Source organism: Panicum virgatum, chromosome 3K (assembly GCF_016808335.1).
Source record: "Panicum virgatum strain AP13 chromosome 3K, P.virgatum_v5, whole genome shotgun sequence".
Classification (NCBI taxonomy): Eukaryota; Viridiplantae; Streptophyta; class Magnoliopsida; order Poales; family Poaceae; genus Panicum; species Panicum virgatum.
In genome coordinates this window covers 35556405-35844707 of record NC_053138.1, presented here as the reverse complement: position 1 = coordinate 35844707, position 288303 = coordinate 35556405, and the positions used below count along the sequence as shown (strand labels likewise).

Here is a 288303-nt window from a genome sequence, read left to right as displayed (position 1 = left end):
GACTATATCCAATCCTAGCTTGATGCTATATAGAGAATGTAAAGGGACACAAGTTGCAAGTATGAATACGGAAATGTAAATAGGGAATGAGGGCAAGCAAACTCTTGGAACAAAGAATTATCTCGTGGTATTGGTAGGCCTAAGCCACCTCTACTCCATGTCGTTCAAGCACTTAATCAAGAGTATTGCTTTCTAGCAACTAAGTCTCTTCCAAGGACCCTTGTTTTGCCTCAAAGGCTCACCAAGTCCTCGGTCACCTTGATCCCACTTTACCACTAAAGAGCTACTCCACAAAGGAAAGGGGGTCTCTATGTCCCCGCACAATGTTGTCGATGCCCCACCACACCAAGCCAATCGGTCAAAGATGTGCCGGTGAGTCTCCAAGACTCCAAGGGGCTAGCTCACTGACATACAAGCTTGAGCTTCAGTCAATCACAACACATAAGGCACAACACCTTGCTTTCTCTCACACTATAAAGAGCTAAACTAGCACTCACACTCTCTATAAGGTGCTAAGGCCTATGGATTTGATCAAATGGTACTCATGTGGCTTGGAGGTGTTTTTTAGGGTGTGTGTGACTTCTCTCAACTCCAACAACCTCAAATGACATGGGGTGAGGTGTATCTATTGCCCAACAACTCCATGGAGTTGTTGCTCCGGCTAGTAAAAATGCAAGAGTGTCGGCTGAACCGACGCTTTGCCTGACGGGGTTCGGTTCAACAGGTCAACCTGCTCACCCATATATGTCGTTGGCATTCCTTTTGACATGCCATCTTTTGCGTATGTCATTGCACCGACACTTCATCCGACCACCATCAGTTCAACTTGTGCTAAAGACTTTGTCCTTCACTGCTTGCCATACTCTCTAGACAATGGCAAGACCAATGCACCGACACCATCTTTGTACTATCAGTTTAATTGGTGTTGTTGAACTTTCTTCACTTGTTGTCCAATTGAACTGTCCAATGCACCGACACTCTCATTTTTCATTCTGTCGATTTAAACGATGGCCTATTTTATGATGAATTCATTTAATTCGGTATTTTTTTGAGTTCTTTCTTCATTTCTTGCTTTGTTAGGGCTTTGTACTTCATCCTTGGGACCTAAGGTCATTCGCCTGACACACTTGTTAGTCCCATGATCATGTTGTCACAAAATCACTAAAATCACAAACTATGGCCTAATGGGCCATGTTCCTTATAGTGCTTATGGGATGTGCCATCATCACCAATGCTACGAGCAATGTTACAGTTTTGGGAATTTTAAGAGCCATTTATGTGTTTTAGATCCAATAGTTTTAAAAAAGAAAATGAACCTATTAGAAATTAAAGAACCTTTGTTGTGCAGTACCTATAATTTATGAGCCAGGAACTGCTTCTAAACTAAGTCAAAGGGAATATTGGTATTTTTGTCTTTTGATTTTCGTATTAGACCACATGATCATCGAGACATCGATCGAATTGGTCCATAGAATCGCCTCTAGCCGCCGATAGGTTGCCATAGTGGCTCCTGCCTGCCCGCCCTCCTCACTATAGTGACTGCTCCATGCCCTCCATCTATCTCTCAAGCGTGTTGCCCCATCCCCCTCCAAGCTCACAGCAGCGCGAATTGAGGCATTGGTGGTGGTATTAATTTGATTGGGGTTGGTGGTGGTATTAATTTGATTGGGGAGGAGGATGAGCGTCGTGCTCCTGCTGCACCATTCCCATTTTATGTAATCGCACCTCATCACCTGAAGTTCTATGGCATCATACTGGCCTTGTTCTGCTGCACCTCTCACTGCTAGAAAATTGCTCATTTGTCCGCAGCAGTAAGTACCGGGCATATTTTGGTCCGGTACTAACGTGCCTCTTTAGTACCAGGCCAAAGCTACAGTACCCCCTGGAGCCATTTAGTACCGGCTGGAGCCACCAGCCGGCACTACAGTGTGCCAACGACGGCCGAGCACAACAGCTAGGTGACAACTTAGTACCGGCTGGAGCCACCAGCCGGTACTAAATGGAGCCGAGCACATTTAGCACTAGCTGGTGGCTTCAGCTGGTACTAAATGGAGAATTCTAGTGCCAGTTGGAGCTACTAGCCGGTACTAATTCACCCACTATAAATCAGCTCGCCTACTTCCCCCCCGAGCCCCAGCCAACCATTTGACAGAGCTCGGGCTTTCTTCCCATGGCAAGTTAGAGAGGAGGTGCTCCTCCATTTTCTCAAGTTTTGTGGGGATTTCACTCATCCAAGTGCACCAAAGGTTTGCAACTTCATCCTCTCTTGTTTGATGGTATTCATTATTTGTTCCATGCTTTATAGTTAGAGAAATTTATGATTTTTAGAAATAGTAAGAATGAGCACGATTTATTTGATTTATGCATGGATTTGAGATGTATAGAACCCATTACTTGAATTTAGAGGTCTATTGGATAGTTTCAATGTTGATAATTTATAGTGATTTTTTTCAATTTTTTTCTAGTGGCATGGTTAATTAGTTTGGTATTCGTTATGCATTTAGTTACATTATTTTGACACTCTAATGATGTATTTATTCGGGCTCATATGGAAACCATCGAGAAGTGTAAAAAATCTTTGTTTCAGATCATGGATATGTCGTTAACCTTGATCCTGCGGCGAAAACACTGCTATTCGGGGCTATAGCATCGATATCCACGATGCGGTGCAGTATATATGAGGACGAGATGAAGGAGTACAGGCTTGGTCCCAATAATGAAATCCTCACCTTTGAGCGAGTTGAGAATGAAATTATCCTTACCAAGGCCGTACTCCTTCATCGCTGTGTCGTGGATATCAATGCTAGGCCCGAATGCCAGTGTCATCACCGCCAGGTTAAGGTTAACGACATAGACATATTTCGAAACAAACTTTTTTTTATTCTCGATGGTTTTAGTGAAAAGTGAGCCTGAAAAAAAGCCGCGGACATTGATTGCGCATCCCTTATGGCGTGGAACGACGTGTTCACCTTGAACTGAAGAGTGTCAAAATAATTATGGTTTTCAATTTATGTTTTCATTTTAATTTTAATAATTTGTTCAGTTTTTTATATTTATTTGATTAGTACACTGAAATTAGTTTTGTTTCTTAATGAGATATATATATATATATAATTGACCTGTTATTAATATTACTTCTTAGAAATTCCTTTGCAACATGATGCCTTTGAGCATCGAGCTGCGGCTCGGGCGGCGGTACGCAATTAATTGGAGTGTACCGGTCATTCGCTTGAGTTCCACCCTGTAGAGTGTGTTGGTCTTATTAGCGGTCGTATTCGGCGTTTGATTAAGAAAACTTTTCATATATTCTCCCTTGGCAAAGAAAGCCGTAAATTTCATCGTGAATTTAATGTCGAGTTGCATAGTATTGATGATGATCGTGAGTTGATGGCTCGATATAATGTAAGACATGAAGAGTCGGGGCTGGCGGAATATGACCCTTCTGTGTCAAGACTTCGCGAGGCGGTTCACGAGGCATTGGTCAAAAGATCTCATAATGAGTAGTTTGTATTAGGTAGCTAGCATGTAGTGTAATCTATATATTAATCTGGACTTCTATTTATTATTTTGTGTAATTTAAGCATATTATGTGATGGATATTCGAACCTTTTGTATTTCAATATTAAATTCGCAGAAATGGCTTTTGTATTTCATTATGTTATGTGCCAAATGATATGAATACAAGTAAAATAATGTTGTTACTTCATACAAAATTGTAGATCGATGGACCGACAATGGATGTATGGTGACTGGTGCACCATGGTGTGGATTAATGGTCTAAAACCTTTTCTCGATGCGGCGGAGGCCCACAAGTCATTGAAAGGTTTCATGTGTTGTCCATGCCGCCTTTGCCAAAATAAAAAGGAATACTCTAAGAGAAGCACTCTACACACCCACGTTTATGAAAAGGGTTTCATGGATAACTATACTCTTTGGACCAAGCACGGTGATCCTAGAGTTGTGATGCAAGATGGTGAAGGAGATGATGATGATAACATTGCAGACTGGGCTCATTTATATGAAGTGGGATCCTTTGAAGATGAACCCTTGGATGATGCTGAAGAAATGGACGAGGCTGGAGAAAATGCAGTAGAAGACCAACCACCTGATGAATTAGGTCAGGTTCTAATGGATTCACAAAGAGACAGGGAAACTTTGAAGGAGTCAAAGAAGTTAGAGAAGATATTGGAGGATCACAAAAAATTGTTGTACCCAGATTGCAAGCAAGGACTGAAAAAGTTGGGTACGACACTTGAAATGCTGCAGTGGAAGGCAGCTAATGGTGTCACCGATAGGGGATTTTAGGAGCTATTAGGAATCATAAAGAACATGTCTCCAGAGGGGAATGAACTGCCCTCTACAACATACGAAGCAAAGAAGGTTGTTTGCCCTCTTGGATTGGAGGTTCAGAAAATTCACGCGTGTCCTAACGACTGTATTCTCTATCGCGATGAATATAAGAAACTGGATGCTTGTCCTGTCTGTGACGCGAAATGGTACAAGATCAGGCAAAATGATCCTGGTGATGTCAATGGGGAGCCCGTTAAGAAAAAAGTTCCCGCTAAAGTGATGTGGTATTTTCCAATAATACCACGTTTGAAGCGCCTTTTCAGAAAAAGGACCATGCTAAGTTGATGCGGTGGCACAAAAAAGAGCGTAAGCAAGATCAGATACTGAGACACCCTGCTGATGGGTCCCAGTGGAGAAATGTGGATAGAGAATTTCCAGATTTTGATATGGACCCAAGGAACATAAGGTTTGGTTTAAGTACGGATCGAATGAATCCTTTCGCGAGTTGGGCAGCAGTCATAGTACATGGCCTGTGAGCCTATGTATGTTTAACCTTCCTTCTTGGCTATGCATGAAGCGGAAGTACATGATGATGCTGGTCCTTATCCAAGGCCCGAAACAACATGGCAATGACATTGACGTGTACCTAAGATCGTTGGTTGATGAACTTTGTGCCCCAAGCACCCACTAGGACTACAATCACCATAAGGTCCTCTGTTGCAAAACTTTTAAGAGGTTGGTTGTAGATGCATATGTTTATCACAAACATTGCAAATTTTGTGGATGCTCTATGGTGCTTAAGTTGCAGCTAAAATGTTATAACACATCAGCAATTGGCGATGAAAGGGGAAAACATCACTAATGATAGCTGCAAGAGAATGTTCCCATGGTCGAGCTTATGACAAAAAACAAAGCACTGCCGGAAGAAATCCTGGATTATGATTTATTTATTTCCCTTCTATAAAAAGCAAGATCATGTTTGAGGATGTAGTTTTCTTTGGGTATTTTCAGCTGCTAACCATTCCAGGTGAAGATCAAAGAGAATGATGGACAGGCACCACCTACGAACATGAGAGCTACACTGACTACGACATTTTGATATGTCTTGATGGAAGAGCAACTACAGAATGGGACTTGAACTCCACGCACTTGAAGTTATGTTGCTCAGCAATGCAAACTCAAAGTGTCGGGGAGGTATGTGAGTGCCCCAAAGTAAGTTCCTTTCGTTTCAATCCATATCTTGTTTTGGAATTAGTGTTAGTTCCAACATCTTACTCTATATATAAAATTCAAAAATAATAAGAGGAGTTGCCATGGTGACAATATTGAGTTCTCATCAACAAAATGCCATGGTAAGTACTCTCAACATCTTGCTTTTGACATTAAACAAAGCCCTGTCAGGAGGTCGCCCGAGGATTGCCAGGTTCATACTCATGCTTATTTCCATTTAAATAAAGCTCAATAATGTTTCATGTTTCCTTTATCTATTCATGTATGCTCTAGTTTGAATTTGTAGCATGCAACACATTCATAGGCATTTTAAATTAAGCATGGTGCTTTGGTTAAAATGCCCTCTTCAATTAAACAAGACATGGAGTTAAGTTTGATTGATGATTAATCTAGAGTTAATACTTTTATCGATATTGGTCGTATATGGGTGGACTAACCCCTATAGGAAATTCATCAATTCCAAATGGGCGAGTCGTTGAGCTGAATTCAAATGGGAAGGTAAGACAAGGTTTTGGATTAACGTTGTGCAACATACACATGTTGTTGCAACCTTAATTCAGCCTTGTTTGAGTAAGTCATGGTGAGAGTAAAATTTAGTTTGAATAAATTTTAGGGCTCCCTGGATTTTAAAACTGGCAGAGCCATTATTTTATTTCCACTATCTCGTTCAATACAACACTAGGTACAAGTACAAGTGTGGGGGGAGATCTCTCAAAAAAATCATCACCATACACATTCGAGATCTCCCATAGATGTATTGCACAACATTGTCTACACCAACATGACAAGGGACAAGGCAAGGACACCAGAGTCAGTCAGCCACCAGATGGTTTGGCTGAATGAACATTGCCTTGATCCCCATCTTTTGCAAAAAGAGATGGTATGTGCATCCTTTACCCCTCAACTCTCTTTGATTCATGAGTTTGAATGAATTTTGAATCTTACTCACTAAAGTCAAACTCAAAATGAATCAGTGTGTTCCACCTACTCTACATGTTCCTTATGGTTGGCTTGCATTTGTTTTATTCCTTGCTTATCATCTTGATGCTTATGGATGAAAGTATTTAGGAAAACATGCATACCTAAGTAGTTGACGTTTGAGATATGGTTTGAATGATTTGATCTTTGCTCTTTATTATTTAAGTGCTTGGGAACTTTATTTAAAAATTTAAAAAATCCTTGCAAAGCTCCTCTTTGATATGCTAAAGTCCTACCAAAGCCCTATGATGATTTATCTTGTAAACCTTACACACATATGCTGCTTGTCTTGCATTGTAGAGAGAAATTTTTGTCATGCTTTCACGATCAAGAGTCATGTGCACACCATATTCCCCCTTGCTATGTTTCTATGAGAGGTTAGCATTGTACAATCCATCCATCTCACAAAATAAAGGCTCCACAAGATGTGTTGGTCTCTCTCTCTCTCCTGTTATTGTTACAAAAGAGACATGGGCTATCAAAAAAAGAGAAAAATATATGGACACACCAAGGTTCAAGTATTGAAAAAAAGGAGAAAAAAGGGCCCATGAAGGTCCTTGAATAAAAATAAAGAAGAAGAAGAAGAGATAGTCATGCTCTCAGAAAAAACATATAGAGAGAGAGAGGGATCACACAAAAGGAGTTTCCATCTCGTCCACCATAATTCATACACGTGCACATCTTGATGTGATTGTGTGACTTGTTTTTCTCTTTGGATCTAGTTTTTGACTTCGCAATATATGTGATACAAGTATGCCTTATCCTTCATATCCTACCTTGAGCTCCACATATAGCCATCATTAATTAGAGGTAGGATGAAGAAAAGGCAAGTCAAATGCCTTGGTAAGGACACATACACATTGAGCGATTTGAGAGAATCAAATGAGGAGCCAAGCAAGGTTTGTTTTGAAAATATATTGAAAAAAACCCAAGCTACTTGACATGAGGAGTAGAAGTGATTTGATTCAAGACCATTCCATTCCTCAACTACCCAAGATAATGTGATAGACACTTCTAAGTTCACAAGTACAAGGTATGGGTTGGAATATCTCTTACGCTCACTTCATACCCTTGGAAGTCATGTTCCACCTTAGTCCTTTCTGCTTTACTCGAGGATGAGCAAAGGCTAAGTGTGGAGGTGTTGTTGACGGCTGCTAAACACCAAAATTAGGCCGTCAATTCCTGCATAAGCGCATAAAATGTGAACATCAACCTAGTGGTAGGGTTTTATTATTAATCATTTCCATGAGTGTTAGTAAATATTTGTATGCAAGTGGAATAAGGTAGAAAACACACTCCAAGAGCATGAAAAACACACTCTTTAATTGAAGTAAATAGGCGTCAACCAATCAGAGCGCGCCATTCAGGCTCAAAAGGCTAAAAAGAGGCCCAAACGCATCACTTAATTGAGTTAGGACAAGGCCTAGCACATGGATTTGGGACAAGGGACACCAGGACAACCCAAAGACCAATGTTGAGAACGGTTGGAGCTGGTGGGCTGTCGGCCGACCAGCATGGTTGGCCGACCAACCCACTGTGCCACCGACCTTCTCCCTTCGACGTGTCAACTCTTGATTGGCTCCTAATGTCGGTTCAAGGAGGCGTAGCCCCAACTCTCGGACCAGCAAGCCTTGGCACCAAGTGATCACTCAAGTCTCCTCTTGTAATTAGAGTTGTCTTAGCCTAGGGAGAGGGTAGAGGTACTCAGGAGAGGCGCCAGTCTTCAGCGCTTGTTGACTCCTACCAATGTCACCATTGGGAACCAGCGATGGTGTCCGCAGACGTCAATGGAGTGGCAGGTAATTCATGGGCCACGAATAAATCCGCAAGCGCACGGAGTACTGCCATAGCATTTTACCCGAGAGTGCCTGCGGTGTCATTTATATTTTCGCACGGAAGGCGGCGGTGTATATAATTTAGTTAAGTTAGGAGGAACCACTATGGATTAATGTCAATGATCCAAACAGGGGAATAATATTCATGGTAAAAAGGGGGTAGCGATCACACAAGCACAACCAGATAACATATTTAGGACATCGGAGAGGAAAGAGCAAGATCAAGGGTGACTAAAGCTATACTCTATTGTACTCTCATGAGCAACTGGATTGAGTCGTTCACAAGCAAAAGGAAGAGCCTGATCAATGGACTAGGGAGACCGCATCCAGATGAACAGGAGGAGCCTGAACATCCAACGACTTTATGTACCTCCTACTCCTCTACCCGAACGTGGAGGATTACTCGGGCTCGGACAGGGTTGTCACCACCTGCCGGCTACCTCTACAAACTGTGGGATAGAGTCGCATTCAAATGTGGTCATCAACCTAGGCACCACGCCTACGCTAACGAGCACCACTCTAGCCTTGCGCAAGGACACCCTTGTCTATCCGGGGCCTTAGTTCTAGAGCGCCCAATTAAGGAAGATGAAACAAAGCCATGATACACGACTAGTCTATGCATATGAATCATTCAAGACAAACATAACTCACAAGAAGGATCACATACACAACAAGAGCATATGAACCAAAGTACTGAATAGAATAAATAAGCATCTAGTACAAACTCAGAGAGTTACATAAAGAGAAGGTAAAAGACATACCAGACTCTCCACGAAGACTCTAAGACCTCGAACTACGACTCGAACCTGAACTCCTCTAGTCCTAAGACCTCTACAAGAGAAGATGAACTACATCTTGAGGAAGTAACTTGATTGTTTGGATGCTTGGTGATGTGTGAAATGGAGCCCCTCCCCTCATATATATAGAGGGGAGCCACCCTCTCCTCGGCCGTGAATTCTGCATGGAGCCTCTAAAACCGACATTGTAAGCCAATCAGGGAGTGCCACGTCGAAGCCTAAATGCAGTGGGGCCCATGGGCAGGTCGGCCGACCTATAGGTCGGCCGGCCTCCCAGTGGGCCCACCGACCTTCTCCTTTTTCCTATGGGTTGCACTCGGGGCCCACTTGTCACTGGTGTGTGGCTTGGCCATGTTCTTGCTGGATTTCTTCTCTGGTGGCCTTTTTATCCATATGTGGTGATGTCTGATTTGTCGGTGTTCACTCCTTGACCAAAAGGGTGTGATTGCCCTCCATTTTCTGCTAAAACCTACACTCATAGAAATCTAGAGGGACATGTGGAATTCGGTGATTTATTAGTAGCATGAGTGTAAGAAATGCAAGTCCATCCATTTATTATGGCAATATTGACGCTCAGAAATGGTCGCTAGTGAGCGTCAAAAAGACCCCCCAAGCTGAACTTTGCTCGTCCCTGAGAAAAGCTAAACTTTAGGTTGTTGATCAGGAGTTGCTGCAATACTTCATCTCTTCATCATGCGCAAGCTACAACAAAACATTCTATCTCAAACTGAATAAGTTGGTCAAAATCTGCTCACCCGTTTTACCTTAATCTCCATGGGGCTTTTGGCCTTGTCCTTGTCTTGGGCGGTTGGGAGATAGAACGATTCATAAAGCACCACTTACCCATTCCTTGCTTAAGATTACGTCCGGAGGTTTTGAAAAGATTTTCGAAAATAAAAACAAGTTCGTCGAATGACACTCTCATTCGCTCAAAGGTGTTTGTATCCTCACCAAGGCCTTTTGTGTGCCTTCTTTCTCCTACTTCTAAGGCTTTTTGTAGAGCTCAAGGTAGGGAGAAAAATTAAGGCATACTTGTATCAAATATTTTGCAAAGTCAAAGATCGAACCCAAAGAGTAAGCAAGTCATACAACCATGATCGAGGAGTGTATGTGTGTGGGTATGTGGTGGATGGAGTGGAAAGAAAAAGTATAAGGTGTTCCGTGATTTTGTCTCTCCCTTCTTATATTTTTGGCACAGCTATTTTTTTTTGCATGGACCTTCATGTGTCCATATTTTTTTCATGGGCTTTCATGTGCCCTCTCTTTTTTTTTCAATACATGGCTCATGCCCTTATTGGAGAGAATTTTGGGAGAGACTTTATGAAATATGGAACATAAAAGAGGATATGAATGAGTGGATGGTATGAAATTGTTATCCTTCCGGTGTGGAAGTTTTAGTATGTGGAGGTGGTGTGTACGTGATTCTCAATCATGAGAGTATGAAAAGCAACTCACAAGGGTCACAAAATTTGACAAAGCTCAAAAAGACACAAGTAGCATGTATAAAAGATATTTCTTTGTAGGCTTCATGCATATGGCTCTGGTAGGTATTTCTCATCATCGAGAAACTTTTTATTTTGTAGTTTTCAAAGATAAAGGTTCCGGACGTAAAATTTTACTCAGAACAGGTTTGTAGCAACTCTAATCCATCATATCATATTTCTCAATAGCTTAGACTCAGATCATGCACTCGCAACCCACAAAATTTCAGGTTTAGGATAAACTTTTTGCGACCAACGTACTTGGTTCTTGGAGAATATGAGTTGTAAACTATGCATGACAAGGAAATTAAAACAGATCAACTGTTCATCATTTCAACTGGAGAACTTAGGCATTCTTACCGCTCATGAGAAAACAAAGCAAATGACACTTAAAGGGAAATAAAGATATCTGACTCGACTTTTTTTAGCATGCAATGCAAGATGATGAAAAGAGAAATATGCAAATGCAAGATACATGTTACCTTCGGGGACACCTTCCCCCCAAGTTGGCTTACTGACCGGGTGGAGGGTAATACCCATAGTGCCGATAGAATGCTTGAGCGTCCTGATACTGCTTTTGAAGCAGTTCCATGGTGGCTTCATGATTTACTTGTTGTTGTGCGTGATATCTTTCGGTATCTTGAATATGTTGAGTGAGAGCTCCGTGGGTCTGCTGTGTCCTACATCAATGCCGTCGACTCGGATGTTGATGTCGTGTATCCCCTGAGAGAGATCACGATAATCTCGAGCTGAAAATGAGCGTCGGGCAGCAAAGAGTGGAGGTGCTCCGCTCGAACTAGAACCACTGGCATATGCCCAGTTTGTTCGTCCGGGTTGATCCCACTCAGAGCTGCCACTGCTCTGCCAGGATGAACCTCCTGTGGCAGAACCACCTGAATTATCCTGGCTCAAGTGCGCTGGCCATCACCCTAAAGGCAACACCGGCTCAAACGCACTTCAAACGGAACAATTCTTGGTCTGTCGGGTAACGTCCCGATACAACCACCGGTTCTCGGATCGAACAAGCATACCCCGCACGATGGCGAGTCCAGAGATATTACAACCATAATTTTACAACACAGGTATAACAGTTATTACAATAAGTTTAAAACATTATTACAGATCCAAACTTAGTAAATCATTATACAAGACATAAGTTTAAGTTCAGAGTTTAAAGCAGCGGAAAGAAAACACGACGGCTGCAACACGTCGCAAAAGGACACCAAGCTAGCCCAAGCAAGGTATCACTCGTCGGGGTCATTGCCGGTCGAAGACGGATCCCACTCTACGGACCAGCCAGGAGGCAAAGAGTAGGGCCAAGTCAGACTAGTGATCTGGTCCTCAAAACCCATACCTGAAAAAGGTTTCAACAGCAAGGCTGAGTATTCTAATACTCAGCAAGACTTAACCGTCAACGGATATACTTAGTCCACCTAGCTAGACTATGCAGGGTTTTGTAGGCTCTAGTTTTTCTTTTGCTGAAAAGCAATAAAGAGTAGGTCCTTAATTTCACATTTTAGCTTTCAATATTCTAGTTGTTTATCCATTCTATGTAAGCAACTAACTCTACTCAACCATGGTAGAACTTTAGTCAAACATCAAAATTGATCCAATGATGTTACTCTTATTACTCTGTGTGGCAAAGGGATCAAGCAGTCCCAAACTGTGAGAAGCGGACGATTCGAATCGAATTTGTTGACCTGGCCAGGCAGACCTAACACACATGTTTGGAACACCGTCGGGTCGTTCCCAAACAACCGTTGACCTTTCATTCCGGCTTGTGGATAGGGTCACTCTCCCCGACTACAGGGCACCAACTTCCTCCCTGCACCCGTGGTGTTGCGCAACATAAACATAAATAAAACCTATCTCTAAGAGAGAGTGAAAGGTATATCCACTCTCCGGTCCGATCGGCTACTAGGCTTACCGCGTACCATATTTACGGCATGTGGCTAGTACGTTCAAAAACTTTACCACCACTACCACACACCGTGACCATAGCAGAATTTATCAACACAGACGGGGTCTCACCCAAGGTCATGATATCGAACACGACCCCATCCGTCGTCCTTATATTGAGCTCGCGAGTGACAGGCAATCACTCGACTTTTACCGGTCCTATAAGCTTAGCAATTATTCAAACTCAGGTCTAGTGTTCAGTACATAGGTTCCTAGGATCATGCATCTAGGGTTTCAATTGAAATCCGAAGAACAGTAAATGCACAAGTAAGTAATAACGATAAATTGTAATAATTTGAAATACTGGGTTATGTCCGGGGCTTGCCTTCGCGGTAGTCGCTAGCTAAAATAGACTTGGGCTCTTCCGAACTTTGGTCCGGGTCTTCAGTCAGTATGGCGGCGTTCACTTGGGCTTCTTGATCAACTTCTTCAGAATCCGGGATCAGCTCGTACGTCCCGTCCGATAAAACAGTCGTATTTATATGTGATGCAAGAAACGATATTTCAAACACATACATTTCACGATAAAGTTGTAGTCTAACAACTAGCAACAAAACTTAGCATATGGGCAATCGTTTATAGAGTAGTTCTAATCTTAACTTTACTTCATAAAAAGAATTGGGTGGCAGTTTTTAAAAGCGAAAAGAAAAGCATGAAAGAATTTGACTATTTTAAAACATAAGCTAAGAACAGATTCTGCAGCTACAAAATTTATGCAAGGTAGCACATATAATCAGAAGCTTGCAGTAAAAAGCTTAGCTAAAAACAGTAAGACATGATTACATGAAAAATACTCAAAACAGATTATGTTTAAACAAAGATGAATTTGTAAAGAACAAACTACCACACCTATGAAGCTCAAAATTTCTTAGAACATGCCTCATATGCTTATGAGCATCCTATAAATTTTTCAGAATTTATCTAGGCATAAAACATAAGTAATAATTTTGACAAAATTAAATCACATATGGTAAAAATAATTAGTACAGAAAATTATGTGATGTTTCCAGATCCTAAATTTTACAGACATGAATGTACGACCAAAGTAGAGTTACACAAAAATTCTCTTAATTTTCTTACTAAGAAAACTATTTATCACGATTAAAGTCTTCTTAACAAGCATTAAATTAAAGATATAGTTAGACAGCTCTAAAATTCCCCAAACTTGTTTAACAGCAAGGTTGTAGTGACATGTAAGGATATAAAAAGTTTCACACTCAGAACTTAAATATTTCTACCAGCACAAATAAATTAGCAAAACTAGTAGATTTAGGAATCTTGAAACGTTGACCTAGTTAATGATGTCAAAAAGGTTTCAAATTTTTACCAGATACTAGTAACACTAGAAGACACAAGCTAGCCACAGCTCACATGAAATTATTGAGTATAACTCCTAGAACAATTAAAGCATAATTATTCACTTCTTTTTCTTGGATTAAAATACAGACCAAAACTGAAGATGTGCATGTAACAAAACTTGTAGTTCTTCTAACATGGATTCCAAAACATTTGGATTTGAATTTTTCTGATTTTTCTACGAATTTCTAGGTATTTTCAAAATTCTGCCTAAAAACAAAAGGAAAAGAACTGAAGACTTGCATCCAGGCCCCTAGAATTCTAAAAGTATTTGCAGGGAAGCCCCTGGCCGGAGTCAAAGCAGGGGAAAGAGTTGACCGGACGAATCCTGGCGAGGCTCATCGACGGCGGCGAGGGGAAAGAGACTGGGGAGCAAGAGGAAGTCAAGGCGCACTTAATGGTGTGCTTGGACGGGTCTGGGATGGTCGGAGCGAGGTGGTCCAAGCGAGCAGGGCGACGGCGGCAGAAAAAAAACGTCGGAGCTTGACGGAGACCGTGCTACGGCGGTGGATTGGGGGTGCGGAGGTGTCTAGGAGCTGCGCGAGACTCGGGCAGTACTAAAGGCGGGGTCAGTGCGGGCGGAGCGGTTGCGGAGGTGCGGGGCGACGGTGAGCTTCGAGCTCGCCGGCGTTCGGGCGGGTAGTGGCGATGTTCTGGGGGTTCTGGGCAGGGAGCGGGCGAGGCAAGGAGGGGAAAGTGAAACGGGATTGCTCCTGGTACTGTGGCGCGCGCGAGTTGGGAAGCTAAGGCTCTGCAGCGAGCTGTCCACAGCGACGGCGAGGTGGCGGCCGCGGAGCTCGTCGAGGTGTCGTGGCGAGGGGAGGAGAGGTCCAGCGCGAGGGGGAGTGCATCCAGGAGGTCGCTGGGGTGCCGCGTGGGGCAGTGGGAGAAGCAGCACCGCTCAGCGCTGGCGGTGGTGAAGCAGACAGGGAGAGAGGTGGAAGAAGACTGCTAGATCTTTTTGCAAATTCCAAAAAGTTCAGGTATCCCACTATAAACTAAAATAACTTCTAAACTAGGACTCAAATGAAAAGTGCCCAACATGAAAGTTGTTCAACTTTTCAAGATCTACAACTTTGATGTTGTGCAAAAATTGATTTGACCAAAGGTTAAAGAGTTATTTTGAAAACATAGGAAGGATTTTGAATTTAATGGACTTTTGTCTTTTCCATTGCAAATTCAGTTTAATTTCAAACTAAAAAGCAAAATTTTCTGCCATGTAATGATTACACTGAATTTTACATATAAACCCTCCACAAAAGCAATATTAGCTCTCCCTATTCAAATTAAACTATAGAAAGGACCCTGCAATAAATCATATTTACATAAATAACCTTTTATTTTTACAATAAGATCCTTTTCAAGCAAATTAAGCACATGATGCATAAAATAAATACAATTCTACTGTGCAGACACCTAGGGTGTCACAGCCTTCCCCCCTAAAAGGAATCTCGCCCTGAGATTATAAGAAGAATGAGGATGGAAAGATTTAGTACCTGGATTGGTTCTAAGAAAGTCGGGAAAATTTCTTTGAAGATAAATTTCAGTCTCCCAAGTGGCTTCTTCCTCATTATGGTGATTCCACTGAATTTTGTACATTCTAACTTTCTCCCTTCTAGTACTTCTTTCTTTGGTGTCAAGAACTCTGATTGGATACTCAGCATAAGATAGATCGGGTTCAATTTCAATATCTTATGATTTAATGATCTCAGTGGGCACTTTGATGCATTTCTTGAGTTGAGAGATATGGAAAATATCATGAATGGCGGCCAACTAAGAAGGAAGACGGAGTCGGTAAGCAACCGGACCATAAGTTTCAATGATTTCAAATGGTCCGATATATCGGGGTGCTAATTTCCCTTTTATGCCGAAACATTGAACCCCTCTAGTAGGAGATACTTGCAGATATATGAAATCCCCTACCTTGAACTGTAAAGGGTCTCTTCTTTTGTCGGTATAACTTTTCTGTCTTGATTGGGCTACTATAAGATTAGTCTGGATAACTTTGACTTTCTCTTCTGCTTCAATGACTAGATCTGGCCCAAAAATTTTGCGTTCTCCGGCTTGTGACCAGCTCAAAGGAGTTCGACACCTTCGACCGTATAACGCTTCAAATGGTGCCATTTGCAAGCTGGATTGGTAACTGTTATTATATGAGAACTCTGGTAATGCTAGGCACTTATCCCAGTTCTTGCCATATTGAATAGCACATGCCCTCAACATATCTTTAAGGATTTGATTGATTCGTTCGGTTTGCCCATCTGTTTGTGGATGATAGGCTGAACTACGAATCAATTTGGTTCCAAGGGATTCTTACAATTGCTCCTAGAAACGTGCAATGAACTGCGCCCCACGATCAGAAATGATCGTCTTTGGAACTCCATGCAGACGGACAATCTGGTTGAGATAAATCTCTGCATACCTCCTGGCAGAATAAGTGGTATTCACAGGAATAAAATGAGCGGTCTTGGTGAGTCTATCAACGATTACCCAAATAGAATCATGCTTCTGAGAAGTGTTGGGTAAACCAACGATAAAATCCATACTAATGTCCTCTCATTTCCAGGATGGAATGGGTAAAGGTTGAAGAGTACCAGCTACTTTCAAGTGGCTAGCTTTTACTCTTTGACAGACATCACACTCAAACATATTTGGCGATCTCTCTTTTCATTCTAGTCCACCAGAAATTCTATTTAAGATCCTAGTACATCTTGGTACTACCAGGATGAATAGAAAACTTCGATAGATGTGCCTCATCAAGGATTTGTTTTCTAAGCTGGTGATTCTTTGGTACAACAAGACAAAATTCAAACCATAGAACTCCTTTATGATCCACTCGGAAACACTTGTACTTTGCTTCTCCTTGGGATAGTTTTTCCTTGATGATTTTGATACCTTCATAAAGTAATTGTGCCATGATGATGCTATCATGAAGTGTAGGCTCGACTGCTATATGGTTCAGACTTCCTTGAGGTACCATTTCTAGATTTAGTTTCATCATTTCCTGGTATAGAGTTTCGTTGAATGGCTCTACAAATAGACAATGGCATTGTGACTTGCGGTTGAGTGCATCCGCAACCACATTAGCTTTTCTTGGATGATAGTGCACTTCTAGATCATAGTCCTTTATCAATTCTAGCCAGCGTCTCTGTCTCATGTTGAGATCAGCTTGGGTGAAGATATACTTGAGGCTCTTTGGTCAGTATAAATGTTACAATGAGTTCCCATAAGATGATGTCTCCAGAGCTTAAGAGCATGAATGACAGCTGCTAACTCCAGATCATGTGTTGGATAGTTCTTTTCATGATTTCGAAGAGCTCTTGATGCATACGCGATCACCCGGTTGTCTTGCATAAGTACACAACCAAGTCCCATACCAGAAGCATCACAATAGACATCAAAAGGTTTGGTACTGTCTGGTGTAGCCAGCACTGAAGCAGTAGTTAATTGTGCTTTGAGAGTTTGAAAGGCTTCTTCATATTTATCATCCCAAACAAATTTCACTCCTTTCTTTAATAACTCCGTCATAGGTTTGGCTATTCTGGAGAAATCAGGAATGAATCGACGATAGTATCTAGCTAAACCGAGAAAACTACGAATCTGATGAACTGAAGTAGGAGGTTCCCAATCCATCACTTCTTGCACTTTAGTTGGATCAACTGATATACCTTCACTGGAGATAGTATGACCTAAAAATTTCACACTATCTAGCCAAAATTCACATTTGGAGAATTTGGCATAAAGGTGACGATCTTGTAATCGCTGAAGAACGATGCGTAAATGCTGAGCATGATCTTCTTCATTCTTGGAGTAGATCAAAATGTCATCGATGAACACCACAAAGAATTTATCAAGCTCCGGCATGAAGACTGAATTCATCAGGTACATAAAATATGCCGGGGCATTGGTAAGACCAAAAGACATAACCAGATACTCATAGAGTCCATATCTGGTTGAAAAAGATGTTTTTGGAATGTCACAAGGCTTGATCTTTATTTAATGGTAGCCAAAACGAAGATCAATCTTTGAGAAAATCTTGGCTCCAGCTAACTGATCAAACAGAATATCAATGCGGGGAAGAGGATACTTGTTTTTAATAGTGACCGCATTGAGTGGTCGATAGTCAACACATAGCCTCAAACTGTTGTCTTTCTTCTTCACAAACAGAGCTGGACATCCCCATGGTGAAGCACTCGGACGTATAAAACCCTTGTCAAGAAGTTCTTGAAGTTGGATTTTTAATTCCGCTAACTCATTTGGAAGCATATGGTACGACCTCTTAGAAATAGGGGCGGTACCGGGTTGAAGCTCCATAACGAATTCGATATCTCTATCAAGGGGCATTCTAGGCAAATCATCTGGAAATACATCCGCATACTCACACACAACAAGAATATCTTCAATTTTAATTTCTTTTGCAGCATAGGCACAAGAGTTGAAGCACTCTCGTTGTGGCAGATAGAGTATGGTGGCTCCTTGATAAGGTGAATCTATCTCAATAGCTCGGGAAGAGATATCTAACAGTACTTTATGTCTAGTCATCCAATCCATGCCCAAAATAACATCCATGCCTTCTAAATTCAACAAGATCAAATATGTCTTTATCAAATTGCTACCCTACTTAATTGGCACATGTCTAATGATTTGATTGTAAGCTATCTTCCCACCAGGGGTTGCTATCATGCAAGACCTCTTGGTATGACAAAAATCCAATCCTAACCTTGCTCCAAATTTGGCACTTATAAAGCTATGAGTTGCACCAGAATCAAATAATATGACTGCGGGTTTATTGTGGATAGAGAAAGTACCCGACATGACTGGTGCTTCTTCGGGAAGCTCTACAAGAGTAGTGAAATTAACTCGCCCCTGTCGGACTTGCACCATTTGCTTCTTGCCTTTGCCCTTGTTGTTCTGATTGGAGTTCTGCCCTGGATAAGACTTCTTCTGTTGCGGGCAATTCCTGGCGAAATGGGAAGTACTGCCGCAATTAAAGCATCGATTATTACCATTCCCACGATTGAAGTGTGGGGCATTTAGCCTTGGGCCAAACTGCTGCAGCTGCTGAAAAACTGGAGGTCTGAATCCTTCCGGTTGCTGAGACGGCCTAAAAACAAACCTGCCTGTTGGGGCATTTCTCTGTGGAGCTCTTGGTGGAGTATTCTGCATCAGACAATACCTTGGTGGCTGAGCACTTGGGGGTCCCGTTGGTGCCTTTCGCTTCTTCTCGGCGCGATGTACCGCGATACAATCTTCTTGAATAATGGCCATATTGACCAGCTCATTATAAGTATTTGGCTGAACAAGGTTCAGGCGTTCCTTGAGCTTGGTGTTGAGGCCACGACAAAAACGGTCGCGCTTCTTGGCATCAGTATCTGCATGATGGCCCACGTACTGGCACAAATGATTGAAGGCTTGTGCATACTAAAGCACAGTGCGGGTCCCTTGATTCAAAGCCAAGAATTCATTCAGCTTTCTCTCAATCAGTCCCTCGGGAATATGATGTGTCCGAAAAGCATTTCGGAATTCCTCCCAAGATATAACATGTCCAGCAGGCTGCATAACACAATAGTGATCCCACCAAATGCGAGCGGTGCCACGAAGCTGTTGGGTGGAGAATTGAGCCTTGTTCGCATCAGCACAAGGTACTGCTAGCAAAGCAAACTTGGACTCAATAGTACGGAGCCAAGCATCGGCGTCCAAGGGTTCATCAGTCCGGCTGAATAGCGGAGGTTGGGTACCAAATAATTCCTGGTTACCCGTTGGTTGCGCATCACGTCCTCCATGCTGCTTCCGTGGCGGATTCTGTTGCCCTTGCACCAGCTGACGGAGCAATTCGGTTTGCAAGGCCATTAGCTCGGCCAGATTAGGCGGTGGTGGCGGTGGATGCTGAGATCCACTGCCAGTTTCATGGCCGAAACCTTCAGGTGATCCACGGGTATGACCAACCATCTGTAATTATGGAAGACATCCATTAGATACATTATTCTTGCTCCCAAAATCAATGGTATGTGCAATGATCATACATTGGATATCAAAACAAAATCAGTAGAATTTAACAAAATGCGGTGTAATCCAATATGCATATCACACGTTTGCTTAACCAACATAGCTCAAAATTGGCCAGCTGTTAGATAACTTCATACTCTATCATTTCGGTATTCATCAAACAGCCTAAAGATGCACAGATGAAGAGATAGAAAAGTTGGCAAGCAGAAAGATCAAGATTTCCAAACTGGTAGCCATGACTATATTACATCCAAGGTAGTCTTTATATTACAAGCCTAGCATCACACTTCCTTACCACATATGCTACAACAAGTGGTACTCCTTCCTAGGGCTATTTTACAACATTTTCTTCCCTATGTAAATATACTACAACAAGGAAGATCACATACTATCTAAGACAATCCTAAGATGTCTAGAAGTCGTCGAGGTTGCCCACAGAGGAAGCACTGCCGGAGGAAGAGTCATCCGGCTGAGGGTTAGGCTCGGCAGGCGCGTGCTCAGAATCTATCTCTGAAACTCCCTCAATCTCCTCTGGGTCTTCTTCTTCTGCTGCAGGCTCGGCTGGGACAACTAGGGGTATTGGCTGCTCATGGAGCATACCAATATGGTCCATAGCATCACCCAGCTCCAGTTGGAGCTCGTGAACCTGCTCCTGAAGGAAAGCAATCACTGTATTACGCTACACTATTTCAGCACCATGCTCCATAACCTGAAGCTCGTACTGTGCAATGGCGTTATCTCTCCCAGCAACAGCCTCCTGAAGCCCCTGAATATGAGTGTCTCTCAGGCTAAGACCTCGCTGAAAAGTCTGGGCTAAGTCTATCACCTGATCCATATGCCTCTGCTGAAGATCCTGATAGTGGTACTGTGCATTCATATACCTAACCACCGCCTGGATAGTCTCATCAGCCACATCTCCAACTAAATGACCAAAGTGGGTGGTCCTGAAGAGCCACTCTGTGTTGCCAGCACTGACTGCCGAAAACAAGCCAATAGGATAAGCGGCCACTTCATTCGGATGGTGCTCACAGAAGGTGGTAATAGCTTTGAGAGCTGCTGTCTCAAAAGCGTCCACAAGGCGATATCCAACCACCTCAATCTCAATAGGCGGCCACTCCAAAGTAGGGTGTTGAGGAATGGTCATGGTGGCATTGCACTTCTGAACTCCATCCTCAGAAAACTGTCATCCCTTGTACCGGGGTGGTTCTGGGTAGTGGAAAATACGAAGAGTATCCCAAAAAATCCTAGGAAAGCCCTCCCAGTACAGGCAATCAGTATGAGCATTTCCATCATCATCCCAGAAGATGCTCGGAAGGTCCGCCATCTAAATCCAAAAATATTCAAATGAGAGTTATATGATTATCTCAAGACTTCTCAAATAAAGCTTTTAAGAAGACTACGGAAAAAATGTGAGTTTGATTCAAAAGATTATATGGTTTCATAAACTCAGGAGGTAAACAAACCACAATTGGTACTGGTTCATCATTTGAGATTCTTTGGAACAAAAAGATCATTAGAACATCAAGATGGGGCTAAGGATTAAGGCATGACTTAAATCCATCTTTTTATCCAAGGAAATCTAAATGTTTCAACAAACATGCTCCTAATATCAAATTTAACTCATCTTATTTTCAAGCACACTAATACATATCCATGAAGATCCACACTAGAAATCCCTTAAAAAGACTCATGTAACAATTTCAAATTCTAGGAATCAAATCATACATCATCAAACCATGCATGCACGGCATATTCGCCCTCTCAAGATAAACAATTGCCAACTATTGTTGGGCTTACGCGGTTAGTATGGTGACATAACATAGATACGGTTCTCCCTATAATATCTAGTCGATAATTTCTAACCGTTCTTAACTTATCGAATCGCAGTTAGTGTACCTGCAGAAGTTTGACAGAACATATATATGCATTGAACCTTTCATGCCAGCACTCATGAAAGCGTCCCCATACATTACCGCTCACTATAGAAGCGGCATCCATGCGTCCAACACTGCATGGACAGTGCTCATACGCTACCGAGGCAATGTATTCACGGTACTTTTACTCCCAATATAATCGACTGATGGTCAATATATTGGCAGTAGCTCAAGTTGGTCACTGCTTGAGCGCAGCGTTCGGTTCGCATCGCCGATGGGAAGGTCAGACTCCCTCAGCTAACTGAGTACACTTTACTCCCAATATAGTCAACTAATAATTGGTATATTGGTAGCACCTCAAGTAAGCCACTACTTGAGGGCAGCGTTCGGCTCGCATCAACGACGGGAAGGTCAGACTCCCTCAGCTGACTGAGGATCCTTACCTTCTTACCTTCGCGTAGGTGCGTCATTACAGAATTCAAAAAGTTGATTGTGCACAAATGTAAGGTTTGACAGAATGTAAAGTGCTGGAAGTCAGATATAATAAACCATACATAGATAGCCACCTGATAAATCCCATAATTTCCCTAGGGTTTTACGCTCTATGTACAATCCTTAACGAAACCAACGTAGTTTTATAAACACTTTGTTGGTCCAATTTTTATACCGAAATCGATTTTTAAGGTTCCAACACCTCTGGTGTACACTTGCAGCTCTGATGCCAGCTGTGGCAGAACCACATGAATTATCCCGGCTCAAGTGCACTGGCCATCACCCTAAAGGCAACACCAGATCAAACGCACTTCAAACGGAACAATTCTTGGTCTGTTGGGTAACGTCGACAACCACCAGTTCTCGGATCGGACAAGCATACCCCGCACGATGACGAGTCCAGAGATATTACAACCATAATTTTACAGCATAGGTATAACAGTTATTACAATAAGTTTAAAACATTATTACAGATCCAAACTTAGTAAATCATTATACAAGACATAAGTTTAAGTTCAGAGTTTAAAGCAGCAAAAAGAAAACACGACGGCTACAACACGTCGCAATAGGACACCAAGCTAGCCCAAACAAGGTATCACTCGTCGGGGGCATTGCCAGTCGAAGACGGATCCCACTCTACGGACCAGCCAGGAGGCAAAGAGCAGGGCCAAGTCAAACTAGCGATCTGGTACTCAAAACCCATACCTGAAAAAGGTTTCAACAGCAAGGCTGAGTATTCTAATACTCAACAAGACTTAACCATCAACGGATATACTTAGTCCACCTAGCTAGACTATGCAGGGTTTTGTAGGCTCTGGTTTTTCTTTTGCTGAAAAGCAATAAAGAGTAGGTCCTTAATTTCACATTTTAGCTTTCAATATTCTAGTTGATTATCCATTCTATGTAAGCAACTAACTCTACTCAACCATGGTAGAACTTTAGTCAAACATCAAGATTGATCCAATGATGTTACTCTTATTACTCTGTGTGGCAAAGGGATCAAAAAGTCCCAAACCGTGAGAAGCGGACGATTCGAATCGAATTTGTTGAACTGGCCAGGCAGACCTAACACACACGTTTGGAACACCGTCGGGTTGTTCCCAAACAACCGTTGACCTTTCATTCCGGCTTGTGGATAGGGTCACTCTCCCCGACTACAGGGCACCAACTTCCTCCCTGCACCCGTGGTGTTGCGCAACATAAACATAAATAAAACCTATCTCTAAGAGGGAGTGAAACGTATATCCACTCCCGGTCCGATCGGCGACTAGGCTTAATGCGTACCATATTTACGGCATGTGGTTAGTACGTTCAAAAACTTAACCACTGCTACCACACACCGTGACCTTAGCAGAATTTATCAACACAGACGGGGTCTCACCCAAGGTCATGATATCGAACACGACCCCGTCCGTCGTCCTTATATTGAGAGCAGAAAGTAAACAAGCAATTCCTATAGAGCTCGCGAGTGACAGGCAATCACTCGACTTTTACCGGTCCTATAAGCTTAGCAATTATTCGAACTCAAGTCTAGTGTTCAGTACATAGGTTCCTAGGATCATGCATCTAGGGTTTCAATTCAAATCCTAAGAACTATAAATGCACAAGTAAGTAATAACGATAAATTGTAATAATTTGAAATACTGGGTTATGTCCGGGGCTTGCCTTCGCGGTAGTCGCTAGCTAAAACAGCCTTAGGCCCTTCCGAACTTTGGTCCAGGTCTTCAGTCAGTATGGCGCTGTTCACTTGGGCTTCTTGATCAACTTCTTCGGAATCCGGGATTAGCTCGTACGTCCCGTCCGATAAAACAGTCGTATCTATATGTGATGCAAGAAACGATATTTCAAACACATACATTTCACGATAAAGTTGTAGTCTAACAACTAGCAACAAGACTTAGCATATGGGCAATCGTTTATAGAGTAGTTCTAATCTTAACTTTACTTCATAAAAAGAATTGGGTGGCAGTATTTAAAAGCGAAAAGAAAAGCATGAAAGAATTTGACTATTTTAAAACATAAGCTAAGAACAGATTCTGCAGCTACAAAATTTATGCAAGGTAGTACATCTAATTAGCAGCTTGCAGTAAAAATCTTAGCTAAAAAAGTAAGGCATGATTACATGAAAAATACTCAAAATCCGATTATGTTTAAAAAAATATGAATTTCTACGGAACAAACTACCACATGTATGAAGCTCATAATTTCTTAGAACTTGCTTCATTCTCTTATGAGCATCCTATATATTTTTCAGAATTTATCTAGGAATAAAACAGAAGTAACAATTTTGGCAAAATTAAACCACATATGGTAAAACTAATTAGTACAGAAAATTCTATAATGTTTCCGGATTCTAAATTTTACAGACATGAATACACGATCAAAGTAGAGTTACACAAAAATTCTCAGAATTTTCTAAGCAAGGAAACTATTTATCACAATTAAAGCCTACGTAACAAGCATTAAATTAAAGATATAGTTAGACAGCTCTAAAATTTCCCAAACTTGGGTAACAGCAAGGCTGTAGTGACATGTAAGCACGTAAAAAGTTTCACACTCAGAACTTAAATATTTCTACCAGCACAAATAAATTAGCAAAACTAGTAGATTTAGGAATCTTAAAACTTTAACCTAGTTAATGATGTCAAAAAGGTTTCAAATTTTTACCAGGTACTAGTAACATTGCAAGACACAAGCTAGCCAAAGCTCACATTAAATTACTGAGTAGAACTCCTAGAACAATTAAAGATTAATTATTCACTTTTTTTCTTGGATTAAAATACAGACCAAAACTGAAGATGTGCATGTAACAAAACTTATAGTTATTGTAACAAGGATTCCAAAACATTTAGATTTGAATTTTTCTGATTTTTCTACGAATTTCTAGGTATTTTCAAATTTCAGCCTAAAAACAAAAGGAAAACACCTAAAGACTTGCATCCAGGCCCCTAGAATTCTAAAAGTATTTGCAGGGAAGCCCCTGGCCGGAGTCAGAGCAGGGGAAAGAGTTGACCGGCCGAATCCCGGCGAGGCTCGTCGCCGGCGGCAAGGGGAAAGAGACTGGGGAGCAAGAGGAAGTCAAGGCGCACCTAATGGTGTGCTTGGATGGGTCTGGGATGGTCGGAGCGAGGTGGTCCACTGCGAGCAGGGCGATGGCGGTGGAGAAGAACGGCGGAGCTCGACGGCGAATGTGCTATGGCAGTGGATTGGGGGTGCGGAGGAGTCTGGGAGCTGCGCGAGACTCGGGTAGTACTAAAGGCGGGGTCAGCGCGGGCAGAGCGGTCGCGGAGGTGCGGGGCGCGGAGGCCCGGCGAGGCAAGGAGGGGAAAGTGAAACAAGATTGCTCCTGTTACTGAGGCGCGTGCGAGTTGGGGAGCTGAGGCTCTGCAGCGAGCTGTCCACGGTGATGGCGAGGTGGCGGCCGCGGAGCTCGTCGGGGTGGCGTGGCGAGGGGAGGAGAGGTCCAGCGCGAGGGGGAGTGGGTCCAGGAGGTCGCTGGGGTGCCGCGTGGGGCGGTGGGCGAAGCAGGAGGTGGCTTGCGGCATTCCACGGCGGCGGGCAGCGCCGCTCAGCGCCGGCAGCGGTGAAGCAGAGAGGGAGAGAGGTGGAAGAAGACTACTGGGTCTTTTTGCAAATTCCAAAAGGTTCAGGGATTCCACTTTAAACTAAAATAACTTTTAAACTAGGACTCAAATGAAAAAGTGCCCAACATGAAAGTTGTTCAACGTTTCAAGATCTACAACTTTGATGTTGTGCAAAAATTGATTTGACAAAAAAGTTAAAGAGTTATTTTGAAAACATAGGAAGGATTTTGAATTTAATAGACTTTTGTCTTTTCCATTGCAAATTCAGTTTAATTTCAAACTAAAAAGCAAAATTTTCTGCCATGTAATGATTACACTGAATTTTACACATAAACCCTCCACAAAAGCAATATTAGCTCTCCCTATTCAAATTAAACTATAGAAAGGATCCTGCAATAAATCATATTTACATAAATAACCTTTTATATTTACAATAAGATCCTTTTTCAAGCAAATTAAGCACATGATGCATAAAATAAATACAATTCTACTATGCAGACACCTAGGGTGTCACACCTCCGGCTTCAGGTTGGGGGATATATCGGTCCCAACTGGACTGCTGTCCTGATGAGGGTCCGGCTGTTCCAGCAGTGGGTGCATAACTTGCATAACCATGAAAAGCTTGTGGTTGTAGTGGCGGCATATCCATCGCAGAATTCCGCGACCGGCTTCTGGTCATCCTTCCTGACACACTACTCCTGCGAGGTACTTCCGCGGGCTGCAACTCAAAAGTATAACCACAGTCCCAGGTTAGGAAGCGGGATCTCGTTTACATAGCTGGGAAAGAAAAATATAATAGAGCCGTCTGGAGCACTTTTCAGAGTATGTCCTTGAACTAAATATGCCAAATCGATCGATGGGCGTGGAGTAGTGATAAAAGAGAATTGAGTCCAATTCAACACGCCCAAACTTGTGGCAACTCTTGTGACCAAAGAAGTACACTCAACTGGTCTGGACATTTGAAAATTTCCAAGCCGTTGGCGAACCATTTCTTGCACAGGGGCAATTTTTATTTTGTTCACCATGGCATAAAATATACGAAGTTCATCCACACGAACAGTCCGGACATCATCTCTAGGAAAACACATAAGAGCAACCCATTTATGCATCAAATGTAGAGTCGGATGCTGAATATCATTGCAACAGGGGTGCGTGTACGCGTTTAGCCCATAGATGGTGTGCCAAAAACTTTCTCGGTGATATCCCTTAGTTGCGTGCTCAAGTTCAAGACTACACTTGTGGTGAAAACCCAGAACAATACTCAACTCTTTCCATGACAAAGAAAATTCCTCCCCGAAAAATCGGAATGAACCCCCATTGTTTGTCTCCACAAGAGTGCAAAGAAACTGGATGGTTAAATCTCTCGAACCCAACTCAGAAATTTCAGCAAATGAAGACCAACCCACGGCTTTCCAAACACTCGCAAATTCAGCTTTCATACATGTCTTTTCCAGTAGGTCCTCATCGAACTCCCATGTATGACCAAAGGTTCGATCCTTCAGGATGTTGTACACTTGGAGTTCTCGCTCCCCTCGAATGTCGAGGTGGGAGTCATTCAGCGCCTCTTCTTCTTCTTGTTGTGCTGGCTGCTCTTCTGGCGCCTGGGACTTAGCTTGCTCATCTTGATGAGTGTAGCTTGGCGTGGGGGTGGACGAGTGATGCGACCTTGATCGACTTCAGCTCGACCCGGTCACCTTAATGAGCGTTCCCGACACCTTCCTTCCGATGTTCCTGAAAGACATTGCAGCAAACAAACAAGCCAAACACTCAGAAGGATTATGTGAGAGTTAGTAAAAACCAAGTCAGCTGTCCAGGAGTTAGTAGTCCTTGTGGGGCAAGGTTGCCTCTCACAAAAATCGTTCTTGTGGGTGATAACACTCCACAAAATCATTCTTGTGGGCGAAGACGCACCACAAAACCATTCTTGCGGGGTAGTAGAACCACCACAAACACGTTCTTGTGAAGAGAAGAAGGTAAACACAAAATGCAAATGAGATGCAAATGGGAATGTAAACAAGAGCAAAGAGAGCAGAGGAAGAAGGAGCTCGGAGTGAAACTAGTAAACTGGGCAGAGGGAGTGCCATGGGCTCCCTATGCACCGGTTCTTATAGAGGAGCGCCACCACTGAGTCGGCCGACCAAGGGGTCGGCCGGCCTGTGGCTGGCCCCAATTTCGTCCTCCTTTTTTCAGTGATTCATAATGGCTGCCACATGGTCCAAAAATGTATGAGTGAGCGTAGGGGTAGGCCGGTGCAAGCCTAGGAGTGGCCCCAAATGCACTTGGACATGTAAATCTTCCAAGTTCATGCATGCACTACATTCCAATTTTTTGTGGCTGTCATTTTCTTCCAAAATTGCCCCTTGGGCACTTGTCTAATTCCAAGATTCATGGGGGTTTATGATGCAAAAGATGGGAAAACAAAATATGCAAGAGTTTTCATGCAAAAGATGCAATGTTCATGCAAGAAAGCAGATGGAAATGAGGGAAATCCAAACATGCAATGGTTGAAATCAAATATGGGATAACTACCGATTTACCTGTCGGCAAGGGCTCAAAATTTAGAGTCATTTGAACGAGACATTTTATTCCGTCAACCTTGATTAGCTTGATGAAATAATTCCAAAGTGTGACACCGCTTTATGAAAATTATCGGAAAAATTCATACCTTGATGTGGTGTCTGGGGTACTCGGGATTATCATTTGGTCCTCTTTTGATCGGGTTCAACTTCTCATGATACATATCATCCCGTGATACTGCCCCTGAAATGTTAGAAATTACATACCTGGATTGCACCATAATGTGGCCGCTTTCTCGATTGATGCAGTGCTCCTTGTTGTTGGTGATCAGGCAACGGCAATAGAGTACTTCTTCAAACGGAGAATTCGAGCCTTTTCCAAGGTTGGATGCAATCATGATCAATTAAACTGCCGAAGTGTTGACTTCTCGAAATCAATAGTGCCAAGTCACGCTTTTCTTGAAGTCGACTTAGATTCGTCATGAAATTCATTGGCAGATTGAAGTTGATTGGAGACTACCCCTGCCTTCACACAAAAAGAAGACAGCATGGTTGTCCTGTCAGATCGCTGGACATTAACCATAGAGATTTTCCTTAAATAAATTCTTTTAACCTATGCCTTCTCCGGCAACGGCGCCAAAAATGCTTGTTGACACCTACCAACGTCACAACTGGGAACCAGCGATGGCGTCCGCAGACGTCAATGGAGTGGCAGGTAATTCATGGACCACGAATAAATCCGCAAGTGCACGGAGTACCACCATAGCATTTTACCCGAGAGTGCCTGGGGTGTCATTTATATTTTCGCACGGAAGGCGGCGGTGTATATAATTTAGTTAAGTTAGGAGGAACCACTATGGATTAATGTCAATGATCCAAACAGGGGAATAATATTCATGGTAAAAAGGGGGTAGCGATCACACAAGCACAACCAGATAACATATTTAGGACATCAGAGAGGAAAGAGCAAGATCAAGGGTGACTAAAGCTATACTCTATTGTACTCTCATGAGCAACTGGATTGAGTCGTTCACAAGCAAAAGGAAGAGCCTGATCAATGGACTAGGGAGACCGCATCCAGATGAACAGGAGGAGCCTGAACATCCAACGGCTTTATGTACCTCCTACTCCTCTACCCGAACGTGGAGGATTACTCGGGCTCGGACAGGGTTGTCACCACCTGCCGACTACCTCTACAAACCGTGGGATAGAGTCGCATTCAAACATGGTCATCAACCTAGGCACCATGCCTATGCTAACGAGCACCACTCTAGCCTTGCGCAAGGACACCCTTGTCTATCCGGAGCCTTAGTTCTAGAGCGCCCAATTAAGGAACATGAAACAAAGCCATGATACACGACTAGTCTATGCATATGAATCACTCAAGACAATCATAACTCACAGGAAGGATCACATACACAACAAGCGCATATGAACCAAAGTACTGAATAGAATAAATAAGCATCTAGTACAAAGTCAGAGAATTACATAAAGAGAAGGTAAAAGACATACCGGACTCTCCACGAAGACTCTAAGACCACGAACTACGACTCGAACATGAACTCCTCTAGTCCTAAGACCTCTACAAGAGAAGATGAACTACATCTTGAGGGAGTAACTTGATTGCTTGGATGCTTGGTGATGTGTGAAATGGAGCCCCTCCCCTCATATATATAGAGGGGAGCCACCCTCTCCTCGGCCGTGAATTCTGCATGGAGCCTCTGAAACCGATGTTGTAAGCCAATCAGGGAGTGCCATGTCGAAGCCTGAAGGCGGTGGGGCCCATGGGCAGGTCGGCTGACCTATAGGTCGGCCGGCCTCCCAGTGGGCCCACCGACCTTCTCCTTTTTCCTATGGGTTGCACTCGGGGCCCACTTGTCACTGGTGTGTGGCTTGGCCATGTTCTTGCTGGATTTCTTCTCTGGAGGCCTTTTTATCCATATGTGGCAATGTCTAATTAGTCGGTGTTCACTCCTTGACCAAAAGGGTGTGATTGCCCTCCATTTTCAGCTAAAACCTGCACTCATAGAAATCTAGAGGGACATGTGAAATTTGGTGATTTATTAGTAGCATGAGTGTAAGAAATGCAAGTCCATCCATTTATTATGGCAATATTGATGCTAAAAAATGGTCGTTAGTGAGCATCAATAGCGCTCTTCTCCATTTTGTACCTCTACGATGGTGAGAGAATAGTTTGGGAGAAGTGCCGGGGTGTCGGCACTATGCCCCAGCTTGCACCTCTACTGATGCTGCTACATTCTTCGGGTTTAAGTAAGAATTCGTGGTTCTATCTCTAGTATTTTTCTTGGTATAGTAAATGCTAGTAGTGCTTGTAGTTGAGTGAAATCAGTTCTCTTACTCGCGGGTTCGTCACTCCGTATTTATACAAAGTGTTATAGTTTGCTACGGGATGTCATATGTAGTTAGACTGCAGTAGTAATCAGTAGTGTAGGCATGGTGTCTAGACTAAGGGTTATCCTTCATTTGCCTTTTATCCCACGGATTGTTAGGGGTAGGCCATAGGTGGTGACAGCCCTATTGGTCCTTCATAATCCTCCACATTCGGATATAGCATAGAGCTGTTGACCGGAGTCGCCTGACAGGTGTAAGCCGATGCCTGAAGCGAGTATTGTTCCCGAGAGATCGACCTTTAACTTAGCTATAATCCTCTCTCCCCATCAACCTATCTTGGTGTGTCCTTGGACCAATTGGAGTAGAAGTAAGTGCACACAAGTTCCCTGTGGATTCGAGAATCCTTGGAATACTCTGAGGTGAAAGCTACAACAATATTTGTGCGCTTGCGGATTTATTCGTGACGCTAAAAAACCCAACACCAACCACCATGGTCGGCCGACCAAGCCCATGGGTCCCACCACCTCAACTTTGCCACGTGGCTGCTTCTTACTGGCTCCAAAGGTTGGTTTTGCAAGGATCAGCAGCTAAAATCGACGTTGCTAGCCATGGCTCCCTCCTATATATGAGGGTAGTGGTGAGAATTAGAGCACATAACACAATCTCACACTTCATCCTCTTCTACCCTTTAGAGTTTAGAAGCTTACCTTGGTGGCTTATGCTGCCTAGGAGAGTTTAAACAATAGGTACTCAGGAGGGGCATCGGTCTACAATGCTCTTCTCCAAATTGTACCTCTACGAGAGTGAGGGAGAGTCGGGGAATTGCTAGGTCTGTTGGCACTCTTCATCGCTTGTACCTCGACGGATGCTTATCAATCATAGTTAGCATTTTTGACTTACTTATGTTTCTTAGAACTAGAGTGTAAGTTCAATTACTAGTTTTTATCATTTACTGGATCGAGTGTTCACTAGTTAATAGTGGATGACTCTAGAGTTGCACTCCTGATAGAGATGAATAATCCAGATTGCCTCTAGAGTTAGTACAAGATAGCGTAGATGTGGTGTCTAGGCTAGCTTCTACCGCTTGGTTGTTTTGTATGACTATGGTTTGTAGAGGTAGCTGGTGTTGGCGCCTACCAATGTCACCACTGGGAAAACAGTGATGACGCCTGCAGACGCCAATTTGGGGTGGCAATATTTCATGAACCACGAATAAATCCACAAGCGCACAGAATACCATTGTAGCATTTTACCCGGGAGTATACCGGGGTGTCATTTATATTTCCACAGGGAAGACAGTGAGTGAAGAGATATAGACTAGTTGATGAACTTTATCTAGATTGGATATTCTCATGCATAAACAGGGGTAAGATATATAACATGGTAGGAGGTAGTGTGACACACACACAAACTACCCTCTGGATAAATAAATAAAAGAAAAGAAAAGATGCTTTAGGCCGGGAGCAAGGTAGAAGTTAGAGCTCGAGTCAACTATGCTAGGCTAGTTATATCGATGCCATCTAGGCATCCAATGAGGAGATGACACCTAGCTGGTTGAGGCGGTGGAGCCCACGGGCCAGGTCGGCCGACCAGGCAGGTCGGTCGGCCTGCCTGAGGCTCCAACCGCCCCCAACTTCTTCCAACAGGCTGTCTTGGGCCTCCTATAATCTGAACACTGGGGCTTGCCTTGTCTTGACTGGATTTGGGTTGGTTCTTGGGCTACACTTGGTCCAATTGAGCCTAAATCGTCGCTCTGATATTTTTTTGTGATTTTATGTCAGGCTAAAGTGTGCTTGCAACATGCATATTAGCTCAAAACACAACTTGCATTTTCTAGAAGGTGAAGTGTGATTTAGGGACTTTATTGGATAAAGATGCGTGTAAGAAATGCAAACTCTCATGATTTTCTGATCAAGTTGATGCCTGGAAATGGTCGTTAGTGAGCGTCAACAAGATCCCCCAAACTGTCCTTTGCTCGTCCCGAGCAAAGTAGGACAAATCAGGTTGTTGATCAGAAAATCACTTTGATTCGTACCTTACCTGTAATGTCATAGTCTGAAGCAAAGATGTTCATCTATAAGCTTAAATAAGTTGGCTATCATACCTTTGCACAATTACCTTACTCCTTCATGGGGCTTATTAGCTGTCTCCTTGTCTTGGGCTATTGTGAGATAGAATGACGCATAGAGTAGTACTTACTTGCTCATAGATCTGCAATCCATCTGGAGATACTTTTTGAAAGATTTTTAAAAACATGGCAAAGTTCCCAGGATGGCTCTCTCGAGGCACTCAACTTGTATTGTCCTCACCAGGACAGTATCTGCCTTCGGTCTTTCCTACTACTACAAAGCTTTTGTGGAGCTCAAGGTAGGGTAAGAACAGGGCATACTTGCATTCCATATATTGTAAAGTCAAAGAGATGATCCATGGAGGAACAAGTCATGCAATCTCAATCAAAAGGTGCAAGTGTATGAGTGGATGGATGGATGGATGGATGTGGCTTACTCCTTAAGGCATTGATTTTCTCTCTCGAATCATCCCTGTCTCTTTTTTTTGAGACATGGCTACCCCTTTCTTTCTCTCTTTCTTTTTTTTTGGTCATGCTTCTTTGGCATGCCATCTTTTCTCTTTTTGGGGCAACCATAATCTGACTTTATTTTATTTCAGGAATGTTCTACGAGAGAGATTACCAAGACATGGAGCATTTATTAATGAGGAATGGATAGTGGTGCTAATTCCCAGTGTAGGAATATAGCAAATGGATGGGACGTGTACGTGCTTATGATCGAGAAAGCATGAAGAGCATCTCACTAGGGTCACACAATTTGACAATACTCAACAAAACAACAAGCAGCATATGTGTAAGACTTTTCATGGAATATGACATATGGCTCTGGTAGGACTTTGCTTATCACTGGGGAACTTGCCTTTCTAGATTTTCGAAAACAACTCCAGATTTCAAGCATCACTAGAACAAACTTGCACAACCTTATTTACCATATCTATACTCACAACAACTTAGACTTGGATCAAGCATATGCAACCCACGGCAAGGTATTTGCATAACTAGCAGATTTAAACTCAAGAGAACTCTCATTTCCAGACTAAGCACAACAGACATGATAGAGTAAAGCAAAACTCATCCTTTCAACTTATCATAAGGAGTTAAAACATTCTTACTACTCATGATGAAAAAGGAAAATAAACCAGTAAATTTTTATTTTTATCAAATTTTATTCAAAAGCAAGTAAAGGATACAGTTGACTTAGGGGAGGGAACCTCCCCCAATCTAGCTCTTGGTTTAGGGTCCGAAAAATAGGACCATTCTCCATACCTGATCAGGTTGAAGTCGTTTCGTTCGTACCTGGAGAAGTAGTAGCGATCGATGACGTCTTGTTCTTCTTGCGTCATTTATTCTTGTTCTTATTTGATGGTGTAGGCGACGCAGGAATAGGATCCTCGGATATAGGATAGACGATCTCTAGATCTTCCCATATTGTATTGGTGATGAAGTCGGGAATCTTCTGGTCGTCTTCTACTGGCTCGGTTGGGAGAGTATGAATCTCCCAATCCACCCAAGCTGGTTTGGAAGGGGAGTGATAATCTTGATCATCCCAACCGGGTTCTGCCCATAACCCCTATTTCTTGCTATCCTCATGAATCAGGAATACCTCCCTCTTGTTTTGGAATTTGAACTTCATGGTCTTTCCCATGATGTGGAGGCTGATTCTTACTGTCTCTACATCAATTCTAGCGTTTGTATCCTTGAGGAACGATCGCCCAAGTATGACCAGGATCCCAAGATCTCATTCCATATCGACGACTACGAAGTCCACTAATATGTAGGTATTCTTGAATTTGACCATAAGATTTTTCACAACTCCTTCGGGATATCTCATAGTGGAATCTGCCACTGAACACACATAGTAATAGGGGAAATTGATGGATAGCCTAGCTTTTCGAACGTTACCTTGGGCATGATATTGACGCTAGCTCCATGGTCACACAGGGCGTGATCAGATTCACAATCGAAGATTGAGTAATTTATCACTGGGGTTCCAGGATCTTCTCTTACTGTAGCTGCTAACGCGCCCCACGCACCTCTTCTTGGGCGTGTGAGCTTCTCTACATAGCTGAGGGGTGTCCTGCCAAGTGGTTCTTTCCACATAGCATTTATGATATTGACGCTCTCTAGAGTTGATTCGGGTTGCCCCAGAATCTCCCCTAGTTCAGCAGCAGGTGTGGCAGCAGCTAGCTGAGCCAATTGAGTTCCGAGCATCTTGTTGAAACTCAGTTGGTTCTTGATAGCGGTGGAGAATCCGTCCATTTTCGCATAGATGGTCTCCATAGATTTGTCTATAGCGGCCAACTTCTTCTAAAGGGACTCATTGATCTTCGCTTTGCCGTAGACAAGATCTTTCAAGGTAGGTTGGTTAGGATTGAAAGAATTTGAATTTCCATTACCTCCTTGATAGTTTGGGAGTGGTTGATTCCACCCCTGACCTCATTGTGAACAAAACCCAATATTGTTGCAATTGAGGAATAATGCTTCTTCCTGGGTTTCTGGGTAGCTGTCACCCGGATGTCCAACGTTCCCGCAGACCTCGCACGTCATGTGAGTTTCCAAGGCTTGAAGTGTTTGCATTTGAGCCTTATCTTGGGAATAATCCTCAAATTTCTTGAGGAGGAGATCAATCTTTATAGCGAGCATGTCGGCCTCCTTGACGGAGTGCATACCACGCTGGTGTGGTTGGAGGTTATCATCGCTCCATCCCCAGTTGGACACCATCTTCTCGATTAATGATGTAGCTCTTTCAATGGTCAGCGAGAAGAAAGCTCCACCCGCAGCGGCATCCACATGATCACGGGTTGATTCAACCCATTGTAGAAGTTCTGAAGAATGAGCCAATTATCCATTCCATGGTGCGGACACGCTAGAATGTACTCCTGAAGTCTCTCCAAGGCTTCGGGAATTGACTCATTTGATGCCTGCTGAAAGTTCAAAATCCGTCCACGAAGAGCATTGGTTTTGCCCATCGGGAAGAACTTCGACAGGAACTCCTTGGCGCATTTGTCTCAAGTGTCCACAGCAGTCTTGTTAGCATAAAACTATTGCTTCGCTCTCCCAAAGAGAGAGAACGGAAATAGACGGAGCCAGATTGCATCTTGCGATACACCCTTGATAACAAAAGTACTGTAGAGCTCCAAGAACTGCTGGAGATGAGCGCTGGCATCCTCACTGGCCTTGCCACAGAAAGGGCTAACCTGTACCATCGTAATGAGACCCGTCTTGATCTCGAAATTTTCTCCTCCTGTGTTAACCTCGGGCCCGGCAGAGACCTGGTTAGCAGACGGAGTAGAGTAATCATGGAGTGTCTTCTGGGCCATAGCTCTAGGAGCTGACGATGATGCGATAACTGGTTTGACTACCGAGAGTGGTCTTTGAGGTGATATGAGACAAGCTCGTGTCCTCCTCAAGAGTGACTCTGGATCGGAATGGAAGTTTTGCAGCAAGTCGAAACCGGTCATACACTACCCTGTTTTCATATCAACGAAGACAAGAAAACAATGCCAAATTAGCCTGTTTAGCAAGCGAATACCAATTTCGATTTTGTTCATAACTTTGTCTATATACTTCAATCTGTGCCTTCCCCGGCAACGGCGCCAAAAATGCTTGTTGGCGCCAACCAACGTCGCCACTGGGAAAACAGCGATGACGCCCGCAGATGCCAATTTGGGGTGGCAGTATTTCATGAACCACGAATAAATCCGCAAGCTCACGGAATACCGCTGTAGCATTTTACCCATTTATATTTATGCAGGGAAGGCGGTGAATGAAGAGATATAGACTAGTTGATGAACTTTATCTAGATTGGATATTCTCATGCATAAACAGTGGTAAGATATATAACATGGTAGGACGTAGTGTGACACACACACAAACTACCCTCTGGATAAATAAATAAAAGAAAAGAAAATATGCTTTAGGCCGGGAGCAAGGTAGAAGTCAGAGCTCGAGTCAACTGTGCTAGACTAGCTAGATCTATGCCATCTTATGGTTAGATCGTCAGAGATTAAACTACGCAACAGGGAGACCGCTATCGAAGCAACGGGAGGAGCCCGTACACCTCGGCGGCTTTATGTACCTCCTACCCCCCATACCGAACGTGGAGGATTACTACGGCTCCAACAGGGCTGTCACCACCTGCCGGCTACCTCTACAAACTGTGGGTATAGTTGACATCCAGCAACTCTTAGCTAATCTAGACACCATGTCTACACTAGTAAGCGATACTCTAGTGTCCCACGCGGAGCCCCACCCTCCGTAAGGACAGACATCACACTAGAGCAAACATACGAATACTTGAGCAGCTGATAGAGTTCTAAGCACGATATGTTAACCATCGCAAGCACAGGGCGATCATGCAACGCACGCATTGAACAATAACGCAACCAGATCAAGAAGCATATATCCGATAACTCAGAACATACTTCAAGCAGATATCGGTAACCATAGTCTAATTCTATTACAGACAACCGAATATTACAAGAGAGAGCTAGAGATGAACCCATACCAGAACTCTCGAGCAACTCCGATGACTCGAAGACTCCTAGACTTCTCCTAAACTCCACTAAGCCTAAAGACTATGAAAGATGAGCAAAAGAGGAGATGTAATGTGGGGGGGTGTGTGTCTGTGTGTCCTATTCTCCACCCCCCCGTTGTATTTATAGTAGGGAGCCACGGGGTGAAGCTTGCAGAACCGCCTTAGGCATCCAATGAGGAGGTGACACCTGGCTGGTTGAGGTGGTGGGGCCCACGGGCCAGGTCGGCAGACCAGGCAGGTTGGTCGGCCTGCCCGAGGCTCCAACTGCCCCAACTTCTTCCAACGGGCTGTCTTGGGCCTCCTATTGTCTGAACACTGAGGCTTGCCTTGTCTTGACTAGATTTGGGTTGGTTCTTGGGCTACACTTGGTCCAATTGAGCCTGAATTGTCGCTCTGATATTTTCTGTGATTTTATGTCGGTCCAAAGTGTGCTTGCAACCTGCATATTAGCTCAAAATACAACTTGCATTTTCTAGAAGGTGAAGTGTTGTTTAGGGACTTTAATGGATAAAGATGTGTGTAAGAAATGCAAACTCTTATGATTTTCTGATCAAGTTGACGCCTGAAAATGGTCGTTAGTGAGCGTTAACAGCCGGAAAGTGGTGATAGCCCTGTCCGATCCCCAGTAATCCTCCATGTTCGGTTAAGAAATAGTGCGCAATCACCATAGTGTCTGGCATTTAGCTAGGAAAAACCGGTGGCCCAAAGTAAACAACGACTCTAGATCTTGTCTTATGATGGGTTCTAAGCCTTAGGAAATCCTCTCAACCCCTTATCTCTTCAGTCTTGTAGTGTTCTTGGATGAGTTAGAGCCTAAGATACTATACTCACGTTCCCTGTGGAAATGATATCTTGGAATACTCTTGGGTGAAAGCCTACGATGATATCCGTGCACTTGCGGATTTTTTTCGTGACGCTACAAAACGTCAACAACATGACAATGTTCCCTTGTTGCCTCCATTGCTACGTTCTTTGACAATGCGATGTTCGTCACCACTCTAACTTTTCAGCCAGAACATGCTGCTTAATAATGCGATAATCACTAGAAAAATGCATAACACCTTCGGCTTCAGAAAACTCAATCTTTGTTTGATCTAATATGTTTTTTGTAATATGTTTTTTGTATATTTCGCCTTGTTTCTTGTGATGCAATAGATTCAGAAAAATCTTTATTTGATTCCTTTCTCAACATAACCGGATTGTTATGCATATTCGAATTATTTTCTTTTTCCTCATCTTCTAATGTGTTAGATTCACAATCAACACGTGTATTGGACTGATGAGCTTTACAACTCTCTTTGGCCTTCATAAATTTGTACTCTTGGACCCAAGCTCTAATTTTAAGTTGATTAATCAGAAAATAATCATAACCTTTGAGTATTTCTTTAAAATGACAACATAAACAACCAAGAGACAAACTAGACAAGTCTTTTTCAGAAATTGACAAATTAAATCATCATTCCTTAACATCTTTAAATACCCTAAAGTAATCTGAAATAGACTCATCTCTACCTTGCCTAACTGATGTTAAATCTCTCAACTCAGCTTCGTTATCTTCACAATAGAAGTGACCATAAAATTTGTGTTCTAATTCTTTCCAAGAGTGGACCCAATTTGGAGGCAAAATGTTTGCTGCACTAGCATATGAAGATGTATGCGAGGTTGCTGAATATTCACTAATTCGGCTTGGGTTAAAAGTAACACCTGGAGCCAAATCATAAGAATTCAAATCTGCATGTAGTGCTGAAATTGTAGATGCAACCTCCGCTCTAGTAATATGTTGTGCAGCGTATGATGGTTGAGAATAATTGGCCGGATAGCTAAAATCAGCATGGCCAATTTTCCAATTCATCATCATGCTCTGAATTGGAGTCAAATCATGTGAGTTTGCTACCGGTGAATAAATATGTGAAACATCTTGCTAAATACTACTAAAATTATTAGCACATGGTGTCTCATAAAGATTGGTTAAACTCATCATGTTAGTTTGGCCTTGATAACTGTTCATCGGCATGTGAACTTGTTCCGTTGCCGATTTATGAAAAGGTGTATGTTGTATGTTTCTTGTTGCAACCAAATTTAGAGTATACATATCATTTAACATTAGCCTTTGCATATAGTTTTCAGAATTATAATGTGTATAACTAAAACTATTATAAGAATAATGGCAGGCTGATGCAGTATGCATACTATCATTATATCTAACAACATCAATATGATAATTTATGGTACTAGCAAAATAATCATTAGAAACATGTGATGTATTTGCGTGCTGCACCTCAGGTGTGGTGTAGTAATATTGATGTGAAGCATATGAATAACCGGCCATGTCTTGATGCTTCTGGTCTTGTAGCCCACAAATCTAATTTATTTTGATGATCAAGCAATCAACAACCAAAACTTTGCTTTCTTTTGATCTTCAATATGCAGAAGCAAGAAAAGTAGAATGCAATCGGCTTGAGCAGCCCGATGCAATCTTCAAAACAGATGCGATCGGTCTAAAAGACCAGATGCAATATTGATGGCGAATCAAGATAGTAAATTAATTAACATAGGTCTAGGGCAGAAAAATTCGGTTGCCTCAATGACCAGAATTATCTTCCCTAGCGGAGTCACCAAGAATATGCTGACGCAAATACTGATCAATGCATAAGAGCACTCGAGCGTGCAAGTCGCAAATGGATCGAAGGGCAGTGAGGCCGCACAGATCGGTCAGACCTGGTGCGCGAACCGGTTAGACCAGTTTTCTAGGGTTCTGCTGGAATTGGTTGACTCGAGAGATAGCTATCACTCTTACGTGGTGAAGGACGGTGAGCTTTGCGAGCAAACTAGCAAAGCTAACCAACACGCTTACGTGACAATGAATGACTAGTTTACGAGCAAACTAGCAAAGGTCATCGATGCCCACACCTGGGAGGGAACCCCATTAGGGTATGGATGCTGCTAAACATGCCCTAGGTCGACCAGCATGCCTAGGATGCCATTAATGGTCGTGGATATCATGGATGAACAACATGGGGATGCTAGAAGAGAGATTTAGGGTTTAGGGAATAAAAAGTAGATGCCTAATGGTTTTGTTCGATTGGGTGTGTCTCAATCATCAATAGCCCTTTATGTTTATATGGTGGGGAGGTTTGTACCCATTAGGAGTCGAAACCCTTACATATCCCATGTGAAATCACAACTCCTAACTCGTATTGGGCTGTTCAAACCGGTCTAACTAGTCATCCAATCATTCTGACCGCCCCTAGACCGGTCAGACCGAGGTGCATGTCTTCCTGGACGTATAACTTCCTCATCCAGACTCCAAATTGGACGTTCTATATATGCATTTCAATGGTGTATTCCAATTGGTGATTGGACAATATCTTCCTAACTGGTCAGACCGGATTACATGACAGGTCTGATCGGTTTATCTAGATTGTCCAGCAAATCTGAATTGTGCCAATTTTAGGTGTCAACAAGTACATGTTAAACAATTTCAAAATATGTCCATCATCTGCTTTATTTAATAATTGTCATCATAACAAACTCAATGATGCGAAGGGATTGGAAAGGAGATCCTCCATGAGACAGTTAGTACATCATCATGATGTTGGCATTTTAAGAGATTTACCCGAAATAGGCTACATGCATACATTCTTATTAACCGATCATCCTTTTTCTAACCAAGGGAATAGTGCTAATGCAGAATGCATGTATTAGTTTTGAGCTAAGACCGCATGGCAACATATAGAAGTACAGGGAATAATTCAAGGCACACTGAAGATAAGAAGGAGAGGCAACGAAAAAGGCGTGTAACCATAGAAACCACCATTCCAAGGTGCAACTAGGAAAGTGATACAATGGCTGGCTCGCAGGGCCCCCGGTGTAGGCGCTTACGCAAGCAGCGGTGATCCACACACTTGGTGCCCCTCCCATGGCTGCCCGGGCTGCTCTCTACTGTGCCATGGAACTTTCCTCCCTTCCCTACCTCCACCACTCCAAACCCCCTTGCACCACCAATTGTCCTATGTAGTAGACATACAAAGCGCAATATACATGCTGGCTCCCAATCTTTGAGTATTATTGTTTCTCATTTGCTTGTTCATTGTCATTGGTCCATTCACTTACCACAGTTGTTCCCATTGACCGCATTGGGAGCGCAAGCACGTGCATAGCCAATGGATGATAAGGAGAAAGAGAAAGAGAAAGATAAGGAGAAGCACGATGGGAATGACAATGAGGAGGAAGAAGAGGATGAAGAAGGTAACAAGCGCATTGTCGTGCTTGGCCCCCAGGTTCCCCTAAAGGAGCAGCTCGAACTCGACAAGGTATATTAAATGGTGCACATTGCCTCATGAGTGTTGATATCTTCATCTCTGTTTCTGAGTAATCCTAAAATTGCGATCTCCTACATGTTTGTATAGGATGACGAGAGCCTAAGGAGGTGGAAGGAGCAACTCCTTGGGCAAGTTGACACAGAACATCTTGGAGGTGATTGTAACCTCTTCACGTAAAATACGAATTAAACAATTGTCCAACCGAACCTTGAGCACATGCACAATTAACTTTTCATGCAGAAACTGCGGAGCCAGAGGTGAAGGTCATGAACTTGACCATCTTGTCACCGGGCCGGCCGGATCTGGTCCTGCCCATCCCATTTCAGGCAGATGACAAGGGCTATGCGTTTGCCCTCAAGGATGGCAGTCCCTATAGCTTCCGATTCTCCTTCATCATCTCTAACAACATTGTGTCAGGCCTCAACTATACCAACACTGTCTGGAAGACTGGAGTAAGAGGTGTGTGTACACCACACAAATGCCTTGATACATTACTAGTACTCATCAACTCAATTTGATTTGATCTGTTGTCACTAATACTCCGTTGACATGTTTTTCATCGAAATAAATGTTTCAATCCCATCTTCTACTTCATTGAAATTACTAACAATGAACTCTCTCTCTCTCTCTCGAAGAGAAAGTGAATGGAAAAAATTCTCTTTCTCTAGTTCATGATTATTTACTTACAGTCGTAAAGTAATTTGCGACATCAATGAAATTAAAATACTTTCTATTTTACTGTGGCTCATGGTTAGAAGTCCTTCCATGATTTGCAAAATTTTGCCATCAGTTCAGATCAAATGCTCATAATGTTGTGCATATATTACTACTGGAAACAAAAACAATTCAACTATACTTAAAATTAATGTGATCTATGCTGCTTGATATATCACTTATTGCATTGCTTATACAACCAGAAACAATAACATGAGTACAAGAAAATGTGACCATTGACATAGGAGTATGGTTTTATCCTATACATTCTTTCTAGACACTATCATCCATTTGACATTGCTGATATTTTTCATTTTGTTGCAGTGGAGAACCAGAAGATGATGTTGGGGACGTTCAGTCCCCAGCTAGAGCCCTACGTCTATGAGGGTGAAGAAGAGACCACCCCTGCTGGAATGTTTGCAAGAGGTTCCTATTCTGCTAAACTAAAGGTAACTATATCTACCATGTTTTATAGATGATACTTCAAGATTATCACTCTGCAATCATATCATATGCCCTTTGTAGTTTGTTGATGATGATGGCAAGTGCTACTTGGAAATGAGTTACTACTTTGAGATTAGGAAGGAGTGGCCGGGAACCCAATGATGTGGATGGAGCAAGGCCGGCTGGATCATTAGTGAAATATGTTAGAGCTCATAGCTAACCAGACAGAAGATGTGCTATTGCTTCTAGAATGATTCATTCACGACCGGCTATTTTGTTTGGAGTTCGTCAATTGATGATGATGTTTGTCATAATATTATTTGTTCACATCCTACAAAATCAATCCTGTGTGGAGATATATATTCAGGTATATTAATGTACTGATCGATGAGCTTCTTAACCTCAAACACACTGACTTCCTTTACTAATTCATCATTTCTTCTGCATATATTTCCTTATATATCCTCTATTTGTGGGGTTATCACTAAAGCTTTAGAACTTTTTGCTGCTTATAATATGAATTCATTTTATAGATAAAGTGCATAGCTAGTTTCTGCATTCACAGTAACCCTTCCTGTCAAGCTCAAGGATTTGCTTGCATGCAATGATATTTTTGCACTTACCATCTTCCTATGTGGCTGCTGCTGTGGCATATTGGTACGAACTAGGGTTCCACTATGCGAGGTGTATGCCGCGAGGGAGAAGAACGTGAATGAGAGACAGAAGAGGGGCGGCTAGGGCTTCCAGAGAAGCCAGCAACAAAATAATTGTTGCAGCTTGATTCCTCAATGACCAAATGTTTACAATATATAGAAGTCTCCAGGGTTTTCCTCCAATAAAAGAGGTTAGTAATCTATGGGCCCTGGGCCCTGGCTGAACGTGTCTAGCTAGCCAGCCGGTGCCTCCTATAGGCAATGCCGGTCATAACATCTCTCCCTCCCTTGACGAACTGCTCGTCCTCGAGCTGGAAGGCGGGGTAGAGGTCCTGAAACTCCTGGAGTTGCTCCCATTTAGCTTCTTCTGCAGGAAGGTCGTGCCACTGGACAAGGATGTACCAACCACCCCAGCGAAGCTGAGCATGCAGGACACGATCGGGTGCTGGAAGTAGGTGGCCATCCTGCACGGGTGGAATAGGAGGCGATGTCGTTGGCTGTGCACCTTTGTGCGGCTTGAGGAGGTCGACGTGGAAGACGTCATGCAGCCGGGTGCCCTCAGGCAGCTTGAGTCAGTAGGCCACCGACCCGATGTGCCCCAACACCTGAATAGGGCCAGCAAAGTGAGGGCCGAGCTTGCCCTTGGTGCGCAGCTCCAAAGACTGTGTCATTCGATGAAGAAGGCAGGGCCACACCCAGTCACCCACCGCGAACTCTAGCTCATGGTGAGAGGCGTTGTAGTATTATTCTCGGAGAGCTGCTGCGCCTAGAGGAGTCGCTCATGGATGTCTGCTAGCGCCTCGTCATGATCATGTAGGAGCTTGTCGTTGGCATCAGTCCTGGCCGACCCAACTGGGTAGGCCAGCAAGGGCAGCAGTGGCCCCCCATAGACCACCTTGAACGAACTTGTGCGCAGGGTGGAGTGGAAGGATGTGTTGTAGTAGTACTCTGCCCAAGACAGCCAATCCACCCATACGTGGGGATGATCACTTGTGACACAGCGCAAATACATGGCAATCACCTTGTTGACCACCTTAGACTACCTGTCAGTCTGGGGGTAGAACACCGTGCTCAAACGCAGGGTGACACCCGCCATCTTGAATAGATCGCACCACACATGGCCGGTGAAGACTGGGTCCCGATCACTAACGATCAACATTGGGAGGCTGTGGAGGTGTACAATGCCATCAAAGAATGCCCTGGTGACAGAGACGGTGGTGTAGGGGTGGCGAGTGCGATGAAGTACGCATACTTGGAGAAGTGGCTAACCACCGTCAAGTTGACCGACTTTACACCAACCTTGGGCAGCCCTTCGATAAAATCCATTGAGATATCCGCCCACACCTGGGACAGCATGGGAGGGGCTGGAGCAGGCCGGCAGGCAGCAGGGCCTGTGTCTTGTTCTTCTGAGTGCACGTGCACACGAAATCCTGGACAAGGGTGCGATTGCCTGGAATGAAAAAGTCCATCCGTAGGCAGTGTAGTGTCTTATGCACCCCTTCATGGCCAGCCGAGTGGGCCAGGAGGAGTGCCTGGTGCCTGAGGTCGTTGTGCACCGGGACGAAGATGTGGGAGCCAAGTAGTAGTACCGTCGTCGAGATGCCATGGCTCACCCTACTCGCCCGCATGGAGCTGGTGACGAAGGTGGGCAGCGTCCGCTGCAGTCGCTGTGGCGGACTGGATTGCCTCGATGAAGGCGAACGTCGGCCTTGAGATGATGTGGACGGTGTGGGGCATAGCGTCGCCCTCCATGTTGCGGCAAGACAGGGCATCGGCCACCATGTTCATGTGGCCGGGGCAGTATTCCACCGTAAAGTCGAACCCAAAGAGCTTGCTGGCGTAGGCGGCACAGAAATTGTATCCTCGGTCTTAACGACCTTTGAATTACCCTTGTTCTTAGGGCTTTTTCACTTGCTTGGTCACTCTTTAGGAATATCTTCGTAAAGGTGATAAGGCTATCTTTTTTAGATGGTGTAACTTTGACTTCTTTAATCTTCTAAAGATTTGGCACAAATTTGACCAGGATCATTAAGCACTGCTCCTTTTCGGCCGGAAGTCAAATTTCTCCTCTTTACCATTGATATGGAGTTGGATTTTTTGGCTCCAACATCAATATGTGCATTTGCTGTATTGAGGACTGGCCGTATTAAAATGAGGGTGGTTTCCTTCTGATCATCCATATCGAGTACCACTAAATCAACAGGGACGAAGCAGTCCCGCACCCTCACTGGAACATCCTCAGCAATCCATTCAGGGTGTCGTACTGACGAGTCAGCCAGCCGTAACTATATAGGTGTTGGGGTCAACACTGAGTAGTTGAGCTAATCAAAGACTGCCTTAGGCATCACACTAACACTGGCACCCAGATCACATAAGGCCTTGTCAAAGTTTTATGCCCCTATTGAAGATCTGATAGTGGGGCACCCTAGATCCTTTTTATTTTCAAGCAATTGGTGAAGTATAGCTGCACTACAATGCCTCACTGAGCTTGATTACTTCTGTGGTCGGAAGTGGCCGTTTGTTATTGATTATGTCCTTGAGGTAGCGAGCGTAGGTTGGGACCTTCATCACATCCATCAGAGGCACATTGATGTTCACTTGTTGGATCGTTTCCATAAAGAGGTTGAACTACTCATCCGTCGTTGGTTTTCTTGCCCTCATAGGGAACATCAATGCTTGGGTATCATAGAATTCGTGCAGGGCCGTTTTCCCTTCATGAACCTTCTCAGATTCATCCTCTCGAGATGGTTCTTCTGCCATAGCGCTTGCCTTCTTCCTGCTATCATGGTTAGGGTAAGGCGGATCCTAAGTAGCTTTTCCTCCTCTTATTGTCACTACCTTGATGTTCTGCATAGTAGGGGGCATGGCAGCAGCCACTTGAGCAAGTTGAGTCTCAATCATCTTGTTGAAACTCAGCCGGTTCTTGATGGCAGTGGAGAAGCCGTCCATCTTGGCATGGATGGTCTCCAAGGATTTGTCGTTAGCGGCCAACTTCTTCTAAAGGGACTCATTGATCTTTGCTTGGCCGTACACAAGATCCCTCAAGGTAGGTTGGTTAGGATTGAAAGAATCCTTGTGCCGTACACAAGATCTACGTTACCTCCTAGGTAGTATGGGCGTGGTTGATTCCATCCCTGACCTCCTTGTGGACGAACCCTTGTTGTTGCCATTAAGATACATAGCTTCTTCCTGGGTTTTCAGTCAGTCAATGCCCGAATGTCCAGCATTCCTATAGACCTCGCATGTCATGCGAGCTTCCAAAGGCTTGAAGTGTCTGCATTTGAGCCTTGCCTTGGGAATAATCCTCGAACTTCTTGAGGAGGAGATCAATTTTCATAGCGAGCATGCCGGCCTCCTTTGCAGAGTGCATGCCTTGCTGACGTGGTTGGAGACGATCATCATTCAAACCTCAGTTCGACACCATCTTCTCGATTAAGGCTATTGCTCTTTCAATGGTCAGCAAGACAAAACTCCACCCGCAGCGGCATCCGCATGATCACGGGATGTTTGAGTCAACCCATTGTAGAAGTTCTGAAGCATGAGCCAATTGTCCATCAAATGGTGTGGACACGCAAGGATGTACTCCTAAAGTCTCTCCCAAGCCTCAGGAATTGACTCTTTAGATGCCTGCTGGAAACTCAAAATCCTTCCACGAAGAGCATTGGTTTTGCACGTCGGAAAGAACTTCGCGAGGAATGACTTGGCACATTTGTCCCAGGTGTCCACAGTGGTCTTGTTAGCATAGAACCACTACTTCGCTCTCCCCAGAAGAGAGAACGGGAATAGATGGTGCTAGATCGCATCCTGAGATACTCTGTTGATAACAAAAGTGCTGTAGAGCTCCAAGAACTATTAGAGATGAGTGTTGGCATCCTCATTGGCCTTGCCACATAAAGGGATGGCCTGCACCATCATGATAATACTCGTCTTGATCTCGAAATTGTCTCCCCCAGTGTTAACCTCAGGTCCAGTGGGAACCTGGTTAGCAGAAGGGTTAGAGTAATCACGAAGCGTCTTTTGGGCCATAGCTTGAGAAGCTGACGGTGCTTGGTTGACTGGTTCGTCTACCGAGGGTGAGATCTAAGGAGGCACAACACGAGGATGAACTCTTCTCAAAAGTGACTCTGGATTAGGTGTGAAATTTTGCAGCAAGTTGAAACCGGTCATACACTATCTTGTTTTCATGTCAATGAAAGATAGAAAACAAAGCCAAGTTAGAATGTTAGCAAATGAATACCTATTTCGATTTTATTCATAACTTTTGTCTGTGTAACTTCAATCTATGCCTTCCCCGACAACAGCACCAAAAATGCTTGTTGGCGCCTACCAATGTCATCACTACTTGACCAGCGATGACGCCCGCAGAGGCCAAGGGGGTGGAAGGTATTTCATGAACCATGAATAAATCCTCATGTGCACGTAATAGCACTGTAGCATTTTACCCGGGAGTATACTGGGGTGTCATTTATATTTCTGTAGAGAAAGCGGTGAATGGAAGTACATTGGCTAGTTAATGAACTGATCTAGAATGAATATTCCAATACTGGAGCAAACATATGAATACTGGAGCAGTTGCCAAAGCTCTAAAGCTCATATGTTAACCATCGCAAGTACAGGGCGATCATACAATGCAAGCATCGAATGATAACGCAAGAAGATCACGAAAAAAATCCAATAACTCATAATATACTTCAAGCAAATATCAGTAATTGTAGTCTAAATCTATTACAAACGACCGAGAATTACAGGAGAAAACTAGAGAAGAACCCATACCAGAACTCCCGAGCAAGTTTAGGAACTCGATGACTCCTAGACTTCACCTAAACTCCTCTAACCAATAAACTAATGCAAGAGAGCTTCACTTGAGAAGTGAATGTTTGGGGGGGGGGGTGTGCGCGTGCGCGCGCCTCATGGCCCCGGCCTGCTAGCGGCTCCCACGGCCCCCGACTGATGGAGCTGGGTTGTCTTGGGCTTTCCCTTGTCTGAATATCGAGGTATGGACTGTCCTAAGCAAGTTTGGGTTGGTCTTTGGGCTACTTGGTCCATTTGAGCCCGAATCTGCGCTCTAATTTTATCTGTGATTTTATATCTGACCAAAGTATGCTTGTAACCTGCAAATTAGCTTGAAAATACATCCTGCAGTTTTATAGAGGTAAAGTGTGTTTAGGGATTTATTTGATAGATAATGCGTGTAAGAAATGCAAACTCCCATGATTTTCCGATGAAGTTGACGCTTGGAATTGGTCGTTACGGTGCGTCAACACCGGCCTCACCTAGGCCGGCCGGCCTGGGACCTCAAATAAGTGTGCCCCATCTTCGATACAAGATCTATGTGACACATTTACAAGGCCTCTAAACTGTGGATTGTAAATTAGTTTGATCAAATGGACCGAAAGGCTTGAGCAATGGAAGGCTGGGTCCACATTCAGTGTCCAAACTCAGTTTCAAGACCCAAACCGACTTGAGCAAGAATGTGCAACCATTGATTGATGCATCGGTGAAAATAAGGGCCGAGATGAGCCAAACCCAGGCCAGCCGGCCTATCAATCACGTGCTTTGCACCTAGTCCTTTTCCACTAACCTCCAGGAGCCAATCCAAGCTGTCCACAAAAAGTCGGTGTCCAAGTGGTGGGATCACTAGGCCGGCCGGCCTAGGGGAGGCTAGCTAGCCTCACTTTTGCAATGCCTCGTGCTCAACTTCGCTAGGAGGTTACATCAACTGCCCTAGATGCTTACAACACACGCTCCCACCTCGTACCGACCTTGGAGCACTATAAATAGGGAGCTACACCCTCACTCTCAACACACACCAGAGGAGTTTTCTTTTCTCACTTTTACTTTCTAGAGTAGGTTAGGTAGTCTGGGAGTTAGAGTCGAGTAGAGCTTGTCTCGGGATTTTGGAGTCGTCATCGAAAGTCGGGTATAAGCTCTTGTATCTTTTCCTTTGATAGTTATTAATATAAGTTATCTTCTCTATCTTTTTTAGTCAGCTTTAATTTCCGCATTCATTTATCTTTCCAAGTTATCTTGCCTATATGCGGAAGTAATTCCTCTAGCTTAGGCTTTGCTATCTATCTTGTTTATTGGGATCTTACCTTACAGGTTTTCTCGTCTGGACTAGGGAGCTGAAGTCAGTTCCCTAGGTTGAGTGGGATTTCTCTTGAACGCATCAAGAGAAATCCTAACACCGAGTATGGATGTGGTGTTTGAGCTCGGTGTTAGCTAGAAAGTGTGTTCCACCCCATGGTACCGCTGTGGTAGGCGGCAGGTGGTGACAGCCCTGCCCGTCCTTTGCAGTCCACCATGTGTCGGGTGCTTTCATAGCAGTAGTTGCCAACTGCCATTAGATTCCCTTCTCACCCCAGTCTGAGTCCTTCCCTGAGGCCGCCGAAGTAAGCTCTAGGTTACCGATAACTAGTTAGAAACAAGATTTAGTCTAGAGAGGCTAGCTTGATAGTTTAAAAGTGTTTTAGGAGTCTTTCTTTCTCGTTGTTCTCCGAGCTGCTTACCTCTCTAAGGATTAGGGTCTCTTGTGTTAGACGGTCATTGCTTGGCCATTATCTTATCTATCTTATCTGGCTTATCTCAACTAAATTAGTCGGTTGATATCTTTAGTAAAGTTTGTCATTCGATTCTTCGATACTCTTTATCCACAGTGCTTCCCTGAGGAAATTACGATACTCTAGAATACTCCAAGGTGAAGTGCTACAACGCTGATTCTGTGCACTTGCAGAATATCTATTCTATTGGGCATAAGAAATGCCAATAGTGTCGCGCTCTGATTGGCCGAAACTTTGTTCCCCATATTGTGCCTCACCATGTAGCTGCATTTTAGCTAAAAATCACCTGCACACAATCTCAAACCAACATATGTGGAATTTGTTAACAATTGATCATATGCTCGCATTTATTCCATGACATTCTTGGTTTTTGTGCAGGAGTTGACGGTTAAACTGGGTCAAAATAGACCGTTGACAACAGGATATACCAAGTGACGATCGGTTGGTATTTAGTTTCAATAATATATGTCTGAGCATCGGTTGACATAAGATAAAATAGGGTCCAAACGTGAGTCGATAAATTTGGCCACCCGTTTCCCTTTCGGGCTTGCGCCAAATGAAAGCTCACCGTGCTTAATATTTTGGCCCATGCCCACATGCCAGTTGAATCAACAAAACCCTAGCTACCCACTTTTGCTTCCAAACCTGTCGCACGAGCCGTCATCTCCAACCAACACTGTGCGCGGCCGCGTGCGCGAAGCACCGAAATTCCATGCTCGCGCATTGTCTCCTCCCCCCAAAACTTGCAGCCGCCCCCATCCAAACCCTTCCCCTGGTCAGAATCCTCCCGTTTGTCATCCCCATCAGCTGCAGCTGCCCCAATCCAGGCCCTTTCATACGTCGCCTGCAACCTGCGAAATCTGCCGGCCTCCTCCATGGATTCGCCGGCCACAGGCCTTGCCTCCACCGGCAGTGATGGAGAAACACACAAACAAAACCTGGTCGGCATTTGGGGGTCTGTGGTTAGTGACTCTAGTTGGAGAAATACACAAACAAAACCTGTAGTTTACTTGGCTGAAGATGATGTATTTTATTGAAGATTTGTTAGTGCAGCATGGACCGGCTCTTGTTTGTGGTTAATATGGTCTAAGATAATTGTAATTGTAACTTCATTGTTAGTACAAAATTTTAGATGTAACCTTTTTGTTTCTTGTTTCTTTGGATTTGCGTTTGTACTTTAGTATGAAAAAAGACACAAATAAAACATGTAGTGTATTGGGTTCAACGTGCTGTAATTTTTACAGATTTGTTAGTTCATCATGGGCAGCTCCTGTTTGTTATCAAGATGGGCTGGGAGAAATTGTAATTGTAACATTTTAGTTAGCAAAAAAATAGCTGTAACTTTTTTGGATTTTTAATTTTTATTTGCACTCTAATTGGAAAAAACAATTGTAACTTTATGGTTCGTTCCAAATTTTAGCTGTAACTTCTTTTTGTTGTTTCTTAAGATTTTTGTTGAAAAAAGACAAATAAAACATGTAGTGTATTGGGTTTAACGTGATGTAACTTTTATAGATTTGTTAGTGCATCATGGGGCAGCTCTTGTTTGTTATAAAGATGGGCAGGGAGAAATTAACTTTGTAGTCAACCAAAAAATTTAGCTGTAACTTTTTGGATTTTTAACTTTTGTTTATACTCTAATTGGGAAAAGCACATTGCGCTTAATGTGATGTACTGTTATGGTAAAATGGCCTCCAGCCGAAAAGAATACATGACCGAAATGGTAACATGTTCCAAAAATAAAAGCGTACCCGATATAGATGTGCTGAGCCCATAACGGGTTAGAGCATCTCCAACAGCTCTTGTATCTTGGGTGAATTAGCTAAAGAAAGAAAAAGAAGATAAAAAACCACTATCCAACAGAAACTCTATCTACCTCATCTTCTATCCAGGGGGTGCCACTAGGCATCTTTGCCTAGCATTGAGCGCGCGCTAGTCATTCCTTTTTGGATTTTGGAGAAGCTATTGGATTTCATTCCTTTTTCGCTAGCTATTTCGTTTTACATAATAATTATATTAGGATTTTAGCTATTCATATATACAATAGCTCTTGGAGATGCTCTTAGCTACAGTGGAAAGAGGATCCGATAGCATCCAAGTGACATAACTACATATGGCCATATGGTCAGATGACCAAACTGTTGTATGAAAATCTAGTTGTCAAGCATGTGGTTGATAGATAGCTATTTTTCAATCGATTGATGTATAAATAGATCCTAAATTTAATTATTGAGCTAAGATCTTTGAAAAGAAAATAATGCAACAAGGGCATTAATGAGCACCATCCCAAGACCATGCATGCATGCATTTGTTTTCTCACCAGTTTGTGTTTTCCTTATTATAGGAAAGAGCTAAAAACTGCATGTATTGTTTTGAGTTAATGCTGCAATGAGAAAAAATAACGGAAGGTAATAAAAAAAGTACCGGGAAAGGCGCGCTAACCTCAGAAACCACCACAGAAAGCACAAGAAGCGATGGGACGCAACGGCCGGTTGCCAGGTCTCCCGGTAGAGGCGCTTACGAGAGGCACGGATGAACGCCCATCTGGTGCCTAATCCTGTGGCTGCCTTGGCTTCTATCTCGTACACTACAAACCTCCACCAGTCTGAATCCCCCACGCACATCGATCACCCTATGCTGCTCAGAAACAAAGCAAAACACATCTCACGCCCGCTCCCAAACTCTGAGTAGTGCTACTTTGCCCATTCATATTGACCCCCCCCCCCCCCTCCCCCCCCCCCCTGCGCGTCCTGGTTGCCCAGACCATTTTTGTTAGGACAGCCAGCAAGCTTTTAGCCCATGGATGATAAGAAAGAGAATGAGAAGGAGAAGCACGAGGGGATCAACCACGAGGAGGAAGAAGAGGACGAAGAAGGTAACAAGCGTGCTGTCGTGCTTGGACCGCAGGTCCCCCTCAAGGAACAGCTCGAGCTCGACAAGGTATCTGCATCAACATCTTCAATGTTTCTGATCACTTGAAAAAAATGTTATCTTTATTTTATTTCTTTGGGTAGGATGATGAGAGCCTCAGGAGGTGGAAGGAGCAACTTCTTGGGCAAGTCGATACCGAGCAGCTTGGAGGTGATTGTAACCTCTTCTCCACCACCTCTTCCTCAAGTTCATACGTACCATGTCATGGTACATTATTCCTGAACACATTAACAATTTTGGTGCAGAAACTGCGGAGCCAGAGGTTAAGGTGTTGGACCTAACCATCTTATCGCCAGGCCGACCAGATCTAGTGTTGCCCATCCCATTCCAGGCAGACGAGAAGGGCTATGCATTCGCACTCAAGGATGGCAGCCCCTACAGCTTTCGTTTCTCCTTCATCGTCTCCAACAACATTGTGTCTGGCCTCAAGTACACAAACACTGTTTGGAAGACAGGAGTAAGAGGTGAGGACACCAAAAATATAATGCATCAGGGATTGTTATTAGTACACAATTCATCATGATCAGATCTGCTTCTCTGTCGACACACTGTTTGATTAATTAAACAATCAACTCATACAGATCACATAAAAGGATTGTTTGAATCTCATCTACAACCTATAGTATAGGGGTGTGAATTTGCTATTTCTATTTTTTTAACGAATAGCTCTCTATTTCTCAAGTACATTGTCATCTAAAAGTTGCAGCACACAGTTTGATACTTTAGTGACATTTTGAAAAAATTTAATATTTTTATTGATGTCTCATGGTTAGCAGGCATTGCATGATTCACTCTATTGTGCAATCAGTTTAGGTTATGTAACAATGATAATGAGATACATTATATTACTTCTGAAAACCAACAAAAGAAATTGTGCATCCATCGAAAACAAATAGCACGATAGTACATGAGAACACGACCCTCTGGTACAAGATAAGGGTGTAACCTCCACAATCCTTCTACGATTGTCCTTTCTAAGTTGTTAATATTTTTTCCTTAAAATTGCAGTGGAGAACCAGAAGATGATGCTCGGAACGTTCAGTCCCCAGCAAGAGCCCTACATCTACGAGGGTGAAGAAGAGACTACTCCAGCAGGCATATTTGCAAGAGGTTCCTATTCTGCTAAATTAAAGGTATTTTTATTTACCAACTTTTCTTTGATGCTCCAAGATCATTGGTTAATCAATCATTAACTTAATATATTATCTTACAGTTTTTTGATGATGATGGCAAGTGCTACTTGGAGATGAGTTACTATTTTGAAATTAGGAAGGAGTGGCCAGCAACCCAATGATGTGAGCAGGGCTGGTTTGTTTAAACATATTAGAGCTCATAGCTAACCCAAGCAGAAGATGTGCTATTGCATAGAATGATTGTTTCACTCTGTTGTCGTTTTTAATTCATTTTGTGTGTGTCATTTCACACTGTTTATCAAATAATATTGTTTATTCACATTAAACAATCAGTCATGTATTCAGATACACAGATATATATTTACTACTGTTGAACTTCTTTGTGTTCTGATCTGAAACGCACACACTTCCCTTCACTCATCCATCAATGGTTCAGCACTTCTATCTATATATATTTACTTTAGGGTCATTTTGATCCATGCCACTCCAATTTCTTGAAGTTGGATTTCATGTTCAAAATCATGCCATTGAGTGGCATGATTTTGAACGTGACACCCAATTTCACGGAGTTGTGGTGGCACGAATCGAATTTTCCCTTTACTTTATGTATGGTTACATACCTAATGTATATACCATCACAAATATTCAAGTATGATCACATACTCCATGTACATACTCTTCATTGGATCAGATACGTAATATATGATTACACTCGCTTGTAGCTACTCCCACATGTGTATCTCATGATATAGGACGTATCTGATCCAACAAAGAGTATGTATGTGGAGTATGTGTTCATATTAGAATATTTATGATGATATATAAGTTGGGTATGTGACCATACATAGAGTATATGGACATATTTATTTTACATACTAATACTAAGGTATAATTATAGAATATTTAAAAAATAGGACTGCTTTAGAAATTTTTTATGTATATACCTTTAAAATATCTTAGAATAAGTATATGAATATACTCAAAGTAATAAATAAGTATGCGGACATACACACGATGTTCAAGTATGATCACATACTCCATATACATACTCTTTGTTGGGTCAGATACATAATATATGATGAGATACACACGTGGGAGTAGCTACAAGCGAGTGTATAATGGAATTTTTCATATATATATATATATATATGATCTAGAGTCTAGTCATATGATTATCACAAACTTTTCAGAAGACGATGTCGCTTGTGACAGTCACTACGTAAGAAACAAAGAAAGAAGACACATACATTAGTGACGTGAAAAATAATCGTGTCACTAATGTAATATTGGTAACGGTCGAACTTATAACATGTCACTAATGTTTTTCTCTAAGCACACCAGCTAACACGTTAGTGACGGCTCTCATTGAGGCACGACACTAAAAATACCTGATTGGTCATTAGTGACGGGTCTAGCAAAGCTTCGTCACAAATGTTGCAGTTCATAGATGACATATTTTTTTCATCCGCGTTGCTGATGTGAATGGTTTGGATCTTTAAGCAGCTGGAATAGAATAGAAATTCTATGCACAACCTAGGTCAGGGCCACTAGGGCCTTTCACCTGGCCCAAGCCAGCCTCCCAACGCCTCCCTCCCTCAAGTGTCGTGCCCGCCCCCAGCCCCCCCCCCCCACTACGTCGCTGCTTTCCCCCAAGCGCCGCCCCCTCTCTGCACAACCTCCTCCCTCTCAACCCTAATCGCTTCGCTCCCCATGGTTGATCCCCCGTGTGCCTCCAGCCCACCCCCCCCCCCCTTTCTGCTTCTCCTTCCTGTGGGCCACTAGCCCAACGCCCTCCTTCCTCATGCTGTCCTCCCTCACCGGATCCGTTCCTAGGCACCCAGGCCATGCATGGTTGCACCTGTCAGCGATGCATTTGTCAACTGGAGTATAGTGATTATCCAATTTGTGCTTTAGCAAGCCTTTCTATGTGGTCAAGACGTTTGTTTTTTTTTCGCGATAGGCTTGTGTGTTAATAAGCTGTTTTTTCAACTTGGCATCTTTCATATATACGTAGACAATCAATACATTGGTGCATTTTCAAAGCGCTGTGGGGAACTCCCCCACAATTTTTCTTCAAAAAAAATACTTTGATGCATTGGGTGCAATAATGAATCTACAACGCTAAGTCATTTCTTGTGAACGGGGCCGTTCCAATGTTTTGGGGGCCCTGGTGCAAAACAAAAAATTGGGGCCCATGCCTAGGTTTAACAAAAGCTTAATAACCAAAATGCATTTGGATTCATAGTATAATTATATTTGTTTTGCATATTAGCACGTAATATAATTATTAACGCTAAAGAAAAGGGTGAACATTGCCAAGAAAGAGAAGAGGATCGGAGATACGAGATGGGGAGATCGCGATTCGCGACAGGAAACCAAGCATCTCGACGGCCTCGTTGTTTCGGCTGGATGGCTTCTCGGCTTCTCGCAGTCGCGGACTTGCGGTCTTGGCAGTTGGGGCGAGGGCCGACAGGCGATCGCGGAGGCGGAGTCTCGAACTCACGTTCACATACAGAATCACGGACGGGATCGAAGGCAGCCAAGCAGGTTGGAGTGTAGCGATGGCCGATGGGCTTCAGTTGTTGGGCCTAAACCCCCTAAGGGGAACTATAGATGGGCCCCCAAAATTTTGGGGGCCCGGTACGGTCGGGCCATTTGCGCTGGACCAAAACCGGGCCTGCAGGCATGACACAGGAAGTCTTGCGGTGGAAATTGTTCCCCTTCTCTCTTATAGAGAGGGCAGAGCAATGGTACACCCGCACGATAGGAAATATGAGCGGTGATTGGGAGGAGCTTCGAGATGACTTTTGTTACTCGTTCTCCCTCACCGAACGCATAGACTCCCTACTAACTGACATCCTCGATTTTGAGCAATTAGAGAAGGAGTCCATAGGTGCAGTATGGGCTAGATTCTCACGCCTTTTGGCATATATTCCAGACATATCTATACCCGATGAAGTATCGTTGGAAGTTTTCTACTCGGGTTTAGACATGGAAACTGCCCTAGAGCTTGACGATGCCAGTGGAGGATGGTTCATGCACACAACTCCGGAAAAAGGAAGAGACATCCTAGATAGTTTCTTAGACGACTCTTTCTTCTCTACGGACCATAGTGAACCCCACCGGGAGGAATCCACGTCGAGCCATGAGAGTCTCTCAACACCCGAATCTAAGCCTTCATCTTCCACATCCCAATATTCGTTTGTTGAGCCCTCTCCCGAACCACGAACACCGAAGGAAGAAGAAATTCAACCTTTGGAGTTCTCTTCCCGATTCGAGGACGATCCTTCGAAAAATATCCAAAATACCTCGAATCATCTTAGGCACGAGGAGCCTATGAAATCGATGTGTCTTTATGAGACCCTCGATATAATTTCCCGCCATACACCCGCAATTGATTGGACAAAGGAGGCAAAGAGTGCTTCCGAAGTGATTCGGATTAGCCCAACCTCTGCAACCATCCCTTGTTCTATAAAAGGAAATATCATAGAAGCTCTTCATGACCCTGCTGCTGAGGTTTGCATCTTACCCGAGTGTCTTTTGGATACTCTCATGGGTAACAAGCCTTTAACCTCGACCGACAAATACTTTAGGAGTCCATCCGGACTGTACTTTGAATGTTGGGGGATTGCAAGGGACGTGCCTATCACCATAGACAAACTCGAGGTGCATTTAGATTTTTATATCTTTGATATCCTCGATTTTGATCTTCTCCTTGGCCTCCCGCTAGAAAAACTTCTGGCATCTCATGGGAGCCTAGATGAAAAGCTTAGGGAAACCGGCTCGGCCACTGCCACTCCTCATCTACAAAATCTTCTGGCCAAGCCTCTTCACAAGCAAAACCCGCTCAAGGAGATGATGCATACATCTCCGTTCATACCATCCGAGCCTGTTCTCTTGGGAGTTCTAGAATCCTCTGAAGAATACGACTCAGAAGATAGCCTTCACTTTTGTGAAGACGAACATTCATCGTCCCCCTCGATCGAGTTTGAGCCTTTTCCCGATGGCCTAGAATCTGTTGTTCTCGACCTTGATCGAGATACAACTATGATCTTTCACGATGAATCTCTTGAGATGGAGAATCAATGGGCTAAGGAATCTTGTGAGGTGCCGACTCTGGAGTCCGAAGAAAAGGATTCCACAAATGAGCATGGGAGTTTCACTTTTGACATACCACAAAAACCTTGCTCATTCAATGCAACTCCAGAGTCAGGAATGTTTAGTGCACCGTGCACACACGAGGACTACAACCAACTCAAGGTCCTCTTCTGCAAAATCTTCAGAAGGTTGGTTGTAGATGTATATGTTTATCGTAAACATTGCAGATTTCGTGGGTGCACCGTGGCACTAACCTTGTAGCTAGCTTCAACGATTGGTGGTGAAACAATGACCCATCACCAATGATGGCTGCAAGAGTTATCATGGTCGAGCATATGACTAGAAACAAAGCACTGCCGGGAGATAGCCCGGACTATTATTTATATATTTACTTATTTATTTCCCTTTTCAATAAAAGCAAGAGCATGTTCTAAGATACAGTTTTCCTTCGGGTATTTTTGGTCGCTAACCATTCCAGGGGAAGATCAATGAGAACGATGGACAGACAACGCCTATGAACATGTGAGCTACACCGACTACAACACCTCGATATGCCTTGGTGAAGGAACAACTACAAAAGGAGACTTGAACTCCATACACTTGAAGTTTTGCAAACTCCAAGTATGGGGGAGGTATGTGAGTACCCCAAAGTAAGTTATTTTCTCAATTCATATCTTGTCTTGGAATTGGTGTATGTCCTCTTTCTCTAAAAAAAAGAAAAAAAATGAGAGGAGTTGCCATGGCGACAACATTGAGTGTTCATTAACGAAAAGCCGTGGTAAGTACTCTCAATGTCCTGCTTTTGACATTAAACAAAGCCTTGCCAGGAGGTCACCCGAGGATCACCAGGTTTGTACTCATGCTTATCTCTCTTCGAATAATGCTCAATCATGCTTCCATGCTCCCTTTATCTGTCCTTGTATGCTTTGGTTTGAATGTGTGTGGTGCACAACACATTCATAGGCGTTTTAAATCAAGCATGGTGTTTGGGTTAAAATGTCCTCTTCAGTCAAACTAGACCTTGTGTCAATATTGATTGATGTTCTAGAGTTAATACCTTGTATAGATGTTGGTTGCATATGTGGACTAACCCCGGCAGAAAAATCAGATCCAATTGAGTGAGTCATTGAGCTGAATTCAAATGGAAAGGTAAGACAAGGTTTTGGATGAATATTGCACGGCATACTCATGCTGATGCAACCTTGATTCAGCCTTGCTTGTGTAAGTATCATGGTGAGATTAAATTTTAGTTTCAATAAATTTTAGGAGCTCCCTGATTCTTAAAATCAGTAGAGCTATTAGTTTGTTTCCATATTTTTGTTTTTGAATAAGCACCAAGTGCAAGAACAAGTGTGGGGGAGATCTCTCGGAACTTTTAAGCATATACACTCGAGATCTCCCACAACACGTGCACAACACCGAATGAACCAGCACATAAAAGGCAAAGACAAACTAGTGCTAGCAAGGTTTGGCCAACCGATACTACCACTTTTCATTCTTCATCGTGACGGTTTGTGCACTCCACTCCTCATACTCTCCCTAACCTATGAGTTTAAATGAAATCTTGCTTAATCACTAAAATTAAACTCAAGGAGTATCCTCTGGTTCTTGTGCTTCTCTATGATTGGCTTGCATACCTTTTATTCTATGCTAAGCCTGAGCTTGTGAATCATATCTTAGGGAACCCATAATTGTTAAGTTGTTGACTAGTGTGATATGGTTTGATGGAAGAATCCTTGCTTTCGCTGCTTTTAAGTCTGGGAAACTTTTTTTATCAAAAGGAAAACCTCCATAGCTTTACGACTCCACGTGTTGGTCCTACCAAAGCCATATGATGATCTTCATGATACAAATCTTTACACATATGTGCATTGTTGTTGCATTGAGCTTCTTCAAACCTTGTGACCCTAGTGAGATGTCTTGCATATTTGCTTGATCAAGATCATGTGCACTCCATCAGCTGAACTTCTACACTGGAAGTCAGCTATGCCATTCCATCCATCCACAAAATAAAACTCCATGTTTAATGATCTCTCTCTCTCTAGTATCCTTCAAATGAGGCATGGGCTATTAAAAAAAAGATGGCATGCCCAAGAAGCATGACCCAAAAAAAAGGACACATCAATGTCCATGAAAAACAAGAAGAAGAAAAAAATATATATAGCCATGCCCAAATAAAGGAGAGAGAGATTCATAAAAGGAATATTCCATTTCCATCATCCACCTTCCACATATATGCACAATCTTGATCAACTTGTGTGATTTGTCATCTCCATGGATCCTTTGTTTGATTTTGCAATACATGTGACACAAGTGCATGCTTCCATTTCCCTACCATGAGCTCCACATATGCTATCCTTAGAAGTAGGGTGAAAAGAGGCAATGCCTTGGTGAGGATATATACACAATGAGAGACATAAGAGATCCTATGGAGAAGTAAAGCTATGGTTGGTGAAAGGATCTATGGACCAAGAGGGGGGTGAATTGGGCCTTTTTCAATTTCTAAAACACAATAAAGCAACCTTAACCTATGCAATGCTAGTAAGGCACCAATTCACCAACCGGATAACTAAGCTACCTACACAAGCTATGAGAGATATAACGAGAAGTAAAGCCTAGCAAGGTAGAGCTAAGTTATGATCTCTAAGTCAAGCACATGAATAAATTGCATGAAAGAAAATGCTTGAATAAAGAGAGTGGACAAGAGACGACCGGATTTTTTCCCGTGGTATCGATGTGTTGGCACACACCCCTAATCCATGTTGTGACACTCACAAAGAGTTTTGTCACCTCCCATGTCACCGAGACGTGGGTGCTCACTAAGAGTCTACGTTCACCATCCCGGTGTGGTGGAGATCAAGCCACGTACAATCTTCTTCTCCGGGCTCCCACAATCCTTGGCAAGCTCCGCGAGAAACACCTCGATCACCAAGATCGCCTAGGTGATGCCAATCACCAAGAGTAACAAGCTAGGGCCTTCACTTGAGCAAGAACCGATCACCAAGAATGGATGCACACAAGCTTCTCTCTACTCAAGTCCTTAGCCTTGCTTCTTGAATGATTGAGTGATCAATTTAATTGAAGTTCAACTCAAGGTGGCTCTTGACTATAGTATGAGTGTATGGATGTTGCCTGGTGTCAAGAGTGGCAAAATGACCCATTGGAGGGGTATATTTAATTGAAGATGAAGCTCAAGGTGGCTCTTGACTATAGTATGAGTGTATGGATGTTGCCTGGTGTCAAGAGTGGCAAAATGACCCATTGGAGGGGTATATATAGGCAGCTCACACGGATAGAGCCGTTGGAGAGAAAGCTGCCAGAAAAGTCCGTAGTGCCGGTTAATCCGACGTCCCTCCAAAAGTCATCGTCGGTTCAACCGGTGAATGTAACTTGCCCATTTGAAAAACTAGCCGTTACTGTGAGGGCCTGATTGACCGATGACTCATCGGTTTAACCGGTGAGTGTGATTGTCCTGCTGATCAACTGAAATTCCATCTCACTGGACAACTGTACCGACGTTAACTCAAATAAAATTGTCGGTTTAACCGGTGAGTATAATCTTGAAATACCCTGGAAAAACCAACTCTCTGGACAACTGCATCGACATTAATTTTGAACATCATCGGTTAATCCGGTGTTAATACTATCCAGACACTGATCACAGCATTTAACCGACGTATAGAAAATGGTCAGCGTCGGTTAAACCGGTGTATTGAACTTTTTCTGTTTTTGCCTTTTCTGATTTGAGTCTTGAATGAAAACCAAATATTCTTGAGATATGAGTTGAAAACTACTTATTTGAACTTCTAAGAACCTGAGTGACCATAGTGTGCATCCATTTTTGAAAGATCATGTCCATGCTCAAGTTACTTGGCCTTAACCCCTCTTAATAGTGCGATTTCTACAAAACTATAAAACCTATACTAATCTAAGTGTCCTTCTCAACCTTGTGACACTTAGTACTAGAAAGATCCTTAGTCTTGTTATAATCTTGAGTTGAATACCGAGATCACCTTTTTGAATAATAAAATTGAGGGGCCTCTTTTGACATATGACCAAACGAGCGATAATGATTTATTAAGCTGCACAAACTCATTAGTCACAATAATGGTTGTCATTAATCACCGAAACAAACCTTGAGGGCCTAGATGCTTATAGTTGGTCTATGCAAAAATATTTCCAAAACCCCAGACATATGGCAGGAAACTGGAGGAGACTGAAGTCAATACCGTTCCACTCTTCAACTTCCCAAACATTTATGGTAAACACATCAAAATTCACAGGCAAAGGTAAGGCTTAGAATAATTTCTATGCAGATGTCATATCATATGAAGACGGGTCCGCCTTAGTTCTTGCCTTTACTCGAGGACGAGCAAAGAACTAAGTGTGGGGGATCTTGTTGACGGTCACTAACGACCCATTTTGACCGTCAACTATCGTGCAAAAGTCGAGCATCAAAAGGAATAAATGTTAGTATAGGATGATTATTTAACGAATTCCACATATGCTAGTCTGAGAATGTGTGCAGGTAAATTTGGGCCAAAACTGCATGTGACAAGCATATTATTCAAGGCATAAATTCCTAGGCCAAGCACAAGTAAGCCCAAAATTCAAAAATGCCCATTTGGCAGCCACACAAGAGGAGGAGAACCAGCCCATGTGTAATACCACATCAGCAATCTGAGGCAAACTCCTCCCGACCAATCAGACGCAAGCACGAGGATCAAAGGGCCCACATGGTAGCCAAGCATAAGGAGGAAACTTGGCATCCACTCTTCCCTGCATGAGGGGCCCACGTGTCAGTGACCCAACCAAAGGAGAGGTCGGTGGGCCACAGGACCAGGCCGGCCGACCAAGGAGGTCGGCCGACGGCCCACGGGCCCCACCGCCTTCCATCCTCCATGTGGCATCTCCCCATTGGCTCCTTATGGCGGTTCCAGGAGGAAGAGGTCGTGGCTCCCTCCTATAAATACAAGGGAGGGGGTGAGAATTACCACACACCACAATCACTCACCTCCAAGTGTAGAGCCTCTCTAGCTTGTGTTTAGTAGGAGTTTACGAGTAGAGGTACTTGGGAGGGGCGCCGGTAACGGCGCTCTTCTCCATATTGTACCTCTACGAGAGTGAGGGAGATAGTCGGGGGATGTGCCGGGCTTGTCAGCGCTCTTCTCCGCTTGTACCTCGACGGATGCTTATTCGGTTGTAAGTGTTCAAAACATTCTTTGATTATTTAGAATTAGAGTTTAGATTGCAAGTTATTATCTCTGCCTTCGGTAACGGCGTGCGGAGTTTCTGAGGGGTCACCCGCCGACGTTCTCTCACACATCTGACCCACTTCAGGCAGACGACTGGCTCCGTGCAGTGGAGCGCCAACTGGACATTGCCCAGTGTGATGATCGGGAGCGAGTCTTGTACGCAGCAGGACAGCTGCGAGGGGCAGCTTTGGACTGGTGGGAGTCCCACCCAGTTCAGGACCGCGAGGCTTTCACCTGGATCCAGTTCCGGGAGCGGTTCCGTAGCCACAACGTCCCCGCGGGCGTTACGAAGATGAAGCAGAAGAAGTTCCTTGCACTGAAGCAGGGGACTATAACGGTCACGGAGTATCGTGATCGTTTTCTGCAGCTTGCTCGCTACGCCCCTGCCGAGGTGGCGAATGACCGCAAGAAGCAGGAGCACTTCATGGATGGTCTTGAGGACTACCTCTAGTACGCGCTGCTCAACCTCCGCTTCTACGACTTCAACCATCTGGTTGACAGCGCGCTAAACACTGAGCGCAAGCACCTGGAGATGGAGGACAAGAAGAGGAAGATCATTCCCATTGCTTTTGGCAGCAACACCCATCCTTGCCTCCAGCCGCCCCAGCAGTACCAGCAGCAGCAGTACCGGCCTCCCCAACAGTACCAGCAGAGGCCGTAGCAGTACCCGCCTCGACAGCAGTAGCAGGTAGGTCAGGGCCCGAGGTTACCGGCACCTCTGGCTCGTGCTGCTCCACCAGCTCCGCCAGCACCTCAGGCTCCATGACCGGCAGCTCCTCCTGCCGGACAGTAGACACCTCCTCACACGTGCTTTCACTGCGGCCAGCCGGGGCACTACGCCAACGCTTGCCCCCGGAAGGCGCAGGCGGGACAGCATGGGCGCCCAGCTCAGCCCAGGGCGCCACTTCAGGGCAGAGTGAACCACGTGACGGCCGAGTCAGCGGCCGAGGCTCCTAACGTGGTTATTGGTACGTTCATGGTCAACTCCCATCTAGCTATAGTGCTTTTCGATACTGGTGCTACTCATTCTTTCATCACCAAGTCATATGTTGAGCAGCATAGTTTCTTTACCACCCCATTAAAGAAGTATCTGCTATTCTCTTCACCTGGAGGGGAGTTGAGATCCCATATTGTTAGCCCTCGAGTCAGTATAGCCATAAGGGGGGATACGTTCAGTGCTGATCTGAGGGTGCTAGACACCAAGGGTATCGATGTGATTCTGGGAATGGATACTCTTGCCAAGTGGGGAGTCAGAATTGATTGTGCTCATCGGGCAGTTCACCTAACAGCATCTGATGGCCAAGAGGTGACAGTCAGTGCTTCAGAGCCTTCTGGATTTCTTCATCAGATGGAGGCTAGACCCACGGACGGTATTCGCGTGGTGTCTGAATTCCCGGATGTCTTTCCGGATGATTTGCCAGGTATGCCGCCTGAACGCGACATCGAGTTTTCTATTGATCTTTTGCCTGGCACTGCTCCTATTGCAAAGCGGCCCTACCGCATGGCACCTATAGAGCATGAGGAAGTTAAGAAGACTATTGATGAGTTGCTAGCCAAGGGCTATATCTGTCGCAGCTTCTCTCCTTGGGCTTTTCCATTGTTGCTAGTAGATAAGAAGGATGGCTCGAAGAGAATGTGTGTCGATTATCGGGAGCTGAATACAGTTACCATCAAGAACAAGCATCCACTGCCCCGTATTGAGGATCTCTTCGATCTTCTTCGAGGTGCTCGTATATTCTCGAAGATTGATCTGCGTTCAGGTTATTTTCAGCAGAGGATCCGTCCGGGGGATATTCCGAAGACGGCATTCACTTGCAAGTACGGGCTGTATGAGTACACGGTCATGTCCTTCGGCTTGACTAGTGCCCCGGCTTTCTTCATGCACTTGATGAACTTGGTTTTCATGGATTATCTAGATGTCTTCGTGGTGATCTTCATCGATGATATTCTGATCTTCTCCAAGACAGAGGAAGAGCATCTGAGACTCGTGTTGCAGATATTGAGAGAGCATCAGCTGTATGCTAAGTTCAGCAAGTGCGAGTTCTGGATTGATGAGGTTCCATTCCTCGGTCATGTCATCTCCAAGGGAGGTATTGCAATTGATCCGAGCAAGGTGAAGGATGTGCTCGAGTGGGAGACACCGTAGACGGTGAAGGAAGTCCGGTCATTCTTGGGCTTAGCAGGATACTATCGGAGGTTCATAGAGAATTTCTCCAAGATCGCGAAGCCTTTGACTTCCTTGCTAGAGAAGAATGCGGCATTTATATGGACTGATGAGCGTCAGATGGCCTTCGATGAGTTGAAGAAGAGGCTTACTACGGCGCCAGTCCTTACTCTGCCAGACCAGAGCAAGAGGTTCACGGTGTATTGTGATGCTTCGAAGGATGGTCTTGGTTGTGTTCTGATGCAGGAGGGCAGAGTGATTGCTTATGCTTCATGGCAGTTACGTCGGCATGAGCTGAATTATCCCACTCATGATCTTGAGTTAGCCGCAGTTGTGCATGCTCTGAAGATTTGGAGGCATTACTTGTATGGGCAGTAGTGTGATATCTATACTGATCACAAGAGCCTCAAGTATATTTTCACGCAGAATGAGCTGAACATGCGGCAGAGGAGGTGTTAGAGCTAGTCAAGGATTATGACCTGGAGATTCACTATCATCCGGGTAAGGCCAATGTTGTGGCAGATGCTCTGAGCAGAAGAAGCTATGTCAACATGGCCGTTGCTTTCCAGATGCCTCCAGAGTTATGCGAGGAGTTTGAGCAGTTGAGTCTGGGTTTCTTGCATCATTCTTCGAATGCAGCATTCGAGGCAGTACCCACCCTAGAGGTAGAGATTAGGCAGCATCAGAAAGAAGATGAGAAGCTGCAGGAGATCCGCAAGCTGCTCAAGAAAGGCAAAGCTCCTCATTTCAGAGAGGATGATCAGGGTACCTTGTGGTACAAGAACCGGATCTGTGTGCCAGATGTGAATGATCTCCGGAAGTTGATTCTGAGTAAGGCCCATGATACAGCTTACTCTATTCATCCGGGCAGCACGAAGATGTACTATGATCTGAAGGAACATTTCTGGTGGTATGGGATGAAGCGTTCGGTGGTAGAGTACGTGGCTATTTGTGACACCTGTCAGCGTGTCAAGGCTGAGCATCAGAGGCCAGCAGGTCTGTTACAGCCTTTGAAGATTCCAGAGTGGAAATGGGAGGAAATCACTATGGACTTCATTGTTGGATTGCCTCGTACTCAGAAAGGGTACAACTCCATATGGGTAGTAGTGGATCGTCTGACGAAGGTTGCTCACTTCATTCCAGTGAACACTACTTACTCCGGTGCTAGACTTGCAGAGTTGTACATCTCTCGGATTGTCTGCTTGCATGGTGTGCCCAAGAAGATCATATCTGACAGAGGGTCTCAGTTCACTTCTCGATTCTAGGAGCAGCTCCATGATTCGCTGGATACGAAGCTGCATTTCAGTACGGCTTATCACCCTCAGACAGATGGGCAGACAGAGAGAACCAACCAAGTGTTGGAAGATATGCTGAGAGCTTGTGCCATTCAGTATGGTACTAGTTGGGATAAGTGTCTGTCATATGCTGAGTTTTCATATAACAACAGCTATCAGGCCAGTCTGAAGAAGTCCCCATTAGAGGCATTGTATGGCAGAAAATGCAGGACTCCTCTCTATTGGGATCAGATTGGTGAGAAGCAGCTCTTTGGCCCCGACATTATAGAAGATGCAGAGCAGATGGTACAAGCTGTGCGAGAAAATCTGAGAATTGCACAGAGCAGGCAAAAGAGCTATGCAGATGGCAAATGGAGAGATCTGACCTTCAGTGTTGGTGATTATGTGTACTTGAAGGTGTCTCCGATGAGAGGAATCCGCAGATTTAACATCAAGGGGAAGTTAGCACCTCGATATGTGGGTCCATTCAAGATGCTAGAGAGGAAAGGCGAAGTTGCTTATCGCTTGGAGTTGCCTACCAGTCTCTCTGGAGTTCACGATGTCTTCCATATATCTCAGCTGAAAAAGTGTCTGCGAGTACCCAAGGAGCAGGCACCACTGGATGGATTAGAGGTTCAGGAAGATCTGACTTATACTGAGCATCCGGTGAAAATTCTAGAGACATCAGAGAGGGTTACACGGAACAAGCGCATCAAGATGTGCATAGTTCAGTGGACTCAACACAGTGAGGCTGAAGCTACATGGGAGCGAGAAGATGAGCTGAGGAAGACTTATCCAGACCTCTTTGCTAGCCAGCCCAGCTAAATCTCGGGGACGAGATTTCTTTAAAGGGGTAGGGTCTGTAACACCCTAGTTTAAATTTCAGCATTTTATAATAAAGTTAATTGGCTTTATTTAATTTTCTAAGGATTTTTGTGTTAGTCTTGCATTTAATCCAAATTTTGTTTCTCAAGTAATTAAAATTTTATCATAAGTTTAATTTTGTTGTTGCATCATGCTGGAGCATTGTTTTCTTTGTTTGAGTGCTAGAGTGAATTCAAATTCAAATTTGAATTCATTTGGTTTTAGTTTGGGTTAGTTTGAATAAGGAATAGGAAAATAGAAATAAATAGAAGAAGTATTAGAAGAGGACCCGGCCCAAACCCAAAACAGGAAAACCCACCTTCCCAGCCCAGCGAGCTAAACCGCACCGGCCCACTCCCTCCTCCCCACGCCGGCCCAGTCCGCCCCGCTCGGCCCAGCTCGCGCGGCCCGCTTCTCTTCCCCCTTGCGCTCAGCCCAGCTCGACACGCACGGCGCCCCGCTCCCGCACCCCAGCCCACCTGCCAGCGCCCACGCCTTCGCTGACTAGGATGGCCCGCCGGTCAGCTCTGTCTCCCCCGTGCCCGCGCCACGAGCACCGGCCACTCCACCATCCCACCGTGATTCTCGCGTTTCCGCGTGACCCGCACGCCGAGGCTCGCCCTGCCCTTCTTAACCGCAACCCGCGGACCCCCTGTTCCCCATCCTCCCATCAGCGCCGCCCCAAACCCTGGCCACAGCCACCGCCTTGCCTCTGCTCACAGCAGAGTACCCCGCCGCCGTGGCCACGACGCGCCGCCGTGTCCCAGCCCTGGACAGCCACCACATCTGTTTTGCCTCGCTGCCGTGAAGCCTCCTGAACCCTCTGCACCGACCCCAGAGCCTCGCCTCACCGGGAATTTCGCCGGAGCCCACCCCAGGTGAGCTCACTGCGCCGGCGCGAATGTTCGCCGCCGGTGCCGCTCCGGTCACACTGACCCATCCACCGGCTTCGCAGGAGCCCCACTCATCGACCCGTGGAGCTTGGATGACCGGAGGAGCTCCACAACGCCCGGCCCCCGTGCACAGCGCCATGCGCCGCCACTCGCCATCAACGCCGGTGACCTAGCGCTGCAGCTCCACCCGATCTTGACCCTCGGTAAGCACCCCAGAGCCTACCTTCTTCTTTGGTGCTAGGTAGTTCAGCCCGTAGGCCGTACCCGGTACTGGAACGTCGCACGCCCGTGCTTCTGCCGCCACGCATGCCACGCTCCGCCGTGGCGAGCCCCCTGCAGTGCACGCCAGCCACCACGTGGCCCTGGTTCGGGTTTGCTCTCACTCAGCACGCGCACGCGCACCCTTTGGCACCTGTTTCCACCCCCTTTTCGGCCTGCACGCCGCACCCCGGCGAGCGCCATGGCCCAGCACCGCCCCTCGCCATGGCGAGCTCGGTCCGAGCTCTAACTCCCGGACTCAAGCACGAGTCGATTTGACCCCCGGAGGGCCCGAAACGGCGAACTCCGACGAGTTCCCATGTGGCGCCGCCGCGGAAAACGAGCCCCGGCGACCAGCGCCGCCGCTCCCGCTTGCAAACGCGCCCTGGCCCTCCGATCTAAAACCGACGCGCGAGATTAGATCGTGATCCGTTTAGATCTGAGCCGCCGGATCAAGATCCATGGATCAGATCCGTAGATACCCCTTCGGCCTGGCAAATGTGTTAAAGCGCCCCTCAAGTTTTCCATATTCAACCCGCACTCCTTTGTAGTTTAAAAATAATTGCAGTTAGGCCCAAAACTTTGCAAGGACCCCCCTGAGCTTCCTAGAAATAGAACCCGCCGTCCAGCCTTGGTGTTTTTGTGAGTTAGACCCTGGATCTATAGTTTAATTACGTTTTAGTCCTCGGTTTTGCCCAGAAACCCCCTGGAACTCCAGTTTTCTTACAAATAGGTCCCCAGATCTTGTTTTTGGCCTAGATTATGCGTTTTAGCTCCGTTTTAGGCGTTCTTTATGTCCACGCGATCGTTGTAGCGCGTAGAATAGTTCTAGCTTAGTTTTGTCTGCTGTTTTCATGTATTGTTGTACTGTTTCTTAGTTTTTGCTATTGTTTGCATGTATGTTTATGTTGTGCCTTGTTTTTGGCCATGTGCTCGTGAGTAGACGTCGATCCATCTGAGGAGCCCCAGTACTAGTATTCGGAGCAGCCGTCTTCCGACCAGTTTGAGCAGCAGCAGGAGCAGTACGAGGAAGGCAAGTATAACATGAACACCACCTATCACTTTAATTACAATTTCATACTGCATTTTAATATTGTATGCCTATAAGGACTTTCCTAGTCACTTTATATCCTTTATATATATCCTTTGGGTTGCATTTTGGTTAGTTGTGCTAGGTGCCGCGCCATAACACACTTGGTCCTTTTTAATTAATTTGATTAATGGTATATGCAACTTAATTCTGAGAGTGGCCCTCTATGTGGCTTGAGTGGCTCACGTCTCGTTAAAAAATTGGTTTTTGTTAGAAACATGCTTTAGGGGGCCGGCACGGTGCTTACTGCCTGGTTGGCCACTCTCCATAAGGACCGGTTCATAGAGCGATAACCTGGGACAACAGCGCTACCACAAGAATGGAATGGGACGGTCTTGGCTTACTAATTAGGTCATTTTGGTTCGGGAGTAACTTACCGACGGGGCATGGGGGGTGGTGAGCTTCAATGGTGGCCAGGCTACGAGGCTTGGTCTGCGTACCCCTCGAGGTGGTTACCATCGATGCGGAGCCTGATTCCTTAGCGGTTACACCTTACCAACGTGATCCTTTGTAACGGCCTCGTAGTGAGTTTGCTAGTCATCTCACCTAAGGAAGTCTGATGAACAACTGGCGTAGCTCACGACTTGTGGGTAAAGATGTGCAACCTCTGCAGAGTGTAAAACTGGTATACTAGCCGGGCTCACGGTCATGAGCGGCCCAGATCCTCCTTTTGATTAGTGGGGTTAACTCCTTCCGATGAGGGGGTGCCTCTCGGGGTTACCTTGGTGGTTTCGGTTTGGTTCTCAGTAGTAACATGATTAATTTTGATTAATTACTATATAACTGGGTTTATGGTAATTCATCCACTTGTAGTAAATAGTTTTAATAAAATTTTGCAAAGACTTAAAAGCTAATGTAGTTGAGTCAGCCAACCTTAAAGCCTCATAGTTTGTGTTATACTTGTTGAGTACAAGTTGTGTACTCACTCTTGCCTCTTCTCTACCTTTTCCTCTTGGACATGCTACTGCGGCACAGTTCCTGCCGACGCGAGGGAGTTCGCTCAGCGCTACCAGGACTACGAGGACTTCTAGGCGTTCGTCTCCCGGTCGACGTCCCTGTGGCGCCCTGCTTCCGAGAGTTTATCGTATTTGTACTTCGCTTCCGCTGTATCAGACATTTTGGTCATTAATATAATAAATAACTTTCGTACTCGCTTTATTATATCTTTTTACGTGATATGTGCTGTGATATACTATTCATTTTGTTGTATATACGTGTGACTTGATCCTGGCACGTATATGATTGCTCGGTTTATGTCCTTTTATAAACCGGGTGTTACAGTGGATTCGAGCTTAACATGGGTCGGGGAGGCCATGCACTGAGGATGGGCCTCATTGGGATCGGCCCATGCTCGGCCGATCACCATGGTCAGTCAACCATGGCTGGGCCCCAATGGGCCCCAATTTCCTCTGGTCGACAGGTAGGGCTTAGGATGTTATAGATATTGTGAGCCCACCTGCCCTTTTGGCCTGTATGGCTCTTAATTAGACATATACGCATGATCCACTAAGTCAATCACGTCTATTTCTTCATAGAGAGCATTGTTATGGTCTAAGAAGAGTTTCAGGTGTTGACCCATTACCTTGTAGGTATTACTGTCATCATCTTGTATTGTGATGACTCCATGGGGTGAAGTGTCGATGACGTGGTACGGTCCTAGCCCTGCGTAGCTTTCCATGACCAAACAATTTGACCCTGGAATTGAAAAGTACTACCTTGTCTCCTGGGTTGAAGGTCTTGAGCTTCAACCACTTATCGTGCCATCTCTTGGTTCTTTCGTTGTAGATCGAGGCACTGTGATAAGCTTTATTTCTTCATTCCTCTAGTTCCGAGATCTAGCGCTTCCTGTATTCTTCGGCTTGTTTTAAATCCATGTTCCATTTCCGGATGGCCTAGTGCACTCTGTGCTCTAGCTCTATGGGGAAATGGCAAGTTTTCCTGTAGACGATCTGTTAGGGTGACATTCCAATGGGTGTCTTGTATGCTGTGTGGTATGCCCATAGAGCATCCAGTAGTTTCAGCTTCCATCCCTTCCCTATTTCATTCACAGTCTTTTGCAGAATATTCTTGATTTGTTTGTTAGATGTTTCTACTTGACCGCTAGTCTGGGGGTGATACGGGTCGCGATGTTGTGCCCTGTCCCTAGTTCCTCGAGAAAGTTTTGGAAGGCTGAATCAATGAAATGTGACCCTCCATCACTAATTATCATCCTTGGTGTGCCAAACCTTGGGAAGATAATCTTGTGGAACATCTTACGGGTGTGCTTTGCATCTGCGGCTCTACATGGCATGGCTTCAACCCATTTGGAGATGTAGTCTACGACGACCAAGATGTACTCGCAACCAAGATATAGTCGATGCCCCAAACGTCAAATAGTTCAACTTGAAGGTTATAAGTTAAGGGCATCGCATTGCGAGCTGTGATTCCTCCATGCCTCTAGCAATTTGGCCAATAGAATCCACTCTGCCATATTTTCGCCTGAGTGCAAAATACACCATAATGACCTCCGTATGGTGCTGCATGGCATTTTTCTATGATCTTGAGTCCTTCTGCCGTAGGTACACAACGTCTAAGTAACCCATCTGCACATACTCGGTACAGATATGGTGCATCCAATAAGTGGCGTCTGCTCTCGTAGATCAACTTCTTTTTGCTTTTCCCCGGAGGTACATACCCTGAAACCATGAACTTCACGATGTTCGCATACCAGGGGTGCGAAGATGTCACCTTGAGAAGCATATCATCCCTTAGGAAGTCATTTATCGGCGGGTCTTGAGTGCTAGTAATGGGCATGCACGATAAATGATCTGCCTGAATTCTCTACTCCTTTCTTGTCCTTAATTTCTAAATAAAATTCTTGGAGTTGGAGAATCCATCTGATCAACCTTGGTTTAGCATCCTTCTTAGTGAGGAGGTACTTGAGTGCTGCATGGTCGGTGTAGAATATGACCTTTGTTCCCACTTGATAGGATCTAAACTTGTTGATGACAAAGACAACTGCTAGGAGCTCCTTTTCTATTGTGGCATAGTTGAGTTGGGCTCCTGTGAGTGTCTTGCTAGCGTACGCGATCGCGTGATGCCTCTTATCCTTGGTCTGACCAAGCACGGCCCCCACCGCATAGTCACTAGCATCACACGTGATCTCGAATGGAAGCTTCCAATCTGGGGTTGTATGATTGGAGCTGAGATGAGTGCCTTTTTGAGAGTTTCAAAGGCCTTATGGCACTCGTCGTGAAATTGGAAACGAACATCCTTATCTAAAAGGCTTGTGAGGGGTCTAGCGATCTGAGAGAAATTCGCGATGAACCGTCAATAGAATCCCGCATGGCCTAGAAAGCTTCATATTCCTTTCACGTTGGTGGGAGGCGAAAGTCGCTCAATGACTTCGATTTTTCTCCTTATCCACCTCTATCCCTCTCTCTGACACCAAGTGTCGTAAGACAATGCCTTCACGAACCATAAAATGGCATTTCTCCCAGTTGATGATCAGGTCCTTTTCTTGGCATCTCTACAAGACTTTGTCCAAATTTTCTAGACAGTGATCGAAGGTTGTTCCATAGACTAAAAAGCCATCCATGAAGACTTCCATAACTCCCTCAATCATATCTGAGAAAATGGACATCATGCACCTTTGGAACGATGCAGGTGCGTTGCATAGCCCAAACGACATTCGTCAGTTTTGACACAAAATCACGCCAAAGACACTCGAATGCGCTAGAACACGCGAACGATCATCAAAACGATCAACACCAGCGAAACCCTGGGCAGATCGGTAAGACCGGTGCCACCGACCGGTCTGACCGTGCGGGCAGGGCTTCACGGAAACCTAGAACAGCAAGCTCAGGAGGGACCCCGTCAGAGCTCGTGAACATAGGGTTGCTCTGAGATTCGTAGGCCACTCAGAACGTCTTCAAACGCCGTTGAGACAAAGGAAGAAAGCAATTAGGGTTTGGAAAAAGCTAAGGTTTCAGAGACAAAAACTAATGCGATATTTTGATTGATTCAATTGGGAATAACCTCAATTGTCCTTAGCCTTTATATTTATAGGCTGGGGAAGATGTACCCCTTCACGAGTAGGATTACAAAAGGACTCTATACAAAAACCCTAATTCTACTCAGACTGCTCAGACCAGACTGGTCAGACCGGTCGATCTCGGTACATGCCAAATTTGGCTGTCAACATATGCCCCCCTTGCTTTTTAGTGAGTTTACAAGCTAAAAAGCAAAGAACAGAATCATACTATACAATACTAGGGCCTAAAAAAATACTACTAAGGGCGATCTTCATAAATCGGTCATCCTCACCTTCATGCATCTTGCCACACGTTAGGGTAGTATTTCTTCAAGTATCTCCCATTGATAGCTCTAAGTAGACGGTCTCTTTGCAACGTCTCCAACATATAAGAATTCTCGAAGATAGCTTTAACAATCCTATATGGGCCTTCCCAATTTGGCAACCACTTACCAAACTTATTGCTTTTCATCCTAAGAGGTAGTATTGTTTTCCAAACTAGATCTCTAACTTGAAAAGATTTACCTTTTACCTTCTTGTTGTAAGCTCTAGCAAGCTAAAGTTTGTCCTTTTCAATCTCTTTCAAAGCCTTCATTCGGTTGTCGGTCACCTCATCAATATTATCCATCATTGAATTATAGTAATCAACAGCAGAAAGGTCATTTTGTTTAGATAATCTATAAGCGTCAAGATTTACCTCAACAGGTAAAACGGCCTCTTGACCATAATCTCAAAAGGAGTAACTTTAGCAGTATCATGATGAGATATACGATGAGCCCATAATGCTTCGAATAATACCTCATGCCACTTCTTAGGATTCTCTTGTAACACCCCAGAAGAAAAAACACAACAATTCTCTGGAGAATTACCACACTGCTACACAAGAACATAACAGAGTACGCGGAAGCAACATAAATCGTTCAGATGGATTAACAAATTTCACTGGAGTGAAATAAACATTTTACAAACTAACACACGAGAGAACTTGAAACAACATCAGAATCTCCACATCCAAATATTTTATTATAAAACATTGGTTCAACAAAAATTGATAAGTATGTGCACACGTGCTGCTACTCCCATCCCAAGCATGCAACGTCCCAGCACAAGCACCTGTGAGGGGAAAATCAAGTGTGAAGTTTATAGAAAAACCTCAGCAAGCAAACTGCTTTAACCAAGCTATTTAAATCACAATTTGATTAAACATTGGATTAATAATTCATATAAAAGAGCATCATACTGAGACAATGTAACTTTAGGTAGAGATCTTCATAAAGATGCTTCAATGCATATGCAAAATGTGCAATTCATTATGAATGCTTCAATGCACATGCTTATGGTGCAATGCATTGGATGACTTCACTTCTACCCGCAAATCCCAAGGAAGGAAGTGAGGGCTGCAACCACATTGCTATATCTCAACATGCGTTGCTGTACCGGTACTTACCGCACCAATCCGACTACGGTTTCTTCATATGCATCTTCAATATGAGAGTGCAAACATATGATTGCAATTCATGAACTTCATATACCTCCAAAATTAATAACTCCAAGAGCAATACCACAAGTGGATAACATATAAATCTACAAATAAAGCAAAATACAGATCTTATCTGGCTAGTGTGAGCTTCTAAAATTTAATGGAGGCAATTCAAATAACAAAGTTAAAGCGAGTAGACCAAATCGCTACGTTTACTTGCCTTCAGCGAAGATCAAGAACATGAGATAAGCACGGTCCGAAGGTGCACCACCTGTTCACAAATATATCTCAGCACCAAAGCAAGCATACTTCAAAATAAAGACATCGAGTAAAGCAATCCAACGCCTGAACCCAACGTCCTCACATCAAGATATGCTAATCTACTGAAAACAGCAGCACTGTTGCTTGTCTTATTTTGGAATCTTTAATTCTGACAGACAAAAATTATGATATTTTGTCAAAAGAAAGATAACTTCATATTCTACAACTTTCTAGTTATCAAAAAGTGTAGGAAAAATCATTATCATTGAATAAAATTGAGGTGAACCTTAATCTGACATTCTGATAGATTCTGCAGAATAGTTCTATTGAGATAGTAATAATTGAAGCTCCAAAATTCGGATGGATATGATCTTTAAGAATATGGAAATCTTATGAAATTATCTACAAATCTTTTAAATACCATAAAGTCCAAAAACGCAATTAAGATTTCCTAAACTTCAGGTTAATAGACACTGCCCAGAATTACGAGACTAAAAAACTGTCAGATTCCAACCTCAGTTTCTCCCTCATCTTAAATCCTATTGAGGTGTTCTCTATGGCCATGGAAAGATCTCTAACTCTTCTCCAACTCATATAAAGGTTTGATATTTTTTTGAGATCATTAAGAACACGAAAAACTGCCACGAATAGAAAGTGCACAGATTGATGGCATGCTGAGAGGACAAAACCTTAATCCTAGTCCAAAAGGCGACTAACACCGCTAATCCCAAGAGCTAAAAACTTCTAAAATCAGGGGGGAAACATGTTTTAAAGAAAGGGCATGTCTCACCTAAAGGTTCTTTGCGACATTATAACCAGATGCTTGTTGAGCCAGAGCATTAGCCTGTCCATTCTCTTCTCTTGTCAAATGTCTTATAGCAAATTCATCAAAAGAAGAAATAATGTCGAGGCATTTATCAAGATATGCATTTAATGAACCGTTATAACATTGGCATACCTTAGATACTTGCTGCACAATGAGAAGCGAATCACGAAAAATTTCAACATGCTTCACGCCCATAGATTTCAAAATTTCTAAGCCAAATAGAAGCGCCTCATATTCAACTTGGTTATTTGTACAATATTCCTCTAATCGGTTTGAGAACTCAAAGGTAGCACCACTTGGAGATACAAGAACAACACCAATTCCTCTCCCATCATCACAAACCAATCCATCAAAGTATAGCTTCTATGGTGTGCAAATAATATAGCCGACTTCTAAATCATGCTCATCATTAATCTGATACTCAACAATAAAATCCGCTACAATTTGGCCTTTTACAAATTTCAAAGGTTCACAAGCCAAATCATATTCCACCAAAGCATATGCCCACTTGCCGATTCTACCACTCAAAATTGGCTTTTGTAAAAATATGTTTTATCACATCGGTTTGACATACTACTATGCAAGTATTAGATAGTAGATAATGTCTCAATTTGGTACAAGCATGATATAAAGACAAACACAATTTTTCAATAAAAGTATATCTTGTTTCTGCATCAATAAGTCGTCGGCTTATATAAGTGACAAATACTCCTTGCCTTCGGTTTCTTGAGTCAAAATAGCCCCAATAACCTTGTCTTGTGTTGCCACATAAAGTTTAAAAGGAACACCTCTCCTAGGTGCTTTGAGAACCGGTGGTGAAGACAAGTATTGCTTAATCTTTTCAAATGCCTCTTGCTGTTTTGCCCCCCAAGTAATTTCGGCTTCATTCTTTAACCGAAGAATAAGAGTAAAAGCATCAATCTTTTCAGACAAGTTAGAAATAAATCTTCTTAAATAATTTACCTTGCCTAGAAACTTTTGCAAATCCTTCTTGCAAGTAGAAGCCTCAACTCTCTTCATGGCTTCAATTCTTTTAGGATTAATCTCTATGCCTTTCTCAGGAATAATGAAACCAAGAAACTTCTCAGCCGATACTCCAAAAGCACATTTGAGTGGATTCATCTTTAAATCATACCGATGCATCCTCTCAAGAACAAGTCTTAAATCGGTTAAATGATGATCTAAACCGGCTGATTTAATAATAATTTCATCAATATACACTTCCAAGATGACACCAAGCAAATCATGTAAGATCAAATTTATAGCTCTCTGATAAGTTGCACCAATATTTTTCAAACCAAAAGTCATAACAACCCACTCAAATAAACCAATAAATCCGGGATCGACCATAAATATTTGATTGTAACCCGCGTTTCCATCAAAAAAGCTAATGACACGATGTCCAGAAGCCTCATTAATCAACATATCGGCTATAGGCATAGGATATTCATCCTTGGGAGTAGCTTTATTGAGATCTCTAAAATCAATACGAACCCAAAGACATTGGTAGGCGCCAACATAGGGCGAGCTCGAGCTCCGCCGCCGCACGGTCGCGCCGCGCGGCAGGGCGACCTGGAGCTCTGTCATGGGCTGCGCTGGGTGAGCTCTCTACCCGCGTTGCCGTGGCCGCAGCCGAGCAGGTGTGGGCGAACCGTAACCGGTGGGGTCTGGTGGAGGCAAGGCTACTGGCGAGAGCCGGCGGCAGCGGACGTGTGGAGCAGGTGGAGCTGCGTCGGGGCAGGCTGCTGGGGGCACGGAGGCGAGCCACCAACGGGAGTAGGCGGCAGGGGCTGGGAAGTGCGAGCTGTGCGGGAGTAGGCTCATGGGAGTAGGCGCGCGGCTAGGGAGGGCGTTTGACGTATCGGACGCCTGATCCCTAGCATTGCTTTTTTATTTCTAAAAATGTATTTGTAAAGACGAGCACGTCACCCACTAAAAATCCTTTTCATGATGGTGAGAGGAAATGGCAATAGACTCGATTACCGGTGCTAATGCCGTGTAATCAATACTGTCGTTTGTTTGGTTGGATTTCGCTATAGAGGTGTGCCCTATCAACGTTTTTGCTCTAGAGGTGTGCCCTACAATGTTTGTTTGGTTGGATTTCGCTATAGAGGTGTTACCTGTTCCATCCACCCTAGCTCAACAAATTAAAACAAGATGGGACGTCAGGGCAATTCCAACCCGTAGTGTCTATGTGTAGTATCTATACTAGCTGCCATATCATCAAAACATCTTCTTAAGAAACTACTCCACCCTACAACCTATGATGTCTTAGACCAGTCTCAGTGGGAGGTATAATCAAACAGTTGCCAAGAGTGCCACATCAGCTTGATACTGAAATGACATAGTCACAATGCACAGTGTCATGACACAGTTTCATAAACAACTTACAACATTAATAGTGTAATGATTGTGTGGTCAAATGTGCTAGGACTTAATTAAGACCGACCTCAGAGGGAGTGTCATCCTTGTGTCGTGGCTTGGCTACGTAATTGGACAGAAAAAAGCCATTCAGCTTCGTTATCAATTAGGTATGCATGCTTTTGTAGGGTCGGGCAGAACCGTTGTTGCCGGCTTGCTTGAAGAGCTTTCTTTACTGCTTAATAAGAGAGTAAGCTATGTCTCCACTTAATAAGAGAGTAAGCTATGTCTCCACTCCTTTTCTTGGGACTGGCAAGGAAAGCACAAGATGCCCTAGCCCAAAATCAAACATGGGTTCTAGCTCCTTACACCGACTCCAAAAACATTATTTTATATAAATTGGTATACAAGATTCAAAAGAGAGGATTGCTACTATACTGATACGGACTCTGTGGTGATGGGTAGCCGTCCATGGATCAATTTATTTCGTGGATTGGATTTCACTTGCCTGTCTACTTTCACCGGAGGCGGAATTCTCGTTTTGTAAAGATCTCTTTGGCTTATTATTTCTCATGTCTCTATATAGGTATTCTTGTGTCTGTGCTCTGTAAGGTTATGGAGGATGTAGCAGACCAGGAATAAAGGGGAGCACCTTGCTATCATGAAAACGCCAGGGAACAAGATCCGGAGCAAGGACACTAAGAATAAAGGTGGAGCAAAGAAAGGAAGAGTAAATAGAGGTGGAGCACCTTGCTATCTCGAGAAAAGGAAATTCTTTCTCCGGGCCGGAGTAAATAGAGGTGGAGCAAAGAAAGGCAAGGTAGCTGATAAAGAATTTTTTCATTATTCCCCCCTTATTAGCATTCTGATTGCTTAAGAACTCCACAAAGTATGTAAGTTCTGCGACGAGTAAGCCAAAAAAAGCCAGTACCACCTCGAGCTGCATCAATCTTTGCAATTCAAGTTTACCACACCTACTACGACAAAATTTTGCAAGAAGATAGGAGGAAAGTTATCCATTGCACCAACTTCACTTTTACTGTTTCCGAACATGGGCGTAATTCCTAAATATAGGAAAGCTAGGATTGGGTTGTCAAACAAGGAACTGGTATTCCTAGTGTTTGGCCACACCCGTCACTATCAATGATACGAGAAAGCTGCCTCGAAGAGCAGACTTGGTTGAACTGTATTGATGTACAGAATCAGCGGATCTTGCTTGTGTCACAAGAGTATTTTGCTAATGTATCATAGTCTTTAATACCTATGACACTCTTATGACACTATCACTGAGACTGGCCTTAGTTTGGTTTCCTATAAAATTCATTCACTCTTATCCACCTTTCATATTTGTCCTTAATTTATTATGAAGATAACATCTCACATACAATGCACTACTTAATATTGTCTGGATCTTGCATGAGATCCAGTTTTTTTTTTGTCTCTTCACTCTTTCTTATTTATTATGGTGCCACGTGTAAGCTAAAAATCCTATGTGCCGATATATTTAATACTACGGAAATTAGGATGCCCTTATATCTGATAACAGCGTGAACAATTACAGGGCAAAAACGTCGGACCAAACACCACCTTATATGGAAATCAGTAGGTAATAATATATCATATATATATGTTGCGGGTAAACATTTTCTAACCGTCAGAACTAAACTTGTATATTTAGCAAATCCCATTATTAATATAGTATTCCCCATAACCTTACGAGTTAGCTTACCAAACTAGAGAAGAATACAAGTCGAAACCGACAGAAATAAATGCTTCCTATCAGTGAGCTAGCTGATCAACCAAAAAAAAAAAAAAGATCCCGGGCACTTCAGTTTTTCTTATGCGGGTGGCCAACTCCATCGTTCGTCACTACTCGGCAGCATTCTACTCCCTAGTGTCACACGGACTATCCACCCGTGCTCGTAAGTAATTGAGACATCAGCGTCTAAGCTAGTGTCCAACGCAAAGTCATAGAAATTAAGATCAGCAGCATGGAAGCGAACGGGTCGCAAGAACAACTGCCTCGCCGTAGCATCGGCCTCGATCATGAGTCCCTGCAGCAGCCGCAGAGCGATCCTAGGAGGAAGGGTGGATGGATCACCTTCCCTTTCCTCGGAGGTCCTCCCTCTCTTTCTCTCCTTTCATCATCTGAGCTCTGGCTGCAGTGAGAAGAATGTTACATGTGGGTATGCTATGGCGCAGTGGCCATGATGGGGCTTGGTGTGGCGACGAGCGGCGCCTTGAGCAACCTGGTCGTCTACCTGATCAAGGAGTACAACGTGCCGAGCGTCGACGCGGCCCAGATCTCCAACATCATCGCCGGCTGCATCAGCTTGGCCCCGGTGGCCGGAGCCATCGTCGCCGACGCCTTCTTCGGCTGCTACCCGGTCGTCGCGGTCTCCATGGCCTTCTCCGTCCTGGTCAGTTCGCATTCCTTCCTACACAAGCTCGTATCGGTCGATCGGGTAGATCGCGCCGGTTTAATAATGAACTTGCTGCTGAGTGCTGACTAATGCGTGAGCGCGCATGCAGTCCTTGGTTGTGTTCACCCTGACGGCAAGCCTGCGCGGCCTCCGTCCGGCGCCGTGCCAGCCGGCCGCCGGCCCATGCGAGCCGGCATCGGCCGGGCAGATGGCCGCGCTGTACGCCGGCGTGTTCCTGATGTGTGTGAGCGCCGCAGGCTCGCGGTTCAACCAGGCGACCATGGGCGCCGACCAGTTCGACTCCGCGGCCGACCGCGACGTGCTCTTCAACTGGTTCTTCATCTTCTTCTACACCTCCTCCGTCCTGGGCTCCACGGTCATCGTCTACGTCCAGGACACGGTGTCGTGGAAGCTCGGGTTCGGCGTCTCCGCCGCCGCCAGCGTGGTGGGCCTCGCGGCGCTGCTCCTGGGGTCGCGGTACTACCGCCGGCCAGCCGTGCGGGGCAGCCCGTTCACGGGGCTCGCGAGGGTGGCCGTCGCCGCCGTCAGGAAGAGGAAGGTCGTCGTCCATGTGGCGACGTCAGGGGAGCTGAAATTCTACCACGGACGACGACGGAGCGGTGGCGCCGACGACAAAGCTGCTGGTAACAGTGAAACTGGCATTATTATTGCTCCGAGCGACAGCTTCAGGTATGGAAACAATTCTCTTCCACATATTTTCAGTATTACTCGTGTCTTGGATGGTGATTATTAGAGGACAGCAAGATTTAGAGAAGACTATTAGACCTTGGAACGTCAAGCGGAGTAGTATTATTCGTACAATTTACTAAAACAAAACGCAGAGTCGTCAAGCATCCGGCAGTCCCTCCATCAAATAATCAAACAATTGTTACTGATCAAAAAATTAAATAAAATCTCTTGGCCGGTATCTGAAAGATATCTGTGCTGCAATTTGACATGATGTGAGACGTTGCGATTATGTGAGAACAAATCATAGAGGGATGAAAGTTGGTGACTGAACAAACAGCATTAAAGCAGGCAGGACAGTTGTGCCCGGTGCCGCTGTCACGTACCTTACCGTTTCACGTGCGGCAGGCATATATATAGATTATTGCTGCAGTTTCTTTCGAATGATGAACCGTGGTTGCATTATTAACTCGGAGTTCAGCTTCTGCCTCAATGAGGGACGACCGTGCGCAATCCTGCCCAATATTCTAAAGTTCCGGATTTTCCAGCACTAGCACCGATTACAGAAGAAGGCAACTAAACTAAAACTTTGAAACCCTAAGGCTGTCCGCACTGGGTGCGGTAAAACGAAAGGTACCCGTGCTGCAGTATGGTTTTTCATAAAAAAACACCGCAGCGGGGTGCACTACAAGCAACACTATCACCCCGTATCGCCTTTCTTTCACCAAATCTCCCAGAGGTAGAGGAGCTCCGGTATGCCTCGACATGGCACGGGGCCCGCGCACCTGCCCGCCATGACACCATCCCAACCACCGGCGCCGCTGCTCTAGTGAGAGGGGGACGGGACGCGGTAGCGCCGGCGAGGGAGGACCAGGGAGGAGGAGGCACCGGCGTGGATCCGCCGCGAGGAGCTGTCCAGCACCGCCGGAGGGCCGAGCACGAGGCCACCGAAGGGAGTGGTGCGGTGGCTAGGGGAGGGGCACCGCTCCTATGCACCACCCCCAGTGGATGAGGAGCCCCGGGGGGAGCAGAGCGCCCGGGCTCGAGCAGAGCCGCGCAGGCCCACCCCGAGCCGAGGAGCCCCGCCACTCCGGCCGTGCGCTCGCCTGCGGAGGCGCGGCTCGCCCCGCGGCCCCCGCTCCCGGCGCGTGCTAGCCCCGCTGCCGCCACTAGCGCACACGCGCGCCCGCGGCCCGCCCCGCTTGCCACCGGCGGCACGTGCCGGTCCCACACGCGCACGCGCTCGCCTGCCGCAGCCGTCGCCACGCTCCCGCGGCCGCCATGGCACGGAGGCACGGAGGAAGGCGGGGGCAGGGGAGGAGAGGGAGGGGGCGGAGGCTAGCGGCGCCCGGATCCGGAGAGGAGGGTGGGCCGCGCGCGTCAAATCCACCGGCCGCCCCTGCTCGGCTAGCATCCGCCCCGCCACCACCCCGCTACCGCGGCACCACCGGGCCTCGCCGCCAGGCCGCTCGGCCGCGTTGAATCGAGGGAGGGAGGGAGGTTGGCCCCGCGTTGGCGCTCGGCCGGCAAGCCGAGCACCGGGGGCGGCGACGACGAGGGAGCTCCGAGGAGGATGGAGAGACGGGAGCAGAGGGGCTCACGGCATGGGGAGAGAGAAGAAGAAGAAGGGAGGAGAGAGAGAGCGGGGGGAGGGAGGCAGGTGGGTGGGGATAAAAAAGATTAAAGAGTGTATGACATATGAGTCCGCGCGTTGTTAATTGGTATAGAGAATGATATGGAGTATGTATGGGTGTAGAAGAACTGAATATAGAGATGGGAATCTTGATGACTAGGATAAAATATTTCTTTTAGATGATGAAAATAGAGTAGCACGAGTGCGGATAGCCTAACAGCTGAAAAACTCTCATCGCTGAATTCTTTAGCGGTTTGACTGACAAGATCATGAAATTCAGACATCTAAGATATTGTAAGAGGTGTGTTAGAAAAGAGGTCAACTAGTTATAAAAGCTAAACAACAGATTGTAACCAATATCAACCACAATATGTAAGGATCAAGGTACCCTCTAAGACAAGGGTGAATTAGGCTTGTATAAATATTTCTTACGTAAACTAAAATCCACATAGAAGCCTAATCATTCAATGTGCCTAAACCATAAAAAGTGTAGCTCTTCTAGTTGTTCCAAAGTGTTGCAACCGAATTTTAATCCTGTACTTGCATGGCAGTTCTAGAAATTGAAATTGTGAAAACTAAAGAGGAGGTTCGAGTGCTGATTTTTTTCCCGACGTATAGAATTGGCACTCTCCCCTAATCCTTGTTGAAACACCCATGCAAGGATATTGCTCCCCCTTGATCTATGCAAGGATCAAGTTTGGGTAATCCATTCTCCAACTCCGAATTGGCGGATTTCAAGCCATGCACAAACTTAGGTCTTCTAACACGACACCTCCTTGAGGACTTATCATTATTAACACCACCACGAATTTATCTAGGTGATGCCAATGACCAAGAGTAATAAGCAAATACCCTCACTTGACCTGCACATGCGAGAATGCATGTGTGGGCAACACTCTAAGCACTAATAATGTTCTAATCTTCTTCTAGTGCTTCACTCGCTCTTCCAAGCTTCATACATTATTTTTAGGTACCTAGTAATTGAATTCAGGCTTATATTCCTATAATCTAGTCTTATTTAGGTCAAGCGGCTATTCTTTGCCCCCATTAATTGTACGGTTAAAGGAAAACAGAATCATAAACTACTCCAAGTGTCTCACAACACTTAACAACACAACTAGCCTATCCTTAATCTTTATGCATATCCTTTATACTAATAGTGAAAAAAAAAGAATACTACGGAAACCCATCATTGCACTAACATAAAAATTACCCCCCCCCCTCCAAATATATGCTAATCGCAATAATTATGGTGCCATTAATCATCATCATCAAACTATTAGGGGTACAGATGCTTTTTCAGAATCCATATTGTTATTGAATGTTATGAGGGTGTGGATTAACGAATTACCCCGTGCTACTCCCATGAATACTTATTTCGTTTTTAAACAAATGGCACTTACCAGTAAACTAGGCCAGTTTAAAATTAATCAACCTAAATGTCATATGGTTTAAAACAGAAGGAGTGCATCTAGAAAAATCATGAACAATAATATACATAATCGAAATGGTCCAGGGGTGAGCAAAGTGCACGACGACTTCGCGCATACTTGTGGAGATCACTATTATTTATGTACAAGGCCTTGCATAATAGCAATGTACCCGTGCCCTAGCGGCTGACTTTGTGATGCCAAAAGGCTCCACAAGAGACACGGCAGTGGAGTTGGTGGAAAGAAAGACAGCTAATCGAGTGAAAGGGACTGTACTGTACTACTGTAGAAAAATGGGATCATGTCCCATTGGTTGAAATTGAAAACGTGCTCATCAACCCTGGTCCCTGGGCTTTAATTTCACTGTCGTAACTCACAAGGAAGAAGAAAAACATGAAAACAACAAGCCTGAAAGCAACATATATATCAAATCCGCCATAATATACAATACACTTAAATTAGTCAACCTGATAACGAGAAACTTAATAAAGTTGAGATCCGCCATAATATACAATACACTTACTATCATATGATGGTTTTGCTACAATAAGCTATATATATCCGCGGGACTGAAGTAACTTATTCTATAGGATCCGTGTGGGTTATAATTATTTTAGGCAAAACATCATATCTTGGGATTAAATGGGTATTTTGGATCCGTATGCGGTTCCATTGGGAGAAAAAAAAAGGTAGTCAGGGGCTTGAACATTTCGAGATGAGCGAAGCTGCAAGACTTGTACCAACAACATTTTAGACAAACGGAAGAAGAGTCACGACGACAAACACGACAATAAATAAAGTTGAGATTATAAAGACTAGATTATAGGAATATAAGCCTGAATTCAATTACTAGCTAGGTACCTAAAAATGTATGGAAAAATGTATGAAAAAAGTTGAGATTTATCTTGATTTATCAAACCAACTAAAGTTGAGATTTCTTTTTCCATGAAAACTAAAGTTGAGATTGCTACATATATACACTGGCCATCCATTACACCAATAGTACCTTCATGAAGCTTACCGACAGCGACCCACCACCATTGCATGTCCGTACATCAGGAATAATAAAGCTTTAGTGAACAGTATACCATGGATAGATAAGGCTAATCCCAATGGTGGTTTTATTTTGTTGTTTCCAAGAGTACCACATCACCGAAACATAAATGAAATCATGGATGAAACTCACCCCATAATGCATTATTTCATATGCTATTTCATAGGCCCTCATCCTATTTAATTCTAAAACTCATCAAGTTGGTAACTGTATATACATGGTTTCATCCAGATGAAATTTATTTCATCTCTCTCCTCATTAAACTAGTGTCACATCATCTAAAATAGTGACATGACACACTTAAACGGGTCACACCATGACCCATACCTAAAAATCGATTTCCAGAGACAGACATATTATCTGTTCCTACAAATCAATTTTTCCCTTCCACTAAAAATATGTTTTACCGGCCCCTAAAACTGCATTGGCCCCTATCCCACCTTACCGTCCAACTAATCCACGCTAAGATCAAGCAGGGGCCACCGTACCCATACTTTCGGTGAACAATAAACTCGCTACATTCACATTATTATAGTCTGAAAATAATGAGCATATATGTTATAATGCAAAAAGGCCAGCAAATCCACTACAAAAAGGTAGAGAGAGACATACACGGTGAGTGAGGGGGGCCGCAAGAGGTAGCGCAGGCGAACCTGGTGGCCAGGTACCACGAGTCGATGTTGTGCCTTTTGCACGAGGAGACACCAGATGAATCGCACAATGGACAAGCATGGCCCTGGTCTGTGAGCCTGTGATGCTGATCTGATCCCCTTGCATTGGGGTTGGCGGACCAGCTGGTGTGAGCCATCCATAGAGGATAGAGCATCGGAACGCGAGACTTCTATTCTTAGTGGGTGGTTCCATCTCACTTTTCTAATAATGCCACATCATCTAAAATATCATGAAACCATGGATGAAACAACCTCTACAATGCAAGATTTCAATTTTGGTGTTTCCTATGTGCTTATTGCGTTTAATTGTAAGACACATAATAACTTGGAAACTCCTTCCATCTCTCTTCTTAAAATCATTATCATATCATCCAAATTGCTTGTGTGGCACTCTATTTAATGTGCATGAAACACCATGAAACTTTTCATTGGGACCGGCCTAACCACACTGATTGCAGGAAACGTGATAATAAAATGTCTTATAGCACAATATGAAACCTGGTCAAAATCAATGTGGGGTTTTTTATTACGTACCAAGCATCAGTGTTGTGGGGTTGTCACCTGAGCTAATCACGTTCTTTCTTCTTCCGTGCTTCAGGTTAATAATCTGTCGAATCAGCAAGATTTACTCTCTAGTGATTTACGATTTTCACAATTGCACGCATGCACGTTTAGTGGGAACTTCACAAATACGCCTGCTCCAAGGGTGGGGGTTCTTGGATTTTGTTCAAACATAAGCGTGCGTAGTTGTACATTTTGGTTTATATATTTTTGATTGAAAGAAACATGAGGGGCACGCCCAACTGTAAATTTATTAAGATAAAGGGAAAAGGGGTTGATCAACTAAAGAAAGAGAGAAAGCAAGTAAAGAAAATTATAAACATTTTGATGTATTCGTGAGAGCTGTTGTCTCTTTGGAAAATGCAAAAGCAGATTAGAACACTTCAGATTGAACTATTGAAGCTAGACTTGATGACAACCACAAGAAGCCATAAACGTTAGTATCTAGTTACGTTTCACCGATCAAAGATATAAGTAAGACGAACGAAAGTGCAATGCAGTAAACTGCTCTAGTCCCTTTCCATCAGTGAAAACACGGCCCTATGACATCATCACCAACAATTCTTTGTAGCTTTCTGAACCGCGCCGCACTGATCACCGACGGCGACACCATCAGCCCGGACGGATCAGTGGCCCGGCCGTGGCGCGTCTGCACGGTGCAGCAGGTGGAGGACTTCAAGACGGTGCTGCGCATCCTACCGCTCTGGAGCGCCACCATCTTCCTCAGCATCGCCCTCGGCGTCCAGATCAACTTCACCATCCTTCAGGCGCTCGTCATGGACCGCGCCGTCGGCCGCTTCACCATCCCAGCAGGATCCATGGTAGTCGGCTGCTTTGTCGCCGTGGTCGTCTCCCTCGGCCTGTTCGACCGCATCCTCCTCCCACTCTGGCGGCGCGTCACCGGGCACGATCCAACGGCGCTGCAGCGCATCGGCGCCGGCCACGTGATCACTATCGTCAGCATGGCCGCATCCGCCGTCATCGAGCGCCGGCGCATGGCCACCGTGCACGCGCACGGCGAGGGCAGCGACCCGGCGTGGGTGTCGCCGCTGTCGGCCATGTGGCTGCTCCTGCCGTTCGCTCTGTCCGGAGCCGGCGAGGCTCTTCACTTCCCCGGCCAGGTGACGCTGTACTACCAGGAGTTTCCCCCGTCGCTGAAGAACACCGCGACGGGCATGGTCGCCATGATCGTCGCGCTCGGTTTCTACCTGAGCACGGCCCTCATTGGCATCGTCCGGCGCGCCACGGCGTGGCTGCCGGACAACATGAACGCGTCCAGGCTGGAGAACCTCTACTGGCTGCTGGCCGTGCTGTTGGCCGTCAACTTCGGATACTACATGTTGTGTGCCAGATTGTACAAGTACCAGAACGTCGGCAAGTAGCTGGAGATTTCAAGATCAGGGCCGGCCAGAAGGTATCACTCCTAGCGTTCTGGCCAGTGACTTGTTGATCTATGCAGTGTGCTAAAGCTGTGAAATAAGATACTACAATTGCAAGTGGGAGATGAGTTTGATGTCAGTTACATTGTTGGTAATTTAGTAGATTGTTGGGAAACAGACAGATTATAAAATAAAAATTATCAGCTTACGAAAATCTATTAGCCACTCAAAACAATGTTAGGGAAAGAGAAGGTAAATAGAAGACAGGGAACTGTTGGAGATCGCGTAAGGTGAAAGATCAAGCCTCCACTGTCATTTGCCGGCGTGAGTAGCAAGCAAGCCAGAATAGTAGTACTCCATATCTAGCGACAGCAACTTATTAATGATAGTGCTCTCTTTGAAAAATGGGAAAACAGATTGTAACAACTCAGACAGATGCAAGACTTAATGACAACCAAGGATATTTCAGACTACGGACACACAGGTTCCAAATTTCCAAACGTCACAAACCACAAGTCCATGACAGGTAGAAATGTTGCATCTAACAAGTTACAGTTGAAAGCTACTATACGACAAACAAAACTGCAATGTAAGTCAATTAGTTAGTCCAGTCCCTTTCTATCAGTAAAAACACAGGCCATGGTCGACATCACCCACGATTATTCATCGTAGCTTCCTGAACCATGCTCCACTGATCACCGGCAGCGACGTCATTGCCGTGGACGGGTCGGTGGCCCGGCCGTGGCGCGTCTGCACGGTGCAGCAGGTGGCCGGGACATCAAGACGGTGCTCCGCATCTTATTCCTCAGCGTCCTGCCTGAGCACGGCCCTCTTTGGCATCGTCCGGCGTGTGACGGCGTGGCTGCGGGACAAGATGAACGCATCCAAGCTGGAGAACCTCTGCTGGCTGCTCACACCACCTTGCTGGCGGCCGTCAACTTCGGGTATACTACATGTTGTCTGCGAGGTTGTACAAGTACCAGAAGTACTAAAGATGCCAAGACCAGGGATAGGCATCGCTCTCTGTGCTCTAACCTGTTACCTGATACTTGGTGTATGCTAGCGCTGTGGGGTATGCTGAACAAATGTTTTGTGTACTGAAGCTTCTAAGGTGTGCAGCTAAGCAATAAGATATTGTGAGATCCGAGGATGTACTCATACCTCTTGACATTTCTATGCATACCCCTTCTTCGATCATATAATGCAGCCTACCAATATGATATGCATAGATGGACCGGCCCAAATTTGATGATGGGTTGACGGCCAAGCAGCCGTTTGCTGCTAAGTGCCAGATGTAATCGATCTCAATTGTGCTGCAAATCCACTCAAAAGAAAATTTGTGCTGCAAATCGCCGACACATAGATGCAAACGTGTAGTTACATGTCTATTATTTATTTATCTTGTTGTTCGATTGTGTGTACCGACTCTTTTTTACGTAGTGTTTGTGCTAACCTGCCACTGCCAGGTACCACGTTGATATGTTGCTTGACATGGCCGCACTTTCAAGCACTAGTGGAAATCGTAGCTTCCGTAACGAACAAGTTTCGCTGCTGTAAAGCCCAAATTCATCACAAAGGAAGCTCAGTGACGACTTACTGACGAATTTCAGTTCGTTATAGAAGTCACGTCAAGTTTGCTCTACCGTGACGAAAGACCCATAAATGTCACAGAACTGTTTTTTCCCGGTCATGGAGGAACTTTCGTTACCGAACCATTTTTTGCTTTTGTGACGCGTCGCAAAAATCCACGTTGTCAATGCCGTTAGGTGACTTGCCGGCAGCACGTTTCGCCGATGGACGGACACGCGGCGATCTAGTAGAACGCCACATGTCCACATGTAAGGAGCCTCCAGGTTGGACCATGTGTCACTTTCCGGCTTGTCCACATATCACTTTCTTGTTCAGCCACATGTCGCCTCCAGGATCTAACACGTGCCATCTGCGTACTTGTTCACGTGGTTGTACCATGTTGTAACACCCACAATTGCAAATTAGGAACCTAAATAAATTTAGTTAGTTTTGGTTATAGGTTCGTTAAGGTTTTATTTATTTTCGTCTTGATTTTAGAGCATTTATCGTAAATTAAATAAATTAGTTAGCCATAAAAAGAATATAAGGGAAATAGGTTTGTGCATTGTCATCTTTGCATTTGTTTTATTGCTTGGGGTTCAATTTGAATTCAAATTCTTTGAGTTTGAATTTGAATTGAATTAGTTTGTTTCTTTCAAAAATGCAAAAGCCCTTTCTTTCTCTTTCTTCTTTCAGCCCAGTCCAGCCCACCTTTTTCTTTTTCTTTTTCTTTTTCTTTCCCCACGGCCCAGCCGAGCCGGCCCAGCATTTTCTCCGGCCCAGTCGCGCGCGCCGGCCCACCCAACTCCCCCTCCGCCCACCCTCGCTGATAGGCGGGGCCCGCCTGTCAGCTCCGCCTTCCCCGCCGAGCCGGACTCCGGTGCGAGTCCGACCCGGCCAGGGCACGCGCCGCCGCCACGTCTCCTGGGGCACGCACGCCAAGACCCCCCTCATAATAGTGTTGCGGCCCCCCTGTTGCCCAACCAAACCCCGCAGCCGCCACCCTCGCCTTCACTAAACCCTAGCCGCGCCGCCGCCTGGAAGACCGGAGCTCGGGCCGCCGCCGCGCCGCCGTTCCAACGCCCTCCTCGTCGACCGCGACCCCGCCGGAGCTGCGCGTTGTGGTGAGCCACCATGGCGCTCCATTTCCCCCTGTCTTCCGCCCCTGCACCGCGCTAGATTGCTCACCAGAGCAATGCTGCCGCCGCCCCTCGCCGCCGCGCGCTCTGCCCGGCCGCCGCCCCGCTTAACTGAGCGCACCATCGAGTTTGTCGTCGCCCTAGATCGCTCCCCGTCCAAATCCTGCACCAAATCCCAGCCCGGACGGCCGTTTCAGCCAACGCCGGCGAGCTCCGCCGCCGCAAACCCCGCCGCCTGCTCCCATCGCACGGCCGCCGTCGGATCGAGATCCGACGGATCGGATTAGATCCAAAACCCCGTTTGCTCAGAGCCATCAGATCTAAAACCAACGGCTCAGATCTAACCTGACCCGAGTCAAACCCAGTTGGTCAACCCTGGAAGTTTTGCAAAAGAGCCCCTCAGCTTTTCCAAAATCAACCCGCAGTCCACCGTAGTTCAAAAGTAATTACAAAACAACCCTTTCTTTTATGTTTTAGCCCCTGAACTTTTCTAATTTATACCCGCCATCCAAGAGCTCCAGTTTTATGTTCTAGCCCCTGTATAAAATGTTTATTTACATTTTAGTCCCTATTTTTCTTTAAACAGAGCCCTGTTTCTTTAAAAACTTTCGCAGTTAAGCCGCTGGAACCCCGATTTAGCCATAACTTTCTCGTTTTAACTCCGTTTTTAATGATTCTTGCGCTCACGCGATCCTTGCAACGTGTATAGTAGTTTTGTAACCTCCTTTTGTACTGTTTGTTTGGTGTACTATTTCTTGTCTATTGTTTATGCTTGCTTGCATGTGCGTGTGTGCTCGCGTTAGACAGTGCGCCGTTCGAGGATCATCAAGATCAAGCTTTCGAGGACCTTGAGCAGCAGCAGTTCGAAGAAGGCAAGTGGATCCTTGATCATACTTTTTGTCCTATGAACTTAATAAATGATCACATTATTTTATATGCAATGCATGAGTCTAGAATATGATGGATCCCAAATTAACGATATGCCTAGTTTGCTATTTCCTTCCTTGATTAAACTTGGGTTATTTAATTCATGTTGGGTAGCTTTGCTAGTTGCTCTACTCTTGGGTTATGGTTATTTAATGATGATACAAACGCTATGCTTTTACTTCATGTTTCCAATGTTTTAATGTTGTTAAACAAGATCATATGTGTTAATTGGAACATGGAGAACCACCCAAGAAAACAGTGCAACCACAATACTAAATGGGCTCTAGTCTTGGCTAATTAATTAGAAACTCTAACTTGTGATAATCTTACCGAAAGGGGAAGTGGGGTTGCATCGACGGGGTATAGCTCGGTCCTCTTGAGGCTTTATTTTGTTTATGGTCCTTGGCTAAGGTACCTCCTCATTAGGGAGAGTTAAGCAAGGAATAGCTGATATGGTTTGACTGCGATAAGCACTTTTAATTGGTCAAATTTTAATTAGCAAGCATTTAACTAAGTGTCAGTATATACCATTAACCCAAAGATAAGTAAATAGCTGAAATAAAACAGAAAGCATATAACATTGATTTAAATTCATCTTCAAGTTCAATTATCATGTGAGGGTCCAAGCCGCTCGTAACCGTGAGCACAGCTAATATATCAGTTTCACACTCTGCAGAGGTTGTACACTTTACCCACAATTCGTGTTCCCCTGAGTCACCCGGGTTTGCAAGGCCCTTAAACACTTCCTTTGGTGAGTGGCGAGGGGTTCACTATGAGGCCTTTACAAAGATTCCCTAGCCTATGACAACCCGCTGAGGATTCAAGTCAAAGCGGTCATGTCATCTATCACTGTCCTCCCATCCATGTAAATCATCAAGTCATTTCTACAGGCCATGTACTCATGCTCTCTTGGGCGTACTGTGAAATCAAACAAGGCGTAGACCTTCCCTTCAACGAGCTATCTTTGAGCCGCTTCATGTTGCTGCCAAATGCACGCGCTTGCATAGTTGCACCCTGCAAACCAGTAAAAGAAAAAATAACTTACAATCAGTGTGCTGAGACTCAAGAAAAAAAATGTTAATCAAGCATGAGAAGTGGGCTAGCATGGTTATCATCAGTCAATTGGTATGGAGTATGGACAGTGGAACTACAGTTTGGGGGATGGATTGAATAACCTCTTCATCGATATGGACAGTGGAACTACAGTTTGGGGGATGGATTGAATAACCTCTTCATCGATCAAGAGGCCACCCAAATCCTAGAGATGTGCACCCGGACTCTGATCCCTCCATGGTTTCCGAGGGTTAGCCGAGACAAAGGGGTAAACCCACCTTGTGATGAACCAGTTTTGGCATGGGGGCTCAAGCTTGCTTGTCCTCATCCCTAACCCTAAACCTAACCTTGATTGGGATCTTTGAACTAGGCAAGCACGAACAAGAGCCGATCCACTCCTTTACTCGGATCGAAGTGATGAGATGCCATGGAAGCGGTGAGCTCGCACACCTGTGTTCCGAAGCGTGGCTTAGCCTTTCCGAGGAGAGCCAGGAGCCGATGAACCCGGCGCCTCCGAGGGGCCGGCGAGCACGACGAGACCGAAGATCTCGCCGGTGGTGAGGTACGTGGACGCCGAGCCCTTGCACCACTACGCCAGCAGTGGGGGGATTGGGAAGGGAGAGGTGCGGCCGGCCCGAGCTGCTCCTCTTCCCGCAGCCGCCATGGGCGCGACGGCCTCCTCCGCTGCCACCGGCCAGCCCCGCTTTTCCGCGCCGCAACTGAACGGGAGCGGTCCCACCGCCGTCGCTCCCATGTGCCGGGCTGCGCGCGGGTGCCCACCGGGGCAGGGACGGGCGTCCGCGCCCGCCGGGGCAGGGACGGGCGCAGTGAGCTCCATGGGGAGGCGAGCCGCCTGGGAGGAGGCGCACTCGATCGTGGCCGTGGGGTCGGGGAGGCGGGCGGCGTGCAGGGCTAGGCGTAGGCGGCCGGGGTCAGGTCTGGGGGGTGGGCTCGGCGGGGATGGCAGCGAGTTGGGGCAGAGGGCATCGGGGGGACGGGGTTGTCGCGAGGGAGAAAGGGGCATCGGGGGCAGGCGGCGTCGGGGGGCGGGGGCTAGCGGCGTGATTGACGGGCCGCAGGCGCGATTAGTCCGGGCGGGTCAAGATACCGGCCAATAGGATCGCGGGTAGGAGAGGTGGGTACAGAACGCCGCGTTGAAAAAAAAACAAGGCGAGGGGGCAGCGCACCCGCCGATTGAACGGGAAGGGGCCACAAAATCCGTCTGTCATATTCCTGTCAAACATTCTGAGCTTATATGTGGGCCTTAAAGTGGTGATTTGTGAGGTGGATATGGGGACTAATCTTGGTGAGAATTGTTTCAATTGTCATAGATTCTTAAGGTATAGATTCTTGTGCCCTGGTGAAGAACGAAAGGTTACGAGACCTCGCAATATGCACTGCCTTGTCTGGGTAAGAGTACAAGGCAGGGTTGTTCATGAAAACAAGTTCAGAAACTTTTACAAACCTGGGCTGCCCTTTCGAACTTCCACATCATAGTAGCCTTGTTCCGACCAATCAAATTGTCATTTTGAGTAAGCTCGTCCCAGTACCACCAATCTATCAATCGTTCGATCGGAATATCTATCGAACCACGCGGAACGACGCAGATTGACTGGGACTCCGTCCTGGGAGCAAGCCAACAGCTCCATTGCTCCGGCCGGCAGCGATTGCGAGAGCAGCCAGCAGCCTGTGACGGCCTGAGTCCCCGCGCCTGGCCGAGGCAGACGGGCAGCGGACCACGATCTGCGCAAGCGCATGACCAGAGCGTGCCCGGCTAATGCCTCCCCGTGCAAGGCGCCAACTGCGCCCGACCAACGCTAGAGACAAGCTCGCCCCATCGGCCCTCCCATGCATGTGAATGTGATGGATGCGCTGCTGCGCTCGGCGAAACAACAGGCACGAGCACGGACGGACGATGATGGCCGGCCGGCCGGGGTCTAGCCGGAAATCCCCTTTTCCGGGAGCATGCGCGTTCGCAGGCCAGGCGCATGTGTGATTTGATTTATTTCTCCGATCATCAATGGAAGGCTGGGTGGATGTGGCGCACGGCGGCCGGAAATTCCGGTGGGACGGCAAGCCGCCAAGGCGGCCGTGGTCGCTGCCGATCAAATAATTCGGAGAGAAAGTAACTAGCTAGCGCGCGGCGCCCATCCAGTACTTAGTATTACTTGGGCCCCGTTTAGTTAGCAAAAAAATTTCCTACAGTATCTGTTACATCAAATTTTTAGAACGTGACTTAGTCCTGGTTTAGTTGTATAATTTAAAATTTCAAATCTATCATATCGAATGAGAATCTTATATACATGGAGTATTAAATCTAAATAAAATAAAAAACTAATTATATAGTTTTTTGTAAATTACAAGACGAATCTAATGTTCATCATACCCACCTTTCTGAAGGCCCTTCCTACTTGGCTTACTTGGGTACATTGCTTGTCAACTACTCATGCTGTTTTTTTTACAAAGTGAGAAGCCTTTGAAAAAAGTTGAAAGGAAATGGGGATTTAAGGGAACATGACGCCCGAAATATTCTTATTGATTGAGTTCAATCAACCATTAACAAGTAACAATCCTAATAGGAAAAAGTATATATAACCCCCTAATGTATCAACGTTTGATCACATCATGCTCTGAACTACAAAACCAGATTTCTAACCCCCTCACCTTTGCAAAACCAGAATAACCAGAATTTAACCTAACCCCTCACCTTTGCAAACCAGAATTTAACCCCTTAAGGTGGTTTTGCAGCCCAATTTTGCTACAATTTGCTACAAAATAAAAAACTAATTGTATAATTTGCTTGTAAATTACGAGACGAATCTAACGAGCTTAATTAGGTCATGATTAATTAGGCCATGATTAGTCAATAAATTATTACAGTAAACATATGCTAATGACAGATTAATTAATTTTAATAAATTAATCTCGACAGATGAGTTCTGTAATTAGTTTATATTTAATATTTCAAATATGAAAAAATTCTATTTCAAAAAATTTATGTGGGTGAACTAAACAAGCCCTGATTATATTTGTACCGTCCTTCCCTCTTGTGTGAGACTCCAGAGAGAAAAGATGCAGGGCCACAACAAGTCAAGCATCAGCCGGCACTGGGATGCGTGCTTTCGTCGATCTGCTTGTCGTAGCTTCCTGCGCTGGCCTAATCGGCCTAGCGAAGCCCACAGTTAACGCCTACGCTTCGGCATCCTGCACAGCCAGGCCCCTTTCAACTTTGAAAGCAGCGCGACCCAGAGAAGAAACCAACATGAAATATCACCACCACACCATCATCATCATCAGCTAGCATAGAGCTTTTTTAAAATCCTTTTTAATCTAAAATAATAAAAATAATTCATCTGCAACTATAATTCCAACAACTAGCCCTTTTGGTCACACCAGTCTTTGACGTGACCGACTGTTTAGTCACACCACATACATTGACGTGGCTATCGTGCCATGCTGGCCTCATGGCCGAGGAGCACCTGACGTGGTAGAGGCTCAGTCACGCCACATACATTGGCATGACTCAGCCCATTCAAGTCCCCATCTCTCATCCTCCAGTTTGTCTTCCTTTCTCGCACAGTCGCCCGAGCTCCATCCCATGGCGCCGCCTGTCGGTGTTTTACCACCAAGCCTACCAAGGGAGTCCCCCAAGGTAGTTGATTGCAGGCAGAGAGTCGCCGAGATCTGGAACTTACATAAAGACACAAATTTAGATAGATTCAAGTCGCTAGAATAGCATAATACCCTATGTCCTGGGTGGTGGTTTGGTATATTACACTCTGTGCTGGTATGTTTGGCTCTATTGAACCTATGTTTTGAAGAGGTCCCTACCCACCCTTATATAATTTAGAGGCTGAATACTAGCAGAGTCCTACTCAAATATCAAATAGAGTTGAGTAGTTTCCTTGTACGTCAACTAATCCTACTTCTGTACAAGTAGTTACTAAAGGGCAAAGTACATGTCATGTGCTATCTCTTACTCTAAAACATTCTACACCTATAAACAGTACCGCCATCGACTACTTCGACTAGTCCGCTCAACTCCAGTTTGCACCATCGACTACTCACCGACGTACTATCGACTACTTCGACTAATAGTCTCGACTAGAAAACAGCTAGCAACAGAAGCACCTGAGTATTGCCTCAATTTCTTCTTCTCTGTCGCATTGCTTTGCTTGCTAGAAACACGTCATCATTGCATTGGGTTTGTCTCTGTAGTCAACATTACATGTTGTGCACAAGATGAATAACAATTAATCAATCTGCCCACCAGATAAGTGATTATTTGGTGAATAACAGAGTCAACATGTTTCGACTTTTATACCCCTGCTTGCAGGAAGAGTGCTTCTCTTTGCATGAACAACAGTCACCAAGTTTTGACTTTTATGTGTTGTCAATCTAATACGAATACAAATGTGGACTGAATACCAGTGCACACTGCCACTGCAGCGATTCGTTATTTGCAGCACAATAGATTAAGACAACCAGATATAAAATGTCATAGGAAACAGGCGCATATATCGATCAATTTCCCCCTTGATTGCAGCTTTCTGAACACGCAGCCAAAAGACCTCGCTCGATACACTGCCAATGAAAATCAGGTGCTAAGAAGAGAAATAATGACTGACCACTATACATCAACTTCTGTATATGCAAATCCTAAGATGCATGATTTTTCATTTGGCAATTTGATAAGAACAGAATATTCTAGCGAGATACCACCTCCAATCTCACAGATAAGTTGTGTTCTTTGGTTATCCGAAGTCAACTATTCTAAACTTAAATTATAAAGTCTTCCTATGTGTTGAGTTTTGATATTTAAAAATGGCATGAGTGGATTTGCATCGGAAAGTGGTTTCATAATATTAATCAAAGACTCAAAGTTGTATTTTGGAGACACCCAAAAATGCCACTTATTTGTGACTGAGGGGACTATGTTGCATTACACAAATATGGAGCTGGACTCTCCCAGAAACATTAAGCAAAAGACATTAGCATGAAGTCAATGTGGTGTGTGTGTGGGGAGGTGGGGGGACGGGACAATAGCTAGCAAGAAAGTAAAGCAGATAACGTTTGTTATTTGTAGGTACCTGAAGAAGATAACTGTGAAGCCAATCTAACGTTTGAGGAAAAGAATTTGCTGAGATGTCAACAATGGTCAATCCCTGAGCAAGATTTTTTTATATAAAAAAGCTCAGAAATACACACTCTAACATCAGACAAAATACATCTGATGATAACATAACAATCGAAAATATACTATACCCTGTTGATCAAAGAAAACTTACCTGTGACTCAAAAGAACAAAGGTAGTCCTGAATAAGCTTAAGGTTGTTTATAAGTTTTCGATGATCCTGTAACATCAGAAAATAGCATAACAGTCAGATACTACTTGCATGAGGTAAAAAACTTGAAGGTAGGCCAACTAATTCACCACTTATTAGGAATAATTGTACCACGCATCAACCTATTGTCGCATACAATTATCCCCATAGGAGGGACACATACAACTTTAAGGTACAACCTTGCAAGATAGGTGGACACCAATGGTGAAGTATCTTCCATGTAGTACCCCTCTATGACTAAGCTAGGTGATGGAGACATCATACAAGCATTGCAAATAAATAACCACTGGCAGCATAGTTGTATGATATCAGCTGTTAGGCAAGTACCACCATTCACCATGCAATATTTCCTCCCATGGAAAACAACTATATTTTATGTTAATTACGATTTCTTTTCAGCATACAAACTGCACAAAAAATTCAAAGAAATAACAGTTTGCCAATTGTATGTGTACCAAAGCTTTCAGAGGCATAGATACCTGAGGAAGGCAATTATCTCTGAAAGCTCTAGTGGCTATCCATTCCTCTAACAATGCCTGAACACAGCAACAAAGCAAATCAGAATATGAGATAAAACATGAATCAATAATCCATGTAACTAGAGTGTAAAAGTAATCCTTGACAAATGTGCCCACATATCAGCAGCTCTCAATCAAAAGGCATGTCCGGCCAGTGGGCTTTTGCATTGGCAGCTTCCAAAGGAGGTTAGTAACAATAAACTTTAATCATTTACATGGGCCGATCTTAGTCCTCTTATGTATTCAATAAATACAACTAGTATTTTTTTAACGGGAATACAACTGGTATTTCAAGGACATTAGAAACCAAAAGCATGTTAAACCAGTGAGAGAACAGACCTTGTGATCAAAATCAGACATCCTCAGCACAATTGGAACAACTATCGGTTCAGCAGCAGGTTTGTCTTTCTTGGCGGTGTAATTCTTCGATTGGCCCAAATCTTTGTGCCCATCACCTACAATGCATAGATAACAGCGGCTTCTTCTAAGTGCAACAACAAAATTCACATAGTCACCTGACATCTAGCATAGTACAATACTCTAAAATTTTGGGAGGTACTTAAGATTTTGTTCTTTGCTTCCTTATTTCAATTGTCCTATTTGGAATGCGCCCACACTTCAAAGATAGATTATGCTCGTCTTATGCTAGTCCGAATATGGATACTTGAGCATTCAAGTGCGCTTCAAACTCGTTGGTTGTTGCAAGTAAAGACATATTGGCACATACTAATAACAAATTAATGCAGATTTCCTTTTCACTTACTTTCATCTCTGGGATTTTTTTCTTGAGAATGTGCAGAATCATGAGTAACAGTTTCGTGGCTCTCAGCATAAGATACCCCTTCACTGATTCTACCTTCCTCCAGTGTGCAGTCCTTGATTTTGACAAAATTTTCATTTTCCTTTGTGAGACTTATTCTGTTCTCCGCCAGTCCATTTTTGGATTGATGTTCTGTCTTACTTTCTACAGAGATGCCTGAATTTTCAGAATCCGGTATCGTTTTCTCTGTCCTGGAATTATCATCTCTCTTTTCCTCGTCCATAAGATAAATGCTTGGATCCAAATGTATTCCCTGCAGTGAGATACAATCTAACATAAGATACGATTTATCTATACATATGACGCCATATTAACAAATATACATTATAAATCAATCATATGGATATAACACATCAATGCTTTTTAGAAACTAAATTTACAATTTACTAGACAGACAATAGCTGCTGCCAAACAAATAGAAACACCAGATCGTAAAAGACAACATTGGTATGCACAAAGGACCAATACAGCACAAACACCCCACCAGATTTGTAAATGCATTAAACACATCAAGTGCTTGGAGGTGTCTAGTTTAGATTTACCACCATCCAAAAGAAACAAATTTAGGTGGCAACTTGGTCCTGCCATCGCTACAAGAAATTAAATGTGAATGCCATGTTGTACAAATAGTCATATGCACAGGAGAATTCACTCATAGAACAAGACGTATGCGGAATAATACTTTAATCTACCTTGCACAACCATGTATCTAAGCCTCCATACTGATATAAACATACATAAATCTCTTTTCTAGATATTATTTCTTGGTAATCATGCTATCCTGTACACAATTTTTTTTAATGCATAAACATGTCATTTTTTTTCTTTCTAGGAAAAAAAAGCAAGATGGTCTGTTTGTGTCTCGCATCCTATATCCATAGTCTGTACATGCTTGCATCCACGAAACACTGGCAACAACAAAGATCAAGGAGAAAAGTACGGGAGATCATAGTATGGTAGGGTGGTCTTTTGTGTGGTAGGGCTTGAAAAAACGTATGAGTGCAATATTGAAATTTAGCATGACACAAGACCGCATACCTCAATAATAATTGGCTTCCCATCTTTCATGGCCTTTTTCAAATCGCCTGCCAAACCTAGCAAAAGGTAGTACAAAGTACGGGGCCTAAGTTATAAGGTAACCAAGAGAAATCAATGGAGTGATTATAGCTAGATTTGTCCAGATAAAATATCAATGACATTTGCAGAACAGATTATCTTTTCTTTCATAAAACACTGCATACCTTTTCGTACAACTCTGCATTCTCTGCAGAATTCAGTGATAAGTTCTTCGGGAGAATTAAAATCACGAGCCCAAACAGGAATAGAAGTAAGTGGGGCACTGCATGTGTTAATTTATATGTCCAAATTCGAATCACGAGTGGTCCACAAATCTTTGGAAAGACTGAAAAAATAAGAGGCAACTTACTCCGTTGATGTCCGCAGCAGCTCATACACCATATCTGTCTGCATGTTATAGTCAGTCAAAATGGTAGTCAAGATGAACAAGGGTAGTGAAGCAAAGCATATGAGACATTAGTGATGAAGTTCCGAAGATAACTAAACCTGTAAAACATTAGGCAAATTGAGCCTCTGAGCAAGTTGCGTAGCGATTGTTGATTTTCCAGTACAGGCAGTTCCGCACACTAATATTACTAGTGGTACTCTTTGATGATGGAACCTGCAAGCAGTCAGGGTTAAGCGCAGTAGAAACATGTTATTTGAATGCTACTAAAGTAAGAGAGAAGAGTTTGCCTAAAGTACTAGGCATAGGCGAATAGCAGAGTACCTTGTCATCATTTTATAGCGATTTATATAGTCCTCCCCATATCCACGTTTCTCCATAAGCTGTGGAAGAAAGGAAGAGAAGTTGGGGTTATCAATTGAGAAAGTAGCATGCAGCAGATATAACAGGTATTCATTCCCCGGAAGCAGAAAGGTGCCTAACCTTGAATAGATTAGCCTCTAGATCACTCTGGGAACTGCAAAATGGTGAAGTCCAGGAGTTAAAAAGAGGATGAGGCGACAAGATTATTAGAAAGGTAGCATAAAAACATGATAGATCGTGGAGAGGTGCAACATGCATAGCATAACTTTAAGAGCGTAGCAGAATGAGAAGGGCATAAAGGTGATCAGAAACATGGTATAGTGGTAGTCCATACACATCAAGCAAGCTGTTGTCGACAAGCAGCTTCTTGAGCTCAAGGGCGATCTTGATGGCGACATGATTAGGAATCTACATGTATGACAAGTAATATGTATTATGTATGACAAGTAATATTTGTTATGTTAAAACAAACAAAAGGAGGCGATAGATTGATTGATAGAAAGAGTTAATAAGAAACCACAGAGAGGGGAAAGATTGGACCTTTGTGACGGTGAGCATCCTGCTGAGGAGGAACCTGGAGAGGACGTAGTAGTGGTCGGCGTTCTCCCCGAGCCAGACCTTGACCTTGACGAAGTCGTACTTGGAGGAGACGTTGCGGGAGGGGAGCGCCTGCGTGGCGGAGGAAGCGGCGGCATCACCGCGGTCAGGATCGGCGAGTGCGGGTGATGGTGTTTGGCCCTGCTTCAGCAGCTGCTGCATCGCGCGGAGTAGGGGTGGGAGAATGGGATCGATGCGATGTGGTGGATCGATCGATCGGAGAAGAAAGAGGAAGAGGAAGAATCCTTCTTCGCACGAGTCGACCACGGCCTGGCTCTGGCTCTGCCTGGCTGCTCTTATTTCACCAAACCAAAGAAATCCTTTGGAAAACCGACAGGATGCAAGCGAGAATAAAGAAAAATTCTCCGCAGACGGATTGGACTGACCGGGCTCCTGCGGACGCGGAGCGGCTGGGCCCGGGGGAAGGCAGGGAGGGGCTCTTCGCGGCGATGGGAGGCCGAGGGAGGGGCGCGGGCCGGCCGCCGACAGCCTCCGCGAGGTCTACGCGTTGAGGAAGGCGTCGGCCGAGGGGGAGGGGGAGGGGTGCAGCGCGGCGAGGCTGCCGCCGAGTCCAGCGAGGCCGCGTGGCCGGCCGGCCGCCGTGCGGTGCGGGCCTGCGGGCGTCGAGGTGCGGCCGGCCTCCGCCTGCGGACCGCAGTGCAGGGCGGCGCGGGCGCTGGGCGGCCTCCGCCAGTCCGCCGTGCGCCTAGGCCCGCGCGCCTGTGCCCGTGCGTGCGGGACTGGTGCGGTGGCGCGGGGCGCGGGGTAGCCAGGCGGCCGGGCGCGGGACCGTGGTGCGAGGCGGCGGCCGGCGGATGGGAGCTGGGGAGGCAGGGTGGGTGGGTGGGGATAAGATTCAGGATTATATAATTAGGGTTGCTTGATGGGCTTTTGTTGGGCTCAAAGTTTCGGGGCTCAACGGAGCTCCGCGGGTAAATTTCAGGATCCGCTCCGAACCCGTAGTATTTTGGGTATCCGAACCTGTAAATTCGAGGGCGTAAATTAGAAACCGAATCTGAAACCCACAAATCCGAAATGCGCGGATATCGGCCCCGAATCCGATTCGTTGCCATTCTTAAATGAGGGGGGGAAAGAGATGAATGATGAGAGTGGGGAGAAGCCGTCTGCCTTGCTCCGTAGGCATCGCCGAGTACTGGACGAAACTGGGTTGGGATCGGCAAAATCCGTGTCCATTTCGGGCCCAAGTTGCCTCCCCAAGCTCAGCTCGATAAAGATAGAGGGGCCCAGCATTTCCACAACAGTACGACTGAATTATCCCTATTGTCCTTGTGTCGTGTCATATCCATACAAAAACTTTTTAACCCACAAAATTTTAGCCCTCATCAGAATCGAACAACCTCAATAACTAAAAGTGCATTTAGCCCCCTAAGTGGATTTTGGTATTAATAACATGCATAATTAAGGAGCTAATGTGTTTATTGAGCAATGAATAGGTTTTAAAAAGAGCAATTAACGACGTCATATCTATATATATTATATTAGTGGAACCCACTATCTATCATTAACTACTATTTCTTTGCTCTCACGTTTAACCACATCACCCGAATAATCGCATCCATCCAATCATTTTGTTTATTAATCCTATCCGTTCTCTCCATTGGTTCCCACTATCTATCATTAACTACTATTTCTATACTCTCATGTTGAACCACATCACTCGAATAATCTCATCCATCCAATTATTTTATTTAGTTAATCCTATCTGTTCTCATTGGTTCATTCTTACCTATACATCAATAGCTCCTCCACTCACTTGAAATTAAACAATATGCCGCAGGCATCTCTCTGTCTTCCTTATTTTATTAACTATCTATCCTTTTGTTCTCCTGTAACTGACAAGTAACATGAACAATCAAGAGTTGGCAGTCGAGCAGTCGTATGCACAATTGCTCTTTATGATTTTTTTTTCATGTGTGATAAATCATCTACTGTATCCATTGTTCTCTTCCTCATGTATTTTTACGGTTTGTATGATGCAATCCATTCGTACATCTCAACCTCTTAAATCATAAATATTTGTTTCTATGATGCTCTTTTAGATCCTACAGCATCGCGCGGGTAATTCACCTAGTTTACTAAAGAGGCGATATTTGAGCTTGATCGAAAATCTTTTCTATATATATTATATTAGTGGAACCCACTATCTATCATTAACTACTATTTATTTGATCTCACGTTGAACCACATCACCCGAATAATCGCATCCATCCAATCATTTTGTTTAGTTAATCCTATCCATTCTCTCCATTGGTTCCCACTATCTATCATTAACTACTATTTCTATACTCTCATGTTGAACCACATCACTCAAATAATATCATCCATCCAATTATTTTATTTAGTTAATCATATCTGTTCCCATTGGTTCATTCTTACCTATACATCAATAGCTCCTCCACTCACTTGAAATTAAACAATATGCCGCAGGCATCTCTCTGTCTTCCTTATTTTATTAACTATCTATCCTTTTGTTCTCCTGTAACTGACAAGTAACATGAGCAATCAAGAGTTGGCAGTCGAGCGGTCGTATGCACAATTGCTCTTTATGATTTTTTCATGTGTGATAAATCATCTACCGTATCCATTGTTCTCTTCCTCATGTATTTTTACGGTTTGTATGATGCTCTCATGATGCAATCCATTTGTACATCTCAACCTCTTAAATCATAAATATTTGTTTCTACGATGCTCTTTTAGATCCCGCAGCATCGCGCGGGTAATTCACCTAGTTTACTAAAGAGATGATATTTGAGCTTGATCGAAAATCTTTTATAAATTTTTATTTTGAACTTGAGTATAGAAAACACCGTACTATTAAGAGGGATGCGAAAAATTGAGTGGAAGATGCCAAAGCGTCCTTGAAATGCTAACATATTCTTTGAGAGACACTTTGCACACACTTGAGCACTTAACCCTGCTTTTTTAGTAGGGGTCGGAAGTTCCGACACTTTGGTCGGAAGAGCGTCGGTTCTTCCGACAATGGAATTCAGGCTAACGCGTTGTACGGGGTCGGAAGTTCCGACCCCCCCTGGAAGTTCTTTCCTCCCTCCATCAAAGGGTGCTCCGCCAATTTGTTTTAACACGTCGGAAGTTCCGACCACATTGACAGAAGTTCCGACAATCACATAACAGCACTATAACGGCTACTTTTGAGGCTCGGGTATATATACCCCTTCACCCTCCCTTCACTGGCGGCTGTTCTTCCCTGACTTAAACACACTTTTGAGCTTCTAAAACTTTTTCTCAATCCTTCCAAGAGCTAAACTTTGTGAGGATTGGAGCTAGGGCTTGGGGGAGAGTAAGATTTGAGTGTGAACTTGAGCCTTTTGACTTGTGTGAGCAGCCACCTTTTTCTCATGATCACTTGAAGCATCTCCATCCGTCAATTTGCATTTGTTACTCTTGAAGATGGTTTCTAGACGGTTAGGCGTCGCCCGTGGAGCGTCCTCTCGTGTGTGTGCGCCCCGAGAAGTTTGTATTACCCCCAATCCTTCGTGGATTTGTATAGTAATTGACTCAATCCTCCTTGGTGGTTGATTGAGTGAGGAAAACTTTTGGTGGACAATACTGCTATTTGTGAGCTCCTCAATGTATACGTAGCTTCCTTTGTGAGAGGAAACTTTGGGAATAAATCTTGTGTTTCTTGTTCTTATTGTTCATATGTTGTTCTTGTTGACTTTGAGCTCGTTTTATCTCGATCTACTTTTGTGGGCTGTTCCGTTGTGGGAGATCACTTGCAAGTTACTCTAGGACCTATTGGCGAACTTTTGATTCAAACACCTTTTCCAAGTTCTTCTAAAAACTTGTAGTTCGTTCAAAATTCTTTACTCTTGTCAGAAGTTTCTACAATAGGGTCGGAAGTTCCGACAGACTGATCCGCTGCGAAGAATTTTTCAGATTTTACAGGTTCGCCTATTCACCCCCCTCTAAACATCACCAAGATTATTTCAAACCATCATAGCTATGTCGGCTCATATATCTACGTTTGGCGAGTGTGAGTAATTGAGGATCACAAAGTTTAGAGGTTGCACAATTGAGAGCTACTTTGTTCATTGGACGAGTGGGTGCGTATGCAAGAACAAATATCACCAATTATAAAATTGGGTTGGAGGTCTTTAAATAGAACCAAAGTCATAGGATCTTAAAGTTCTCAATTATAGAAATGTTGTATTCATTATGTACAGCCAGACATCTCAATACAGAAGGTAAAGTCGTAAATTTATGCCATACGGTCTATATTTTGAGAAACATTAATGCATGGAGCGTCAGCGTTTTGCAGAAGAAAGTCGTTAGCATCTAGAAACACTTACTAAAAATATTTTCAGGAAACTTTCGCAAATATATTTTATAGGATTTTACATAACTTTACAAAAGCATACCCAAAAAACATTTTTCAGAAACTTCTCTTAATATTTTTTTGCATATGTTTTCTATGGAAAGTGTCTCCTAAAAAGGTAGTCCAAAACGATCTCTCAAATGATTTTTTTAAAAAGAAGGCTTACAATTTTTTTCAAATTTTCTAGGTGCTCTCAGTAAAAAAAATAAAGAAATAGAGAAAAAACTCACAGAAAACCGCATCAGTTCTTGTTGCCACCCCCCCCCCCCCCCCAATATCGGGCTCTCGCCTTGTTGCCTTATCAAGATCTAATCCCACCGCCTCATCAAGATCCCAGCTTACCATTGCTGCTTCAGACTCTTGGTTTGTTGCTTCACCAAGATCCCAGCTTGATATTATCTAGTGGGTTCGAGGCACACCCGCGTCTGGCTCCGCCAGCGGACTCACCACGCATGGTCCAGCCCCGGGCCCGGTCCCGCGGGGAGGAGTAGTTGCGGCGCCGCCACTCCCACCGTTCGCAAGGATCCGCACGCCAGCCGCCGCTCGCGCCGCCGCTCGCGCCCCGCGGTGGAGGTAGGGAGACCGCGGAGAGGGGAGGTCGGGGCCCGAGCGCTCCCGCGTGCGCCGCCGGCGTCCCATGCAAGCGCCGCCGCCACCGCCGCCCCGTGCGAGAGCCGCCGCAATCGCCGTCCCTTGAGCTCCGCTGTCCCGCGCAGCGAGGGAGGACAGCCGGCGCGGCTGTGGAGGAGGGAGGAGGGGCACCGGCAAGGGAGAGGGAGGGAGGCGCCGGCAACGGAGGAGGCGTCGAGGTGGAGAGAGAGAGAGGGGCGTCAGGGGTAAAAAAGATAAAAAAGAATCTGACAAGTGAATCCCGCGCTTGGTATAAAGTAGAAGATATAAAGGATGACAGGTGTAGAAAAACTGAGTATAGATGAGAGAATTTTGATAACCATATAAAAATATTATTTTTAGAGGATAGAAATAGAGGACGACGAGTGCGGATAGGGTGACGTGAATCGCTCAACGATAGCAGTGGCGATGGCCTGCGGGTGACCGGTGAGCTCCGCTGTCCCTCGCAGCGAGGGAGGACAGCGGCGCTTTGTGGAGGAGGGGGGCACCGGCAAGGGAGAGGGAGGGAGGCGCCGGCAACGGAGGAGGCGTCGATAGAGGATAGAAATAGAGGACGACGAGTGCGGATAGGGTGACGTGAATCGCTCAACGATAGCAGTGGCGATGGCCTGCGGGTGACCGGTCCGGCCAGACATGGCGCAGAGGCGCCAGCAGCCGCCTACAGTCTCCTCAATTGGCAGGGGCGCCTAGCAAGTAGGTATGGTAACAGGCCATGACTCTAGTGATCACTTCAGAGCCCAACTGGACTCTTAAATTTTTAGCTCAAAATTATATAAAAATAGTTCTCAATTCTTTTAGAGCCCGATCTTTAAATTATTTAGACCAAATTTAAGGGCCGGTTACCACTCCTACCTGCAGGTGCTGGCTCGGCTTTCCACGAGGCCACGGACGGCTCGATCGGGCCGGCCACGATAACGGTTTGCGCTCACCGCTTAGGGTCGGGGACTCAGGGATTCCACAGGGAAAGGACGACTGCCAACAGACAGTCATGTCGAGACTTCGGCAAGAGGACGTAGCGGTAGGCCGTCGGGTACTCTGGTATCATCGCACGGGAACACTGCTGGCGCGCGGCGCGACACCAGCGTGATTCGGTGACTTGTCGTCGACGGTGTTGCGTCCGGGACGTTAGCAGACACGACACGACACGCTGGGTTTTCTTTCCGGAAAAGAGTTTCGTTGTACCAGTTGATGGATCATGGTCTTTTTTGAGACGTATATACGCTCATAACAAGCACATGAACTTGTATCTGTGGATACACGCATACAACTCTACTTCTATGAGTATTTTTAGAAAGAGCATCTCCAACAGATTACTGATTCCTTTTCCCAATGATGTTTCGGTGATAGAGGTGCTCCAGATTACCAATCAAATCATTATTACCTATAAGTTTTTGATAATCATCAAAACACATCTCCCTCTCACCTAAATGAAGGAAATTATCCCTTTATCCTATTTTTGGTGATTCAATTTTAGTAGTCTGCTGCAGCAACCATTATCTAAAACACAAAAGGAGTTATTGGTAATGGAGAAAGAGTATGCTTTAGATATGAGATATGAGTAATCTGTTGGAGATGCTCTAAGCTAATAGATTTCTAAAATGATGAAGCTACCGCAGCCATCTCGTTGTCGACGGATGTCACTTACGACTTGAAGAAATAACGCCGGTTAAAATCTGGAATACATTTTAAAAAATACGAGCACCCGTGCTGAGCCATGAATTGGAACCTGGTTGTCTTTCACAACCCAACTCAACCGTCCTTTGATTGTTTTTATCTTATATAAAAATATAAATTTCTCCAAGTCCTTTTAAACCAGTTTCTTAAAATTTCTAAGGAAAATTTTGGAAAAAAATTATGTACAGGAGGGCTGCAAAATCCACTCCGCGCAGTCCTACACTTGATGTGCGCCACGTGCACAACTGAAGGATTGGACGAACGAAACGAAGAAGCTCTTTCTGATGTTGCTTCGCTCGGCTCAGATAAGGCTTGCTCAGATCACGGCTCGGCTCGGTTGCTCGGATGATAGAGATAGTTCTTTTCCCCAGCCGTCGGTGCCCTGATCTTTTCCGCTGACGCCCGTCATCAGTGTCGCAGTATTATCCTCTTCCTGGCCGGCTCAGCCATCATCGCCCACTCCCTCCTTGAAGCCACTCCGCTAGCCTCCTCCTCGCCGTCGCCGCGTTTTGCCTCCAAGGCGCGCTGGTTACTGCAGCGATGGGCTTGCCCCCGGGGTCGCACGCTCAGCTTTTGATGAGGACATGATACCTTCGGATATAACCGTTAATTATAAGTCGAGTTCATTCCTATTTTTACATAGTGATTTTTGGTACAACTCACTTGGTTCCACATGTATGTATCACTATTTGCTTGTAGATACAAATGTGCCTCAAAGTGCAAATCCATCAAAGTTGAAGTTTCAGTTCGTCGGCGTCCAGACATTGCTTCATTGTAACGATCGGCGTCCAGACATTGCTTCATTGTAACGAGCATAACTACTTCATCTGGAATGCGATTGAGGTCAATAAGCACTTGATGGAAAACTTATTTGATAAGCTTTCTAATGGGTCTAGTTTAACCTCTAGATTACGCTGGGAATGTCTCAAAACCATCAGGACAAGCCATCGCAATTTCTACCAGGAACTACATCATCGTCATAGGCTTGATATTCACCCTTGGGATCCTGGCCCAAGTTGGAGCATGCCCCAAGGAGATGAAGAACACCTTAAGGAAGCCCTTGGACGTCCTCCACCTTGGCCACCTCCTTAGGAGGCCAGTAAAGGCGTCCAAGTCGAGTTGGAGGCCCAATCCATGTTAAGTTCGAATCTGCCTCGGAGTCCAGGAGCAGCATGCACTAAACCAGACGCCCAGATTGCATACGGGCTCGGTTTTGGACATTTATTCAGCATTACTATATTTTCTAAATTATGTTCCACATACATACACATATTATTGCCTTCCCAAGCTCCACATATCTCTCTAGTTTCTGCAAGAATTTGAGCTTTGCAATCGTTGTACCACTCTCTCGAGGTAAGAACCAGCCGCCAGTTGTCCATCCTTTGCTTTGCGACGGTAAGAACCTTGTAAGAGCTTTGTAAGACGCTTCCTTTTGTTGATTTGAGAGTTTCCACTATCAACTTTCATAGTAGTTGATAGGGATAATCCTTTGTTGTCCTTTCTCCTATTACTAATCTTTTGCAGGACAACATGAGTAATGTATCCCAACAAGTGTTCAATTTACAAATGGAGAGTGCAGAGAAAAATCAGTGCAACAATTTATTCCAGACTTACTTTGTTGTGGGACTCGACGTTGCCGTGTCATCATTGATCATAATAGCAGACATAACATTGCAAGCTTGGAGTTGGTCGAGAAGCTTGGCTTGACCACACAACCACACCCATGTCCGTACTATATCCAATTGGTAAATTCTTGCGACAATATAATGGTTGATAAAATTGCACGCATTGATTTTTTTTGTTAGTACTTATATGGATAGTGCAGAATTTGACATAATACCTATGCAACCATGTCATTTGTTGTTTGGTCAACCTTGGAATGATATAAACAATGTTTTGCATAATAATATTGCCAATAAATGCTCTTTCAAATTCAATGGCACCAAAATTATTCTTAAGGGTATGAATGCTACTAAAATTTTAGAAGCTGATCTTGAAAGGGCTTAGAGAAGAAAGAGTGAACCGTTTAGGACAGAATGGGCTGTTTCAAATGTTGCAACACATTCATCTAAATCTGAGTTGTTATATGATAAATTTTTCTTGCCTCTTGTTGAAACTAACATCTTGCAACCTATACATAAAGAAGAGGACAACAATGTGTATGTGACAAAGAAAGAACAGGTAATTGTCTCAGGTAAGGGCTCTCTTGATGTGCTGAATTTGTCCACCAATGATGTTAATAAAGCTATACTAGAACGATCTATTGATTTTCCTTTGTCAAATTATGAATGTTTTATTGATCTTTGTGATAAAGAAGAGTTACATGATAGTGCTATGATTATTCCCATGTCACAACTTGTGAAGGAAAGTGATTCTTTTGTTTTTGACCGAAATACTTATGCTGAAAATAAAAAAAATTGCTTACTTATGTTCATCATACCCACCTTTCTTAAGGCCCTTCCTACTTGGCTTACTTGGGTACATTGCTTGTCAACTACTCATGCTGTTTTTTTTTACAAAGTGAGAAGCCTTTGAGAAAAGTTGAAAGGAAATGGGGATTTAAGGGAACTTGATGCCCGAAATATTCAAATTGATTGAGTTCAATAAACCATTAACAAGTAACAATCCTAATAGGAAAATTTCTATTTAACCCCCCAATGTATCAACGGTGGATCACATCACCCCTTGAACTACAAAACCGGATTTCTAACCCCCTCACCTTTGCAAAACCAGAATTTAACTCCTTAAGGTGGTTTTGCAGCCTCGTTTTGCTACAACAACACAATTTTGTCTTTTTCTTTTTCTCATTTATTTTAGTTGAACCTTTAAAATTGTAGTAAATCACAAAAAAATCTTGAAATAGAAATTCTATTTTTTTGGACTCCACTGAGTAGATCTACACAGTGAACATATAATTTAGTATGTTTTAGTATAAATTTTTTGCTGTAGTTTTAGATCTATGCTTTTCTATAAATAATTGGAATAATTCATATATGCAGCTTCTACATTCCAATTGTGGTGAAATTTTCATGGTGGGTTAATTATAGTATGTTTGAATTGCAGTTAAAATTTGATTCACATTGGATCATGCATGACTTAGTTATAGATAAAACATAGATTTTACCAGCATAAACCTAAGTAAATCTATAACTATGTTATAAGCGATTGAATGAGAGACTGAAATTTTACTACAGTTCAAATATACTATAATTAGCCCATCATAAAAATTTCACCACAATTGGACCATTAGAAACTGCATCTATGAATTATTTTGATTAATTTCAGAAAAACATAGATCTAAAATTACAGAAAACATTTTGTAGTAAAGCATATTATACTATATGTTCACCGTGTAGATTTACTCATGTGGATTCCAACAAAATTGGATTTTCTATTTTATGTTTTTTCTATAATTTACTATGATTTTTTAAAGATTCAACGGAAACAAATAAAAAAGATAAAAGACAAAACCACGCCACTGCAGCAAAACCGGGATGCAAAACCACCTTGGGTGTTAAATGTCGGGTTTTGCAAAGGTAAGGGGGTTAGAAATCCACTTTTGTAATTCAGGAGGTGATGTGATCCACCGTTAATACGTTGGGGGGCTATATAAACATTTTCCAGTGCTCCTAATATGAGATGGTATAGAGTGTAGACAGGGGATATTGTAAATTTGTTATGTATCCAACAATAATACTCCCTTTATTTGTTCAAAATAGAAGTCATATGTACTAAAATATAATTTAGGGTTAGTTGGATCCATGCCACTCCAATTTCTTGAAATTGGATCTCATGTTGAAAATCACGCCATTGAGTGGCATGATTTTCAACATGACACCCAATTTCACGGAGTTGTGGTGGCATGAATCGAATTTTCCCTATAATTTATGATGAATCTAATGATACTTATTTGGTGTCATATATGTTGACAGTCTTCTCTCTATATTTGGTCAAACTTATAAAACTTTATACTTTAGGGTAAAACAAGAATTGCATTCTTTTTTGGATAGAGAGAATAATTTATAAGAAATCGATAATTATCAAAAGTCTAGCTTTCACGCCGAGCTAGTACGTCAGTATGTCCAATGGTCTGAATCGCTGAAGTCCAGCTTTCACGCCTAGTACCTGCCCGACATATCCAATATTCTGAATGGAGTGAGTATGTCCAGTATTCTAAGAGGTGGTAAAAAAGAGCTATATGCCCATATAATACTAGCTAGTATTAGCCTCCAGAGTCCAGACCATGCACACGTATACTATTCCTTCCTTATGTTTACACAATTCTTAGGGCTTGTTTACATGCACTGCGTAAAATTTTTGAAAAAAAATCTTTTTATATTTGAAGTATTAAACATAGACTAATCACAAAACTAATTACAAAACTCGTCTGTAAGCTACGAGACAAATTTATTACGACTAATTAATCTATCATTAGCACATGTTTACTGTACACTACAAGAAAATGGCTCATTCGTTCGCGGCATTTAGTGCCGGGCACATTTTGGTCCGGTACTAACATTGCCCCGGGGTCATTTTAGTACCGGGCCAAAATTTAAATGTCCCTTAAGCCATTTTAGTACCGGCCCAAGACATCGGCCGGTACTAAATGTCGTTCTTTAGTACTGGCCGGTGTCTGGGCCGGTACTAAAATGGCGCGACCATTTAGTACCGGCCCAAGACACCGGCCGGTACTAAAAGACGACATTTAGTACCGGCCGGTGTCTTGAGCCGGTACTAAATGGCTCTCTACGGGTTACTTCAAATAGAATGCATCTTCTAGCCAGTCACATCTGGTGCATAGGTGGAATGATAAGGAAGCTACGCGCGAGCCTGGAGGTCATGGGTTCGAATCCTCGTGACCGCGCACGCGCATTTACGCGTGAAAAATTTGCGTGACTTGTGGCTTGCGACGATGCGTGTGCGGGCCTCCCGGGTGTTCGTCATTTTTTTATTTATTTTTTGGGTGGAAAACCATTTAGTACCGGTCTGTATTACCGACCGGTACTAAACTTTCACTTTAGTACCGGCCAGTCGGTACGGTCAGCCGCCTGGTACTAAAGGGGGTTGCTGACCGGTACTAATATTGATTTTTCTAGCAGTGGTAGCAATTATTGTAGCGATTTAGTGCTAATCATGGCATAATTAGGCTCATTAGATTCGTCTCGTAATTCACAAGCAAACTATATAATTAGTCTTTTATTTCGTCTAGATTTAATACTCCATGCATGTGCCGCATCTAAAGCAGACCTTATTATCTTCCGGATTTATTGGATGTGATAGTTTTAGAATTTTAAATTTTGCATCTAAAGCAGACCTTATTATCTTCCGGAGATAATTTTTGGCGAGTTGTTGACGTGCATCCAGGCGCGCCGCTGACGGGTTCCCTACATGCTACAGTTTCGTCTGTAGCGAATATACTAGTCAGATGCAGACACCGTCTCAGTTACCTGTACTGGCTATTCTGTACCTTCTTGTACAGTACAGTGGCGTACAGAGAACACTGTAGCACAACATTCTACTGTAGTACGCAATACACAATCCTTCGTCAGACCCTTCACCCTTTGTTGCGTAGCATCCGGCTACTTCCAAATGTTCCGTAGCAACCTTTCGATGTGCCCTGCTAATCCTTCCCTCTTGTGTGAGACTCGAGAGAGAAAACTGATGAAGGGGCACAACAAGTCAAGCATCAGCCGGCACCGGAATGCGTGCTTTGGTCGATCAGCTTGTCGTAGCTTCCTGCGCTGTCCTGATCAGGGTTAAAAAAACCGGCCGGAACCGGTCCGGTTACCGCGGTTACCGGTCTAACCGGCCCGGACCGGTTCCGGTTCCGGCCGGTTTTAAACCGGCCCAAATTCAAATTTTAAATTTGAATTCTAAAAAATGGAAAAATCTCAAAAATTTCCTAAAAATACTTCAAGGTGCAACGAATCTAATGGTGTCAAATTTTCTCAAAAATTCGTTCATTTAGTATAGTTTGCAGGGAGTTGAAGTTAAATCAAAAAAGAAAAAGAAAAAATGGGCCGGCCCATTAAGACCCACCAGGCAAACCGGTCAAACCGGCCGGTAAACCGGTAAAACCGGCCGGTAAACCGGTCAAACCGGCCGGTAAACCGGTTGCACGGGAGCTTTTGAATTTGGATTCGAATTCAAACCGGTCAAACCGACCGGTAAACCGGTAAAACCGGCCGGTAAACCGGTCAAACCGGCCGGTAAACCGGTCGGAACCGGTTGCACGGGAGTTTTTGAATTTATTTGAATTTGGATTTGAATTCAACCGGTTTTCACCGGTTACCGGTCCAACCGGTCCGGTAAACCGGAATCGGTGGCCGGCGGTTTGGGTTAACCGGTCGGGATAAAAAACCCTGGTCCTGATCGACCTAGCCAAGCCCACAGTTAACGCCTACGCTTCGGCATCCTGCACAGCCGGGCCCCTTTCAACTTTGAAAGCAGCGCGACCCAGAGAACAAACCAACATGAAATATCACCACCACACCATCATCATCATCAGCTAGCGTAGAGCTTTTTTATTTTTTAATCCTTTTTAATCTAAACTAATAAAAATAACCCAGCCGCAACTATAATTTCAACAACTAGCCCTTTTGATCACGCCATAGTCTTTGGCGTGACCGACTGGTCAGACACGCCACATGCATTGGCGTGGCTGTCGTGCCACGCTGGCCTCATGGCCGAGGAGCACCTGACGTGGTAGAGGCTCAGTCACGCCAAATGCATTGGCGTGACTCAGCCCATTCAAGTTCCCATCTCTCGTCCTCCAGTTTGTCTTCCTTTCTCGCATAGTCGCCCGAGCTCCCTCCCATGGTGCCACCCGTCGGTGTTTTACCGCCAAGCCTACCAAGGGAGTTCCCCAAGGTAGTTGATTGTAGGCAGGAAGTCGCCGAGATCTAGAACTTACATAAGGACACAAGACACAAATTTAGACAGGTTCGGGCCGCTAGAATAGCGTAATACTCTACGTCCTGTGTGGTGGTTTGGTATATTGCGCCATGCGCTGGTATGTTTGGCTCTGTTGAACTTATGTTTTGGAGAGGTCTCTGCCCGCCCTTATATAATCCGGAGGGACAGAGTTACATGAAAAGTCGTAGCCGAGTACTAGCAGAGTCCTACTCTAATAGGGTCGGGTAGTTTCCTTGTCTGTCGACTAGTCCTACTTCTGTACGAGTAGTTACTAGAGGACAAGGTAAATGCCATGCTCTATCTGTTATTCTAGAACATTCTACGACCATAAACAATATCACCATCGACTACTTCAACTACTCGGCTCGACTCCAGTTTGCGCCATTGACTACTTCGACTACTCGCCGGCATACCATCGACTACTTTGACTACTCGTTTCGACTAGAAAACTAGTCGAGAGTCGGCCTCGCATCATCAATTCTGACTAGTCGGCTTGAATCAAGCTAAGTCACTTATACCTTTTTCGACTTGTTTTTCACAAGATCGACTACTTTTTTGGAGTACTCCTCTCGACCGGAGTTACGCTCGGGGGCTACATCATAATCGACATTTTTGTGCGCAACCCTGTAAGGAAAATGGCCTCATTAGGCCATTGTTTGTGATTTTGGTGGTTGAGTGACAACACAATCAATGGGACTAACAAGTTTGTTAAATGAATCTACCTAGGTCCCAAGAATGAAGTAAAAAGCACTAACAAAGCAAAACACAAAGAAAGAACTCAAATAAACGCTCAATTGGACGAATTCTGAAGAAAACAGTAGCACCGGTTTAACCGATGACAGGGCACCAGTTAAACCTGCAGCCAGCGTTAGGCCGATGCTGGGTCATCGGGGCAATTGGACGCGCAATGCTGAGCCAAGTGAAGAAAACTCAAGAGGCACCGGTTAAATCGACGGCGTGCTAAAGGGCATCGGTGCAATCACCATACTATTGCCCAGAGAGCATGTTAAGCATGCAGGAGTCATGCCTTCAGCACCGGTTAAACCGATACACCATTGAAGCAAGCATCTGTGTAATGACACAAGCCCGCACAGTGTGTCAGTTTTCCAACAGCTACTATTTGTACCCAGAGGCACCAGTTTAACCAATGGTGTTAAGGTATGCATCGGTGCAATCAACGTACTATTACTCAGAGATGATGTTTTGATGGAAATAAAACATCCTTCATCACCGGTTGAACCGGCTATGCATCGGTGCAAAATATCGGTTTAACCGGTGGTAGCTGAGTCAGCAGCAGAGCACGTCGGAAGGTCAACGGCTAGTTTCGGCCTGTGAGTGACCGGTTGAACTGATGGTTTGACACCCGATGAACCGATGCTGGTGCAGAAAGTGGACAATGGCTAGTAACGGCTCCTTTGAGTTGCAGGGCTATATATATGCCTCACCCCGGGTCATTTGAAGTTGCTGGAGTTGAAGAAGACCCTATACACATTGAAGAACATCTCCAAGCCAACCAAAGTAGATGTGGACTAGGGTTCCCGATCTTCCGAAAGGTTCGATAAACGTCGATTTGGTGGAGTCGTGACACAACTCGATCCGGTTTTCGAATAACACGTTCCGAACCCCGCAATCGCAGCACCACGTCTCCTCAGGTTATCGACCGGCGGATGCACGGTCGACCTCGCCAAGAAGGCTAATCCCTGCCTACGAATCGAAGAACACAAACAAGAACAAGGAAGAATGCAAACCGAATTGCTGATGTTCGATTAATCTCACGACTTGGGGTCTCACAAATCGATGAACGGCGAAACTGTTCTTGACAGCTTAATCTAAGCAAAACCCAAACCCTAACGAAGGTGTGGCAGCTGCTAATAAGGTCTCTAGGGTCGAGCAAGACCCTCTGGACGCGCCCCTAATGGGCTCAATGACAACACATGACCCAAAGACCAAAAGACGGCGTCGCAGCACCGGAACAGATTCTGGACGTCAAATTGTTTGGACGATTTTTGTCGACCCCCCATGAATTTGGACCTAGGACCAGTGCCATTGGAAGCATCTTGAAATTATATTTCCAACCATATAAAGAACGCCCAAATCTGACTCTGTATGCAACCTGCGCGTCTGTCTTAGCGCGCGCTGCTCTTGGACTCCGAAGCAGACTCGAACTCGGCTTGGATTGGGCCTCCAACTCGGTTTGGACGCCCTTGCTGGCCCCCTCCACCTCCTAGCTCTTCTCCAAGCATCTCCTGGTCCTCTCCATGGTTCCTAATCACAATATAATCATTGGGTAGCATTCTATCCTCGAAATCATGAAAGGAAGTACTTAGGAACGAGCTCACCTCTAAATTTAATTGTCGGGCGCGGGCTCTAGTGATTGGACCTTGAATGTCCAGCAGAGTAGTGTTGTGTGCATCTGAAGGAGTGATGTACTCATCAAAAGTGCTTAGTGATCAAATCTTTAGGCTTAGCACAAGCTTTGTGAGTTTTAGTGCTAGGATTAGCTCTGAAGAGAGTGAGAGTGCAAGGTATTGAGCCTTGTGTGCTGGTTCTAGAGTGGTCCACTATTGTATCTTGGTGCGCCGGCCTCCTTGGAGTCTTGGTGGCTCGCCGGCATGTCCTCGACCCTCCGGCTTAGTGTGGAGCGGCGACAATGGCTTTGTGCGGGATCAAAGTGACCGTGGTGACTTGACATAGCCTTGGTGGCGAAGTCAAGAAGAGTCCTGGAAGAGACTTGATTATCGGGAAGCAATTCTCTTAGTGAGTGCTTCAATAACGTGGAGTAGGAGTGGCTTAGTGCCTAACCGAACCATGGGATAAATCTTGCGTCAAGAGTTTGCTTCCTCTCATCCCTATTTAAGCTTCCGCATTTTATATTGCAACTTGTGTGCCTTTACTATTTTAGAGTAGATCAAGCTAGGATTGGCTATAGCTTGCATAACTCTTTGTGATGAGGGTTTCATACTAGAAGAACCATAGTTGCACATTTAGATAGCATGTTTTAGTTTATGTTTTGTGCAAACTAGTTAGAGCCATAGGTTAGATTTTTAGATTGCCTAATTCACCCCCTCCCCCTTTTAGGCTAAGAGCACCCAATAATTTCAATTGGTATTAGAGCTGGGACTCACTTTCTTTCACACAAAAAACTCAATTCCATTGGCAATTTGTGTATACCGGTTCATAGGATCGGTTAGGCTTCACCGCCTAGTGAGTTAGATCTTTGGGGAAGGGTTGAATGCTTTAGATATGGCTTCACAATTCGATGGGAAAGGGTTGAATATTTTACCTTGTAATTTTCCTAAAAGGTTCAGAGAAAGCATAAGAAGAAGAATAATGAAAAGAAGGAGAAAAAGTCCAAGCTTGAACCTCGTGCTTTTCTTGAAGAACGGGTGGGTGGTGATGAAGACCCAAGCACAATCCCAAGTGATGAGTCTATCAAGAGCACCACCACCCGCACCAACAAGGGAGCTTTATCATCATCCAACATGTGCCACATGGCCAAAGGTATGGATAGCAATGTAAGTGATGATGACTCTAATTCTCCTTTATTTGAAGATTTTCTTGACTTAATCCATGAGCAACAAAGAGTCATGAAAAGATAAACTAAAGAAATCAAACAACTTAATGCTCTTAATGATCCTAATGCTTCCCTTGCTACAAATTATGAAGATTTGTTATGCAAATTCAAATTGCTTAGCACGGAGCATAAAAAACTCAAGTTAAAAATTGAGAGCATTAATGAAACTAATGACTCTTTGGAAATGAAGAAATCTATCTCTTGTGTAATCCCTATCTCTAAGGTAAATGTTTCAACTTCTTGCATTGATTTAATTGATGAATCTTGCTCTAGCCCTTGCAATGAGAAATACTGTGAGAATGTTGTTGAAGAATCATGTGATGATCTCATTGCCAAGGAGAATGATGAACTCAAACAAGAAGTAGAAAGGCTCATGAAAGACTTGGCAAGATTGAAGGGCAAGAGCATTGTCCAACCTTCTCAAGATAACCGTAAAGACATGGTGAAGAGGCTTGATAAGGGGTCCACCGTGACATGCTTCAAGTGCCACCAAGAAGGCCACAAGTTCAATAAGTGCCCTCAACAAAAGAAGACACTTCCGGATGAAAAGAACAAGAAGAAGCTAACAATCAAGAGTTTTCTCATCTACACCAAGCCCAACTGGAGGAACAAAAGCAATAGCACCTCCTATGTGAATAAGAAGAAGACCAATGGCAAGGTGGTTGCTCATAAGGTTGGGAAGAAGGAAAGGAGTTGGAACCGCTCCATTTGGGTACCCAAGGAAATCATAACAAACATGAAGGGGCCTCAAATGGTGTGGGTTCCAAAGGAGACTTAAAGCCCAAGAACGGCTTCGGGGGATTTGGAGGCTTGGCTAACAAGAAGATGAGATGATTAAAGCTAAAGAAGCTAAGCTCACAACTTGGACATTTGTTGCCCAAGTCTCCCATAAGGTAATGGAAGCTAGATTTCAATTCAAGCATCATGTAGCTCCATTGCTTTTGTTAGGTTGTTTGCATACATTGCATCTCCTAGTGTTATATATGGTGCGTTGTTTGTGTCATGATTTAACACATGAGCAACCTACATGGTTTGATAAGTGTGTAGAAAGTTACACGTGGTTACCTTTCATGGTACATAGAATTCATGAGGTATGTGTTTTATTTGTGTATCATGAACACAAGCTATATGGTAAACTTTCTATTGTTGTCAAAAATATTGTGCATATATTTGCTTGGTGATTCAGATACTAAATGCACACATTTAGGGGGAGTTCATCCTATGGTTTGTGATTTTGAGACTAACATGTTTGCAAGTTTATCTTTTGTAGTCTCAACGGAGTTAACACTCTATTGAACTTAAATGCTCATATCTAAGTTCATAGGCTATGTGCTCATACATTTGCTCATCTTGGTGTACCAAGTGCTCTTCATGCAAGATCTTTCAATTGGCTTCATTCAAGTCATTTTCAATTGGTACAATCAAGGTAACAAAAGATCCTCCAGACGTATGCAACGTTCTAAACTCTTTCAATTGATATCATTGTCAATTCTTTATTTTTTTAGAGATACCTCCGTGCATGATATGTTCTAAGCTTTCTTGTCCTAACATCTAGTTGTGTACGTGATTTTCACATTATCATTTTGTGCACATACTTTGTGAAAAGCTTAGCTCATGTCACGCTAGTTCTATGATTTTGTAATCCACCTTAGTGAATTTTCAATTGGTATGTTCATTGATATCATACAAATTGGATCATGATTCATAGAACTAACTCCCTAGGCTAATAACTTTTCCTTTGATTTATGCTTGCTTTGATTGTGTTGTCATCAATCACCAAAAAGGGGGAGATTGCAAGGAAAATGGCCCCATTAGGCCATTGTTTCTGATTTTGTTGGTTGAGTGACAACGCAATGAATGAGACTAACGAGTTTGTCAACTGAATCTACCTAAGTCCCAAGAATGAAGTAAAAATCTCAAGCAAAGCAAAACACGAAGAAAGAACTCAAAGAAATGCTCAATTGGACGAGTTCTGCAGAAAACAGCAGCACCGGTTTAACCGATGACAGAGCACCGGTTAAACCGGCAGCTAGCCTTAGACGGACACTGGGTCATCGGGGAAATTGGACGCGCAATGCTGAGCCAAGTCAAGAAAACTCAAGAGGCACTGTTTAAACTGACGTCGCGCTAAAGAGCATCGGTGCAATCACCGTACTATTGCCCAGACAGCTTGTCAAGCGTGCAGGAGTCATGCCCTCAGCACCGGTTAAATCAGTACACCATCGAAGCAAGCATCGGTTCAATGACACAAGCCTGCATAGTGTGTCAGTTCTCCAATGGCTACTATTTGGACTTAGAGGCACTAGTTTAACCGATGGTGTCAAGGTATGCATCGGTGCAATGAACGTACTATTACTCAGAGACAATGTTTTGATGGAAATAAAACATCCATCATCACCAGATGAACTGATGCTGGCACAGAAAGTGGACAACGGATAGTAACGGCTCCTTTCAGTTGGAGGGCTATATATATGCCGCACCACGGGTCATTTGAAGTTGCTGGAGTTGAGGGAGACCCTATACACATTGAAGAACATCTCCAAGCCAACTAAAGTGCTTAGTGATCAAATCCTTAGGCTTAGCACAAGCTTTGTTAGTGTTAGTGCTAGGATTAGCTCTTAAGAGAGTGAGAGTGCAAGGTATTGAGCATTGTGTGCTGGTTCTAGAGTGGTCCACTATTGTATCTTGGTGCACCGGCCCCCTTGGAGTCTTGGTGGCTCGCTGGCACGTCCTCGATCCTCCGGCTTGGTGTGGAGTGGCGACGACGACTTTGTGCGGGGAACGTGGGGACCTCCATCCTTTGTGGAGAATCTCCTTAGTGGAAAGCGGGATCAAGGTGACCGTGGTGACTTGACATAGCCTTGGTGGCGAAGTCAAGAAGAGTCCCGGAAGAGACTTGATTACCGGAAAGCAATACTCTTAGTGAGTGCTTCAACAACGTGAAGTAGGAGTGGCTTAGTGCCTAACCGAACCACGGGATAAATCTCGCGTCAAGAGTTTGCTTTCTCTCATCCCTATTTAAGCTTCCGCATTTCATATTGAGACTTGTGTGCCTTTACTATTTTAGGGTAGATCAAGCTAGGATTGGCTATAGCTTGCATAACTCTTTGGGATGAGGGTTTCACATTAGAAGAACCATAGCTGCACATTTAGATAACATGTTTTAGGTTAAGTTTTGTGCAAACTAGTTGGGGCCATAGGTTAGATTTTTAGATTGCCTAATTCACCCCCACCCCTGTTAGGCAAAGAGCACCTGATAAGTTTCAAACCCTCACTTTTGCCGACTATTTTTTCCGCAACCCACACTCTCATCGACTGCTTTGTGCGCGTTGCGCATCTTATTTGTCGCCTTGCCGACTTCTTTTCTGTTTTCGTTGTCTACTCTCAACGGTTGCTAAAGTACTCGAGGAGCACACGCATTAAGTCGTGAAACCTAGACTCTTCTGTACGCCTATGTTTCTTCGCGTGCATGCGGCCACATCCCTATGCTATGGGCTACGACTATCAAGGATCAGGTGTGTAAACGTAATAGGCTAACTGCTCAGAGAAATTACGTGGCCTAGCAAGAACAAGACACAAAAAACATTTCACATGTATTTTTATAATGCTGGGTTTTACTCCCAATTTTTCACATGCATTCTACAAAGCTGGGATTTGCACCCAACTCGATATCATGTATACCATTTTTACAACATATTTCTATATTTGTCTAACAGGAGATCGGACCTGGAGCATGCTGCTAGGTAAGGTGTGCTCCCGAGAGCTGCCTAACTTGGCTATCACTTTGTCGGCACAAAGAAATTGGCGTGATTTCTACGGCTCGCCTAGCTTCCCAGGCTGAGGGGACTGGACTCTGTAAAACTACTCGATGCTGCTTCATATGAAGATTGGAGGCAAGAAAAATTCTACACCATACCGCCTTGCTAGGTACAACGCTATCCGTGCTATGTACTCCCTGTACTACGCCCGCTATGTTGTGGAGGATGGCCGAAGGTTGATGAAGAATTTGATGTGTGGGGGCCACATGTCAGCGATGAGAGAAGCAGCAGGGATGTTTTGGGACATACGGAAGATATGTATGCTTATAGTAGTCTGACAGTGAGCCTAGATATACAGAAGACATAGAAAATAACAAGAATCAGGTAGATGAATTATAATGGGAAGTTTTAGAATAGATGAATTGTAATGGTAGATATCAGAACTTTAAAATTAAAATTTTGCTGATGGATGTTGCTTGATGGATTTATTGATGATGCGAATGCATGCAATGCAACAAGCAGATCTTCACGAACGGAAGGTACCGGAGCATAGAGCACCATGCCGTGATCAATGCGGAGAGCGCGCACCTGTCCGTTGCAGCATTCCACTCACCGAACATCCATGCCACGATTGGCCCTCTTCTGACAATGACAGACTAGGAGCCGGAGGTGCCCATGTACAAGACGGTGGGCTACCTGAGCTTCATGAGGCTCTTCTTCTCCGCCAAGCCAGAGGGCAAGAGCTTCTTGCAACGGATGAAGCTCGATCTTGACACAGCCAGCAACAGTACCTGCACCTGAGTACTGCCGCAATTTCTTCTTCTCTGTCGCATTGATTTGCTTGCTAGAAACACATGTCGTCATTGCATTGGGTCTGTCTCTGTAGTCAACATTACATGTTGTGCACATGATGAATAACAATTAATCAATCTGCTCACCAGATAAGTGATTATTTGGTGAATAACAGAGTCAACAAGTTTTGACTTTTATACCCCTGCTTGCAGGGAGAGTGCTTCTCTTTGCATGAACAACAATCACCAAGTTTCGACTTTTATATGTTGTCAATCTAATATGAATACAAATGTGGATTTAATACCAGTGCACACTACCACTGCAGCGATTCCTCCTCGGCCACACAGTAGATTAACACAACCAGATATAAAATGCCTCAGGAAATAGGCGCATATATCGATCAATTTCCCCCTTGATTGCAGCTTTCTGAACACGCAGCCAAAAGACCTCGCTCGATACACTGCCAATGAAAATTAGGTGCCAACAAGAGAAATAATAACTGACCACTATACATCAACTTCTGTATATGCAAATTCTAAGATGCATCATTTTTCATTTGGCAATTTGATAAGAACGGAATATTTCTAGTGAGATACCACCTCCAATCTCACAAATAAGTTGTTTTCTTTGGTTATCCAAAGTGAACTATTCTAAACTTAAATTACAAAGTCTTCCTATGTGTTGAGTTCTGATATTTAAAAATGGCATGAGTGGACATTTGTTATTTGTAGGTACCTGAAGAAGATAACTGTGAAGCCAATCCAACGTTTGAGGAAAAGAATTTGCTGAGATGTCAACAATGGTCAATCCCTTTGCAAGATTTTTTTATATAAAAAAGCTCAGAAATACACACTCTAACATTAGACAAAATACATCAGATGATAACATAACAATCGAATATATACTATACCCTGTTGATCAAGGAAAACTTACCTGTGGCTCAAAAGAACAAAGGTAGTCCTGAATAAGATTAAGGTTGTTTATAAGTTTTCTATGATCCTGTAACATCAGAAAATAGCATAACAGTCAGATACTACTTGCATGAGGTAAAAAACTTGAAGGTAGGCCAACAAATTCACCACTTATTAGGAATAATTGTACCACACATCAACCTATTATCACATACAGTTATCCCCATAGGAGGACTCATACAACTTCAAGGTGCAACCTTGCGAGTGTTGGGTATTTTAGCATCACGAATAAATCCACAAGCGCACGGATACCATTGTAGCTTTCACCTCAGAGTATTCCAAGGGTTATCGAATCCACAGGGAACGTGTGTGCACTAACTCCTATTCTAGTCGGTCCAAGGACACACCAAGATAGGTTGAGGGGAAGAGAGGATTCCTAAGATAGTGCTACTGCTGAGTTAAAGGTCGATCTCTCGGGCACAATACTCGCTTCGGGCACCGGCTTACAACTGGTCTGCCAGTTGACTCCAGCCAATAGCTCTACGCTATATCCGAATGTGGAGGATTATGAAGGACCAATAGGGCTGTCACCACCTACGGCCTACCTCTACTAAATCGTGGGATATAAGGCAAACGAAGGATAACCTAGACACCACGCCTACGCTACTAATTACTACTGCAGTCTAACTACGTATGGCGCCCCGTAGCAAACTACAACACTCTGTACGAATACAGAGCGACGAACCCGCGAGTAAGAGGACTGATCTCACTCAACTACAAGCACTACTAGCATCTACTATACCAAGTAAAATACTAGAGATAGGAACCACGAATACTTACTAAATACCAAAGAATGTAGCAGCATCCGTAGAGGTACAAGCTAGGAGCAGAGAGCCGACACCCCGGCACTTCTCCCGAACTACTCCCTCACTCTCGTAGAGATACAACAATGGAGAAGAGCGCCGAAGACCGGCACCCTCCTCAGTACCTTACCCTCTCCCTACTCTAAGACACTTCTAAACCAAGAGAAGGCTTGAGAGAGCACTTGGTGGATGTGAACTCCAACTTGGTGGTGTGTCCTCATTTGGAACCTCTCCCTTCGTATATATAGTAGGAGGGAGCCACGGGCAGCACGACGTCCTTCAGCAGCTAATCCTCCAAGAACCGACCTAGGGGACCTATGAGGAGGCGACACATGGCTTGGATGAGGCGGTGGGGCCCACGGGCTAGGTCGGCCGACCTGTAGGTCGGTCGGCCTGCCCGAGGCTCCAACCGCCCCCAGCTTCGTCCAGCATGGGCTTGTTTTGATCCAAATGAGCCTCCTTGTCCTAACCCCATGGGTCTTGGCCTATCCTAAACTGGTTTGCTTGGGTGCATGGGCTTGTTTTGATCCAAATGAGCCTGACTCGTGTTCTCTGATTGGTTGCGCATTTTGCCTTGATCTGTGGAGTGTGTTTCCCTGCTCATGAAGTGTTTTTTCACCCTTATTTCACCTGCATACAAATAATTACCAACACTTGTGGAAATGGTCAGTAATAAAACCCTACCACTATGTTAATGTTTGCATTTCATGTGTTTATGCAAGAGTTGACGGCCTAGATTTGGTACTTAAGAGCTGTCAACAGCGAGACAGGTGGACACCAATCGTGAAGTATCTTCCATGTAGTACCCCTCTATGAGTAAGCTAGGTGACTGAGACATCATACAAGCATTGCAGATAAATAACCACTGGCAGCATAGTTGTATGATATTAGCTGTCAGGCAAGTACCACCATTCACCATGCAATATTTCCTCCCATGGAAAACAACTATATTTTATGTCAAGTACAATTTCTTTTCAGCATATAGACTGCACAAAAAATTCAAAGAAATAACAGTTTACCAATTGTATGTGTACCAAAGCTTTCACAGAGGCATACAACAAAGTGCAACAGATGCAGAGAATGACAAATCGGCCAGAGACAGCCGATCGCGCACATACAACAATATAGAAGTTATGAATGTGTAACTTAAATGAAGCCACTCGATAATACTTGAAACAAATCTAAATTGGCTTTATAATATTTTGATGATATCACAAAATTTTACAACCGATGTCACTTGTTTGAAAACAGATAAATCTGATAAAAGCAAAAACAATAGGAAAAACCTATAAATCTAGCAAATATCGATAAATCGTGAACTAATCTAGATGAGACAGCAGTATTACGCCCGGAAGTCAAAACCTAGATATAATTCGATAACATTTTAATAAATCTAGATGAAGCAACAACGATACGTCGGTTGATGAAAGCTTAGATTTACTCGGTAAATGAAAACTCACCAGCAAATCACGTCGCTCGAATATGAGGCGTCCTTGATCGGCTCGAAAGAACTCGCGGAAAGCAAAAATAGCAAAGTCGCCGACAAAGAAAGTAAATTGCGAGAGAATTGTAAAGCTTTGTTTATTGAATGTGTATCCACCTTTTTAGGTCCCGTTCAATTGCTATTTATACCCTAAACCAACAAGTCCTAGCCGATTACGGCAAACACATATCTTGGCAAAAAAGAAAAAGATTTCCTAAATAATACAAACCAAATCAAAACCAAACCACCGGAATCTTGATCAAATCTAGAATATTCTTTTGGTCCATCGGCAACAGCACTATCGGCCGACTCCCATACCATGCACACTAGCACCTTCCAAATCGGCAACTCCCTTTGTACCCCACCGTTTATCAAATTTGGAACAGTCTCCCGGCCCATCGGTAGCGGCTTCATCGGCCGGTTTCCACATCATGCATGCTGGCTTCATCCAAATCGGCAATCCTTCTCCACTTCATCATTTAATTTGATACGTGTGAAAAAAATGGCATCAACACATGCCTCCCAGTTTCGGAGTAATATATCCTTTTACTTAGAAATTTACTTCAATCATGATTGCCTTTCTGAACCAATGCATGAAACAGCATTCAAATCAGCCCTCGTACCTTGTGCAAGTGGCACATCAAATCTCCATTATGCCCTTCCAGGTAAACACTATAAATATTCCGTTCTACTATTCATTTTCTTCTCTGCCGGCACCCATTCTACAACACCTCTTCCCTTCTCCCTCTCCCAAGAACACATCTGCTCCATCGTCCTCGAGGTCTCAAGCGGTACATCCCCTCTGGAATCAAGAACTCTTCTTCTTCTTCCGGTATCCAGGACTCGCGTTCCCCCAACAATGGCTTCCCTCTCCGAAATCCCCGGGGTATGATGTTCCCCTCCATTTGTTACTTTCTGCCATTTCTGTACTCGTGCTCATTACGCCATTGTTCTTCTTTTTTCTAGAGTCTTAGGAACAATATAGTTATTCCAATGGCCGACTAACCCAGCATGGTCTGCGTAGGACCCATGGGTGATCCGGACCCAACCGATTGGATCAATCTAGAAACCAATAGGATACCCTTCAAGACTGCCAACATGAATCTAGATTGGTCACAAACTTTCAGATCCTGGCCAAATCCCACTCCCGGATGGAGGAATTGGTTCTGCCGCATGTCCTCACTACACCAAACCCATTGGGATGCATATGATATAGGGCAGTGCATTACCTTATCATTACCAGAGATGATCAGGAACGAGCCGATGCTAGTATCGGCCTCCTATTTTTGGCCAGATGCCTTGAATGCTTTCCTCTTCGGTCATGGGCCGATGACACCAACCTCGCTAGATATTATAATGCTCATTAGTCTCAATATCTCCGCATCCGACCGATCCTACAATCTCCTCTCCAAGACAGATTTTAAACTTGACACCAAGAATATTGGAGGCTGGAAAGGCTATATAGGAAAATACTCCAAATCTGGACCCGCAGATCTTAAAGAGCATCCTGCTTTCCTAAATATGTGGCTTGAGAAGTATATTTTCTGCGGCAAAACCGTCGGCCCAACATCCAACACCCTAAAGATGGTAAAAACCCTTGCAGCCGACAACCATATCCCACTTGGGAAGCATCTTCTTGGTTCAGTGTATCATCTGCTTCATCAAGTGTCAATCATACTCTGAGCCGATCAGCCAATCGGCAACCTTGGAGGACCCTGGTGGTTCATTCAGTTATGGCTGAACATATACATGCACAAGACCATGGGCCTAAAGTTGAGACAAATGTCCTTCCCGTCAGAGAATTATGCAGAAGGACAGTCGATTCAGATCCGCCGATCTACTTCTTTTGGAGAAACAGCGGCAATGATAACCAGCGGCACTTTCGGAGTGATTGACTTCTTCAGATGCTTTTACAATGGTTTTGCTGATGAATCCATCATTTGGTTTTCTTACCATGATGATAATCATGACTTTGAAAACCCAGTAAAGCTTCAGCTTGACAATTGGAGAGGCGATGAATATGCAACCAACAGTCTACGAGAAGCTGTTGCTCCAAGGATTCTGCCCACCAACTTCACACTAGGGCAAGGCAAACCTAGTTATGAATTTTATTATCCATCGGCAGCAGCACAACAATTGGGATTTGGCCAAGTGCCGATCCACCCTTTCTTTGCCGATAAAGTCAAAGCAAGGGAAGTTGTCAAGAGCACTCTAGCTTATGACCGCTTGAAAAACCTGGAGCCCGATGCGAGCACCATCGATCTGAGCAGCTGGAAAATTGCTCCCTTCACATCGATCCCTTTCAAACACTGGTGGTCAGAATGGCAGGACCATCTCTTCTTCTTGTCGGCGAGCAGTTACTGCAAAAACCTTAATGCCGATTACCAAGAGCCTAAAAATGAGGTATGTGTCTCTTTAACTTTTTAGCAATTAATCCCATTCTTTCCTTAACTAATTTTGAAAACTATTTGACAGGCTCCCAGTGTACCCCCTCCAACAATGAGCAAGAGTAGCCGATTGATTGCATATGCTCCCCATCGGAGAACTCTCTCATCGGCCATAATGCCCCATCCTTGGACGATATCCTGGCCGGGAGAAAACACAAGCCTTCCAGTACCAAAGTGGTGATGCGTAAGTCGCTTGCTCAAGGTTCCTCAAGCCAGCAAGCCCTTCAATCGGCAACACCATCATCGGCGCAGGTCGCCGATACATTGATTGTAGATGTTCCGGACACCCCACTAGGTAATTAACTTATCTTTTTAATTCTTGCACCAGAATAGTTCAGTATTTCTATTTCTGATTCTAATCGCATTATAGCTAGAGAACCCGCTGAAAATATACCCATTGGAGATCGGACAGGAAGATCAGATTCCCAAGATGAATCATCACTGTCCTCTCCTTCTGCTCAAGTAATCTCATCCTGACATCACCCCCTTTTTCGTACTGCCTTTTAGATGGCTAACATTTACCAACCATTTTTCAGATCAGGACATTATCCCCAGCACTAAAGAAGGCAAGAATTGCTCCATCTTCTCAGGTAAAATATCCTGAACTCTCGCCTTGTAAGTCATTATTCGATTCTGACAACCATTTTTATGGTGTTACTATTAAGCATATGCTAGCTGGGACTTCCAGTCAATCAACCCCTCCACATGGGACTTCTGATGCTGGGGTAGCCACTTCCCTGCAGATGGTCATGCTTCTCTCCCCTCCTGGCTCCAATTTCGACGAGATTAACTTGAAGCAGGTAAAAATTTTCTTTCAGCCGATTTCATAATTTAAAAATTTCATCGGCTAACCTTACTTTTCTCTCAGGCACAAGATTCTCCAGACAACATGTTTTCCTTTCAGATTGCGGCTGCCTTGCAAGAAGAAGAGCCATCATCGGCTGAATCAGCGGTACTGCCAGAAGGCGTCAGGATCAAGCTCCAGGAAATCCTCTCTTTTCTGAACCATAATATTGGCCAATTGGTTCGAGATGCCGAGCCGATTCGTGCTGTTCTGAAGTCTTTGGAAGGCCAGCTCCCTAAGCCGATCGAAGAAGCACTAATTCCTGCGGCATTCATCGACAGCCACCAGGTACAAGTTCTCAGGGCTCAGAAGTGTCTCACCGATTGTCTCCAACAAAAACAAATTGCCAAGCAGAGAGATGATCTCAAAGGTCTGGTGAATTCCACCTGTGAAGAGATTGACTCGCTGAATAGTGCTCAGGCCAATCTGCAAAAGACTAAAGGCGAGCTAGAGGCCAAACGGGATCATCTTCTTTAAGAGCTCAACCGAGTCAACTAGGATATCGATGCTGTGGATAACGAACTCTCTCAAATTCTATTGGCCCTTGAGAAGCTTAAAGCAGAGAAACAAGAAAAAGCCCACTGAGCCTACCAGCTTCACAAGAACATTTAGTCGATTCCTGGCTCCGCCGACGATGATAACAGAGCAACCAGGAAGCTGATGAAATTCGCTTGCGTGCGATAAATGTGATCCAAGACTCATTGGGGTCACTGTAATAGATCTGCACATTTAGCTCTGTGATGCAAACACTTTAGCTCCACCGTGATGTATGCTTGTGATGTGAACTCCTCTAGCTTCATGCATACTGTGTCACCAACAATATTTTGCTGTATATATGCAAGTATCAGCTTTGCTAAACTTTCTTGTTTGTGTTTTTACTGCTCTAAGGGCGATGCATGTCGCATCAGCTATATACTAACCGATGCATTCGAAGCACAATCGGCCATATTGTATCGGCTATGATTCACAACTCAACCGATGTTTTTACTAATCGGCTATGCGTCCACCCAGATACTAGGGTAGTACCTCTTTAAATATTTCCCATTAAGGGCTCTGGAAAATTGTTCTCCTTCTAGCGTCTCTAGAATATAAGCATTACCAGGAACACATCGATTTATTTTGTACGGCCCCTCCCAAGTTGGCGACCATTTGCCGAATTTTAAATCCTTAGACCCTATCAGCAGAATAAATTTCCACACCAAGTCTCCTTGGGCAAAATTCTTAACTTTCACCTTTTTATCATACCATCTACCTACTCTAGCTTTATTTGCTTCAACATTTACGAGGGCATTTAACCGATGGCTAGCTAAATCTTCCAATCCATCTTTCATCAGAGCTGAGTATTCATCGGCTGTCAGCTGATCTTGAAATGTTACTCATCTAGAGCCGATTTTTAATTCCCAAGGAAGAACCGCTTCATGCCCATACACCAACTGATATGAAGACACCTTGGTAGCACCATGACAAGCCATCCGATATGGCCATAGAGATTCGTTAAGCGTAGTGTGCCATCGCCTTGACTGTTCATCTATCTTCCTTTTGATTATCTTGATAATTCCTTTGTTAGACGCTTCTGCCTGACTATTAGCTTGAGCATAATATGGAGAAGAATTTAACAATTTAATTCCCATACTAACAGCAAATTCTTCAAATTCCCCAGATGTGAACATAGTTCCTTGATCGGTTGTAATGTTTTGAGGAATACTGAACCGATAAATAATATGTTCTTTGACAAATTCCACCATATCTCTAGATGTCACATTCTTCAGGGGAATCGCTTCAACCCATTTTGTGAAATAATCTGTTGCCACTAATATGAACTTATGATTTTTGCTAGATGGCGGATATATTTGACCGATCAAATCAATTCCCCATCCTCTAAATGGCCACGGCTTGATTTTAGGATTCATAGCCGACGCTGGAGCCCTTTGCACATTACCAAATTTCTGACACTCTTCGCAACCTTTATAATATGTAAAACAATCCTCTATCATCGTCGGCCAAAAATACCCGTTTCTTTTAATTACCCACTTCATCTTAAAGAAGATTGATGAGATCCACAAACGCCTTCATGTATTTCACCCATCAACACTTCAGAATCTTCTTTACTAAGGCATTTCAGCAACACTCCATCAATCGTCCGATAATATAATTCCCCTTCAAGCAACACATATTTAGATGCTTGGAATCTTATCCTCCGATTCACCTTTTTGATGGAATCTTTCAGATAATCGGTGATTTCTCTCCTCCAGTCATTGACCACTAACTCTAGAGCAAGTACACTTTCTATGGGCCGATACCCACAAGCATGCTGTTCCAACCGATTTGCATCACTATTATAAAATTTGGGAACATGCTCGATGGTTACCTTTTTAAACTCCCTCAACAATTGGAGACATTCTTCATGATAAATGCGTAGAATATCATCTTTGCACTCATATTCTTCAATTAATTCATTAATCACAAGCATAGAGTCCCCAAATATTTCCACTGCATCGTCCTTGATCTCTCTAAGCAATTAAATTCCCTTGGGAATTGCCCGATACTCAGCTTGATTATTAGTAGCAGAAGCCTCAATCGGAAACGAGAATTCGAAAGTTGCCCACCGAGGTGAAACCAACACTATGCCGATGCCAGATCCAACTCTACATGATGAACCATCAAAGAACAAAGTCCAAGGGACAAGATCCACAACATTTAGCTCTGGTCCACAATGTTGAACAACAAAATCGGCCATGACCTGCCCTTTAACCGCTTTAGTCGATTCTTATTTTAAGTCAAACTTCGATAAAGCCAGAATCCACTTACCAATTCTCCCATTTAGTATCGACAACAACAACATATATCTAATCACATCGCCTTTGCTTACCACGACGCACTCAGCCGATAACAAATAATGTCTAAGCTTGGTACATGAAAAATATAAGCAAAGACATAATCTTTCGACAGGAGAATACCTTGTTTTGGCATCCAACAATCTCCTGCTCACAAAATATATGACTCGCTCTTTTCCTTCAAACTCCTGAATAAGGCCGATATGATAGCACGCTCATTAGCCGATAAATATTATTTAAATGGCTTGTACTTTTGGGGGGGGGGGGAACTAGCACATGAGAGATGTCAAATAATGTTTAATCCCTTCCAAGGCTTCCTGTTGCTCCTTCTCCCATATAAATTCCTGATCGGCCTTCAACTTCAACAATGAACTGAACGGCTGAATTCTTTCGGACAGATTAGATATAAATCTTCGGATAAAATTAATTTTGCCGATCAATGATTGAAGTTCAACCTTAGTCGTTGGGGCTTCCACTTTATCAATTGCTACAATTGTTTTCTGACTAATTTCAATCCCTCTTTCGTGGACCATAAAACCCAAAAACTGACCGGCCGATACATCAAAAGCACACTTGTTTGGATTCATTTTTAAACCATGCTTCCTTGTGCGCTTTAAAGTCCTGCGCAAATCGGCTAGGTGTTCTCGGTGCCCCTTTGGCTTCACCACGATATCATCAATGTAAATCTCCACAATCTTGCCGATGAGTTCATGAAAAATATAATTCATGGCTCTTTGATACGTGGCACCAGCATTCTTCAGCCCAAAAGTCATCACAATCCACTCGAACAAGCCGACATGCCCAGGGCATCTAAATGCTATTTTATGGATGTCTTCTTCAACCATGAATATTTGATTATACCCTGCATTGCCATCCATAAAACTAATCACCTTGTGCCTTGCAGCAACATATACTAACGTATCGGCTACTGGCATTTTATAACCATCCATCGACGTGGCTTTAGTAAGGTTCTTGAAATCAATGCAGACACGCAATTTCCCATTTTTCTTATGCACAGGAACCTCATTAGATATCCATTCAGCATATCTACACTGTCGAATAAACTTAGCCTCTATTAAACATGTGATCTCGGCCTTTATATCTGGCAAGACTTTAGGATTACAGCGCCTTGCGCCCTGCTGATATGGCCGATATCCCGGTTTTATAGGTAAACGATGCTCAACAATAGATCGATCCAAACTAGGCATCTCATAATACTCCCAAGCAAAACAATCTTTATATTCTTTTAACAACTTCTTCAATTCACGTTTATACTCAAGATCTAAACTAGCACTAATAAATGTCGGCCTTGGCCTATCACCATCTCTAATGTCAATTTCCTCTAATATATCGGCCGACGTAAACCCGTGTCCCAGCTTCCCTTCATTTTCATGGGACTCATCCATCAGGACTCTTCTAAAGAACCGACTGCTTGGATCGGTGTCAGCTCGTAATCGGCCACCTTTAAGAAATCCTTCTCCCACGCTTGACCGGAAAAATATCTTACTCTTTCATAACTCCATGTATGGGCTTCGCCGATGCTATACTGAATGACGAATCGGCAGAGACTATCTCAACAGTATCATCGATCCATTGTATGAGGCATTGATGCATGGTGGACGGAATGCAACAGTTGACATGAATCCAATCTCGTCCCAATAGTAAGCTATATGAACCCTTGCCATTAATAACAAAGAAAGTAGTAGGAAGGGTCTTACTGCCGATTGTCAAGTCAACGCATAATGCTCCCAACGCTAGAGATACCACTCCTTCGAAGTCTTTGAGCATCATATCCATCTTTGTCAAATCATCACTACTCTTCCCATGCTTGCGCAGCATCACGTACGGCATTATGTTCACTGCTGCACCTCCATCCACTAGCATCTTTGTAACTGGCTTGCCATCGACAAACCCTTTGAGGAATAAAGCTTTAAGATGTTGGCACTTGTTATCTTTTGGCTTCTCGAATGTGGCCAGCACAGGTTCCAATGCCAACTGGGCCATCGCTTCCTCCAACCTGACCCCTCATCATCATCATCAATTGGAGCCATAAATTCCCTTGGCATCATGAAGACCATGTTGACGGACACAACCGATGAGCCAGGGTCCTGTCTATCATCGGCTCTGGGCTTGACACGCCAGACTTGTGACTTGACTCCTTTATTGTTAAGAGCCTATTTCTGTCCTTCTTCCAATATTTCTGACTGGCGTAACTTCTGAACACGTCTTTTCTTTGACTTAGTCAAACCTGTAGGGCACCACTGAGGTTGACTGTTGACGCTCCTTAGCGCCCCCGATTTATATACCGCAAGAGCACGGTTTCGTGTAGCTTTTCCCTTAGAGTATTCCCCCAAGGTTTATCAATCCACGGAACCAAAGAGACAAGAAACAATCTACTAGCATAGAGATTCCTTTGTGTTGAGATGGTGAAAACGAATCTAATCTACTAAAAACGACAAACACCGAAGGTATCAAGAGAAAGTTAGAGATAACCAATCTAGATCACCTAGATCATGCATATGTTGTAATTCCAGCTAGATGAAGTGAAGTAAGGTAGATGTGAATCTCAATGAAAAGCCTCTTTAAACCCAAAATCTCCAATCCGATCCCTCGATACTCCGCCTACTCTGTGGAGACGGCCTGTCACGACGCCCCCCTTTTGAACAAAATACCCTGAAGCAAGTCGAACCCCCTTTGGTAGTTCCGCCATGAACCTCTAGCCACCATGACTACAAGATCATGCTAAGTGATCTATCTCGATAATAGATCTAGGATGAAGCAAACCCAAAGAAAAGAACAAAATCGAAAGAGAGAACTTGGTCGCTAAACATTCGGAATCACAAATAACTTCACCATGAATGATTGTACATCACAAGATCACAACCGGGGCCCTACCTTGATCTTGATGATCCTAGCTCCAGAACTCCAATGTGGTCTTCCTTGCAAGGTTCCCACATCGGCTAGGGCGAACCCTAGACAACTAGCACGACCCTCGGCTCTCCGAGAGGTGTCCCTCTATCTTCTCTGCTCCTTGGCGTCATCTCCCGAATTGGTGAACCTTGGGGAGGGGTCTTTAAATAGCCTCAGGGAACCCTAGGTCAAAGGGGAGATCGAACCGACCTGAAAAAGGGCCGGGCCGGCCGGCCCAATGGGCCTAGGCCGGCCGGCCTGGCTCTTTCCTTCGCCGTCTCGTGTTCATCTTTCTCCCCAAGTCTCCTGGAATCTTCTAGAGTTTATGTCTTTCACGATTGCACCCCATTAGACATCGTTATCTTCGAGATTTCTTCGAGGAAAAGGATAGGATGGAAAATCCTTCCTTAAATATCTCTTTGCTTTGCTTAGCCCCGAAGTATCTTGATCTTATCTTGTGGGCTTTGTCCTTTGGGCTTCATTGGAGGGTGGATGTGCATGAACGGGCCTCTAATCATCATGGCCTTCGATCCTTTGTTCGGGCTTTGGCCTTCGTCTTTCTTCGTGTCATCACGTGATCGTGGGCCTCGCCGTTTCATGCTCCAAAATTGGTCAAAAACCTGCAAAAACGAAGTACCTCCAAAATATATGTGCAAACGCGAAAACGACCAATAATTGGACCGAGGTTAGGATGGTTAGTGATTTTGATATTAAATTCATGCCATTATCAAAGTTAAACAGGTAATAAAATGGGTACTTAAGGAGCGCCAACATTCCCCCCATGCTTAAACCTTGCTCGTCCTCGAGTAAGTCTTTGATAAAAATCAGCACTGCCTTTCAGTGTCCAATCCCTGCACTCGATCATACACAAGAAAACACAATGCTCCCAAAATATTTTGCAGTTAATAGTTCAAGTTGTGACCGGCTTTTTCAATGTGGAAGGTAGATACAAGTTAAATGCTTCCCCACAATTATTAAGCACATTCTCTCAAAATTAAACAAGTCTCAGAATTAAGAAAGTAAGTTCCATAAGTAATGCTAAACCAAGATCAATAATTTAAACCTCATTGCAATTTGCTCATGGAAACTCTCAGCTCATCTTGTCTCTCAAACTTGCTAGAACTTTCTCCTTTCTTTCTCTCATATGTATGTGTGAGGCTTTATCTGGAGCTCTGGAAAGGTTAGTCCTAACAAAAGATATTATAATCAAGATATTATCAAAACAAGAAATACTTCTTATGGATTTACTGAGACTCGTCAAAAAAAGACCATTGGAAAATAATTTCTTTGTGGAGAGGGAGAGAATGGAACAAACACTTTGGATGGTGGACATGTGCAAATGGCAACGGTTGATCCCAAGGCACAACTGAAGTCCTTGTTATCGGATTGCACATGGTTGGAATAATTGAGTATAGAATAATCTTCAAAGTACCTGGAGTTTAATGAAGCAAACGGGACCGAGGAGCTTTTCATCATCATTCCTTTTTTTTTCTTTTCTCACTTCCTCTTTTTTCTCTTTCTTTCTTTTTGCTCCTCAGAACCATTGGCAACACAATGCACTTACTCCACCTCCCCCCATGCTTGAACATTTGCTTGTCCTCAAGCAATGAAGTGATGGTAACTTGTTGGAGTGAGTGCACAAAACCTTTATCAATTCTCTGGACTTAACTTTGGAATTCAAGGGAGCACCTCCTCGTGAAAGATTGAAGCCAACAGAGGAGGAAAAGGGGCCGGCCGGCCGGCCTAGGGGTGTTGGGCCGGCCGGCCTATTGCCTGTAGGCCTCCACTTCTTCTGATTTTTCTTCTGCGAACTCTTTGATGCTTCCCAAGATTATGTTTTACTGAATTTTGCTCTTGATTCCACTGTTTTGCCATCGAAATAAATATATACTCAATATATAGGTTGTGGTCAAGGAGGTGTTTCACAAAAAGATGTTTTTGGTTAAGGGTGGATATCCAGCGAGGTTTGCGATGTTCCCGGTATAGAAACTCACAATGCATGGATAGAACGGCTAGCAAAAGAGAGGTACGCAAAAATACGGAATGGTCAGCTTCTTAGTCTCGTACCAAAGAAGATAAATCCTGAATTAACGCGCCTGAAAATAATTCTTGCTTTATGGTTTGTTATGATATATCATTTAGGCTTGTAGAAGGGTAGAGCAATTGCAAAAGGTATCATTGACAAGGTTAGCTCAAAATTAAATCCAAAATAAATTTTTCTTGACAAGCTTAAGTAAGAGAGCAAGAATAAAAGATATGGGTCTTAATTTATCATAACCTCCACAATTGAATTAGCCGGCATTTAATTAATTTTCAGATCATGTTAGAGAGAGCATTAGTTTAATCATGCATAAACCAAGCACAAGAAAGTAGACAAAGCGGCAACGATCATCATATTTTAACATGGCACAAACTTTCTATCATCATTACTAACCATAATATTAAAGCGTAGGTGATGCATTTATTTATCATGGTGATGAAAGCAAAAGAAAACAATTTGCACACATGCTGAAAAATAAAAACAGAAAAATTGCTTCGCACACACAAGCTTGCACACATGTTGAAAATAAATGAAAAGAAATAGAAAATCCAAACCACACGTGCGAGCATTTTATTCATGGTCTTGCCGTCGATCAATCTCCTTGATTGGCTCTTGCATTGTATCCTTGGTCATAATACTGCTAAAATGCTCCTCCATTAAATTGTTCTGGTGGCGCCAGGCCTAGAAGTCCCATTTGATATGCGATTCCCGCGGTTCCATCTTCTAGTTGGGTTGTGTGCCTCCGGATGGCGTCTATATCTTCCATGTTTCTTCTTGCATAGGCACCCATGATTCTCATTCCTTGTTCCGGTTGAGGGAGGTCAAAATATTGTGCTCCAAATGACGGGTCGGGCATCTCTCCTTGGTATGACGAGGGTGGGTAGCTGTAGTTGCTAAATGGTGGGGGCACCACTGCAGCATGCCCCCATGCTTGTTCTTGGCTTCCTTCCCATTGACTCGTCCATCCTTGCGGGTATCCTTGTCCACTTGATGCACCTTGAAATTCATTCCTCCAATAAGCAGAACTTGGCGGTGGAAGGTTTACTTCCAAGTCTTCTTGTTGTGCCGATGCCGATGTTCCTTCAATTAACATTCCTCTTTTTGATTTCTTCACCTTTTTTCCAATATTTTCAACTCGCCAATCAGTTCTCCCTCTTGCAAATAATTTCAGCCTTTGATCGGAGAGGGAAATATCCATCTCAGAAATAGTGAATCCCTTCTTTTCATCCCCTCCGATATAATGGCCTTGCCTCAAATGTTCAATCCCAATATCTCTTCCCGGGACATAAAATTTTTGGATCACTCGTAACCTCGGATTCATGGCTCGGGATATCATTGTGAGATAACACCCCGAACCAACTTCTCCCGTACCGGATGATGCTTCACAAATCCACCTTTCAACCATGATGTAGGTGGGATCAATTACTTGTTTCTTCACCAATGCAGCATACATCCAATTTAATTCTTTTGCTCAACCAAGAGTGGAATATTTGGAGGGTCACATTACTTATATTCTTCCTTTGGCGGTTGACATCTTTTGCTATTTTTGTCCAAAATTCATCAAGCTCTCCATCTTCAACTTGCACCATTTCATATGCATTACTTTTGAATCCGAGCAAGCTTCCTATTTCTCCATAGGTGATTACTTTCTCATCATTCTTGAGCCGAAATTTCAGACATGGAACTTCATCATCTACCACTTCCGTTGATTTTTCTAATGTCATGAACATCTCAAGAGCCACTTCTTCTTGCATATCTACCGTGACACCGTCGGAAAATAACTTCCAACTGATGTTCTCCAAGAGCTCATAGATGTCATGATGAAATCCCAGCTTCTCCAATGCTTCATCATCAAAATCATAATTTGCTCGCAGTCTTCCCTTCATGAACTTGAGCCTTTCTTCTTCTTCCTTTGACAAGATAATAAATCCATATTCTGAATTCTTGGGCTTGTATGGTGGTGGTGCGGATGACCTTGTCGAACGCCGTGGAGGATGTGGCATCCCTTCGGTGAATCGCATGGAGGAGCTTCTCGGGTCTCTCATCCCACCAAGGAGTAGCATGTCGCTCCTCGGTGCGGGGTTGTCTTCCTCCATGCTCCGCGGTGACTCGGAGACCGAGTGCCTCCGCGAAGAACTTGCCGATGCGTCGGATGTTGATGAACGCGTCCTTCTCCTCCCGGTGATGAACTTCATGAGGCCACTCATGGTGACTCCTTGCTACACAAACTCAAAAACAAACACACCGGGGGTTTCTTGCCAGCGGGAGAACAATATATCGAAGAGTGGAACAAACTAGGAATTGTGGTGAATTTTCTGAGATTTTTGGAGTAGATTTTGGTGGACGAATTTTTCAGGGCTCTAACTGATGTTTCTGGGCGAAAGAACTTGAAGAACATAAGCAAGGAATTGAATGAGGAGTGCACCTGTCAAAGGGGAGCACCAGAGGTCTTAAAAAGGGGCCAGGCCGGCCGGCCTAGGGCCTTGGGGCCGGCCGGCCCAGGGTGTTTTTAGCTCTCCTCCACTTCAATTTTCTCTGGTGGCTTCCTGGTGCAATTATTCGCTTCTGTCCAGTACATCTTGCATGCTTTGCACCGTCCAAATACCATGAACCACTCCTTATTTGCCTTTGATGTCCACTTGCAACTTTATTTCTCCTTTTTGTGTCATTCACCTTGTCCCATGCTTAATCATTCATCACATGGTGCCATCTTTGCTGAAAATCACATGTCCTTCCCATGCATGGCTGCTCCCTCCTTTGAATTATTTGCATGTGGTGGTAAGTAGAGAGCACAACTCTTTCCCGTGAACTCACTTTGATCAATGGATGTTAATCAAGCACATAAACCCTTTCCAAATCATGCTTAGATGTTCAGTCCTCCTCTAACTTTGAAATTTCAGAATTGACTCAAAGCATGCAATGAGTTTAAATGAATAATCAGAGGGGAATTGAAACATCTTTACATTTGTAAGTCGAAAAATATTTCCCGACTACATTAATTTTGGTTGCACCGGAACCATTCACTTTCATGAATTGATAGCGAACAATCTCGAATTCAACCGTGGGTCTTGGGTTTAGGTTCTAGTTTTTGCCAAAATGAGAGAGAGAATTTTGAAAAAGAGAATAATTAAGGTTAGGAAAATTCCAGTCCTATGGTAATGAAACTGAAAATTCTCTCTATGTTTGTGCGAACCTATGCATCAAGAATTTAAGTAATATAAACATAGCGCGGCTCTACTCGTGTGTTTTATCTCAACTTGGTCCGGCCGTCATGGACAGGACGGTCGCCAAAAATGGGTATGGAATTTTGGATGTGGGTTTCTCAAGAAGAGGCAAATAAATCATAGGATGGCTCATGTCATTGGTTAAAAATAAGAAACAACATCGAAATGACCGAGCGAATAAAATCCAAATCGAATTGTTCGACCGAACGACCAATTGTTCAAAAGTTTATCATGTCCTTGCGTAGCAAAATTCTTGACTCACTTACCAAAACCTTTCGTGGGTTGACCTCCCGGTAGCTTATTCTTGACTCGACGAACGGGTTGAACTCCCGGCTGCTTTATTCTTGACTCGACGAACGGGTTGCCTCCCGCAAAGCGCTTCGTTTATAGTCTATAGCTAGACTTTCTTCTTCTTCACTTCGGACCAACACTCGGTGATGGCACTGCAGTATTGGGTACCCACTTCCGCACAATCCTTGGTGCAGGTTTGTCTTCTACGTTAGTCATCTTTTTGGTCTTCACAGGCGGGCTTTTAGCTTTCTTCTTGACGGGTGCAACGATCTTCTTTGTCGTGATGGACGCGACGACTTCTATCTCCTTCTTCGCTTCCTTCTTGTTCGGCTCCTCTTCTTGCTTTGGCTTCTCCTTTGTGATACGGCGGTGAGGCGGAACATATTTGACATTGATCATGTTGCATACCTCGAGGCGTGGACGAAACTTGAATTCGCTTGTGGTGCCATTGATGTCGAACTTTATCTCCCCCTTGCCAACGTTGATGTTCGCCCTTGCGGTCTTGAGGAAAGGCCTCCCAAGTATGAGAGGCGCCTTGCTCCCTTCTCCATATCGAGAATCACAAAGTCAACGGAGACTAGGTGTTCTCCAATCTTCACAGGCACGTCTTCGGCGATTTCCAAAGGATAGCGAACGGAATTGTCCGCTAACTCTAGGCACATGGCGGTGGGCTCCGACTCCGGTAAGCGTAGCTTCTCGAACACATTCTTGGGCATGACGCTCACACTTGCACCGAGATCACAAAGTGCTCTTTTGAACATAAGAGATACAATGGAACACGGGATGGTAGGACATCCGGGGTCCCTCTTCTTTTCAGGAGCTTCATTAGCGATTGCTGCGCTACATTCCTCAGTTAGCTTGACAGTGCTTGGCGGTATCTCGCGCTTGTTTCCCATGATGTCTTTGAAGTAACGAGAATACGTCGGAACTTGTAGAGCGTCCAAGAGCAGCATATTGATGCTCAACATACGTACCATGTCAACAAATTTGTTGAATTGCTCATCTTCATGTTTACCTTTGCAGTATCATGGCCTTGGCGGTAGAATCTTGGTGTCTATATCACCTAGCTCAAACTCCGGCTCTTCGGTGACTATCTCTGGCATAGGAGTAGGTGCCTTCTCCGTGATGATGGTCTCCACTTCAACTCTTGGCTTAAGCTTCCTTGCTCCCGCCGCATGTTCGGGTTCTTCGGTCTCCTTTCCCGAGCGAGTTTGAATTGCCTTTGCTGTCTCCGGACTTTGAGGTTGCCCGGGCAATTTTCCTTCGTTGCTAGATAAGCGTCCAGGCGAGCTGGGCTACTTGCGTTTCTAGCATCTTCATCATGTTGAGTACTTGAAGGTTAGAGCTCCCAACCTCCGTCACCTTGCCATCAATGTTTTCCAAGATCTTGTCCATAGCCTTGAACTTGGTGACTGGTGTCCTTGTTGATCTTGCCTTGCTCCTCCATGAACTCCTTCAATTGTATACGAAGAGGCACTGAGTTTTGAATGAAAGAGCTTGCATTAAATTGGGGTCTACCTTGCCCATAGCGGAAGTTGGTTAGCGGAATCCATTCTCCCTTCTTCATGTAGTCGAGCATCTTGGCTTCCTCCGAGCAATTCTTTTGGACATGGCCATACTCTCCACATTCTTCACATGTAGACCTTGCTTCGGCTGCCTTTAAATCGATAGCTTGGGCTTCTCTCTTTTCCACTTCCATCTTCTCCAACCTTCTCATGAGCGAGTCGATCTTCCCTTCAAGCACTTCTTCGCGTTCCACTTGTAATACACTCTTCGCGGTGCCCACGGATTGGAAGTGGTTGTAGGCGCCCCGATGATGCCCATGCGTCATTGTCCGCCACCTTCTTGAATAGCTTGAAAACTTGAGTAGGCGTGAGCTCAATGATAGAATCTCCGGCCGATGCGTCAATGACCCCCCTTGATGCAGTGGTGAGGCCTTGATAGAACTTTTGGATCACATCCTCCCTTGGGAACTTGTGATGAGGTATGGTGCGGATGTAGTCATTGAAGCGCTCATAGGCTTCCGCAATAGTCTCCGTCGGGGCTTGTGCGAATGTTGCAATCTTGTTGCGCAGAATCTGGGTCTTGCCCGGCAAGTAGAACTCCGTCATGAATTCTTTCATCAAGGACTCCCAATTTTGCACCGTGCGCGGTGGTAGAGAATGAAACCATTGCAGCGCTCTCCCAAGTAGAGAGAACGGAAAGAGCCTCGCTCTTATTTGATCTTGAGTCATCCCTTGCATGTCGAAGGTGCGGCATAGTTGGAGGAACGCTTGAAGATTTAGATTAGCGTCTTCTTTTCCAGTGAAGGGTGAGCTTTGCACCATCCTTATGATTGAAGTCTTGATCTCGAACGGAACTCCGATGTTGTCGAGATTTTGGATCGGCAAGTCCCGAATGTCTGGAGTGCAAAGCTCTCCGATCATACGCTCCGGCTCCGGTAGCGCTATCCCTTGGTGAAGTGGCGCCTCCTTTGGGCTTGTTGGTGGAGTTGCTTGAGGTGAAGACGATGAACCGTCGGCTTCAAATTTTGGATCTACTAGTTCCGGCTTCCTTGATCGTGCTTCTCGTCTCCTTTGCCTGTAAATTTTTTCTGGATCATCCACAAAATTCTCGGGTTTGTTGGAGAGGCTCCCGTCCATCTCCTGTTAGGGGCTAGTGAAAAAGAAAAATATATACGAGATCTAAAAGATGAACATAAAAGAAAAATAAAGCAAACTCTAGATTAGATTGATTTTCGTGGAATAGATCCATTTTTTAGTTAGTTAGCTCAGAAAAATAAGAGATCTAAAAAAAATCAAAAAGAAAAATCAAGAAATATTTACGAATGCAAGTAAGATTGGATCTTAAATCGATGGTTCCCCGGCAACGGCGCCAGAAAAGCTTGTTGACGCTCCTTAGCGCCCCCCGATTTATATACCGCAAGCGCACTGATTTCGTGTAGCTTTTCCCTTAGAGTATTCCCCCAAGGTTTATCAATCCACGGAACCAAAGAGACAAGAAACAATCTACTAGCATAGAGATTCCTTTGTGTTGAGATGGTGAAAACGAATCTAATCTACTAAAAACGACAAACACCGAAGGTATCAAGAGAAAGTTAGAGATAACCAATCTAGATCACCTAGATCATGCATATGTTGTAATTCCAGCTAGATGAAGTGAAGTAAGGTAGATGTGAATCTCAATGAAAAGCCTCTTTAAACCCAAAATCTCCAATCCGATCCCTCGATACTCCGCCTACTCTGTGGAGACGGCCTGTCACGACGCCCCCCTTTTGAACAAAATACCCTGAAGCAAGTCGAACCCCCTTTGGTAGTTCCGCCATGAACCTCTAGCCACCATGACTACAAGATCATGCTAAGTGATCTATCTCGATAATAGATCTAGGATGAAGCAAACCCAAAGAAAAGAACGAAATCGAAAGAGAGAACTTGGTCGCTAAACATTCGGAATCACAAATAACTTCACCATGAATGATTGTACATCACAAGATCACAACCAGGGGCCCTACCTTGATCTTGATGATCCTAGCTCCAGAACTCCAATGTGGTCTTCCTTGCAAGGTTCCCACATCGGCTAGGGCGAACCCTAGACAACTAGCACGACCCTCGGCTCTCCGAGAGGTGTCCCTCTATCTTCTCTGCTCCTTGGCGTCATCTCCCGAATTGGTGAACCTTGGGGAGGGGTCTTTAAATAGCCTCAGGGAACCCTAGGTCAAAGGGGAGATTGAACCGACATGAAAAAGGGCCGGGCCGGCCAGCCCAATGGGCCTAGGCCGGCCGGCCTGGCTCTTTCCTTCGCCGTCTCGTGTTCATCTTTCTCCCCAAGTCTCCTGGAATCTTCTAGAGTTTATGTCTTTCACGATTGCACCCCATTAGACAGTCGTTATCTTCGAGATTTCTTCGAGGAAAAGGATAGGATGGAAAATCCTTCCTTAAATATCTCTTTGCTTTGCTTAGCCCCGAAGTATCTTGATCTTATCTTGTGGGCTTTGTCCTTTGGGCTTCATTGGAGGGTGGATGTGCATGAACGGGCCTCTAATCATCATGGCCTTTGATCCTTTGTTCGGGCTTTGGCCTTCGTCTTTCTTCGTGTCATCGCGTGATCGTGGGCCTCGCCATTTCATGCTCCAAAATTGGTCAAAAACCTACAAAAATGAAGTACCTCCAAAATATATGTGCAAACGCGAAAACGACCAATAATTGAGCCGAGGTTAGGATGGTTAGTGATTCTGATATTAAATTCATGCCATTATAAAAGTTAAACAGGGGAAAAAATGGATACTTAAGGAGCACCAACATTGACTGATGCGGCGCACAAATGGCTCTCTTTCAGGATCTCTGCACATCGGCTGATCATCAGGTATTCTGTCATCGGCCATTCGCTCCAGCCGATCGTGTGTAGGAATTTGACCCCCAGAAGGGTCACGCAGCATAACCCTGTCCCCCAGCCAATCATGCATAGAAGCTTTCCCTCCTAGCCGATCGTGCATAGGAGTGCAGTCATGCCTTTCCATTACCATCGACCTCCGTGATCTATCATCAAAACGTGGCCTCTTATACGATTGGCTACCACGATACAAGTTGTTGCACTCGGGACAATCATCTGTGGATGGCAAAGTCAAACCTTCTTCCCAACAATGTATAAAAAAGGGCACCTCCAATGTTCTTCATTACGGCGTGTCACTTCCTCTTTGTATTGCTGCCTCTCACGGTCACGCTGAAACTTGTTCAACAGCATCTGAGACGTAATTCTTTTCTATAGCGCCGTGGAGCATTCAATGTTTCCTTGGGGTTTTTTCCTCTTGACTTCATCAGCCGATATTTGTGCCTTGGGATCAACAGCTCCGGATTCTTTGGCCGATTGTGACATCAAGATCTTAGTTTGGGTTGCATCTTCTTTTGCACCAATATCTACCATGTTCGTGGCGAACGGGTGTTGGTCAATCTTCATCGCCTTCTTGGGAACCTCAAATTTAAGCCTTCCCTGCTCAAAAGCCAACTGAATTTGCTGGCGGCAAAACCTTTCACTCATTTGTGTCATGAGAGGTCGCATTGTGCCATTTACAATATTTCATATTTTTGAGTTCTTCGTCCGATGGGATTTTGTGGTACGGTTTCAGCTTGATTAATCCCTCTGACAGTAGTAGGTCAAAAATCTTGTCAGCTTTCGCAACATCAAACCCAAACTTCTCAGGTTCTTTCTTCCCAATTGGGCATGAGACTGGTTTCTTGTTACCCTAGATCCATTCTGCCGATGCGACCACCTCTTCCTCTTCATCGGAGTCAGGATTATCGGCGCATTCAACATAATTAACCTTCTTCTGAAAGTTATTCCTCTTCTGCTCATAAGGCCACACCTCCCCTGTCATCCGATGCATCATCTAGCCAATACTATCGAACTCCTATGAAGCATATTTTTCTTTGATGTGTGGCAAGAGTCCTTTGAAGGCGACATCGGCTAATTGTTGGTCAGACAGTACTAGGCTATAGCACCGGTTCTTGTTGTCTCTGAATCTTTGTATGACCGTAGATACTGTCTCATCATACTGTTCACAATTTCCAGAATAGAAGAATTGATGAAACTGTTTCTCCAAATCGGCCCAATATGAGATGGAATTAGCTGGAAGCGTGGTGAACCATGCAAAGGGCGATCCTGACAAAGACATGGAGAACAACCAAACCCTCAATGCATACTAATTTCCTACTTCTCCACACTTCATTATGAACCTATTGACATGCTCAACTATGGAAACGTCTCCCTGTCCTGAGAACTTGGTGAAATCGGGCAATTTATACTTGTGAGGGAATGAGAGTTGGTCATAAGCAGGCAGATACAGAGTCTTATACATGACAGATTGCTACTTTGGTCTCAAACCAAACTGCTCTCTAATCACCTCAGCTATCTTGGAGGACCAATCAATTTGCTGATTAGCAATCTGCATTTGTTGGGGAGAAGCTAGAGCTGCTGGATGTGCTGCCGATGCTATTTGTGACAGAGCTGGAGCCGTTGGCTGATTGGCCGATGCCATATGGGGTGCATGCTGAGCAATCCGGCTAGGTGGTTGTTGGTAAAGTACCATCCCAGACGTGGTAATCGGCTGTGACGCCGATTGGTTGACTGACTGCTGGGCCACAGAATGGGCGTACGGTACATTGGCATGCCATACTCCCCCAGTCATAGGATCATGGAACACCCAATTTACTCCACCCTAGTGAGGTAATCTTGATACCAGGACTTCCGTAGGAGTGATAGGTTGAATGAGAGATGCTGCATGTTGATCTTGAGCCATCGGCTGTGAAGCCGATGCATTAATCTGATTTGTCGGCTGGGGTACCGACACATTCTGCGAGATCAGCTGTGCTGCCGACACGTTCTGCTGATGGGTCATCAGCTGAGAAGCTGATGTACCGTTCTACCCCAACGGAGTAAATGAATTTGGAGGTATGCCAAATCCAGTCACTGGGTCCCACCCGATTGGGAATCCCAATGAAGATCCTCCTTGTACTGATGTGGTGATCGACGGAGAAGTCGTGAAGACAGGATCCATATGAGGTGGTAACATTGTACCAGGAGGCTGTGAGAATGTGGGACCACTGCTCCCTTCCGGTCGGTAAACGGAGCCGATGGAGCTGTTGCTGCGGTTGACCCCATAGGAGCAAAACTCATCTGACCGGGCTGCATGTAACACGGTCCTGTATAGCCTTGAAACGTACCTTCTCCCAACGTTTTGATCACCGTATTATGCACTGTGAGTCATCACCGGTGCATGGTTGACGAATGCATGGCCCACAGCTTGATGTACCATATCCAACATCTTGTTCTCACGTTGGGCTTCAGTTAGGGGTTGCAGAGTGGGGAAATCAAATTTTTTGACGACTTCACCACTCCTGGTAGCGCTGAAAGACTTGAGGCATTCACGCTTGTACGCTTCTAGAGCTTTATCCTATTCAACTTTCTGTTCATCCTTAAGCTTGTCTTCCTCAACTAGGATGTAACTTTCCTCACTGATGCTGGAACCGTCCTTGGGTTTAGTCATGTTGAAGCTTCTCGGGTCCCATTGGGCGTGCCAAAAGATGTGCTGACGCAAATTCTACACACCAAGCCTGAGAGCACCGTTCGCCAAGCTCAGACTACAATTCCTTCGAACCAAGGCTGTCAGTCAATTTGACCTGTAAATTGACAAAGAATCGGCAAACGTTAAATCTGAGAGCGTATCAGCTAAATTTCCAAATAACTCTCGCATAGCGTATCAGCAGGCTTTGTCGATTGCAGAAAACGACAACGGGTAATTAATGCGATTGGTGTAGAAATGAGGCGAGCAGAGAGTCGTAAACGTGTATCAACAGAGTGCAACTGATGCAGAAAATGACGAATCGGCTAGAGATAGCCGATCGTGCACGTACACCAATATAGAAGTTACGAATGTCTAACTTAAATGAAGCTACTCGATAGCACTTGAAACAAATCTAAATCGGCTTTGTAATATTTTGATGATATCACAAAATTTTACAACCGATCTCACTTGTTTCAAAACAGATAAATCTGATAAAAGCTAAAACAATAGGAAAAACCTATAAATCTAGCAAATATCGATAAATCGTGAACTAATCTAGATGAGACAACAGCGATATGCCCGGAAGTCAAAACCTAGATATAATTCGATAACTTTTGAATAAATCTAAACGAAGCAACATCGATGCACCAGTTGACTAAAGCTTAGATTTACTCGGTAACTGAAAACTCACCAATAAATCAAGTCGCTCGAATGTGAGGCCTTCTTGATTCGCTAGAAAGAACTCGCGGAAAGCAAAAATAGCGAAGTCGCTGACAAAGAAAGTAAATCATGAGAGAATTGTAAAGCTTTGTTTATTGAATTTGTATCCACCTTTTTAGGTCCTGTACAATTGCTATTTATACCCTAAACCAACAAGTCCTAGCCGATTACGGCAAACACATATATTGGCAAAAAAGAAAGAGATTTCCTAAATAATACAAACCGAATCAAAACCAAACCACCGGAATCTTGATCGAATCTGGATATTCTTTTGGTCCATCATCAACAGCACTATTGGCCGACTCCCATACCATTCGCACTGGCACCTTCCAAATCGGCAACTCCCTTTGTACCCCACCGTTTATCAAATCTAGAACACTCTCCCGGCCCATCCGTAGCGGCTTCATCGGCTTGTTTCCACATCATGCATGCTGGCTGTTGGCGCCTACCAACATCACCTAGAGATGACGCCCGCATACGCCAATTTGGGACGGCAGTATTTCATGAACCACGAATAGATCCGCAAGCGCACGGAATACCGCTGTAGCATTTTACCTGGGAGTATACCGGGGTGTCATTTATATTTCCATAGGGAAGGCGATGAGTGAGAGAATATATAGATCAGTTGGTGAGCTCTATCTAGATTCGATATTCTCATGCATAAACAGGGGTAAGATAATAACATGGTAGGAGGTAGTGTGACACACACACAAACTACTCTCTTAGATAAAAGAATAAAGGTTACTTTAGGCCGGGAGTAAGGTAAAAGTCAGAGCTCGAGTCAGCTGTGCTAGGCTAGCTATATCTACACTTTCTCATTAGTTAGCTCGTCAAAGATTAAACTATACAACAGGGAGATCGCTATCGAAGTAACGGGAGGAGCCCGTACACCCCGGCGACTTTATGTACCTCCTACCCACCATACCGAATGTGGAGGATTACTAAAAGGAACGGTCAGAGCTAGTCACCACCTGCCGGCTACCTCTACAAACCATGGGTATAGTTGACATCCAACAACTCTTAGCTAATCTAGACACCATGTCTACACTAGTAAGGGATACTCTAGTGTCCCGCGCGGAGCCCCCACCCTCCGGATGGATAGACATCACACAAGAGCAATCATACGAATACTGGAGCAGTTGATATAGTTTTAAGAACAAAAGACTAACCATCTCCAGTACAGGGCGATCATGCAAGGCAAGCATTGAATAATAATGCAATCATGACAAGAAGCATATACTCGATAACTCAGAATATACTTCAAGAAGATATCGGTAACCATAGTCTAATTCTACTACAAACGACCGAATATTACAAGAGAGAGCTAGAGATGAACCCATACCAGACTCTCGAGCAACTCCGGCGATTCGATGACCCCTAGACTTCTCCTAAACTCCACTAAGCCTAAAGACTATACAAGGAATGCAAGAGAGGAAGAGGTGTGTGTGTGTTCTATTCTCTACCCCCCTTCTATTTATACCAGGGAGCCACGGACTGCAGCACCCCAAACCGACGTTGTGAGCCAATAGGGAAGCGCCACGTGCCTTGGTTGAGGCGGTGGGGCCCACGGGCCTGGCCGACCGACTAGGTAGGTCGGTCGGCCTGCCCGGGCCGCCAACTGCCCCCAACTTCCTGGAGTGGGCTTGTCTTGGTCTCCCCTTGTCCTAAAGTTGAGGCACGGCCTGCCCCAGCTGGGTTTGCTTCAGTTCTTGGGCTTCACTTGGTCCATTTGAGCCTGAATCGGTACTCTGATATTTTCTATGATTTTGTGTCGGGCCAAAGTATGCTTGTAACCTGCATATTAGCTTGAAAACACAACTTGCATATTCTAAAAGGTAAAGTGTGATTTAGGAACTTTATTGGATAAGGATGTGTGTAAGAAATGCAAACTCTCATGATTTTCTGATCAAGTGGACGCCTGAAAATGGTCGTTAGTGAGCGTCAACAAGATCCCTCAAGCTGTCCTTTGCTCGTCCTGAGCAAAGTAGGACAAATCAGGTTGTTGATCAGAAAATCACTTTGACTCGTATCTTACCTGTCATGTTATAGTCTGAAGCAAAGAGATTCATCTATAAGCTTAAATAAGTTGGTTAGCATACCTTTGCTCAATTACCTTACTCCCTCATGGGGCTTTTTAGCTGTCTCCTTGTCTTGGGCTGTTGAGAGTTAGAATGGTGCATAAAGCAGTACTTACTTGTTCATAGATCCTCAATCCATCTGGAGACACTTTTTTTTGAAAGATTTTTGAAAACATGGCAAAGCTCCAGGATAACTCTCTCGAGGCACTCATCTTGTATTTCCTTACCTGGGCAGTGTTTGCCTTTGATCTTCCCTACTACTACAAGCCTTTGTGGAGCTCAAGGTAGGATAAGAACAGAGCACACTTGTATTCTATTTATTGTAAAGTCAAAGAGAGGATCCATAGAGAAACAAGTCATGCAATCTCGATCAAAAGGTACAAGTGTATGAATGGATGGATAGATGGATGAATATGGCTTACTCCTTGAGGTAATGGCTTTTCTCTCTCAAATCATCCCTGTCTCTTTCTCTTTTTCTTTTTTTTGAGACATAATTACCCCCTTTTTCTCTCCCCTTTTTTTGGGTCATGCTTCTTTGGCATGCCATCTTTTCTCTTCTTTTTGGGGCAACCATAATCTGACTTTATTTTGTTTCTGTTATCGCCATAATTTAACAGGTTAATTAATGGGCCGCGAGTGAGTTGGGCTTAATGAAGAAATTGAAGAAGGCTTAAGAATCGGCTCCTGCGTTAGCATTTGGGCCGTGTGGGCCATGTATGCTTAGATTTAGTTCAGATTGAGTTAGAGATAGAGTCCGATATGGACACATTAGTTTAGATTGTTTCCCAAGTCTTCGGACTATAAATATGTATCCTATGGTATTTGTAAAGAGGAGAACGTCATCACGTTTGCAATCAACAACTTTCGGCGCATCGCCACCCCTAGTTCTAGGGTTTCATCCAAGTAAGCGCCATGTTGCCCTGATCACTTCTTGCGATCAGGGCAGCGTTGTTCTTGCTTTTACCTTGGTATTACTCATACTGAAGCATTTTTTATGGCGAGTAGTACTAGTTATCTTCATGTTCGTAGCATGGCTTTCAGTAGATTCATTATGCTTTTGTTGCTTACCATCTACGAATATCATGTTATTTCTATGCAGCCACGTTTTAATCTTATGCTAATTCTTATTGCATAGAATTAGTTGCACGGAGACAAAACCCTGCTTCTTTTCCATCTAGTAGATCTAATCTGTTACGGTTTGTTCTTATGATTAAGAATTGGCGTAATATCTGCTAGGTTAGGCCTTGCAAAAGGGTTGGATGATCCGGTGATGTATTAGATGCTTTGCCTTAGTCTTAACAGGGAATTGATCCGGGAATTGGCTTTAGCCTGTTCTTAGGCCTCTATTCTGGTTAAGGTTTAGTTATTTATTACGCTCATTAGGCCCAATTACGTGTAGGATGTTCCGATCTAGCAGTGAAGCTTTTACCGTCGTGGATTAGATTATCTAGATTTAATTGAAGTAGTTTTACAGTTATTTGCCTTATTTATCAATATCCGGATATAAGCAGATTCAATCTGACACCGGGACTCGATCGGCTCTTTAAAGCCAATGCAAGAGTCGTCCCCGGGAGCCGACCACGGTTCGGACTTATGTTTCCACGTGTTTGTGTATGCAGGCAAATCGTCGCAAGCACATTCGCACCTTCCTGATCGAGTATAGGTCAAGTGGCACGCCCTGTGTCTTACAAAGCCGCGGCGTGTGCTGGAATTGTGGGCCGTTGACGAGGGAGCAGTGCCTGCCAGCGCCCTGGCGACCTCCCGGTTCTTCGTGTTGCCTGTCGCTACTCGCCGGTGGGTTTTGATCGACAACAGTTTCAGGGATGTTCTACGAGAGAGATCACCGAGACATGGAGCATTTATTGATGTGGAATGGATAGTGGTGCTAATTCCCAGTGTAGGAATATACAAATGGATGGGACGTGTATGTGCTTATGATCGAGAAAGCATGAAGAGCATCTTACTAGGGTCACCCAATTTGACAAAACTCAACAGAAAATCAAGCAACAAATGTATAAGGGTTTTTCATGGAATATGACATATGGCTCTAGTAGGACATTGCATATCGCTGGGAAACTTGCCTTTTAATTTTTTTTGAAAACAGCTCCAGACTTCAAACATCACTAGAATAAGCTTGCATAACCTTATTTACCATAGCTAAACTCACAACAACTTAGACTCGGATCAAGCATATGCAACCCATGGAACTTTCAGGTTTATTGGCAACATATTTGTATAACCAACGAATATAAACTCAAGGGAACTCTTATTTTCAAACTAGGCACAACAAACATGATAGAGCAAAGCAAAACTCATCCTTTCAACTTATCAAAAGGGAGTTAAAACATTCTTACCGCGCATCATGGAAAAGGGAAATAAAGCAGTAAATTTTTATTTTGTTTTTGAATGTTTTTATCAATTTTTTGTTGAAAGCAAATAAAGGGATACAATTGACTTAGGGGAGGGAACCTCCCCCAAGCTAGCTCTTAGTTTAGGGTCGAAAAGCAGGACCTTTCTCCATACCTGATCAGGTTGAGGTCGTTTCGTCCCTACCTGGAGAAGTAGTAGCGGTCGATGACGTCTTGTTCTTCTTGCGCCACACCTTCTTGGTCTTCTTTGATGGCGTAGGCAGTGCAGGAACAGGATCCTCGGATGTTGGATAGATGATTTCCAGATCTTCCCATACTATATTGGTGATGAAATCAGGGATCTTCTGGTCATATTCCACTGGCTCGGTTGGTGGAGTATGAATCTCCAATCCTCCCGAGCTGGCTTGGAAGGGGGATGATAATCATGATCATCCCAACCTGGCTCTACCCATAGCCCTTGTTTCTCGCTATCCTCATGAATTAGGAATACCTCCCTTTTGTTTTGGAACTTGAATTTCATGGTCATTCCCATGATACGGAGGCTGATTCTTCCTCTCCCCACATCAATTCTGGCATTTGTATCCTTGAGGAATGGTCGCCCAAGTATGAGCGGAATTCCAAGATCTCCTTCCATATCAAGGACTACGAAGTCTATTCATATGTAGGTATTCTTGACTTTTACCATTAACCTTTCCACAACTCCTTCTGGATATCTTATCGTAGAATCCGCCAGCTGAACACACATAGTGGTAGGGGAAATTGATGGATAGCCTATCTTCTCGAAAGTTACCTTGGGCATGATGTTGACTGCTGGCTCCAAGGTCACAAAGGGCGTGATCAAATTCATAATCAAAGATTGAGCAGCTGATCACTGGGGTTCCGGGATCTTCTCTTATTGTGGCTGCTAACTCGCCCCACGCACCTCTTCTTGGGCGTGTGAGCCTCTCTACATAGCTGAGGGGTGTCCTGCTAAGTGGCTCCTTCCACATAGCATTGATGACATTTACGCTCTCTAGAGTTGATTCGGGTTGCCCCGGAATCTTCCCTAATTCAGCAGCAGGTGTAGCAGCAGCTAGTTGAGCCAATTGAGTCTCTAGCGCCTTATTGAAACTCAGCTGGTTCTTCATAGTGGTGGAGAATCCGTCCATCTTGGCATGGATAGTCTCCATAGATTTGTCTATAGAGGCCAACTTCTTCTGAAGGGACTCATTGATCTTCGCTTGGCCGTAGACAAGATCTCTCAAGGTAGGCTGGTTAGGACTGAAAGAATCCGAATTCCCATTACCTCCTTGGTAATATGGGCGTGGTTGATTCCACCCCTGACCTCCTTGTGGACGAAACCCATTGCTGCCATTGAGGAATAGAGCTTCTTCTTGGGTTTCTGGGCAATTGTCGCCTGAATGTCCAACATTCCCGCAGACCTCGCACGTCATGCGAGTTTCCAAGGCTTGCAGTGTTTGCATCTAAGCCTTATCTTGGGAATAATCCTCAAATTTCTTGAGGAGGAGATTACTCTTCATAGTGAGCATGTCGGCCTCCTTGACGGAGTGCATACCTCGCTGGCGCGGTTGGAGGCGATCATCGCTCCAACCTTTGGTTGGAAACTACCTTCTCGATCAATGATGTAGCTCTTTCAATGGTCAGCGAGAAGAAAGCTCTACCCGCAGCGGCATCCACATGATCACGGGCTGACTGTGTCAACCCATTATAGAAGTTCTGTAGAATGAGCCAATTATCCATTCCATGGTGTGAAGACGCCAGAATATACTCCTGAAGCCTCTCCCAAGCTTCCAGAATTGACTCATTTGATGCCTGCTGGAAGTTCGAAATCCGACCACGAAGGGCATTGGTTTTGCCCGCTGGGAAGAACTTCGAGAGGAACGCCTTGGCACATTTGTCCCAAGTATCCACAGCAGCCTTGTTAGCATAAAACCAATGCTTCGCTCTCCCCAAGAGAGAAAACGGAAATAGACGGAGCCGGATTGCATCTTGCGATACACCCTTGATAACAAAAGTACTGCAGATCTCCAGGAACTGCTGGAGATGAGCGCTGGCATCCTCATTGGCCCTGCCACAAAATGGGCTGGCCTGCACCATCGTAATGAGACCTGTCTTGATCTCGAAATTTGCTCCTCCGGTGTTAACCTCGGGTCCAGTCGGGACCTGGCTAGCAGACGGAGCAGAGTAATCACGGAGTGTCTTCTGGGCCATAGCTCTAGGAGCTAACGATGATTTGATGACTGGATCAACTGCCGAGAGTGATCTTCGATATGATACGAGACGAGCTCGCATCCTCCTCAAAAGTGACACTGGATCGGAATGAAAGTTTTGTGGCAAGTCGAAACCGGTCATACACTACCTTGTTTTCATATCAACGAAGATAAGAAAACAAAGACAAGTTAGCCTGTTTAGCAAGCGAATACCAATTTCGATTTTGTTCACAACTCTGTCTATATATTTCACTCTGTGCCTTCCTCGGCAACGGTGCCAAAAATGCTTGTTGGCGCCTACCAATGTCACCTAGCGATGACGCCCGCAGACACCAATTTGGGACGGCAGTATTTCATGAACCACGAATAGATCCGCAATCGCACGGAATACCGCTATAGCATTTTACCCGGGAGTATACCGGGGTGTCATTTATATTTCCGCAGGGAAGGCGATGAGTGAGAGAATATATAGATCAGTTGGTGAGCTCTATCTAGATTGGATATTCTCATGCATAAATAGGGGTAAGATAATAACATGGTAGGAGGTAGTGTGACACACACACAAACTACTCTCTTGGATAAAAGAATAAAGGTTACTTTAGGCCGGGAGAAAGGTAAAAGTCAGAGCTCGAGTCAGCTATACTAGGCTAGCTATATCTACACTTTCTCATTAGTTAGCTCATCAGAGATTAAACTACACAACAGGGAGATCGCTATCGAAGTAACGGGAGGAGCCCGTACACCCTGGTGACTTTATGTACCTCCTACCCCCCATACTGAACGTGGAGGATTACTAAAAGGAACGGACAGGGTTGTCACCACCTGCCGGCTACCTCTACAAATCGTGGGTATAGTTGACATCTAGCAACTCTTAGCTAATGTAGACACCATATCTACACTAGTAAGGGATACTCTAGTGTCCCGCGCAGAGCCCCCACCCTCCGGATGGACATACATAACACTAGAGCAATCATACGAATACTGGAGCAGTTGATAGAGTTCTAAGAACAAAAGACTAACCATCTCAAGCACAGGGCGATCATGCAATGCAAGCATTGAATAATAACGCAACCATGACAAGAAGCATATACTCGATAACTCAGAATATACTTCAAGCAGATATCGATAACCATAGTCTAATTCTATTACAAATGACCGAATATTACAAGAGAGAGCTAGAGATGAACCCATACCAGACTCTCGAGTAACTCCGGCGACTCGATGACTCCTAGACTTCTCCTAAACTCCACTAAGCCTAAAGACTATGCAAGGAATGCAAGAGAGGAAGAGGTGTGTGTGTGTGTGTGTTCTATTCTCAACCCCCCTTCTATTTATAGCAGGGAGCCACAGACTACAGCACCCCAAACCGACGTTGTGAGCCAACATTGAAGCGCCACATGCCTTGGTTGAGGCGGTGGGGCCCACAGGCCTGGCCAGCCAACCAGATAGGTCGGTCGGCCTGCCCGGGCCGCCAACTGCCCCCAACTTCCTGGAGTGGGCTTGTCTTGGTCTCCCCTTGTCCTAAAGTTGAGGCACGGCCTGCCCCAGCTGGGTTTGCTTCAGTTCTTGGGCTTCACTTGGTCCATTTGAGTCTGAATCGGTACTCTGATATTTTCTATGATTTTGTGTCGGGCCAAAGTGTGCTTGTAACCTGCATATTAGCTTGAAAACACAACTTGCATATTCTAAAAGGTAAAGTGTGATTTAGGAACTTTATTGGATAAGGATGCGTGTAAGAAATGCAAACTCTCTTGATTTTCTGATCAAGTTGACACCTGGAAATGGTCATTAGTGAGCGTCAACACTGGCTTCATCCAATTAGGCAATACTTCTCCACTTCATCATTTATCTTGACACGTGTCAAAAAACGGCGTCAACACATGCCTCCCAGTTTTGAAATAAGGAAGCAAAGAACAAAATCTTAACAACCTCCCATGTTTTTAGAGTACTGTACTATGTAAGGTGCCAGATGACTATGTGAGTTTTGCTGCTGCACTCAGAAGAAGCCACTGTCAGGGCTTGATGAAAAGCACTGAGCTCATTTGCTCTCGTCCGACGCTCTTCCTCCATGGAACGACGAATCGAGGCAAGCTCCTCCACCATCACCCGGGTCTTCGTCTCCAGGGATTGACGCTCCTCCACCATCACCCTGGCCTTTGCCTCCAGGGCTCGGCGCTCCTGGTCCCGGATCTCCATTTCCTTTGTTGCCAAACCAATGAGAAGAAGGGAGACAGGGGTCATACGCGGAGGAGGGAACAGAAAGAACTCAAAACGGGTGTTGGAAGATTTACCAAAACCGCAGGGGTGACGAGGTTCCGTGACAGTTTTGCCACTATCGCCGCGGCACCCCGGAGCTGGCCCTAGCCGATGCAGCGACCGTGTCCCCGCCGCTGCCAGGCCCCTCCGATGACGGAGCATATTGCCCAACTAGGACCGATGGGAAATCGCCGCCTCGACTCCCCGACCCCGCCGGGGTATTGACCCTCAGAACCACACCTCGCTTGGCAAGAGCCTTGCGCGGTGCAAGCTGTAGCCTCCTACTGGCGTTATCCACGCTGCGAAACTCAGAGGGTCAGACAAAAACCAATCAAGCGCAAGGAAGTGAGGTACTTTTAGGGTAGTTAGACTTACTGGACTGAGGATGAGCGAGCCTGCTTCGGGATCCTTCCTGCTGATGATGACCCGAAGCCGTCGTGGCGTTTGTCCAGCATTCGTGCCACCGGTCCTGCACCGGGCGACACGACGGGCTGCCCAAGGCTACTCGCTAGCGCGAGAGGAGTGTGAGCTGCCTGCGTCGAGGAGGAACTGGGGATGTCTGGCCACCCTCGGCATCCTCCTCATCGTGGGCCAGGGCCACCCAATCTATGCGCTTCCCCTCCTCGCCGCCGCCGTCCTCACCATCGCTATCGTCGTCGTCATCGACGCATAGCTTGTTCAATCCATCCTCCTCATCGCTGGTTGAGATCAAGTCGGCTCTCCAACGCCTGGTGAGATTCCACTTCATATCCTCCAGCTGGAGGTTTTTCTTCTTCTTCGCTTCCTTCTTCTTCTTCCTCACCTCGGCGGCGCAAAGATTCACCTCTGCGCGACTGCGTCCTCGGGCAGCGGGGCACGGGAGAGGCAGAAAGAAGACCGGTCCTAAGAAATCAAAATGGCAAAGGAAATTAGGAACGAGGAATGAAGGTGGAAGGGGATTGGGGGTCGGATAGGAACTTACCACATTGACGGCCCTGGCCTCCGGAAGCATCGGTGGCTGCTGGGGTTCGGGATACGACGGCTGACCTTCGAACGCCTCCCAGAGTCGTTGCTGGATCTTCATGGGACTGCCCCCACCCGCGCCATGATAGTCTCGGCAAGCTCTATGCCGGGGACCATCTCGTACAGCAGGAGGGACCGCGCCATGATGGGCGCGATCCTGCTTGCATGGTACACCCCGACGACGCCGCTGCCGGTGAGTCCTCGTGCCTTCAACTGCTGAATCACCCTCAGTAGACCGGCAAGCCTCCCCTGCTCCTTCTTCACTGGACCATGCTTCTAGGTGAGCGGAGCCTCCGTCACGGGCCGACCGGTGAAGCGTGGGAGGGGGGCCTCCACGTCGTTCTTGATGTAGAACCACGTGGCATGCCACCCCTTGTGCGTCTTCTTGAGGTGAATGTCAATGTAGCGGTCGTGTCGCCAGTCACCGCCGCTGTAGAGGTGGATGCCAGCGCAGCCCACGGGCACGGCCACCGGCACACTATCGACCTACACTTGGACGAGGGAGACGGCGAAGAAGTACTTCCACAGCTCAAATACTGGAGGGATGCTGAGGAAGCCTTCGCAGAGGGCGATGAAGGTGGAGATATTCTGAATCCCGTTGGGATTCAGATGCTGCAGCTCCACCCCGTAGTGGTGCAGTAGCCCCCGAAAGAACTCATGGGCGGGCGTTGCAAAGCCCGCTCGTGGAAATGCACGAACTAGATGACGTACCCCGCCGGCGGTTGCGGCTCCGACCCGCTGGAGGGGATGATCCACTCCTGTGCCGCGGTGAGCGGGCACACGAGTCCTTTGGCCACTAGCCCGTTAAGGCGCGAAGTGGTCGCGTCAGAGTGTTGCTAGAATGACGTGGCCCTCTGGGGCTCAGGGGCTCGCTGGATCGGTGGTAGTGGAAGCTGCAGCAGTGGCGAAGGTGAGGGGCTCTCGCTCTCAGTCTCTTGCTCTCTCCTTTCTTTCGAACTCCTTGGAATGAGGAAGCAGGGTACCATGCTCTAGCCGCTGCGGCCCAAAAAAGAGGGGAGCAAGACGAACCACCTCCTCGATTCTCGCGACTACCTTCATGAGATCGATCCCCATGACATGTCGTGTCCCATTAAACCAGGGCGCATGACTCCAACAGTTGCGACGCATGGGGGAACATGCAAAAGGACAAATTGACCAAGTTACCCCTCGGTAAAATGGTAAAAAAGATCCATGGATAGCGCAAGCAGCATAAATGGCCCACAATCAGCCTAAGGGCTCGAATGCTAGCCCAACGACGATTACGACAACTCCCTGGCCCGGTAGGTCCAGCTGCCCTCTCGATTTACAAACTGCTTGATATTGCATTACCCACTATGCAGGAAAGCGTGGTGGTGGCACTGGCGTGCCATATGGATCCAGGTAAGGATTCGTCTGACCGACCAAGGTTCGAAGACCGGTCCGCGGAGGGCTCGAGGTTGCCTTGTGTCAAACAGAGCCAGGGAGGAGGACAAAGATGAGCACCAGCGGCCCAAGCCCGACCTGCCCTGGCAGGGACGGGTCATCTCAACTCTCCTGTCCGATCCAGGCCTCGAGCCATCCCACAGGATTCCCATTGGAGGGAAGGCCATCGGGCCACCCGAGCTGGTCGAACAGCTCGGGCACCTGCCGAGATGCAGGCCATGGAGCTGTGAAGTGCCCCCAGCAGGCTCTGCCGACCCCGTTGCGCATAACGGACATGGACTTCACATGGACCACCAAGAAGAATAACTTGGGCACACCCGTTAGTGAGCTCACCGAACTCACCACTCGAGCCAATGAGGCATGTGGCCCGAGTTCACCCCCTCTGATCCCATGGATCACGGACAGGGAAGCAAAACCGTGACATAAGCACGAACAAATGAACAAGCAATCTACAACCATGAAATGCCATGCGAAATGGACGGTTATCCTCTCGAATATACAAAACAGGGGTCGGCCGGACCGACACCCACCTCCGTTAGGAGCAATAGAGGGGGGGTCGGACGGACCAAGACCCACCTCTGCGAACCAGGGAAGAACATTCGACTCTATTCCCACAAGAGAAAACACGTGTATTACTGAATACAGCCGGCACACGGCCGTTTAGGAGTACAAAAAATGTTATCACCGCGAAGATGATAATTTTGCCTATCATGGGGGAAGTTGCAGCCAGAATAGGGGACGTGGTAGAACACCTTCCTCGCTAGCCTCCTTCTGGCATCTACCCCCTCGAAGGCACTGTACGGGTACGTGCTGGCCAGCGGCATAGTCACCACCGCCGTCGGCCAACCTACTTCGTCTCCTCCGAGAGTCGTTAACCCTCCAGCAGTGCCGGCTCGCAAGATGGAATGAGGAATTCCTTCCCGTAGCTGGCATCCACTGGAGTGGACGCCGAGAGCGCCGCCTGCAAGCTGTGCCTCACCCCGCTTCGTCTCGCCGAGGGACGACGGAAGGAGTGGCCTGGCTTGCCAAACGACGGCACGTGCGCTCTGCTCTTCCCTGCCTCAATTACTCGAAGCAGGGAAAAGTAGAGTGAGGCACCTTCTCCCAGAGAGGATCCCGACCTGCTCGCAAGTATCCTTCTAGAACCACATTCTGAGAAACCAACTACGCCTCTCTAGGGGACGAACGTGGGAGAAAATGGCTCCATTGTCATGCAAGTAGGGATGACGGAAGCAAGAGCAGCTGGTTAGGAAATGAAACCCGCTGGTGTCCCTAATTATAGCAAAAAGCAGGTGATGGAGCAAACCGCGCGTTGACAACTCTGCCTCGTCCCCGGGAGAGCCGCCCTCACGGGGAAAACAGAACCCTCCCTCACGAGGGAAACAGAAACCACCCTAAAAAGGGGTGTCGCGACGGGACAACACTAGGCAGACAACTGCCGCAGCGGCACAGAACTGGGCAACCTCCTTCATAGCAGCGCGCTAAGTGTGACACCCTAGGTTTTTAAAAGTCATTAATAGACAAATTAGAACAAAGAGGAGAATTAATGAGAAAGCAAACAAGTATTAAATGACAACCAAAGATAAAGGAAATTCAAATTCAAATATTGGTTTCACTTTTGTGAGGGCAAATTAAGAATGTTCCAACTATATTTCATGTCCAAATCACCACACCAAAAGATTGTACACAAAATTCTGGTACAATTAGTAACATGTACTTAAATGGAAGTGGGCCCAAATTCAGCCTAATTAAACAAATCAAGTTGAAGCCTTTTATGGAGTATTTGAATCTTTTAATTTAACTCACAAACCGTTGCTCAAATGAAAAAGTGCCTGAAACGAAAGTTGTAGATCTCGAAAAACTGAACAAAAATGGTATTCATCAGTTTTTCTTTTGAGGCCAAGAGAAAGGATAAAAATTGAGTTTTGTAAACTGAATACAGAACTTCGAGTTATTTATGGTTCTGCCCCTGACTCTGTTTCTCTCTCCCCTCTCCCTCTCGGCGTGGCTGGTGGCGCCGTACGCCGCCGGCGCACATAGACTGCGTCCGGGCAGGTGAGCGCACGGCCAAGTGGCCCCACGCGCCCCCGGTATTGGCAAAACCGGGCACCCTTGGCATCTCGTGGCCGCGCCACGCGTCCAGGAGCGCGCTCCACACGCCGCCCGCCGGCCAGCGGCGACGCCGTCGAGTGCCCCGGCTCCGAATCGACCTCCCCTAGGGCACGTTATCTTCGCCCCAATGCCTCCTCCACTACAAAGAGAAGCCCAGGGCATCGAACTCGCGTGAGCCGCTGTTTCTCAGTCCGCCGCGGCCGTTGCCGACGGCGAGCTCGAGCTCGTCGTGGCCAGACCACCCCAGCCCCACATTGCCTCAACCAACCCTAGCATCGCCTTCCTCGTTGCTCGGTGGTGCTCTGGAGCCTAAAGCCCGGTGCCCAGAACTACCGGTGCCCCCTCGCCGGCGTCGACCGCGCCCAACCTCCGCCCCTCACCGCCAACGAGCCACTTCCCGACCGCCCAGACCTCGATTCCTAGCACCAAAAGGTGCGCACGGCTTCCCTCTAGGTTTTACCCCACCTAGCCCCCGCCGATGAGGCTGGTCCTCGCCGGAACACCACCGGCGGGCTGGGCTCTGTTCTTCCCCAACTGGCCAAGGGCCTCCTTGTAAATAAAAACCTGGATTCCAGGGGTTAGTTTGCAAAAGTGCATGAGCCCTATCAACATGAATCAGTGAAATTCAAGAATGCCTAGAAAATTGTAGAAAAATCAGAAAAATGCAAAATAAAATGTTTTGGAATCCTTACAACAAAATATACAAGTTTTGTTACATCCACATCTTCATTTTTTGTCTGAATTTTAATCCAAGAAAAATAATAGAATAAATATACTTTAAATGTTCTAGGAGTTCCACTTAGTAACTTTATGTGATTTTTGGCTAAAATTTGTATTGTACTATTACTAGGGTCTGGTAAAAATTTGAACACATTTTGACATCAATAACTAAGTCAAAGTTCCAAGATTTCTAGATCTACTAGTATTCTCATGTTTTAATGATGGTAGAAATATTGAGGTTCTATGTATGAAACTTTTTACTTGTATGTATGTAACTAAAATATTACTGTTGTGCAAGTTTGAGAAATTTTAGATCTGTTTAACTATATATTTGTTTTAATGCTTTTTAAGTAGTCTTTAATTATGATAAATAGTTTCCTTGCTTAAAAAAATCTGGAAATTTTTTTGGAACTTCATGCTGGCCATATATTCATGTCTGAAAAATTTAAGATCCAGAAACACTCTAGAACTTTCTGTACTAATTAGTTTTACTATAGCTGGTTTAATTTTGTCGAATTTATTACTCCTGTTTAAGATTAGAAAAATTATGAAATATTTACAATATGTTTAGGACCATGTGTAGACTTCTCTGCAAAAATTTGAGCTTTAGAACTGTTGTAGTTTGATCTGTGGGAATTCATCTTCTTTTAAACATGATCTATTTTGAGTATTTTTCATGGATTCATGCCTTACTGTTTTTAGCTGAAATTTCTACTGCAAGTTGATGATTAGATGTACTACTTTGTATAAATTTGGTAGCTGCAGAAACTGTTTCTAGATTACGAGTTGAAATAGTCAAATTACTTTGTGAATTTTAATTCGCATTAAAAACCGCCACCCAGTTCATTTTATGAAGAAAAGTTAAGATTAGAACTACTCTATAAACAATTGCCTAGTAAATAAAGTTAACTAAGATCACCACAACAAACCATCTTTTATTGGACTACAACTTTATAGTGAAGGAAAGAAATGTGTTTGTATCATGTTGTAATAAAATTCATTGTTGCATTCATATAGAAACTGCCAATCTCGCTGACGGTACCTACGAGTTGGTGCCAACACGCGAGGTTGACACCGCTGATGCACAAGTGAACACGCTTGGACTTATCCAAGACCCGAACCAAAGTTCGGAAGAGCCCAAGGCTAGCAGTACCCAGGAAGGCAAGCCCCAGTGCATCTAATGCCTATTATTTTTAATCTATACAATATATATTGTACTATTATTTATTTGTGCATTTATGTTCAGGCATTGATTGAAACCTTAGATGCATGATCCTAGGTTCCTATGATTTATTACCCGGTTACATCGACTAGAGGCTTTGCTAACTAGGACCGGTAAAAGTCGAGTAGTTTTCTGCTACTCGCGAGATTATAGGATCTGACTATTTTCCTACATACTACAAATATAAGGTTTGTAGATGGGATCATGGGACCCCATCATAGAGAGAAAAATTAATAAGGTCGCAGTCTATGGTAACTTTGTTAAGCGTTTGAACGTACTAACCACATGCCGAAGAATATGGTAATCGGTAAGCTAAAGTACCTGATTGGACCTGGGAGTGGACTTTACCCTCATCCTCTTTGAACATTGCACATCGTTCTCATGCGCACAACATGCGGGTGCAGAGTAGCCGTACTCTGTAGTCGAGGGGGGGGGGGGTGGCCCTGATCCACGGACGGGAAAGAAAGGGGAGATGTTATGTGGGTGACTTCGTTCCCCATACGTGTGGGTTAGGTTTGCCTTGCAAGGTTAAGAAACTTGATTCGAATCGTTCTGCCGCTCACTGACAATGAGACTGCTTAACATTTTTGCCACATAGAGTAACAAGTGGAAGATGATGATAAATATTGATGGATGATGAATTGTTTCTAACATGGATGACTAGAGATAGATGCTCATTTAGAATGGTTAATTGAACTAGAATCATGAAAGCTAAAATCGGAAAGTAAGGATCTACTATTGGTTGCTTTTCGGCAAAACAAACCCCTCCAGCCAAAAAGCCTTGTATGTCTAGTTAAGTGGACTAAGTTATATCCGTTGATGGTTAAGTCTTGCTGAGTATTAGTATACTCAGCCTTCCTTGTGGCTTTGTTTTCAGGTGAGAACTTTGAGGATATGATTGCTAGTTTGACTTACCCTTGTACTCTACCTCCGGGTTGGTCTGTGGAGTGGGAGTGATCCTCAGCTGGTGCTGACGCTTCTCCTTCCGAGCGATGTCTCGTATGGGCTTTATCGAGATGTCATGTTATCGTTAGTTACCGCGCTTTTAACTTCTGCTGAATAAATGAACTCTGATGGACTGTTGTAGATAAGACTTATGTAGTACTACTGTCTTTACTTTCAGAACTGGTCTGTAATAATTTTAAATTCCGCCGCAAGACTCTGTGATGTATGAAATGCGTGTTGTTGTACTCTCTGGACTTGCCTTCGTGTGAGGTTTGTTTATTCGATCCCGGTTTTTCGTGGCTTTAATCGAGATTTTACTCGAGGAACCGCCGAGGTACGTGCGAGTTGGATCAGAGTTGCCTTTGCAACGATGGTTAGCGCACTAATCCAATTTATTTTGGGTGGTTCCGCCACACCAGGCTCGTGGGGAGGGGCCGCCCAGTGACCGCCCGAAACGACACATCCTTTCGAAATGATGCCGGCCAGCCAACCAACCGCGGGATAAAAAGGAAACCGCGCCCGCACGACACGACCGCACGCCAGCAAGAGAAGATAGCGTCTAGTCCCTTCCAAAGTGAGGGGCCCACTTTGGGCCGCAATCAATTAACCCTCTAGGCCCATCTCTGATCCGTTCAGAGGCTCAGGGGCTACACCCACTGGGTGTGCTCACGCACACCCAGCGGAAATCACGACGTCGACAGTCATGCCAGCTCAGAAGCTTACATGCCATGCCCACTGAAGCACGCTCGTGTATGTGCAACAGTGGCGATGTGACACATCCGAGCAGGCGACTCGAGATGCTCGACGACACGGTCATTTGAACCTCTGAGTGAATCTCTGATTCACCCAGGGGTTCAGGGGCTACACCCAGTGGGTGCGCTCGCATGCACCCACTGAAGAAAAAGGACAATGAGCGAGGCCGCCAGAGGTCAGTCGTCTCCGTCGCTCTGGGATAAAAGTGACGCCTTCTGACATAATTGCAAGGGGGTCGGGGGCTACTGACGTGGATAAAAGTGACGGATACCCCCAAGGCACTCGTTACTTATTTATCCTCGACCCCGGCCCATGACAGGATGGTGGGGACCGTGAACACTAGCCCGGGAAGGCCCATCAAGCCAAGAACAGCCCACAAAGCCGACCCCTGCAAAGGGGTTCCGCCTCGCCCGACCCCTGCGAAGGGTTCTGCCTCGCCCTACCCCTACGGAGGGGCTCCGTCTCGTGGCGATGTTAGGCCTCCGGGAAAGGAAGGACGCAACCAGTAAAAAAGGAGTCTATACACTTGACCCAGCAAAACGAGGTCGTGACCGCCCCATGTCCCCGTACGTACCGTAGTGGGCGATGGGTCAGCATGTCCCATCTAGAGGGAAACGTGACCCAACCACTCCAACAAAGGTCATCAACAAGAAACACAGTGACGCACATCACGCCGAGACGTGGCGTACCGCCCATGCCCATACCCTGACGAATGAGGACGCAAGTAGCAGCACGAATCCAGCACCCCTGTTCCTCCATGACTTGCATAGTGCCAAGGATGGGGGACGGACACCCTCCTGTCATGATCAACGGGATAGGCGGGCCCACCATCTCCATAGTTAGCAGGCAGGGGTCGGAGGCGCCTGACCCCCATGCCTCTCCCCTTTCCTTGCTCAATGTAAGCTTCTATCCCTTAAACTATAAAAGGGAGAGAGCATGCTCTGGGCAGGGGGACCAATCGATCAACCACCTCACATCCCATGCACGAACACAGAGACTTGGGAGCCCCGTCCCTCTCTCGCTCGTTTGTAACCCCAACCACAAACAGAGTGCAAGAACATGAGAGCCCGAACTGGACGTAGGGCCTTTAGAGCCCGAACCAGTATACAACTTGTGTCCATGCTTGCATTACCATCCGAGCCCATGACGCGCATACAAATACACTAGCAGGCAGTATGAAATGCTGACAGGTCCTTTGTGCATACTAATGTTGTCTTTTACGACCTGGTGTTTCTATTTGTTTGGCAGCAGGTATTGCCTGTCTAGTAAATTGTAAATTTAATTTCTAGAAAGCATTGATGTGTTCAATCCATATGATTGATTTATAATGTACACCTGTTAATATGGGTGCATATGTATAGATAAATCATATCTTATGTTAGATTGTATCTCACTGCAGAGAATACATTTGGATCCAAGCATTTATCTTATGGATAAGGAAAAGAGAGATGATAATTCAAGGAGAGGAAAACGATACCGGATTCTAAAAAATCCAGGCATCTCTGTAGAAAGGAAGACAGAACATCAATCCAAAAATGGATTGGCGGAGAATAGAATAAGTCCTACAAAGGAAAATAAAAACTTTGTCAAAAGCAAGGACTACACACTGGAGGAAGGTAGAATCAGTGAAGGGATATCTTATGTTGAGAGCCACGAAACTGTTCCTCATGATTCTGCACATTCTCAAGAAAAAATCCCAAAGATGAAAGTAAGTGAAAATGAAATCTGCATTAATTTGTTATTAGTATGTGGTCAATATGTCTTTACTTGCAACAACCAACGAGTTTAAAGCGCACTTGAGTGCTCAAGTATCCATATTCAGACTAGCATAAGACGAGCATAATCTTTCTTTGACGTGTGGGCGCATTCCAAATTGGACAATCGAAATAAGGAAGCAAAGAATAAAATCTTAAGTACCTCCCAAGTTTTTAGAGTACTGTACTATGCTAGGTGCCAGGTGACTATGTGAATTTTGCTATTGCACTCAAAAGAAGCCACTGTTATCTATGCATTGTAGGTGATGGGCACAAAGATTTGGGCCAACCGAAGAATAACACCGCCAAGAAAGTCAAACCTGCCGCTGAACCGATAGTTGTTCCAATTGTGCTGAGGATGTCTGATTTTGATCACAAGGTCTATTCTCTCACTGGTTTAACATGCTTTTGGTTTCTAATGTCCTTGAAATACCAGTTGTATTTATTGAATACATAAGAGGAATAAGAACTGCCCATGTAAATGATAAAAGTTTATTGTTACTGACCTCTTTTGGAAGCTGCCAAAACAAAAGCCCACTGGCCGGACATGCCTTTCGATTGAGATCTACTGATATGTGGGCACATTTGTCAAGGATCACTTCTACTCTCTAGTTACATGGATTATTGATTCATATTTTATCTCCTATTCTGATTTGCTTTGTTGTTGTGTTCAGGCATAGTTAGAGGATCGGATAGCCACTAGAGCTTTCAGAGATAATTGCCTTCCTCAGGTATCTATGCCTCTGTGAAAGCTTTGGTACACATACAATTGGCAAACTGTAATTTCTTTGAATTTTTTGTGCAGCCTGTATGGTGAAAAGAAATTGTACTTGACATAAAATATAGTTGCACGGTAAATGGTGGTACTTGCCTAACGGTTAATATCATACAGCTATGCTACCAGTGGTTATTTATCTGCAATGCTTGTATGATGTCTCAGTCACCTAGCTTAGTCATAGAGGGGTACTACATGGAAGATACTTCACAATTGGTGTCTACCTGTCTCGCAAGGTTGTACCTTGAAGTTGTATGAGTCCTCCTATGGGGATAACTGTATGCGACAATAGGTTGATGCGTGGTACAATTGTTCCAAATAAGTGCTGAATTTGTTGGCCGACCTTCAAGTTTTTTACCTCATGCAAGTAGTATCTGACTGTTATGCTATTTTCTGATGTTACTCAGGATCACCGAAAACTTATAAACAACCTTAAGCTTATTCAGGACTGCCTTTGTTCTTTTGAGTCACTGGTAAGTTTTCCTTGATCAACAGGGTATTGTATATTTTCGATTGTTATGTTATCGTATGATGTATTTTGTCTGATGTTAGAGTGTATATTTTGGAGCTTTTTTATATAAAAAAATCTTGCTCAGGGATTGACCATTGTTGACATCTCAGCAAATTCTTTTCCTCAAACGTTGGATTGGCTTCACAGTTATCTTCTTCAGGTACCTACAAATAACAAACATTATCTGCTTTACTTTCTTGCTAGCCATTGTCCCCTCCCTCCTCCCCTCCACCAGTTACTTCATGCTAATGTCTTTTGCTTAATGTTTGTGGGAGAAAGTCCAGCTCCTTCATATTTGTGTAATGCAACATAGTCCCCTCAGTCACAAATAAGTGGCAATTTTGGGTGTCTCCAAAATACAACTTTGAGTCTTTGATTAATATTATGAAACCACTTTCTGATGCAAATCCACTCATGCCGTTTTTAAATGCTGGGTTTTACTCCCGATTTGTCTTATAGGAGATCGGACCTGGAGCATGCCGCTGGGTAAGGTGTGCTCTCGAGAGCTGCCTTACTTGGCTATCACTTCGTCGGCACAAACAACTCATCGTGATTTGTACGGCTCACCTAGCTTCCCTAGCTGAGGGGGCTGGACCTTGCAAAACTACTCGATGCTGCTTCATCTAAAGACTGGAGGCAAGAAAAATTCAACACCATACCGCCTTGTTGGGTACAACACTGTCCTTGCTATGTACTCCGTGCAGGGTGATGAGGAGGGATTTGAGAAGCCTCTGAAGGAGATCAGTGTGACTAAGCTAGAGCCACCCCGTACTGCACCCGCTATGTGATGGAGGATGGCCTGAGGTTGAAGAAGAAACTGACATGTGGGTGCCACATGTTAGCGAGGAGAGAAGCAGCACGGATGTTTTGGTCCATACAAAAGATATGTATGCTTACAGTAGTCTGACAGTGAGCCTAGATATCCAGAAGACGTAGAAAATAACAAGAATCAGGTAGATGAATTATAGTGGCAAGTTTCAGAATAGATGAGTTGTAATGGTAGATATCAGAACTTTGAAATTAAAATTTTGTTGATGGATGCTGCTGGATGGATTTATTGATGATGCGAATCCATGCAATGCAACAAGCAGATCTTCACGATCGGAAGGTATCGGAGCATACAACACCGTGCCATGATCAACGCGGAGAGAGCGTGCCTGTCCGTAGCAGCATTCCACTCACCGAACATCCATGCCATGATTGGCCCTCTTCTGACAATGACAAACCAAGAGCCGGAGTTGCCCATGTACAAGACGGTGGACCACCAGAGCTTCGTGAGGCTCTTCTATTCCGCCAAGCCGGAGGGCAAGAGCTTCTAGCAACAGATGAAGCTCGATCTTGACGCAACTAGCAATAGCAGCAGCACCTGAGTACTGCCGCAATTTCTTCTTCTCTATCGCATTGCTTTGCTTGCTAGAAACACATGTCGTCATTGCATTGGGTCTGTCTCTGTATTCAACATTACATGTAGTGACAAGGTGAATAACAATTAATCAATCTGCTCACCAGATAAGTGATTATTTGGTGAATAATAGAGTCAACAAGTTTCGACTTTTATACTCCTGCTTGCAGGGAGAGAGCTTCTCTTTGCATGAACAACAGTCACCAAGTTTCAAGTTTTATATGTTGTCAATCTAATATGAATACAAATGTCGATTGAATACCAGTGCACACTACCACTGCAGCGATTCCTCCTTGGCCGCACAATAGATTAAGACAACCAGATATAAAATGCCTCAGGAAACAGGCGCATATATCGATCAATTTCCCCCTTGATTGCAGCTTTCTGAACACGCAGCCAAAAGACCTCGCTCGATTCACTGCCAATGAAAATCAGGTGCCAAGAAGAGAAATAATAACTGACCACTATACATCAACTTCTGTATATGCAAATCCTAAGATGCATCATTTTTCATTTGGCAATTTGATAATAACGGAATATTTCTAGCGAGATACCACCTCCAATCTCACAGATAAGTTGTTTTCTTTGGTTATCCGAAGTCAACTATTCTAAACTTAAATTACAAAGTCTTCCTATGTGTTGAGTTCTGATATTTCAAAATTTCATGAGTGGATTTGCATGGGAAAGTGGTTTCATACTATTAATCAAATACTCAAAGTTGTATTTTGGAGACACCCAAAAATGCCACTTATTTGTGACTGAGGGAACTATGTTGCATTACACAAATATGAAGGAGCTGGACTTTCTCCCAGAAACATTAAACAAAAGATATTAGCATGAAGTAACTGGGGGGTCAGGGACGGGACAATGGCTAGCAAGAAAGTAAAGCAGATAATGTTTGTTATTTGTAGGTACCTGAAGAAGATAACTGTGAAGCCAATCCAACGTTTGAGGAAAAGAATTTGTTGAGATGTCAACAATGGTTAATCCCTGAGCAAGATTTTTTTTATATAAAAAAGTTCAGAAATACACACTCTAACATTAGACAAAATACATTAGATGATAACATAACAATCGAAAATATATTATACCCTGTTGATCAAGGAAAACTTACCTGTGACTCAAAAGAACAAAGGTAGTCCTGAATAAACTTCAGGTTGTTTATAAGTTTTCGATGATCTTGTAACATCAGAAAATAGCATAACAGTCAGATACTACGTGCATGAGGTAAAAAGCTTGAAGGTAGGCCAACAAATTCACCACTTATTAGGAATAATTGTACCACGCATCAACCTATTGTCGCATACAGTTATCCCCATAGGAAGACTCATACAACTTCAAGGTGCAACCTTACGAGACAGGTGGACATCAATCGTGAAGTATCTTCCATGTAGTACCCCTCTATGACTAAGCTAGGTGACTGAGACATCATATAAGCATTGCAGATAAATAACCGCCAGCAGCATAGCTGTATAATATTAGCTGTCAGGCAAGTACCACCATTCACAATGCAATATTTCCTCCCATGGAAAACAACTATATTTTATGTCAAGTACAATTTCTTTTCAGCATACAGACTGCACAAAAAATTCAAAGAAATAACAGTTTGCCAATTATATGTGTACCGGAGTGTTCACGCAAAAATCAACACACTGGAATCCGAGGGCAAGTGTTCGCCGAGTCACGGTAAGTCAACCAGGCGTGCCAGTCAATTTGACCTGAAATTGACAAGGGAGAAAACAAAGTTAAATTCGAGAGCGTATTGGCTGGGATTCCGAATATCTCTCAGATGGGCGTAACGGCAAGCTTTGCCAATACTATAGACGACAAAAAGATATTAAATGCAAGCGCATAGTAAAAGAGCGCATCGGCAGGATCAGCTGATGAACTAAATGACAAAACCGGCTTTGAACAGCCAATCGTGTATGTATGAAAAGATGTAAGCTACGAATGTGTAACTTAGATGATGTGAGCTAAAAACAGATCTAAACTGGCTCTTGAGATAACAAAAGTGTTACTCCAAAACCTGAAGCCGATCTAGTATGTTTTTAGATGTGATAATGGCCAAAAAGTGTAGGAAAACCTACTAATCTAGCCGATATCGATAATTGGTGAATAAATCTAGACGAGACGACAGCGATGCGCCCGGAAGTCAAAGCCTAGATAAACTCGATAACTTTTGAATAGATTTGAATGAAGCTACAGTGATGCGCCTGGTAGCTAAAGCTCAAATATATTCAGTAAAACGAAAACTCACTAGCAAATCAAGTCGCTCGAATGTGAGGCGTCCTTGATCAACTTGAAAGAACTCGTCAAAAAAAGAAAAGAAAAGGCGAAGTCGCCGAAAAAATACAAAGGAATTGTAAAGTTGTGTTGTATTGTATGTGTATCAAGTTTTTTCGGTTCCTTACAACTCATATTTATAGCCTAGTGCTACCGAGTCCTAGCCGATTACAGCAAACATTACTTGACTCTAAAGAAAAGACTTACTAAAGATAAACTACTTTAAATATTACAACCGAATCATCAAGATTTTCGCAGAGTCCGGATCCTCTTCTTCTTCCTTGACTTCATCGGCAACTCTCCGTCGGCCGACTACCAGAATGGGTAAATCAGCATCTTCGAAGCATATTCTTCTGGCCCATCGGACAAGCTCCATCGGCCGATTCCAATACTGTGTGTTTTTTGATTTCTTCCAAATCGGCCATCTTCCCTTTACTGAAATCACCTTTCCTGACACGTGTCAAAAAATGGTGTCAACACATGCCCCCCCAGTTTCGGAGTATTTTATTTGCTCCGAAATTATTTCAATTCATGTTCGCTCCCTGGTACTATTACTCCAACCAGCTTCCAGGGCAACTCCTCTAAGCCTGTGCACACGGCACGCTCAGCACAACCAGGTAAAACTCTTCTTTGCCCCTGACTCCTCTGCCTTCCGTCCGCACAAGCCCAACGCGCCGATTCACTTTCCGTCTTTTTACCTGCCCAGACAGATCCATAAAAATCACCCTCCGACTCTACATCGGCAACAAGCCTCCATTAGCTACAACACCTCTCCCTTTCTCTTTCCAGCAGCTCCAAAAAAACCCTAGGTTTTCCTGTAGCAATGGCGGGCACCAAGCATCCTGACGAGGGTCCTTCCAATGCCCCTCCGGCGATCCGCCACCGCCTGGCGTAAGTTACCTCTCTCTACCTCCGATCCCTACATTCTCGTTTAGTTCTGATCTTCAATCTCTGCACAGTGACAACGCTTCCTCATCCTCAGGCTCTTCTGGTTCGGAGGGGCCCCCTTTCCCTAGCGTTCCCGAGAGTACCGTGGAGTTCATCCGCCAGCTTCTTCGCGAGAAAGACGAAGCTTGACAGAACTACTCCCAGGAGACCACCAGGTCTCAGCGCCTCGCCGCCGAACTAGAGGCGGCACAAGCCGACTGGGCTGTTGTCCGGGCCCAACTCACCGCCGCCGACTCCAGGGTTGCCGGTAGGTTATTTTATTTTCTGCATTGTTCCTTTCTTTTTAAATTCTTCTTCTAACTCCTTTGTATTGTCAGTCCTGGAATCGTAAATCCAGACCCTCCATGCTGCAGCAGCCACCGCCACCGAGTCGGTGAACACGCGCGGCGACACCGTCACCGCCCGTCTGCAAGACATCCCCAACCGCATTCGGGAGGTCACCGGACATGGTGTTCGCCGTGGCGCCGCCGTAGCCCTCGCCACGGCCCAGTTCGAGACCGGTCATGATCTCCTGCAGGTCGAACCAGTCCACTTCCCGCTGGGCAGCGAAGACTGGTGGGCCTTCGAGGAGCTCACCGACGACATGGAGATGGCAGCCGCCACCATCTCCGAAGATGTCAGCATAGAGGCGGTCATCGGCAATGTCTTTGCCGATGATTAAATTTCTAGGAGTAGCATCTTCCTAGAAACAACTTTTGCTATATCAGCCGGATCATCTGATCGGCCTTTTTTGTAAATGATATTATTAATGAAGTATTTCCCTTTTTTTGTCGATTTCCATTGCAACTTCTCACTTGATAACGCAAAAAACCAACCCTGACCTGAATCTGAGCAGCTTGGATTGTGTGGATTTTTTGCACTAAGGACAACACATATCGTGTCGGCCATAACAATTCAACCGATAACTCAATTAATCGGCTATCCATCCAACCAAACGCTAGGGTAATACTTCTTCAAATATTTTCCGTTAAGAGCTCTAGAATACTCTTCCCCTTCGAGTGTCTCTAAAATATAAGCATTGCCAGTAACGCATCTGTTTACTCTGAATAGTCCCTCCCACGTTGGCGACCATTTTCCAAATTTTGAACTCTTTGTCCCTATCGGCAGTATCAACTTCTAAACCAATTCCCCTTGCTCAAAGGTTTTGGCTTTTACCTTTTTATCGTACCATCAGCTAACTCTGGCTTTATTCGCCTCAACATCTATAAGAGCCTTCAGTCGATGGCCAGCCAAATCCTCTAATTCATCTTTCATCAGAGCAGAATATTCATCGGCCGTCAATTGATTATGAAATGTGACACGCCGTGAATCAAGTTTCAACTCCCATGGGAGAACAGCTTCATGTCCGTATACCAAATGATATGGAGACACCCTTGTAGCACCATGACAAGCCATTCTGTATGCCCATAAAGCTTCATGAAGTGCAGTATGCCACTTTCTAGGATATTCATCAATCTTTCTCTTGATCAATTTGATGACCCCTTTATTAGATGCTTCTACCTGACCGTTAGCTTGGGCATAATATGGAGAAGAATTCAGCAATTTAATCCCCATTCTAGTAGCAAATTCCTCAAATTCATCTAATGTAAACATAGTACCTTGATTGGTCGTAATGGTCTGTGGAATACCAAACCGATAGATAATATGTTTTTTGACGAATTCAATCATCTCTTTCGATGTAACATTTTTCAGAGGAATTGCTTCAACCCACTTGGTGAAATAATCAGTGTCCACCAAGATAAATTTATGATTTTTACTGGATGGAGGATATATCTAGCCGATCAAATCAATTCCCCATCCTCTAAACGGCCACGACTTGATTATGGGATTCATGGCTGACGCAGGAACTCTTTGCATGCTTCCAAATTTCTGACATTCTTGGCAACCTCTGTAATATGTGAAGCAATCTTCCAGCATCATCGGCCATAAATATTCGTTCCTCCTGATCACCCATTTCATCTTATAGGCCGATTGATGGGATCCACAGACACCTTCGTGAATTTCACCCATTAACACCTTTGCTTCTTCTTTATCAATGCATTTGAGCAAAACCCCATCAATTGTCCGATAATATAAATATCCCTCCAACAATACATACTTGATTGCCTGGAATCTGATTTTTCTGTTCACCTTCTTGGATGGATCTTTTCGATAATCAATAATCTCGTTCCTCCAATCATCAGCTGTTAACTCTAAGGTCATTATTCCTTCCATCGGCCGATATCCTGAAGCATGCTGAGCCAGCCGATTTGCATCACTGTTATGAAATTTGGGAACATGCTCGATGGTTACCTTCTTGAATTCTTTCAGCAGCCGGAGACATTCTTCATGATATAATTGTAAAATATCATCTTTGCATTCATACTCCCCAACTAACTGATTGATCACCAGCATAGAATCTCCAAAAATTTCAACAGCATCGGCTTTGATTTCTCGAAGTAATTGAATCGCCTTGAGAATAGCACGATACTCAGCTTGATTATTGGTTAAAGAGGCTTCAATCGGAAATGAGAACTCAAAATTTGCCCCCTGAGGGGAAATCAGCACCACACCAATTCCAGAACTGTTCCCACACGAAGATCCATCAAAGAATAAAGTCCAAGGAACAAGATCTACCATGCTTAGCTCTGGTCCACAATGTTGCACAACAAAATCGGCTACGGCTGGACCCTTAACTGCTTTAGCCGATTCATATCTCAAATCAAATTCTGATAATGCCAAAATCCACTTCCATATTCTCCCTTTTAAAATCGGCAATGAGAGCATATATCTAATAATATCATCTTTGCTCACAACAACACATTCAGCCGACAATAAATAATATCTAAGCTTAGTATAGGAGAAGTATAAGCAAAGACATAATCTCTTGACGGGAGAATACCTTGTCTCAACATCCAGCAACCTTCTGCTCACAAAATAGATAGCTCTTTCTTTTCCTTCAGATTCTTGAATAAGGGCCGATCCGATAGCACGCTCATCAGCCGATAAATACAATTTAAACGGCTTGTGCTTTTGAGGCGGAACCAACACTGGAGGATTTACTAGATAATGGTTGATTTCATCCAATGCCTTCTGATGTTCCTCTCTCCATACAAATTCCTGATCGACCTTCAACTTCAGTAAAGAACTGAACGGCTGAATTTTTCCCGACAGATTAGATATAAATCTTCGAATAAAATTAATCTTGCCGATCAATAACTGAAGTTCAACCTTCGTTGTAGGGGCTTCAACTTTGTCGATGGCTGATATAGTCTTCTGACTAATTTCAATCCCTCACTCATGTACCATAAAACCCAAGAACTGGCCAGCTGATACACCAAAAGCGCACTTGTTTGGATTCATCTTTAAACCATGCCTTCTGGTGCATTCCAAAGCTCTACATAGATCAGCCAAATGTTCTTGGTGCCCCTTTGACTTCACAACCACGTCATCAATGTATATCTCCATAATTTTGTCGATGAGTTCATGAAAGATATAATTCATGGCTCTCTGGTACGTAGCACCGACATTTTTTAGTCCGAAGGTCATGACTACCCACTCGAATAAACCGAGATGTCCTAGACATCTGAACACAGTTTTGTGGATGTCTTCTTCCGCCATAAAGATTTGGTTGTACCCAGCATTACCATCCATAAAACTGATCATCTTGTGCCCAGCAGCAGCATCTACCAACATATCAGCTATCGGCATGGGGTAACCATCCATCAGCGTAGCCTTGTTGAGATCCCTGAAATCAATGCATACTCGCAACTTGCCATTTTTTTTGTAAACAGGAAACACGTTGGAAATCCATTCGGCATAACGACACTGCCGAATAAAATTAGCTTCAATTAACCGTGTAATCTCGGCCTTTATATCTTGCAAAATCTTAGGATTACATCGCCTCGCTCCTTGTTGATATGGCCGATATCCCGAATTTATAGGCAAACGATGTTCCACAATAGATCTATCCAAGCCAGGCATCTCATAATAATCCCAAGCAAAGCAATTTTGTACTCTCTTAATAAACTTTTCAGTTCCTGCTTGTATTTGGGATCCAAGTTGGCGCTAATAAACCTCGGCCTCGGTCTATCACCATCTCCGATATCAATTTCCTCTAGTAAATCGGCCGACGTAAACCCATGCCCCAACTTCCCTTCTTCCTCTAGGAACTCATCCATCAGGAACTTTATGAAGAACCGACTGCTTGGATCGGTGTAGAATTATCACTGGCCGATTCATCATCGGCCTTAACCTTAACACGCCAAACTTGTGATTTGACTCCTTTCTTGTTCAGAGTTTGTTCTTGTTCTTCCTCAATGATCTCCAGCTGGCGTAACCTCTGAACACGTCGCTTCTGAGACCTGGTCAAACCCCCTGGACACCATTGATATTGATCCGTGCGATCAGGCTCAAGTTTTGGATCTCTCCACATCGGCTGATCATCTTGCACTCTGTCATCGGCCACCTGTTCTAGCCGATCATGTGTGGGTACTCTTCTCCCAATAGGATCACGTAGCATTGTCCTGCCCCCCCAATCGATCATGGACCGATACCCTTTTTTCTAGCCGATCATGCACAAGAGTGTGCTCACGCCGATAGGGCTCATGACGTGACTTTTCATATGATCGGCTGCCTTGACCATTGCATTCGGGACAATCATATGCCGATGGCAATGTCAACCCTTCTTCCCAGCAGTAGACAAAGAAAGGACACCTCCAATGATCTTGCTCGCGTCGTTCCTCTTCTTCTCTACGTTGCCGCCTTTCACGATCACGCAGAAACTTGTTCAACAACATTTGAGACGTTACACGTCTACGTGGTGCCGATGAACGTTCAGCATCCTTCATCGGACCCTTTCCTTTGACTTCATCGGCCGCTATCTGCGCTTTAGGATCAACAGCTCTAGATTTCATGGCCGATGATGACGTCAAAATCTTGGCTTGAGGAGAACCTTCATCTCTAGCCATATCAACCATGTTCGTGGCAAAAGGATGCCCGTTGATCTTCATCATCTTCTTGGGAACCTCAAATTTTAATCTCCCTTGTTCAAAAGCCATCTGAATCTGCTGCCGGAAGACCTTGCACTCATTTGTATCATGCGATGTGGCGTTGTGCCACTTGCAGTACTTCATATGCTTGAGCTCCTCTTCCGACAGGATCTTGTGATATGACTTCAACTTGATCAACCCTTCCGACATTAACAAGTCAAAGATCTTATCGGCTTTGGTGATGTCAAACCCATACGGCTCAGGCTCTTTCTTTCCAAACGGACACGTCACCGGCTTCTTCCTGTTCTGTATCCACTCAGCCGATGTTACCGTTCCTTGCTCCTCTTTAGACTCATCATTAGCAGAATATTCCACATAGTTGATCTTCTTCTGAAAAGGCTTCTTGGACTCGTAGGATCGAGTCTCTCCTATCATCCGACTCGTGATCTGGCTAATACTTTCAAACTCCTGCGATGCATATTTATCTTTAATGTGCGGCAAGAGTCCATTGAATGCTGCGTCGACCAACTGCTGATCGGACAGAACCAAACTGTAACATCGATTCTTGACATCTCTGAACCTTTGGATAAAAGCAGTAACCGATTCATCGTTTCTTTGTTTTAAGCCGGTCAAATCGGTCAACTTTAACTTAGTAATCCCAGAGAAAAAGAACTGATGAAATTGTCTCTCTAGATCGGCCCAATACAATATGGAGTTTGCCGGCAAAGTGGTGAACCAAGTAAAGGCCGATCCAGACAAAGATAAGGAGAACAAACGGACTCTGAGTGCATCATGGTTGCCCGCTTCTCCTAACTGTAGAAGGAACCTATTAACATGCTCCATCGTAGAAACTTCTCCCTGCCCTGAGAACTTTGTGAAGTCAGGCATCTTGTACTTGTGTGGGAGAGGAATCTGATCATAAGCCGGAGGATAGGGAGTCTTGTACATAACAGATTGTTGCTTTGGCCTGAAACCAAACTGCTCCCTCATCACTTCAGTTATATTTGTGCTCCAATCAACTTGCGGCTCAACTATTGGCATTTGCTGAGGGGAAACCGTGCTCGCTGCATTGGTCATCATCGTAAGTTGCTGAGCTACATGGTCCATTGGCTGTCCAGCCGATTGCATCTGATGTGTTTGCTGAGCTATCCGATTAGGTGTCTGCTGAATCATCGTCGGCTGTGGAGCTGATAGACTAGCCGACTGTTGACCAATAGCCTCCATGTATGGTACACTAACACACCATATATGTCCAGTTGTTTGATTGTGGAATACCTAGTTGACTCCCTTCTGATGCGGAGATTGCGATGACAACACTTCTGAAGGAGACTGGGGTTGGAGCAGGATAGCAAGACGTTGCTGTGGGGTCATCGGTGGTGGTGACGATGCATTAGCTTGCGCCATCTGTTGTGGACTCCATGCGCCTTGTGCATTCAGCTGTGTTGCCGATGCGTCCTGCTGTGCACTCATCGGCTGGGTTGCCGATGGATCAGGCTGAGAGGCTATCGGCTGAGAAGCCGATGCATTAAACTGCATCTTAGGTGGCGTAGAAAAGAAATCCGGATGCATACCATACCCAGTAGCAGGATTCCATCCTTTAGAAAATACGGACACAGATCTATCTTGCACAGTTGTAGCAATCGGCGGCGTGGTTGAGTAGATAGGATTTGCCGTACCCGCCGATGCTGCAGTAGTCATTTGGGGTGGAGTTTGACTGTTGCTTGTTCCTGCCTGACTATTTTGAGCCGACAGGGCTGCTGCCATAGATATTTCCAAGGGAACATATTGCATCTGATCTGGCTGTATATAGCAAGGACCCATGCACCCTGGAAACGTGCCTTCAACAAAAGTCTTAACCACTGCATTGTGCACTGTGTTGCCCATAACTACTGCACTCTTGATGAAGGCTTGTGCCACAGCTTGGCAACTGCGTCTATCATCTTGCTTTCACATTGAGCCTCTGTCAATGGCTGGAAAAATAGAAGATTAAACTTCTTGATCACTTCACCAGATCTGTTGACGCTGTACGACTTGAGGCATTCACATTTGAATCTCTCCACCAGCTCTTCATATTCATTCTTTTGTTCTTCTTTGAGCTTATCTTCAGGAACAGGAATCTAGTTCTCTTCACTGACCGCAGATTTATCAGTAATGTCCACCATGTTGAAGCTTTCGGTCCCATCGAGCATGCCAAATCAACACACTGGAATCCGAGGGCAAGTATTCGCCGAGTCACGGAAAGTCAACCAAGCGTGCCAGTCAATTTGACCTGAAATTGACAAGGGTGGAAACAAAGTAAAATTCGAGAGCGTATCGGCTGGGATTCCGAATATCTCTCAGATGGGCGTATCGGCAAGCTTTGCTGATAGAAATACATGACAAAAAAATATTTAAATGCAAGCATGTAATAAACGACAGTGTCGGCAGGATCAGCCGATGCACTAGACGACAAAACTGGCTTTGAGTAGCCGATTATGCGTGTGTAACAAGATCTAAGCTACGAATGTGTAACTCAGATGATGTAAACTAAAAACAGATCTAAACTGGCTCTTGAGATAACAAAAGTGTTACTGCAAAACCTAAAGCCGATCTAATATGTTTTTAGGTGTGATAATGGCCAAAAAGCATAGGAAAACCTACAAATCTAGCCGATATCGATAATTGGTGAATAAATCTAGACGAGACGACAGCGATACGCCCAGAAGACAAAGCCTAGATAAACTCGATAACTTTTGAATAGATCTGAACGAAGCCACTGCAATGCGCCCGGAAGCTAAATCTCAGATTTACTCGGTAAACGAAAACATACCAGCAGATCAAGTCGCTCGAATGTGATGCGCCCTTGATCAACTCGAAAGAACTCGCCGAAAAGAAAAGAAAAGTAGCGAAGTCGCTGAAAAGTAAATTGCAGATAAAAAGTAGAGTTTGTTTGTTGATCGTGTGATAAACCTTTCACAATAGACAGAGGTACATATTTATATCCTAGACAACCTAGCCGGTTACGGCATATCAAACTTGCTAAAGAAAAATATCTAAACAAATTAATATTAAGATACATGGACTCTAACTTCCCTTTCCGTAGAATCCTCGTCGATGAAGCTTCCATCATGCGTCTGTTTCGGCCAAGGCAATTAGATTAGGAAATATTGTATTCCTATCAGGCCGAACATCATTATGCCGCTGCATCTTGTCCTTTACAGATACATGCACATTTTCTGCACATTACTATAAACGGCCTTTATTACTCTGATCATCTTCGCATAAACATGCTGGCTCCTTTCTTTATTCTATTCAGCTCAGCATGCACGCATTGACCTTCCGTAATTAATCAATCCGGCCACCTGTCCTTAATCATCTTGCATGCAAATTAGAAGCATCCCCTTAATGCAAATACGCACATGTGCCCGTCTATATTCGTAATCTTCTGGAAAGGACAGATGACATTAGAAACTTGCCGATCGTCGTCCGCTTGATCCCTCCTGTTGCTTGTGACTCGTGTGCACATATACCAATACCTGACAATCTTCAAATTACATCAGATTTACCAAAATCTGGTGTCAACACAAGCCCCCCAATTTTGGAGTATGAAGGCCCCATGCTTCGAAACTCTGTAAATCCAATGCCTCAACCTGCTCAATCACTTCATGGACTTGAGACCTGAGCTTCTCTTATGTTGCTTTTTCATAGCCGATGTCTTCCTTTAAGCAGCTTACCAGAATTAAGCTTTTTTATAGCCGATGATCCTCTTCATGATGTGCATCACAATTTTAAAGCCAACTCGAGGGATCAAGTCAACTCCACTTCTTCTGCTAAATAACTTGGGTTTTTTGAAAGATTTTTAAATCAGAATAAAACTTTGCTCTTCAAATGACTCTCTCGAATCGCTCAATGTGCATGATTCCTTGCCAAGGCATTGGGTTACCTCTTGCCTCCCTATTTCTAATAAGGCTTTTCAGTGGAGCTCAGGGTAGTGGATGAAGAGGACGCATGCTTGTACCACATATATTGCAAAGTCAAAAACCGGATCCAATAGAGAAAACAGGCCATACAATCAGATCAAGACGTGCATGTGTGTGGAATTTTCTGGATGGAACTCACACCCCTTTCTACATGACTCTATCTTTTATTTTGAGATATGGGCTATCTTTCTTTTTATTTATTTTTTCTTTTTCCTTTTCCTATGCTTCTGGGCACGGATACTTTTTCTTTTCCTTTCGCATAGCCCATATTTTTTTTGCAATATGAAGAGTCATGTCAAAATTATAAGAGTATTTTTGTGTGTGATGAAAGGCATGTTTTTGCGCAACTTGCAGTGTAGAAGTCGGCACAAGTATATGTGGAGTGTTCGTGATCTTGATCTTAAAAGCATGAAACGAATCTCACAAGGGTCACAAACAACTTGACAAAGCTCAATGCAAAACAAGCAGCATATGTGTAAGGTTTTCAAAGATGTCAACATGCATATGGCTCTAGTAGGAATTTATCATGCCATCGAGGAGCTAAGCTATTTTTATTTTTCGCAAAATAAAATTCCCAAGTAAATTTGCAGTAGGAAGTAAGGTTTCTCTGATCATACCAGTATTGGCAGTGGAGCGGCAGCAACATAATCTTGTGATTGTCAATCCTTGCTGTTCAGTAATCATTATTGTTGTCAGAAAATTTGTCTTTTTTGTAACTTCTAGAGTAAGACGAATTTGACCATGAAATTTTATATATAGATGAGGTAAGCTGAGAAGAACATTCATGATTTTTTTCAGAATTTTTTGAAACTTTGCTTAGTAGGTTTGCACGGGTTTGCACGAGGTCCTTGGTTTGCACTAGATACGTTGCCTATTTGTATTCACCATGCCTGCATGTCTTCTCGAGTATGTAGTCCCGGTCGACATGTAGCCTTCTTTTGATTTCCAGCATTTGACATGCATTTGTAACTTAATTAACTCTCCAAAATCAAAAGCCGCTGGAGGTTCCTTTAACAGTAGGTCAGTAGCCGATGAGACTATCCAACAACTGTTGTGTTCTTCTGCATATTTCTCGTCGGCTTTCCATATTCAAAACCGATGATCTGACAGCTCTACCTCTGCTTGCCTCTGTAGTCTGTCTTCTCGCATGTAAGTCATTCATTATTTCTCCAATCATATGACGCATGTACGTATATGTTCAGGATGCGCACAAACACTCTACTAGCTTATATTTCTTCTTCTTTGTTCTTGCTGTTGACTATGATGACGAAATCGGCGCCCTCGTCAAGATATTGATAATTTGTTGAAATCAATTCTTTCTGTCAGAGCCGATGCACGCTGAGCAGGACCGCTGAGCCCACAACACTAGATCGGCAACACTCTTCCAGTATCGGCGTCTCCGTAACGTCGCCGATAATGCTGTCACCATTGTCGTCACATCCGGAGCAGCGCGCCGATTTGGTCGCCGAATATCTAGACGATGTGAGTCACCCCATGGCGTGTGGTGTCCCCGTCGTCTTGAAATAATCTTCTAGTCATCCAGCAGTCTCGTGCAGCAATCAGGTTGTGATGGATAGTAACCCTGATATTCTTCAGTTGTTGCGGGCGAAGTGATCGGCACAGTCGTGAAGAGGCATCGCGTACCTCAGGCCGATCAGTATGGCATCATTTTGTTCCATGAGGTCTTCCATAGCTCGCGGATATCTCATCCATCCGGCACCCGTTCATCAGAAAAACTGTCATCGTGGCTTGACGCGCTTGCCGCAGTGGCAGAGCTTGCGCTGTCGACAGCGCCGAAGAGCATAAGGATTTGAATGGCAATTTGCGGCGTACGACCCGGCCAGCGCGCATTTGTTGTTAGCGCTAGTGGGAATCATGACGGATGACGATGAAGAACTGCAAATGTGGCGAGAATGCTGTTGATACTGCTCCGCAGCAAGCCCTTGGTTCAAATGTCTCCTTGGCTATTTAAAATATTCCATCTCATCTGATATGAACCACCAAGCCGATAATACTCGAGTTATGTATATATAACTCAGCTATGATCTTCAGTGGCCACTAAGAATCGGTCTGCCCCATAGACAATTATGCCAGCTGGTGATAGAAATACGGTCACTTGATCTTTCATGTTTTCTGAAACCAGCGGCTCAACTGGCTTCTGACGATGACACCAGCATCAATCAGCCGATGCTCTCAGACTTCGATACATTAACGCTTAGCCGATTGAAACATCTCATCAGCTTTCAGTATCATAACTTGCTCCCATTGGCTAATGCAAAAATTTGGACGATCGACTCTATATCATCAACCAAGGAACAATATTATATACCTTTTGTTGCCGATCATTTTTTTACCCAGCTGAGAAAAGGGGAGCCGATAAATTAGCCCAACAACTTCATCGGCTATTCTTGTTATCGGCAGCACAAACTAAAATAGCTAGCTTGATATCCTTGCTTTTCTTCTGGTCGTATGTGTATGCGTGGTCCTAGTAACTTACGCATGCTTCTGTGAAGGAGATTTTCTTGCTTGCATGTGGAGCGTCGCCGTCGGCATGATTCTTCAGTGAAGATGCGTCAAGATCACTGATTGTGCCAATCATCAGGGAGCCGATGAAACCCCATCGAAAAGCAAAAGCTGTTAACAGCTCGATATGCTACACCAACAATTCGTCATCGACTACTTCATCACCACAATATATTCATGTATATCGGTTCTGATGGTACTTGAGAAGGACTAGCACCCGCAGCCGATACACGTCCTTTTTGAATTTCAGCTCCACCGTCATGTGTCCTGGATGTCACTGTGTTCTCGATATCGGCCAGATGCTCCTCAATGGCCTCCTCCTGTATTTTGGCAATTATGAGCCGATGAAGCAGTGTGGATGTTTCTGAGGAAGCCGACAAAATCCCAGCGACGTATCATCTTCATCGGCGGTGTGCCGGCTCCTTGAGTATCACAGCATCGTCATGTCCAATTTGGGCTCGCGGATATGCATGCATGTACATGTGCAAGATGCGTGCCCACACTCTTGCCGCTGCTAGCTTGCTTCTTTCATTTGAAATATTCTATCATGAAATCGGCCATCAACCACAAAGTCATAATGACAATGCGTACCATCTTCCGACTTCTTTCTCTCATGTTTATTATCTATTGGCCGATGGAACGTCTTGGAGCCGATGGAGATGAGAACAGCTAGCCGATGAGAACAGCCGGACTTCAATGTTTTGATTACTTTAACTAGCTGAATTAAATAACCATCCGGTCGACTAGCACACTCGAGACAAGCTCATAAACCACCGATGTGTCCATCCTTGACCTCAAAGCATCACAAAAGAAATCAAGCCCCTATTGTCAGTCAGGATTAATGCCGTCTACATCATCGGATATTGGCATCGGCTCTTTACGCCATGTAGCCGATTGACATTAGCATTGGCTGATTTAAAATATCGGCCTTGTGTTTGCCGACTGGTCGCAGCTGCAATTCAAATTGGAGGAAGTACCTTCATATTTGAAACTGAGTACCTGAACGCATTCAGTCAAGAAGTAGTTAGAGGCGCATGCCCTAGCCTCCAACACGAGCGACGCGCCGATATGTCGCCTCGCCGATGCGTGGTCTCGCCGATGCCGATCTGCACCACACATTTACGCACCATGCCGATCCCAGCGTAACTGTGCCGACGAGCTGCCGCGCGGTGTTGTGGTCTGGCGGCTAAATATCTCATCAATCAATTGCTTCAAAATTGATTTTCCGATACCCTCCAAGATACACAGTCAAAACTGAATAACTAGATGCATCGGCCAATATATGGAAGAAAAAGCCACCATAAATACATCAATGATTCTCCCAGCCAATGTACACAGCAGTTTAAGCTATCGGCTTCATTATCTTCATTAATTATTCCGGTCGTATGGTCTCCAATTATTAACTAATCTTCCACACTTCACACTAACCTAAATATCCAACTATTATTTTGAATGCATCGGCCAACACTCCTGCAAACACAGCCACATCGGCAATTCCGAGGGACACATTCGAACTTAAATGCAATAATCTTTGAACCAAAGACAGCCGATGCACCGAACTGAGTTGACACTCTACCACTAGATCATCTCAAATAAATCTCTTCATTATCCATCGTATCATAGACCATATTCCAATACACACATGTACATGTCAGGTCGAACATTGATTCCACTGATCTGGTTCAACAAACAAGTTTGCATGCAACTCATCATTGAGTGTCCGCCTTTTCCACAATTAATCTGGTATCGAACTCATCTGAGTAACACGTAGCCGATAGATGTACCAACAATCATGTAGCTATCGGCACACCTTTCCTGAATGCCTGTTTGCCGATGCAACTCTTTTCTTGCCATTGGATCAATATTCATTCAATATTATATCTAATCTCCAGATCGGCAATCCCATATGCACTTCCTAGCCGATCAATCTTCATCGGCTGCGGTATTTAGTACAGTAGCAACTCTGTCCACCTGGATCCTAGGGAAATTAATCTCCAAGTAGCCGATAATTCTGAGCAATAATTTTTTCCTCTTGATCACCTAGCTTCCATGGAAGATAAATTCCAAGCAGCCGATATTCCTGAATAATAGTTTTGGGAGGTGGGCAATAATTATTCCAAGAAACTATCTTCTTCCTTGCCTCTGCAACCTCCATCCATCCATCGACCACTTCAGGCCGGAAGAATAAAATATTGACCATCCTTGGCAGATGACCATCAAGCATAACAATTTCCATTGATCCAGACCTCTCAGGTTCTTCTTTGATGTATGGGCATGAAGTCAGCTTTATATTCTTTACCCATTCAGTCAAGCTGATTTTAGCCTCTTCCTTCTTAATTGCTGGAGCTTCTTCTTCGTGAGGCTTTTCAAAGCTATGTTCTTCTTCACATTGGTCTCCGTCTTTGGATCTGCTAACTGAATTTTGTACTTTATAATCTATGTCTCCTGATTTATCAGTCATTCGGGAATTCAACTTTTCAGACTCGACACATTTATTTTCGTTGTCCACTTTGGCCATGCAGGATGGAAACAAATCTTCATTGACCCTCGTCGCCTGTACAAACTCCTCCCATTGGTTTGTTTCTTGCCTAATAGCCTATTGGACCTGATGACGAATTGCTGGCTGAACAACTGTCTGCCAGATCATGGATGGCTGAACTACTTCGTGCAACTGACATTCCATAGGCTGAAGAACTGATGCTTGCGGCCAACAGCTACCTAACCACTATTGTTGATGAGTCATCGGCTGTAGCTGCTGGACCGCTGACCATGGTTGCTGATAAGCTATCGGCTGTGGAGCCGATGCATAATATTGATAGCTGCCTGCCTGATGCAGCTGAGCCGATTTTTGATGCTGAACAACCATCGGCTGTGATGCATGATGATTAAACTGATGAATAATTTTACCAGCATTCACATGTCTGACTGTATTATTTGTCGTGCTCACCAGGCTGTTAGTCCAGTCGATCATTGCTTGTTTCATAGCTTGCTCGAACGTCTCTGTTGGAAAATTCGTGATGATATCGTCGTGTCCCACCAGGCGTGCCAAAAGATGTGTTGACGCAAAAATCAACACACTAGAATCCGAGGGCAAGTGTTCGCCAAGTACGGAAAATAGACCAAGCGTGCCAGTCAATCTGACATGTTGATTGACAAGGAGACAGAGTAAACATTGAATTCGAGGGTGTATCGGCTGGAGTTCCGATTATCCCTCAGATAGGTGTATCGGCAAGCTTTGCCGATACAATACACGACAAAAGAATATTTAAATGCAAGCGTGTAATAAACGAGTGCGTCGGCAGGATCAGCCGATGCACTAGACGACAAAACCGGCTTTGTGTAGCCGATTATGCATGTGTAACAAGATCTAAGCTATGAATGTGTAACTCTGATGATGTAAACTAAAAACAGATCTAAACCAGCTCTTGAGATAACAAAAGTGTTACTGCAAAATCTAAAGCCGATCTAATATGTTTTTAGGTGTGATAATGGCCAAAAAGCGTAGGAAAACCTACAAATCTAGCCGATATCGATAATTGGTGAATAAATCTTGATGAGACGACAGCGATGCGCTCGGAAGTCAAAGCCTAGATAAACTCGATAACTTTTGAATAGATTTGAACGAAGCTACAGCGATGCGCCCGGTAGCTAAAGCTCAAATATACTCGGTAAAACAAAAACTCACCAGCAAATCAAGTCGCTCGAATGTGAGGCGTCCTTGATCAACTTGAAAGAACTCGTCGAAAAAAGAAAAGAAAAGGCGAAGTCGCCGAAAAAATGCAAAGAAATTGTAAAGTTGTGTTGTATTGGATGTGTATGAAGTTTTTTCGGTTCCTTACAACTCATATTAATAGCCTAGTGCTACCGAGTCCTAGCCGATTACGGCAAACATTACTTGACTCTAAAGAAAAGACTTATTAAAGATAAACTACTTTAAATATTACAACCGAATCATCAAGATTTTCGCAGAGTCCGGATCCTCTTCTCCTTCCTTGACCTCATCGGCAACTCTCCGTCGGCCGACTACCAGAACGGGTAAATCAGCATCTTCGAAGCATATTCTTCTGGCCCATCGGACAAGCTCCATCGGCCGATTCCAATACTGTGCGTTTTTTGGTTTCTTCCAAATCGGCCATCTTCCCTTTTCTAAAATCACCTTTCCTGACACGTGTCAAAAAATGGTGTCAACACAGAGTTTCACAAAGGCATAGATACATGAGGAAGGCAATTGTCTCTGAAAGCTCTAGTGGCTATCTATTCCTCTAACAATGCCTGAACACAGCAACAAAGCAAATAAGAATAGGAGATAAAACATGAATCAATAATCCATGTAACTAGAGTGTAGAAGTGATCAAAGACAAATGTGCATACATACCAGCACCTCTCAATCAAAAGGCATGTCCGGCCAGTGGGCTTTTGCATTGGCAGCTTCCAAAGGAGGTCAGTAACAATAAACTTTAATCATTTACATGGGCTCATCTTAGTCCTCTTATGTATTCAACAACTACAACTGGTATTTCAAGGACATTAGAAACCAAAAGCATGTTAAACCAGTGAGAGAACAGACCTTGTGATCAAAATCAGACATCCTCAGCACAATTGGAACAATTATCGGTTCAGCGACTGGTTTGTCTTTCTTAGCGGTCTTATTCTTCGGTTGGCCCAAATCTTTGTGCCCATCACCTACAATGCATAGATAATAGTGGCTTCTTCTGAGGGCAACAGCAAAATTCACGTAGTCACCTGGCACCTAGCATAGTACAGTACTCTAAAAACTTGGGAGGTACTTAAGATTTTGTTTTTTGCTTCCTTATTTCAATTGTCCTATTTGGAATGCGCCCACACTTCAAAGAAAGATTATGCTCGTCTTATGCTAGTCTGAATATGGATAATTGAGCACTCAAGTGCGCTTCAAACTTGTTGGTTTTTGCAAGTAAAGACAAATTGACCACATACTAATAACAAATTAATGCAGATTTCCTTTTCACTTACTTTCATCTTTGGGATTTTTTTCTTGAGAATGTGCAGAATCATGAGTAACAGTTCGTGGCTCTCAGCATAAGATACCCCTTCACTAATTCTACCTTCCTCCAGCGTGCAGTCCTTGATTTTGACAAAATTTTCATTTTCCTTTGTGGGACTTATTCTGTTCTCCGCCAGTCCATTTTTGGATTGATGTTCTATCTTCCTTTCTACAGAGATGCCTGAATTTTCGGAATCCGGTATCGTTTTCCCTATCCTAGAATTATCATCTCTCTTTTCCTCATCCATAAGATAAATGCTTGGATCCAAATGTATTCCTTGCAGTGAGATACAATCTAACATAAGATATGATTTATCTATACATATAGCCCCATATTAACAGGTGCACATTATAAATCAATCATATGGATTGAACAGATCAATGCTTTTTAGAAATTAAATTTACAATTTACTAGACAGGCAATACCTGCTACCAAACAAATAGAAACACCAGGTCGTAAAAGACAATGTTATTATGCACAAAGGACCAATGCAGCACAAACATCCCACCGGATTTGTAAATGCATTAAACACATCATGTGCTTGGAGGTGTTTGATTTAGATTTACCACCAGCCAAAAGAAACAAATTTAGGTGGCAACTTGGTCCTGCCATCACTACAAGAAATTAAATGTGAATGCCATGTTGTACAAATAGTCATATGCATAGGAGAATTCACTCACAGAACAAGACGTATGCAGGACAATGCTTTAATCTACCTAGCACAACCATGTATCTAAGCCTCCATACTGATATAAACATACATAATTCTCTTTTCTAGATATTATTTCTTGGTAATCATGCTCTCATGTACACAATTTTTTTAATGCATAACCATGTCATTTTTTTCTTTCCAGGAAAAAAAAAGCAAGATGGTCTGTGTGTGTCTCGCATCCTCTATCCATAGTCCATACATGCTTGCATCCATGAAACGCTGGCAACAACAATGATCAAGGAGAAAGGTACGAGAGATCATAGTATGGTATGGTGGTCTTTTGTGTGGTAGGGCTTGGAGAAACATATGAGTGCAATATTGAAATTTATCATGACACAATGCGGCATACCTCAATCATAATTGGCTTCCCATCTTTCATGGCCTTCTTCAAATTGCCAGCCAAACCTAGCAAAAGGTAGTACAAACTACGGGGCCTAAGTTATAAGGTTACCAAGATAAATCAATGGAGTGACTATAGCTAGGTTTGTCCAGATAAAATGTCAATGACATTTGCAGAATAGAGTACCTTTTCTGTCATAGAACACTGCATACCTTTTCATACAACTCTGCATTCTCTGCAGAATTCAGTGATAAGCTCTTCAGGAGAATTAAAATCACGTGCCCAAACAGGAACTAAAGTAAGTGGTGCACTGCATGTGTTAATTTATATGTCCAAATTCGAATCACGAGTGTTCCACAATTCTTTGGAAAGACTGAAAAAATAAGAGGCAACTTACTCTGTTGATGTCCGCAGCTGCTCGTGCACCATATCTTTCTGCATGTTATAGTCAGTAAAAATGGTAGTCAAGATGAACAAGGGTAGTGAAGCAAAGCATATGAGACATGAGTGATAATGTGGCGAAGATAACTAAACCTGTAAAACATTAGGCAAATTGAGCCTCTAAGCAAGTTGCGTAGCAATTGTTGATTTTCCAGTACAGGCAGTTCCACACACCAATATTACTAGTGGTACTCTTTGATGATGGAACTTGCATGCAGTCAGGGATAAGCGCAGCAGAAACATGTTATTTGAATGCTGCTGAAGTAAGAGATAAGAAGAATTTTCTTAAAGTACTAGGCGTAGGCACATAGTAGAGTACCTTGTCATCATTTTATAGCGATTTATATAGTCCTCCCCGTATCCACGTTTCTCCATAAGCTGTGGAAGAAAGGAAGAGAAGTTGGGGTTATCAGTTGAGAAAGTAGCATGCAGCAGGTATTCCTTCCCCGGAAGCAGGAAGGTGCCTTACCTTGAATAGATTAGCCTCTAGACCACTCTAGGAACTGCAAAATGGTGAATTCCAGGAGTTGAAAAGAGGATGAGCCGACAAGATTATTAGAAGGCTAGCATGAAAACAGGATAGATGGTGGGGACGTGCAACATGCATAGCATAACCTTGAGAGCACAGCAGAATGAGAAGGGCATAAAGGTGATGAGAAACAAGGTATAGTGGTAGTCCTTCCACATCAAGTAGGCTGTTGCCGACAAGCAGCTTCTTGAGCTCAAGGGCGATCTTGATGGTGACATGATTAGGAATCTACATGTATGACAAGTAATATGTGTTGTGTTAAAAAACAAAGGGGGCGATGGATTGATTGATAGAAAGAGTTAATAAGAAACAAGAGAGAGAGAGACACAGAGAGAGAGAGAGGAAAGATTGGACCTTTGTGACGACGAGCATCCTGCTGAGGAGGAACCTGGAGAGGACGTAGTAGTGGTCGGCGTTCTCCCTGAGCTAGACCTTGACATTGACGAAGTCGTAGTTGGAGGAGGCGTTGTGATATGACCACGTCGACCACACCACCAAGTAACATGTTACAACCTCCAATTCAAGCCACACCAACTCAAGTATCACATACATCGACACCAGCCCAACTCTTTGATGGACCAATTACACGAAGCCAAGCTAAGAAACTACAACAAGAGGTGAACGTCCTACTTTGTGAAATTATATACTGCCTAAGTCATGCACATTACTATTGCTCAGGTTCACCAAGGAGGATGGCAAGAATACAAAAGGAGAAGAATATAGAGAAAGACCACGATCGAACCCAACAAGTCCTGCAGAACAGTAAAAAAGGAGCAGTCATAACTTTTGATTCCCAAAAGATATAAAGGTCAATGAGGACATTTTGGAAAGCTTATCAAGTCTAATTTCCAGTACCGTTCAAATTGAGTACTTTCAATTACCCACTAATGAGATTCGAGTGTGGTTCTTTGAGAGTGTGGTTGGGCGAATCCTTGATTCAGGTTGCCGGTTAAAAACGGTGGTTGGCTTCGAGTTTTATTTGCCAGGTTGCACTAGTTATCGCTACTTGCAACAAGTTATCCGGCTGTTCTACAGCTAGTTATCAAGAACAAGATCCTACGTCATGAAGATCGGGACCCCATGACATATCATCTGGTATCAAATCTTTCGTTGCCATGGTAGGATTCTTTATCCTTAGCTACACATATTTTTGCCTTCGTCCAAAAAAAACATGTCATAGCCTTTGTTTCAATATGTTTTTCTAGTGAGTTTGATTAAGTTTCAGTCCATTAGAGTCTTTGTTTAGCTGCTGATCATATCATCCTTTGCGTGTCCTTTTGTGCCTTTCCATATATCTGAAAATTCCCACAAAAAAAGTAAACCGATTCTATCCTTTGCGTAAACTTTTTATCCTATCAAGATAGCTGTTGGTTATACTTGGTTTTATCATTCTGAATTTGTGCAAGTGTTATATTTGATCTTGTTCAGTATAGTGCAAAAAAATAGAGAGTAAAAAAATAAGAAGAAAGAAAGTTGCAAAAAAAAAATGTGTTGAGAAAGTTGCAAAAGAAAGGAGACGGATCAGATTGTTGTATGCACAAGTGCTGAAAGTTTTCATATCAAGTTGTACAACCAGTCTGCTATCGCTGTTGGTGTGAAATTTTGATTGGGTTTGATTGCAACACTTGCATCCCAATCATATTCCTTGTTTGCATCAACTCTGAAATTTTTCTTTGTGCGTGTGTGTGATCCATTTATATCTCTCATATCTTGTGGTCAGCACTAGGCAAATAACTTCTAGTTTGGATTGTTACTTAGCTTTATAGCAACTATATCTTTACATCAACTAGAATTCAGATTCCTTTCCTTGTGTAATACTCCCCACCAAGCTCCACATACAGGCTGTCGTAATTGGTACCTCGGTCTTGAATTCGCCTAACCATCACTTTCTGTTTCCACCACACATTTGTATCTCTGTAACCCGCAGGGAATTCATAAGAGCTTCGGTTGGTAAGAGAAGTGAGGTTGTGAGATTCCACATATTTTTTTACCCTATTCCACATATATTGTTGCTTTGTACTTACTGATTGTACAGGAAGATGTTTGGTCAACCTGAGATTGACGATTGTGTAACCATGACACAATTCAATGAGTTGAGGCAAAGCATGGAAGAAAGGTAGGAGAGGTTGACACAAGATCTCCAAGCTTTTATGGCTTAAATCAGAGGATGTCGCCAATGTCAACATAACGCAAGTAACCTTGGTGATGATGGTGAAGAAAGTGCAGGAGCTGCTGCTAGAAGAAGAAAAGAACAAGGAAGGAGGAACCGAGGCGCTGCACATGATAGAAGAAGGGGACAAGGTCGAAGACATAGTGACAATGATGAATCTGAAAATGTGGATGATGATAATCATTCCCAATATCGTTTTGGTCGCCGACATCATAGAGGTGGAAACCATGAGGAGAGGAAAGTTAAAGAGTTGTAGAAAATGCAATTTCATGATGCATTAGTTTGTACAAAGACAGTGCTACAAGGTTACATGCTGATTCCAAGCCCAAAGTGCCATTGATTGTTGGAAGTAAACAAGCATCATTTCCATGCAAGAAGAAAATTTCTGCTATTGCATCACCAAGTATGAGTGACAAATCTATTCAAAGGCAAGTTGAACATGTTCTACCTGATCTAAGGTTGCAAAATGATGTTGTTCCAAGCTCGGATGAGATGTCCACATGTACCACACCATCCAATGTAGTATGCGAGGAATTATTGGATAGAGGTGCTGAAATAAAGAGCACTAATATCTCCCATGAAGTTCAGGTTGAAGGCATAGCTAAGATTGATGGTTCCACTAAAACTGTTGGTGTTTCATTGCCATTGGAAGTTGGCAAAGTTGGTTGTTCCACTGCGACCTTTGCTGGTCAATGTTCACATGAAAAGTTCATGAATGAAAGTGTTCATGCTCTTGCTGCTCCAAATATTCATGCGCAAGTTGTGCAGCAAACCCCATGTGAGAATGAGAGCCTCATAGCCAAATTGAGTGCGAGTGAAAATAAAAGCAAGTTGTGTGATCTCACAAAATGTGACATTAAGAGCATCCATAATGAGAGTGAGAGATATACACCACACAAAAAGAGAGAGCTTTATTGCAAGATGTGCGAGGATGTTTATGAATCTAACCCACTCATCCCTACTTCTAGTGTTGTCTTTCAAAGTGTGCAGATTTGCAACGACATTGAGCTAGAGATGTTTGCTCATCACACCACACCACTTGATCAGAGAAGTGAGAAGATTGCTGATGTCCAAAATTAATTTGTTGCTGCCACAAACATGAAGCTCGATGATGGAGGTAAAAATTCAGAAGTTCAATCCAATGTACAATCACCAAAACCGAAAGGTAATGAAAATAATTCAGATCTGAATTTTCAAGAACACAAGGTGAATAATTATGATGAAACATCTTCAATAATTTCAACCGAATTTACTCGGAATCGTTGTGCTGATTCAATTCAATCGCAAGTCAAGTTAAGTGCTGAAATTTTGCAAAATAAAACCCATTGCTCTAGCATGCATAATTCTTGTCATGTTTTGATTGATCATTGTGATGATTTACATGATTCTAAACTTCATCATTTTCAGTTGATGACTCAAGCTGAATTATTTGCAAAGATCTCACCTACTGAATGCTTGTGTTACACCATGCTGGATAAACCTGTTGATATTAATAAAATGCTTGAGAATGTTTCTATGATAACATCCATGAGATCTTTGAATAATGCTTATAGCTGCAACTTTACATTCAATTTGATTGTTGAACATGTTGTTGATAAGTTACTTGTATGTGTAATGTGCATAACATGTGACAAGATTGTTGATTTTAAGTTGAACATGCCGAATAACAAATCTTGTGAGCCATATTTTTCTGAGGTTGAGATGAATAAATTGTTTAATGCCTGTTGTTCAGAACCATTATTCTCTTTTACATATTTTTCCCTGAAAGAAAGAGACCATGCAGAAAGTAGTGCAATTTGTGCACCCAAAATTTTTTCGTCTACACCAGGGGGCAATGAGTTTGGAAGGTATACATCTAAACCTTTGAATAAATTGTGCAACAAGAAGTTTTGTGACATAAGAAATGCTCCATCGCTAAATTTTGAAATGTTCAATGTTGCAACGATGAAATCTGAAATGTTGAATCAATTGTGTTGCTTGAAAGAAATTATTGTTCTCCCATCAACCATGTTGTTTGCAGTATTACAAACATCAAGGAAATTTAATCAAGATGAGACCATCTCAAGGACTTCAACAAGTACTCTCAATATTGAACGTTCATATAAGGTGAAAGCTATATTTAACTCCAAATCTTATTTTTTTTTCCTTTAGCCAGTCTACTACTTGGTTTGTATGATTACTGGTTAAAGCACCTTGCTATACTCGAAGAAATAAATACAACTACAACTCCAAAGTTTTACTTCAGCTACAATAATATTTATTAATAACCAAGATGATGACCATGGTGTTAGCAAAATGTTCAATGTTGTTGACTTGACACCATACTTCGGTCTGGAAGAATCAGAGTCGAGGACGACTCCTTTTCTAAGGGGAGAGGTTGATATGACCACATCGACCACACCAGCAAGTAACATACTACAACCTCAAATTCAAGTTACACCAACTCAAGTATCACCTACATCGACACCGGCCCAACTCTTTGACGGACCAATTACGCGAAGCCGAGCTAAGAAACTACAACAAGAGGTGAACGCGCTACTTTGTGAAATTCATTTTAATATTAATGAGAATTATATACTGCCTAAGTCATGCACATTGCTATTGCTTAGGTTCACCAAGGAGGATGGCAAGAATACAAAAGGAGAAGAATATAGAGAAAGACCACGATCGAACCCTACCAGTCCTGCAAAACAGTCTAAAAGAAGCAGTCATAATTTTTCATTCCCAAAAGCTATAAAGGTCAATGTGGACATTTTGGAAAGCTTATCAATTCTACTTTACAATACCATTCAAATTGAGTACTTTGAATTACCCACTAATGAGATTCGAGTACTTGACTGAAGACTGGTCAGAAGGTCAACAGTCTACTAGATGTTTAACTTCCCATGCAAAACTGTACCACTGTACAATGTTTCATGGTGCATTCTTCATATGGTGTGAAAGATTATCAAGTTAACTTTCCAACGCAACAAACACCATGTCGTTTGGACTTCCCAATAAAGAGTTATGACTGACTTGGTAGAGACTGCACAGAAGACCATCAGCCATGCGAGGCTCTTCGGGATTTTAGTTCGTGGAGGCTCTTGAGCTACTATTACTCTAGAAACTCTAAGGTCCATTCACACCTAACAAGGAGGGTTGTTCCTTGTATACACGCCCTATGTATCTCAGAGATTGAACGAGACTTTGATAATGAAATAGAACTCCTTTTGTTCAGCTGTGTGCTAACAAAATTCAGAGAGTGATCTCTACCCCGTTGCTCTTGTTATTTCCTTTGCGGGATTGCAGAAGCGGCAGCTTCATCCGCTCCCAATTGGTGCTCGTTCTCCCTTCAGGGTTCGCCTTGATTGATTGTAGGCTATGTTGGTTGGTTCTTTGAGAGTGTGGTTAGGCGAATCCTCGATTCAGGTTGCCGGTTAAAAAAGGTGGTTGGCTTCGAGTTTTATTTGCCAGGTTGCACAAGTTATCGCTGCTTGCAGCAAGTTATCCGGCTGTTCTATAGATAGTTATCCAGAACAAGATCCTACGTCGTGAAGATCGGGATCCCGTGACGTATCACATTGCGGGAGGGGAGCGCCTGCGTGGCGGAGGAATTGGCGGCATCACCGCGGTCGGGCGGCGGGTCAGGATCGCGAGTGCGGGTGATGGTATTTGGCCCAGCTCCAGCAGATGCTGCATCGCGCACGGTAGGGTGGGAGAATGGGATCGATGAGATGTGGTGGATCGATCGATCGGAGAAGAAGACAGAGGAAGAGGAAGAATCCTTCTTCGCATGAGCCAATCACCACTTGCCTCTGCCTCTGCCTCTGCCTGGCTGCTTGGGTAAGCGTAGTGGGCTGTGCCCCGACCTCTTGTCTTGTGTGATGGGCTGGGCCCAATAAAAGTACCAGTTCTCTTCCTTCTTCGTGCTCCCTATCTGTGATGGGCTAGGACTAATCAAATGTGACCCTTACAGTTTTTATTTATTATCAAACAAATAATAGTTTCTCGAAAAATGTCAAACAAATAATAAACATTTTATTAAATTTTCCAGTGACACAAATCAGAATTCAGAAATCTAAAAAGGAACACAAGAGCTGCAAACTAATCAAATGTGATCCAAAGTACTCTAAAAACTTGGGAGGTACTTAAGATTTTGTTCTTTGCTTCCTTATTTCGATTGTCCTATTTGGAATGCGCCCACACTTCAAAGAAAGATTATGCTCGTCTTATGCTAGTCTGAATATGGATACTTGAGCACTCAAGTGCGCTTCAAACTCGTTGGTTGTTGCAAGTAAAGACATATTGACCACATACTAATAACAAATTATTGTTGATTTCCTTTTCACTTACTTTCATCTTTGGGATTTTTTTCTTGAGAATGTGCAGAATCATGAGTAACCGTTTCGTGGCTCTCAGCATAAGATACCCCTACACTGATTCTACCTTCCACCAGTGTGCAGTCCTTGATTTTGACAACATTTTCATTTTCCTTTATGGGACGTATTCTGTTCTCTGCCAGTCCATTTTTGGATTGATGTTTTGTCTTCCTTTCTACAGAGATGCCTGAACTTTCAGAATCCAGTATCGTTTTCCCTATCCTAGAATTATCATCTCTCTTTTCCTCATCTATAAGATAAATGCTTGGACCCAAATGTATTCCCTGTAGTGAGATACAATCTAACATAAGATACGATTTATCTATACATATGGCACCATATTAACAGGTGCACATTATAAATCACTCATATGGATTGAACACATCAATGCTTTTTAGAAATTAAATTTACAATTTACTAGACAGGCAATACTTGCTGCCAAACAAATAGAAACACCAGGTCATAAAAGACAGCATTAGTATGCACAAAGGACCAATGCAGCACAAACATCCCACCAGATATGTAAATGCATTAAACACATCAAGTGCTTCGAGGTGTCTGGTTTAGATTTACCTCCATCCAAAAGAAACAAATTTAGGTGGCAACTTGGTCCTGCCATCGCTACAAGAAATTAAAAGTGAATGCCAAGTTGTACAAATAGTCATATGCACTCGAGAATTCACTCACGGAACAAGACGTATGCAAGACAATGCTTTAATCTACCTAGCACAACCATGTATCTAAGCCTCCGTACTGATATAAACATACATAATTCTCTTTTCTAGATATTATTTCTTGATAATGATGCTCTCATGTACACAATTTTTTTAATGCATAACCATGTCATTTTTTTTCTTTCCAGGAAAAAAAAGCAAGATGGTCTGTGTGTGTCTCGCATCCTCTATCCATAGTCCATACATGCTTGCATCCATGAAACGCTGGCAGCAACAAAGATCAAGGAGAAAGGTACGGGAGACCATAGTATGGTAGGGTGGTCTTTTGTGTGGTAGGGCTTGGAGAAACATATGAGTGCAATATTGAAATTTATCATGACACAAGACCGCATACCTCAATAATAATTGGCTTCCCTTCTTTTATGGCCTTCTTCAAATCGTCAGCCAAGCCTAGCAAAAGGTAGTACAAAGTACGGGGCCTAAGTTATAAGGTAACAAAGTGAGATCAATGTAGTGATTATAGCTAGGTTTGTCCAGATAAAATGTCAATGACATTTGCAGAACATAGTACCTTTTCTGTCATAAAACACTGCATACCTTTTCGTACAACTTTGCATTCTCTGCAGAATTCAGTGATAAGCTCTTTGGGAGAATTAAAATCACGAGCCCAAACAGGAACCAAAGTAAGTGGGGCACTGCATGTGTTAATTTATATGTCCAAATTCGAATCACGAGTGGCCAACAATTCTTTGGAAAGACTAAAAAAATAAGAGGCAACTTACTCCTTGGATGTCCGCAGCAGCTCATGCACCATATCTTTCTGCGTGTTATAGTCAGTAAAAATGGTAGTCAAGATGAACAAGGGTAGTGAAGCAAAGCACATGAGACATGAGTAATATAGTGGCAAAGATAACTAAACCTGTAAAACATTAGGCAAATTGAGCCTCTGAGCAAGTTACGTAGCGATTGTTGATTTTCCAATACAGGCAGTTCCACACACCAATATTAGTTGTGGTACTCTTTGATGATGGAACGTGCATGCAGTCAGGGATAAGTGCAGCAGAAACATGTTATTTGAATGTCACTGAAGTAAGAGAGAAGAAGAGCTTGCTTAAAGTATTAGGCATAGGCGGATAGCAGAGTACCTTGTCATCATTTTATAGCGATTTATAGAGTCCTCCCCATATCCACGTTTCTCCATAAGCTCTGGAATAAAGGAAGAGAAGTTGGGGACTGCAAAATGGTGAAGTCCAGGAGTTGAAAAGAGGATGAGGCGACAAGATTATTAGATGGCTAGCATGAAAACAGGATAGATGGTGGGAATGTTGTAACACCCCAGGATAGCAGCAACATTCTGGAGCATTACCACACAATGCTGTGGCTAAAACAAGCGCACCGCACAAAAAAACAGCAAGAAGGAGCTACACAAAAAAACAGAGTATGCGGAAGCAACTTATAAAATGTTGGGTTAGATAAAAAGAAACACTAGAGTGAAATAAACATTTTACAAACTAAACCACACTAGAGAATTTAAAACAACATCAGAGTCTCCACATCCAAACATGTATTAAAATATTTGTTCAACATATATAAATAAGTGTGTGTGCACACGTGCTGCTACTCCCATCCAACGCTGCACCCTCCAACTCGAGAACCTGTGGAGGGGGGAAAACATATGAGGTTTATGGAAAAACCTCAGCAAGCAAACTGCTTCAACCAAGCTATTCAAATTACAATTTGATTAAACATTGGATTAATAACTTGACATAAAAAGAAGTATCGTAAAGACACAATATATAACTTCACATAAACATATATAAAAAAAACTTCATATCAATGCTTCAATGCACATGCAATTGGTGCAATGCAATGCATGACTTCACTTCTACCCACAAATCCCAAGAAAGAAAGTGAGGGCTGCAACCACATTGCTATATCTCAACGTGCATTTCTGTACCGGTACTTACTGCACCAATCCGGCTACGGTTTCTTCATATGCATATTCAATATGAGAGTGCAAATGTATGATTGCAATGCATGAACTTTATGTATTCCCATGTAGAAAGCGTATTTGGCCCTTTATTCATCTTGGGTGTTATATTCTCCCCTCTTTAGAGGAATTCGTCTCCGAATTCAGCATCACTAACGCAAGAGTGGGGAAAAGAACCACATATAAGCAATTAATTACTTACCAGACTCGAAGAGCTCCAGATATTTCTCGCATATCTGCGCCTCCAATACCCATGTGGCTTCTGACTCTGACTGGTTCGTCCATAGCACCTTCACATACTTGATGGTCCTATTCCGCATAACACGGTCAGAAAAATCCAATATGTGCACTGGGCGACACTCCATAGTCAAGTCCTGCTAAATAATCAATGGCTCAGCATCCATCTTCTGCTTTGGATCCTTTAGATACTTCCTCAGCATCGTGTGACAGCCCAGTTAATTAAAAGGCTCAGCAAGAAAAATTAAACATGTCATCATGCATCATTAACCAGAAATCAAAATAGTTGCATACATGTGTGTATGTGCTTGTATTTGAGAGCAACTACAACTTTTATACAAAGCTAGTCTACTTTTATACTTACCATACAATGACACACAAAATACATCAATGCACACCCTAGATGATGTTGCATAAACTCATTAGGATATTATAACAAGAATTGAATAAATGGCACATGAAATGATGTTTTAATTCGAATTGTAACAATAGGCTTTAAAAATAAATTTTTGAACCGTTGATCGAATGAACTTTTGCTTAAAATCAAAGTTATAGGTTTTATGTGTTGAACAACTTTCGTGTTTAAAGCTTTCGATTTGCAACACAAAAATAGAAGAAAAATTTGAATTTCGAAGCGTATAGGATACCAGACTCGAAGAGAGCTCCAGATATTTCTCGCATATCTGCGCCTCCAATACCATGTGGCTTCTGACTCTGACTGGTTCGTCCATAGCACCTTCATATACTTGATGGTCCTATTCCGCATACACGGTCAGAAAAATCCAATATGTGCACTGAGCGACACTCCATAGTCAAGTCCTGCTAAATAATCAATGGCTCAGCATCCATCTTCTGCTTTGGATCCTTTAGATACTTCCTCAGCATCGTGTGACAGCCCAGTTAATTAAAAGGCTCAGCAAAAAAAAAACATCATCATGCATCATTAACCAAGAATAATCAAAATAGTGCATACATGTGTGTATGTGCTTGTATTTGAGAGCAACTACAACTTTTATACAAAGCTAGTCTACTTGTATACTTACCATACAATGACACACAAAATACATCAATGCACCCTAGATGATGTTGCAAACTCATTAGGTATTATAACAAGAATGAATAAATGGCACATGAAATGATGTTTTAATTCGAATTGTAACAATAGGCTTTAAAAATAATTTTTGAACCGTTGGTCGAATGAACTTTTGCTTAAAATCAAAGTTATAGGTTTTATGTGTTGAACAACTTTCGTGTTTAAAGCTTTCGATTTGCCACACAAAAATAGAAGAAAAATTTGAATTTCGAAGCGTATAGGATAATTTCAAATACACGCGAGTTTCGAATTTTAACTTTCAAACGAAGCTTCAAACGAAAAAGTGCCTGAAACGAAAGTTGTAGGATTTTGAATTTTGAACAACTTTCGTATTCAAACTTTTTCGAGTTTCAATGCAAATTTTGGAGAAAAACTCAGTCAAACACGTTTGACTTCTCTTTCTCTCTCTCTCCCCTCCCGTCCCTGTTCACGCCGCGAGCAGAGCTCGGCCTCCAGGTGGCCGGCGATGCCTGATGGCTGAGCCGCGCCAAGCTGAGGACGGCGACCGGCCGCCGACCAGCTGCACCGCGCCTGCCCTGTCCCGTCGCCGCAGCCAGGCGGGTGCCATGCGCGCGCATCTCCGGCGCGCCGCGCGCGACCATGCCGGCCACCACGGCCTATCGCGCCGCTTCACCCCGCGCCCCCTCCCCCCCCCTCTGCTGAGCTCTTCCTTCCCCATTTGCTTCCCGGACGAGCGCTTCACCCCGCCCCACATTCGCCCAACGCCAAGGCCAAGCCAGCCCCTTTTCCCGTGCCCAGAACGGCGCCGCCGCCTGCCATTGTCGCCGCCGTGCGCAGCACACCGCGGAGCTCCACTTCCCGTGCCGCAGCAGCCCAAACCGAGATCGGAAATAGGTTCCCCTCATTCCCGTGAAGCTTTCAGACCCCTTCTCACCCCCAATCCCTCACTGGAGTACCCTCGCCGCCGTTCACCATTGCTGCCCCCTCCACTGCTCACGCCGGGGACCCCCAATCCGGCCATTCCCAACCCAAAAAACACCCTCTACAGGTAACCCTCGACCTCCTCGTGCTCTTCCCCCTCGCCGCCGGCGACCAGAATCGCCGGAATCCGACCGCCCAAACCGCCCCCTTCTTCAACCTCCGTTCAGGGGCTTTTCTGCGAGAAGGAAAGATCTTCCAAGGACCCCAGCGCAAGATTCAGGGACTTATCTGCGATTTCGTTTTTCCAGTTTTAGATCCAAAAAACAGCGAGCTTGTAAATTTGATATAAATTCGTAGACAAATCAGAAAAATACAAACTCAATTTTTCTGAGTTCCTTGTAACTAGACCTACAACTTTCGTTACATGAACCTTTTTGATTTGATCAACAGTTTTTGCTCTAAAATAAATGCAAGTTTAATCCACTTTTGTTTAGATCTCAAGTTCTGTCAATTGGGTGTCTTCCATTTTTGGCCAGTGTGATATATGCTGTGCTGTGAATGTAGACTTATGTCAAAATTTGGTAGTTAGTTGACACTCCTAGCTATGGTTTTCATCACATTTTGTTTTATGCTAGGGGTAAATTGATTTAATTTTCCAAGTTGTTCCACTGTGAATCATGAGTTGAAACTTTTTCAGTGCTCCTTAAGTGCTACCTACATGCTGTATAAAAATTTAGGGACTTTTCATTCAAGTAGAACATGCTCAAGTAATTTATGCCATGAGTAAATGCACTAAATCAAGAAAAATAGTTTTTCTTCCTGAAAAATTCTAATATTTTTACTAGGTACTTTAATTGAGTATATGGACTTGCTGGTAAAATTTAAGACTCATAAACTAAGTATAACTCTCTGTATAAATAAGTTTTGAATAGTGATAGTATAGTTTTTCTTATTTTTCATGCTCTATGTACTGCTCAATAAAACCTGAGCAGGAGACTCCATATAGGAAAAGTCAGTAACATTCCTAGAACCTTTACTTTCATGGTTTGTTCTGTACAAATAGATTCATATCCTAGCAGGGTCTGTGTATTTGGTTTTTCATAATTGTTCTGCCGCTTGAAAATTTCTGAATTTTTTACACTAAGATCTGCACCTGATGAAGTACACTGCATAAAATTTTGAACCCCAAAAGCTCTGTGTAACTATAGTTTTGGATAGAACACTTTATCTCTTGTTTTTGTTAAAAGAAATTACTTTTGTATGTTTTGGCAAATGATGAAAAACCCTACCTTGACTTTATGAACTAATTAATATTGTTTTCTACTCAGTAAATGATTGCCCAAGAAATTGAAAGGAAAATAATCTCCAACTTAAATTGAGTTTTGTTGGTTTACAACTATATAGTGAAGTAAATAATGACTTCTTATCATCACCACACTCATGCATGTGCATGTCATATAGATACGTCTACTCTCGCCGATGGTACGTAAAGCTGGTGCCCAAGTCCGAGAGTGAGCCACGTGAAGCTTAACTAAATCTAACTGAAGCTGCTGAAGACCCGAACCAAAGTTCGTAAGAGCCCAAGGCTAGCTTTGCTCGACAAGGCAAGCCCCGGAGCATGACCTATCTATTTGCAATTTATGCAATTTATTGTTCCTATCTACTTGTGCACTTAAGTTGAAAGGAGTTGTTTGGAACCTTAGTTGCATGATCCTAGGTACCTATGTTTGAACACTAGTATGTGTAGGTCGCTAGATAGCTATGCTAATGATTCGGTAGAAATCGAGTGATTTCCTGTCACTCGCAAGCTTATAGGAGTTGAATGTTTACTACACGCTGCAACCATAAGGTCCAAGGGCGGGGCTATGGTACTTGTTGATGCCCTGTCTGTTTAGTGAAAAATGTTAAGGCCGCAGTGTGTGGTAGTGGTGGTTAAGCGTTTGAACGTACTAACCACATGCCGAGAATATGGTATTCGGTAAGTTTAAGTACTGGATTGAACTGAGGCCAGAACATACTCCCCACCATCTTGAACTCGTTCACATCTAGCTAATGGCGAGTACAGAGTCGTCGTGCTGCTGTACTTGAGGGCGGTAGGCCTGTTCCATGAAGCGGGAATTGAAGGGGACTGTTGCGTTGGTGACTCTGTTCCCATGCATGTGTTTAGGTCTGCCTTCCAAGGTTAAGAAACTCGATTCGAATCGTCTGCTTCTCGGGGCCAATGAGACTGCTTGACCCTTTTACCACATAGAGTAAGAAGTGAAATATAATGATGATCAATATTGTTGGATGATGATGAAAGATAATTGTTCTACCATGTTTACTATTGGATAGTTGCTCACTTAGAATGGTTAATTGTATTTGAATCATGAGGCTAAAATCTAAAAATAAGGACCTACTCTTAGTTGCTTTTCGGCAAAACAAGTCCCTCAAGCCAAAAGCCTTGCATGTCTAGATAGTGGGCTAAGTATACCCATAGTCGGGTAAGCCTTGCTGAGTATTAGTATACTCAGCCTTGCTTGTGGCTCTACTTTGTTTTCAGGTGAGACTTTTGAGGACATGATTGCTAGTTTGACTTGGCCACACACTCTTCCTCCTGGTTGGTCGGTGGAATGGGATCCGACTCCGGCCAATGATGACAATGCCGAGTGATGTCATGTACGGGCTTCATCATGACATCTTGTATCGTCGTTTAGAACTCATTTTATTTCCACTGTAATTTGAACTCTGAACCAGTTTACTGTTTTTGAACTTGAAGTACTTTTATGATCTCGAACTTGATATGTAATAAATTCAGTCAAGACTCTGTGATGTAAGAAATTGTGAATTGTTGTAATCTCTGGTCCTGCCTTCGTGTGGGCTACGTTTGCTTTGCCGATCCCGGAAGTTAAGTGGGTTTTATCGGGACTTTACCTGAGGGACTGCCGTGGTCTTCCGGTTGAGGTGCGAGTTAAACCTAATTGCCTTTGCAATAATGGTTAGCGCACTTAAGTCGGATTTCTTCGGGCGGTTCTGCCACACATCGATCCATGGAACACAGGGTGCACACCACTCATCGACTCAGGCAACTGCAAACAATAAGCTAAAGCTCCAACTCGAGTGGTAATCATATACGGTCCAATGTACCTCGGGCTGAGCTTTCCTCTAGTACCAAAACAAACAACACCTTTTGTTGGTGACACCTTGAGAAGAACCTCGTCACCAACTGAGAACTCTAGATCCCTCCGTTTGACATCTGCATAGCTCTTCTGACGACTCTGAGCGGTCAACAAGTTCTGACGGATCTCTCGTACCTTATCATAAGTCTGTTGTACCCAATCTGGACTAACCAAACACTTCTTACCAACAACATCCCAACAGAGTGGTGAAATACACCTCCGGCCATACAATGCTTCATATGGAGCCATTTTGATACTAGCCTGATAGCTTTTATTATAAGCAAACTCTACCAAAGGCAAGTAATCTTCCTAACTACCCTTCCAGGAGAGGACACAAGATTGCAACAAGTCTTCTAATGTTTGAATAGTACGCTCTGACTGACCATCTGTCTGAGGGTGAAAAGCAGTGCTTAGATCCAATCCAGTGCCCAAAGCACTATGCAAACTTTTCCAAAAATTAGATACAAATTTGGAATCGCGATCAGAAACAATAGACTTAGGCATACCATGCAACCTTACCACTTCCTTGATATACAAGGGAACCAAATCCGAAGCAGAACTTGTAGTCTTCATGGGAATAAAATAGGCAACCTCCGTGAGTCTATCAATTACAACCCAAATAGCATCCTTACCCCTAGGGGAACAAGGTAAACCAACCACAAAATCCAGAGTAATGTTTTCCCATTTCCACATAGGGATCTCCAATGGTTTCAACAATCCAGCTAGATTCTGATGCTCAGCCTTCACTTTTTGACAAATACCACATGAAGCCACATATTTAGCAATATGAACCCTCGTCTGCATCCACCAGAAGCTTTGCTTCAAATCTTGATTTATCCTTATCTTACCAGGGTGTACTATATATGGACAGCGATGAGCTTCCCTCAAAATCTCCATCTTTACTACAGTTTTCTTTGGTACACAAAGGCGGCCTCTAAGAAAAATAGTGTCATCCTCCTCCATACTGAACTTGCAGGGTTTCCCCGCCTCAATACGCTTGCAAACAGCCTGAAGCAAGCGATCCTACAATCTTGCAACTGCTTACGCCATGGTGACTGAATCAACAACCTAGTCTCCAAATGGGCAACACCAGCATAACAGGGAGAAAAATACCCATACGGCCCAATTCAACTATCAAAGACATACAAATCTTAGGAACACTGGTCCTATTAAGCGCATCTGCAACAACATGTGCCTTGCCAGGATGATACTGGATAGTCAAATCATAGTCCTTAATCAACTGAAGCCACCTCCTCTGTCTCAAGTTTAACTCCTTCTGAGTGAAAATATACTTGAGACTATGATGATCTGTAAAGATATTACATGACTCACCATAGAAATAATGTCTTCAAATCTTCAATGCAAAAACCCACTACTTATAACTTGTGTTGGATAATTCGCCTCATGCTTCCTCAACTGCCTGGATGCATAAGAGTCACCCTACATTCCTACATGAACACACAACCAAGATCGTCACGAGAGGCATCCGTGTACACTGTGAAATTCTTGCCACTATTTGGCAAAACAAAAATAGGAGCACTCACCAGCTTCACCTTCAGAGTACGAAAGCTCGCTTCACAATCATTAGTCCAAACAAATGGAGCACCCTTCATCCTGAACAAACGGATGATAGTGTCCAGCAAGACCAAGAAAACTTCAAACCTCTATAAGAGTAGTTGGTCTCTGCTAGTCCACAATAGTAGCTACATTATTGGGATTGACAGTGATTCCATCCAGATTAAGTCTTCTATAATCCACTCAAAGCCTTTTGGTTCTATCCTTCTTCTCCACAAATATCATAGGAGTCGCCCAAGTCAAGACACTTATTTAATAAATCCCTTTGCTAGAGGATCATCAATATGTTTCTTTAGTTCCTCTTGCTCAATGGCTGCCATCCCATCTGGACACTTAAAGATGGGCTGAGTTCCCGGAATCAACTTAATTTTAAATAGAGGCTCCCTTTTAAGAGGCAAACATGTCAGCTCATTAGATGAATCCTTTGCCTTTTAACCATGGTAACAAGAGTTATCCTTCACTATGTGACAAACTTGCATAATAACCACACATTCTTCTTTGACATGTCTCAAAACAAAGCACCTACTATTACAACTAAGCTTAGAGAGAACTCTTCTCCAACTTTGTCTTTGGACTTCTTGTAGATGATGTTAAAACACTTGTACTCCTTCATAACTAGCTAAAAAGAAAAGACTAAGGAATCACATATGAATCCATTGGGACAACACAATCCAAGCATTACACTTTCTTCACTTGCAACTCCAACCACATGATGTCACATTGTCAAGGGAACAAACCTTTTTGATATAACAACTATGCCAAACACTTCAATTAGCATGTGTATCCATCCGCAAATCAAAACTTTGCTTCAAATAATCCACTTAATGAGAATACTTTGTTCAACCTTCTCATCAAAGACCCTAGAACAACTACTCAATCCTCCACTACAATCTAAAACTTCAAGCTAAGAGTTAGCTTCACTTTCTCAGCTCCACTCAGTCCATCAGAGAAAATAGTAGGGAAAAGCAAAGCACTTAGGTCTCAAGAAGGACTGCCAAAGTAATGAAGCATGACCAAATTACCATGAAAAAACCTCCAGAACTTTTGTCCTCATAGGCACTAGCTAGGAACAACTATAAGTCATCATCCTCGCAAATTGGTCCCTTGCACCGTATTGTCGAATGTCATTTATCCTATGTGAATAGAAGAACATTTGATACACTTCTACTATTAGATCATCTGGACCACTATGGTAGGATAAAACAAAACCACTTACATCCTTCTTGCAGCCATTAAAGCCATTAAAACACATAGACTAGTCAAACAAGGCTACAAAGCCTCTGTGTCTTCAAGTTACATTAAGCATCCAAACTAACACCAAGCACAACACTAGGCTTAAACACTAATAACCTCACAGAACTCCACCTCAGTCTATTAACACCTCACCTTGACGACCAACTGGGGACATTGAATTGAGTGGAAAGAAACCTACACCAGGCTAAGGCTAGGCAGAAACATCATCACTCCAGTCTATAGGATATGGCACATAATGACCAACCCATTTGATATATCAAGAGAAAATAGTTACAATGCACGAAATGGTGGCCAATCCATCCGTCATTGAACCATTTCCTTTGAATATAAATAGTTGGGTCAACCTAACCCTCGGCCAACCTCACTTGGCAAAGCAGAGGGGTATTGTGGGGGCCCTCCACTCCACCTATCTACAAAAGCCAAACTCTATATATAGGTTTCAAAATTCTTTTAGGATCTTACAGGACACGACAACAATAAAAGCCTCTCAAAGCTTTGACGCATTAACAAAAGACATTTAAATCTTCTTAAAATAACAGCAAAAAAAAACATCAACACATGAATACAATAATAACAAGCTAAAGATAAAGTATGGAAAGGTAATGCACTTATATATGAAAAAGAACTCCCAACCTACATGTGCAAGTGTGTCAAGTTTTATTGTTGGTCAAATTTTAGCATAACAACTTAAGCCTAGAACATATAACCTAGGCTCTGATACTAACTGTAACACCCTAGAACAACAGCAACATTCTAGAGCGTTACCACACAACGCTATGGCTAAAACAAGCGCACACATAAAAAAATAGCAAGAAGGAGCTACACAAAAAAACAGAGTATGCGGAAGCAACTTATAAAATGTTGGGTTAGATAAAAAGAAACACTAGAGTGAAATAAACATTTCACAAACTGAACCACACTAGAGAATTTAAAACAACATCAGAGTCTCCACATCCAAACATGTATTAAAATATTTGTTCAACATATATAAATAAGTGTGTGTGCACACGTGCTGCTACTCCCATCCAACGCTGCACCCTCCAACTCGAGAACCTATGGAGGGGGAAAAACATATGAGGTTTATGGAAAAACCTCAGCAAGCAAACTGCTTTCACCAAGCTATTCAAATTACACTTTGATTAAACATTGGATTAATAACTTGACATAAAAAGAAGTATCATAAAGACACAATATATAACTTCACATAAACATATATAAAAAAACTTCATATCAATGCTTCAATGCACATGCAATTGGTGCAATGCAATGCATGACTTCACTTCTACCCACAAATCCCAAAAAAGAAGTGAGGGCTGCAACCACATTGCTATATCTCAACGTGTGTTGCTGTACCGGTACTTACTGCACCAATGCGGCTACGGTTTCTTCATATGCATATTCAATATGAGAGTGCAAATGTATGATTGCAATGCATGAACTTTATGTATTCTCATGTAGTGTGAGCTTTTGAAATTTAATGGAGGCAATTCAAATAACAAAGTTAAAGCGAGTAGACCACATCGCTACGTTTACTTGCCTTCACCGAAGATCAAGAACGTGATCTAAGCACGATCCGAAGGTGCACCACCTGTTCACAAACATAGCTCAGCACCAAAATAAACACACTTCAAAATAAAAAACATCGAGTAAAGCAATCCTATGCCCGAACTCAACATCTTCACGTCAACATATGCTAATCTAGTGAAAACAACAGTTTCAGATGGACAAACATAGCTCACGCACAAACACGCTTCTTTTTTTTTGGAATCTTTAATTCTGATGGACAAAAATTCTGATATTTTGCCACAAAAAAAATAATTTCGGTACCTAAAAGTTTCTAGTTATCCAAAAGTATAATAAAAATCATTAACATTGAGTAAATTCGCGGTGAACCTTAATCTGACAATCTGATGGATTCTGCAGAATAGTTCTAGTGAGACAGTCATAACTGAAGCTGCAAAATTTGGATGAATATGATCTTTACCAACCTGGAAAGCTTGTGAAATTCTCTACAACTCTTATAACTACCAGAAAGTCCAAAAATGCCATTGAGATTTCCTAAACTTCAGGTTAACAGACACTGCCCGGAATTACGAGACTGAAAAACAGTCGAATTCCAACCTTAGTCTCTCTCTCATCTTAAATCTAATTGAGGTGATGTTTACGGCCATGGAAAGATCTCGAATCCTTCTCCAACTCATAGAAAGGTTTAATATTTTTTTGAGATCATTAAGAGCACGAAAAACAGCCACGAACAGAAACTGCACATATTGATGCAGTGTTGAGAATAGCGACGAGGACAAAACCTTAACCCTAATCCAAACGGCGACTAATACCGCTACTCCCATGAGTTAAAAACTTCTAAAACTAGAGGTAAAACAAGTTCTACAGAAAGGTCAAGTCTCACCTAGGGTTTACCCTTGCAAACAACAAAGGCGACGGCGGTGATGACAACTACTACAACGATGCCGCTCTGTTTCCCCTTCTTCCTTGCATCCAACCTCGCTGTGCTACTCCACACAAAATGGCACCACCATGAACAACGAGGAAAACCATGGAGATGGGGAAAAACGGAAAGAGGAAAGGAACCCCAACCAATTTTTGGAGAGGAACGACGAGGATCGATGAAGACGTGCCCTAGTTCCCCTCTCTTCCTCTTCTCATCTTCTCCTTTGTTTCCACGGCAAAAAAGGGTGGCGGCGCAGGGAGGGGTGACGGCTTTAGGGTTTGCCAGGGGAAGGGTCGGGTTACTGTAGCACGCATACTGTAGCGTGGGCCCGCCCTCCTAGCAACTTAAAATAACTATAACTTTTTGATCCAAACTCCAAACGCGACATGTAAATAGTCATATGGGATGTACTCGATGAGCTCTACGCAACCACAGTGTCCGTTCGTCCATTCGAGCAACGGATCAAAAAGTTTAATTTTAGGTATCAACTTTATGTATTCCTATGTACAAAGCGTATTTTGCCTTTTATTCATCTTGGGTGTTACAAAGGTGCAACATGCATAGCATAACCTTGAGAGTGCAGTAGAATGAGAAGGGCATAAAGGTGATGAGAAACTTGTTCTACAACTTGATATGGAAACTTTTAGCACTTGTGCATACAACAATCTGATCCTTCTCCTTTTTTTGCAACTTTCTCAACACAAATTTTTTGCAACTTTCTTTCTTTCTTATTTTTTAATCTCTTTTTTTTTGCACTATACTGAACAAGACTTGATCTAACACTTGCACAAATTAAGGATTGTAAAACCAAGTATAACTAGCAGCTATCTTGATAGGATAAAAAGTTTACGCAAAGGATAGAATCGGTTTACTTTTTTTTGTGAGAATTTTCAGATATATGGGAAGGCACAAAAAGGACATGCAAAGGATGATATGATCAGCAACTAAACAAAGACTCTAATGGACTTAAACTTAACCAAACTCACTAGATAAACAGATTGAAACAAAAGGCTATGAGAGAATTTTTTTATGGCTTTATGGTGGATAGGACGAAGACAAAAATATATGTAGCTAAGGGTAAAGAATCCTACTGTGGCAACGAAAGCTTTAATACCAGATGATACGTCACGGGGTCCTGATCTTCACGGTAGGATCTTGTTCTTGATAACTAGCTATAGAACAGCCGGATACTTGCTGCAAGCAGTGATAACTAGTGCAACCTGGCAAATAAAACTCAAAGCCAACCACAGTCTTTAACCGGCAACCTGAATCGAGGATTCGGCTAACCACACTCTCAAAGAACCAACCAACACAACCTACAATCAATCAAGACGAACTCTGAAGGGAGTAGGAGCACCAATTGGGAGTGGAGGAAGCCGCCGCTTCTGCAATTCCACGAGGGAAATCATAAGAGCAAAGGGGTAGAGATCACTCTCTGAATTTGTTAGCACATAGTTAACTTGGTAAGCTTTCACACCATGTGCAGCATGCACCATGAAACATTGTATAGTGGTACAATTTTGCATGGAAGTTAAACGTCTAGCAGACTGTTGACCTTCTGACTAGTCTTCAGTTAAGTACTCGAATCTCATTAGTGGGTAATTTAAAGTACTCGATTTTAATGGAATTGGAAAGTAGACTCGATAAGCTTTCCAAAATGTCCTCATTGACCTTTATAGCTTTTGGGAATCAAAAGTTATGACTGCTTCTTTTAGACTGTTCTGCAGGACTGGTCGGGTTCGATTGTGGTCTTTCTCTATATTCTTGCCATCCTCCTTGGTGAACCTGAGCAATAGCAATGTGCATGACTTAGGCAGTGTCGATGTAGGTGATACTTGAGGTGGTGTAGCTTGAATTGGAAGTTGTAACATGTTACTTGGTGGTGTGGTCGATGTGGTCATATCATCCTCCCCCCTTGAAAAAGAGTCGTCCTCGACTCTGATTCTTCTAGACCGAAGTATGGTGTCAAGTCAACAACATTGAACATTGTGCTAGCACCATGGTCATCATCTTGGTTATTGAAATCATTATTGTAGCTGAAGTAAAACTTTGGAGTTGTAGTTGTATTTATTTCTTCGAGTATAGCAAAGTGCTTTAACCCGTAATCATACAAACTTAGTAGACTGGCTAAAGAAAAACAATAAGATTTGGATTTAAATATAGCTTTCACCTTAAATGAACATTCAATATTGAGAGTATTTGTTGAAGTCCTTGAGATGGTCTCATCTTGATTAAATTTCCTTTGTGTTTGTAATACTGCAAACAACATGGTTGATGGGAGAACATTAATTTCTTTCAAGCAACACAATTGATTCAACATTTCAGATTTCATCATTGCAACATTGAACATTTCAAAATTTAGCAATGGAGCATTTATTATGTCACAAAACTTCTTGTTGCATAATTTATTCAAAGGTTTAGATGTATACCTTCCAAACTCATTGCTCCCTGATGTGGACGAAAAAATTTTGGGTGCAAAAATTGCGCTACTTTCTGCATGGTCTCTTTCTTTTAGTGAAAAATATGAAAAAGAGAATAATGGTTCCGAACAATAGGCATTAAATAATTTATTCATCTCCACCTCAGAAAAATATGGCTCACAAGATTTCTTATTCGGCATGTTCAACTTAAAATCAACAAGCTTGTCACATGTTATGCACATCGAACATACAAGTAACTTATCAACAACACGTTCAACAATCAAATTAAATGTAAACTTGCAGCTATGAGTGCTATTCAAAGATCTCATGGATGTTATCATAGAAACATTCTCAAGCATTTTATTAATATCAACAGGTTTATCAAGCATGGTGTAACACAAACATTGATTAGGAGATACCTTTGCCGATAATTCAGCTTGAGTAATCAACTGAAAATGATGAAGTTTATAGTCATGTAAATCATCACAATGATCAATCAAAAAATGACAAGAATTATGCATGCTAGAGCAATGGGTTTTAATTTGCAAAATTTCAGCACTTGACTTGACTTGCGATTGAATTGAATCAGCACAACGATTCCGAGTAAATTCGGTTTAAATTATGGAAGATGTTTCATCATAATTATTCACCATGTGTCCTTGAAAATTCAGATCTGAATTATTTTCATTACCTTTCAGTTTTGGTGATTGTACATTGGATTGAACTTCGGATTTTTTACCTCCATCTTCGAGCTTCATGTTTGTGGCAGCAACAAATTGATTTTCGACATCGGCAATCTTCTCACTTCTCTAATCAAGTGGTGTGGTGTGATGAGCAAACATCCCTTGCTCAATGTCCTTGCAAATCTGCACACATTGAAAGACAACACTAGAAGTAGGGATGAGTGGGTTAGATTCATAAACATCCTCACACATCTTGCAATAAAGCTCTCTCTTTTTGTGTGGTGTATATCTTTCACTCTCATTATGGATGCTCTTAATGTCACATTTTGTGGGATCACACAACTTGCTTTTATTTTCACTCGCACTCAATTTGGCTATGTGGCTCTCATTCTCACATGGGGTTTGATGCACAACTTGCACATGAATATTTGGACCAGCAAGTGCATGAGCACTTTTATTCATGAACTCTTCATGTGAACATTGACCAGCAAAGGTCGTAGTGGAACATTGCCATCTTCCAATGGCAATGAAACACCAACAGTTTTAGCGGAACCATCAATGTTAGCTATGCCTTCAACCTGAACTTCATGGGAGATATTAGTGCTCTTTATTTCAGCACCTCTATCCAATAATTCCTTTCATACTACATTGGATGGTGTGGTACATGTGGACATCTCATCCAATCTTGGAACAACATCATTTTGCAACCTTAGATCAGGTAGAACATGTTCAACTTGCCTTTGAATAGATTTGTCATTCATACTTGGTGATGCAATAGCAGAAATTTTCTTCTTGCATGGAAATGATGCTTGTTTACTTCCAACAATCAATGGCACTTTGGGCTTGCAATCAGCATGTATCCTTGTAGCACTGTCTTTATACAAACTAATGCATCGTGAAATTGCATCTTTCTGCAACTCTTTAATTTTCCTCTCCTCATGGTTTCCACATCTACGATGTCGGCGACCAAAACGATATTGGGAATGATTATCATCATCCACATTTTCAGATTCATCATTGTCACTATGTCTTCGACCTCGTCCCCTTCTTCTATCATGTGCAGCGCCTCGGTTCGTCCTTCCTTGTTCTCTTCTTCTTCTAGCAGCAGCTCCTGCACTTTCTTCACCATCATCACCAAGGTTACTTGCGTTATGTTGACATTGGCGACGTCTTATAATTTCAACCATAAGGGTCTGAATATCTTGTGTCAACCTCTCCTGCCTTTCTTCCATGCTTGGCCTCAACTCATTGAATTGTACCATGGTAACACAATCATCAATATCGGATTGTCCAAACATCTTCTTATATGGTTAGTGAGAACAAAAATAGCAATTATATGTGGAATCAAAATTATATGGATCTCACAACCTCACTTCTCTTACCAACCAAAGCTCTTATGAATTCCCTTTGGGTTACAGAGATACAAATGTGTGGTGGTAACAAAAAGTGATGGTTAGGCGAATTCAAGAACGAGGTACCGATTACGATGGCTTGTTTGTAGAGCTTGGTGGGGAGTATTACACAAGGAAAGCAATCTAAATTCTAGTTGTTGTAAAGATAAGTAACAATCCAAACTAGAAGTTCTTTGCCTAGTGCTGACCGCAAGATATGCGAGATATAAATGGATCACACACACGCACAAAGAAAAATTTCAGAGTTGATGCAAACAAGGAATGTGATTGGGATGCAAGTGTTGCAATCAAACCCAACCAAAATTTCACACCAACAGTGATAGTAGACTGGTTCTACAACTTGATATGAAAACTTTCAGCACTTGTGCATACAACAATCTGACCCTTCTCCTTTCTTTTGCAACTTTCTCAACACAATTTTTTTTGCCACTTTCTTTCTTTCTTATTTTTTACTCTCTTTTTTTTGGACCTTATTGAACAAGACCAGATATAACACTTGCACAAATTAAGGATGATAATACCAAGTATAACCAACAGCTATCTTGATAGGATAAAAAGCTTACGCAAAGGATTTTCAGATATATGGAAAGGCACAAAAAGGACACACAAAGGATGATATGATCAGCAAATAAACAAAGACTCTAATGGACTAAAACTTAACCAAACTCACTAGATAAACAGATTGAAACAAAAGGCTATGATAGAATTTTTTATGGCTTTATGGTGGATAGGACGAAGACAAAAATATATGTAGCTAAGGGTAAAGAATCCTACCGTGACAACGAAAGCTTTGATACTAGATGATACGTCATGGGGTCCCGATCTTCACGACATAGGATCTTGTTCTTGATAACTAGCTGAAGAACAGCAGGATAACTTGCTGCAAGCAGTGATAACTAGTGCAACCTGGCAAATAAAACTCGGAGCCAACCACCGCCTTTAACCGGCAACCTGAATCGAGGATTCGCCTACCCACACTCTCAAAGAACCAACCAACACAACCTACAATCAATCAAGGAGAACCCTGAAGGGAGTAGGAGCACCAATTGGGAGCGGAAGAAGCTGCCGCTTCTGCAATCCCGCGAGGGAAATCACAAGAGCAAAGGGCTAGAGATCACTCTCTGAATTTGTTAGCACACAGCTGAACAAAAGGGGTTCTATTTCATTCTCAAAGTCTTCCTAATCTCTGAGATACATAGGGTATTTATACAAGGAACAACCCTCCTTTTTGGGTGTGAATGGGCCTTGGAATTTATAGAGTTATAGTAGCTCATAAGTCTCCATGTGCAGCATGCACCATGTAACATTGTACAGTGGTACAGTTTTGCATGGAAGTTAAACGTCTAGCAGACTGTTGACCTTCTTACCAGTCTTCAGTTAAGTACTAGAATCTCATTAGTGGGTAATTCAAATTACTAGATTTTAATGGTATCAGAAAGTAGACTTGATAAGCTTTCCAAATTGTTCTCATTGACCTTTATAGCTTTTGGGAATCAAAAGTTATGACTGCTTCTTTCAGACTGTTTTGCAGAACTGGTCGGGTCCGATCGTGGTCCTTCTCTGTAATCTTCTCTTTTTGTATTCTTGCCATCCTCCTTGGTGAACCTAAGCAATAGCAACATGCATGACTTAGGAAGTATATAATTCTCATTAATATTAAAATGAATTTCACAAAGTAGCGCGTTCACCTCTTGTTGTAGTTCTTTAGCTCGGCTACGCGTAATTGGTCCATCAAAGATTGGGGCTGGTGTCAATGTAGGTGATACTTGAGTTGGTGTAGCTTGAATTGGAGGTTGTAATATGTTACTAGGTGGTGTGGTCGACGTGGTCATATCAGAAAAGGTACTCTGTTCTTCAAATGTCATTGACATTTTATCTGGACAAACCTAGCTATAATCACTCCATTGATTTCTTTTGGTTACCATATAACTTAGGCCCCGTACTTTGTAGTACCTTTTGTAGGTTTGGCTGGCGATTAGAAGAAGGCCATGAAAGATGGGAAGCCAATTATTATTGAGGTATGCGGCCTTGTGTCATGATAAATTTCAATATTGCACTCATATGTTTCTCCAAGCCCTACCACACAAAAGACCACCCTACCATACTATGATCTCCCGTACCTTTCTCCTTGATCTTAATTGTTGCCAGCATTTCATGGATGCAAGCATGTATGGACTATGGATAGAGGATGCGAGACACACACATACCATCTTGCTTTTTTTCCCTGGAAATAAAAAAAATGACATGGTTATGCATTAAAAAACTGTGTAGATGAGAGCATGATTACCAAGAAATAATATCTAGAAAAGAGAATTATGTACGGTTATATCAGTATGGAGGCTTAGATACATAGTTGTGCTAGTTAGATTAAAGCATTGTCCTGCATATGTCTTGTTCTGTGAGTGAATTCTCCTGTGCATATGACTATTTGTACAACATGGTGTTCACATTTAATTTCTTGTAGCGATGGCAGGACCAAGTTGCCACCAAAATTTGTTTCTTTTGGATGGTGGTAAATCTAAACCAGACACCTCCAAGCACTTGATGTGTTTCATGCATTTACAAATCTGGTGGGATGTTTGTGCTGCATTGGTCCTTTGTGCATACTAATGTTGTCTTTTACGACCTAGTGTTTCTATTTGTTTGGCAGCAGGTATTGCCTGTCTAGTAAATTGTAAATTTAATTTCTAAAAAGCATTGATGTGTTCAATCCATATGATTGGTTTATAATGTACACCTGTTAATATGGCGCCATAAGTATAGATAAATCGTATCTTATGTTAGATTGTATCTCACTGCAGGGAATACATTTGGATCCAAGCATTTATCTTATGGATGAGGAAAAGAGAGATGATAATTCCAGGACAGGGAAAACGATACCGGATTCTAAAAATTCAGGCATCTCTGTAGAAAGGAAGACAGAACATGAATCCAAAAATGGACTGGCGGAGAACGATACTTATTCTGTTCCCCTCCAGTCCATTTTTGGATTGATATTCTGTCTTCCTTTCTATAGAGACGCCTGAATTTTCGGAATCCGGTATCATTTTCCATGTCCTGGAATTATCATATCCCTTTTCCACATCCATAAGACAAATGATTGGATCCAAATGTATTCCCTGCAGTGAGATACAATCTAACATAAGATACGATTTATCTATACATATGGCCCCATATTAACAGGTGCACATTATAAATCAATCATATGGATTGAACACATCAATGCTTTTTAGAAATTAAATTTACAATTTACTAGACAGGCAATACCTGCTGCCAAACAAATAGAAACACCAGGTCGTAAAAGACAACATTATTATGCACAAAGGACAAATGCAGCACAAACATCCCACCAGATTTGTAAATGCATTAAACACATCATGTGCTTGGAGGTGTCTGGTTTAGATTTACCACCATCCAAAAGAAACAAATTTAGGTGGCAACTTTGTCCTGCCATCGCTACAAGAAATTAAATGTGAGTGCCATGTTGTACAAATAGTCATATGCACAGGAGAATTCACTCACAGAACAAGACGTATGCAGGACAATGCTTTAACCTACCTAGCACAACCATGTATCTAAGCCTCCATACTGATAGAAACATACATAATTCTCTTTTCTAGATATTATTTCTTGGTAATGACGCTATCATGTACACAATTTTTTTAATGCATAACCATGTCATTTTTTTTCTTTCCCTGAAAAAAAAGCAAGATGGTCTGTGTGTGTCTCGTATCCTCTATCCATAGTCCATACATGCTTGCATCCATGAAATGCTGGCACCAACAAAGATCAAGGAGAAAGGTACGGGAGATCATAGTATGGTAGGGTGGTCTTTTGTGTGGTAGGGCTTGGAGAAACATATGAGTGCAATATTGAAATTTATCTTGACACAAGGCCGCATACCTCAATCATAATTGGCTTCCCATCTTTCATGGCCTTCTTCAAATCGCCAGCCAAACCTAGCAAAAGGTAGTACAAACTACGGGGTCTAAATTATAAGGTTTGATAAATCGATGGAGTGATTATAGCTAGGTTTGTCCAGATCAAATGTCAATGACATTTGCAGAATAGAGTACCTTTTCTGTCATAAAACACTGCATACCTTTTCGTACAACTCTTCATTCTCAGCAGAATTCAGTGATAAGCTCTTCAGGAGAATTAAAATCATGAGTCCAAACAGGAACTAAAGTAAGTGGTGCACTTCATGTGTTAATTTATATGTCCAAATTCGAATCACGAGTGGTCCACAGTTCTTTGGAAAGACTGAAAAAAATAAGAGGCAACTTACTCTGTTGATGTCCGCAGCTGCTCGTGCACCATATCTTTCTGCATGTTATAGTCAGTAAAAATGGTAGTCAAGATGAACAAGGGTACTGAAGCAAAGCATATGATACATGAGTGATGATGTGGCGAAGATAACTAAACCTGTAAAACATTAGGCAAATTGAGCCTCTAAGCAAGATGCGTAGCAATTGTTGATTTTCTAGTATAGGCAGTTCCACACACCAATTACTAGTGGTACTCTTTGATGATGGAACCTGCATGCAGTCAGGGATAAGCGCAGCAGAAACATGTTATTTGAATGCCGCTGAAGTAAGAGATAAGAAGAATTTGCTTAAAGTACTAGGCATAGGCGCATAGTAGAGTACCTTGTCATCATTTTATAGCGATTTATATAGTCCTCCCCATATCCATGTTTCTCCATAAGTTGTGGAAGAAAGGAAGAGAAGTTGGGGTTATCAGTTGAGAAAGTAGCATGCAGCAGGTATTCCTTCCCCGGAACAGGAAGGTGCCTTACCTTGAATAGATTAGCCTCTAGATCACTCTAGGAACTGCAAAATGGTGAAGTCCAGGAGTTGAAAAGAGGATGAGCCGACAAGATTATTAGAAGGCTAGCATGAAAACAGGATAGATGGTGGGGAGGTGCAACATGCATAGCATGACCATGACAGCACAGCAGAATGAGAGGGGCATAAAGGTGATGAGAAACAAGGTATAGTGATATTCCATACACATCAAGCAGGCTGTTGCCGACAAGCAGCTTCTTGAGCCCAAGGGTGTAACATCTCGAAAATACGCCCAAATAAATCACCCGCTAAAAATATTATTTTCCAAAATCTTTTTTGTCGCTGAGCTCAAATCATTCCAAATTCTCTCCTGTCCGAGCTCCTGATTCCCCAAAATCTTTTTCCGATGATCCGCTGTTCCGACACCCGAATTCAATCCCCGTCCTTGTGTTCCCCTTTTCCTCGTTCCGTGTGCGAGTCGCTTCCGACTGACGCAGCTGCGCGCGCGTGGCCGACCGCCGCTGCGAATCCCGCCGACAGCTCTCTCTCTTTCTCTCTCTCTCTCCATTTTTCTTTTTCCCTTTTTCTTTTTCTTTTTTTTTCCTTTTCTCTTTTCTTTTTCTCCTTCCTTCCCTTTCTTCCTTCTCCCTCCTCCTCCTTCCTCCCACACGTGACATGAGCAGAGCAGCTCGGCGCCGGCCATCGCCCCCACAAGCGGCCCCCTCTGCCTACCCTCCCTGCGCAGCCATGCCCCCTTGCCCGCCTCGACATGCGCGCGCCCAAGCAGTAGCAGCAGAGCTCGTACGGAGCCGAGCTCTCGTGCAGCACGCCGCCGCGCGGCACCTCGCCGTTGGCCGCCGCACCACCCCTGGGCACCGCCCCCCCTCCACTTGCCCACTTGTCGTCCTTCTCTGCGCCGCCCGTCACCTCGTCGTCGCCTCCGAGCACCACCGCGCCACTCCACAACAACGAAGCAAGCCCCACCTCCGTTAATCGCCGTCCTTCAAAGCTCACCGGCCGGCCACCGCGGCCCCTCCTCCTCGCCCCAGCCCGGCCTATAAATACCCCTCCCCGCTGCTCCCCACCACCACCAAGACCACCTCCACCACCGCGCGCCCCCTCCATCGCCCCGCAGCGCCGCCAACAGAGCAACCGCCGGCCACCTCCGCCCACCACCGTGGGCAGGCCGCCTTGGGCCGCCTTTGCGCAAGGTGAGGGCGGGAATCGATTCCCCGCGCCTCCCTCTCCGTTTTCCCCTTCTTCCCGAGAGCCGCCAAGCCCCTAGGGCCGCCAGCCCCTAGCGCCGCCGCCCCCATGCGCCCTCCCCTGTTTCGGTCGACAGGAGGAAGAAGAAGGGGCAATTTTGCCCCTAGGCCCCTCCCTTCCTCTCTATTCTTTTAAGAACCCTCCCCTCCTATGTCCATTTCCAAATAAACCCTACATGTTTCCCTATTTAGGAAATAACCCCTGTACCATATAAAAATAATTCCAGTTAGACCCCTGCCCATTTTTAGAATAGCCTAGATATTTTCTATAATTCTAATCAAGTCCTTGCCATCCCAAAAATAATTACAAAGAAGCCCTCTCTTATTTCTTTTAATGAATAAGCCCCTCCACTATATAAAATATTTATGAGTAGGTCCCTACCTAATTCCCAGAGTAGCCCGAACCTTTTCCAAAATTCTATTCAAGTCCTGCCACTCCCAGAAATAATTACAAATGGGCCCCTGGATCCTTGTTTAGCCCCTAAACCCCTCTTCGGCCTATCATTTCATGCGCCAAAAATCCTCTGTTTGCCCCAAAACTTTACACGCCATTTCTAACATAATTTCGGCCATGCCATTAAGAAATCTCCCAAAAATATCCTTTCTACCATCATTTCTTAAGTTATTCCTGATTCGAGCTCAACGATTAAACCTTTATTTCTTTTTCTTTATTGTGTGTTTGTTTGTGTGCGCCGTAGATCATGGTGTGAACGAGGGAGAACCCGTCGACGAGTAGTACCACGAGCAGGTGTGCGAGGATCAGTACCGCGACCCCGAAACCGAAGGACGGTACCTCGATCAGGACCTCTTGGAAGGCTTTGAAGACGGCAAGTTCAATCTCATCCTTTGATTGCATATTTTGACCCAGTTTTATAAACACAACCTATTGGCCTGTTTTGCAAAATTGTATATATTTTTACTGCTGAAAACATGGTTGGATAGACACCCCTTGATTTGTTATAACCATTACTGGACCACCTAGATTAATGTCTAAATATGATTTATTCTATTTGGATGTTGATCGCTGCTAGAGCGCCGCTTAGGACCCGGTACTCGTTTTATTACACTCTAAAATGGTTGTAACATGCTATATAAAAAGGAAAATGCGTGAGTATTGAGAAAACGGAAATTGGGTTATAAAGAATAAAATGTTAGGATAGGATGGATGAATGGCATTCCCTGGGTGTATTGTCATGCGTTGGAGGCTCGTACCATTGTGGTAGAGCAAGGAGGTTGGGAGATAGCCATCCTGTCACAATTAAGGACCGAGTTGATGTGTCATCTTGCCTGACTCAACTATCGTACAAACAACTCGACCGTTGTATGTGGGAACGGCATAGCATAAACTGCACTAGTTAGTCTTATAGCCATTAGGAGAGCTGAGAGCAACGGGTGACCAAGGAGAAGGGATAAGGTCGTGGTGACTTATGCCCCAGTTAAACCTCGGTGTCAGGTCAATCACCCCTTGGTGGAGCCCGTGTTGCCTAGTCAGATCTAGCTAAGGAGGGTAATGGCTTTGATGGGATCTACACCGACACTAAGGTGATCGTGTTGTAGTACCCCACTTGTGGGTAAAGTTGCACACCTCTGCAGAGTGTAAAACCTATTCGAATAGCCATGCTCACGATATTGAGCGGGTTACGGTTTGGTCACACAACTAGACTTTTGTGAGGGATGTTTTCACAGTGTGAGTTGTTTTGGAAGATGTCCGGCAGTTGTGCCGTGAGCTACTGTGGATGAGGAGTCCAGTAGCATTAAAACTTGGATTCTTTGTGTAGGATCAACCCCACTCATGATTCGGTTAAGAAGGAACCGCTTTTAGAAAATCTTTTCAAAACAAAACCCCTGCATGTGTAAAATCTAGCTTTACCACAAATAAACCTCAGCCCTATCTTTGATTTATCCTGTGCATATCTGTGTTACCGCGTCCGTGGATGGGGTTGGACTTGTTGAGTACTTTTGTACTCACCCGATATATTTTTTGTTGTTTTTCTCCAGAAGAAGATCTAGACTTTGTTGTTGAAGACGTCGAGTAGAGGTTGCGTCCGAACCCCAACCTTGCCTGTGGTGTTGGCCCTCTGCAAGATGATTCTGCTAGTGCATCACTCTGAGCCAGAGCTGGAGACTGTCTGGGGCATGCTCTGGTGTATCACCGTAGCTATTTTATTACTTATTATCATTTGTATCGAGTGTCCGCCTCCTCGGAGGTTTGTACGATGACTGTATCATCTGTTGAATAAATGTGTTATCAGCCTCCTGAGACTGATATTTGTATCACATTTGAGTCTCTACTTATGTGGGGACGCTTCAGGTGGTATCAGAGCCATAGGTTGGCCGTAGGACGTGACCCCTAGGATCGAAACCCTTTTTCTAAGCCTTTCCACATTAGAACTTTCCTTGCTTAATCCTTTTTCCACACAAATACTCACCACTGACTCTTGCCTGTTCTAGATGGCTGAGGAAGGATGGACCCAGGGCCTTTGCCCAGCTTCACCTGGCTTCCCCAGCCTTTTGATCAATGCCCTGGAGAGCCTTGGTGTTTCGGAATGCCCAAGGTACTACAGCAAGGAGTACGAGCACCATGGTACCCTTCGCTGCAGGGTGATCCTGGTCATCGCCAAAAGTGATCGCTACCTCGACATCCAGCCATGGCGAGTGACCACCACTGGGTTTAGGTACCAAGACACCTATCCCATGGTCGTCAGGAAGGCGCTCCGTTATCTGTGTCAGATTTTCGAGGAACATCTCGCCCCCACACCAATGAGGATCTTTTCTCCGGCCATCAGAACCCCAGTTTGGGAGGATCGCATGAGAAGCCTAGAACGGCGCCGCCATGAAGAGGACCCCTTGTACCAAGTGGCTACTTACCTAGCCTCCTTGGATCAGATCTTTGACGAGCAAGCCAGCATCATGAGGGTGCAGACCCATCGGGCCGAGCAAGCAGAGCTCGCAATAAGAATGCATCAAATCCGGGTGGCTCAAGCCGAGGCAAGAGCCGCAGCCGCGGTCAGTAGTGAAGCGGTTGCCCAAGAGAGCCTCAGGCAGGCTCGGGACCTGCGTATACAAGAATGGACTAGAAGTGGAACGCCAGTCCCGGCAATTGGAGAAATCCATGTCCTACTTGGTACGCCCATCATGGGATGGGGACCACTTTTTGGGACCCCACAAGCCCCACCCGAGAACCCTGAAGGGCCTACTGACGCTATTGAAGGAGAATCTGCTGAGCACCCCTGGAAAATGGAGACCTAGAGAACGGCGAGCAAGGAGTGCTCATTCCCCTGGAGGATGTTAGTTCTCTTCCAAGGGGAGAACCCACTCAAGCCAATGAGTCCGCCTAAGTGCTAGTGACCGTCAAGGGATGAAGCTGCGTGGTCCGAAGTTAGGGTTGTGCCCCCTTCTTTTGGAGTTGTGTACCCCGGTGTAGTACGCATTTTGGCCATGCCCCAGTGTTGTACCCCCCTTGCAGTAATGAAGTTGTTTGTGCTTGTTGCTTGCTAGTCTGTGTGTTTGTTGTTAGTGGGTGTGCCTTCGGCAGGAGGTGGATTCTGTCTTTTCAAAAATACGAACTAAATAACTTAAACATCACTTAATCCTAATTCCAATCTCACAAAAACTCTATCCAATCTACAGATGGCTTCCCGGCACGATTCAAGAGCCTCCCATAGTTGGAACTCTGCAGCCCCTGGCGCAGGAGGACTGCAAAATGGGCACAGACAAGACCCTCTCAGAGAATAGGAAGTGAACTAGGATGAAGGAGAAGTGCCACTGCCACCACCTCCACCTGTCGGAGACCTGGCACAGGCAATAAACAATCAGACCCTCATACTGGAAGCCCTGGCTAATGCCATCATCAATAAGCGGCCACGAGAGCAGACCATGAATGACAAGCTGACAGCTTTCCTGAGAACCAAGCCACCCACTTTTGCCGGATCTAGCAACCCCTTGGAGGCAGATGACTAGCTTCGTGTAATCGAAAGAAAGCTCGACCCATTCGAATGCCAAGACGAGACAAAGTTCTTCTGGCAGCTCACCAACTCACAGGAACTGCCTTAGCTTGGTGGGAGAATTAATGTGCCGCTGCTGAAGATGCCACCTCCATCACTTGGAACGAATTTGTGAAAGAGTTCCGTCGCTACCATATCCTTGCAGCCACCATAAAGCGCAAGGTGAATGAGTTCCGCACACTGCAGCAAGGGAGCATGTCTGTGGAAGAATACACCTACCAGTTCATGGAACTTGCCCGCTATGCACCAGAGGAAGTGGACAAGATGAAAAGAAGCAGGACATGTTCAAAAAGGGATTAAGCCTAGAATTTTCGGACCCTGCTTACCCCTCAGATATGTCCCCGTCGGCAACAACAAGGTCAACAACAACAGCCAGCAGCCTTATGGACGAGCCCGCGTCAACCACATCAACGCGCAGGAGGCTCGGGGTGCACAAGGAGTGGTGCTTGGTGAGTTTCTAGTCAGCTCAACTCTGGCAACAGTATTATTTGATTCTGGAGCATCACACTCATTTATGTTGTCAAGCTTTGTGGATAAACATAAAATACCTACAGTACTACTAAAAACACCCCTATTAACCCGGACGCCTGGAGGTGACATCAAGTGTCAACTAGGTTGTTTACGGGTAAGGATCAATTTAAGTGGGGTAGAATTTCTAGCAGACCTAGTAGTACTTAAGTCTAAGGGAATAGACATTATCCTTGGAATGGACTGGTTAAGCCTACACAATGGCCTCATAGGTTGTGCTGACAAGGTAGTACACCTAACCAACTCAGATGGGATACAATTAACTTGCCATACCCGGGGAAGTGGACCAGACCCATTGGTTTTCAGTATGGATGGGAAATCCCTAGAAGGAGTTCCAGTTGTGAACGAGTACCCTGATATTTTCCCGGAAGAACTCCCCGGAATGCCACTAGACAGAGATATAGAGTTTGTCATAGATTTTATCCCCGGGACCTCTCCTATTGCCAAGAGACCCTATAGGATGGCAGCCTCAGAACTAGCAGAGTTGAAGAAACAACTAGAAGAGTTACAATGAAGTGGTTTTATCAGGCCTAGTTCATCCCCGTGGGGAGCCCCAGTCCTGTTTGTCAAGAAGAAGGATGGGAGTATGAGGTTGTGTGTAGATTATCGTGCACTGAATGAGGTTACCATCAAGAATAAGTACCCCCTCCCCAGGATTGATGATCTTTTTGATCAGCTAAAAGGAGCCAAGTACTTCTCCAAGATTGATCTGAGGTCAGGATATTATCATCTCAAAATTAAGGAAAGTGACATCTCAAAGACAGCTTTTGTCACCCGTTATGGGCAGTTTGAGTTTGCTGTGATGTCATTTGGACTCACTAATGCACCTGCTTATTTCATGAACCTCATGAACAAGGTATTTATGGACGAGTTGGATAAGTTTATCATAGACTTTATTGACGACATACTCATCTACTCCAAAAGTGCTGAAGAGCATGAGCAACACCTTAGAGTGGTCCTGGAAAAGCTAAGAGCACATAAGCTATATGCCAAGTTCAGCAAGTGTGAATTTTGGCTCGAGAAAGTAGCCTTTCTTAGTCATATTCTGACCGTAGAAGGAGTAGCAGTCGACCCCGAGAAGGTTGAGGCAGTTTCCAATTGGCAGCATCCGACCAATGTTAGTGAAATCAGAAGCTTTCTTGCATTAGCTGGGTATTATCGGAGGTTCACTGAAGGATTCTCCAAGATAGCCCGGCCAATGACAGAGCTACTTAAGAAGGAAAAGAAGTTTGTTTGGACGGAGTCTTGCGAAAGGAGTTTCCAGGAATTGAAGAGAAGATTGACAACCGCCCCAGTACTAATCCTACTAGATATTCATCTGGATTTTGTCATTTATTGTGACGCATCACGACAAGGATTGGATTGTGTACTGATGCAAGACGGGAAGGTAGTAGCTTATGCCTCCCGACAGCTCAGGCCTCATGAGCAGAATTACACAACACATGATCTAGAGTAGTTTGCAGCCGTAGTGCATGCCCTTAAGATTTGGAGACATTACTTGATTGGAAATAAGTGCGAGATTTACACCGACCATAAGAGTTTGAAGTATATCTTCACCCAGCCAGATTTGAACTTAAGGCAAAGGAGATGGCTGGAATTGGTTAAGAATTATAATCTGGAAATCTATTACCACCCCGGCAAAGCTAACGTGGTAGCCGATGCCTCAAGCCGGAAATCTTATGGACCCAAGGATGCCCATCTACAAGAGAAAATGGCACGATTGAATGTGCACATTGTCCCTCGAGGCACCAGCCACAAGCTGAGTGTCCGACCTGCCCTGGAGGACAGAATTAGAAAAGCCCAAGGATCATACAAGGATTTAATGAGAATCCGCAAACATACCGGAGAAAACAAAGCACCGGATTACTGAGTAGACGAAAAAGGAACCTTGTGGTACAAGAATATAATCTGTGTGCCCAAAGAAGGGGACTTCCGGCAAATGATTATGGATGAGGCTCATAACCCGGCATATTCTATTCACCCAGGGTCCACCAAAATGTATTCTGATTTAAAACAAAAGTATTGGTGGAATGGAATGAAGTCGGACATTGCCTAGTTCATGGCCCATTGCGACACATGTCAAAATATCAAAACTGAGCATCAGAAGCTAGCAGGATTACTGCAACCCCTACCTATCCCAGTTTGGAAATGGGACGAGATAGGAATGGATTTTGTGGTAGGATTGCCCAAGACCCAGAAAGGTTATGATTCCATTTGGGTAATAGTGGACCGGCTCACCAAAGTCGCTCACTTCGTACCCGTACGGACCAACTATGGAGGAGAAAAGCTAGCCCAGCTCTATGTGAATAACATAGTAAAGTTGCATGGTGTGCCCAGCAAAATCGTTTCAAATAGAGGGACCCAATTTACCTCTAAGTTTTGGAAAAGCCTGCATAAAGCCATGGGCACAAAGTTGGATTTTAGTTCGGCCTATCACCCGTAGACTGATGGACAGACTGAAAGGGTAAACCCGATTATGGAGGATATGCTAAGAGCTTGCGTCCTTACCTATGGTAAGGATTGGGAAAGGAGTTTGCCCTATGCTGAGTTTTCATACAACAAAAACAACCAAGCAAGCTTGGGCATGTCGCCTTTTGAGGCTCTTTATGGAAGAAACTGTAGAACCCCTTTGATGTGGTCAGAAGTAGGGGAACGTACTTTAACCGGACTAGCTCTCATAAGTCACCCGTTAAAAATATTATTTTCCAAAATCTTTTTCGTCGCTGAGCTCAAATCATTCCAAATTCTCTTCTGTCTGAGCTCCTAATTACCCGAAATCTTTTTCCGATGATCCGCCGTTCCAAAACCCAAATTCAATCCCCGTCCTTGTGTTCCCCTTTTCCTCATTCCGCGTGCGAGTCGCTTCCGACTGATGCCGCAGCGCGCGCGTGGCCGACAGCCGCCGCGAATCCCGCCGACAGCTCTCTTTCTTTCTCTCTCTCTCTCTCCATTTTTCTTTTCCCTTTTCCTTTTCCTTTTTTTCCTTTTCTCTTTTCTTTTTCTCCCTCCTTCCCTTTCTTCCTTCTCCCTCCTCCTCCTTCCTCCCACGTGCGGCACGAGAAGAGCAGCTCGGCGCCGGCAATCACCCCCACCAACGGTCCCCTCTGCCTACCCTCCCTGTGCAGCCGTGCCCCCTTGCCTGCCTCGACGCGCACGTGCCCAAGTAGTAGCAGCAGAGCTCACACGGAGCTGAGCTCTCGTGTAGCACGCCGCCGCGCGGCACCTCGCCGTTGGCCGCCGCACCACCCCTGGGCACCGCCCCCCTCCACTTGCCCACTTGCCGTCCTTCTCTGAGCCGCCCGTCACCTCGCCGTCACCTCCGAGCACCACCGTGCCGCTCCACGACATCGAAGCAAGCCCCACCTCCGTTAATCACTATCCTTCGAAGCTCACCGGCCGGCCACCGCGGCCCCTCCTCCTCGCCCCAGCCCGGCCTATAAATACCCCTCCCCGCTGCTCCCCACCACCACCAAGACCACCTCCACCAACGCGTGCCCCCTCCCTCACCCCGCAGCGCCGCCAACAGAGCAGCTGCTGGCCACCTCCGCCCGCCGCCATGGGCAGGCCGCCTCGGGCCGCCTCCGCGCAAGGTGAGGGCGGGAATCAATTCCCCGCGCCTCCCTCTCCGTTTTCCCCTTCTTCCCGAGCGCCGCCAAGCCCCCAGGGCCGCCAGCCCCAAGCGCCGCCGCCCCCCATGCGTCCTCCCCTGTTTCGGTCGACAGGAGGAAGAAGAAGGGGCAATTTTCCCCCAAGGCCCCTCCCTTCCTCTCTATTCTTTTAGGAACCCTTCCCCTCCTATGTCCTTTTCCAAATAAACCCTCCATGTTTCCCTATTTAGGAAATAACCCCTGTACCATATAAAATTAATTCCAGTTATACCCCTGCCCATTTTTAGAATAGCCCAAATATTTTCAAAAATTCCAATCAAGTCCTTGCCATCCCCAAAATAATTACAAAGAGGCCCTCTCTTATTTCTTTTAATGAATAAGCCCCTCCACTATATAAAATATTTATGAGTAGGTCCCTGCCCAATTTCCAGAGTAGCCCGAACCTTTTCCAAAATTCTATTCAAGTCTTGCCACTCCCAGAAATAATTACAAATGGGCCCCCGGATCCTTGTTTAGCCCCTAAACCCCTCTTCGGCCTATCATTTCATGCGCCAAAAATCCTCCGTTTGCCCCGAAACTTTACCATGCCATTTCTAACATAATTCCGGCTATGCCATTAAGAAATCTCCCAAAAATATCCTTTCTACCATTGTTTCTTAAGTTATTCCTGATTCGAGCTCGACGATAAAACCTTTATTGTGTGTTTGTTTGTGTGCACCGTAGATCACGGTGTGAACGAGGGAGAACCTATCGACGAGCAGTACCGCGAGCAGGTGTGTGAGGATCAGTACCGTGACCCCGAACCTGAAGGATAGTACCTTTATCAGGGCCTCCTGGAAGGCTTTGAAGACGGCAAGTTCAATCTCATCCTTTGATTGCATATTTTGACCCAGTTTTATAAACACAACCTATTTGCCTGTTTTACAAAATTTCATATGTTTTTACTGCTGAAAATATGGTTGGATAGCCACCCCTTGATTTGTTATAACCATTCCTTGACCACCTAGATTAATGTCTAAATATGATTTATTCTATTTGGATGTTGATCGCTACTAGAGCGCCGCTTAGGACCCGGTACTCATTTTATTACACTCTAAAATGGTTGCAACATGCTCTATAAAAAGGAAAATGCGTGAGTATTGAGAAAAGGGAAATTGGGTTATAAAGAATAAAATATTAGGATAGGATGGATGAATGGCATTCCCTGGGTGGATTGTCATGTGTTGGAGGCTCGTACCATTGTGGTAGAGCAAGGAGGTTGGGAGATAGCAATCATGTCACAATTAAGGACCGAGTTGATGTGTCATCTTGCCTGACTCAACTATCGTGCAAACCACTCGACCGTTGTATGTGGCAACGGCTTAGCATAAACCCCACTAGTTAGTCTGATAGCCATCAGGAGAGCTGAGAGCAACGGGTGACCAAGGAGAAGGGATAAGGTCATGGTGACTTATGCCCCAGTTAAACCTTGGTGTTAGGTCAATGGCCCCTTGGTGGAGCCCGTGTTGGCTAGTCAGATCTAGCTAAGGTGCGTAATGGCTTTGATGGGATCTGCACCGACACTAAGGTGATCGTGCTGTGGTACCCCACTTGTGGGTAAAGTTGCACACCTCTGCAGAGTGTAAAACCTATTCGAATAGCCGTGCTCACGGTATTGAGTGGGTTACGGTTTGGTCACACAACTAGACTTTTGGGAGGGATGTTTTCACATTGTGAGTTGTTTTGGAAGATGTCCAGCTGTTGTGCCATGAGCTACTGCAGATGAGGAGTCCGGTAGCATTAAAACTTGGATCCTTTGTGTAGGATCAACCCCACTCATGATTCGGTTAAGAAGGAACCGATTTAAGAAAATCTTTTCAAAACTAAACCCCTGCATGTGTAAAATCTAGCTTTATCACAAATAAACCTCAGCCCTATCCTTGATTTATCCTGTGCATATCTGTGTTACCCCCTCCGTGGATGGGGTTGGACTTGTTGAGTACATTTGTACTCACCTGATATATTTTTGTTGTTTTTCTCCAGAAGAAGATCCAGACTTTGTTGTTGAAGACATTGAGTAGAGGTTGCTTCCGAACCCCAACCTTGCCTATGGTGTTGGCCCTCTGCAAGATGATTATGCTAGCGCATCATTCTGAGCCTGAGCTGGTGACTGTCTAGGTCGTTCTCTGGTGTATCACCGTAGCTATTTTATTACTTATTATCATTTGTATCGAGTGTCCGCCTCCTCGGAGGTTTGTACGGTGACTGTACCATCTGTTGAATAAATGTGTTATCAGCCTCCTGGGATTGATATTTGTATCACATTATAGTCTCTACTTATGTGGGGACGCTTCAAAGGGCGATCTTGATGGTGACATGATTAGGAATCTACATGTATGACAAGTAATATGTGTTGTGTTAAAACAAACAAAGAGGGGCAATGGATTGATTGATAGAAAGAGTTAATAAGAAACAAGAGAGAGAGAGAGAGAGAGAGAGGAAAGATTGGACCTTTGTGACGATGAGCATCCTGCTGAGGAAGAACCTGGAGAGGACGTAGTAGTGGTCGGCATTCTCCCTGAGCCAGACCTTGACCTTGACGAAGTCGTACTTGGAGGAGGCATTGTGATATGACCACGTCGACCACACCACCAAGTAACATGTTACAACTTCCAATTCAAGTTACACCAACTCAAGTATCACCTAAAACGACACCAGCCCAACTCTTTGATGGACCAATTACACGAAGCCGAGCTAAGAAACCACAACAAGAGGTGAACGCGCTATTTTGTGAAATTCATTTTAATATTAATGAGAATTATATACTGCCTAAGTCATGTGTATTTCTATTGCTCAGGTTCACCAAGGAGGATGGCAAGAATACAAAAGGAGAAGAATATAGAGAAAGACCACGATCGAACCCGACAAGTCCTGCAGAACAGTCTAAAAGAAGCAGTCATAACTTTTGATTCCCAAAAGGTATAATGGTCAATGAGGACATTTTGGAAAGCTTATCAAGTCTAATTTCCAGTACCATTCAAAAGGTGTACTTAAAATTACCCACTAATGAGATTCGAGTACTTAACTGAAGACTGGTCAGAAGGTCAACAGTCTACTAAAAGTTTAACTTCCCATGCAAAACTGTACCACTATACAATGTTTCATGGTGCATTGCTGCACATGGTGTGTAAACTTATCAAGTTAAGTTTTCAAAGCAACAAACCTCATGTCATTTGGACTTCCCAATAGAGAGTTATGACTGACTTGGTGGAGACTGCACAGAAGACCATCAGCCATCTGAGGCTCTTCGGGATTTCTGTTCGTGGAGACTCTTGAGCTACTATAACCCTAGAAACTCTAAGATACATTCACGCCTAACAAGGAGGGTTGTTCCTTGTATAAATACCATGTATCTCAGAGATTGAACGAGACTTTGAGAATGAAATAGAACCCCTTTTGTTCAGCTGTGTGCTAACAAAATTTAGAGAGTGATCTCTAACCCTTTGCTCTTGTGATTTCCTTCGCGGGATTGCAGAAGTGGCGGCTTGATCTGCTCCCAATTGGTGCTCCTACTCCCTTCAGGGTTTGCCTTGTTTGATTGTAGGTTGTGTTGGTTGGTTCTTTGAGAGTGTGGTTGGGCGAATCCTCGATTCTGGTTGCCAGTCAAAGACGGTGGTTGGCTTTGAGTTTTATTTGCTAGGTGGCTCTAGTTATCGCTGCTTGCAACAAGTTATCTTGCTGTTCTACAGCTAGATACATTGTGAAGATCGGGACCCCGTGATGTATCATCTGGTATCAAAGCTTTCGTTGCCATGGTAGGATTCTTTATCCTTAGCTACATATAATTTTACCTTCGTCCTATCTACCAGAAAGCCAAAAAAAATATGTCATAGCATTTGTTACAATCTATTTTTCTAGTGAGTTTGATTAAGTTTTAGTCCACTAGAGTCTTTGTTTAGCTACTGATCATATCATCATTTGCGTGTCCTTTTGTGCCTTTCCATATATCTGAAAATTCCCACAAAAAAAGTAAACTGATTCTATCCTTTGCGTAAACTTTTTATCCTGTCAAGATAGTTGTTGGTTATACTTGGTTTTATCATTCTGAATTTGTGCAAGTGTTATATTTGGTCTTGTTCAGTATAGTCCAAAAAAATAGAGAGTAAAAAAATAAGAAGAAAGAAAGTTGCAAAAAAATGTGTTGAGAAAGTTGCAAAACAAAGAGACGGATCAGATTATTGTATGCACAAGTGCTGAAAGTTTTCATATCAAGTTGTACAACCAGTCTGCTATCGCTGTTGGTGTGAAATTTTGATTGGGTTTGATTGCAACACTTGCATCCCAATCATATTCCTTGTTTGCATCAACTCTGGAATTTTTCTTTGTGCGTGTGTGTGATCCATTTATATCTCTCATATCTTGTGGTCAGCACTAGGCAAATAACTTCTAGTTTGGATTGTTACTTATCTTTACAGCAACTAGAATTCAAATTGTTTTCCTTGTGTAATGCTCCCCACCAAGCTCCACATACAAGCCGTCATAATCGGTACCTCGGTCTTGAATTTGCCTAACCATCACTTTTTGTTTCCACCACACATTTGTATCTCTGTAACCCGTAGGGAATTCATAAGAGCTTTGGTTGGTAAGAGAAGAGAGGTTGTGAGATTCCACATATTTTTTTTACCCTATTCCACATATATTGTTGCTTTGTACTTACTGATTGTACAGGAAGATGTTTGGTCAACCTGAGATTGACGATTGTGTAACCATGACACAATTCAATGAGTTGAGGCAAAGCATGGAAGAAAGGCAGGAGAGGTTGACCCAAGATCTCCACGCTCTTATGGCTGAAATTAGAGGACGTAGCCAATGTCAACATAACGCAAGTAACCTTGGTGATGATGGTGAAGAAAGTGCAGGAGCTGTTGCTAGAAGAAGAAGAGAACAAGGAAGGACGAACTGAGGTGCTGCACATGATAGAAGAAGGGGACAAGGTCGAAGACATAGTGACAATGATGAATCTGAAAATGTGGATGATGATAATCATTCCCAATATCGTTTTGGTCGCCGACATCATAGAGGTGGAAACCATGAGGAGAGGAAAATTAAAGAGTTGCAGAAAGATGCAATTTCACGATGCATTAGCTTGTACAAAGACAGTGCTACATGGTTACATGCTGATTCCAAGCCCAAAGTGCCATTGATTGTTGGAAGTAAACAAGCATCATTTCCATTCAAGAAGAAAATTTCTGCTATTGCATCACCAAGTATGAGTGACAAATCTATTCAAAGTCAAGTTGAAAATGTTCTACCTGATATAAGATTGATGGTTCCACTAAAACTGTTGGTGTTTCATTGCCATTGGAAGTTGGCAAAGTTGGTTGTTCCACTGCGACCATTGCTGGTCAATGTTCACATGAAAAGTTCATGAATGAAAATGCTCATGCACTTGCTTCACCAAATATTCATGTGCAAGTTGTGCAGCAAACCCCATGTGAGAATGAGAGCCACATAGCCAAATTGAGTGCGAGTGAAAATAAAAGCAAGTTGTGTGATCCCACAAAATGTGACATTAAGAGCATCCATAATGAGAGTGAGAGATATACACCACACAAAAAGAGAGAGCTTTATTGCAAGATGTGCGAGGATGTTTATGAATCTAACCCACTCATCCCTACTTCTAGTGTTGTCTTTCAAAGTGTGCAGATTTGCAAGGACATTGAGCAAGAGATGTTTGCTCATCACTCCACACCACTTGATCAGAGAAGTGAGAAGATTGCTGATGTCCCAAATCAATTTGTTGCTGCCACAAACATGAAGCTCGAAGATGGAGGTAAAAATTCAGAAGTTCAATCCAATGTACAATCACCAAAACTAAAAGGTAATAAAAATAATTCAGATCTGAATTATCAAGGACACATGGTGAATAATTATGATGAAACATCTTCTTTAATTCCAACCGAATTTATTCGGAATCGTTGTGCTGATTCAATTCAATCGCAAATCAAGTGCTGAAATTTTGCAAAATAAAACCCATTGCTCTAGCATGCATAATTCTTGTCATGTTTTGATTGATCATTGTGATGATTTACATGATTGTAAACTTCATCATTTTCAGTTGATAACTCAAGCTGAATTATTTGCAAAGATATTAATGGGGACGTGGGTTCCCGATCTTCCGTCAGGTTCTGGATAGCTCTCGTTGTAGGCGGAGCGAGACACACCGATCCGGCTTCAGATCCTAAGACCCGAATCCAGCAATCTTAGCACCACAACTCCTTTGGTTATCAACCGTGTCACAACCCGGTTGACCTCGCCAAGAAGGCTAATCCCTGCAAGCGCAACGAAGAACACAAGCAAGAACTCGAAAGAACGCAGCTCAATTGAAGTGACTCCGCAGATGAAAGATTAATCTCAAGTTGGGGTCTCACAAACCGACACGGCGGCGAAACTGTTCTCGACAGAATAATCTAAGCAAAACCCCCAGTAACCTAATGGCGGCTGCTGTGTATAGAAGAGAGAGGCTAGGGGGGCGGCCAAGGGGGTGGCCGGGCAACCCTAGGGAGTACAAGGCCTTCGGGCCCAAAAACTGGCGTCGCTGCATCCAGGCAGATTCTGGTCGTCATGTTGTTTCGACGATTCCCGTCGACTCCGAGCGTATTTTGATATGGGATCAGTTGGGTTGGAAAGCTTATCTCCTTAGCTTTCCAACGATATATAGAACGCCCAAAACAGAGCCCGTATGTGGCCTGGGCGTCCGTTTTCGTGAGGCCTGCTCCTGCAGTCCGAACCGGACTCGCGAATAAATCGGACTTCAATGTGGATTGGGCTTTGAACTCTATCTTCACTTGGGCCTTGGTCATATGCATATTGGTCATGTCCTCATCATTCTCCCCTTCTTGGTTTTGAGTCGTCCTCGACTCAAAGTCGCTGATGCTTGCGGAAGTAGTTGTTCCCATTCTTGACATGATCCTGCGTTGCTCCCCTTCTTGAAATTGAACCTGTTGCGACAAAACAAACAAAGAAGAACAAGAGGAACTCTGCGTGATAGGATTAGTCTTAAAATAGCCCTCTTTTTCATCAAATTGTTGCATAGCAAAAGGAGATTTCAGATTTGAACACATATAAACACGATGCACCATGTACTCTCCTTTACAATTATAATTGCCAATAAAGTGATATGTACATCGAGATAACCATGGCAATCCAACACATTTAAATTTCTCCTCCAAACTACTAAGTGCACACAAAGTATCAAACTCTATATAACCCAAAGTATTTAAAGAAGACAACAATTTCCTTTCATCCTTTTCTGTAGCAATTGGAATCAAATGTTTATTTTTAGCATAAGTCTTTGGTTCCAAAATAAAAGGATCAGTTTCCTTCACAAGTTGTGGCACAGGGATAAACATAGAACTATCACACAACTCTTCTTTATCACAAAATTTAGTAGAATATTTATCATGTGACAAAGTCAATTCAGATTTGGTGTCCACTAAATGTTGCTCTATTATAGCATGAGTGGTGGACAATTTCAGCACATCAAGAGAGCTCTTACCTGAGACAATTACCTGTTCCTTCTCTATCACCTTGTCTTCTGTTTTAGATACATGCTGCAAAATATTAGGTCCAACAGAAGACAAAGCGATATCTTTAATTTGTACAAAATCAGATTTAGAGGAAGGCACTGTAACATCTGAAATAATCCATTCTTTTCTAAAAGGCTCATTCTTTCTTCTCTCTGCTCTTTCAAGATCGGCTTCTAAAATTTCAGTTGCGGTCATAGATTTAAGTGTAATTTTTCGTCCATTGTAATTGAAAGAATATCTATTAGCAACCTTTTTATGTACCACATCATTTATGTTAATCCATGGCGTTCCTAGCAATAATTGACATGCTTGCATGGGTACTATATCAAAATCAGCACTACTCTTGTAAAAACCAATGCTAAATTCAATATGTGCAATTTCAGTTACCTTAATCTTATCGTAAGAATTTACCCATCGCATGTAGTATGGATGTGGATGTGGCTTTGTGGTCAGACCAAGCTTCTCGACTAGCTCTAAACTTGCAAGGTTGGTGCAAGTCTCACCATCAATGATGACTCGGCAACGTCGTTCCATCACGGCAAAGAAAGTCTGGAACAAATTGTTGAATTGATTTTGCTCCACTTTCTCCATTTGAGAACTCAACACTCGTTGAGCAATCTCAGTGTTTCCTGACATTGTTAGTAAGTAGACAAGAGAAAATACAAAAGGTTATCCCTATCAACTACTATATGTGGATGTGGATGGTGGAAACACAATCTCGCACGTCTTACCCAGCTCTTACAAGTGTTCTTACCAATGCAAAGCAGAGGATGGTACAACCGGTGGCTGGTTCGTGATACCTGTGAGGAAGTGGTACCAAGATTGCAAGATCCTCTGGGTGTACTGATCTGAAGTAATATGTGGAGCTTCGGGGGGCTTTATTTAGTAGCAAGGATTAGCACAATTGAAAATCAGATAGCAAAAATTGAATAAATATCCAAAGTACTTATCAATGTTGCTGGCCTAAACGTGTTCCTAGAACTAGTTCAAGCAAGCAAGAGACATATACCAAGCACAAAGGACACAAAAGGATGCAAGCACTTCTGATTTTTTTTTCTTTTTTTTTTTTGCGGCTCTTTTTTATGCACTTGCCTTTTTCTTTCTTTCTTTTTCTATTCAAAAGTGCCACAAGAGCAAGAGACAACTCCACACTATCACAAAATTATTGTCTGTAAATTACAGATTTGCTACATAAACTTATACAGGCTGTTTGACAAATTTAGAGACCCCAAACACGAAAACTTACAACACGAAAGTTGTAGATACTCTTTTTCTCTTTCTTTTCAATATATGGAAAGTCTCTTTTGGATAAAGGAAGTAGAAGATATTGACCCCGAAATACAGACTACTCAGAAATTTCTGGGTAACCAACAGATTGGCTTCCAATACAGATTAGGCGCAGATAACTACGTTTTCTGGAATTCTCACAATTGATTAAGTTGTAGATAATTTCACAAGCTTTCCAGAAAGTACTAGAACACAAAAATCCGAGTTCGTATGTGAGAGATATCAACAAAATACCGAACTGGACAGAAACAAGTCTGAACCGGACGTGATGACGAGATGGAAAAGGACACGGTGACACGATGCAAAACTCAAACCAATCTAAGAACTCGATCTAAACCAGCAACAAGACCACGACTATGGACACAAACTCAATGATGCGGACTCCGATATCAAAATATGCAATGGCTTAAAAGGGCTAATGGGATGGGAAAACAGCACGAACACAAAATTTTCTAGGGCTTTTTGGTGGACTGTGGGACAATGGCGAAATTGATGAAACTAAAGATAGATGTGAAACCTGACAGTAAACCTGAGTCTCTGATTCTTGAGTGGATCCCCATCTTTTGATCGTGGTTCATCGTAGCTACGGGTGGAAGAATTATCTGGGTTTGCATTGCACTGTAAGCTGAATCCTTATATCTATCTTTGTGGGTTTCTTATGAGATATTGTGGTGCCAGCGGTTTCTATTGATCAGACCATTAAATATCTTCAAATTGATCTGTCCTCGTACGTGAGGCTTTTGTTTTGTGTTGAGGCTGTCGTTTTGATTATATTAATCCAGTAATTGCTACGAGATCACAAGGGATCCACACATATACTAGCTATACACTTCTTTTGGTATTCATTAAGATTCAAGATATTATTTCCTGCTGCCGTGAGAGTTTCTTTTCTAGTGACTGCGCACTGTGTTGGGCTGAATAATTTAATCACAATTATAATTGATCTGGAAGTCTTATTTAAGGTTGAAAGTGCCACTCCTAGTATAATCAGATTCCGAATCGCTCTGTTTATCACCAGCGAGGCCAACATATATATAGTTATTTACCTAGCTGTTATCTCTGGGAAACTGAAATTAAGAAAAGTGTTTTGTACCGTGAAAGATTGGGCAAACTCTTGGACAGCGTAGCCGTGTCCTTATCAGATATCTCCCACTGAATGTTTGTGTTACACCATGCTGGATAAACCTGTTGATATTAATAAAATGCATGAGAATGTTTCTATGATAACATCCATGAGATTTTTGAATAACACTCATAGCTGCAACTTTACATTCAATTTGATTGTTGAACATGTTGTTGATAAGTTACTTGTATGTGCGATGTGCATAACATGTGACAAGCTTGTTGATTTTAAGTTGAACATGCCGAATAACAAATCTTGTGAGCCATATTTTTCTGAGGTTGAGATGAATAAATTGTTTAATGCCTGTTGTTCGGAACCATTATTCTCCTTTTCATATTTTTCCCTGAAAGAAAGAGACCATGCAGAAAGTAGTGCAATTTCTGCACCCAAATTTTTTTGTCTACACCAGGGGGCAATGAGTTTGGAAGGTATACATCTAAATTCTAAACCTTTGAATAAATTGTGCAACAAGAAATTTTGTGACATAAGAAATGCTCCATTGCTAAATTTTGAAATGTTCAATGTTGCAACGATGAAATCTGAAATGTTGAATCAATTGTGTTGCTTGAAAGAAATTATTGTTCTCCCATCAACCATGTTGTTTGCAGTATTACAAACATCAAGGAAATTTAATCAAGATGAGACCATCTCAAGGACTTCAACAAGTACACTCAATATTGAACGTTCATATAAGGTGAAAGCTATATTTAACTCCAAATCTTATTGTTTTCCTTTAGCCAGTCTACTACTTGGTTTGTATGATTACAGGTTAAAGCATCTTGCTATACTCGAAGAAATAAATACAACCACAACTCCAAAGTTTTACTTCAGCTACAATAATGTTTATTAATAACCAAGATGATGACCATGGTGTTAGCAAAATGTTCAATGTTGTTGACTTGACACCATACTTCGGTCTGGAAGAATCAGAGTCGAGGATGACTCCTTTTCAAGGGGGGAGGATGATATGAACACATCGACCACACCAGCAAGTAACATATTACAACCTCAAATTCAAGCTACACCAACTCAAGTATCACCTACATCGACACCGGCCCAACTCTTTGAAGGACCAATTACGCGAAGCCGAGCTAAGAAACTACAACAAGAGGTGAACGCGCTACTTTGTGAAATTCATTTTAATATTAATGAAAATTATATACTGCCTAAGTTATGCACATTGCTATTGCTCAGGTTCACCAAGGAGGATGGCAAGAATACAAAAGGAGAAGAATATAGAGAAAGACCACGATCAAACCCGACCAGTCCTGCAAAATAGTCTAAAAGAAGCAGTCATAATTTTTCATTCCCAAAAGCTATAAAGGTCAATGTGGACATTTTGGAAAGCTTATAAATTCTACTTTCCAATACCACTCAAATTGAGTACTTTGAATTACCCACTAATGAGATTCGAGAACTTGACTGAAGACTGGTCAGAAGGTCAACAGTCTACTAGATGTTTAACTTCCCATGCAAAACTGTACCTCTGTACAATGTTTCATGGTGCATGCTTCATATGGTGTGAAGGCTTATCAAGTTCACTTTCCAACGCAACAAACACCATGTCGTTTGGACTTCCCAATAAAAAGTTATGACTGACTTGGTGGAGACTGCACAAAAGACCATCAGCCATGCGAGGCTCTTCGGGATTTCAGTTCGTGGAGACTCTTGAGCTACTATCACTCCAGAAACTCTAAGGTCCATTCACACCTAACAAGGAGGGTTGTTCATTGTATACATACCCTATGTATCTCAGAGATTGAACAAACTTTGAGAATGAAATAGAACCCCTTTTGTTCAGCTTTGTGCTAACAAAATTCAGAGAGTGATCTCTACCCCGTTGCTCTTGTTATTCCCTTCGCGGGATTGCAGAAGCGGCGGCTTCATCCGCTCCCAATTGGTGCTCGTACTCCCTTCAGGGTTCACGTTGATTGATTGTAGGCTATGTTGGTTGGTTCTTTGAGAGTGTGGTTGGACGAATCCTCGATTCATGTTGCCGGTAAAAAAAGGTGGTTGGCTTCGAGTTTTATTTGCCAGGTTGTACAAGTTATCATTGCTTGCAGCAAGTTATCCAGCTGTTCTACAGCTAGTTATCAAGAACAAGATCCTACATCGTGAAGATCGGGACCCCGTGATGTATCACATTGCGGGAGGGGAGCGCCTGCGTGGCAGAGGAATTGGCGGCATCACCGCGGTCGGACGGCGGGTCGGGATCGGCGAGTGCGGGTGATGGTGTTTGGCCCAGCTCCAACAGATGCTGCATCGCGCACGGTAGGGTGGGAGAATGGGATCGATGCGATGTGGTGGATCGATTGATCGGAGAAGAAGGGAGAGGAAGAGGAAGAATCCTTCTTTGCACGAGCCGATGACTACTTGCCTTTGCCTCTGCCTCTGCCTGGCTGCTTGGAGAAGCATAGTGGGCTGTGCCCCGACCTCTTGTCTTGTGTGATGGGCTGGGCCCAATAAAAGTACCAGCTCTCTTCCTTCTTCGTGCTCCCTATCTGTGATGGGCTGGGACTAATCAAATGTGACTCTTATAGTTTTTATTTATTATCAAACAAATAATAGTTTCTCAAAAAATGTCAAACAAATAATAAACATTTTATTAAATTTTTCTGCAACACAAATCAGAATTCAGAAATCTAAAAAGGAACAGGAAAGAAGATTCTTCCATGTGTTGGAACCTACTAGCAGGCTACACAATTTGTTTTTTTAAGAAACAGATGGCACTAGTTGTTGTACAGCAACAGCAATGCGAGCAGGGAAGAATCTTCTTTCCTATTCCTTTTTGGATTTCTGAATTCTGATTTGTGTCCCTGGAAAATTTAATGGAACGATTATTATTTGTTTGATTGTTTTTTGAGAAACTATTATTTGTTTGATAATAAATAAAAACTGTAAGTATCACATTTGATTAGTCGCAGCTCATCACAGATAGGGAGCACGAAGAAGGAAGAGAGTTGGTACTTTGATTAGGCACAACCCATCACACCAGACAAGAGGTTGGGGCCTAGCCCACTACGCTTACCCAAGCAGCCAGCCAGAGGCAGAGGTACAGGCAGAGGCAGAGCCAAGTTGTGGTCGACTCGAGCGAAGAAGGATTCGTCCTCTTCCTCTCTCTTCTTCTCCGATCGATCAATCCACCACATCGCGTTGATCCCATTCTCCCACCCCTACCCCTCGCGATGCAGCAATTGCTGGAGCTGGGCCAAATACCATCACCCACACTCGCCGATCCCGACCCGCCGCCCAACTGCGCTGATGCCACCGCTTCCTCCGCTACGCAGGCGCTCCCCTCCTACAAAGCCTCCTCCATGTACGACTTCGTCAAGGTCAAGGTCTGGCTCGGGCAGAACGCCGACCACTACTATGTCCTCTCAAGGTTCCTCCTCAGCAGGATGCTCTCCGTCACAAAGGTCCAATCTTTCCTTTCTCTCTCTCTCTTGTTTCTTATTAACTCTTTCTATCAATCAATCCATCGCCCCCTTTGTTTGTTTTAACATAACACATATTACTTGTCATACATGTAGATTCCTAATCATGTCGCCATCAAGATCGCCCTTGAGCTCAAGAAGCTGCTAGTCGACAACAGCCTGCTTGATGTGTATAGACTACCACTATACCTTGTTTCTCATCACCTTTATGCCCTTCTCATTCTGCTGCACTCTCAAGGTTATGCTATGCATGTTGCACCTCCCCACCATTTATCCTGTTTTCATGCTAGCCTTCTAATAATCTTGTCGACTCATCCTCTTTTCAACTCCTAGACTTCACCATTTTGCAATTTCCAGAGTGATCTAGAGGCTAATCCATTCGAGGTTAGGCACTTTCCTGCTTCTGGGGAATGAATACCTGCTTCATGCTACTTTCTCAACTGATAACCCCATCTTCTCTTCCTTTCTTCCACAACATATGGAGAAATGTGGATACGGGGAGGACTATATAAATCGCTATAAAATGATGACAAGGTACTCTGCTATGCGCCAATGTCTAGTACTTTAAGCAAACTCTTCTTCTCTCTTACTTCAGCGGCATAAAAATAACATGTTTCTGCCGCGCTTATCCCTGACTGCATGCAGGTTCCATCATCAAAGAGTACCACTAGTAATATTGGTGTGTGGAACTGTCTGTACTGGAAAATCAACAATCGCTACGCAACTTGCTCAGAGGTTCAATTTGCCTAATGTTTTACAAGTTTAGTTATCTTCGCCACTTCATCACTCAAGTCTCATATGCTTTGCTTCACTACCCTTGTTCATCTTGACTACCATTTTTACTGGTTATAACATGCAGAAAGATACGGTGCACGAGCTGCTGCGGACATCAACGGAGTAAGTTGCCTCTTATTTTTTCAGTCTTTCCAAAGATTTGTGGACTACTCGTGATTCGAATTTGGACATATAAATTAACACATGCAATGCACCACTTACTTATGTTCCTATTTGGGCTCGTGATTTTAATTCTCCCGAAGAGCTTATCACTGAATTCTGCAGAGAATGCAGAGTTGTACGAAAAGGTATGCAGTGTTTTATGACAGAAAAAGGTACTCTATTCTTTAAATGTCATTGACATTTTATCTGGACAAACCTAGCTATAATCACTCCATTTATTTCCCTTGGTTACCTTATAACTTAGGCCCCGTAGTTTGTACTACCTTTCGCTAGGTTTAGCTGGCGATTTGAAGAAGGCCATGAAAGATGGGAAGCCAATTATGATTGAGGTATGCGGCCTTGTGTCATGATAAATTTCAATATTGCACTCATATGTTTCTCCAAGCCCTACCACACAAAAGACCACCCTACCAAACTATGATCTCCCGTACCTTTCTCCTTGATCTTTGTTGTTGCCACCGTTTCGTGGATGCAAGCATGTATGGACTATGGATAGAGGATGCGAGACACACACAGACCATCTTGCTTTTTTTCCTGGAAAGAATAAAAATGACATGGTTATGCATTAAAAAAATTGTGTTTATGAGAGCATGATTACCAAGAAATAATATCTAGAAAAGAGAATTATGTATGTTTATATCAATATGGAGGCTTAGATACATGGTTTTGCTAGGTAGATTAATCATTGTCCTGAATACGTCTTGTTCTGTGAGTGAATTCTCCTGTGGCAGGACCAAGTTGCCACCTAAATTTGTTTCTTTTGGATGGTGGTAAATCTAAACTAGACACCTCCAAGCACTTGATGTGTTTAACGCATTTACAAATTTGGTGGGATGTTTGTGCTGCATTGGTCCTTTGTGCATACTAATGTTGTCTTTTACGACCTGGTGTTTCTATTTGTTTGGCAGCAGGTATTGCCTGTCTAGTAAATTGTAAATTTAATTTCTAAAAAGCATTGATGTGTTCAATCCATATGATTTATTTATAATGTACACCTGTTAATATGGGGCCATATGTATAGATAAATCGTATCTTATGTTAGATAGTTAGGTGCCCGTGCTAACGCCACGGGTAAATTTTAGAGTACACAAAACAACACATGATCTCTAGTCCAAACTGACAAATATATGTTTCACACAGAAGGAGTGTTATTATGTTGATTAGACAAACACATCCATAGAGTAAAATTCATTGAGCGGTGAGGAGTAAAATAGACAGAAAGGTAGAAGTTATGGTGGAAAGAGTCACGTAAATTCAGTTGACATACATCAGAATTATGTTTGAGATATAAGACATAATTATAGTGGAGCAAGATCATTTCTTCTTTCCACAGATTTGTCTCATCACACTTACAAAACAAATCCAAAAACAAATCCAAACGATGGAGCATATGCCAAAGCTTCCTAGCTGCTTCACTACTAAAAACATGTGAAACCTTTAAAAAAATTGTGCCTGAAAACTTCGAGATGTTATGCACTAAACAGATTAATTGAAAGTTTTGTTATAAGCTCATGCTCTCCAATAGAAATATCGATCATGTAGTTACTTTATTCATGCACTCAAACAGTGGATTGGCAGAATGGCTTTGATTCTGAACTGCCAATGTGGAGGATGTCATGGTTGGAGTGAGGACGCCTGTAGGGTAAGTGCGGTTTGACTCTGCCTTTTTTCGCGCACGATACTCATGTTGTTTCCTATTAATCTCTTCTCTTTGTTCATCAGACATCTCAGATCGCCGTTTGCGTTGTTGCTTATTCCTTTCTTGCCTCCTCGGCGCAGCAGCATCCACGGCACCGGCTTGATCTGCATATGAATTTAAACTCATATAAATGAACTGACGTCAGTTTACTTAGAAATATTGGCCGTTTAAACGCCTGTAAATTACCTGAGGTTGAGGTGTTGGTGATATCGGTAAGTGTCACGCGTGGTTGTCTCGGCATGTCCATAGTACAAGAGATGCCAATAACCCTGAGTGGTGGCATGATGACACTGAAAGAAGATAAATTATGAGGAAGTGATAATTTTTCCAAAACAAATGAAAGTCTGAATTATATATATGTAGAGGAAGATAGCCAATGTAGGATCCATCCCCTAAATTCAGTAACATGCTTTATACATGGATCATCGGTAGTTCAGAATGACACAAAAGGTCAGTAACATGGTTTTTGCAGTTAACCAAAACTGAAAGTAAGAACCTGCCCTCTTTGGTTCTTTCATAAATTGATTAGTACTCGCACTAACTAATTTTGAATTGTTTTAGATACAAATAGCAGAGACCATTGCATTATGGAAGTTCAAAAGGAAAGAATACATCAATTTACTTGAAGCAAAGAGAAACAATACATCAATCTACTTGAAGCAAAAGGAAACAATGCAAGGCAACCAATTAGGCTTAATATATCTTTTTTCATCTCATACAAGGCATTTAGGCAAGAGATATCCATAAACAGCGATCTGAGTTGATGTCTATTTTCATCGATTAAATAAACTTGCAAACACAATTAGCAAAGCAAGTAGTAATATGATGGCAAGCACAACTATAACAAGAGTATTAACAGAACGAATACACACGTACACGTTGGAGGGCACGGGCATGCCGACGTCCAGACGATGGTTTCTCACCCGACTTGCGTAGTGTCTCTGGCCGGCGAGCGCTGCACGACGGCAGCAGAGGACGTCGGCCGGACGGCGAGCAGCGGATCGTGGCGCCGTTGGCCAGGGCGCCGGTGCCATCGACGAACCGGTCGGAGGCAGGGATGTGGGCGTGCATGCCGGCCGTGGAGTGTCTCGACCCTGGTGGTGCTTGTGTCGGATCTGCGCGGCATACGCAAGGGACTTGGTCATGCAGCTGCCGCAATCGGCCGCGAGGGGGCAGGGTGCCTCGACGGCATCTTGGAGTGGCTTGAGGGTCTTGAGCTTGGCGGCAGCAGCGGACGGGCGCGGTGCAGGCAGCCGCAGGAGCGGGACAGGCAGGCAGCCGCGGCCAGCGCGCGGGGCAGCAGCGGCCGGCGGGGGAACGGCGTGGAGCCACGGCGGCCGGCGCGGACAGCCACGACACGCGCGCGGGGCAGCGGCACGCCGGCGCGCGTGCGTCCTTCCTCCTGCCAGATCCCGCGACGGCGGTGGCGAGGTGCAGCTCTCCTCCATCTCCTGCACCACTGTGGCGAGGGTGTCCCTGGTCAGCTAGAGCGATGCGTGCGGCGACGGCCTGGTGGGGCCGTGGGGGAGGACGACGCGCCCTGACTGGCGGAGAAGGAGGACGCGCGCGGCGGCGGGCGGGCGGGGGAGGAGGAGAACGCGTGCGACGGGGCGGATCCTCGAGGGACGGAGCGGCTCGGGCGGGTCCTCCTCCAGCCCGAGCGCCACCGCTCGCTTTTGCCGGCTGCCAGCAAGGAGGAGCGCCAGATCTGGGGGACCGGTGGCCGGGTTCGCAGGGGCGCGGCGAGTGGCGGCCGGATCCCAGCCCGGCCCGCGAACGGCGGTGAGGGGAAGCGGCGGCCGGACCTGGAGGCTAGAGGCGGAGGCGGGCGCCGGACCTGGAAGCGGCGTCGGAGGCCGGGGCGCCGGATTCCGCGTCTGCGGCCGCGGCAGATTTTTTTTGGTGGGAGCCAAAAGATGGGGGGGGCGGACGCGCGGGCGATGGGCTGACGTGGTGCGTTGAAGCCGCGGATCCATATAAGATCAGCCGTCCGATTGAGTTGAAGCCGCTGAAGGGAAGGTATCACCCGTAGATTTTTATGAGGTTGCTTTCCTGAGTACACATTATTGGGTACAGATCAAGTTTGTTATCTTAGCAGGGGACTTTTTTTGGGGTGGCTTTAGAGTAATTTGTTTCGTGCTTTATTGGGTAGATTGTATCTCACTGCAGGGAATACATTTGGATCCAAGCATTTATCTTATGGATGAGGAAAAGAGAGATGATAATTCCAGGACAGGGAAAACGATACCGGATTCTGAAAATTCAAGCATCTCTGTAGAAAGGAAGACAGAACATCAATCTAAAAATGGACTGGCGTAGAACAGAATAAGTCCCACAATGGAAAATGAAAACTTTGTCAAAAGCAAGGACTGCACACTGGAGGAAGGTAGAATCAGTGAAGGGGTATCTTATGCTGAGAGCCACGAAACTGTTATTAATGATTCTGCACATTCTCAAGAAAAAAAATCCCAAAGATGAAAGTTAGTGAAAAGGAAATCTGTATTAATTTGTTATTAGTATGTGGTCAATATGTCTTTACTTGCGACAACCAACGAGTTTGAAGCGCACTTGAGTGCTCAAGTATCCATATTCAGACTAGCATAAGACGAGCATAATCTTTCTTTGAAGTGTGGGCGCATTCCAAATAGGACAATCGAAATAAGGAAGCAAAGAACAAAATCTTAAGTACCTCCCAAGTTTTTAGAGTACTGTACTATGCTTGGTGCCAGGTGACTATGTTAATTTTGCTATTGCACTGAGAGGTAGCCACTGTTACCTATGCATTGTAGGTGATGGGAACAAAGACTTGGGCCAACCGAAGAATAACACCCCCAAGAAAGACAAACCTGCCGCTGAAATGATAGTTGTTCCAATTGTGCTGAGTATGTCTGATTTTGATCAAAAGGTCTATTCTTTGACTGGTTTAACATGCTTTTGGTTTCTAATGTTCTTGAAATACCAGTTGTATTTGTTGAATACATATGAGGACTAAGATTCGCCCTTGTAAATGATTAAAGTTTATTGTTACTGACCTCCTTTGGAAGCTGCCAATGCAAAAGCCCACTGGCCGGACATGCCTTTTGATTGAGAGCTGCTGATATGTGGGCACATTTGTCAAGGATCACTTCTACACTCTAGTTACATGGATTATTGATTCATGTTTTATCTCCTGTTCTGATTTGCTTTGTTGCTGTGTTCAGGCATTGTTAGAGGAATGGATAGCCACTGGAGCTTTCAGAGATAGTTTCCATCCTCAGGTATCTATGCCTCTATGAAAGCTTTGGTACACATACAATTGGCAAACTGTTATTTCTTTGAATTTTTTGTGCAGTCTGTATGCGCAAAAGAAATTGTACTTGACATAAAATATAGTTGTTTTCCAGGGGAGGAAATATTGCATGGTGAATGGTGGTACTTGCCTGACACCTAATATCGTACAGCTATGCTGCCAGTGGTTATTTATCTACAATGCTTGTATGATGTCTCAGTCACCTAGCTTAGTCATGGATGGGTACTACATGGAAGATACTTCACGATTGGTGTCCACCTGTCTCGCAAGGTTGCACCTTGAAGTTGTATGAGTCCTCCTATGGGGATAACTGTATGCGACAATAGGTTGATGCGTGGTACAATTATTCCTAATAAGTGGTGGACTTGTTGGCCTACCTTCAAGTTTTTTACCTCATACTAGTAGTATCTGACTGTTATACTATTCTCTGATGTTACTCAGGATCGTCGAGAACTTATAAACAACCTTAAGCTTATTCAGGACTACATTTGTTCTTTTGAGTCACAGGTAAGTTTTCCTTGATCAACGGGGTATTGTATATTTTCGATTGTTATGTTATCATCTAATGTATTTTGTCTGATGTTAGAGTGTATATTTCTAAGCTTTTTTATATAAAAAAATCTTGCTCAGGGATTGACCATTGTTGACATCTCAGCAAATTCTTTTCCTCAGACGTTGGATTTGCTTCACAGTTATCTTCTTAAGGTACCTACAAATAACAAACATTATCTACTTTACTTTCTTGCTAGCCATTGTCACCTCCCCCCCCCCTTGTTACTTCATGCTAATGTCTTTTGCTTAATGTTTCTGGGAGAAAGTCCAACTCCTTCATATTTGTGTAATGCAACATAGTCCCCTCAGTCACAAATAAGTGGCATTTTTGGGTGTCTCCAAAATACAACTTTGAGTCTTTCATTAATATTATGAAACCACTTTCCGATGCAAAACCACTCAAGCCATTCTTAAATATCAGAACAAAACACATAGGATGACTTTATAATTTAAGTTTAGAATAGTTGACTTCGGATAACCAAAGAACAAAACTTATCTGTGAGATTGGAGGTGGTATCTCGCTAGAAATATTATGTTCTTATCAAATTGCCAAATGAAAAATTATGCATCTTAGGATTTGCATATACAGAAGTTGTTGTATAGTGGTCAATCATTATTTCTCTTCTTGCCAGCTGATTTTCATTGGCAGTGTATCGAGCGAGGTCTTCTGGCTGCGTGTTCAGAAAGCTGCAATCAAGGGAAAAATTGATCGATATATGCGCCTGTTTCCTGGGGCATTTTATATCTGGTTGTCTTAATCTATTGTGCTGCCAAGGACGATTCACTGCAGTGGCAGTGTGCACTTGTATTCAATCCACATTTGTATTCGTATTAGATTGACAACATATAAAAGTCAAAACTTGGTGAGTGTTGTTCATGCAAAGAGAAGCACTCTCTCTGCAAGCAGGGGTATAAAAGTCAAAACTTGTTGACTCTGTTATTCACCAAATAATCACTTATTTGGTGAGCAGATTGATTAATTGTTAGTCATCTTGTGCACAACATGTAATGTTGACTACAGAGACAGGCCCAATGCAATGACGACATGTGTTTCTAGCAAGCAAAGCAATGCGACAGGGAAGAAGAAATTGCGGCAGTACTCAGGTGTTACTGCTGTTGCTACCTATGTCAAGATCAAGCTTCATCCGTTGCAAGAAGCTCTTGCCCTCCAGCTTGGCAGAGAAGAAGAGCCTCATGAAGCTCTAGTGGTCCACCATCTTGTACATGGGCACCTCCGGCTCCTGGTCTGTCACTGTCAGAAGAGGGCCAATCGTGGCATGGATGTTTGGTGAGTGGAATGCTGCAACGGACAGGCGCGCGCGCTCCATGTTGATCACGGCACGGTGCTCTATGCTCCGGTACCTTCCGTTCGTGAAGATCTACTTGTTGCATTGCATGCATTCGCATCACCAATAAATCCATCTAGCGGCATCCATTAGCAAAATTTTAATTTTAAAGTTCTGATATCTACCGTTACAATTCATCTATTCCGAAACTTGCCATTATAATTCATCTACCTGATTCTTGTCATTTTCTTTGTGTTCTGGATATCTAGGCTCTCTGTCAGACTACTATAAGCATGCATATCTTCCGTATGGACCAAAACATCCCTGCTGCATCTCTCCTCGCTGACATGTGGTGCCCACACGTCAGTTTCTTCTTCAACCTCCGGCCATCCTAAACCACATAGCGGGCGCAGTACGGGGTGGCTCTAGCTTGCTCACACTGATCTCCTTCAGGAGCTTCTCAAATCCCTCCTCATCACCATGCATGGAGTACATAGCAAGGACAATGTTGTACCCATCAAGGCGGTACGGTGTATAATTTTTCTTGCCTCCAGTCTTCATATGAAGCAGCATCAAGTAGTTTTGCAGAGTCCAGCCCCCTCAGCCTGGGAAGCTAGGTGAGTCGTAGAAATCACGCCGAGTTGTTTGTGCCGACGAAGTGATAGCCAAGTAATGCAGCTCTCGGGAGCACACCATACCCAGCGGTATGCTCCAGGTCCGATCTCCTGTAAGACAAATATAGAAATATGTTGTAAAAACGATATACATGATATCGAGTTGGGTGCAAATCCTAGCTTTGCAGAATGCATTCTTTAGAAAAAAAACAAATTGTGCAGCCTGCAAGTAGGTTCCAACACATGGAAGAATCTTTTTTCCTATTCCTTTTTGGATTTCTGAATTTTGATTTGTGTCCCTGGAAAATTTAATGGAATAATTATTATTTGTTTGATTTTTTTTTGAGAAACTATTATTTGTTTGATAATAAATAAAAACTGTAAGGATCACATTTGATTAGTCGCAGCCCATCACAGATAGGGAGCACGAAGAAGGAAGAGAGCTGGTACTTTGATTAGGCACAACCCATCACACCAGACAAGAGGTTAGGGCCTAGCCCACTATGCTTACCCAAGCAGCCAGCCAGAGGCAGAGGCAGAGCCAAGTTGTGGTCGACTCGAGCGAAGAAGGATTCTTCCTCTTCCTCTCTCTTCTTCTCCGATCGATCGATCCACCACATCGCATCGATCCGATTCTCCCACCCCTACCCCTCGCAATGCAGTAGCTGCCGGAGCTGGGCCAAATACCATCACCCACACTCGCCGATCCCGACCCGCCGCCCGACCGCACTGATGCCACCGCTTCCTCCGCTACGCAGGCGCTCCCCTCCTACAAAGCCCCCTCCATGTACGACTTCGTCAAGGTCAAGGTCTGGCTCGGGCAGAATGCCGACCACTACTATGTCCTCTCAAGGTTCCTCCTCAGCAGGATGCTCTCCATCACAAATGTCCAATCTTTCCTTTCTCTCTCTTGTTTCTTATTAACTCTTTCTATCAATCAATCCATCGCCCCCCTTTGTTTGTTTTAACATAACACATATTACTTGTCATACATGTAGATTCCTAATCATGTCCCATCAAGATCGCCCTTGAGCTCAAGAAGCTGCTTGTCGACAACAGCCTGCTTGATGTGTATGGACTACCACTATACCTTGTTTCTCATCACCTTTAGACTCATAGATGAATCTCTTTGCTTCAGACTATGACATGACAGGTAATGTACGAGTCAAAGTGAATTTCTGATCAACAACCTAATTTGTCCTACTTTGCTCGAGACGAGCAAAGGATAGCTTGGGGGATCTTGTTGACGCTCACTAATGATCATTTCCAAGCGTCAACTTGATCAGAAAATCATGAGAGTTTGTATTTCTTCCATGCATCCTTATCCAATAAAGTCCCTAAACCATACTTTACCTTTTAGAATATGCAAGTTGTGTTTTCAATCTAATATGCAGGTTACAAGCACACTTTGGCCCGACATAAAATCACAGAAATTATCAGAGCACCGATTCAGGCTCAGATTGACCAAAATTGATGCAAGAACCCAATTCAGACAAGCCAAGATAGGCCAAGACCACCGTGGACCAGACAAGGAGGCCCAAGATAGCCTGCTGGACGAAGCTGGGTGTGACACTTCAGGTGTCTAGCTATTAGAACATAAGGTTTTGTGTGCATTTTGTGAATTTATCCTTGTGTGATAGTCAAAAATTTTCAATGCAAATTAAGGGCATATATGTAATTATGCAAAATTACTAGCCCCTTTTTGCAAAATGTTTTAACATAGGGAGTATTTTTAAATTTATGAAGGGATTTCTTGCAAATACGCTAGTAATCATTACTTTGGCAGCTTTGTTGCAAATAAGCCCTAAATTTATTGAATTTTACTACCAAAAAGGTATTTTCCTTATTTAATTCAAACTCTTTCAAACTTTTGAGAATATTTCAAAATCCTTTGATCTAGTGAAAATTTTCACGACATGAAAGTTGTAGGTTTTGAAAACTGAACAACTTTCATTTTGGGCACTTTTTCATTTGAGCCCTAGATCAATGGCAAATTTTAGTTTTCAAATAGGCCCCTGCACTTTTCTATTTTTACAATCTAGTCCACCCAGCCTTCTTCAACCTCCCGCTGGCTAGGAAGTCAGGGCAGGCCATCGCTGCCGCGGTATGCCCCACCCGCCTATTGCCCCTCGCCGCCCTGGCTGGCCACCCGTCGCCAGTAGCCGTCTCTGGGCCCCACTCCTCCATTCTGCTGGCCCGCGCGAGCTCGCCACGCCGCATCCCCAGGGTTCCACCTCTGTTTTTCCATCTCCGGCGAGCACGCTGCCGCGGGAAGTCACCCCTACGCCCCTGTTGGCCCTCCAGCCTCTCCACGCGTCAACACACGCGCTGCCACACCTCAAACCGCCTCTGCCTGGCGCTTTTAGCCTCGCACCATGCCGCCTCGACGATTCCTTGCATGCCACCTCGCCGACGCCCATGGAAAGTTAGCACCGTCGCCAAATTCACTTCCTCGGGGAGTCAATCCCCTCCAAATGCCTTTCTCCATGCTCATCCTTCCCTCAATTGGCTATAAATAGCCCTAGACAAACCCCATCGCCGGCCAAACCCCACCGCACCCCACTCCCATTTCCGGCAACCCCAGTCCATCATCGATTCGTCGCCACCGCTCTTCATCGGCCACCCTAACCCTCTAGACAGCTTCACCATGAGTCCCCAAAGCCCACCAGCCCCTCCTTTTTGTCAATCCTCCACCGGAACCTCACCATCATCATTTTCCTCTGCCGCCGCCTCCGTGCTCGTCGTAGCAACATCTCTCCGTCCACCCCGCACCTCAACCAAAGCCACCAATAGGTGCGCCTCAACCCTCTCTACCTCCCCGGCCCCTCAAACCTCACCGCCGGCGACGAGCCACGCCCGAATCGGTGGTCAAACCCCTTCCCCAGCACTGACCACGGCCAGGGACTCGATTGCAAGGATTGCAATCTTTCCCGAGGTCCTTTCTGCAAAAAAGACCTTTATCCTTTTATTCTTTTTGGAGTGAACTTCAAAACTTCCTAGAAAAATGTAGAAAATTCAAAAAAATGCCAAACCAATTTTGTTATCTTCCTTGTAATTAGCTCTACAAGTTTGAGGTTATGGGTTTGAGCTATTTTCTTTTGAATTTATTTCTAAAAATAAGAGTAGCATATAGCTCTTTTCATTTACAACTTTTGATTCAAACCTATTTTATAAATAAGCCTTTGGTCATGTGTAATGTAAGACATGACCCACTCTACATAATTTTTGCAAATTATTACCAAATTCTAGTTGTACTTTAAAAATTTTCTTTTTGAATGTATTGCTTTTATACTTCAAGATTTTCTTTTAAAAATCCTTTTTGTTGTTTATTTTGAAATAAAACTCCCTTTTCCATGATATTTTATGAAGTTTGTTTTGTTCACTTTTACTCTATAAATAATTGCCCAGTAAAGTAAAACTTTTAAGTTTAATCATAAATATTTACTTTATTGGTTTTCAACTCTTAAGTGAAAAAAAGCTATACTCAAGCACTTCACTAATTTTCAAATATTGCATCTCATATAGAAATCACCCCGCTAGTTGACGGGACATACGAGCTCACCCAGGAACCAGAAGGTGATTTCTCTGAAGTTCAGGCCAACGTGGTCGATTTAACTGAAGCCCCGAACTTTAGTTCGGAAGAGCCAGAAATTACTAACCCCACAAACACCTCTGCAGGCATGCCCCGGTGTATAATCCTATTATTTCAAATTATGCAACTCATAGTTATTTTTTACTTGTGCATTTAAGTTATTGGAGTTGATTGAAAACCCTAGTTGCATAATCTTAGGTACCTACTATTTGAACACTAGATCTGAGTTTGAGTTAGATGCTTTGCTAATAGGACCGGTAAAAGTCGAGTGATTGCCTGTCACTCACGAGCTTTATAGGAGTTGATTGTTTACTTTATTGCAATCACTATAAGGATCATGGGCGGATTTGTTGAAGTCCATCTATATTGATAAACTTGACCACCGTGACCAGACAATGAGGCCCAAGATAGCCTGCTGGATGAAGCTAGGGTCGGTTGGCCCACCTGGCAGGTCGGCCGGCCTGTCGACCGACCTACAGGCCGGCCGACCTGGCCCATGGATCCCACCGCCTCAACTTCGCCATGTGTCGCCTCTCCACTGATTGCTGAAATCGGTTGCAGTAGTCTCACCCCGTGGCTCCTTGCTATAAATACAAGGGGGGTAGAGATTAGAACACACACACACCACACACCTCACATCTCTCCTCTCTTGCATTCCTTGTATAGTCTTTAGGCTTAGTGGAGTTTAGGAGAAGTCTAGGAGTCATCGAGTCGCCGGAGTTGCTCGAGAGTTCTAGTATGGGTTCATCTCTATCTGTCTCCTATAATATTCGGTCGTTTGTAATAGAAATAGACTATGCTTACCGATATCTGCTTGAAGTATATTCTGAGTTATCGGGTATATGCTTCTTGTCATGGTTGCGTTATTATTCAATGCTTGCACTGTATGATCGCCCTGTGCTGGAGATGGTTAGTCTTTTGTTCTTAGAACTCTATCAACTGCTCCAGTATTCGTATGATTGCTCTAGTGTGATGTCTGTCTATCCAGAGGGTGGGGGCTCCGCGCGGGACACAAGAGTATCCCTTACTAGTGTAGACATGGTGTCTAGATTAGCTAAGTGTTGCTGGATGTCAACTATACCCATGGTTTGTAGAGGTAGCCGGCAGGTGGTGACAGCCCTGTCCGAGCCCGAGTAATCCTCCACGTTCGGTATGGGGGGTAGGAGGTACATAAAGTCGCCGGGGTATACGGGCTCTTCCCGTTGCTTCAATAGCGATCTCCCTGTTGTGTAGTTTAATCTCTGACGAGCTAACCAATGAGAAAGTGTAGATATAGCTCGCCTAGCACAGCTGACTCGAGCTCTGACTTCTACCTTGCTCCCGGCCTAAAGCATCTTTTATCTTTCTTTTATCTTTTATTTATCCAAGAGGGTAGTTTGTGTGTGTGTCACACTACCTCCTACCATGTTATTATCTTACCCCTGTTTATGCATGAGAATATCCAATCTAGATAGAGTTCACCAACTACTCTATATATCTTCTCACTCACCGCCTTCCTTGCGGAAATATAAATGACACCCCGGTATCCTCCCGGGTAAAATGCTACAGCGGTATTCCGGGCGCTTGCGGATTTATTCGTGGTTCATGAAATACTACCACCCCAAATTGGCGACTGCGGGCGTCATCGCTGGTGACGTTGGTAGGCGCCAATAGGCCATATGTATAGATAAATCATATCTTATGTTAGATTGTATCTCACTGCAGGGAATACATTTGGATCCAAGCATTTATCTTATGGATAAGGAAAAGAAAGAAGATAATTCCAGGACAGGGAAAACGATACTGGATTCTGAAAATTCAAGCATCTCTGTAGAAAGGAAGACAGAACATCAATCTAAAAATGGACTGGCAGAGAACAGAATAAGTCCCACAAAGGAAAATGAAAACTTTGTCAAAAGCAAGGACTGCACACTAGAGGAAGGTAGAATCAGTGAAGAGGTATCTTATGCTGAGAGCCACGAAACTGTTATTAATGATTCTGCACATTCTCAAGAAAAAAATCCCAAAGATGAATGTTAGTGAAAAGGAAATCTGCATTAATTTTTTATTAGTTTGTGGTCAATATGTCTTTACTTGCAACAACCAACGAGTTTGAAGCGCACTTGAGTGCTCAAGTATCCATATTCAGACTAGCATAAGACGAGCATAATCTTTCTTTGAAGTGTGGGCGCATTCCAAATAGGACAATCAAAATAAGGAAGCAAAGAACAAAATCTTAAGTACCTCCCAAGTTTTTAGAGTACTGTACTATGCTTGGTGCCAGGTGACTATGTGAATCTTGCTATTGCACTGAGAGGAAGCCACTGTTACCTATGCATTGTAGGTGATGGGAATAAAGATTTGGGCCAACTGAAGAATAACACCGCCAAGAAAGACAAACCTTCCGCTGAAAAGATAGTTGTTCCAATTGTGCTGAGTATGTCTGATTTTGATCAAAAGGTCTATTCTTTGACTGGTTTAACATGCTTTTGGTTTCTAATGTCCTTGAAATACCAGTTGTATTTTTTGAATACATATGAGGACTAAGATCCGCCCTTGTAAATGATTAAAGTTTATTGTTACTGACCTCCTTTGGAAGCTGCCAATGCAAAAGCCCACTGGCCGGACATGCCTTTTGATTGAGAGCTGCTGATATGTGGGCACATTTGTCAAGGATCACTTCTACACTCTAGTTAAATGGATTATTGATTCATGTTTTATCTCCTGTTCTTATTTGCTTTGTTGCTGTGTTCAGGCATTGTTAGAGGAATGGATAGCCACTGGAGCTTTCAGAGATAGTTGCCATCCTCAGGTATCTATGCCTCTATGAAAGCTTTGGTACACATACAATTGGCAAACTGTTATTTCTTTGAATTTTTTGTGCAGTCTGTATGTGCAAAAGAAATTGTACTTGACATAAAATATAGTTGTTTTCCATGGGAGGAAATATTGCATGGTGAATGGTGGTACTTGCCTGACACCACCTAATATCATACAGCTATGCTGCCAGTGGTTATTTATCTACAATGCTTGTATGATGTCTCAGTCACCTAGCTTAGTCATGGATGGGTACTACATGGAAGATACTTCTTGATTGGTGTCCACCTGTCTCGCAAGGTTGCACCTTGAAGTTGTATGAGTCCTCCTATGGGGATAACTGCGACAATAGGTTGATGCGTGGTACAATTATTCCTAATAAGTGGTGGACTTGTTGGCCTACCTTCAAGTTTTTTACCTCATGCTAGTAGTATCTGACTGTTATGCTATTTTCTAATGTTACTTAGGATCATCGAAAACATATAAACAACCTTAAGCTTATTCAGGACTACATTTGTTCTATTGAGTCACAGGTAAGTTTTCCTTGATCAACAGGGTATAGTATATTTTCGATTGTTATGTTATCATCTGATGTATTTTTCCCTATGTTAGAGTGTATATTTCTGAGATTTTTTATATAAAAAAATCTTGCTCAGGGATTGACCATTGATGACATCTCAGCAAATTCTTTTCCTCGAACGTTGGATTGGCTTCACAGTTATCTTCTTAAGGTACCTACAAATAAGAAACGTTATCTGCTTTACTTTCTTGCTAGCCATTGTCCCCCCCCCCCCTCCCCTTCTTACTTGATGCTAATGTCTTTTGCTTAATGTTTCTGGGAGAAAGTCCAACTCCTTCATATTTGTGTAATGCAACATAGTCCCCTCAGTCACAAATAAGTGGCATTTTTGGGTGTCTCCAAAATACAACTTTGAGTCTTTCATTAATATTATGAAACCACTTTCCGATGCAAAACCACTCAAGCTATTTTTAAATATCAGAACAAAACACATAGGATGACTTTATAATTTAAGTTTAGAATAGTTGACTTCGGATAACCAAAGAACAAAACTTATCTGTGAGATTGGAGGTGGTATCTCGCTAGAAATATTATGTTCTTATCAAATTGCCAAATGTAAAATGATGCATCTTAGGATTTGCATATACAGAAGTTGATGTATAGTGGTCAGACATTATTTCTCTTCTTGCCACCTGATGTTCATTGGCAGTGTATCGTTTTGGCTGCGTGTTCAGAAAGCTGCAATCAAGGGAAAAATTGATCGATATATGCGCCTGTTTCCTGGGGCATTTTATATCTGGTTGTCTTAATCTATTGTGCTGCCAAGGACGATTCTCTGCAGTGGCAGTGTGCACTGGTATTCAATCCACATTTGTATTCGTATTAGATTGACAACATATAAAAGTCGAAACTTGGTGAGTGTTGTTCATGCAAAGAGAAGCACTCTCCCTGCAAGCAGGGGTATAAAAGTCAAAACTTGTTGACTCTGTTATTCACCAAATAATCACTTATTTGGTGAGCAGATTGATTAATTGTTAGTCATCTTGTGCACAACATGTAATGTTGACTACAGAGACAGGCCCAATGCAATGACGACATGTGTTTCTAGCAAGCAAAGCAATGCGACAGGGAAGAAGAAATTGCGGCAGTACTCAGGTGTTACTGCTATTTCTAGCTATGTCAAGATCAAGCTTCATCCGTTGCAAGAAGCTCTTGCCCTCCATCTTGGCAGAGAAGAAGAGCCTCATGAAGCTCTAGTGGTCCACTATCTTGTACATGGGCACCTCCGGCTCCTGGTCTGTCTCTGTCAGGAGAGGGCCAATAATGGCATGGATGTTTGGTGAGTGGAATGCTGCAACGGACAGGCGTGCGCTCTCCGTGTTGATCACGGCACGATGCTCTATGCTCCGGTACCTTCCGTTCGTGAAGATCTGCTTGTTGTATTGCATGCATTCGCATCACCAATAAATCCATCCAGCGGCATCCATTAGCAAAATTTTAATTTTAAAGTTCTGATATATACCATTACAATTCATCTATTCTGAAACTTGCCATTATAATTCATCTACCTGATTCTTGTCATTTTCTATGTGTTCTGGATATCTAGGCTCACTGTCAGACTACTGTAAGCATACATATCTTCCGTATGGACCAAAACATCCCTGCTGCATCTCTCCTCGCTGACATGTGGGGCCCACACGTCAGTTTCTTCTTCAACCTCCGGCCATCCTAAACCACATAGCGGGTGCAGTACGGGGTGGCTCTAGCTTGCTCACACTGATCTCCTTCAGGAGCTTCTCAAATCCCTCCTCATCACCATGCATGGAGTACATAGCAAGGGCAATGTTGTATCCAACAAGGTGGTACGGTGTTGAATTTTTCTTGCCTCCAGTCTTCATATGAAGCAGCATCGAGTAGTTTTGCAAAGTCCAGCCCCCTCAGCCTGGGAAGCTAGGCAAGTCGTAGAAATCACGCCGAGTTGTTTGTGCCGACGAAGTGATAGCCAAGTAATGCAACTCTCGAGAGCACACCATACTCAGCGGCATGCTCCAGGTCCGATCTCCTGTAAGACAAATATAGAAATATGTTGTAAAAATGATATACATGATATCGAGTTGGGTGCAAATCCTATCTTTGCAGAATGCATGTGAAAAATCGGGAGTAAAACCCAGCATTATAAAAATGCATGTAAAATGTTTTCTGAGTCTTGCTCTTCCTAGGCCATGTAATTTCTCCGAGCAGTTAGCCTATTATGTTTACGCATCTGATCCCCGATATCCATAGCCCATAGAGCAGGGACGTGGCCGCATGCATGCGTAGAAACATAGGCGTATAGAAGAGTCTAGATTTCACGACCTAAGGCGTGTGCTCCTCGAGTACTTTAGCAACCGTTGAGAGGAGACAACGAAACAGAAAAGAAGTCGGCAAGGCGACAAATAAGATGCGCAGCGCGCATAAAGCAGTCGATGAGAGTGCGGGTTGCAGACAAAATAGTCGGCAAAAGTGCGGGTTGTGCACAAAAATGTCGATTATGATGTAGCCCCCGAGCATAACTCTAGTCAAGAGGAGTGCCCCAAAAAAGTAGTCGATCTTGTGAAAAACAAGTCGAAAAAGGTTATTATTGACTTAGCATGATTGAAGTCGACTAGTCGGAATTGATGATGCGATGCCCACTCTCGACTAGTTTTGTAGTTGTTGACACCGTTTTTTGACACGTGTCAAGGAAGTTGATTCTTGTGAAGGGAAGATGGCCAATTTGGAAGAAACCAAAAGATACATAGGGTTGGAATCGACCGATAGAAGTCCGTCCGATGGGCCAGGAGAATATTCTGCGAAGATGCTGGTCCGCTAGCTCTGGCGCTCGGACGATGGAGAGTTGCCGATGAAGTCAAGGATGGAGAAGAGGATCCAGACTCTACGAAAATCTTGATGATTCGGTTGTAATATTTTAAGTAGTTTATCTTTTAGATAGTCTTTTCTTTAGGGTCAAGTAATGTTTGCCGTAATCGGCTAGAAATTGATAGCGCTAGGCTATATGTATCAGTTGTAAGGGATCGGAAAAAACTTGATACACATCCAATACAACAAAACTTTACAATTCCTTTGCACTTTTTCGGCGACTTCACCTTTTCTCTTCTTTTTTCGACGAGTTCTTTCAAGTTGATCAAGGACGCCTCACATTCGAGCGACTTGATTTGCTGGTGAGTTTTCGTTTTAACGAGTATATTTGAGCTTTAGCTACCGGGCGCATCGCTGTGGCTTCGTTCAAATCTATTCAAAAGTTATCGAGTTTATCTAGGCTTTGACTTCCGGGCCCATCGCTATCGTCTCGTCTAGATTTGACTGGTTTAAGACAAAGAAATGATGAATCAGTTGCTGCTTTTATCCAGAGGTTCAGAGATGTCAAGAACCGATGTTACAGTTTGGTTCTGTCCGATCAGCAGTTGGCCGATGCAGCATTTAATGGGCTCTTACCGCACATTAAAGATAAATATGCATCGCATGAGTTTGAAAGTATTAGCCAGATCGCGAGTCGGATGACAGGAGAGACTCGATCCTACGAGTCCAAGAAGCCTTTTCAGAAGAAGATGAACTATGTGGAATATTCTGCTAATGATGAGTCTGAAGAGGAGCAAGAAATGGTCGCATCGGCTGAGTGGATACAGAACAGCAAGAAGCCGGTGACGTGTCCGTTTGGAAAGAAAGAGCCTGAGTCGTATGGGTTTGACATCACCAAAGCCGACAAGATCTTTGACTTGTTATTGTCGGAAGGGTTGATCAAGTTGAAGCCATAGTCACAAGATTCCATCGGAGGACGAGCTCAAGAATATGAAGTACTGCAAGTGGCACAACGCCACATCGCATGATACAAATGAGTGCAAGGTCTTCCGGCAGCAGATTCAGATGTCTTTTGAACAAGGGAGATTGAAATTTGAGGCTCTCAAGAAGATGATGAAGATCGACGGGCATCCTTTCGCCACAAACATGGTTGATGTGGCCAAAGATGAGGGTTCTCCTCAAGCCAAGATTCTGACGTCATCATCGGCCAAGAAATCTAGAGCTGTTGATCCTAAAGCGCAGATAGCGGCCGATGAGGTCAAAGGAAAGGGTCCGATGAAGGATGCTGAACGTTCATCGGCACCACGTAGACGTGTAACGTCTCAAATGCTGTTGAACAAGTTTCAGCGTGATCGTGAAAGGCGGCAACGTAGAGAAGAAGAGGAACGACGCGAGCAAGATCATTGGAGGTGTCCTTTCTTTGTCTACTGCTGGGAAGAAGGGTTGACATTGCCATCGGCATATGATTGTCCCGAATGCAATGGTCAAGGCAGCCGATCATATGAAAAGTCACGTCATGAGCCCTATCGGTGTGAGTGCACTCCTGTGCATGATCGTCTAGGAAAAAGGGTATCGTTGCATGATCGACTGGGGGGGCAGGACTATGACACCCTAGGTGTCTGCACAGTAGAACTGCATTTATTTTATGCATCATGTGCTTAATTTGTGTGAGCAACGGTCTTATTTTAAAATTTTAAGGTTAATTGTGTAAATATGATTTGATGCAAGGTCCTTTCTATAATTTAATTTGAATAGGGTGTGCAAATGTTGCTTTTGTAGAGGGTTTCTTTGTAAAATTCAGTGTAATCATTATATGGCAGGGAATTTTACTTTTCAATCTGAAATTAAGGTGAATTTGCTTTGGAAAAGACAAAAGTCCATTAAATTCAAAATTCTTTCTATGATTTCAAAATAACTCTTTAACCTTTGGTCAAATCAATTTTTGCACAACACCAAAGTTGTAGATCTTGAAAAGTTGAACAACTTTCATGTTGGACACTTTTTCATTTGAGCCCTAGTTTAGGAGTTATTTTTGTTTTACAGTAGGACCCGTGAACTTTTCAGAAATTGCAAAAAGGTCCAGCCTTCATCTTCCACCTCTCTCCCTCTCTGCTTCCTCTGCTGCCAGCGCAGAGCGGCGCCGCCCGCCGCCGAGGAGGGCCGCAGGCCACCTCCTGCTGCTCCACCGCCACACGCGGCACCCCCGCAACCTCCTGGCCCCACTCCACCCCGCGTTGGATCCCTCCTCTCGCCACGCTGTCCAGGTCGAGCTTCGTGGCCGCCTGTAGCGAAAATGGCCTCTCATGCAATATTTCAATATAATGTTTTGGTGATTGATATAGACAACACAACACTTGGACTAATATGATTGTTAAGATGACCATTCTCAGGCTTTTAGGTTCAAGTGATGACAAAGAGAAGATAGGCGTAACGGACGGGGGTCGAGAGGGATCCGCCCCTCGCGGGTCTCAGGGCAGCGCCCTGAAACCTCTTCGGTCCAAGGGACAAGAATTGAAGAGACCGTGAAGAAATTCAAGTCAAAATGAACAAGACAAAGACAATTTGCTATCACCGGTTAAACCGACGTTAGGCACCGGTTAAACCGACATTAGGCAAATTGTACTCATCGGTGCAATGGACCCAGAAAGCTGACTAGGGTTTTGCGCCGGTTGAACCGACGATGCCTGAAGACAACTCGTCGGTGCAATGACTTGAAGTGAAGACTGATCCAAAGGCACCGGTTAAACCGACAATAAAGAAAAAGTGAGCATCGGTGCAGTTGTCCAGAGACTCCATTTTTCGGGGGGGGGGGGTTCTGAGCTTGCACTCACCGGTTAAACTGACGTTAATTTTGAGAGCGTCGGTCGATTGATCAAATAGCCGTTGGAAAATTGTAACGGCTAGTTGCTTGGAAAATACACTCACCGGTTAAACCGGTGATGACAAAAACTGGAGCGTCGGTTTAACCGGCGTTAAGGGATTTCGTCAGCCTTTTTCCCAACGGCTAGTTTGGAGGGTTGGGCTATATATATGCCACCCCATGGCTCATTTGAGGTTGCTGGTGACTAAGGAAGTATACAAGAGCCAAAGATCAATCTCCAACCACCATAGAGCTTCATTGTATATCATATAGGCTTAAGCACACTTGTGAGAGTGCTTAGTGCTTGCAATAGGGATTAGTTCATGCGAGAGCTCCCTTAAGAGAAGTCTTGCTGCGGCAAGCAATCCTTGTGATCCGTCGTGTGACCCTCCGACTTGGTGTGGAGTGGCAACGACACTTTGTGCGGGGCAAGAGGAGACCCCCTCCTTGGTGGAGAAGCTCCATAGTGGATTTCGGCTGGGTGACCGAGAGAGACGGTGGCGGTGCATGAGACTCGGTGTCTTGTGGGCACTTGCCTTTGCTTGCCGGCATCGCCTTGGTGGCGTAGTGCAAGACGGTGATCGGAAGAGCCTCGGTGTCCCGTGGACGTAGGCGTTTGTGCCGAACCACGTTACATGACCGTGTCTACTCGGGAGTTTGCATCCCTCTTACACTTACCTCTTTACTTACCATATTACGTTTCCGTATTTACTCTACCTTGTGTGCCTCTACTTTCCTAGTTAGTTTGATTAGGATTGGTTATAGGTTGCAAGTTTTTTGGGGTAAGTAGAGAATAGCAAAGATAAACCTTAGTCATAACTAGCATGTATAGGACGTGTTAGGTTTATCTTATGCAAGTAGTTTGAGCCCTAGGTTAAAAAAACGATTAGCGACCCCCTCCCCCTCTAGGGTCGGACACCCCGGTGACCCTTACACCGCCACCTCGCCGCTGCCATGGCAAGCTCGGGGAAGAGCCCCGGCTCCCCATCTCTCACGCGCTTCAGCACATAGGGACACCCCGCAACCCAATCCCCTCACTCACTCTCCATTTCCCCACCCCAAACCCCCAGAACACCACCACCGCCCACCCGCACGCCGGCGAGCTCGAGCTCACCGTCGCCCCGCTCCTCCCCGGCCGCTCCGCCCGTGCAGACCCCGCCATCACCTCCACCTCGCTCTCGCAAAGCTCACTAGCCTCTCCTCGTCACCTATCCTCCGCCAGAACCCCCTCGCCGTCGAGCTCCTCCGAGCCGCCGCGCCGCCGCACGTCGACGAACCTCCTCTGGCCGCCTCCTCCTCGACCCAACCCCACTAGCAGGTAGCGCTTGGCGCCCTGAAGCTCCCCAGTCCCTCCACCCTTGTCGCCGACGACCAGAGCCGCCAGAATCGACCGGTCAAACCTCGCCTGACCTCTGACTCCGGCCAAGGGTAATTTTTCAAGCATCTTTTTCTTTCTAGGGACCTATCCGCAAGATTTCAGTTCCTTCTCATTTGTTTCTAGGCTGAACTTTGAAAATGCCTAGAAATTCGTAGAAAAATCAAAAAATACAAATCCAAATGTTTTGGAATCCTTGTTACAAGACCTACAAGTTTTGTTACATACACATCTTCAGTTTTGGTCTGCATGTTAATCCAAGAAAAAGAATAGAATAAATAGGCTTTAATTGTTCTATGAGTTGTACTCAGTAACTTCATGTGGTTTTTGGCTAGAATGTGTCTTGCAGTGTTACTAGAACCTGGTAAAAATTTCAACCATTTTTGACACCATTAACTAGGTCAAAGTTTCAAGATTCCTAGATCCACTAGTTTTACTAATGTATTTATACTGGTAGAAGTATCAAAGTTCTGAGTGTGAAACGTTTTCCATGCATGGATGTCACTAAAGCCTTGCTGTTGTGCAAGTTTGAGAAATTTTAGATTTGTTTAACTATTTATTTGATTTAATGCTTGTCAAGTAGGCTTTAATTTTGATAAATAGTTTCTTTGATTACAAAAATCTGAGAATACTTGTGGAACTCTATTTTGGTCATATGTTCATGTCTGTAAAATTTAGGATCCAGAAATGTTATTGAACTTTCTGTACTAATTAGTTTTTCCATATGTGGTTTAATTTTATCAAAATTATTACTTCTGTTTTATGCCTAGATAAATACTGAAAAATTTATAGGACGTTCATAAGCATATGAATCCTGTGCTGAGAAATTTTGAGCTTCATAAGTGTTATAGTTTGTTCTATAGAATTAAATCTTTTTCTAGGTGTTATCAGAGTAAATATTTTATTCTGAATAATTGGCTGCATAAATTGGCATGAAATTTACATCATAGATTTCTCTCTGTACTTCCTATTTGAAGTAATTTTGCTGAGTTTAAATGCTGTTTGTGTGTTGAGTTACTTATTTCTTAGTAAACCATGATTTATTTGGTATATGAACTAACTAAAACTTACTTTGTGAAGATAATCAAGTTGTCTTGTGAGGTTAATCATGTTGTTTTGTGTAGTAAGACATGTTAAATAACTACTCTATCAACGATTGCCTATATGCTAAGTTATGTTGGTTAATTTGTAGACTGCAATTTTATCGCGAAATGTGTATGTTGTAATACCGTTTCTTGAATCACATATAGATACGATTGTTTTAGCGGACGGGACGTACGAGCTGATCTCAGAGTCCGAAGGAGCTGATCAAGAAGCCCAGGTGAACGCCACTACACTGACTGAAGACCCGGACCAAAGTCCGGAAGAGCCCAAGGCTGATCTAGCTAGTGACTACCGCGAACGCAAGCCCCGGACATAAATCTAGTATTTCAAATTATGCACTTTATATACTACTTACTTGTGCATTTACAGTTCTTAGGATTTGAATTAAAACCCTAGATGCATGATCCTAGGAACCTATGTACTGAGTAGTAAACTTGAGTTCGAGTAACTGCTATGCTTATAGGACCGGTAAAAGTCGAGTGATTGCATGTCACTCGCGAGCTTAATAGGAGTTGCTTGTTTACTTTCTGCAATCACTATAAGGACGTCGGACGGGGTCATGTTCGATATCATGACCTTGGATGAGACCCCGTCTATGTTGATGAATTTTGCTAAGGTCGCGGTATGTGGTAGCGGTGGTTAAGTGCTTGAATGTACTAGCCACATGCCGTAAATATGGTACGCGGTAAGCCTAGTAGCTGATCGGACCGGTGAGTGGATATACCTTTCACTCTCTCTTAGAGATAGGTTTTTATGTTTCTGTTGCGCAACACCACGGGTGCAGGGAGGAAGTTGGTGCCCTGTAGTCGGGGAGAGTGACCCTATCCACAAGCCGGAATGAATTAAAGGTTAACGGTTGTTTGGGAATGACCCGACGGTGTTCCAAACGCGTGTGTGTTAGGTCTGTAGAGTGGGATCCGTCTCGGCCGGCAATGATCCCGACGAGTGATACCTTGCTTGGGCTAGCCAGGTATACTTTTGCGATGTGTTGTAGCCATCGTGTTTTCTTTCCGCTACTTAAACTCTGAACTTTAAACTTATGTTTTGTATAACTTTTACTAAGTTTGGACCTGTAATAACACTTTGAACTTGTTATAATAACTGCTATGCCTGTGTTATAAAATATATGGTTGTAATATCTCTGGACTCGCCTTCGTGCGGGGTATGCTTGTTCGATCCGAGATCCGGTGGTTGTATCGGGATGTTACCCGACTGACCAAGAATTATTCCGTTTGAAGTGCGTTTGAGTCGGTGTTGCCTTTATGGTGATGGCCAGCGCACTTGAGCCGGAATAATTCAGGTGGTTCTTCCACACCTGGTATCAGAGCTACAAGTGTACACCAGAGGTGTTGGAACCTTAAAAATTGATTTCGGTATAAAATTGGACCAACAAAGTATTTATAAAACTGCATTGGTTTTGTTAAGGATTGTGCATAGAATGTAAAGCCATAGGGAAATTTATGAGAGTTACTAGGTGGCTATCTACTTATGGTTTATTTATATCTGACTTCCAGCACTTTAAATTTCTGTCAAACCTTACTTTTGTGCACAATCAATCTTTTAAATTCTGTAATGACGCACCTACGCTAAGGTAAGAAGATAAGGATCCTCAGTCAGCTGAGGGAGTCTGACCTTCTCGTCGGTGATGCGAGCCGAAAGCTGCCCTCAAGCAGTGGCTTACTTGAGGTACTGCCAATATACCGACTATTAGTTGACTATATTGGGAGTAAAGTATACTCAGTCAGCTGAGGGAGTCTGACCTTCCCGTCGGCGATGCGAACCGAATGCTGCGCTCAAGCAGTGGCCTACTAGAGCTATTGCCAATATACTGACCATCGGTCGATTATATTGGGAGTAAAAGTACCCGTGAATACGTTGCCCCGGTAGCGTATGAGCACTGTCCATGCAGTGTTGGACGCATGGATGCCGCATCTATAGTGAGCGGTAATGTATGGGAACGCTTTCATGAGTGCTGGCATGAAAGGTTCAATGCATATATATGTTATGTCAATTTTCTGCAGGTACACTAACCGCGATTCGAGAAGTTAAAAACGGTTAGAATTTATCGACTAGATATTATAGGGATAGACGTATCTATGTTATGCCACCGTACTAACCACGTAAGCCCAACAATAGTTGGCAATTGTTTATCTTGTGAGGGCGAATAGATCGTGCATGCATAGTTTGATGATTTTTGATTTGATTCCTACGATTTGAATTTGTTACATGAGCCTTTTAAAGGAATTTCTAGAGTGGATCCTCATGAATATGTCTTAGTATGCTTAAACAATAAGTTGAGTTAAAACTTGATATTAGGAGCATGTTTGTTGAAACATTTAGACTTTCTTGGATGTAAAAGATGGAATTGAGTCATGCCTTTATCCTTAGCCCCATCTTGATGTTATAATGATCTTTTCGTTTCATAGAATCTCAAATGATGAACCAGTACCAATTGTGGTTTGTTTACTTCCTAAGTCTTGTGAAACCATATAATCTTTTGAATCAGAATCACATTTTTCCGCAGTCTTCTTAAAATCTTTATTTGAGAAGTCTTGAGATAATCATATAACTCACATTTGAATCTTTTTGATTCAAATGGTGGACCTTCCGAGTATCTTCTGGGATGATGATGGATATGCTCATACTGATTGCCTATACTGGGAGGGCTTTCCTAGGATTTTGTGAGATACGCTCCATATTTTCCACTACCCAGAACCACCCCGGTACAAGGGACGACAGTTTTCAGAGGATGGAGTTCAGAATTGCAGTGCCACCATGACCATTCCTCAGCATCCTACTTTGGCTTGGCCGCCTATTGAGATTGAGGTGGTTGGATATCGCCTTGTGGACGCTTTTGAGACAACAGCTCTCAAAGCTATTACTACCTTCTGTGAGCACCATCCGAATGAAGTGGCCGCTTATTCTATTGGCTCATTTCCGGCAGTCAATGCTGGCAATGCAGAGTGGATCTTCAGGACCACCCACTTTGGTCACTTATCTGGGGGATGTGGCTGATGAGACTATCCAGGCGGTGATTATGTATATGAATGCCCAGTACCGTTATCAGGTCCTTCAGCAGAGGCACATGGATCAGGTGATGGACTTGGCCCAAACTTTTTAGCGAGGTCTTAGCCTAAGAGACACTCAGATTCAGGGGATTAATGAGGCTGTTGCTGGGAGAGATAATGCCATTGCACAGTACGAGCTTCAGGTTCTGGAGCATGGTGCTGAAATAGTGCAGCGCAACACGGTGATTGCTTTTCTTCAGGAGCAGGTACACGAGCTCCAAATGGAGCTGGGTGATGCTATGGACCATATTGGTATGCTCCATGAGCAGCCAATACTCCCAGTTGTTCCAGCCGAGCCTGCAGTAGAAGAAGAAGACCCAGAGGAGATTGAGGGAGTCTCAGAGATAGATTTCGAGCATGCGCCTGCCGAGCCTAACCCTCAGCCGGACAACTCTTCCTCCGGCAGTGCTTCCTCTGTGGGCAACCTCGACGACTTCTAGGCATCTTAGGATTGTCCTAGATAGCATGTGATCATCCTTGTTGTAGTATATGTAAATAGGGAATGAAATATTGTAAAATAGCCCTAGGATGGAGTACCACTTGTTGTAACATATGTGGTAAGAAAGTGTGATGCTAGGTTTGTAATACAAAGACTACCTTGGATGTAATATAAGCAGTGGCTACCAGTTTGGAAATCACGACCTTTCTGCTTGCTGATTTTTCTTATCTCTTCATCCATGCAGTTTTAGGCTGTTTGATGAATACCAAAGTTGTTGCAAATTTTGTAACATGGGTGTTCACCAAATTTTAGCCTATTTGGATCTGTGTAGCTATATCTATAGTCAAAACACTACCATGATCTCTACTGGAAAACAGCATAGCATAGAATGACGAAAAGTGAATTTTTAGGTTACCTTCCTTAATATTTTGCTTCTGGAGTTGAATACCGAAATGATAGAGTATGAAGTTATCTAACAGCTGACCAATTTTGAGCTATGTTGGTTGAGCAAATGTGTGTTATGCATATTGTGTTACATCGCATTTTGTTAAATTCTGCTGATTTTGTTTTGCTGTCCAATGTATGATCATTGCATATACCATTGATTTTGGGAGCAAGGATAATGTATCTAATGGATATCTTCCATAATTACAGATGGTTGGTCATACCCGTGGATCGCCCGAAGGCTTCGGCCGTGAAACTGGCAGTGGATCTAAGCAGCCACCGCCACCACCGCCAAATATGGCCGAGCTAATGGCCATGCAAACCGAATTGCCTCGTCAGCTGGTGCAAGGGCAGCAGAATCCGCCATGCCAACAGCAGCATGGAGGATGTGATAAGCAACCAGCGGGTTACCAGGAATTCTTTGGTACCCAACCTCCACTGTTCAGCCAGACTGATGAACCATTGGACACCGATGCTTGGCTCCGTACTATTGAGTCCAAGTTTGCCCTGCTAACAGTACCCTATGCTGATGCAAACAAGGCTCAGTTCGCCGCCCAGCAGCTTTGTGGCACCACTCGCATTTGGTGGGATCACTATTATGCTATGCAGCCTGCTTAACATGTTATCTCTTGGGAGGTATTCCGAAATGCCTTTAGGACACATCATATTCCCGAGGGACTGATTGAGAGGAAGTTAAATGAATTCTTGGCTTTGAATCAAGGGATCCGCACTGTTCTTCAGTATGCACAGGCCTTCAATCATTTGTGCCAGTATGCGGGCCATCATGCGGATATTGACGCTAAGAAGCGCGATCGTTTTCATCGTGGCCTCAACACCAAGCTCAAGGAACGCCTGAACCTTATTTAACCAGATACTTATAATGAGCTGGTCAACGTGGCCATTACTCAAGAAGATTGTATCGCCGCGCACCATGCCGAGAAGAAGCGAAAAGCACCAACGGGATCCTGGAGTGCTCAGCGACCAAGGTATCGTCTGGTGCAGAATACCCCACCAAGAGCTCCACAGAGAAATGCCCCAACGGGTAGGTTTGTTTTTAGGCCGCCTCAGCAATAGGGAGGATTCAGACCTCCAGTCATTCAGCAGCCGCAGCAGTTTGGCCCAAGGCCAAATGCCCCACAGTTCAATCGCGGGAATGGCAACAATCGATGTTTCAATTGTGACAGTACTTCCCATTTCGCCAAGAATTGCCCACAACCTAAGAAGCCTTATCCAGGGCAGAACTCCAACCAGAACAACAAGGGCAAGGGAGAAGCAAATGGTGCAAGTCCGATAGGGGCGAGTTAATTTTACTACTCTTGCAGAGCTTCCCGAAGGAGCACCAGTCATGTCGGGTACTTTCTCTATCCACAATAAACCCGTAGTCATATTATTTGATTCTGGTATAACTCATAGTTTTATAAGTGCCAAATTTGGAGCAAGGGTAGGATTGGATTTTTGTCATACCAAGAGATCTTACATGATAGCAACCCCAGGTGGGAAGATAGCTTCCAATCAAATCATTAGACACGTGCCAATTAAGTTGGGTAGCAAATTGATAATGACAGATTTGATCTTGTTGAACTTAAAAGGCATGGATGTTATTTTGGGCATGGATTGGATGACTAGACATAAAGTACTGTTAGATATCTCTTCCTGAGCTATTGAGATAGATTCACCCTATCAAGGAACCACCATACTCTATCTGCCACAACGAGAGTGCTTCAACTCTTGTGCCTATGCCATAAAAGAAATTAAAATTGAAGATATTCCTATTGTGTGTGAGTATACGGATGTATTTCCAGATGACTTGCCTGGAATGCCCCCTGATAGAGATATCGAATTCGTTATCGAGCTTCAACCCGGTACCGCCCCTATTTCTAAGAGGTCGTACCGTATGCCTCCAAATGAGTTGGCAGAATTGAAAATCCAACTTCAAGACCTTCTTGACAAGGATTTTATACGTCTGAGTGCTTCACCATGGGGATGTCCAGCCCTGTTTGTAAAGAAGAAGGACAACAATTTGAGGCTATGTGTTGACTATCGACCACTCAATACGGTCACTATTAAAAATAAGTATTCTCTTCCCCGCATTGATATCCTGTTTGATCAGCTAGCTGGAGCCAAGATTTTCACTAAGATCGATCTTCGTTCTGGCTACCATCAAATAAAGATCAAGCCCTGTGACACTCCGAAAATAGCTTTCTCGACCAGATATGGACTCTATGAATATCTGGTTATGTCTTTTGGTCTTACCAATGCCCCGGCATACTTTATGTACCTGATGAATTCAGTCTTCATGCTGGAGCTTGATAAATTCGTCGTGGTGTTCATCGACGACATTTTGATCTACTACAAGAATGAAGAAGATCATGCTCAGCATTTACGCATCGTTCTTCAGCGATTACGAGATCATCACCTTTATGCCAAATTCTCCAAGTGTGAATTTTGGCTGGATAGTGTGAAATTTTTAGGCCATACTATCTCCAGTGAAGGTATATCGGTTGATCCAACTAAAGTGCAAGAAGTGATGAATTGGGAACCTGCTACTTCAGTCCATCAGATTCGCAGTTTTCTCGGTTTAGCTGGATACTATCGTCGATTCATTCCTGATTTCTCTAGAATAGCCAAACCTATGGCGGAGTTATTAAAGAAAGGAGTGAAATTTTCTTGGGATGATAAATGTGAAGAAGCCTTTCAAACTCTCAAAGTGCGACTGACTACTGCTCCAGTGCTGGCTACACCAGACAGTACCAAACCTTTTGATGTCTATTGTGATGCATCTGGTACGGGACTTGGTTGTGTACTTATGCAAGACAACCGGGTGATCGCTTATACATCAAGAGCTCTCCGGAATCATGAGAAGAGCTATCCAACACATGATCTGGAGTTAGCAGCTGTCATACATGCTCTTAAGCTCTGGAGACATCATCTTATGCGAACTCATTGTAACATTTACACTGACCATAAGAGACAAGGGACAGAGACGCTGGCTAGAATTGATAAAGGACTATGATCTAGAAGTGCACTATCATCCAGGGAAGGCTAATGTGGTTGCGGATGCACTCAGCCGCAAGTCACAATGCCATTGTCTATCTGTAAGCCAATCAACGAAACTCAATTCCAGGAAATGATGAAACTAAACCTAGAATTGGTACCTCAAGGAAGTCTGAACCATATAGCTGTCGAGCCTACACTTCATGATAGCATCATCATGGCACAATTACATGATGAAGGTATCAAAATCATCAAAGAAAAGCTAATCCAGGGAGAAGCAAAGTACAAATGTTTCCGTGTGGATCATAAAGGAGTTTTGTGGTTTGAATGTCTTGTTGTACCCAAGAATCACCAGCTTAGAAAACAAATCCTTGATGAGGCACATCTATCGAAGTTTTCCATTCATCCTGGTAGTACCAAGATGTACCAGGATCTTAAACAGAATTTCTGGTGGACTCGAATGAAAAGAGAGATTGCCAAATATGTATCTGAGTGTGATGTCTGTCAAAGAGTTAAGGCTAGCCACTTGAAAGTAGCTGGTACCCTCCAACCTTTACCCATTCCATCCTGGAAATGGGAGGACATTAGTATGGATTTTATTGTTGGCTTACCCAACACTTCTCAGAAGCATGATTCTATTTGGGTAATCGTTGATAGACTCACCAAGACCGCTCATTTTATTCCTGTGAATACAACTTATCCTGCCAAGAAGTATGCAGAAATTTATCCCGACCAGATTGTCCGTCTGCATGGAGTTCCAAAGACGATCATTTCTGATCGTGGGGCGCAACTCATTGCACATTTCTGGGAACAATTGCAAGAATCCCTTGGAACCAAATTGATTCGTAGTTCAGCCTATCACCCACAAACAGATGGGCAAACTGAACGAATCAATCAAATCCTTGAAGATATGTTGAGCGCATGTGCTATTCAATATGGCAAGAACTGGGATAAGTGCCTAGCACTGGCAGAGTTCTCATATAATAACAGTTACCAATCCAGCTTACAAATGGCACCATTTGAAGCGTTATACAGTCGAAGGTGTCGTACTCCTTTGAGTTGGTCACAAGCCGGAGAACGCAAAGTCTTTGGGCCAGATCTAGTCATTGAGGCAGAAGAGAAAGTCAAAGTTATCCAGACTAATCTTAAAGTAGCCCAATCAAGAAAGAAAAGTTATGCAGATAAAAGAAGAGAACCTTGACAGTTCAAGGTAGGGGATTTCGTATATTTGCGAGTATCTCCTACTAGAGGTGTTCAACGCTTCGGCATAAAAGGGAAATTGGCACCCCGATACATTGGACCATTTGAAATCATCGAAACTTGTGGTCCAGTTGCTTACCGAATCCGTCTTCCTTCTCAGTTGGCCGCCATTCATGATGTTTTCCATATCTCTCAACTCAAGAAGTGCATCAAAGTGCCCACTGAGATCATTAAACCATAAGATATCGAAATTGAAACTGATCTATCTTATGCTGAGTATCCAATCAGAGTTCTTGACACCAAAGAAAGAAGTACCAGAAGAGAGAAAGTTAAAATGTACAAAATCCATTGGAATCACCATACTGAGGAAGAAGCCACTTGGGAGACTGAAACTTATCTCTAAAGAAATTTTCCCGACTTTCTTAGAACCAATCCAGGTAGCAAATCTTTCTATTTTTTTTCTTCCTATAATCTCGGGGCGAGATTCCTTTTAGGGGGGAAGGCTGTGACACCCTAGGTGTCTGCACAGTAGAACTACATTTATTTTATGCATCATGTGCTTAATTTGTATGAGCAAGGGTCTTATTTTAAAAATTTAAGGTTAATTGTGTAAATATGATTTGATGCAAGACCCTTTCTATAATTTAATTTGAATAGGGTGTGCAAATATTGCTTTTGTAGAGGGTTTCTTTGTAAAATTTAGTGTAATCATTACATGGTAGGGAATTTTACTTTTCAGTCTGAAATTAAGGTGAATTTGCTTTGGAAAAGACAAAAGTCCATTAAATTCAAAATTCTTACTATGATTTCAAAATAACTCTTTAACCTTTGGTCAAATCAATTTTTGCACAACACCAAAGTTGTAGATCTTGAAAAGTTGAACAACTTTCATGTTGGACACTTTTTCATTTGAGCCCTAGTTTAGGAGTTATTTTTGTTTTACAGTAGGACCCGTGAACTTTTCAGAAATTGCCAAAAGGTCCAGCCTTCATCTTCCACCTCTCTCCCTCTCTGCTTCCTCTGCTGCCAGCGCAGAGCGGCACCGCCCGCCGCCGAGGAGGGCCGCAGGCCACCTCCTGCTGCTCCACCGCCACACGCGGCACCCCCGCAACCTCCTGGCCCCACTCCACCCCGCGCTGGATCCCTCCTCCCCTCGCCACGCTGTCCAGGTCGAGCTCCGCGGCAGCCACCTCACCGCCGCCATGGCAAGCTCGGGGAAGAACTCCGGCTCCCCATCTCTCGTGCGCTTCAGCACCTGGGGACACCGCGCAACCCAATCCCCTCACTCACTCGCCATTTCCCCGCCCCAACCCCCCACAACACCGCCACCGCCCGCTCACCGTCGCCACGCTCCTCCCTGGCCGCTCCGCCTGCGCAGACCCTGCCATCAGCTCCACCTCGCTCTCGCACAGCTCACCAGCCTCTCCTCGTCACCTATCCTCCACCAGAACCCCCTCGCCGTCAAGCTCCTCCGAACCGCCGTGCCGCCGCACGTCGACGAACCTCCTCCAGCCGCCTCCTCATCGACCCAACCCCACTAGCAGGTAGTGCTTGGCGCCCTGAAGCTCCCAAGTCCCTCCACCCTCGTCGCCGATGACCAGAGCCGCCGAAATCGGCCGGTCAAACCCCGCCTGACCTCTGACTCTGACCAAGGGTCATTTTGCAAGCATCTTTTTCTTTCTAGGGACCTACCGCAAGATTTCAGTTCCTTCGCTTTTGTTTCTAGGCTGAACTTTGAAAATGCCTAGAAATTCATAGAAAAATAAAAAAATACAAATCCAAATGTTTTGGAATCCTTGTTACAAGGCCTACAAGTTTTGTTACATACACATCTTCAGTTTTGATCTGCATGTTAATCCAAGAAAAAGAATAGAATAAATAGTCTTTAATTGTTCTAGGAGTTGTACTCAGTAACTTCATGTGGTTTTTGGCTATAATGTGTCTTGCAGTGTTACTAGAACTTGGTAAAAATTGGAACCCTTTTTGACACCATTAACTAGGTCAAAGTTTCAAGATTCCTAGATCTACTAGTTTTGCTAATGTATTTATGCTGGTAGAAGTATCAAAGTTCTGAGTGTGAAACTTTTTTCATGCATGCATGTCACTAAAAGCCTTGCTGTTGTGTAAGTTTGAGAAATTTTAGATTTGTTTAGCTATTTATTTGATTTAAAGATTGTCAAGTAGGCTTTAATTGTGATAAATAGTTTCTTTGCTTAGAAAAAACTAAGAATATTTGTGGAACTCTATTTTGGTCATATGTTCATGTCTGTAAAAGTTAGGATCCAGAAATGTTATAGAACTTTCTGTACAAATTAGTTTTGTCATATGTGGTTTAATTTTGTCAAAATTATTACTTCTGTTTTATGCCTAGATAAATTCTAAAATATTTATAGGACGTTCATAAGCATATGAAACATATGAAACGTGTTCTGAGAAATTTTGATCTTCATAAGTGTGATAGTTTGTTCTGTAGAATTTAATCTTGTTCTAGGTGTTGTCAGAGTAAATATTTTATTCTGAATAATTGGCTGCATAAAATGGCATGAAATTTACAAGATAGATTGCTCTCTGTACTTCCTATTTGAAGTAATTTTGCTGAGTTTAAATGATGTTTGTGTGCTGAGTTATTTATTTCTTAGCAAACCATGATTTATTTGCTATATGAACTAACTAAAACTTACTTTGTGAAGATAATCAAGTTGTCTTGTGAGGTTAATCATGTTGTTTTGTGTAGTAAGACATGTTAAATAACTACTCTATAAACGATTGCCCATATGCTAAGTTATGTTGGTTAATTTGTAGACTGCAATTTTATCGCGAAATGTGTATGTTGTAATACCGTTTCTTGCATCACATATAGATACGACTGTTTTAGCGGACGGGACGTACGAGCTGATCCCGGAGTCCGAAGGAGCTGATCAAGAAGCACATGTGAACACCACTACACTGACTAAAGACCCGGACCAAAGTCCGGAAGAGCCCAAGGCTGATTTAGCTAGTGACTACCGTGAAGGCAAGCCCCAGACATAAACCCAGTATTTCAAATTATGTACTTTATATACTACTTACTTGTGCATTTACAGTTCTTAGGATTTGAATTGAAACCCTAGATGCATGATCCTAGGAACCTATGTACTAAGCACTAAACTTGAGTTCGAGTAACTGCTATGCTTATAGGAACGGTAAAAGTCGAGTGATTTACTGTCACTCGCGAGCTTAATAGGAGTTTCTTGTTTACTTTCTGCAATCACTATAAGGACGTCGGACGGGGTCATGTTCGATATCATGACCTTGGTTGAGACCCCGTATGTGTTGATGAATTCTGCTAAGGTCGCGGTGTGTGGTTGTGGTGGTTAATTGTTTAAATGTACTAGCCACATGCCGTAAATATGGTACGCGGTAAGCCTAGTAGCTGATCGGACCGGTGAGTGGATATACCTTTCACTCTCTCTTAGAGATAGGTTTTTATGTTTCTGTTGCGCAACACCACGGGTGCAGGGAGGAAGTTGGTGCCCTGTAGTCGGGGGAGTGACCCTATCCATAAGCCGGAATGAAAGGTCAACGGTTGTTTGGGAATGACCCGACGGTGTTCCAAACGTGTGTTAGGTTTAACTTGCAAGGTTGGAAATCCGATTCGAATCGTCCGTCTCTCGCGGATATTGAGACTACTTGATCCCTTTGCCACACAGAGTAATAAGAGTAATATTATTACGATCAATATTGATGTTTGACTAAAGTTCTAACATGGTTGATTAGAATTAGTTGCTTACAAAGAATTGTTAATCAACTAGAATATTAAAAGCTAAAATATGAAGTTAAGGACCTACTCTTTATTACTTTTCAGCAAAAGGAAAACCTAGAGCCTCACAGAACCCTGCATAGCCTAGGTAAGTGGACTAAGTATATCTGTTGACTGTTATGTCTTGCTGAGTATTAGTATACTCAGCCTTGCTGTTGAATCCTGTTTCAGGTATGTGTTTTGAGGACCAGACCGCTAGTCTGACTTGACCTTGCTCTTTGCCCCCTGGCTGGTCCGTAGAGTGGGATCAGTCTCCGGCCGGCAATAACCTCGACGAGCTTCCACGATTCTCCGAAATTCGAGCTCCTAGTCCATATGCGCCTCAAATTGATTCGTTCTCTGGCCTCCTTATGGCCAATTACACCATTCTCATCAAGTAATCTGAGTTAATTCAATTTGATCCCAACAATTGAGGCACGAACGATGGGGAGTCCACGCCGTGGCCGCCTCAAATTAATCCGTCTGCAGTTGATTTGGCCATCGGTAGTCCTTGCCGCGGCTACCCAGGCTGCGCGGCGGCACCGCCCCGGCGGTCCTCGCCGCAGCCGCGCGGCGGCCCCATTCCGGCCGCCCTCGGCGTGGCCGCCCCGGCGGTCCTCGCCACAGCCACGATTCGAGGCTGCGAGCGAGCGATGGAGAGGGCGAGAGCGCGAGCCAGGAGGGGGCGAGAGGTCAGCTCGCCGGGGCGGAGGGAGACTGCGAGGCCGACGGCGGTGACCTTCCCGGCGGCGCCCGCCCGTGTGGCGGCCCCAGGAGGAGCCAGCGCGGCGACCCCATATACGGCCGGCGCGGCGCCCAGGCGCCCCCCACCCCCGGCGCGGCGCCCGCCCGCGTGGCTGCACCAAGCGACCGGCGTGGAGCCTGCCCGGCGCTGTGCCCGCGCGAAGGGCCGCGGCGAGGGTGAGTTGGAGATGTGTTTTGCTGTCGAGTGCGTGAGGGAGAGATTGGGAGGACAAAATGGTCAATTTATTAGGTTAGGTCCACATGTCAGACCTCTAAATCTGTTAATTGCTAACGGATAGTGGACGGAATGATACAGACGTCAAAACGAAAAAACACAATGATATAGAAGTGTCATCAAACTTTTTAGTGGTACGGATATCGATGCCACTTTTTATAATGATATATATTTAAAACCCTTCCCCCTCACGCTCGTTTTCTTTTCCCGTCACCCCTGTTCTTTCTCCCGTGCTGTTCTTCTTTTTCCCTTCCTCTCCTCTCTAGGTTTAGGAAATTGCTATGGATTCTTGAGATTTGATATTGAAATTCGACGGGAATGGAGGCCCTTTCCTCCTGTGCCCTCCGGGGTTCTTAATTTGAGTCGGAAAGAGTTGTTTTGTCACTAGATTTTCGTTTTCCTCTCTTGGTTTCTCTTGGCTTGTTCTTGCAGATTGTGAAGCACAGCAGCAGCGGGGCCGGTGGGCGTCCCTCGGGCAGGAGGCCGTCGCGTCTCTGCCCCTGCTAGGCAACGCGTCCGGCGTTCACTGCTGCGGGGCTCAGCCCAGCGCGCAGGGGCTCTTGGGCTGGCGTGACTCGCCTGCCCCGTGCGGCAAGTAGCAACGGCGTCCAGGAGGCCAACCCGCGAAGGCCAGGGCAGCTCGCGTGCACGCTCAGAGGCAGGCGCAGGGCGAGCGGCGCCAGGGCTCAGAGGTGGCCTTGGTTCGGCAGAGAAGGTGACAGAGGCGGCAGCATCAGTATAGCAAGCAGCTGCTTGATTCCCCTAAGCTCTTGTCTTTTTAATTGTCTTAATACTTGAAGGTTGTTGCTGCACACATCTAGCAAGTTGCAGCAGCTGCTAGCCTGTGCATTGGTGTGCTCTTTGATTGGTTTTTGCAGGTGCCCAGGAACCAGCGGCAGGTAGCAGGCGATGGAAACTGCAGCAGCTACAGTACGCCCACAAGGTGTTTGTAGCAATGCCACACAAGCCTTTTCTCTCATTTAATTTCCTCTTATTAGCTTGTGTTAGGGCTAGGTTAAAAGAAAAACAAAATAAAAATTAGTTAATTAGTGTAAGTGCTAGCTAGTTTTCATTCCAGTATTTCTAGTTTTTGTTTCTGTGTACTAACCTCTCTTTGTTCGAGTACTTGAGATGTTTTCTTTCCGGTGATTTTTCTCTAATCGGCTTTTGTATGTTTTTGCGAGTGGGCGAGTTTTGCGTGTGCTTTTCATTGCTTTGCTTCCGTGTGTGTGTTCCAGATTCTGTGCGTGGGTATTCCTAGTGCTGATAGCCGTCCTGAGCTATCCGTTGCTGATACTTACTGTTTGAGGTGCGTTGGGTGCAATAGGGACTTTTTCTCTCCGGTTTTTCGAATCGGATTTGAGGCTCCCATTCACACCCCCCTCTGGTCGCTTGTTCGGTCCTTCAGTGGAGCACCTTGCAGTCGCTCCATCAGAGTCCTGTCAGCTTGGGTACTCTCCTCGGTGGATCCACCATGTCCACCACAGCCTACGCAGCAGCCTTCAGCTCTCCAAGCTCTTTTTCACGAAGATTTTTCTCCTCAGCCATGTTCTTGATCTGCTGGAGAGCTTCAGCAAGTTGCTTGTCAGCATCTTTGAGCATCTTTTCGAACCTTTCCTTTTTATCTGTATGACGGTACACAAGGTTCTTTAAGTCAGTCACCAGATCTTCTTTAATTTCCAACAAATTTTTGAGTTCTGCGTGAATATAAGACTGTAAGTAACCGCAAATTGATGAAAGGAGGGTGTTTCGACTACTTCAACACAAGAAAACAGAGATAAGAAATTTACCTTTATGCTTCTTTGTGATTGATCTATTCTTTTCTTGCAATGACTTGTTTCTCTCTTTTAGAGCTTCTTTGTCCTTGGCAAGCTGCGCCACTTGTCGTTTCAGGAGCCGGTTCTCTTGTGTATGCTGAACATTGGACTTCTCCAGCTCCAGAAACTTGGCGGCATCATACTTGGCCAGTTCCTACAAAAAAGGGAATATTAACTAACCAGTCGATTACACATATAAGTACTCGACGAGTAATAATATTTACCGATAGGGAGTTCTGGCACTCTGATAGTTTTTCTTGCGCTGCTCTGACTTTTCTGCCAACAGTGGAACATTTTCTGCAGATGCTCCCTCCTCTATGGACAGACGGCGCATCTCCATCCCAAAATCAGCATTCGCCATAGCTTGCTCTTCAATTGCTGATGGCTGATCTGCTAGCCCAAAAGCTTCAGCAAGGCACACAAGAAAAGTACAAGGAAGAGAGGCAGAATGCAAGACGCAATGTTAACTCCGGCTTACCTAGACGGTTCTGGGGACTTTCGAGTAGCAGCATGGCGCCATGATCACCTGGGGCCTGCTCCTCTGTTCTAATGGGCGCCCCTTCCTCCAAACCCACGGGAGTATCTTCAGCGGCGGGCGTCGGGAGGATGGGGTTGACCGCGGCCTGTAGCAGGGACGCAGCCGATGCTGCCATGGCGGCATCAAGCTTGGGGGCTGGTATTTTGATGGGTGGATCCGTCAAACCCAACCCAAAATCGGCTGCTTTCCTGCAACATGAAGGAAGCATATCAAAACAAAGCGCAAGAAGACCAAGAATAAGACAAGTTGCAGAAACTTACTGGGCGGATCTCTTGATTGGAAGCTTCCTAGCCCTGAGTAGCTTTTGGGACGGGAATTGTCACCAAAGCACTCGATGTGGTGGGCGCCTCAGATGCGGCATCACGCCGATCTGGCAAAATTCTTTCTTCATCACCTGCCAGCGTTCGCAATTCCGGCAGGGTGGTTTCAGTATCCTTTAATGGGTCCACTGGAATGGAGGATACATCGATTCCCATTCCAGTATCATCCCCAACTGCGTTGATCCTTGGCCTAGCCGACCTCAGACTAGCAAAGGAAAGACAGAGGACATAAGTTCATAAACTTCCAACAAGGATGATGATAAAGCCAAATTAGCGCATGGCCATGTACCTGGCTTCTTCAGAGGAAGTCGCCTTGCGCTTCCATGTGGTGTTCTTGGGCGCCTTGGGATGGCTACCGCTGAATCACCACCAGAATCAATACCGCCTCCTCCGGCACCAGAGTCTCCTTCTGTAGACGAGGAGCTCACATCAGATTCAGGTACTACTCTGCTGTCAACAGACTCATCAGCCCACGGTTGCCTTCTTTTAAGTGGATTATGCCCACTCGGAAGGAGATGAGTCGGGCGTGTGATGCCGGGAAGAGGAGGGCTACTTCGATATATATTAACATTATCCTGCATCAGAAACGTACACATCAGTACATAATGCGTTACACAAAGTAGTCGATTAAGAAGTTGTGGAGCGCCAGGCGCTCTTTCTGGCCTTCCAGTCGATTACTTTGCCAGGCAGTTTGTATGGGATATAGAATTTCTCCCTGCCTTGGCGCAATTGAAGTCCAGCACCACCACTATTGCTGTTTTTGCATTCCTGGGCTAGGGTTTGAGGTGGAAGAAGTATTTAAAGAGATCAAAATGGGGTTCGATCCCCAGAAAAGCCTCACACAAATGAACAAAAATGGAGATGTAGAGGATAGAGTTTGGGGTCAAGTGATGTGCTTGAATCCCCCAGTGGAAAAGAATACCGTGGACGAAATCGGAAGTGGGAATCCCAAATCTGTGTTCGACAAAAGAAGAAAATAGAACTGTCTCGTTTGTTTCTTCGAACGGACGAGTGTGCCCCAACACAGAGCGCCACTTAACAGTTTCTTTTGATTGAAGAAGACATTCATCGAACAAAGGATTGAATCTCGGATTTAGTTAACTTACTCGCCAACCATCTTTCATCCAGCAAAGGTGTGCTGCTCGCCACCTCCTTCTCCTTCCCCTTTCCAGTTGATTTCTTGGGCGCCATGCGGAAATCTACAGATCTCTTCGCACGCATAAACTTAGGGGCTCCGAGTTTTGTGGTGGAAGAAGATGCTTTGGGCTCTGGAGAATCGAGTAGGAAGAGTTGAGGAAGTTGGAAGGTATCAAGAACAGATCTATGAGTGGTGGCGGAGGAAGCGAGACTGTGAAGTGAAAGCTGCGGCAAAGGGTAAAAATCTAGAGTCACTGCACGCTTAAGTAACTAGAGGCGGTGGCAATCTAGAAAATATACAGAAGTCTAAGCGACGTTCCCCGTAATTTGCTGAGCGGTAATTTAGGGGGATTTTGTTTTTTTTTGTTTTGTCCATATTTTTAAGGATTTTGCCCAAAAAGAGAGTATTTCAGAAAAAACGAAAATTTCCTATTTGCACCATCAAGATAAATTTAATGCCATGAATTCTTGATCCTTAATTCCAAATCTTGGGATTTTGATTCAAGGCTCGAGGGCTGTGGGATATGTGTCATTAATGCTCATTTTTTTTGTAATTATGAAGATGAAAAGATAGATTTGACCCTCAGCCTAATTTTTGGATTCAAACTAAGGCTCGGAGGCTACTCCATATAAAGTGCGAGTTCATCGCGCGCCATATAAAGAAATTGTTTCGGGCTAGAGCACCTCATAGCCTCGATGCAACCTAGGAAGTACTCGGAAGACTACTTGAAGCACTCGATGGACTTCAGGATGAAGCGATGGAGGTCCAGAAGCAGTCGAAGCACTCGAAGATGCCTTCAGAAGTACTCAACGCTTGCAAGACTCGACTACGAAGAGCTCGGGGGCTTGTCAGACCCGGGGCCACGGGACTGCTTACGAGCATAGAATATTCTAGAGTAAGGAGTATCGCATGTGATAGACCTTACCATATTGTAACTACTCGTATAGAAGTAGAACTAATCGATAGAAGGAAACTACCCGGTCCGCAATGGGTAGGACTCTAATAGTAGTCCACTAGGACTTTTCATGTAACCCTGTTCCCCCTGAATATAAGGGCAAGCAGGGACCTCTTTAAAACATAGATCATCATAGACCCTCATAGGAGTCACCATACAATCACCTCAAGGCAATACAAACAACCACATAGGACATAGAGTATTACGCTCTTGGCGGCCCGAACCTGTCTAAATCTTTGTGTTCCTTGCACCATCGCGTTCCTGATCTCGGCGAGTCCGTCCCTACAATCAACTACTCCGGGGATACCCGTAGTAGGCTTGGCGGTTAAACACCGACACCCTACCAGCAGGTTTATGGCAAAACTTGTCATTTACCAGTTGAACTTGAGTTCAAATCCCATTGGGCTATCAAGAGGTGGAATATGGACCTCCAATTAGCTGGAGTCAAAAGACAAATTCAACTGGCTTAATTGGATGAATAGAGGGAGAAGGCCTACCACGGCTCCAAGCTTTATAAGGAGCATACAAAAAGATGGCATGACAAGTAAATCAAGATCAAGCGATTCAAGGCGGGAGATAAGGTACTCTTTTTCAACTCTTGTGTTCGTTTCTTTGGTCATGTTAAGCTTAGAAGTAAGTGGGAAGGGCCTTTCTTAGTGCTTAACTCCGCCGATCACAGCGCTATAACCCTCTAGGACGATAACGGGAATGTTTTCAAGGCCAATGGCCTAATATTAAAAATATTCCTCGAGCCCAAAATACCAGAACTCAAAGAAGTAGATGTCTACGAGTTAACCGAGCTAGAGCACCCATCTACGGTCGACGCCAGACCACAAACGTGTCGTATCTTAGACTAGGTTTCCTTCCTCTTTCTTTCCCTCTCTTTTCTTTCCTTTTCTAGCCCCAAGCACCCTTTTTTCGAAAGAGGAAAGGATTCAAATGAAGATTCCAGAAGACTGGAGCCTGTATCTGACAAGGTGGAGCCGGCCGGCCTTTCACAGGCCGGTCAGCTGGCCTAGCTTCGAGCCCCCTCATGCTCATCCAAACATGCAACGTTCACCTCCGGTTGAACGTTCTGATCTCCGGGTGTTCAGGCCGAGGAACGTCCATTTAACCTAAAAGGCTTCTGCACCTTAATCATTCAAAGCCTTTCACCAGTTGCCTCTCTTGTTCATCCTCTCCTCCATCGAGATCACACCCATGGCGTCACAATCCTCCCCCAAAACACCCAAGTCAGGGGCCATGGTGACCACCAAGCCAAATGCCCCCTCCAAATCCAATCAAAGCCGCACTTCATCTAGTAACGATATGATCCTCGAGCCCATGGAGATGGCAGCATTCTCGCCGTCGCCACCGGCTGGCCAGGGGCATCGACCCTAGGACGGCTGGCCTCACCCCGAGTACGTTCGCCTCCCGGCTCTAGTGAGTGCTCAGTCTAGGGCCCTAGATTAGGGGTCAACCCGCGCACCCGTGGAAGGTCATGGCAAAGCGCGCGGGTTTTTCCTCCACTTTCCTCCACTGGAGGGCGCATCACGCAGGTCCCTGCACTACCGAAGGTGCAGCCCGACTTGCCCACGTACTGATGGATAAGTCTTTGCTGTTGGTCTTTGTGGTCCCTTGTACCCCTGCAGCATCTTGTAGTCCTTAGCATCTTGGACTGCAGGACAGCAGTTAGTGTCCTCTCTAGGACAGCAGTTAGTGTCCTCTCTAGGACAGCGGTTAGACTAGTGTTAGACTAGCATTATTGGCTTCGTTTGCTGCCCAGTAGCCTGCTGTATATATATGTGGCCACCCCTCCCGTTGGAAGGCATGGCATTGTGAGTGTGAATGAAGAAAAACCCAGAAAACTTCCGCAACTTGAGTGTCATCCTCTCAGCTCAATGAGAGTGAAAATTGAGCTTCTAACATTTGGTATCAGAGCCGTACTTTCCTGTAGGTTGGATATCTCTTGCTCCTCCCCTTCCCAAGCCGCTGTAGCAGCCCAGCCACCACCACCTGCAGCAGCAGCAGCTGCACCAGCCACTGCAG

At 44.0% G+C, this 288303-nt stretch overlaps 6 protein-coding genes, 3 long non-coding RNA genes and 3 pseudogenes across 15 annotated transcripts; 8 read left to right on the top strand and 4 right to left on the bottom strand.

Moving 5' to 3' along the window:
* Positions 1-41518: 41518 nt before the first annotated feature.
* On the top strand, positions 41519-43147 carry LOC120701440 (rho GDP-dissociation inhibitor 1-like). Its single transcript, XM_039985482.1, has 5 exons — positions 41519-41668; positions 41765-41831; positions 41918-42136; positions 42716-42840; positions 42917-43147. Exons 1-5 carry the CDS (start codon positions 41519-41521, stop codon positions 42995-42997), a joined length of 642 nt encoding a protein of 213 aa, XP_039841416.1. The 3' UTR covers positions 42998-43147.
* A 9682-nt stretch (positions 43148-52829) lies between these two features.
* Positions 52830-54364, top strand: LOC120701439 (rho GDP-dissociation inhibitor 1-like). Its single transcript, XM_039985481.1, has 5 exons — positions 52830-52988; positions 53063-53129; positions 53225-53443; positions 53988-54112; positions 54193-54364. The coding sequence occupies exons 1-5, from the start codon at positions 52848-52850 to the stop codon at positions 54271-54273; spliced, it is 633 nt and encodes a 210-aa protein (XP_039841415.1). The 5' UTR covers positions 52830-52847; the 3' UTR covers positions 54274-54364.
* A 26369-nt stretch (positions 54365-80733) lies between these two features.
* LOC120699102 (protein NRT1/ PTR FAMILY 2.7-like) lies at positions 80734-89000 on the top strand. Its single transcript, XM_039982968.1, has 4 exons — positions 80734-81066; positions 81151-81368; positions 81481-82061; positions 87979-89000. Exons 1-4 carry the CDS (start codon positions 80940-80942, stop codon positions 88787-88789), a joined length of 1737 nt encoding a protein of 578 aa, XP_039838902.1. The 5' UTR covers positions 80734-80939; the 3' UTR covers positions 88790-89000.
* Positions 89001-96783: 7783 nt separating this feature from the next.
* Positions 96784-103408, bottom strand: LOC120699096. Of its 5 annotated transcripts, XM_039982959.1 has the most exons (15): positions 102966-103403; positions 102523-102869; positions 102317-102390; positions 102103-102136; positions 101944-102002; positions 101721-101835; positions 101584-101621; positions 101399-101496; positions 101196-101251; positions 100101-100410; positions 99677-99792; positions 99299-99355; positions 98763-98828; positions 98565-98639; positions 96784-97158 (listed from the first exon to the last, which is right to left on the bottom strand). In XM_039982959.1, the coding sequence occupies exons 2-15, from the start codon at positions 102739-102741 to the stop codon at positions 96970-96972; spliced, it is 1506 nt and encodes a 501-aa protein (XP_039838893.1). In that variant the 5' UTR covers positions 102742-102869; positions 102966-103403; the 3' UTR covers positions 96784-96969. The 5 variants fall into 5 exon arrangements, with proteins under 5 accessions (XP_039838893.1, XP_039838895.1, XP_039838894.1 ...); XM_039982961.1 differs by having other exon boundaries at positions 100194-100410; positions 102523-103408; XM_039982960.1 differs by having other exon boundaries at positions 101399-101421; positions 102523-103405.
* Positions 97722-243952, bottom strand: LOC120700880 (annotated as a pseudogene).
* On the top strand, positions 130444-131635 carry LOC120699099. The gene is made up of 2 exons (XM_039982967.1): positions 130444-130783; positions 130852-131635. The coding sequence occupies exons 1-2, from the start codon at positions 130652-130654 to the stop codon at positions 131302-131304; spliced, it is 585 nt and encodes a 194-aa protein (XP_039838901.1). The 5' UTR covers positions 130444-130651; the 3' UTR covers positions 131305-131635.
* LOC120699101 lies at positions 184776-185276 on the top strand. The gene is made up of 2 exons (XR_005685218.1): positions 184776-185077; positions 185192-185276. It is a non-coding gene; the product is annotated as an uncharacterized LOC120699101 (long non-coding RNA).
* Positions 219480-220445, top strand: LOC120699100. Its single transcript, XR_005685217.1, has 2 exons — positions 219480-219537; positions 220321-220445. It is a non-coding gene; the product is annotated as an uncharacterized LOC120699100 (long non-coding RNA).
* Positions 243953-244874: 922 nt separating the features above from the next.
* On the top strand, positions 244875-252329 carry LOC120700879 (annotated as a pseudogene).
* Positions 247325-249283, bottom strand: LOC120699098. Of its 2 annotated transcripts, none has more exons than XM_039982966.1 (4): positions 249137-249283; positions 248703-249064; positions 247966-248069; positions 247325-247883 (listed from the first exon to the last, which is right to left on the bottom strand). In XM_039982966.1, exons 1-4 carry the CDS (start codon positions 249225-249227, stop codon positions 247832-247834), a joined length of 609 nt encoding a protein of 202 aa, XP_039838900.1. In that variant the 5' UTR covers positions 249228-249283; the 3' UTR covers positions 247325-247831. The 2 variants fall into 2 exon arrangements, with proteins under 2 accessions (XP_039838900.1, XP_039838899.1); XM_039982965.1 differs by having other exon boundaries at positions 248656-249064; positions 249137-249278.
* Positions 252330-252657: 328 nt separating the features above from the next.
* LOC120700878 lies at positions 252658-261564 on the top strand (annotated as a pseudogene).
* Positions 261565-281761: 20197 nt separating this feature from the next.
* On the bottom strand, positions 281762-284407 carry LOC120699095. 2 transcript variants are annotated; one of them, XR_005685216.1, is made up of 4 exons: positions 283803-284407; positions 283549-283714; positions 283298-283478; positions 281762-283204 (listed from the first exon to the last, which is right to left on the bottom strand). It is a non-coding gene; the product is annotated as an uncharacterized LOC120699095 (long non-coding RNA). The 2 variants fall into 2 exon arrangements; XR_005685215.1 differs by having other exon boundaries at positions 281762-283132; positions 283803-284406.
* Between the last annotated feature and the right edge of the window lie 3896 nt (positions 284408-288303).

What these genes read in the sequence shown, in the direction of transcription:
- LOC120701440 (XM_039985482.1), top strand. Translation starts at nt 41,519, where the DNA reads ATGGATGATAAGGAGAAAGAGAAAGAGAAAGATAAGGAGAAGCACGAT. An exon ending in TGACACAGAACATCTTGGAG is followed by an intron (nt 41,832 to 41,917) that starts GTGATTGTAACC and finishes CTTTTCATGCAG; the next exon opens with AAACTGCGGAGCCAGAGGTG. An exon ending in CTGGAAGACTGGAGTAAGAG is followed by an intron (nt 42,137 to 42,715) that starts GTGTGTGTACAC and finishes ATTTTGTTGCAG; the next exon opens with TGGAGAACCAGAAGATGATG.
- LOC120701439 (XM_039985481.1), top strand. Translation starts at nt 52,848, where the DNA reads ATGGATGATAAGAAAGAGAATGAGAAGGAGAAGCACGAGGGGATCAAC. An exon ending in AACAGCTCGAGCTCGACAAG is followed by an intron (nt 52,989 to 53,062) that starts GTATCTGCATCA and finishes TTCTTTGGGTAG; the next exon opens with GATGATGAGAGCCTCAGGAG. An exon ending in CCTATTCTGCTAAATTAAAG is followed by an intron (nt 54,113 to 54,192) that starts GTATTTTTATTT and finishes ATTATCTTACAG; the next exon opens with TTTTTTGATGATGATGGCAA.
- LOC120699102 (XM_039982968.1), top strand. Translation starts at nt 80,940, where the DNA reads ATGGAAGCGAACGGGTCGCAAGAACAACTGCCTCGCCGTAGCATCGGC. An exon ending in CCATGGCCTTCTCCGTCCTG is followed by an intron (nt 81,369 to 81,480) that starts GTCAGTTCGCAT and finishes GCGCGCATGCAG; the next exon opens with TCCTTGGTTGTGTTCACCCT. An exon ending in GCTCCGAGCGACAGCTTCAG is followed by an intron (nt 82,062 to 87,978) that starts GTATGGAAACAA and finishes AATTCTTTGTAG; the next exon opens with CTTTCTGAACCGCGCCGCAC.
- LOC120699096 (XM_039982959.1), bottom strand. Translation starts at nt 102,741, where the DNA reads ATGCAGCAGCTGCTGAAGCAGGGCCAAACACCATCACCCGCACTCGCC. An exon ending in CTGCTGCGGACATCAACGGA is followed by an intron (nt 101,497 to 101,583) that starts GTAAGTTGCCTC and finishes TAACACATGCAG; the next exon opens with TGCCCCACTTACTTCTATTC. An exon ending in ATGCAGAGTTGTACGAAAAG is followed by an intron (nt 101,252 to 101,398) that starts GTATGCAGTGTT and finishes ACCTTTTGCTAG; the next exon opens with GTTTGGCAGGCGATTTGAAA.
- LOC120699099 (XM_039982967.1), top strand. Translation starts at nt 130,652, where the DNA reads ATGCTAGCTGGGACTTCCAGTCAATCAACCCCTCCACATGGGACTTCT. An exon ending in ACGAGATTAACTTGAAGCAG is followed by an intron (nt 130,784 to 130,851) that starts GTAAAAATTTTC and finishes CTTTTCTCTCAG; the next exon opens with GCACAAGATTCTCCAGACAA.
- LOC120699098 (XM_039982965.1), bottom strand. Translation starts at nt 249,227, where the DNA reads ATGGAGGAGAGCTGCACCTCGCCACCGCCGTCGCGGGATCTGGCAGGA. An exon ending in ATGCCCGTGCCCTCCAACGT is followed by an intron (nt 248,070 to 248,655) that starts GTACGTGTGTAT and finishes ATCTTCTTTCAG; the next exon opens with TGTCATCATGCCACCACTCA. An exon ending in CACCAACACCTCAACCTCAG is followed by an intron (nt 247,884 to 247,965) that starts GTAATTTACAGG and finishes ATTCATATGCAG; the next exon opens with ATCAAGCCGGTGCCGTGGAT.